Raw genomic sequence first — 211469 nt, 5'->3', positions numbered from 1 at the left:
GGGTTAAACCCCCCAAATTCCCCCTCCAGGCTGCTCCTTCTCCCTCCCCATTCCCAAGCATTCAGGCTCAGGCAGCAGCGCTGCTGCCCCTAATTGCATTTTTCAGGCAAAGCTGCCGAAGCTGAAACAAGAGAACAGAAGGAAACGGTCATTCTAGCACTACAGGAGAGCGAGGGAACCTTTTTTGGAAAATCCTAATGAAATAATTGCGCCATGTCATCAGATTTGGTGGGGGAATACTCTTGTGGAGGGAAAGCAACCCTGCAGCCGGCCAAAGTCAACACTCCCCTGCACAGAAAGCAGCAGTCTGGGCTGATGGGCCCAGCACAAGTGAACCCAAACCTCTGAAAAAAATTCCTTCCCTGCCCCAAAATTAAAAGCAGAGCAGAACTTTCAGCCGTAGGCGTCTGTGGTTTGCAGCTATGCGGTGCTGGGAACTCCGGAGACTTCCTCAAGGAATTTACATTCCTTTGAAGAAATACTATGAGGCTGTTTGTCTTTGCTGAAAAATGCAGATGGAAAGAAAAGGAACATTAAGAATTTTGACTGAAATCTTTGGGGTCTGAGCAAATGTGCTGGACAGGTGTTTTCTTCCTTCTAATTTAAGTGTATCCCCCCCCCCAAAAAAAAAGAGATGCTGGTCTCTGCAAGCAATAGGAAAACTGATCAGTCCTCGCTCCAAAATCTCCCATAAAAGCCCTTTATGAAATCAGATGCCTTGGAAGGCACTGGAGCAGTTTCCAGATGAACACAATCATCATTTCAGAGCTGCTGTGCAGCTCCTGGGTGGAAACCAACGCTGCCAACAACCCACTACGTGCAGTTTAGGAGGGGAGAACTTGTGGCACATCCCAGCAGTCACCTCTGAGAGCTGTGGCTGCTCCCACTGCCACTCCCATGGGGATCAGGGCCCAAGAGAGAGGGATATCTGCCTGGGGTAAGCAGAACTCATGGAAATCTTTCTGCTCCTTATTTACCAGCAAAAAACCTCCCATTCTGGCGTGGCTTGACACAAAAGTTAACTTTTTGTGCCCTTCCAGGTTCTCATTTCTGAGCTCTGCAGCCCAGCCAAGGGTCTCCTGCAGCACCAGCATCCAGACCTGCAATTCTGCCTGCTATGATGAAAAGGAAGCATTTAAGCAGAATTTTAACTGCTCAATAACTCAAATACTGTTGAGTCACTGTGTACAGGGGCTTTTTCAGGACATGTACTCTGCCCCCTCGGAAAGTCTGACTGGTTTTAAGTCTCAAACTGTACCAACCCGTGCCATCCCTGATGCCATTGGAAATCTTTTCCCCTGCCTGTTTGTCCACATTATTTACTCTTTAACTGCCCACACACAGGCAGGATGGGGCAGATAAAAAGTCTCTTATCAAGATCCTCCTTCCATAAAGGACTTTCCCACGAGGCTGGGCGTGCTCGGCTTAATCAGCAACGGAACCACAGGCAATGCCACGCGACAGCCCCATTGCTGGGAGAGGCAAACCAAAAGGATCCCTGTGATACCTGAAAATGATAAAACTTTGGGAATAATAATAAAAATAACTTTGGGAAGTTATTTCCAAAGGATGGGAAGTGCCAGGCTGTGCCACAGAGCACTGATGGCAGGGACGAGCGCTGACAGCACGTGGCTGAAGCTGCTGAGGTTTCATCAGCTTTTACAGCCCTGCTGCCACCGCCCTCGTGGAGCCAAGCAGAGGCTCGTGGAGGCTTGGCCATCGTCACTGGGATGCTCAGAGTCCTGGCTGTAAACCCGGGGGAAGAAAGGAACACCCAGCGCCCGGCGCTGCTCCTGCCCAAGGGCGGAGGGGGCAGGACGGCCAGGAGAAAAGCAAATGAGTCATTAATGCTCTGAGTGAAAGGAGCTGCTCCAGCGTCATGCCGAGCGTGGAAAAAGGCACTACCCCTTAATTAATTCCAAAGGAAAAATTCGGATCTCCCAGAAAACGCCCCCGCAGTGGCAGACAGCAGAACTGATGTGATTATTTAGGGGCGCGAGGTCGGGAGCGTTGAGCCACCCACATGGGGCAGGGAGCTGCTGTGGATGGGGATGGTGCCAGAGGAGGTGGAAAAGGCAGAGAGGAGCTGCAGGAGCAGATGGACAGCAGGGAGTGCTGGGTCCAGCACAGTTTGGGTGAGGTCCATCCCAGCCACTGGGATTTGCAGCTGTACAGAAACACCCAGCAATGAGCATCAGTTACCATTTAATTCACGTTAGTGTCACACCCCATGTACAGTCAGGATTACACCCCGGTCCGAAACCATAAAAAGTGGCATTTTGTACAGAAAACAGTAATCATCCTTTATTCCCCAAAGCTGTAAACTCCAAAGAGCTAATGCACAAATAGAGGCCTGCCAAATCTAATAAACACCCAAGAGCCAGGGGCACAAAACTCTTACACCAGAAGTAGGAAACTGTGGATTTGTTCTCTGAAAATGGAACTCCAAACACTCAGCCCTGTAGCGTTCTTCAAAGGCTGAAACTAAAAATTCATTTCTCATTTTATTTCCTCTTATCTACAGAATGAAATGCAGAGAATGAAATGGGGGAAGCCTTTGGGTAAGACACACGATGATAACTTCAACATCGTCTTCAGCTATTCATAATTTAGTGAGAGACTTAGCCTTAGACAAAGCAAAGAAAAATTCATCTAAAATAAATTATTCATCCCCTCACGGGAATAATGAATCTCTGCAAACCCATGTTCCCTCCTCTCCAGCTCTGCAGTGTGGCACCTCATTGGCCATCCTGCACATGCACCTTGAGATAATCTGTCCTTGGGGAATGGCTGCTCAGAATCCCAATGTGCTTTCAACCATTCCTTCCTCTGTCACCAAACAGGGAATCAGGAGGCAACAGCAGATTTGTAAAACTGGAGTGATGAGAAACTGCTGTCCCTCCCCACAGGTGTTGTTATTGCTGCTCTTTACTCCCCATCTCAGCAAAGCTCTGGATGCAGCTCATGTTCCTGGAGCCTGATCTGCCCTCCCTGATGTGCAGCAGTGATTTTTACAATCCCTGTGAGTACAGCCCCTAAATACAGTCCTAAGGCCCAAACTTGCCCTGGTGGGGAGCACAACCCTCCCAGGAAGGCATCTGACAGCGTGGTTATTCCTCACCTGCCACACTGGTAAAGGATTTCCCTTTCCTGCACATGCAAGTGAAGCTTGGGTTAAATAACACAGGCACAACTGGTTGATCTGCCCTACATCCATTTGGGATGCACTCATGGTTGGGGATACGCCTTCAAAGTCTCCCAGAAAGGGCACAGAGGAGTTTGGGAAGAAATCCAACAGTGCCAATAAAAAGGTGAGGCCTCAGTGCATGGAGACTCCTTGGAGAAGCATCCACTGATCCCAGCCCTGCTCCACGCTGGCTCTGTGCCTGGGAGCCAGGAGCTGGCCCATGGGAAGAGGGGCTGGGTTATCCAAAACATTTCACTGCTGCTTCTCCTCCCCTCTGCACTGCTGCAAGCTGAGGCTCAGAGGAACAGGAGGAGGAGGAGGGCCTTGAAGCCTGAGGCTGCTGAAAGCCTCCTGTGGCACCAAGTGGCCCTGGCTCCCTGACAGAGCCAGCACCTCTCCCTGCAGGCCAGCAGAGGTGCCAAGGATTTGCCTTTCTGTTTCATGGTGCTTTGTGCATGCCTGTCCTGGGAGCAGGGGAGAAATCTGCCCTGGGGTTCCCTCCTGGGCATCTCATTGATCCAGTGGAGCTGCAGGTGCCTGGATCCCAGCTGATAGAGGGTTGGGGTTTTCATGGTGGTGATGGGGTTGGTTCCCCCCACCCCAGAATAAATAATGAATCAGAGGAACAGCTCTGCAGCAGGGAGTGAGCACTAACACAGAACTGAGGCAAAGCCCTCAGTGCTGCAGCAGGAGCTCAGCCAGGGTAAAAGCTGTGACCCCAAGTGCATCACAGCCAGACAGGCTCTGAATCCACCTGAATGCTTTCTGTACTGATGAATTCCAGGTGCCTCTATTTCCTCCACCACATGGACCTGGCAATGCCCTGGGTTTCACTCCTGCTAAGCTGAGGGCAAACACCTTGCTCAGATTCCTCCTCGGTCTGAAAGCGCCGATGGCTGAGAGATCACGGGGGCTGGGAGGGACAGCACAGGGTGTAAATCACAACCTGCCCAGCTCAGCAGCCCCGGGGCAGGGAGCTCCCCCCGTGCTCCCTCAGAGCCTCTTCTTGATGAGCTTCTCCAGTTTGCGGATGCGGGAGGATTCCTGCTCGGGCGTGGGAGCGCTCAGCGAGAGCGAGCCGGAGCCGTCGCCGCCGGGGGGAGGAGAGGGGAGGCGCAGGCGGAACAGGTCCAGCATGCTGCTCTGCTCGCTCCTCTTCAGGCCCTGGGGGAGCAAAGGACAGCACTCACTGACCTGCCAGCAGCTGCAGCAGAGCCCATCTCAAACCTCCACCTCAAAGACTCACCCACCAGAGAGCCCTGAACAACCCCGAGCAGAGCAGGTATCAAAATGTGAAACAAACTCAAAACCTTTTCTCCAGCAGCAACTCTACTTTCAAAGAAAAGATAAACTTACAGTGCTTCTCTCACCCCCCAAGCCCCTCAGAATTCACACTGAAATAAAGTCCCCAGCAATCCCCAAGCAGCACTAGAGGATGAGCAGATTCCCATCCTCTCACCTTCATGTCGAGGATTTTCTGGAATGTGTCAGTGCTGCAGTCAGCGAGGAGCTTGATGTAATTGTCCACAAACACAACTGGGGGCTCGTGGGGAGCCATCACCACCTGCCAAGACAAGGAAAAAGAGATCAGACAAATAATAGGAATTAAAGGCAGTGCTCAGTCAGCTCTGGCACAGGAGTGACAGCAGGGCTGGCTCCTAAAATAAAATGTTTAAGGAACAAGAAAGGGGCTGGATATGAGAGGGGTAAAGGTGAGTGAAGAGAAGCAGAGTAAGGACAGCGAGGAAGTTGGGTCTCTTTCAGCACAGCAGTGCTGCTCATGGGCTCTGCATCCTGTTTCAAAGGGCAGCAGGACTTTGTCTGTGGCCTGTGGGCTGGCAGGCACTGGGGCATTGTGAAAGCTCAAGATTTTATCATGCTGCAGGGGGAAGACAAGCTGGGGAGCTGCTCAGGGGACAGTGCTGGCAGTGGTGGTGACACTCACAAAGTCCCAGGAGATCAGGCAGCCTGGACAGAGTCCAGACCCTCAGCTTGGCTGTGTGTCCCTCCTGCTCCCTCCTGCCTGCAGGCAGGACACACAGCGTGTCACAGGGGAATGTGACAACACTCTGGTCACCCCCTCAGTGCCCAGGACAGCGAGGGCCAGAGCTCTCTGCTCTGCAGCTCTCCTGACATGGCCACACACAGCCACTCTGTCCTTGGGCTGCAGCTCCTCTTGGACATTCTGGAGGGGAGGGATGAAGGATGGGAACCCCCCACCAACATCTGCCCAGGAGCAATCATAAAAAACAGGGAAAAAATCAAAATAGCCTCAAAGCTGGTAAGATGATCCCTCACTGATGGGTTTTTCTTACATAAGCAGCAAGCTCCACAGAGAACACATCTTTTGATAATACTGGGGAGCCAAACCTTCTTTCTGAGGAAGAGTGTGTCTGTGTTTGTCTGAGTGCGTGTAAATGGGCAGAAACAGCACCAGACCAGACCCTTCCCTGTCTCCAAAACCATTTCCATATGTTTGCACTGACCCAGCTCACCCCACACTGCATTCTGTCACCAAGACATTTCTTTCTTTCCCTGCACTTCAGACCACTAAACATCATAGCCATGTATACACTTATAAATCCTTAATTTACAGCCCTTGTAAAAATCCTGTGCCAAGATGAAAAGCTGGAGCTTCAGAGAGCGTGGCCAGAGGAGAAGGGGAAGAGCTCAGCAGGGTGTGCATGGCCCAGGGCCCTCCTCCCCACTCCCATCTGTGGGGCTCAGCTCAATGGACTTGTTTGTGCTGCCCATGGGCCCAAAGTTTGTCTTCCTGAATTACCTGCCCCAGAACCAGCCTGGGAACACAGACTGGAGCTCCCAGTGCTGTCAGCCTGTGGCTGTTTGATCTGCAGTTCTGCACACAGAGGCCAGCACGGGCTGTGTGACACTGACACAGCAGTGCCACTGCTGCTGCACAGCCTGGGGACCTGCAGCTCTCCATGTGCTGCTTTCCTCTCCAATGTGGTGCTAAGGGTAAACAAATTAACTCCATTACTCTTGTGATTCACACACCAGCTCCAAGGAAAGACCTGCTCTGCACACAACAGGCACCAATCTTCCCTGCTCCCGTTAGCACAAACCAGGAACATTTTTATTCTGGTGATTTCTAGGAAAATTTAGACTACAATTCACTAACATCTCAGTCACCTCAGTCCAAAAGCAGGGAGCTGGAGAGCTGATGTCTGAATCCAGAGCACACACTGAGCTGTGACATTGCTCTGGGATGGGAGCAGAGCCACCCTGAGCAGCAGCTGAGCAGGGACAGCTCAGGCTCCTCAGCCCCTGGCCCTGGCTGTGCTCACAGGAGGCTCTGGCTGCCAGCTGCCTGTCCTGCCTGACCCCAGGTCCCACTGATTCCCTCCCAGGAATGCCCTCCCAGCATTGCTGGCCAGCAGGGGACAATCCCAGCACCCAGCAGGGCACAACTGTGCAGCTGCCACAGCTCCTCCTGGGATCCAACCTGGCTTCAAACTGGGAAGGGCAGATTGCTTTGCTTGCTGCTTTTCATGAAGACAACACTCTGCTTTTGGGTCATTTTCCAGGCACCAGGTCTGGAAAATGAAAAAGGGCTCTGGTGAGTACAGTAAGCCAGACATGTTTGCACTGGCTGTTGCACTAGACAGTAAACAGGTGACTCAAGCACAGCTTGGCTCCCCTGAGTGAGGAGTCTGCACAAAGGCCTGGAGTAACCTGAACCACAGCAGACCCTCAGGGATGCAAACTGATTTCCACCAGCTCCTGAGGGAACCTGGTGGCCCAACTCTCCAAACCTGAGCCTTTGGTTGCCTTGAAAAGTGAGGGTGAAAACTCCAAAGTGGTATCAGAAGGGAGTGGGGGCAAACCCAAGGGGAGTGAGCCAGGTCTGCAGAGCAGCTGGCAGAGCCCCCAGGCAGGCTCACAAAGCTCATGTGCAATTGCAGATTGCTGCATTCAGAGGAAGGGCCCCCTGGAATTCACTGCTGTGATTCCCAGGCCAGCAGTCTGGCTGGCAGGGTACCAACAGGCTTGAGTTACCTTCAGGATCATTTCAGCCCGAGTCATGCCTTTCACCACTATCTTTGTGTAGCTGGCAGGAGCCTTCCTCACCACTTGGGACCCAATGGAGGGCAGATCCAGGAGAACCATCTTCAGAGAGTGAGTGTCCAGCAGCAGCTGCAAGGGTTAACCACACTCTGTTACTCAGGCTCCTTCTACACCAAAATCCATCAACTGCTGTAACCCAACATCCTTCAAAGTTTAACATCCTCAAAAGTTTAACATCCTCAAAAGTTTAACATCCTTCAAAGTTTAACACTTCCCACACTGGAAGAAATCCTGTTAATCTGACTGCAGGAAAAGGAGGGACTGAGCCATGTAGTGACAATTCCAGGAGACAGGATCACCCCCATGGCTACAGATCAGCATGGTGGTTGATTTTAACACAGCACTGCTCTGCTGGTTGGAAATGACTTATGGCAGCCCAACATCTGGCACATCAGGCACAGATTTCCAGTCCTTCCCCCCCAAAAAGTATGAAGGGAAATAATCTTGGTTACCTGGAGCTGCACCATGGTTTAGATACTGAGGTCAAATGAACTAACATCAGCCACACACACAGTCAGGTTTTCTGCATTCACCCAACCCCTTGATTGGGTTTTTTCCTTAAAAACTGTCACACAATTCAACTGAGAACTGCCCACGGCCTGGATGTTGTTTGTTTCTACCCCAGCAAATAAATAAGCAGCAGCCATGAAACTGAGCCCAGACAGACAGCACTGTCTCATGATAAAATGCTGTGGGTCAGGGCTCCTTAGAGCAAAATTATCCTGAATACCACACTCCTCTGATTGCACAAAGTATGTCTGAGGACACAAGACCAGTGAAGAACAGAAATCTGAAATCAAAGCAGAGGAAAGAGCAGCTCCTGCAGACTCTGTCCCCTCAGCCCATTTTCCATCCCAGGCCCCTGGCATTGCTAACTCACTGCCAAAGCTTGCTGGGGTGCAGAGTTGTTAAGTCAGAGAGGAAAACACAGAAAGCAAAACCCCACAGGTCCTGTTCCCTGCACTGAACACTGAATACCTCCACAAATATCACCCCAGCTTTCATATCCCAACTGTAATTATCAGCAAACAGCAGGAAAGGCTGTGTGTGGAACCAGAAAGGCCAGGAAAATGCATTCCCCAGCAACATTTGCACCAGGGAGGAGAAGGTGGCATGGAAAGATGCTGGTGGGTGACCAGGAGAGTTCAAAAGATTTTAAGGGAATTGCTGCAGAGAGAGATCAGCTCCTGAGCCCTCTGTACCCTTAACCCCAGGGATGTGTGTCCCACTTCTAATGGCATGGATTCACTGGGAATCAGGCTGATAAAAACCTTCCCAGCCTGCTTTAAAGCAGCAAATTGGGCCTGTGATTCCCATGCAGGAATATTGAAAGCTTTTAACATTAGACACAAGCCCACTGCTGGTTAATCACTTGAGAAGCTTATTTTAAAAAGACTCCCTTTAATCACTCTCAGGTTATTGCTCATCACACAAGACAAACAGGCACTGAGCTTCACTCATTTGCTTTCCATTAAGGTTTTGATGTAAAGCTCCTATTTCCTTTTGCAGACACTGCTCAGAACCATCTTTGATGCCTAAAACCCAAGTAGCTTTGAAGGAACCCATTTGAAGTTCACAGCAGTCCCATTAGGGATGATTCTGCTTTTTTTTTTCTTGCTTTTCCTTTTTTTTTTATGAGCCCACAGGAGTAATAATCTCTATGTGCAGGGGACAGATGAAATCCTGCCCCTTCCAAATCCCAGCCCATGGCAGAGTGGGAGATATCTCAATTTCTTGAACCCAAAATCCATCAAACAAGACAGCCAATGCACCTACTGCTCCTTACCTGTTCTGCACCCACCATGCTGATAGGTTTGCACTTGAAGAGATGGTTAATGAACTTGGGAATGAAGGAGCTGCAGGAGAGGTACAAAATGAAACAATTACATAAGAATATTTGCAGTCAGACAGTCTTCTGTGGTGACAAAGCATGCAGAACCAAACCAGGATGGCTTCCACAGAGACACTCCCAGTGCCAGCTTCCCAAAGTGATTCCAGACATGTTAAATATGCTAAATAAAAAAATCCCAACCCTTAGGCACAGTTCTTTTGCTTTCATCCCTCCTGATCTCAAAGTTTATTGAGAAGCTGCACACACTCACTCTAGAGGTAAATAAATTGCTATAAACTAAATATGAAGTATTGCAGTAAAAGGTCAGCAAACAAACAATTTTATTTATCAGGATTAGCCTCACTGCTCATGAGTGGATGTATCTTGACTGCATCCAGAACCTACATTTTCCTGCACACAAGTAATTCCATAACATGCATATTACACACTGAACTTGAGGTCCAGCCAAGGCTGGGCCCTGGACACTCACACTGAGGCACCTTTCCAGAAAGCTCCTGGCCAACACAATCAAGACAAGAAAAAGTTTTGTGAAAAGGAAAACACCATTACCATATTTTACTGTCGTGGGTTTCAGACTCACAAAAATGAGTGCCCAGCCAGAGAGAGCTTGGTGAGGATGGAAGCCCAATATTCACCACTTCAGAGCATCAGCTCTGGGTTCAGCTGATTTTTGCCTCTTGATCTGAGGCTTTGAAGCAGTTTCATTGCAAAAGCACTGGTTGGACATCTTCAGAACAAGCTCCTGCTGCTCCTGCTCCAGCAAAGAGCAGCACCAGGAAAGCTCAGGAGCCACAAATTCTGTCAGGACCCAACACTTGACCAAGTCTTCCTCTCACTGCCTTGTTTTTAATGTACTCTGCTCCTTCCCCACGTCCTCCTCTGGCTGAGTGCCTGCAGGGCTCACATTTCCAGGACTTGCCCATGACCTGGTGGCAGCTCCTGGATTTTTAATGGCTCTGTCCTGAGTCAGTCAGGGGCTGTGCTCTGGACTGGGGCTGTCCATGATGATGATGATGATCTAAATTCAGCGTGGTTTCCTCCTTGCATCTGCTAAGCTTTTTGTTCCCTCCCCACAAAGCAAGGAGCACAACAGCAGCTTGTTTGTCCTGCCACCTGTTTTCCAAGGCAGGACATTCATTTCTCATCCTCTCTCATGGAAAAGTGACAAAAGTGCGGCTCAGGCACGGAGCAAGCCAAGCTGCTGAGCAAACCCAGAGGAATGGCTCAGGAGAGCCCTCAAAAGCAAAGATTCCTTCCCTCAGACACAGTCCCTACCTCTCTCAGTGAATCACTTTCTCCTGGAGAGGTGTCAAGGAGAACAATTTCAAGCTACTGTTGAGAAGCAGCTACTGGGCTGCCCTGAGTAGTTTTGAATTTGGCCACCAGAGAAACAACCTTGGCAACAGAACAGAAAGAGGAGGAGGAAAAGCAGCCCTGACTCCTCCTGCACAACAGCATGACAGTGGAGATTTAACCTATCTGGTTTAAAAGTCCATTTTTCAGGGCTATAACTAATTCCCAGAGGGCAATTAGAGAGTGATGAGCACAGCTGGAGCTGAGGTGATCCTAGAAAATGATAAATTGGCAGCGGCTCCGGATGCAGCAGCTCACTGCTGGCAGAACAGACCAAGAAATTAATTGTGCCTTTGATAGTGCAGGTAAATCCAAGTGTCCCTCCCTCTGCACGGTCAGGCATGGAGCTAAAGCTCATGTTGTATATGGAAAACAGGGTGAGCCTTTCCTGCTGCAGGGTGGCACACTGGCAGCCCAGGGACCCCCTCCCCTGTTGGTTTTAATCTTCTTTTCTATATAACCACACAATCTCCCATAGACAGCATTCTGTCCTGCATGAAACAATTCCCAGGCCTCTCTGATGGCCACCCACCATCAGTGCAGAGGGGTAAAGTGACCTTCCATCCCCACATGCCTCTTATTTCACACTGCCTTATTGGAAACAGCTTCCCCACTCCAACAGGACAGACAAGACAAACCGTCAGAGCCAAGGGCTGCTCTGGATTATTTTTCCCCTTGGTTTTTATTTTTTTCCTGGACTAGCAGAGACCATCAAGAGCAGTTGCACTTAACAGAAGGTGCCTCTTGCCTAGGCTGGATTCAATGCTTGGTGCTCTCAGAGTGCAGCAGGCAATCCTGATGTGAGTAATATGTGCATGTTCAGGGGCTCTGTGCTCTGAATGCCTTTAGTCCCTGCACAATCACAGCCAGATTGGGTGCCAGAATTCATTTACAGCTTCAGCTCTAAAACTGAACACAGAAACCCCCCACTAGAAGCAGAAAAGTCCCCAGTGTAACAATAAAGCAGTGCAGGACAGATGAGGAACCTGAGGCACAGAAACCACAGCACTGAGAGCCTCCCATCCAACACGAGTGCGGCTCTGCCAGAGCCGTGTTTTCCCAATCCCCTGCACTGATGATGCATCAAACACAGAGAGAGGCACAGACAGACTTGCAACCACAGTCTGTCTGTCTGTCTGTCTGACAGCCTGAGCTGCTGCAGGACATCCCCCAAAGGTTCTGGGGTGGCTGAGTCACTGCAGCCCAGGAGGGTTTTGCTCTACGCCACCCTCTGAGCTGGTGACCAGCCCTTACCCAGGCTGAGCTCAGCTCTGAACCCTCCACATCCCAACTTTCCTCCACCAAACTCCTCTCAGTTTTTCCCTGGAGCACCTGGAAGGGCCCAGCACCCCCCAGGCCTGGCTGCTGCTCACGGAGGAGCCGCGTCCCCGGCCGAGGGAGAGCTGTTTGTTTTTCCTGTCTCTCAGCTCTAATCTCTTCCTCGCTGAGGTCAGGTCACAGACTTCCCAAACACATCCCAGCAGAGCAGCCTGGCTGCTGTGGGGTTTGGTTTCAAAGCAGAAGGTGCAGGGAGAGCTGAGCCCCCCACCCTGCCCGGCAGCATCGCACCTCGGTCAAAACAAAGCAAAAAACGACAAATTAGCTTCAAGGATTGATGCAATTTCTGATGGCCATTTTTCTTCTCTCCAGACTTGGCTCAGATCCTGCTGGTTTAAATTTAGTGACTTTAGCTGCCTTCTCCCCTGTGGTCCTGTAACTCAACACTCACGCTTTATACAATCCATTAGAGCTGAGAAGTGGCAGCTCACAAAGACACGGGCATTAACATGTGGAGAAGCACAAGGCCTGTTAAAAGGATTTTCAGCATTGTGGGGCACACAAAAGGCCAGGTATTTATGTTGGCCCAGCCAGAATACTCCATTAAAATGCAGAGTTTGAAAAACACAAATATTTATAGGTATTAAAAAGCATTTTAAGGAGATTAAGATCACCCTTACCACTGGGCTGATTTTCCTTAGCACCAAGTTGCACAGATGCAGCAAAATCGACTGCAGCAAAATCAACCTTCAGGAACTCATTTTACCCTTCTGCATCTGATCCATGGCAGAGTGAGTTCAGGACTGTGTCTTAATTTTAATGTGCTGCAGTTGTCTTAAAAATATGCTTTGGAGAGGAGCATGAGCTTCTGTGCTCATGGATGAGGAGAGATGGGAACTTCCCTCAAATCTGAGAGCTGTTTCATCTGGAGTTTACTTGGTATGTGCCCAGCAATAAAGTTAAAAGGGAGGCAACTAAGCTGAGGTATTAAGAGTGTGCTGTGAACAGCTGAATAAATGGGGGGTTTTATTTATCACATAAAATCCAAGTGTAACCACACAGAAGGTTTTCATACAATAAATTCTCCCTGAGACAGCGTTTCAAACAGTGATTATGGGCAACATCACAACATGATTTATCAGGAACTGCTCACTAAAGCAAACTCATGAGCACCCTGAGACACAGAGGGGGATGAAGCTCTCAGGTTGAGCCTCCCTGCTGTGAAAGCTCCCAGGATAGCTCTGCTGCATCCCACCCTGCTGAGGCAGGAGCTGCAGCTCAAATCTCCAACCCACACAGCCCCTGCCCGGCCACAGGGCTTATTTCAGGCTGATTACCTTATCAGAGATGAATGAAACATTAAGGTATTTCAGAGTGACACATGACACGCACGCCACTGCCCTGCAGGCCACCAGCAGGGTCACATGTGCCACCAAAAGCAGCAGCTACAACTGGCACTGCCCTCCCAAGGGCTTTTCCTGGGGCTTTGCCATGTGGAGCTCAGCTGGCCACAGGCAAGCAGGGAAGAGCTCAAAGTATCCTCCCAAAGAGCTGAATTTGTGGTTCAGACAAAGTCTGGATGTCCACCCTGCATCCAGCAGCAAGGGGCATTTCTGTCTCATCTGCCATTTCTTTCATGCTGCTCAACTTTAGGTGGCTTGCCAGGAAGATGCTTTAATACCCCACAACATTTAAATGTGAATTTCCCCTCCTGACTATTTTTCCCTTCTGAGCTATTTTTGCACAGAAAAGCAGCTTTCAGATTGTGAAGGTAAAATATACTTCTCACACATGCCCTCCTTACAGGGCAATGTTATTTTGTGGCAAATTTCTCAGGACCTGGAAGCCCCATGGAAGAAAAGCAGATTTCCCCACAGCAAGAGTCATATTTAAGTCAGATATTCAAAGTCTTTTAAAGGTGCCCAACCCAAAATTTCTGCACTTGGCAAACACCACCCAGTGATCATCACACTGTTTTATGGGATGAGCTGAATGAGGTGTCTGTGTTGGGAACTTACTTTGCAAATTTGATGCAGAACTGAGTGAAATACTTCCTGGTGGAGGCCAGGTTGTCACGGATGATGGGGACATTCTGCTTGATGTGCAGGATCACTGAGGTGACATAAGGACTCTGGTCACCAACATGTTCCACATTCTGCCACTGCATCTGCACAGAGTGGAAAAAACAACCAAAAATGACTGGTTAATTCATCAACATTCAAGTAACAACTAAGGGAAACTGTACAAACTTCCTGCCAGGGGATCTCTAAGGAATAATTCAGAGACTGCTTCTGTAATTCACCACCAAGGTCAAGTCCTTCATCATTAAAGTGATTGGGCAAAACCATTTCACAAGAAGACCCAAAGAAAAGCCAGAGCAGAGACTGTGACCAGTAACCCACACAAATGGGGACCACTAGGATCAAAAAAGCCTTTGGAGCACACCAGGCTGCTTTAATATTTAACAGTTTCCAGTTTGCTGGGATGAAGTGCCCATATAAATCCTGATTAGAGGCATTTGAGAAAATATCTGCAAGCTTGCAAAGTCTGGATTCCTGTATGGCAGCCAAGACTTTAATACTGGTGAGAATGATGACAGATAGATGGAAGAGGTAAAAAGTCTTAAAGTCCAAAGCACTCTACACCAGTGTAGCTCACTGAAAACACTGCTGGTGCACAAGCCAGGATGCCCAAGTCCAGCTCTTCCAAACGCATGTAAAAAGTACAAAACAAGAGGAGTTACTCAACCTCCCATTTTGTTTTCATTTATTCTCAGCACAACTGCAGGAGAACAGCCCCTGTGAGCCAGATGTGTGGCTCCCTTGATTTTCTCTGAGCCTGGTTTGCAGTACACAGGGCACTCCCAATTTAAAACAAGTGGAAAAACAAAAACTAAAAGAGATTATTGGGTCTGGCCTGGTGTTGTGTATGTACCAGAGTCTCACTGAGGAACACAAGCACGCAGAAAAGCACACTCAGTTCTGCTGCTGCTCTCTGAACTCTTCAGTGTCCTCCCAAAAACTCTTTGGAGATCTGTTCCTCATGCTGGAGATGAGACAGGAGGAAAACTCATAGGAAATCAGGAGAGGAAACTGGGCACAAATGGAAGATGAGCTTTTTCCTTTGAGGAGCTGTTTGTCCTCAAACTTGTTTTCCCAAGCTCTGGATTTTGCATATAAAGTTTTTTATTCCTGGTTTTAATTTAATTTAATTTAATATGGCTACTTTGCCCCCCTGCAACTCAGCTGACTCAACTCCATCCAAACAATCCCAACCTAAGTGACTTAGTGGGAAAGAAAAGCCAAATTCTTTGAAAAACCACAGTGTCTGAGTCTACACATGTCCCACTAAAGCTGCTTTTATTGAAACCAAACAAACCAAGCCCAGCCTGCTGCTCTCACATCAGCTGGGTGGCTGGAAGGGATTTCTCTCCCATCACCTGCTCCACAGGTTTTCACAGAACATCCTGAGTTGGAAGGGACACACAAGGAGCACCAACTTCAACTCAGACGCCCCAAAAATCCCATTCTGTGTTTGAGATTGTCCAAACACTCCTGGAGCTCTGGCAGCCTTGAGGCTGTGACCATTCCCTGGGGAACCCCAGCATCCTCTGGGGAAAATCCTTCCCCTAAAATCCAACCTAAACCTCACAGCTCCAGCCATTCCCTCAAGTCCTGTCACTGGTTTCCTGCTTTTCTGCTCCTCATGGTGCTGATCACACCAAAACAGAATATTCTGTGCCTTTCTCCCTGATGGATTCACACATTCCCTTCTTGACAGAGCAGTCCTCACCCAACACAGCATCCCCACAGAGTGGGAAACAGCCAGAAAGTGGGAAGGGACTGCTGAGCTGAATTATTGCACCAACAATGAAATAGCTTTTTCATTTTGTTGGTCATCATTCCAAAAGCAATACTTTACAACCAAACCTTTAAAGCATGAACAGTAAAAATAGCCCTTTTGTGTGTGTGTGTGTGTGTGTGTGCATTGTGGGTGTGTTTCACCCAAAAAAACCCACCCAGTAGCTGCAGAGAAAGGAATAGCACACATACTGAAAAGTCATCAGAAGAAATATGAGCCCAACTCTGCTGGTAAAGCTTTGTTCCTGTCCTTTTAAATTTATTCCTCTTTTTCCCTTGTCCTGTGTTTTTCTTGGGATATCCACACAGTTTACATCCACAGGCTGGAAATGAGTGCAAGGAGCAGGAGCAGGGAGATTTCACTGCAGGGAGAAGCCCAAAGGCACCTGCAGGGCTGGGAGGACACACAAGGGCTGGAGGAGCTTCTCACAACAAAACACAGGGAGGAGGTTAAAACAGGCAGGAGGAAAGAGAAATGTAGTCATGATATTTTCTGAAAAATCCTTTTCTGAAGATTTTTCCTCCTGAGAAGCTGAGAGGCCTCAGGAACAAAATGTAAACAATGGTTATCTGCTGCTGTGGAATGCAACAGATGCATGTGGGATTGCTCTCATGTGGTTGTTTCTAATTAATGGCCAATCACAGTCAGCTGGCTTGGACTCTCTGTCTGAGCCACAAGCCTTTGTTATTCATTAATTCTTTTTCTATTCTTAGCCAGCCTTCTGATGAAATCCTTTCTTCTATTCTTTTAGTATAGTTTTAATATAATATATATCATAAAATGCTAAATCAAGCCTTCTGAAACACGGAGTCAGATCCTCATCTCTTCCCTCATCCTCAGACCCCTGTGAGCACCATCACAGAGAAACCCTGAGCAGAAATGGGGAACCCAGGGAAGGGCAGGGGATCAAGGGTGGCACGGTGTCCCCAGAGAGCCACCAGGTCCTTCCTTGTGTCCAGCCCTGCAGCAAAGGAGCTGCTTTGGGATTGAGAAGAGGAGGAATGAACCTTCATCTCTCCCTGTTCCCAGCAGCATCCCAGTGCCAGCTTCTCCCTGCAGGCTCCAGCCTGGGCACCAGCAGAGGGGCTGGGAGGGGAGCAGGGAGCGCTGCTGGCCCCAAATTTGGGGACACAAATTGGGCTCTGCCCTGTCACACCCTGCCCTGTCACACTCTGCACATATTCCAGGGCTCACACACTCTCCTGAGAGCTCTTAATTAGCAGCTGTAGCTCTGCTTGCTCTGCTCTCAGGGTTTTTTCTGTGTGTGGAGTGCAGAAATGATGAATGCCCCGCTCTGTCCGCTCGGCTGTGAGGGCACAGGGAATTGCAGCTGGGCCAAAAGGGTTTAGGAAAATGTAAAAAGCCAGCAAGAGGTTGATGGGAGGCACTAAAATGTCCCCCAGCCCCAGTTGCAGGCACAGTTTTGCATATAAATTGATACTTAATTCAGCATGTAAATCAAGCCTTAGCCAGTGCAATCCATAAATTTAACTGGGGCGAAAATATCCCGTGCAGATTAGCAGCTCCCTCATCCCAGAAATGAAAAAGGAAGCACACCAGGCAATGTGAGTGCCTGCTACAGATCAGCACAGACACATTAACAGTTCTTAGTTATCCACAATATCACAACAGGGGGGTTTAGGGCAAATTCTCCTCCCACCCACATCCCAGCTCCCTGTCCTGCAGTCCTGGTTAATCATCCTACACCTGCTGTAAAGCCTGAGTAAGGATTATCACCTACAAATTTCATAATGTGGGCCCTTCTCAGCATTTACCATTTTCTTCAGAACACACCAAGTAAAGAATCATGGAAACCAAGCAGCATTCCCAGCTGAAAGCAATATTCCTGATGCTGTTTTCTGTGTTAAATCTCTTAACGTGGCCTGCAGCCAAAGTGGATTGAGAGGTTTAAGCATTTCATAATTTACCTCTATAGTTCCTGAACATTTTTGCAAAGGGAAAAAAAAAAAAAACCCAAAGCCAGACTCCAACAAAGGAATGGGAATGTTCAATCCTGGAGGACACCAGAGTGAGGTAAATGAAAAGAAGCTAAACAAAGGAAGAGCCCTAATGGAGCATGAAGCTTGAGAGAGCAAAACTGGAATGGATCAGCCACACAATCTTTATTTCTTTAATATAGGCTGAAATTTTACATTTCCAAATACTACCTCTGTGTTTAAATAATTACATGCATTTCTTATTGAAGTGTCAGAGTAATAACCCAGCCCTGAAGGAAAGGGAGGAGGAAGGTGAGGGGAAAAAAACCTCTTGCACCAAATCCAGGTCTAATAAAATCACATAAAAGCAACTCTGTCTGATGCAAACAGAGCAGTGTGTGCACAAGTGACAAGTATTTATTTAGCTAATTTCATAACACTTAAACTTGTTTATATCTCATCAGTCCCATCACATGTGCTGCATTTTACCAGTGTTCCAAAGACAAAAATAAATGGCCTACCAGCTGCTGCTTTCTCAAGGTTGTGGTTTACTTGGGTATAAACAGGGAGAGCTAAGTGATTTAAATATTCCTGTGCTCTGTAGGCTCAGGAGATCTGAGGGGCTGCCACAGCACACAGGCAACACCTGAAGTGCTGAGCCCTTCCTAGTGGTGTTATTTGACTGGGCAAAAAAATCGTCTTTCCATTTGGAACCTGTACAAGCTCTATTACCAGCTGCATTCTACTTCAAATATTAGCTGGGGGGTGGTGGTGGGGCTGGTTACAGCTGGAATACATCATAAAGCAGAAAGCTATTAAAATTCATGGCAGCCAGACAGTGCGTTGATCCTACAAAAATGGAGCTCTATGTTTAATATTTCTAATTAAAAGGGAAAAAAAATATATATAGTTCAATCCACTTTTGTTGTCTTCACCTCTGTCTAAAGCAAGTCTGGGTTTTCACAATACTTTGGCAAGGAAACACAGCTCTGCATTTCAAACATATAAAAGCCAGCAGTGTAACTGCAACAAAATCCTTAAGCTCAGTGCTAGGGGCCTCTCCAGGAATGGCTCCACATGTCCTTGAGAGGATCACAGAGGCAATAAGGCTCAATCTCAATTCCACATCACCTCCAGTGCACTGCCTCCATTTCAGAGCCCCAAACAAGCAGCCTGGTAAAACTCCCTGCCAAAGGAGACAAAGGGGAGAGCAAAACCTGAAGGTGTACTTGGAATTTCACGCTGACAAAAGTTTTTCCAAATTTGAAATGCTCTCACTGGCATTGGGAGTGGAAAGAGAAAGCCTTGAGCACTTAGTGAATGTATTTCATTGTCTGTAGGTTTTAATGTGGTGCAAAAGGCCTGGAAGCTCTAATCTGAATAATAAGAGGGTTTGGAGTGAGGGATGGGTTTATAAATACAGCAATTGCTGCTGTAAAAAGCAAGAAAAAAAAATCAGAGTAAAAGAATGTATCAGTAGTGAAATCAAGCAATGAAAGCACACAAGAACTCCACATGGATCTTAAGGTGATTTCTTCTGAAAATCCAGCCCTACCTTGCTCATGGCAGTCAGGGCAGGGTCACAGGCTGCATCCAGGTCCTGCACTAACAGCTGGATGCTGTTGGAGATCACACTGCAAAAAAAAAGAACCAAGCATGAGTTTCAGAATCACACAGAGTAACAGAGTGCCAGAACTGGAGCCTTTGACTGTGAGAGGAGGAAAATCCTCCACTGGCTGACAGCAGCACTGTGATGTGAGTGCTCACAGCCACAACTTGTGCTGGGGAGGAGCTGGGAAACCCTGCAGGGAGCTGCACAATGGTTCAAGTGGCTCCAGGGCAGACAGGATGCTTTTACAGTTGACATTTCTCTGTTTTAACACAAATAAGGGGCTGGGGATCAAAGGTGGCAGATGAAGAGGAGAAATCCCCAAGCATCAAGCCCAGCCTGGGATTCAGCATCACATTTAATCCAGGCTGTGTAACACCAACATTTTATCATCTCTCCATTTATTCACAGCCAATATTCTACTGCTCACAGGATCTCGCAGAGAGGATTTTAAAAATGACATCTGCATGAGTTCTGTGTCTCCCACGTGTGAAGATGAAGGCAGATGTCTTATTTACACTATGTCTAGGACTGCTGCCATCCACTGTTTGAGTTCCTGAGACATATACCAGACTAAAGGACACATTAGTCAAACACATTTCCCTCCCTTCCCCCCCCTTTTTTTTAAATTTTGAACAGCATGATATTGCTTAGAGACATATTTAATGCCATCATGATATGATGTGAACAGAGGTGCAGCTGATCCTAAAACAGCAGCCAAGAAACTCTGCCTGCAGCAGCTTCTGCTAGGAGCAAGAACTGATTCTGTTTCACTAAGCACAGCTTTTTAAAAGTGTCAACTTTAAATCTGCCACAGATGCGTGTTTACAACCTCAGGATTATATTTGTAAGAAGTGGATTTTACTTTTGCTCTTTCTCATGATGGTGGCACAGATGAGAATCACAAGGCTGTGAGAAATCTGAGCAATTTAGGGTTTTTAAACCAGAAACCAGAAAGCTTCCTCAAACCATCTTTCCTCTCTCTCATTGTCTTTGTGAAGTTTTGGACACTAATCTGGGGTTCACTGTTCAAAATATCTGTAAGTGTCCACCTTCTCACTGAGATATGGTGACACCCACATGGGTTTTATTCTTCATCACAACGCAGAAAAGCTGCCTGTTCCCTTTCCTGCACCTCCAGCACAAAGTCTGGAACAGGATGCAAATTAAAACACTTCCTTCAAAGCAATTCATTTGTTTGTAAAGGCAAACTCATCCAAAATAAGTTGGAAAAATTAACATGGGAGGTGAAGCGACTACAGGCTTCAAGTTACACCATCTAAAACTTGCATTGGGATAAAAAAAGCCTGTGCCTGTTTCTGCTGCTGCTGGGCACTCCAGAATCCCCTCCCTGGGGGATTCCCCCAGGCCAGGCTGAAATTATCACCCTGCAGGGCACCTGCTGCCACTGCCAGGCAGGGAGGAGATGAGCTCAGCACCAAGGAGCAACACCAAGCTCTGAGTGGGTGGAAAATGCCCCCCCACCATTTGTGTCCATCCAAGGAGCAACACCAAGCTCTGAGTGGGTGGAAAACGCCCCCCCACCATTTGTGTCCATCCAAGGAGCAACACCAAGCTCTGAATGGGTGGAAAATGCCCCCCACCATTTGTGTCCATCCAAGGAGCAACACCAAGCTCTGAATGGGTGGAAAATGCCCCCCACCATTTGTGTCCATCCAAGGAGCAACACCAAGCTCTGAGTGGGTGGAAAATGCCCCCCACCATTTGTGTCCATCCAAGGAGCAACACCAAGCTCTGAGTGGGTGGAAAATGCCCCCCACCATTTGTGTCCACGCTCAGGAGTCTGTCAGAAGTGCAGGCTCTCACCTGAAAACCACAAAAGAGGGAGAGAAATTCATTTATCTGCACTTCAGAACAAACTCCTGCTGTGCAGGGATGTGCTGGGAGCACAAAGGATCACCCCGTGCTGGATGAGAGGGTTTGGAGGCTGGTTCTGCAGGAAAACCCTTCCAATCCTCAGCAGGCAGCAGTGGGTGACTCCTGACACAATCCTGGCATGCCCAGAGGGATGGATCAGGAGCTGAGGCCATGAAGGAGCAGCAGCAGCCCCAGGGAGCACAGCACTTCAGGGGTTCTCTGCGTGCTGCCCATTATTCCACAAAACAGGGAAATGATGGATTGCTGGATTTGCATTACAATAATTTTTCTTTTGTGGAATATCAAGAAGAAGTTCCCATAATTTCTCCAACTCTCTTTAAGAAGCTGCTTTGCCACCCCAAGGATAAACCCCTCTTTTTCTCCACGTTTGGGGTGGTTCTGCACTCTCCTTTCTCTGAAAGAAGAAACACTTCCCAGGGTGCATAAACAGCATTTTATCACTTATTTTATGACTGCCTAACAAGACATCAAATCCCAGAAGAAACCCCTTGTTTGATGTTGAATGAGCCAGCAAGGTTTATAGCTCAGACTTCCACTGACAGAAGGCTGGACAAAGCCCTCAGCTGGAACAGAATGAAAGTCAATTAAAAGCCTTTGTTACAAGATACATCAGCCCTGTCAGTTGGACTTTAAACCTGTCCAAAGCAGCAAATGTGAGCTGTACATTAAACAACTTCCAAAACACTTCACATGGGCTGTCTGAGGCAGCCACTGTGGAAATCCAGCAGCCACCTGAAGTTGCTGCTTCCTGCTGGCAAAACTCACCTGTCCATGCTCAGAAAACCCCATCTTATGGCACATTTTATTTCTCTTTTCCTGCTACCTTGCTTGCTTTGGCTGAGTGGACACAGCAACCCTGAATTTCAGGCAGGGATTCACTCCTAAAAAGGTCTGAGAAGAGCCTGGAGGGAAGGGAAGGGAGTCTGTGCAGCCTGGAATGGAGCCTGGGGCCATGTGGAAGAGCTGGATGGAGATTCACTGGGATCCTGTCCACTGCAGCAGAAAAGGAGGAATCACAGGAAGGAAGTCTTCTGAAAAAATTATCTTACTGCTATCTGGGCTGAATCTTTGTTTTAGGGAGAGGAGGAGCTGGTGACAGGGATTATTTTCCCAGTCTTGCCAAGATATTCTTTTGTCTGATAAGAGGCAAAACAACTTTTGCCTCAATTTTCTTGTCTCAAAAAATACATTAAATCTGTCTGTCAGGGGTGGAGAGGAAAGGATGTTAGAGCAGAATATTTTTAGCACCGCTACATGAAAAGTTATTTTAATGAATGATAATCTTCTCTCAATTATAATCCCCAAATATAAGATTGGATCAGTCTTTTATGTCATCTGAAATGGGGTTTGATCATACTGACAAGGCTGCTGATTACCAGGGGGAAGTTAAAGCAGGAAGGAATGTACTGAAATAGCTTCCTTTTCTTGAAATGTAACAGCCACCTCGCAGGGCTGCCAAGATGCAAACCATGCTTCAAATGGAAACTCACTATTTCCTCTCCCTTTTCCAGTGCTCTTGCTCCTTTGGCTTGGGCCATGGGGAGCAGCTAAAGCCTGAGCTAGTACTCAGCCAGAGGAAACCATTCCTGAGCAGGGAAATGCCTGTGCCCATCCTGTCACACCGGGACCTCAGGGTTGATTTTACTCCAGCACCATCTGGCTGACAAAAGGGGATGTTTGACACATTGTGGGAAGAAATATGTGCTGGACATACATGCTGAAAGTGTCCATCTCTCCTGTCAGGTTGATTCTCTCCATTAGGCTTGTGTCCACTTTTTCTTTGAGCTTCTCTTCCAACTGTTGGGAAACAAAACAAGCAACAGGCAGATCAGGTTTCCAACTCGAAATAATCGCTCTTCAAAACTTATGCCCTGGAAAGGTCAGCTTCTTCAAACTTCATCTGTGACCAAACCATATCCAAAACTCATCTAGTGACACTGAAATCTTTCCTTCCTGGCATCCCAGACCTGTTGGTTTGGCAGGCTGGGCCATGGTGGCTCCATGTGCTCAAAGAATGAAAGCTCCAAGGTCAAATATGTAACTCTAGCATGACATGCTACCGTGCTAGCTTAACACTGTGGCATCTGTCCTGCTAATAAAGATGTTTCTCAACACTCTGCCTGTGCCCAAACTGCAGAGGAGAAGGAGGAGGAGGATTGCCAGACCTAGTGGTGGAGAGGCCTGGAGAGAGCCAAACATCACAGCTCATTGCTGACCCATGGCATTTTGGAAGCACCTGAATGTAATGAGTGCAGTGGCTGCAAATCACATCAGCATAAATTCCTCCTCTCTCCACTCCACATTGCCCCAGTATTTCATGCAAGTATTTTCCCAAAATTATTGTTGTGCTTGTTCTTATGAAGGGGAGATAATGAACAGAGAATTAATTTTTTCTAACATTTGGTCCCCAAGCCAAAACAAATTATGTAACAAGCAGAAAAGGATTGACCCCAAAACTGAGGCTGCAAAGCAGGATTACAAGCAAATTACTTTTCTGAGAAAATCAATACTTTTCTTTCTTTGAAATACAGAATGAATAATGTAGAGCTCAATAATCAATGGATGTTTTTAGTACTTTTGGCTGTCCCAGTCTCCACAGGCACACAGAGGAGGGGCTGGTGCCCCCTCAGAGGAAAGCTCACCTGCTGGGTGGTGGCCAGGCAATATTCTGCAGTGCTCAGGATGCTGCAAATGAGGCAGAGCTCTTCTAAAGTAAACTTGGCCACTTCAGAGCCTTCCTTTTCTTTCAGCAAGCTTGTGATGGTGAGCCCACCACTGCTGCTGGTTGTCCTGGGGGAAAAAACAAAAACCAAAAACAAATCAGATAAAACCTGTGAGGTTTTTGACACTCAAAGTGCAAAATTACTGCTGGATTTTAATGCCCTAAAAGGGCTTTATGACCACAGCAATACAGGACATCAAACCCACAAAAGGAATTTCTTTTCCAAAGAACTTCAAGAAAAGGACAACTCACTCATTGACAAGAAAACAGATTAGGATGCAAGTGGAACACAGCCTTCCCCAGGTAGCTTCACCTTCACTGCCACTTAGCCAAAATCTAATTAAAGATTGCAGGAGGATCTCAGAACTATCAGGAAACTTGTCATATTTATCTCTGCAGCACTAAACAGCTGTCCACATGCATCTGAGACTTTGGCAACCTGGTTTAAAAGCTGATGGTATCAACAAAGTAAATTATGGAAGGTGTGCCTTCCCCTCCACTGTCTTCCAGTGAGCAAGGTTCATGGATCAACAAAGGCAGACTCAGAGCAGTTTAGAGGCAGGAAATTCCCTACCTCTCAACTCTTCATAATCCAAATCCATTAAAAAAAATAGGACAGTGATATTTATCTTGGACAGCAAAAATGGAGCACTCAAAAAAACATGGATAAAGAATGCAACTGAGGTCTGCTGGAGAACACACATTAAATTTATCTTTCCACTTGTCTGGATGGAACCCTCTCCCCTTCCATCTGTGAAAGGTTTTACTGGTTTCAGAAAGTCATTCTGCTGCTCCCAGGTTTACAAAGGAAACAAGCTGAAGATGTTAAATGGCAAATAAAATTATCTGCAGTGGAGTTTTGGCAACATCTCAGGAGCACCTTTAGCCTGTACACTGATCCATGTTGGTGCAATCTCATTATGATTTCCTTTCCTTTCACTGGATTTACATCTCCAGATCTTATTTACACAGAGATAAAATGTTCCAGAGGGAGGCACAGGGAAGCACTTCAGCATCTCAGAAATAAACCACCTTCATTACAAATTACCATATAGATGGTGTTGGGCTAAGGCAGCTGAGAATCCCAGTATGAGCTGGTTACCCAAGCAGCAATTCTGAAAGCCAGGACCCTCTGAAGAGTCTTGGGCTGGCATTTCAAAAGGAACTTCAAGAAACTGCAAATCTGACTGTGAATCAAAGCCAAATATGAAGCTGTCCTCCAGAGGCCCTTAAAAGAAAAACAATGTGTGACTGCACATTTGCTCTCCTGCTTTTCTCTCTGTGCAAAAAACTGAATTTTGGAGAAAACCATGAAGTAAATGGAGTGATCCTGCTGCTACCTGGGCTGTTTGACAGGGAAATGAGTGTTCACAAGGATGTATTCATGAATTATCTTTACAAATGATCAGCTCCTCAGTGCAGGGGGATGTGTGCAGCACTGGGGGTGCCAGACTCACTTGGGCAGGTTTCCAGAGAGGATTTTCCAGGCGTATTCCCTCAGGTACTTCTGGAAGATGGTGGTCAGGGCTATCATGGGCTCCCCAGTGCTGAGCTGGGAGCACTGCACCATGCACTTCTTGTAGTACACAAAGAGGTCAGCACAGCTGGGCAGCACAGCTCCCCCTTCATCCACGTTGGGCTTGGGGGGACCCTGAGCCTTGAAGTCAGCCACAAATCTGTCAATCAGCTCTCCCAGATTCCTGGGGCGGGGAATAGAAACATATTTGAGTCAGCTGAGGGAGGAATTGGGAGGGAAAAGAGAGAATAATGCTCACAGTGAGATGCTCTGTCTTGTGACAGCAGCGAGTTCAGGTTTAGCAGCTGGGTATTCCCAGCCCTTTCTTATCTCCACACTCTGAGCACAAAGCTCACACAATTCCACAGCCCAAACCTTTTTGTGCTCAGGAGTTTTAGTGGCAGCTTCAAATCTCTTCTCCAGCCACACATAAAAGCTCCCAGGTCTGCCAGGGCTCAGTTCAGCACATTTGATGCAAGTGCATTAAGCCTGTGCTCAAGTTTCATTCCTGGCACCAGGAAAAGGAGCAGCCAGGCCTCCCATCCCAGCAGAGCTCAGGGAATTTGGATTTTGAAGGGATGTCCTCAAAATGGTGAGTCCCATTTGCCATTGCTTGGTCCCATTTGGATACCACCTGCTTTTGCACAACTTCACACTTCCTTTAGAGAAGTTTTATTTAGCGTGAGCACAAAGTGCACTTCCTACTCAGACCCTTTTTAAAAGCACAAAAAGCCCTCTTATTGTCTCCAGTGATTCATTACAGCCTGGTCCTTACTCTAATATTTCTGTCTTTAGGCAACAATAAACTTCACTCCATCCTTTCACCAGGACAAAAAGGCTTTTGAGCATGGCAGAGAGCCAGAGCCATCAACACAGGAGCAGAGAATCTCCTGATCTTGGGGAGTTCCTCTGGTCCTGCCCCTCCAGAGACAGCACATCCATGTCCAGCCCAGCTCCATGGAATAACCTCTGCCAGATGAATGGAATATCCATGGAATAACCTCTGCCAGATGAATTCCAGCAATAAACCTCCTCCCCCAGGCAAATTCACACAGCTTTCCTCAAGGAAGCTTGGATTTTGGGAAATAGATAAGCCTTTCAGATGAGAGAGGTACTCTGCTGACCAGGAGTTCCTGTATTTTATATTCTTATTTTTAATATGGTTTTCCTGTAGCTCTCCTCTTGCCATGGCACAAACTACATCTCTGAGGGTGCAATGGTTGGGCTGTGCCATGGTCCAGAGCTCCTAAGGAGAAAACCAAATCCTCAGGAGAAAGGCTGAGACCTCTGCCAGTGAAAGGGGAAACACCCATCACCACCAACTTTCCCCCAGTTTCTCTCACTTTTTGCTTTCCCTCTTGTGAGAGAGAAAATTCCAGAGATTCAGAGAAACCACAAGTCAGAGAATTCAGAGAATCAGAGAACCCACAAACCAGAGAATTGAGAGAATCAGAGAACCCAGAAGTCAGAAAATTCAGAGAATCAGGGAACCCACAAATCATAGAATTCAGAGACACAAGTCAGAGAATGAGAGAACCCACAAGTCAGAGAATTCAGAGAAACAGAGAACCCACAAATCAGAGAACTGAGAGAATCCACAAGTCAGAGAATTGAGAGAATCAGAGAACCCACAAGTCAGAGAATTCAGGGAATGCGAGAACCCACAAGTCAGAGAATTGAGAGAACCCACAAGTCAGAGAATTGAGAGAACCCACAAGTCAGAGAATTCAGAGAATTCAAGAACCCACAAATCTCTTCCCTGATAAACTCAGAGGCTGCTGCCTCAGCATGGATGAGCTCCTACCAGGGGTGATCTGCTGGGCCAAACTTATCTCCAGAGATGTTCCTGGAATATCAGGATCTCCATCATGGAGCCAGGCTGTTGCAAAGACAAGCAGCCCCTTTTTCCATGCCTGTTGCTGGAGCCCTGCACACAGCTCTGATTGCACACTCCCAGCTCCTCAGCTGCGTTACAAGCACTGTAAAAACATCAGGCTGCTCCACTGATGTGATAAATCTCCACGCTGGCAGCAGCAATTGGGGGCTGAAGTGAAGCACTGATTGTGTTGGGCCACAGAGAAGCAGAATTTACCTCCCTCTGTAGCTGTAGCAGAGCCAAACAGATGGCTGCTGCAGGGGGGCTGCAGCCTGCACATCCCTGCAGCTCCTCAAGGAAAGAGGACGTGCCTCACTCCCTGTCAAACCCAACAGCTGCATCTCCACCTCTGCATCTGTGCTGGCCTCCAGCTGGGCAGCAAAGTGGAGCTTTCTTAGCACTCACCAGTCACTTGGTTTTATTTTTTTTTTTATTTTTTGCCCTCTCTCAGTCTCAAGACACGGTCAGGAATGTCGATGGCTTTTGTTTCTTTATGTTTAGGCCACATGTTCTCCTCTTCTCTGAGGCAAAGTGAAATGGATCTGAGTTTTCCTGCCCGCCCTACAAGGCCTTGTCAAGTGGGATGCAGGAGAAAATGCAGCTGTTCAGCAGGGCTGGGGGAGCAGTGCTGGGGCTACAGGCTTGTTCTGATCCCAGCCTGGATAAAGCTGCCATCAAAGCAGGCTGTGGGACTGCTCCCATGTCAGAATGGCACTGGTGACAGCAAAACATCAGGATATTGTGCACTAAAAGAGCTAATTCATCATTAATGCACACCTTGGCTGATGGCAAAGCTTCACAGGAGCCTCAGCTTGTCCCAAATGTGATACTGTGATGGTGTTCACAGGGGTCCCAGGATGAGGGAAGAGATGAGGATTTGACTCTGTGTTTCAGAAGGCTTGATTTATTATTTTATGATATATATTACATTAAAACTACACTAAAAGAATAGAAGAAAAGGTTCTTTTCAGAAGGCTAGCTAAGCTAAGAATAGAATGGAATGAATAACAAAAGTTAATCACAGCTGGGCTGTGATTCGACATTAATTCCAAACAACCACATGAGAGCAATCACAGATGCACCTGCTGCATTCCACAGCAGCAGATAACCATTGTTTACATTTTGTTCCTGAGGCCTCACAGCTTCTCAGGAGGAAAAACATCCTAAGGAAAGGATTTTCATGAAAAGATGTCTGTGACATGATACCAAGGCCACAAGTCTTTGTGTGGTGCAATGGGAGCACAGAGAGCCTGGCGGAAAAAGCTGCAGGGAGGTGAAACATGCAGAAGGCAGGAGAGCTGCAGAAAATGAGTATTTTCTGCACAGACTCTGCAAAAAAGGAAAAGCTCCAAGAAAAGTCTCTGGTAGTGCAGATGTGGTATTTCCTAACAGTAGCACATTTATTGGCAGTGAGAACTCGCCAAATCTAACCAAGAGAAAGAATGAAATGAAATCACATAAAGGGAATTCTATTCTGCTTCTTTTCATTCCCGCATTCCTCTTCCTTTGTTTTTTGTTTGTTTTGTTTTTTTTTTCTTTCACTCAACCTATTCAGGGTTGTTCTGGCAATCAGGAGAAGAACCAGGAATTCACAAGGAGCAGCAGAGGAGAAGAGGATGCTCAGGAAACTGGGTGTGAACAGAGCGGTGGCACTGCCACACCTGGAGCACTGCAGAGCATTTTCCATGCCCTGGGGATTCTGGAAGCCCCTCTGCTGATGAGGCTGCAAACACACAGCACAAAGTGCCAGCTTTCCAAGCTCTCTGGACTCAGACGTGCCTCTGAGCAGATTTAAGGAGGGCTCTGCACACTCTCAGCCCTGACAGAGCTCTTCCTCCTCTCCCAGAACAGCTCAGCTCACATCTGTGTGCTCCTGCTGACCACAAAGGACAGCTAAAGATGCACATCCCAAAGGGGCAGGAATGAATTCTACTTTGCTGGACAGAAATCTGATATTTACTCTGCAGCTGAGGGTGAAGAGCAGCATCTTTAAGCTCCTTCTTTCAGGTGTCTCCTCTTAAACTGCTACAGATTTTGGCACTGTGTTTATATAAATGGGTATGGAAACAATTTTTTGGCAGAAAATGCCCACAGGTTTAATGTGGCAGAAAAATGATGGACAAAACTATTGCTCTCACTATTCAGAGCTCAAATATACAATTAATGATCTAAGCAACATCTCATTTTCAGACAATGGCAACAGATTCCTCAAAAGTTCAATCAAAGGAAGAAGAAGAGAGAAAATAGGGAAGGAAAGCAATTTTTGGCAGTCAGGGCAGCATGGGGAATACTGTGACAGTTTTTCTTTGAACTCCCTGCAGCTTGTGGCTATAAAGATAATATAAAATATCTCATGATTGTAAAGAAAAAGGAGAAGGAAAAAAAAATGCAACTGAAGGGGCTAGGTGCACAGTGGGGTAGAATTACCAAAATGGGGATTAAAATGGCCCCCAGTGAGAAGGGAAGAAATACTCAAAGAAATCTGTGCTCAGTTGGCCGAGGGCAGGGGGGAAATATCAGTTTCCCTTTGTGATATTGCAGAGCAGAACCTAAACCCAGCAGGACACAGCACTGTGCAAGGTTTCAGCTATTTTAATGATTTCTTTAAGCATAAAAAGTTGATGGGACATGGAAAAGCTTTTCCAAGATGTTTTTCATGGAGTTTGGATAAAATCAGGACAGTACAAGCCTTGAGTTAGAATTGTCTCATTGGAAGATACAAAAGCACACACAGATGAGATACACCAAGTAGGAACCTCCTCGTTTCCAGCCACTAATCTGTGCTAAAAAATTGAACCTTTTTCAGCTATTTCCTCTCCCAGGTGGCACTGCAGTTGTTACTGAGATGTTATTTAAGCCCTGGTGTGAATGGAGGTGCACAAGGAAATGTGGTGAGAGCCCTGAAAACTCCTCAGAGCTCAAAGCTGAAAGCTCCTTTCATTCAAGTTATTTTGCTGCAAGTCAAAGAGGAAGGTGAGGAAGGGTGCCAGGGATTAAAGCCCCTGACAAAGTCCCAATCTGTGAGCAATGATAATGTTATCTTACAACCAGCTTTCATCTGAGGATCTCAAATAACTTATTCCTACAAAGCAAATCCTGCAGCTCCTCTGCCACAAAGCCACATGTGTGTTTTACAGAAAACCCAACCCTGTTATTTGTGGAAGACATGAGATGAAAGAAAGACACACGTCTGCAGTGGGAATTGCAGAGGAACAGAAGCAATTTCAGGAGCTCTGAGCCTCTTCCAGAGAAAGGCAGCAGGCACCAAACCTGCAGCCCTCTGCAATTACACACAAACCCCACTCCACAGCCCCCTGAACACTCATTTTGTCCAAGCAAAGGCCCCACTCAAAGTTTCCTGAACCACAAACACTGCTCCTGTTGAAATCAGGCAGCAGAGTTGCAATACATTAAATTTTCTGCAGCTTTAATACAGAATCCAGCACAACCCAACACATCCAAAACCAAACAAACGCTGAAATTCAGGCTGGTTACTCACTTGTCCTGGGACTCAATGTACACATAAAGGTGAGGCTCAAAGCACTTGGAAACAATGCCATGGAAAGGATTGTCAGGGACCTTTGGCTTCTTTGGCTGCAAGGGAACATTTAAAATGTTGGTTCAAACCTGCCTTGAAGGAACAGCAATGCAACAGCACAGAAGGATAGAAATCTTTAGAGATATTGTAACACAGAAATTTGCTGTCAAATCATCAAAGCATATAAATCTTATTATATCCAAGTCTTCCCTCCTTCTTAGAGAGCTGTTAGCAATCCAAGGAATTATCTTTCCACTTGTAAAATATTCTTAGAATTAAAGAGAAGGCTGCTCCATGCTAACAGATTTCAGCTGAAGAACCTTAATGCAGTTTGCAAATAAAATCTCCCCGAATCCTTCAAGCAGTAACAAGGCTCCCCTAGTCCCCTCTGAAATCAAATGTAGCAGTTATTTGGAAGCAAGATTAAAGAATCCTTACATTTCAGAGCATCAAGGGCAATAACTCAAAGCTACAGGCTCCATCTGAATGAATTTTATTTAGATAAACAGCATGTAATTACAGCAGGAGCCAGAATTATACAGGCCTGCTTTCACTGTGAAACACATTTCTGGGGATGCAAAGATTTCTATTTTTAAATCACTTTCAGAGCATTAAGCACAGGTGCCATGTGGGAGCCATCCTGTTTACCCTCATTTGAGTTTAGTGCTGCATTAACCATGGCCCAGCACAGCCCTGGGACTACTCACACATTTAAATTTGTGCATGTTTAAATACCAGGCTAGGCAGGACCTTTAAGCTCTTTTTTGCCCTACAGCTAGATTGTTATTATTCTTTTTCTCTAATAGATAATTTCTCTTGGTGCTTCCCAGCAGACCAGCAGCTTTTCCCTGGATGCAAAAAGGGCTGCAGTGACTCTGGAATGGAATTCTTGCTTCTCTCTCCACAAAAAGCCAAGATCAGCTCCCAGCCAATGAAGATATGAATTTTTCCAGCTGATTTTTTTTTTTTTTTAATGCAGGAAAAGTCAAACAAAAGAAGCAAAGCCTAAAGGACTTTCTCTCCTAAACAACACAGGAGGTGGCACTAAGAATTTGGCAGAACTATCAGAGTGTGACAAGGCAAACTTTTCTCAGCAACAATTCAGCCCCAAATGATGAATCCCAACTTATGGCTGCAAACCTAAAGTGGGGAAATGGTTTTATGGAGGCCAGACCACCTCTGTGAGCCTTGAATGAAGAATTGAACTTTTAGGAGCCTTGGGACAGAACCATTACCAGGCATCCTCCACCCAATGCAGGATGCACTCACTCAATGGGGCTGGGAGTTAAAAAATAGTTGGGAATCACAAAAAACTTCTATATGCAAAGCCCTGGCATGGCAGTGCCAGCACAAAGCTGCAAATTCACCAAGTTTAGCACTCAGCTCCTGCAGCAGGCTTGGCTCTCTGTGCCTCTGCACCACGCTGCTCCCAGCATGTCTGGTGGAAGGAATATTAAATCTTTTACCAGTAGCACTGAAGCTGTATTTCTGAGTGTGCAACCCTGTCCAAAAGCTGCAGATGTTTAAGCTATTTCCTCCTTGAGTTTGATGGAAATAATAAAAGGTTACTGTTGTCACAGCAAGGAGGTCTGCAGCTGGCCCAGTTTCCTTTCATTACTATCCAAAGTAAACAGATTAAATGGAACTGCTAGGATTACCAAAAGAGGTGCTTTTTTAACATGGATTTCCCCCCAAAAAAATTCTTGTGCTCCCTTTTAGATTCCCAAGAGTCTTGAATTTTCAGGAGTGGTGCCTTGGAAGGGCTCTTTTACTGAAAACCCTTCATCTTCAACTCTTTGTGTCCCTTCTGTTCTTCATGCAGTGACAGGAAAAATGAGATTTTCAGCACTCCCAGCATGAACCAGCAGCTGCTGGCACTGGGACACTGAAATGTTGGAGCCCACCTGGCACCCAGGAGGCTGCAGGGCAGCAGAGCCCAAAAGAGACCAACAGCTGCATCAAAGTTAACTCCTACTCACAGGTTAGTGGTTATCTGCTCATGGGAATTATGAAAGTTATCTGCCACATATGACTGTATTAAAACATTAAAATTACATAAAAATTGGGGGGAAATCTGGGGCTGTGTTCAACAGTGTTCACAGCTTTTCTAACTTCTAAAGCTCTTTTAAATATTTCTGCAGACAAAAGGGAATTTCACAGAGAAAGTGGCAGAGGTTTTTATTCTCTAAATATGAATTGGGGTTAATCCGTACTGCAAAAGGGCAACACACAAAATATTGATCAACTAAAACCAAAGAAGGAAAACCTTTACCCTAAAAATATTCTGACAAACATACAATCACTAGTATCTAATTTGAAAATTATTAGGTTAAAGGGTGCAGCTGTTGTTTCCTGCAGGGAAAGGGCAGCCTCACCACAACCTGCACTTCCAGGGATGTCTCCTCTCCATGGATGGCTTCACAAGGTAAAAAGAACACAGCAGTTCCTCTCTCAGAAGCTCCAGAACTGCTGCATTCTGCTGCTCAATAAAGCCCTAATTGCTGTAATTATCTCTTCACCTGCCTCCTAACACCTTGGCTTTTCCAAGGATGTCCTCTGATCTCAACACTGCACATCCCAGCCAACAGTCCAGTCCAGAGCTACTGGAAAGCAAACTCCTCCCAAAAAATGCATCAGAGGTGTCTCCCCAGCTTCCCAATCTTTGTCTCACTGATAAAATCCACACAATACCAACTGTCCAAGCTGGATTTTAATGGAAAGAGCAAAACCTTGCTTAAATCATTCTGTTTCAGGACTTTGAATATGACTGTGTTCACAGGGGTCTTAGGATGAGGGAAGAGATGAGGATCTGACTCCATGTTTCAGAAGGCTTGATTTAGTATTTTATTATATATATTAAAACTATAATAAAAGAATAAAAAAATATTTCATCAGAAAGCTAGTTAAGAATAGAATAAAAAAGAATGGTAACAAAAGCCTGTGGCTTGGACTCTCTGTGGTTGGCCATTAATTACAAACAACTAACATAGGCCAATCAAAAATCTACCTGTTGCATTCCACAGCAGCAGATAACCATTGTTGACATTTTGCTTTTGAAGCCTCAGCTTCTCAAGAGGAAAAATCCTAAAGAAAAGGCTTTTCATAAAAAATGTTTGTAACAGATGAAGGCAGAGAGCTCCCACCTCCTGCTCTCCCCAGGGCCATGGATTTGATCAGGTCCTGAGGCCCTGGTCACCCATCAGGATACACCTGTACATGGCCCATTTACAGGGCTGTAAATCCCATGAATAAGAGGAGAGTACCAGCCTCAAGTAACCCACAATTGAACATTTAGAAAACATCCTTCTGCTGTATAAAAAAAAATTAGAGGCTTTGATATTGGTGCCAATTAAAACAATTGCATTTACCATTCACCCTTTAATGTCTGCAGAGGGCTTTGGAAGCCCTGTGCTTGTACAAGCAGTGAGGTGCTGCCTGCTTTGCAGAGGTAATGGATAAAAAGCACTGGAAAGATAAAAATCCCACAAGTGATTTATCTGGGGTGAAAATCTAAAGCTGACACTTGAAAGGTCAATGACTTGCCTGGTGACTCCAGACAGTTTGCTTGGCTGACAGGGCAAAATATGAATTGCAACTGTTTGTAGAGGAGTTTCTTTGGGGATCTGAAAACCCAAATAGCTATTTCATCTCCCTTTGACAGAAATGCTGCAGTTACACCTGGGCTGTTGCTGTAGAGGCTGGAACAGAATCCAGCTCACTCTCACGTGGCAGGATTGTCTCTGCACTATTAACTGGAATAAAGATTGCTTTGGTTTCAGTGAAGTGAGCCAGAGCAAAGCATGGTCGTACTGGGAGCCTGAATGCTGCACAAAGGATCAAAACTGCGCTAAATTAATCGCTGTGAAAACAAACTTTTCAAATCAATGGGATGGGAAAAGCTGAGGCCCCACTGGAGATCCTGACAGAGGCTGAGAAGTGGGAACTTCAAAGACTTACTTTGTCTGTATCACTTTTCTCCATCACAATCTCATCTGTCTCTGCCCCAGTTTCATCTTCCAGAAAGGGGTTGGTGGAGGGAGGTGGCACCTCTGGCTTCTTCTGTTGGAAAAGAGGGAGCTCTTCAGAGAACAGCCAGTTTTGTGCCCTCTGGCACACAGCTGCACCCACATTTTGCTTTCCTGAGCCCTTCAAAGCACTGCCCAGCAATTTCCCTTCTCCCAGCAGAGCTGATCAGCTCCTGGCTCCCTCTCCACCCCTCCATGCTGCTTGAATCCTCCTTGGAAGTGTGACATTTTATCCAGTGTGACATTTCCACTCCAAAGTGTGTGGTCTCCACTGGGATAAACCACAACGGCAGCTCCAAAACTCTGCCCTGAAATAAACCCCAAATTGCTGCTCCCACTGTTTGTCCCTCCCCTCAGCCAGCTATTTATAATGGTGGCCTTCATTTTGAGTACCAAACAGAGCAAATGACAGCCAGAGTGTCACAGCCTCTGGACATGTCAGAAAGGGGAAAACACAGGATTTTCTGTCATTTGAAAGCACACCCTTCCCTTCTGCTTTTCTCACAACAACCCAGAGAAGTCAATTTAATTAAAGCTGCAAATTTTCTATGAAACTTGTCAGAATTAATAAAGCTATACTCCTGAGAGATCTAAATTCAGCCAGGAGGAAAACCTCGCAGGACTTCCTCTTTTAATTAGCAAATGACCAGTGGGTCCAGCAGGCTTTCCTTGGAGGCTGAATTTTCACATCCAGGCTGGACAGAGAAGCCAAGCACACATGCTCTGTGTGTGCATCTGGCTGGCAGAGCTCTGGGCTGAGATTCCAGGCAGGAAAAGCTCACAGATGGCTCCAGAGATATTCCCTGAGCTTTTTTCTCTTGGTTCTGCCTTTACAATCTACAAAAAGAGACAAAGCAGAAGCTGCCAATGTCCCTGCAAGCCAGAGTGACCCAACAATGTGGGATTGAAAGCTGGTGCCATGTGGTCAATGTGTGATACCCAGAAATGAGGACAAGAGGGGACTTTAATTTATAATGTGTCACTGACATGTAGAGAACAAACATTACAAGGCATTTAACCACACCATAATCACTCTGTGGCATCAAACAGCACAGGGCCCCAGGAGAACAAAAAAAGCACACAAGTAGTGCATTCTTTATTCTTGTGAGCCCTGTGCCATCTTCTCTACAGTCTACACAACTAAAAAAATCATTTTTCCAATACAGGAAAAAAAGTGATACTGAGTGGAGTCACACTGAGCATGGGGAGGCTGCAGGTGACACTTTTTGTAGTCTCCACCACCTGAGCTATGTGTGAGGGAGTTTTTTCCTCCTGAGCAAGCTGCTGAGTAAAGAGAGCTCCTCAGAAATGCCCTTACCCCTGTGCCATCAGCAAGGGTGCAGCCTGAGAAGCGCTTGGCCAGGAGCCCCTCAAAGTTGGTTGTTCTCTGAATTGCAAACAGAAGCAATTTCACCTCAATCTCCTTGGCCCTGGTGCGCATGATCTTGGAGAGCTCTGCCCTGCAAGAGAGAGGGGAGATAGAAAAAACAAATGTGGTTTCCTATAAAGGTCTGAAACCCAACACTGGAACTCATTCCGTTCCCCAGAGAGACTTTCATCACAGAATTCAGGCTGATTCCTAAGAGGCTCTCTAACATAAAACTGCTCTGCAGATCCCATTTCAAACACAGCCACGGTTGTTGTGCCTCTGTGGGTAACAGGACCCCATCTCCTGTTGGGGAAGCCCTGAGGGACCAAGCTTGGGAAGCTCAGGGATTCCCACTGGGACCCAGAATAAAGCCAATGGTGCTACTGGGACTCCACTGGCACCTCCCTCTGTTCCCTGTCTCTGGCTGGCAAAGATCCTGGTCACCACAGTCAGCTCAGGCTATTCCACTTGGCCTGAAATATTGCTGATTTTTACCTCTGTTACGCTGAAAATTGATTTTCACATCACTTCAATTTCTCATCATTTTAGTGATGCTTCTCAGCCTTTTCACTCCTCACTTCCTTTTACCCACAGACAATTCCACAGAGACATTTGCACCCTGCCTTCAGACACTGACCTTCATGGCAAGAGCCTAGCCAAACTTTTATTTTCAGGAAGCTGGGAGGCAGCAGGAGCTGCATGGTATCACCAAAGGGGTACTGGGACAGACAAAGGTGATACAGACACTCTATCATCAGAAGGCATCAAAAGGCACTTTATTATCAGAAATTTGCAGGGTTTTTAAAATTATTATTCTATATTATTATTATTATTATTATTATTATTATTATTATTATTATTATTATTATTATTATTATTATTATTATTTTACAGTTTTTATAGAAACAATGGTGGACTTAAGTCCTGATTGCCCTTTAGTGTCACTATAGGATAAGACATGGACTCACTGCTCTTTCTAAGGTAAAAAAGGCACTTTTATTTTTCTGACTCTAATATTTATAGATTTCCAAAAGTGACAGTGGATTGGAGGATGAAAGTGCCACCTCTCCAATGACACTGGACAAACCAACAGTCTATTAAATTTCTCCTCCTCCATAAAAGAATGCAAAACAATGAGTTATTTACATAAAGCGTGTGAGAAAGTTCATTACAAGAATGTAAACATCAGAAAGCTTAAAAAACCTTAAAAAACCAGAGCAACACTATAAGAATCTTTTTTTACACTACTGGTGAACTATGAATAGTATACTCTGGAGAATCATATCTGTAAATAATACAAAGAGAGATAATAATTGTTTTAATTCTCTGAGCTTTCTTACAGAAAACCCTGGGGCAGTTCTGTGTCTCTCTGTTCAGAGATGTGTGATACCCAAGTGGGGCTCACCTGGTGATGTGGCAGAATCCTGGGGCAGTTCTGTGTCTCTCTGTTCAGAGATGTGTGATACCCAAGTGGGGCTCACCTGGTGATGTGGCAGAATCCTGGGGCAGTTCTGTGTCTGTTAAAGATGTGTGGTACCCAGGAGGGGCTCACTTGGTGACGTGGCAGAATCCTGGGGCAGTTCTGTATCTATCAGAGATGTGTGGTACCCAGGAGGGGCTCACCTGGTGATGTGGCAGAATCCTGGGGCAGTTCTGTGTCTGTTAGAGATGTGTGGTACCCAGGAGGGGCTCACCTGGTGATGTGGCAGAAGTCCACGGCGATGCGCTCCGTCATGCACCACTCTGCGGGGAACATGCGCCCGTACTTCTCCTCATAATCCACCAGCTGCCTCTTGATCCAGGCGTAGCGCCGGTCAATCTTGTCCAGCCAGGCCACCTGAACCCCAGGGACAAAGACCTTTTAACACCACCACCAACTTTATCAGCAGCAGTTGCAAATATTCAGAGCTGTGCTGCTGCTGCAGCTCTGCTCTCTTTCAAGCAGAGGTGATTTTACACTGATTAACATCTTGATTGAGGCGTAGCTCTGGTCAGTCTTGTTCAGCCAGGCTACCTGGACCCAGGGACAAAGACTTTTTAACACCACCAACAACTTCAGCAAATATTCAGAGCTGTGCTGCTGCTGCAGCTCTGCTCTCTCTCAATCAGAGGTGATTTTACATTGATTATTTTACATTGATCTTGATCCAGGCATAGCGCTGGTCAATCTTGTCCAGCCAGGCCACCTGAACCCCAGAGAAAATGACTTTTTAGCACCATCAGCATCTTTAGCAAATATTCAGACTTGTGCTGCTGCTGCAGCTCTGCTCTGTCTCATGATTTTATATTGATTAACATCCTCTGAATGCTTTGGATTATTGGTGATATTTTTGCCCGATGTCCGAGAGAAATGATGAGGACTCCATCCTATCAGAATGCTAATTAATTGCTTGATTATACTATATTATTCTGTATTATATTAAATTACATCTAAACTGAATCTGCCAAGCACTCAACTCATCTCCACTGCACACACACCTGGATTCAATTGGGCAGTGAATCAAAACACTCACACAAAAATCCAATCACCAATTCCCTTCAGGTAAACAACCTTCCACAATGCATTCCACTTGTCAACAACACAGGAGCAAATGAGTAAATGAGATAAGAATTGTTTTGATCATTCTTTGCTTCTCTCACTGCTTCTCCCAGGTTCAGAAAATATCAATCCCCCTTGGATGTTAGGAAAAATTTCTTTACTGAAAGGGTTATCGAGCACTGGAACAGGCTGCCCAGGGAATTGGCTGAGTCACATCCCAGGAGGGACTGAAAAGATGTGTGGATGTGGCACTTAGGGACAGGGTTTAGCAGTGGGCTTGGGCAAGGGCTGCAATCAAGGATCTGAAAGGTCTTTTCCAACCTCAATGATTCTGGGATTCCAAGTGCTTAAACACATGCCAGACTGAAAATACTATCTTGTGAGAATTAAGAGAGCAAGTTCTGTTGAAAATGAGGATAACAGTGCTCCTAAATCATGCAGAGATTATTGAAAACTCAATCCAATAATATTTCATTTGATCCCACCCTCTTTGTTTCAGACAGAGAGGTTAAAGTGAGTGGGATGAGAGTGCAGCAATTCCTGGATTCTTACATTCAGCTCACATTTAAATTCCAACTAAAATTCTTACAAGCTGAGCAGGATGGGATTTTTTCCCCTCAATAATTGTGTTTTCTGGTCAGAAAACTTTGATGGAAAAATGTTATTTAAACTTAGAATAGAGAAAGCCTAAACTGCCTATGTCAAACATTTGAATTGATAAAACACATTTTGATCTAAAGGTGATTCTGGTTTGTGTGGGGTTTTTTTCCAAATTCAAGAAGGTTATGGTAAACTTTTACAAAGCTGTTAGTATCAGGATAGTTTAAAAAATAGCTATAAAGATAATCAACTTTCTAGAAATCACTCCCTCTCAGCTTCCTGAGCATTTTGGGGTGTACTTGATTGTTTGGGGGGCGGTGTTGAGTTTTCAATTTTCAGTTTCATTTTTCAACCTTTTGCAGGGTTGAAATAAAACTAACACAAATTTATTTTCTATATGTGGGAGAAAACATTTCTAGTGATGATCTGAGAAACTGAGGTCTAAGGTGGGAGGATCCTGGCAGAGAAAACTCCCAGCTCATCAGCCACTCCAGATCACACCCAGAATCAGTTTCCAAGCCCTTGGGATAAAAACTTTTCACCACAGGAACCTGTGGAAGTGAGAACTTTGGGAATGCCAGCAGAGCAAAATGTGAAATCCAAATGGAGCTTTCAAAGCTTCCCTTACATCTTGATTTTCCTGGAAAAGGACCAGATACTCGGAGAGGTGTTGTTTAATGAATTTCTTGATGATTTCCTGTTTGATCCTGGGGTCCAGGACGTTGGCTACCAGGCAGGCATCACGTAGGACATTGCTGGGCCCACCAGTCCTCTGTCAAAATAAACAGGAAGAAAATTATTTCAGGTTAAATAAGTTCAATGGGTGATTGTAAATGTATCCAAGTTTATCCTTTCCTACTATTCTCTTTTCTGCTGCTACTCTTTATTTGTGGCTGCATGAAAACTGAGCTGCTCCCATTTCACTGACCATGAAGTTGTTTCATGGTAAAGGCAGAAAATTTAGAAACTTTAAAAAAAAAAAAAAAAGCTGCTTTGGTGCTGCTTCTCACAAACACAGATTTGCCCTTCACAAAGAGTCCTCTCATTTCTGTACTTTTATGAAGAAAACAGCAGAGCTGGTATTTTGAAAGACAGAACTGGTGTTTTCTTGGAAGTAAATTCAAATTCACACCTACTCCCCTTACTGTTTGCAAATGTTTGGATGCACAGTGCTGGGGAAGCACAGTTGGTGCTTTAGCCCCAGCCCAGATTTGTATCTGTGCTGAGCAAACCAGACACAAACTTGGTGGCACTGTGTCAGCAGCCAGCCTGTGCTTGGCTTCCTCTGAACAAAACACTGATTTTTGTGACAAACCAATAACCAGTGACTGGGTGAGACCCCAAGGAAACCCCAGAGATGAATTTTTGAGCATTCCCTGCCTGGCTGCAGCCCTCTTGCAGGAGCTGGGTGCAGGGTGAAGGGAAGGCTGGCAGAAATCCCCCTCTGCTTTCTAGAGAAACTCCTGAAACAGGCAGAGACCAAACCTAGAGGAAAAATGAGACTAAATCCAACAACCAATCACCCTGAAGAGTTTTCAGTGACACTTTTCAATGGGAGGAAGAGGGGAAGTGAGAACTTTACCTTTGTACCTTGGGAAGGAAAGGCCTCCTCGAAGTCAGCCAGGATCTGCTGCCCCAGCTCGTTCTGTGCTGCCTTCACCCTGAGGGGATACAGGAAAGGCTTTGGGGGGCACCTCAAAAACCTCCCTGCAAGGTGCAGGAAGGTTTGTAAGGGATCAAAAGGATGCTGAAGAGAAAATATCCACACCCAGAAGGTCTTTGTGTCAAAACTGGGAGACTTTTTGCTCCCTGAATGGCAATTCCTGAGCCCTCAGCTGCAGCAGAACATGTTCTGGGTTCTCCTGCCCTGCTGCCATTTAATATTTCGATAAGAGCCACTTAATCAGCTCTTTGAAAGGCCTTTAATGCCAGTGTGATCTACACTGAAATTCATTTCTGTTGCCCACATTTCAACAGAAATATGTTTCCAACATGCAAAAAGCTTCACAATGTCTCAATCTCCACCATGAACCTTTCACAGCTCCAGGTGTGCTGATCCACTTCTAAATGAATACAGCTGGCAGCACTTTTATCCTATAAATTCTCAGTGTCTCAGAGAAGCACAAAAGAGCAAAAGGTATGAAATGAGAGTAGAATAAACCACAACCTTGCTCTTTATTTGGCTGAGAGAATAAAGCTTCCAATTTCCAGAAATAAAAGTCAATACAGCTTAATTGATACTTCTAGGGAAATGGAAATGCCTACACACACTAGAAAGTGCCAAAGCAAACAGTGAGGCACTTCTATCCCTCTGCAGCCCTTGAATTCTTCCATCAGTTTTTATTATACTGGAAAGGTCTGAGCTGATCACTCACACACTGGATTTTTCCACTGAGATTGATACTTTAGCAAGACTGGCGACATTTACTGTTGTGAAAATGTTTGTTCAGACTGTGGGGAGAAGACTTGGGAATTTTTTTTGTGCTTGTTTAAGACTCCTCGACCTTATCAAGGAATGATCTGCTTCTTTAATCTTCCCATTTGAGTTCCATTAGTAGGAAAAACCCACGAGATGATCTGACAATGCTGGATTCTTTCCTGGTGCCAAATGCAGAAAACTCCGGTCCTTTAAAATTGATGGCTGAAATATAAATTTATATCTGTGATTTAACTGGATGTACGACCTGCCTTCCTCAGGATTTATTTATGGGGATTTTGTTGGAAAAGCTTCCTGCCTGCAGTGTCAAAAATAATTCTCACTTAAGCTCTCTGCTTCACAGGAATGTTCAGAGACTCCTCTGCTCTTCCAGGTAAAGACATCCAGCTAACAGCTTCATAAGTGGGAAACAAAATGTTGAAATCTAATTCCATTTGTTGAAATAGGAGTGGGGAATTTAATCAGTAAGGAAGAAGCCACAGCTACAGGTTTACTCCTGCCTAAATTCTACAAGAAAGCACTTGTAGCTCATGTGAGAATCACAGAAAGAAATATTTCATTCTTCAGGAAAAGAAATGGGAAAAAAAAAAAAAAAAAAGAATTTTTTTATCTTCTAAATAATCCAGAAACAAGAAGTGTGGAATTAGGAGTCACAGAAATTAGTGAGTTTAGTTTGTATGAACAACTGGAAGCTATCAGCAGTGATACTTCTTTCCCTCTGAGTGGCTGTGGGGACCTTTCTGTTTGACAACAGCTGCAGTGCAGCACAGTGGAGGCACTGAAAAGAGCAGCAGCCAGATTCCTCAAGACTCAACACATTTAAAAGAGCCTCTGTCAAACAGTTAAAAGCCCTGTCCACAAGCTTTGTTGGTTTAGGCTCTGATTCAGGAAAGTACTTAAGGATAATCTTAATGGGGATTCTCGTATCCTTAAATTAAGAAACTTGCAGGAATGCCTTGCTCCAGTGGGATGTTAAAAATATGTATTTTTTAAAAATAGGTCCTGCATAAAAATCTCTCAAAAGCAGGCAGGGAGAACAAGTTTGAATCTCTCTTTTTTTTTTTTGTTTTTCCCTTCATATTTTCTAAGAGAGGGACAGAGCAGAACCAAAGTTGAGGTGTGGGCAAGGACAGGGAGCCCCAGTGCCCTCCCAGTAAAATTCACTTTTTATACAACCACACACACAGAGAAACACTCAATTATTTTCTCGATTATGAACACGCAGCCAGAAGCAAGAAAACCTTTCTGCCACCTCTTTAGAGCTCACCTGCCTTAGGCAGAGCACAAGGGGGGCACCTGCTTCAGCCACTGGAGATTATTGCTCCTGTGGAAAGCTGTCAGCAATAATTCAGAATATTCTCCATGCAGTGGAAAGTGCAGCCATAAAAGCCTGGACATTCAACCCTGCACCAGGTGAGCTGGCTCAGCAAGCCCAGATAAGATATTTAGGATCCCTCAGAGCCTCAGAGGGTTTGATAAGGGTCTCTTTCCCTGGGTAGGTTCCCCCAGAACCTGGGATACCCCAGCAGCCATCCCACACAGCAGGGAATTGCCTTTTCCTGGGGCTGCCAAACCCTCTGGTTATCCAGCTATTAATGATTTCTGTTCCTCTGACTTCTGTTTTATTATTAGTGGCTTTTGTTCTCTGTTTCCCCTGCCTTTAAAAAATAAAAACAACAAAAGCCACTGCTATGTTTCAAATGACATTCAATTACTGGAAACCACAATTCCTTTAGCCAAAGCTACCAGAAATCTTAAACCAAGCCTGGCAGCTTGCTGAGATAAAAAGAGGCTGAGCCAGCCTGTTTTCCTGTGGCAAACTTATAGTTATCTTTCCCCTAAATACTTTCCAGGCTTTTTTCCACTACCTGCTAGGCTTGCAAGACCATTTTTTCTGGGTGGGTTTGGGACCACTAATTGTACCTCCCTCCAAACTCAGAAAACAGCAGAGCATTAAGAGATAAGAAAATATTCCTGTTTACTACAACAGCTACCAATGCACTGCCTTAGAAATTGCTTTAGGAACACTCTTAGGAAAATATTTACATTTGGCTCTGAACTGTGACATTTTTACATCAATACTCAACAGGAACAGCACAAGAAGCCAACTAATTGAGAGTTCAGTCCAGGTTTCCAATGAATCCTTACAGTGGGATTTTGGCTTGGTTGTTTTCAAAGGGACAGAACAGGTGGAAAACAACATTAAAAACACATCATTGCTTCTCACAGCATCCAGGAGCAGCAGCCTAAATTGGATACCCCATGACAAAGAGCACATCCAACAGCACCAAGCAGGCACTTCTCCTTCCCATGGTTTCCCATTCATACTTGGCTTCACTCCATTCACACCAGGAAAAAAGAGGCTTTTTATTTCAGAAAGCAACAGAATCTGCTCCTTGAGCAGTGCATATAAAGGGGTTATTGTATATAACAGACACTGGTTATGTCACAGGTCTGTGCCAACATCTACTAAAGCGTTTCTTGCCTTCCCCACCATCCTAGAGGCTTCACTTGTACCATTAAAACAAATCCATGAGATATCAAACCCCAGCAATTTCACAGTCTAAAAATACCCCTGCAACAAGCCAGGCAAACTTCCTCTGATGTTTCATGAATCACAAAAGGATTTCCAAGCAAAAGAGAGAGAAAAGTCAACTCCAAACCAGGCCCTGACACACAGCCACGGAGTCAAACTCCAAAAGCAGAATAATGGTGACATGGACCTCCCTGCAGGAATTTTCTGCCTGGATGTGGAAAATCAAGTTAATTTATTTTTATATCATCCTTTAGGATCATTCCAGTGGAGACAGCAGGCTGAGTAAAATTTAATTCTCAGCATTTCATGACCCAGAGTTCGTGCAGGATTTGCTGCAAACCAAGAACAGGCTGTGCAACTTCACAGATGCAACATGTAAAAAACCTGTATTTTCCTAAATTGTGTGCTCCTCAAGCATATTAAAAAAACCAAAAAGGATTATTGGAAATATTTAACCCCCAATTTACACATGGTACAAGCTGCAAGTTTTCCTTCAACCCAGGCAAACTTCCTCTGATGTTTCATGAACCACAAAAGGATTCCCAAGCAAAAAAGAGAGAGAAAAATCAACTCCAAACCAGACCCTGACACACAGCCACGGAGTCAAACTCCAAAAGCAGAATGATGGTGCCGTGGACCTCCCTGCAGGAATTTTCTGCCTGGATGTGGAGCAGTGAGGAGCCCCCAGAGCAGCTCCTTCCACCCCACAGCAGCCTCCTCTATCACTACCAGATGGTGCAGCTCTCCCTGTATAAACACTGGGAGGAAAACCCTGCCGAGGCAATGCTAAAAATAGGAGGAACAGACTTTCTTGAGCTTTTCAGATCCTTATCTTGAAGGGAGAATAAAACAAAAGAAGTTTTCCTCCATGTCCTTGCCAGTCTTGCTGGCGTGACTCGAAACCACCCTGACTTTTAGCAGGAGCCTGAATTGGTTTCTGTAACAATCAGCAAACTACAAAAGTATTAAATAATCATCCAGCAGAAAGGGAAAACCAGCCAGAATTCTAGAGCAAGGCTTAAATTATATTTGGCCTTTAAATGGCCAATGACAGCAGGTTTCTGCCCAAAGGGCATTACCACTGCAAGCAATCTCTGAGCACAAGGTTGGAATAGACAACAGCCTCAGCTCAGAAAAGCACTGACATATGTTTACATTTCCTTGATGTTCATGTTCATTTAAGCAAATGCTTATGGTCAGATGCTTTGTTAAACAAGGCCCCATTCCTTCTCTAGATTTAGAGTGGATTTTTCTTCTGCTCTGCTTCATGGATTCCATCTGTGTTTTCTGGAAGAGGTGTCTGTGCCATAAAGAAAGTCCAACAGATTTACATGAAAACATTACAAACAAATCATTCAAACTCTGTTTCCATCACTAAACAACACAGGGAGCCAGCTGCTGTCTTAGCAAAGGGAGGCACCACAAAAAATTAATGACTGTGCCTGGGAGACTCCTTTGAGTACCCCAGTAATGATCAAAGTCACCTCAGGCAGGGACAGCACTGTCCCCCAGAACAGGGATGACCTTGTTCTCTCAAATCCCAGCTGTCACATCCCAAATGAAGCCAAGACTGAGGAGAAATGGTGGCTTAGTGGCCACTGAGCCTTCACCTACTACTGCTGAGGGTGGTGGGGACTCACACCAAACCTCACCAAATTATTGTAACTCCAGAAAAATCAAAGCTTCACCTCCTTGAGATTCTGAACCTGCCTAAGACATTTCCTACCCCTCTTCCCCAGCAGGAAAGGGAATGCTCAGGGTTTGAACCTTTTACCTTTCAGAGAGCTGTCGAATCTGAGGGATCCCCATGTATTTGTTGAAGTGCTCCAACACATTCACCACGCCTTGCAGAAGGTTGGCAACCTCCCCATATTGTCTCCTCCTGGTCATAGCCCTGCAGAGGAAATTAAAGATTTACAAAGGCAGATTCAATGAAAGTCCTGGGGGGTAATTCCACAGGTTACTTCATCCCCACTGGGTCACACTGGTCCCTACTGACATTTATTTTTCTAAAACACGCAGCTCTTCATTAACATTCCAACGCTGCATTAAAATTTCACTTAAGCGACGCTAAAATAAACCAATCTGGCACAAATCTAACAATGCCTCAAAAAAAACCATAAATGTCAAAGCAACACTTGGCAAGGAACATGTAAACTACTGAGTGCATCCACTTCCCAGTATGGGTCTGGAGGCAGTAAATGTTATTTCACTGTAATGACCTGAGTGAAGCCATTCGTCATCACACACAAAGTGTGAGTTAAAGCTCCTCTGGAGGAGAAGGATGCTGAAAAGCCATTAGCCTTGACTTCTCTGTTAATAACTTTCACAGGGAACTGACAGGGAAAAAAAAAAGAAAATCAAGTTAATTTATTTTTATATCATCCTTTAGGATCATTCCAGTGGAGACAGCAGGCTGAGTAAAATTTAATTCTCAGCATTTCACGACCCGGCGTTCGTGCAGGATTTGCTACAAACCAAGAACAGGCTGTGCAACTTCACAGATGCAACATGTAAAAAACCTGTATTTTCCTAAATTGTGTGCTCCTCAAGCACATTAAAAAAACCAAAAAGGATTATTGGAAATATTTAACCCCCAATTTACACATGGTACAAGCTGCAAGGTTTCCTTAAACTCATAAAAATTAGAGTTGACCTTTACCAAAACTCATTGCAGTTTTAGATACAAGAGTGACAAAAATCCTCCCAAGAGTACATCCCTAATGAGGATTCCTTACTGAAGCCATACTCATTCCTCATCACCAAAAAGCAACAGAGAAATACAAGCAATCAATGCTGCAAATTATTAAACACAACAACCCAGGCTGGGGGTCACTCAGAGCAACACAGACCTGCCAGCAGAAATCCAGACCTGGGAGCAAAATTCCCTCAGAGAAACCAGGCAGGCTGTGCCAAACCCACTGAGAACACTGCACAAACATCACACCAAGAATTCCCAGACTTACTCCAGAGAATCCACCCCCCCTGCCAGCATGTGCAGGTGGTTGAGGGTGGTGATGGAGGTGGTCAGGTGACGCTTGGCGTGGTCCAGCTGCTTGATGTCCCTGGTGATTTCCTTCACCTGTGGAATGAAAAAGGATTCTGGTTCAATATCAAGCCCCAGCAATGGAATTTTCAGGAGATAAGAAGGCACTCTCTCCTCTTTGGGACCGTCAGATCAGCAGCCCTGTGGACACCACAGGTTCAACACAGGAAATTCCCAACCAGCCAGCACCAAGGACAAAAATGTCACTTGCCAGGAAAAGTCAGTGTCCTCTCCCTTTCAAAGGCCAGAAAGAAAGTGCTGCTCACCATTTGTTCAGATTTTTCAGCCTTGTCTTTAATATCCTTAATTTTACCAAAGAGCTGTTGAATGGCTTTCTGGGCTTCTTCCAGGGCCTGGAAAAGAAACAAGGTCAGAGAGGAAAGAAAATCTGCATTCAGTTTTCACCTTTCTAAGAAATACACAGTTGCTCTTGACACTCCCTGGGGCTGGGGCACTGGAGGGGAGCAGCTTTCTTACAAAGAAAATAAATACCAGCAGCACAACAAAAGTCAATATACCACGTTGGAATATTGAACCTGAGTGGGCCAGGGTTTCAGTATCCACTTTACAATAATGATTTGGCAAAATTTCATCTAGATATTTTATGAAAGCAGCTCTTAAGGGTTGCTGGAATATATTTTGACTAATTCCATACTAAGTGTGGAAAAATAGGTAGAACTTACTCCTGATCAACAGATATTTAGAGCAGAAAAATGAAACCTCCACAAGACCTCTATGCTCATCATTAATTATAAATAAAAAACACACATATAGAACACTGAGTGCTTGCCCAAACCCCTTGCTGAATTAACAGGACATTATCCTGGTGGAAAACATGAGGCTGATTCCTTTGGAATGGGCACCTCAGCCTCCCACACACCTGCAGCAGGAATGGCTCTTCCTAAGCACAGGTAAAGAGGTGGAGCCCAGGAAATGGCTCTCACCATTTGATAGGATTAAAAGACATTTTTAATATTTAAAATAGGATTTAAGTGCTATTTTCTTGGGGCACCTGGTCCCTTTTATTTACTCAGCCATGGCAGAGCAGTGTGAAGCACACGTGGATGCAGTGAAGGAAGCCACATGTCCAAAATCCAAAATCCAAAAACACATGGCCAAAATCTGCCTTCTGCAGTAATTCTACACGTTCTGCCTGCCCAGCCTGATAACATTTCCAGCTCCACTTTGTTCCCTGCTGTTCAGTGGGCTTCTATCCCTCTGCTTTTATATCCAGTCCCATGACCAAGGTTACAGCACAAGCTACAAGTTCCTTCAGCAAATAAATTTAACACATCTTCATTTGGAAGTGGATGAGGAAACTATCTGCCAGGAGCTTTTGCTGGAATATAGCTGGGTTATAATAAAAGTAGAAAAAGCTGGAGATGGTTTATAATTCATTTTCCAGAGTGGGGGGGGGGGGGGGGGGGGAAGGAAAGTCTCCTCTGAAAAATGTTCTGAATCATGTGAAAGTTAACACTTTATGCATTGGTGTCACAGATTTTCACAGAGGGACATGAAAATACAAAAATGTGTGAGGGCTGAACAGTCCACAGCAGCCTCTCCAATTCTTCTGAGAATTCAATTTTCTCCTCCATTTAAAGGCTTGTGGATTAAGTGCAAAGCAAAGGAGCAAAGAATGCTCTTTTCAACGTATTTAGCTCTGTCTCTGTGCTCAGGTCTGCAGTACATTACTCTGTAATTAATAATTAATAATTAATAATTAAATTATTAAGCAAGCAGCAACTGTTTTATATGGTCTGAGCTTTGGATAGGTCTGGATAAAATTCAAGATTCAGCCTGAAATTCTTCACGGATGCCAACTGCTGTCTCCCTTTGCTTCAGCACTAACAGAAAATGCTGATTTTTCTACACAGTCCCAGAAATTCAGAGCTTCTTCAAAAGAACCTATTTCTCTAATGGTGATATTTAATAATTGTGATAAAAGACAGTTAAAAGAAATCAATTAAACTTTTTTTTTGCTGTACACTCTAACCATAGCATCTGAGAGTAAAATACTGAGTGTAGAAGAAACAAATAAAGAAAATTAACCAATAATAAAGAAAATTAACCAACAAAAAAAATTAACCAATAAACAAATAAAGAAAATTAACCACTAATGAAAGAAAACCATCACCTTCCCAATTACTATAAAGACAGATTAAAGCAAATAGAAAAACAAATTTCAAATATAAGAAAACACCTCATCTTTAATAAATAGTGTTATTAGGGGATAAGAAAACAACATCTGGGGCATGAAATTAGGTCTAATTGCTCAAGGTGCAATACAGAAGTTTATTAATGTAACAAATGACTGCTCTTTCAGCTGTAAAAAGAGAGGGGAAACCACAGAATCCAAAAAATGCATTTCCCTTCACACTCTGCTCCTGCTACAAGGGTGAATCATGAATTTTAAAAGCATTTTCTTCCTGCTTTTGTTACTATTTTATTAATAGGTTTCTTTTGGACAGAAATTCTAGGGAAAAACAGTATCAAGAGGCCAGGAATTGCTTTTATTGCCATGATGGATGAGAGGCAGTGCTCTCCCAGCTGTGCCCCAGCACCTTGCCTCACTCATTTATTGCTTTCCTCATCAGTGCAACTGGGAAACATGGAAATGCACACACACCCCAAACAGCAACCAGGAGTGAAGTTATTGCATTTCCTGCAGTTCATTCTGGGGGCAGAGGAGCAGGAAGAAATAAAGAGGCTGGAGACATCATCTGTTGTGGTTGTACGAAACGAGGATGTTGAAAACAAGGTTGTGACACACTGGAAAAACACCATATGACTCCAATCAACAGCTGAGCCTGCAAGCTACAATTAACCCATCAGAATTATTTATTCAACTTTGTGTAACCTCTGAGTGCCAGCACCAGCTGAGAATCATGGTGGGGATGGAGAGGGCTGGGCTGGGAGGCAGAGAAAGCAAGGTCCAAACTTCTTCCCTAAGGTTTGCCCCATGCTTCCCAACTGCTCTGAGCAGTGTAAATTTAGCAAAGACCAGCTAAATTAGTAAATTTGGCAGGACCAGTTGAATTATTTATTCTATTTTGTGCAACCTCTAAGTGCCATGAGAATCATGGTGGGGATGGAGAGGGCTGGGCTGGGAGGCAGAGCCAGCAGTGTCCGAGTTTTTTCCCTAACGTTTGACCAAGGCTTCCCAACTGCTCTGAGCAATGTAAATTTAGAAAAACCCACTAAATTTGTAAATTTGGCAGGAGCAGCCTTGGGGGGAGTGGCTCCAGGCACAGAGTGCTTGGTACAAGCCAGGGATCACATTCCTCCTCTGTGGTTTAGAGTGTCTGACACATCCTGGGTGCAGGAGGGAAGGAGGAGATGTGGCCTGTCCTGCTTCCAGAAGTGAGTCCCCAGAATAATTCATGGATAGGAACACACCAAGGTGTTAAACTCCCCAGTTTAAGGCCACTGTGCTTTTTCAGCCATCCCTGCTTTTCAGGCAGGATTGACGCAGTGGGAGCTGCTGTGCTCACACCACACACAGCAGGTGGAAAAACTCCACCCCAGCTCACAGCCTGAGCCCAGGTAAGCTGGGCAGCCAGTGAGCAGCTCTGCTGTTTGCCAAATTCTCCAAAGCTGGAGGGAAAAACACAGCCCATGAATCAGCCACAGCTCTGCAACCTCCTTCACCTTGAGATGCGACAGCAAAAGACTCCAAAGGCAGCGGTGTAAAACAATGGGGAGCAGAAGTAAACCATGAATCACTGGGAGACTGCCTCAAAAACTGCTTTCCTTGGCATTGTCCCAAGCAGCTCCTGAGGTCAGACCACACATCATTCCTTGTGTCACCCCCTCACACCAGATCTTCCAAGCAGCAAAAGGAGAGAAGAAAATAACCCAAGCGAGAGGTGGGACCAGACTGTGACTTGTTTGTTAAATTTGGAAGTGATGCATTCTTTAAAAGGTTATGTTCCAGTGACTTACAGTACCAGGCTGACAAAAAACAGTGTTAGCAACAATAACTGCAGCCAAAACAAACCAGCCCAGTGAATTACAGCCAGTCTCTCCAAATCCCTGCAGTGCTGCAGATGGACACAGCCTCCTCCTCCAGCCAGGTACAGAGCTGTCACATCACCCCATCAACCAGCAGCTCATTAGTGGGTGTGTTAATTTCCAAATACCTCTTTATGCATCCCATCAGGAATCTTGTGCAAGAAAATACCTTCAGTACCAGGAAATATGCAAATAGGAATTAAGAGGCCTGTGTGTTACTAGAAGATGTCATTGAAGTGGGAGAAAAAGCAAATTTTCAGATGGAGTTCCCTTGCTTGGGGATTAACTGAACTAACACTGGGGATTTTTTTTTTTTCCCAGTAATGGTTAAAATACCTCCATGGTTTCTATTTGCTTGCTGGTGTTGTGCTAGAAACATGTTATTTTTATTTGATTCTAGCCAATATATAGTTCAATTGAATGTTGTTATTCACATCAGAAAGCTGCCCTCTACCAAGTGTTTTATAGACACTTGACATCTGCCAAATTCACAGCATCCAAATGCATTTTTAATGTTACAAATAGGGCTGTGGTCATGATGCTGAGAATTTAATGCTCCTGGCCTGGTCCCTGCTCTTGAATTCTGAGTGTTAATGCTTCTTTCATTTGCTACCACACTTCCAGCCCAGATCAATGAACATCTAGACCACGACTAAAAATAAAGTTCCCATCCCCAAATTCTCTGAGGAGCCTCAGCTGTGGAGATTTCAAAGCAACCCTCTCACACTGGAACCAGCCTCACATTTTCTGCTGCTGAAACCTCACACAAACGAGTCCCTCCAGACTGGGGAAGGGTGGAAATTTTACTTTGATTCTCAGACTGATTTCATTCGAGAGAAAACCCTCAAGTTTTAACCACTGCAAGCTGAAGCCTGGGTTGTCTCAGCACAGGACAGTGCCCAGCTGATTTCCCTGAGCAGGCAAACCTGAAGGGCTCATCACCCTGGGGCTTGATTTGAGCACATTTCCACCCTGGCAGGTCAGCAAATAGAACATAACTACCACAATTGTCACTGAAGAAGAGAGTTCTGTGTCATCAGCTCCAATCCCAACCACTCAGGCTGCACAGGACACTTTCCATCAGCACATTACATCCAACGCTGCACAAAGCTTAAAATTGCTGGAGCTGCCCCTTCACTTAACCCCAAATCACGCTGAGAAATCAAACCCCACGTTCTCCACAGCTGCACAAACACTGACAGACACAGGGGGTGAAGTGACAGCTGACTTCCAGGTAGTTCTGGCCAAAACCTTGCAGATTCATCATTACCTCATGGTAATATTTAAAATGAGAACTGAAAATAAAAAGGTTAAAAAATAAAAATTTAAAAATAAAAAAAGAAAGGTTGATGCTAGTGGTGCAGCTTTAGAATTTGGGGGATGGCAAGGATTTGGGAAGAAATGGTTTTACACCTGAGCACTGGGGGCTTCTTGGCCCAATATAGCATAAATGCTATAAATGTATTATATAAATACAGTATAGTATTATATAAATACCATAAAATACTAAAAATGTATTATTAATGCTATATACGTACTTTTAAGTATTTATAAAAACATATATAACCTTTTGGAGGGTTACTACAGCTTCACCATCACCTCATGGTGGGTTACTACAGCTTCACCATCACCTCATGGTAATATTTATAATGAGAATTGAAAATAAAAGGGTTAAAAAAATAAAAATTTAAAAATAAAAAAGAAAGGTTGATGCTAGTGGTGCAGCTTTAGAATTTGGGGGATGGCAAGGATTTGGGAAGAAACAGTTTTACACCCGAGCACTGGGGGCTTCTTGGCCCAATATAGTATAAATAATATAAAAATATTACATAAATACTATAAAATACTAAAAATGTATTATAAATACTATAAATGTACTTATAAGTATTTATAAAAACATATATAACCTTTTGGAGGGTTACTACAGCTTCACCATGACCTCATGCAGGGTTACTACAGCTTTACCATCACCTCATGGAGGGTTACTACAGCTTTACCATCACCTCATGGAGGGTTACTACAGCTTTACCATCACCTCATGGAGGGTTACTACAGCTTCCTCACGTGGCAGGTGAGCAGCCACAGCCTTGCCCACACCCAAAATTAAACACTATTATCATGCAGAAAATCTCTGCAGCCACTCATTATTCTCCTTATCTGCGTCAGGATAGCCAAGGTGAGGCTCTGCCCTCCTGTTGGTGTTGACACCCTGATTGCAGGGTTTGCTGCACCTCCCTGTGCCCAGCACACACCTTGGAGAGCCCAGGGACCCTGGAAATGCTCCTCACCCTCCCTCCATCCTGGGCTTGATCGGAGGGAAAACACTCTCAATTTATTTGGGAAGGCTGTAAATGACTGAGGGGCTCCAGCTGATTTGTGTGCTGAGGTGTTTGCACACTGCAATTGGTGATATTTGTAATTTCAGAGCCACATCTGAAATATCAGAGCCACATCTGCAATTTCAGAGCCACATCTGAAATATCAGAGCCACATCTGCAATATCAGAGCCACATCTGCAACATCAGAGTCACATTTCAGAGCCACATCTGAAACATCAGAGCCACATCTGCAATTTCAGAGTCACATTTCAGAGCCACATCTGAAACATCAGAGCCACATCTGCAACTTCAGAGCCACATTTCAGAGCCACATCTGCAATTTCAGAGCCACATCTGAAACATCAGAGCCACATCTGAAACATCAGAGCCACATCTGAAACATCAGAGCCACATCTGCAATTCCAGAGCTTGACTTCCATGGGGGGTAAGTTTAGCAACCACTCAGGTTACATCAGGTTTTGCAAGATGAATTTTTATCCAGGTTCATGTGCTGGTTTGGGTTGGGAAAGAGCTAATTTTCTAATTTTCATCACAAGTATGGGGCTCTTTCTCTGCCCCAGTCAAAACCAGCACAGGTGAAGAGTTTAAAAGCAAATAGAAATGGGGGGAAAGGACAGGCACACCAGGAACTCTGCAAGGAGGGATTTCCAAGTGGAATTCCTGTCAGTTTACCTGCCATAAGCACGGATGCAACACAGCTGGAACAAACATGACCACACACCAAAAATGTATGTGAGGCAACAACAACAACAAAAAAAGACAAATAAGGAGGGGGGGGGGGGGGAAGAATTTTAAATATCCACAATATTTAAAAAAAAAATAAATATTGTGGATAGAGGGGAAAAGGGGGGAAAAAGGGGGGAAAAACCAATTTTAAACATCCACAATAAGACACAGTATCCTGCCTGTCTGGAATTCTATTTTCAGGCTGGGTTTCTTGCTTTGCTGGCATCAAAGGCACTCAGGACTGGTCACAGTTTGCAGCTTGCAGTGCCTCCAACAGCACCAGCCCCATGCCCAGGCTCAGGCTGCAGGGCAGGAACAGCCCCTGAGCTCAAGCACAAGGCAAGGTCGAGCTCAGACCTGCTCCTGCCTTGCAGCAGATGGCAAAAGTTGTGCCAGCATGAGAATAAACAGCAGCAGCTCTTCCTGGCATGCCATTCACCTGAAACCTTGCTCACTGAACGTGTTCTGGGCTAGAAAAAGCTCGGTGTCACTACAAGGGAAGGACATTGTCCAGCTGTCACAATTCACTAGGGAAATGACTCTGAATGAAACTCACTTTTGATTCATTTTGGCAGCTCAGCTCCTGCTTATTATTCATGGGTTACAAAAGAACATTATGGGACTTTAATCACTCAGCTGGAGCCTTACAGGATCTGTGGCATGACTTTTTATAAAATATATGAAGTCACACAGCTTAAAACCCCATATTTAACCCCAATCCATTCACTATCTTAAAAAGGTATTGAAATCTAACACTAGTCATATTTCATATGCTCACATTTCAGAATAATGACCCATTCATAAAAATCCAGGTGATAAAGCTTAGCCAGGCAGGAGAGAATGAATACAACTGAGAGATGGTGCTTACAACACCAGGGATTGTGACACAAAATAGCTCCCAAATATTCCAGAGACTTAGGTTTAATTATTTATTAAGAGATTATGACAGCCAGTGCTGTCCCAGCAGCAGGGACACATCAACACCTCCCATGTGAGCCAAACCTGGCACTGGGGCCAGGGAAGCAGCACTGGAATTTGATGGCTGGAAGTGTTTAAATAAACAAATAAATGGCAGGGAAGTGCCTGGGGTAGGAGATGTGCAGGCACTGGGTGCCTCAGTTCAGCAGGAAACACGACCTGCAGTCAGAAAGGAGGTGCAGGTGAAGGAGGGAGGCTGAAGCAACAGAGCAGCTTCCTAAGCAGGTTTGCACACACAGAGCACAAAAGCACCTCCCTGCCTGCCAGGCTGACACTCCTGCAGCTCAGGACACGGCTCAGAAAACCAGCAGAGAGTCACAGACATGTTTTATGAAAAATCCTTTCCTTGGGATTTTTCCTCCTGAGAAGCTGAGAGGCCTCAGGAACAAAATGTAAACATTGATTATCTGCTGCTGTGGAATGCAACAGGTGCATCTGTGATTGGTCTCATGTGGTTATTTCTAATTAATGGCCAATCACAGCCCAGCTGTCCAGACTGTCTCAGTCAGTCACAAGCCTTTGTTATAATTTTTTTTTTCTATTCTTAGCCGGCCTTCTGATGGAATCCTTTCTTCTATTCTTTTAGTATAGTTTTCATATAATATATATAATAAAATAATAAATCAAGCCTTCTGAAACATGGAGTCAACATTCTCATCTCTTCCCTCATCCTCAGACCCCTGTGAACACCACACACCCACTGCCCTGTGCTGCACCTGCATCCCTCTCCTCTTCTGCTCACTCTCCATCTTCATCTCCTCCTTCCTCCCTCTATTGATTCTGCAAAGTGTTCCCTGATCTCTGTTTAAAGACAAGAAAAACCAAGGGAGTATTTCACATATTTCCAGCCATGACCTTGTCAAACCCACAACCTGTGGGCATTTTTCTCCGCCAGACACAGCCTCCTCCTCCTCCCACAGGCTCAAACCCTGCCAGAGACTGCAGCACACCCAGGGCAGGGCAGGCAGAGCCTCCCCACAGCTGCAGAGCCCAGATGTTCATTTTTACATGCCAGGAGAGAGGACAGCCCTGGCTGACCAAAGGATGGGATGGCCAAGTGAACTGTCTGGGCAGCAAGGAAATATTCCTATTATTTGACCACAGCAGCTGCCATCCCTTTGCTTGTACTGCTGGAGTTATGAGAAAGAAAATCTATATCGCTGTTTTCATGGAGCAAAACACAGAAGGAGCCAAGCAAAGCAATCCAAGTTATCAGGCAGTATCTTCAGCCATGAGAAATATCCAAAGCTTTTCCCAGCCCAGGCACATCCATTTCTGGTTAACACTTAATTTTGTTCTAGCACTAATTGAGCCAGACCCTAACAGAATAAGACACATTGAGCAATAAACCACATTTTTCTTTGAAACACAGTCCTTGTTTGATGCAACTTCAGTCACTTACACAGGGCAGGAAGGGAAAGATGGACCAGAGATAACAGAAAAGTTTGTTGGGTTTTATTTAGATTCAAACTATCAAATCACAAATCCATTTGGGATCTTGGGACTGCTCTGGGGCTCTTGATTCTTTCTAAAATGGATTTCAGCTGAATCCACCTCACCTTTACTCACCCTGCTTGCAGAGACCCTGCCAAGGGTTAAACCACCAGTAAATTCAGAGGCTACTTATTACAAGGACAAAAGCCTGATAGGTGAAGCAGCTTCAGCCAAACAACCAGCAAAGGCATGTCAGCAACTGTCAGAAAAATTACAGCCAGCCCATGCAGAAGCTCCAGCAATAAACACAACTGAGGAGTGACACATCAAACCAGAGGGAGAGCGCTCAACGCTCCCTGGAAAAATCTATGGGAACCTTTTCTACTGCACCCTGGGGCACTGAGGAAACGATGCCACAACTGGGCTGCAGCTCTCAGCAAGGTCAGCCCACACTCCAGTTCACCAACAGCAGCTCTGAGGGAGGGGAAAAAAACCTTCCAGAGGAAAAATCTGTGCAGCACTGGCTCCCTAGAAACTGCTACAACTGAAGCACAGCAGCTCCTGCATTCCCAGCCTCTCCCAAAGCATCCAAAATAGTCCAAGTCTGGGACTCCCAAGGAAAATTCTGTCACACCCTGCAGAGGAATGTTCCACCCACGGCTGTTGTTTCCTCCCATAAAGGGATCATTAGGGAGATCATTTCTGAGGTTCGGGGCATTGTCTGCAGATTTCACTGAAATATCGCACCAGGAAGGGGAAGCCAAATGAGCCAGACTATTTTAAGGCTTTTTGCATTTGGAGGAAATTCTAGGGCAAAATTTCAAGAAGGCAGATGCTTTGAACTGGGGAACGTTATGCTTTGTGGGAAAGGGAGCATTCCTGCCTTCAGAGCTGCTGAAATAACTCTTCTGGGGCCACATCTATGTGATGGCCTTTATTTTTAGACTCAGAATCTGGTTTTTCAGACACCTCCTTGCTAATTTATCCACACATGAGCAAGAATGTTTGGGGAACAGTTTAAAAGGTTATAGATTTTTAAAAAAAGCTATTTTCACATGAAAATTTCTTACTGAAATGCCTTCTCATAGCTACAACTCAGCTCAAAGCCCTGCTCAGTAGGCAGGGGGGCACAGAAATCCCAACCATCATCCCAGCCGGACAGGACAGGAGACTCCAGCACAGCTGGAGCAGCTGGATCTGCAATCAGCATTTTGGACTTCCCATCCCTAAGGTCTCCTTTTCCTTAAGGAGCACGGAGAGCATATTTCCATAGCTGCACACTCCATGTTCCCCAGTGGCTCAGACTGGGATTTAGATTCCTCTGGAAACGTTATCCTGCTCTCAAAACCAAGGCTGGGCTCCCCTCTCCTGGACAGCTGGGAAGGTGCAGCTCCACAAGACAGCTTTGGAAAGCTCCTTGCTGGCCTCAGTGGGTAAATAACTCATTCTCCTCCAAAAAAAAGAGAACAAAACAGGCTGGCAAGGCTGATAAGCTCAGTTTTTCTTCTAGAACCTGCCTGGATCACTGGTGTCTAAAAAGGGATTGGGCAGATTGGTGATAAACCCCAGTAATTCAAGCAGCTTTGAATTAAGTGCCAGCACAAGATTCCCAAGCATTTTTTGGGCAGTTCTGGCTGACAGGAGATGGGAAAGCCAACGCTGAGCTCCCTCACCTGCCAGGGCATGGGATGGACCAGCACAGGGGCAGGGACTCAGCAAAGAATCCCCTCTTGGCTTGCTAGAACTTAAACAACTTTTTTTCCTTCTGTCACTGCATCCAAGGTTTGTGCTTCCCTTGGAAGGAAGTCAGAGACTGAAAGGATGTTTATTCAAACTATTAATTACCCCTCAGACAAGGACATCTCCAACACAACACAGGCAATGCTGGCAAACGCTGGCCACAATATCAGGGCTTGTTAGGAGAGAATAACTGAAGGTAAGTTATTTTTGAAAAACACCTTTCAGGCCCAATCCTGCAGTTAAATACACAAGATCCTGAGCTCCCACTGAAATCCAAGCAGCTACAAAATCAGAGCTCAGATGCACTTTTATTTATGGCACATGCTTTCAAAGGGATGATGGACTGCAGTGCTCCCCTTGGATCTCAGCGCGCCAAGGGATGGAAATCAAAATGCAGGAATTTTCCAAAAATTTCTGACTTTTCCAGAAGCCAAGTTCTGTGCACTACAGGCAGGAGACATCTCTAACTCTTAAGAGTTACAAATGGAAGAAGATTAGAGATTGAATTTACTGATGTGGCTGCCTTTGAGCTTTGTCTCAAACCTCTTGCAAAAGCTGGTTGCCAACTGTTTCCTTCCTGATCAAGGGTGGTTTGCAGTTGTGGTTATGATGATAAAATGCAGTAATGATCTTCATCCTGGGCTGCCTGAGGGTGAGGCTCACAGGATGCCACTGTCTGTCCATGGGGAGGTGTCAATCCAATTTTGCAGGGAAATAGGCTTGAGGATATAAGTTTCCTACAAATTCAGTAAGAATAGATGAGTAGGAACAAGAACTTAATTTTGCTGTGGGACCAAATTACCAGGAAAACTAAATAAGGAAATCAGCAACTCCCTTCCAAGCACAGAACTGACCTGCCTTAACAACACCTTGTTTTCAGTTGTTTCAAAACAACTTCTTGCATGGAAAATAAAACCCTTCCTCTCCAAGTGGGAGCAGTCAGGCCTCTTACTCAATAAAAACATTTCCAAGTGTCCCTGGTTCCCCCTGAGAATATGCTGCAAAAACAAAGGCACTTTTCAGCACAGGAGCAGGCAGCTGAAGCTGGAAAACAAGGTTTGCACCCCCACAATGTGCTATCAGCAGGGTGGTCATGTGAAAAGGGCTGTGTCTCACTCCCCCACACAGCACCCAGGACACTCAGGGGACACAGGGCAAGGGTGACAACAAAAAGAAATGCTCGTTCTATGTTTTCTCTGATTTTGAAGTAACAAATATAAAATTCCATCTCAAACTGAAATGCCATTCAGGAGTTCCTCAGACCTCCTTTGCTCCAGGTCCCTGTGATCTCCAAAATCTGAGCTTGCTGATGCTCCTTCACTGCTTTAAACTTCAAGACCCAGCCAAGTCCTGCCACTCCAACAGTCTGGTTCCAGCAATTCACACAAAAAAAAATGCAAATCCAGGTGTGAAACGATGGGCTTGGACTAGAAACATAGAAAGAAAAAGCTCACAGCAGTTCAGATCAATCTATTTTTCTTCCCAGAGAAGTAACGCATTAAATAATTGAATGGTTTCAGTATTTGTTAGGATCTCAAAGTAAGAAACAACAGCTGTGCTCCTGGGAGATTGTCTGGCCTCAGCCCATGCACTGCAAGCTCTGCAATCTGTCTTAAAGTTTGCTTCTACTTTGCAAAGCAGCAAAATGAGGGAAAACAGGAAAATCCACAGCTAAAGACAGCAATATTTGTGATTAACTGCAGCTCCAGGCCACTTGAAACATGTCCTGCAAGGACACCCAAGTGAACACTTGAAGGTTTTTAGTTAATCAGGATTTTTACTGGTTCCTGTACAACCCCACTGAAGGAAGGGCAGCACAGACAGCTTTGCCTTCCTGGTGCTTCAGAGCAGGACACTGTGCATGCCCTGCAGAACTTCAAAGGGATGGAAGAGTGAGAAAGAACAGACCCAGGACAGAGCTCTGAGCAAAGCTGGCCAATTTCCACAGCACAGAAATGCTCCTGTAGCCCCTCAGACACTGATCATGGCGCTGCATGTGCTCATCCTTTTCTCCAAGCACTTCTCACCCACAACTCTTCTCAATCCCACTCCTTTGTGGCCTCTCATAGAATTTATCCTCTCAGATGGGCCCAAAAGGCTACAACAGGTCCAGCTTTCCAACCACAGCCAAACTCTCCAAGCACTGCACCAGTTTCCACTCCCTCCTCAATTTCTGTAATTGCCACCCCACCTGATTGCTGCTCTCAATCCTGCACAATAATTACAGCAGCACCACTCCCAGGTAAGCCTCATCCCAAGCACATCCCCAGTTTAACAGCACTGCTGAGACATCCATGATTCAACTAATTCTGCCAGGACAGGTGAGCATCTCCCGTGTTTTTCTAAAGCAAGACAAAAATATAGGCAGCTTAAATAATTCCCTTGAGGGCTCTGTGGCAGAAATAAGATTAGAAATAGATACCAAATGTTGTGGCAGCAAGGAGTGGGAAATGGAGAGGGGCATTACCCCATGCCAGTGTTAAGGCTGGTATTAAGAAGTGGGAAACAGAGAGGGGCTTTACCCCATGCCAGTGTTAAGGCTGGTATTAAGAAGTGGGAAATAGAGAGGGGCTTTACCCCATGCCAGTGTTAAGGCTGGTATTAAGAAGTGGGAAATAGAGAGGGGCTTTACCCCATGCCAGTGTTAAGGCTGGTATTAAGAAGTCACTGAGGAACTCTGACTGATGGTTCAAGGTTCAGTGCCCTCTAAAACACGACAGGAAATAGAGCCAAAGCAGGTGACAGCCCAAAATCAGCTGAGCACCCACAGCCCCTGCAGACATGGTTCACCAGTGCTGAACCTCCAGCAAACACCTCTGCCAGGCAAAAAACAAGTGAAAACCTGAGGAGCTGCAAGGGGAAGGGGCAGCAGTGATCAGCACAGAGACAGAACTTGGGACACCCCAGCAAACAGCTCAGTGAAAAGGACAAACAGCCTTGGATTGATCCCCACCCAGGAGGATCAAACGTACTTGTACCTGCTCAGTGCTGCTTGTTTTATATCAGCTCCAGAGTAGCACACAGGCCTCCTGCTTTGGATCTTTAAATCAATTCCTCACTCCCTTCCCTTCAGAGGGAGAGGCAGGGCACAGCAGCTGCTGAGTGAGCCGCTCATCAGTGCAAGAGGCACAGGAACATCTCAGAACAGCAGCAGTGGAGTTCTGCCTGCCAGAGCCATTCCTCGGGGTGAGATGCCAAGCTGAGAGGCCCTGGCACTGCACATACCTGCCTGCCATCCTGTCCCACGTTGGTCTGGCCCCTCACCACAGTTCTGATGTTGTCATCCAACCTCCTGCAGGAAAAACCCCAGAGTGTCAAACCCAGCTCTGGGAGCCTGACCCAAACAACTCGGGGAGTCCTGAGAGCTACAGAACCAATTTACAACAAAAAAACCTGCTCTAACCAATGCTAAACTCATTATTTCCCCCCTCCCTCTCTGTTCAATGGCACTATCTCGCACAATTTCAAAGTCTTGTTGCAAAAATAAAAATCCATTTCCTAATTTACCCAGGGTCTCTTGCATTCCTGTTCCCTTAAGCAATATTGTCAGCTCTCCCTTGTCTGTCTGCATTTCAGCTTCCCACATGTGAAAATGCTGTCTCAATCATTTCATGTTGGCAGTATCAGCCAGCACAGAAAATTTAATTATTTCATGCACATTTGTGTTTATTTTGTACTTTTCGGACCAATAATGACAATTTAAAAATACAGAGTGGGAGTTTTTACAATTTATATTCCAACCCTAAAAACAATGAATTTTTAGCAACTGAGTCTTTTGGGTAGTTTGCTCACTCAGCCTTCAAACTGCACTAAAATTTGGTATTTTTTGGTTCTTAGCTGTTTTTCAAAGCTGCACTTTGCAACAAATCAGTTTAAACAGCCTGAAGGACACATAATAGAAGTGAAATATAAAAATTATAATTGTTTCTATGCCATAAAAATTATAATTGTTTTGTGCCACTGTTAGACTTGAAGCTGGTCCTATCCATGCCTTTTAAACAAACTAAATCCTGAAGCACTTTATGAAGCCTTGGTCACAATCAGACCTGAGATGCAATGAAATGCAGAAATATAAATATTTACCTTATTTTCAACCTGATCTTGTTCACGACTTCATCAATGTTTGCCAAAGACTGGAATAGAAAAAAAAAAATATCAGCGAGAAGTGAACTGGTGAATGTTTTACAGAGGAATTTGTGATCCCAAAGGTGAATGTTTTACAGAGGAATTTGTGATCCCAAACACTCCATCACACAGGGGTTTTGGGGAAGAGGAGAGCAATGGTTTTGTTTTACACGTGGAGGAGCTGAGACAACACCTCAGCTGCTTCTCTGCCACATGCCAAAGAGCAGAAAAAGGCAGGTCAGGCTCCCCCCATCGCTGAGCTGTGCTCTGCCAGCAGAACGGTGTGACAGTGACCTCCAGTGGGCACCGGGCATGGGGACAGAGCCCTGGGGCTGAGACCCCCCTGCAGAGCCCAGAGCCACAGAAAACAGCCTGGGAGGGGATGCAGAGAAGGCACTGCTGGGGAAACAGCTCCTCCCTGCTGGCAAAGGGGAAAAAAGCCAAGCCACAGCACTGGAGAAAGCTGCAAGGCAAAACCAGGGTGCTGCACAGGATCTCAGACATGAGAGATGTTGGAGCAGCCTCAAGACGCAAAATTCACCTGTAGAAACATCTCTGTTTGGCAAGAGGTTAATCCAAAACTCCCCCTGGGGCTGAAGTTGGGAACACAAAGCAGGGATGTGGGCCCACAGCAATATCATTGTTTAAATCTCAAAATAAATAATTGGGTTCAAACTCTCCTGTGATGTTGTACAGGCATGACCTGCCTGATTTGGCTGAAAACCCCAGGAACTCACCAATGATTGATATATGGCAAGTTATGACATTTACTCCATCTACAGAGAAAATTAATTTATTTCTACAAATCAAAGCAGGACTTTAACTGCAGCAAGCACCACATAATGACAGTAACACTGTGAGCTGCAAATTTAAGAAGTGATTATTGTTAAAGCTTCATTTCCTGTGCTACTGTTTATAATGAAAGGGTTGGGTACAGGTTTAAACACTGCTTTGGTCATTTGCTATCAGGTTACCCTGATAGTAAAGGGTGCAACTAAAATCTGATAGTAAAAAGTGTGGAAGTGAAGCCTGAGAGTATTTGGAGCATTACTTACTTGCTCAGTGGGAAAGAGAGCATTAATATACTCCACAGCATTGAAATCTGCTCTGTCCAATGGATCTTGGCTGGGAAATACCTGGAAAGAGGGAGGAAAACAAACACAATCAACCAATATCAGTGATTTCTGTAACTTTACACAGCTTCTACAACTTTTAATTCCCTCAGCACCCACTTCCAGCTGTGTTTCACAGCATTTCTCTAACAAGTGGCCAGGAGCAGAGCATCCACATGCTCTGCAGGGCTGTGACCTCCCAAAATTCCTGTGGCTATCAGCCTGGATCAACACAGATAACTCACACACACAGCCCTGGCACAACCCATCCATCCAGGAATTCCCAGGACACACGAGCTCTGTATCCCAAACCATGCTGATGCTTTTGTTGAAAAAACTGAGGCTCTGCCCTGCTCTTTTTAGAGGGTTTGCTTTCCACAGCCCTGGAATCAGAAACGTGACGAATTAAGGAGTGGCTGTACAAGCTCTCTGGAGACTTGGGTTTGCCACTTTTCACAGAAGAGAAACACAATCTGCTGAATGGTTTGGGCAGGGGGAAAGAGCAGCTGTGGTGCAAACAGATCTCATCTCTCCTCAGCAGCTCAAACAACACAAACACGACTGCCAGGATTTGCTTTTTGTCCCCACAGACTGGAGTGTGGTGCTTTCCCTTCTCTGCCAGCACACTGAAGCTGTGGATGTGCCATCACTGGAAGGGGTCAGGGTCAGTCTGGATGAGGTTTGGACCAGCCTGGGATGCTGGAAGGCATGAGATGGTCCTTAAGGTCCCTTCCAACCCAAAGTATTCCATGATTCTGCTATTTGTCCCACATTTACAGAGCCATCATGGCCAACCTCTGGCAAAAGCAGAGCTGATCCCACAGCATCCCCCTGCTCACCGAAAGCCTTCACACCTGGGCACATGAAACACAACGTTTTACACATTTTGCACTGTGAAATCAGTGATTTTGTGAGATTAAAGCAAATTCTGCGTGAACCAGCCCTCCTGGGAAGCCTTCCCAGTGACTCCTGTGGCCCAGGAGAAGCAGGCAGCTGCCAAACCTGCACGAGGCCGTGGTGAAGGAAGAAAATGCTCTGACATCACCCCACGGTAAGAGCAAACTGCAGCATCACACCCAGCCCATGCTGCTCACAACTCACACTCAACCAATCCCCACAAACCCCAAATCTCCACAGGTATTGAGAGCAGATGAAACAAGAGGTGAGATGGGAGATAAAGGCTGCTCAGGAGCCCCACTCCAAGTGCAGACAGGGATCAGTGCTGCAGGCAGCTGGAGCAGCTGCAGGAGCAGTCACTCCCAGCAATCTGTCACAACCCATTAATCAGAAAGTGCTGGCCTGGCTTTGGTGGGGCACCAGCCCTGCCTGTGCTCCCCACCCCGCTTCCGGCACGGCAGCTGAGCCTGCTCTGCTCATTTAACCAGAAACGGGCAGCTTCTGCCCCAAAACTGGTTAAGGAGCACTGACAGGAACAACAGGGTTATTGAGAGGTGCTAGAGAGGAAAATGGAAAGCAGCAGGTGGTGTCATCCTCAGCATCTCCCAGTGTTCAGCACGTGAATATTTTCCTACAGCTTTAATGTTTGTTAAAATAATTCAGCCAGGCATGTGATGGGTTCTCCGCTGCTCAAAAACTCATGTCTACAAGTGCAGAGGATTCTTTCTCTGGACAAGCTCTAGGTCCCCTTTAGAAGCTGCTATTTAATTTACCAGTTCCCAAGTCACCCTCTGCTCTTCAAAGAGAGCCACCAAAAGCGACCCACAAACCTCAACACTCAAGAAAGTGCAAAAAGTTAAATTTGAGTGCTGCTTTGTGAGGCGGACACTGCTGCTGCCCAGACTTCTGCTCCAGGAAGAGCCCTTGGGATGGAAGAGTCACTGCAGGCGGGGCAGGGCAGGCTCGAGCCACGGTTTGACCCTGGGTTCTTACAGGTGGGCTCCAGGTGCCTGGAAGGGTTTCAGGGAACACTGGAACACAGAATACCCTGAGTTATGGGGGACCCACAAGGATTATCCAGCCCAGCCCTGGCCCTGCACAGAGCCCCAACAACCCCACCCTGGGCACCCCTGGAGCGGTGCCCAACTCACACTCAATCAAACCCCACAAACCCCAAATCTGCACAGGTATTAAGAGCAGATGAAACAAGAGGGTGAGATGGGAGATAAAGGCTGCTCAGGAGCTCCACTCCAAGCGCAGTCAGGGATCAGTGCTGGGCACCCCTGGAGCTCTGGCAGCCTCGGGGCCGTGCCCATTCCCATTCCCTGGGGATCCTGGGCAGTGCCAGCACCCTCTGAATGTGTGTTTCACCACAACAGAACCAGGACATTCCCGTTACCCCAATTCCAGCCGAGCCACGGACACCGGGCCGCACGGGGCTGCTCTGCACACCCGGACCGCGTCTGCAACAGCGACGGGAACACCACGAGCCACGCTCAGCCCCCGACGCGGGCCCGGCCGGCTGGAGCCCACAGGGGCTGACGGGGCTCGGCCAGCGCGGGGCTCCCCGGGCCCGGCAGCGGAAGGCCCGGAGCCGGCGGGAGGGGCTCGGAGCCGGCCGCGGGCTCTCACCGAGCGGCCCCGGGCCGTGCCCGCACCTGTCCCCTGCGCGGAGGGACCCGCCCGGCGCACCTGCTCGATGGCGGCCTGCACGGCGGGCGCCAGCTCCAGCGCCGCCTCCAGCCCGGCCTCCAGCTCCGGCTCGTCCTCCTCCATGGCGGCGCCGCTTCCGCCGGCAGCGCGCGGGAGGGGCGGGGCCGCCGGCGGGGCGGGGCTCGGGGCACCGGGGAGGTGCCGGGATGGGCGTGGTTCCGTTGAGTGGGCGGGGTTTAACCGGACGGGGGCGGAGCCTCCGCCCGGCGGAGCGGGGCGCGTCCCGGCGGCAGCGGCGGGAGCGGCGGGGCTGGTCCGGACCGAGCCGAGCCGAGCCTGGGCAGCAGAGCCGGACCTACCTGAGCCGAGCCGAGCCGAGCCGGGCTCTCCCGCCGCCCGGCCGGCTGTTGACAAGCAGCGGCGGGAGACAGCGCGCTCGTCCCCATGTGGCGGACGCTGGCCCTCGCCTCCGCCTTCTTCCCGGGGCTCTTCATCCTCTGCATCCGGTTGCTGCGCTGGGCCGCCCCGGCATTGAGCCTCAAGGACCGCATCCTCCTCAGCGGCAGGTACGGGCGGCAGCGGCGGGACCGGGATGGGGACCGGGAGCGATCCGGGCGGGCCGCGAGCACCGAGTCCCGCCGGCCGTGAGCCTGGACTCGGGGATGCCGCGACGCTCCGGGGGACGATCCTTGGCTGGCCCGAGCGGGGGGAGCAAGGACCGGCGGCAGGAGCAGCACCCCGAGTGCGGGCATCCCTCCGAGCGTGGGCATCCCACCGGAGAACGGGCATCCCACCGGAGAACGGGCATCCCCCGAGTGAGAGCATCCCCCGAGCACCGGCATCTCTGCCCGGCCGGACCCGCGCCGCGGTACCGCTGTCGGGGCGGGGATGCTCCGCTGCAGCTCTCCATCCCTCCCTCCCTCTGCCCACGGGGAACCGGCAGCGTTTCCCCGGGCCCACGGGGGTGGAAGGGACGGGAGCTGGCACGGTTCCCCCTGGCACGGCCACCCCGACACGTCCTCGCCATGACGAGCCGCTGGGGTGTGCACGGAGCGGGCATCCCGGTGCCACCCGCTCTCCTGGTGGCAGCCCCGAGCCCCGGCCCGTTTGGGGTCACTTTTGGGGTGAGCCCTTTCCTCTCCGTCCGTTTCAGGCTGGTGTCAACGGTCCAAGCCGCGATGGCAACGGTGTCGGGGATCACGGTTATGCTCAGCTGCAAGAACGTGGTGCACGACAGGTAAGGCAGAGCCCCCTGGGGATGTGCTCTGCCAAAGGCTTGCATTGCACATTGTACAAAGGGGAGAGGAAAATCGGTTTCGTGCTCCTCTTTGCCCCACTCGGGTTGGGCAATGTGCTGGCTGTACAGCCCCTGAAACAGCAGCAGCTTGCTCAGGCCTGGGGGTGCTCTGCCAGCACAGTGCCCTCAAAGGATGGGCTGGAACGTGGAAAAGGGGCTGTACATAACAAAAATACAGATATCAAAGCTCTGAAAGGGTAGGGAGCCTCCTTACTGGAAACTGAAATTGCTCCAGAGTCAAGCAGACCTGGTAAGAACTGATTTTAGAGGTGTATCCAAAAGGATTCTGAAAGAGTCCAGAAATGGTAAAGTTGGGATGGAGTTTGCTCTGAAGGAAAATCCTGCTGCCTTTTCCTCTGTGCTCTGAGATAAACTGCCCAGAAGTGGCTCTCAGGAGGAGTGATAGTGTAATCTGGGTCAGAAGGCTTAAAAACAGAGCTATTATCCAGACTAGCAGAGAAGATTGCAGGAGGGAAGAATATAATTATGCTGAGCTGGAATTTGACTGTCACACACTGATTTTATGGTGAATTTTAGGAATGGCTGCCACCTTGGCCACAGCACACCTGTCTTTACAACAGATATGAATTATCTTGCCTTGCTCTAGGTAGTGATATCTACCCAGATCCTCACACCTGCTTAACCCAGGCAATCTATGAGTTATCTTTTTGTTCTGAAATAAAATTTATGCTGTAGAGATAAGGCAGATGACGGATCCCAAAGCCACACAGACAGCAGGTGCTGCCAGCAGCCCTCCTTCCCCCAGAGCTGTCTCCCTGCCTGGGTGTACTCGAGGCCAAGGGCTCTGTGCAAACACTTTGTGGGCAGAGACCTAGATTTTCTTTGAATCTGGAGGAAACTGAGCCCAGTGCTCAGCAGGGAGGATGACAGCAAGACAGCGAGCCAGGAAGCATCACAAAGGTTGCAGCAAAATTTGCCAGTTTATTTACAGAGGCAGACAATCGTTATATTGTTGGTGCTGTAATTGCCCTCCAAAGCCCTGGGCAAGTTTAGCAAACACAATCACTTGCCACCCGTGCTTCACACCACTCACATCTTCCCATCTGGAGCAGAACTGCCACAACAATTTTTTTTCTTGGGATGGCAAGAGAGCAAAAAGAGATTTGAGCCCCAAGCTACGTTTCTCCAAGCAGCAGCAAAGGGTGGTTTTGTCTAATTTTTTTTTTTTTTTTTTTAAATCAGTGTGATTTCATGCAGGACTTTTTAAGGAGGCTGGTGTCCCTGCAGAGCAGGGCTTGCTGCTGCCCAGATTGTGCAACCAGGATTCCAACATGCTTTGGGAACAGGCAGCTGCCTGCAATTATTTCCCAACTGACAAACGCCTCTTGGGGGTTTATTGCCTATATTGGATATTTTGTGCTTCACTCTCCAAACTCCAGGCCAGCCATCTCTTAACTCTGAGTTCTCCACGTGCTTCCCGAGCATTCCCTGGGTTAGGCAGCCAGCTGGTGCAGTGTGACAGGCAGGAGAGACCCAGGATTGGGGATTTCCACCACCAAGCACCAGCTCTGGGGGTCTGAGGGCTTAGGGAGGAGACCACCTGTGCAAAGGTGTTGGCTTGGTGCTGGACACCAAAAAATGCTGTGCCTCTGTGTAGCAACCACCTGGCTGTGGGACTAATCAGGATCCATCCTTAGTGCTGTGTTTGTGCTTGGCCAGGCTGAGCTCAGTGCCTGGCACAGCCCAGCAGCAGCAGGGTCAGCACCGAGATCCTTCCTCCACACGTACCAGGCACCTTTCTCTGGCTCAGCCTGAGCCAAACAGAGTTAAAATTCAGCTTCAAAATCCATTGAAATGCTGCCATTTCAGTCCTAAAGACTCTTCTATCTCCCAGAGTGAGTGCTGGGAGCTGTTGTGATGCCTCTGTGTGTGCTGCTCCTCCCCAGGCACTGGCTGGCTGTCGAGTATGTCTGGGTGCTGGTTCCCTACATGACCTATGACATCTATGTCATGTACCTGTGCCACTGGCACAAGAGCCAGGAGAAGGGGATCCTGGAGAAGAAGCACTCCCTGGCCAGCGTGTGGAGCTTCCTCCTGCAGGAGAGGCTGATGGTGACCCACCACCTCTTCATCCTCGTCGTGCTCACCCCCATCACCCAGGTAAGGGCTGCTGCAGGAGTCCAGGACCCCCTGGACGTGCTGGGTGTCTGCAGGGCCCCGTGCTCAGTGCTGCCTTTCTTTACAGCACTTCAGGGGAGAGCTGGGGGACTTCTTTGTGGGCTGCATCTTCACAGCAGAGCTGAGCACGCCTTTTGTTTCATTGGGCAAGATCCTCATGCAGGTAGGTCAGGAGGGACGGGGCTCAGGGCTGGGAAGGCCCCAGCTGCAGTTCATCCCCTTTCCCTGCTCCAGGCTCCATCAGCCCCTCTCCAAGCATGGCTGAGCTGGGGGTGTCTCAGAGAGGGGCAGCCCCACAGCTGTAGCACAGATCTCTCTGGCAGCGTTGCCTTCCTCCCTTTCTCCCACCACGAAGCCCAATGGCACCCCAGAGCTGGGAGCTGTGCCTTGGGCTGGTGCTGCCCTCTCCTGCACCACGTTCATTCCCACCCCTGCCCTCTGCCCTCCTCCATCCCTTCCCACTCCCCTTCCTCCAGCCCTCCAGGATGCTCCCAGTGCCCCGGAGCTTTGGGATGCTGCTCACCCCACATTCACCTCCTTCCTCCCCAGCTCAAAATGCAGGACACGCTCCTGCACAAGGTGAACGGGATCATCGTCCTGGTGACCTTCTTCTTGTGCCGCATCCTCCTGTTCCCGTTCATGTACGCGGCGTACGGCCGCCAGGTGGGGATCCCGGCGTACCTGGTGCCGTTCCGCATCCCCCTGCACTGCAACATCGCCAACGCGTCCCTCATCGCCCCCCAGCTCTACTGGTTCACGCTCATCTGCCGCAAGGCCGCCCGGCTCTACCGCAGCTCTGCCGCGCACCGGAGCAGATAACGGAGCTGATAACGGCGGGGCTGGCACGGGGCAGCGTCCCTCAGGGAGCGGCGGCTCCGCTGGAAGCGCCTCCGGGCAGCACAGCCGGGGCTGGGAGGGCTTTGCTCGTGTCCCCCTGCCGAGGGGAACCGGCCTGGAAGCAGCGACATTCCCGCTGGGACGCGGCTCTGCGGCCCGAGGGTTACACGAGAGGGGTTTGTTCCAGCCCCCCCGGCGCTGACACCGGACACCGGCGCGGCGATGCTGGAGCGGGCCCAGCCCCGGACACGGGGAGCCTGTGCCGGGCCTGCCGCGGCCCCAGGCAGGCCTGGAGCTGCAGCACAGCTCTGCAGAGCCCTTCCCGACCTTTGCTGACCTCAGCTCTACACTACAGCCCTGTTCTGACCTCCCACCTGCACCTCACCTGCTCCTGCTGCTGGGGTCAAGCTCCGCTCAACCCACCCGGTGCTTTTGGGTGCTTTTCACTACAGACCTGTGACGGTCCTGGGGCACTCCTGTGCTCCCAGCAGGGCAGAAGCTCATGCCAGGACAGGAGGATGGTTCTGCTGTCTCAGGGCAGCATGGGGACAGGAGCCTGCCAAGTCCTTGTCTCACCACCGACACACAGAGCACTGTGCAGAGCCCCTCCTTGGCAAGGGGTGCAATTTCCCCTCACCCAACCACAGCTGCTTTTACCTGGCCTGCATCCCCTCAGCAGGTATTTAACACCACCTGGCACGCCCTGCCCTGCTCTGCCCTGCAGCTGGCACCGCCACACCCTGCAAACATCCCTGCAGCCCCATCCCACCCCGTGAGGCTGCCAGGGACACAACTGGGGCTGCACAGAAGGAACCAGCAACCCCAGAGCAGGATGCTGAGCTGATCCTCGACCAGCTCAGCCCATTTCCACTTTTAGTCACAGCAAAATGGGCACAGGCTCTCCAGCCTGCCCTGCATCACAGGATGTGTGCAATCAGACCACAGCTGAGCTCATCCCCTGCAGCCAGCACCAGCCAGGACAGCCACCTCCTCCTGCAGCCTCCTGTGCCTGCTCCAGGCAGGGAACTGCACTGGCACAGCCCTGGCACAGCCCCCATGCCCAGAGACCTGTGACCACTCTGTGCCTTTCATTCTGTCTGAAACCAGCAGGCAAGCTCTGCGGAACCTGGATCTTCTGGGTGTTGGATCTCATCCCAACCACAGCTGCCGTTCTGGATACAGTGTAAAAGAACAAAAAGGGCCTCTTCCAACCTGTGGCTGTTGTTGCAGAGACTCTACAGTCACAGTAACCACCGAGACCAGCTGATGTTACAAACTCCTGCAACTCCTTACAGATGTTGTATCTCACTGTTTTCATTGCGAATAACGTGCCTTATGTAAGGACCAAAAAAAACCCCAGCCAATGAGGCACCTCAGTTTGCACTAACACTGCCCTATTTACTATCAGGAGACCAATAAAGATTTCCTCTCTGAGTCACACCACTGGCTGGCTCTTCCACGTGCTGTTCATTGCTGGGTGGGGGCGTTACATGTGGGGTTACTGCTGCACCCCCACCTCGGGGCAGAAGCAGCACACATGGATTTCCAAAGGTTCCTGCCTGTCCTGAACTCACCCAACTCGATTCCCAGCCTCCAACTTGCTTTCCAGCCTCAGGCAGCACGTGGCAAAACCAGCAATTCTCCCGGGACTAGGAGAGGGCTGGTGGCAAAGCAGCCAGAGGGAAGTGATTTCCTCGATGCTGGAGGCTGCTGTGTAAATGCAGAGAGCCAGCAGGCAAGGCTGCAGCCACAGAACTGGCAGTTTGGCTCAGGAACAGCTGTGCCCAGTTATTCCAATGGAAAACCAAAGCGGCTCCTCCTACCCATCTTTATACTCCTACTTCCACTGCTTAGTGGGGGAACACCGCAGGGAGGGAACAAACTCAAAAATGAAAAACAAGGGTTTATTACACATCTTACAAGGTCCAGCTCAGTGCTCTGAGCGTGCTCCCAGCTTGCTGAGCTTCTGCAGGAGGGTGCAGCGCAGCTCCTGGTGCCCCAGGCTGTGGGTGACAGACTGCAGGAAGTGCCCCTCGTTGGCTCTGCGCAGCGCGGCGCACGGCGACACATCGGCCCTGCTGGACGCCTCATACTGGGACAGCACCTCCAGGGCCACCACCAGCAGGGGCTCCTCGCAACCCCCAGCTGGCAGCATGGCAGCCACGTGCAGCAGGTGGCAGAAGAGCTGGATGCAGGTGAAGGACACCTCCTGCACGCAGGGCTGGGCCGCGGCTCCCGCCGTGGCCTGCAGGGAGGCCAGCAGCTCGGTGAGGCTGGAGCAGTAGAGCTGCACCAGGTGCAGCCAGGCCTCTGGGGGCAGCCAGCTGGAGCAGCTGGAGCTGCAGAGGAGCTGGAAGCCCCTGAGGAGGAGCACGGAGAGCTGCAGGTGGCAGGAGAAGGGGCGGAGGTTGAGCAGGGGCAGGTGCTGCACGTACTCCAGCGTGTAGGGCACGTGCAGCACCTGCCTGCGCAGCAGCTGCTCCACCACGGGCACCAGCCTCTTCCACTCACCCTGGCTGCACCAGGGCAGCACCTGGATTAGAGCCACCAGGAAGCCTTTGCTGAAGAGATTCACCTCCTCAGGGTTGTCCACGTTGACGGAGAGCAGTGCCAGCATGGTGTCCCTGAGCGCGGGGGACACGCAGCAGCACTCCATCCACGCCAGCAGCCCGCTGCCCGGCCCATAGGCTGGCCAGGACTGGGATGTCCACTCGTCCTCAGGGAGCCTGCAGATCTCAAACAGCGTTGCTGGGACCTCGTTCTTGAAGTGGTCCCCATAAAGGTTCTTCAGACGGAGCCCCACGGTCCAGTCCAGGGATGCCACCTTCCTGTGGAGCCAGGCCAGAGACTGCACCCACAGCTCCGAGGAGGGGAAAATCTCTGGGCCCAGCAGCTCACAGAGCTGGCAGAGGACGTTCAGAATCACATCTTTGGTCTCCAGGGAAGGGAAGAGCTGCTCCCTAGGCTGATGCCAGTACTTGGTGTAACCATCCAGAAGTTTGCAGAGGCTGAGGAGAAGCGGGAATGGGTGGCAGGATTTGATCCAGTGCTCTTCTGAGCAGGACGGTGTTCCCAAAACTTTACTGAGGATCTGCAGGCTCAGCTCAATCTGAGCAGAGTCTGACTTCAGACAGGGAAGGACAAAGGCTTTGGTCACTTCTGCAGGTGACACAAGGGGGGTGGCTGAGCCTGGGTGCATGAGAAAGGCCAGGAACTGAAGGAACTGCTCCTCTTCCCTTGCTGTGGAAAGCTTCCCCCACACTGCCTCCTGCAGACACCTCAGCACCAGGCTGCCTGGCCTGCCTGCATCCTCATGGCTCTCCTGGAAGCTCAGTGCTGGGAAGGAGCAGAGGATTTGGGCAAGGAACTGGTGTGCTCCAAGGTTGACCACAGCAAGGTGACAAACCTGCTTCACTGTGGCCTCGGGGGACAGCAGTGTCAGCCTGGCCACTGCAGCCACAGCCCTGGCCAGGCCTTCGTCAGACACACTCTCTGTGATCTGGTTCAAAGTCACATTCAGGTCCTCCTGGAACCCCTCCCTGACAACCTGCACGTTCTGGGACACACCTGGGCCACCCCAGGACGCCAGGACACCTGAGATCACTTTGTTCTTGTCACTCAGTGAGAGCTCAGTGTAACACTCCACGATGGCTTTGGTCACTTGCATCTGCAGCTCTTGGGCCTCCTTGTCATGGTGGGATGTGGCAAAGCTCACCAGTGTCTCCAGCAGTTTCAAAACCAGCTCAGGGGTCTGGAACAGAGCTTTGTTTTCCACCAGGCACTCGACCCAGGCCTTTGAACAAGCCCAGGTCTTTTCAGATGCAAAAACAGAGCAGGTGTCCACATGGTGGTCCAGCCTCTGTGCAATGATGGCCATGGCAACTGAAGACACCAGGCTGGTGTCCAGATCCTCCAGGACAGCCCTGGTGTCCCTCAGGAAGTCCCTGGTGAGCTGTGCCAGCTCTGACACCAGATGTATCTCACCTTCTCCCAGGTCTGTGGTCTCTGAGAGGGAATCCAGGTTCTTCCCAAGGCTGGTCAGAGCCTCCAGCAGCCGGTAGCTCTCGAAGCTCAGCTCCTCAGCTGCCCTCAGAGTGTCCTGCAGCTCCTCTCCCCAGGCCTGCAACAAGCTGCAGAGCAAGTCCAAGCCAGCAAAGAGCTCCTCACGAGAGGGTCTGGTCAGGCACAGGAGGCTCATGCTCCTCTGTGCCTCCCTCACCTTCTCCCCCAGCCCACAGGGGTGGTACTGGCTGTCAGGGTCACTGCTCCAGAGCCTGACCATGGCACTCAGCTTAGCCAGGTGCTCTGCGATGGGCAGGGGGCTGTCCCCTGGCCTCAGCGCCGAGGACAGGCACAGCAGCTCGGCCAGGTTGGCCAGGGCGTGGCACCTCAGGCGGGGCTGGGCGATGCAGCCTCGGATCTGCTTCAACCCCTGCAGCAGCACCGCCGGCAGCCCAGGGGCAGCGGGGTCACCCTTGAACCTCTTGGGGGGCTGCAGCCCATCCTCCAGCGAGGGGTCCCCGCCGTGCTGATGGATCAGAGCGCCGAACGCCGCCACCGTGGCATCCTCCTGTCCCTCCCTGTGCTTCAGCACCTCCCACCACACGTCCAGGAAGAAGCTGACGTCGGACGGGGACGTGTCGCTGGAGATGTAGTGCACCAAGCTCTCCAGCTGTGCCCGGCACACGCCGGGGGGCAGCGCCAGCAGCAGCTGCACCAAGAGCCGGGGCGCGCCCAGCGCCTTGACCAGCTCGAAGAGCGCGGTGTGGTTCACATCGGGGATCATCGCGCCCACCGAGAAGAACCCGTCCTCCTTCCAGCCCCACTCCAGCGCCGCGGGAGGGGCGGGCAGCAGGATCTTGGCCCACACGATGGCCACGGCCTCCTCCTTCCAGCGGCCCCGCGGCGAGGGGCAGCGCTCGCCGATCTCGCGCAGCGCGTCCGTGATGGGCACCCCGGCGCGGGCCCAGTCGGCCTTGCGCAGCTCCCGCAGCGGCCGCGGCTGCAGCAGGCGGGCGGCCAGCAGGAAGCCGCCGTGCAGGATCGCCGTCTCCTCGCCCACGGCCCACGGGCCCCCGGGGCAGCCCGGCGCCATCGCGGCCCCGCGCTCCGCCGGCTCCATGGCGGCGGCGCCGCGAGATGACGTCAACGCGGCGGTGCGCTGACGTCACGCCGCAAGCCGCGCCCCCCAGCCCACAGCGCCCCCCGGCGGAGCGGAGGTGGGCTGAATTAATTAATTAACTAATTCTTTCATTAATTGCTGCGTTCCCGTATCAACGTGTTTAATTTGACCAAAAGGATTCCAAATCGCCATTAAAACGAATTGAAGTGGTCTTAATTCATTAATTCATTCATTAATTGCTGTGCTCCAATATCAACGTGTTTAATTTGACCAATAGGATTCAAATTAAGTTAAATTCATTCATTCATTTAATTAATTAATTTAATTAATTAATTAATCCATTAATTGCCATGCTCCAGTATCAACGTATTTAATTCACCCAATAGGATTCAAAGCCGATATTTAATTAATTAATTAGTTGCCATGCTCCAGTATCAACGTGTTTAATTTGACCAATAGATTCAAAACCTGCATTTAATTAATTAATTATTCATTCATTAATTGCCACGCTTCAATATCAACGTGTTTAATTTGATGAATAGGATTCAAAACCAACATTAAAACGAATTGAAGTGGGCTTAATTAATTCATTCATTCATAAATTCTGTGCTCCAATATCAACATGTTTAATTTGACAAATAGTATTCAAAACAGTCATTAAAACTAATTTAATCAGGCTTAATTAATTAATTAATTGTCATGCTGCAATATCAACGTGTTTAATTTGACCAGTAGGATTCAAAACCGTCATTGAAAGTGAATTGAAAAGCTCAGACAAAATTGCAGCAGGAATTTTTCCTGTTGCAGCTCAGAAGTGCCAACACTGCCTGATCTTCTCCATGAAATTCATTTCAGTTTCATAATGAAAATCAGATTTAAGGTATTTTATTTAAGGTTTTCATCAGGAAAACGAGCAGTCAGGCAGCACAAACAATGCCAGGAATGACTCCCTGCATTTCCAGCAGAGTGACTTCATTCCAACAGAACAAACTCTGAACTGTTATGTCCAAAAATTTCTCACCAAAACCTAACTGCAAAACTTATTTTGAGCTGCCCCTGGCACCTCAGCAGACAGTGCAGCTGCAAACCCCAAAGCACAGCCTCAGCCCATGGAAATCTCCTGGAGAAGGGGTGAGAACATCCCAGTAACAGCAGGATCCCAGTGAGAAACACCCCAGGGGCTCTCGAGTGAAATTTCCCCCTGGAATTTGGGGAAACACCTTGGAATGAAACAAGGATGGAGCACTCACACAGATCATTTCTTTGTTCCCAATAAAGGGATGCACCCCACACCCCACTGGAGAGGGGGAGTAGCCACAGCTACCTCAAAATCTCCTCTCTAGCCTGCAAATAAACATCAGCTAAAGCAAACTAATCATAAAATTAATTAATCAGAAAATAACGAATCTGTTCACCTTTCTTTTCAAACACCAGAGAAATGTGAGGTTTTCTTGACTGGTGATCCCTGGTTTTGAAGGCAAGGGCTCAGCTGCTCCTTTGCTGCACAGCCCCAGTTTTTGGGAAGGAGGAGATGTGAGAGGCAGAGACATCAGCTCAAATCAACCCAAAAATCCACCACGGGACATCCCAGCAGCCTCTGGTTGGGAAGGCAGCTCTTTAACAGGATTGGGATTTTCTTGGAAGGGCTCCAAGGCACGGAGGAGCAGCCCAGGCCATTCCTCAGCTAAGCTGAAACTTTCTTCATGTTGTGCTCAGCAAACCACTTGTCACTCTTGTCTGCAGCCATGGCCTGCACAAAGACAGGGGAAGTGCTCAGAACAGCAGGAATAATTTATCCCTCTCTCTCTGGAGGGATTAATTATTTTTTAGCCATTAATAAGGAGAATTGACACTGAAAACCAATGTTCTATGCCACAGCAAACAATGTGACTATGCCCCAAGAGTGAAGCTGGACAAGTCCAACTAGGGCACAAAGTGAGCTTTAAAAATTGATTTATTTTCCTTACCGAGCCTGGGTAATTTGCTTCTAGGAAAAACTCAATTTTTTATGAGTAAAAATTAGATTTTAAAAATAAATTTTAAAATTTATAAAAATAATAAAAACATGGAAATGTGTAATAAAAATATGGACATTCATAATCATTCAATTTCATTCATTCATATTTATTATAAATATGGTTATTTATAATAAAATATGAATATGTATTATAAAATATAATAAAACAAAATGTGGAAAATTTCAAAATAAATACAAATAAAAATATATACTGGAATATAATAAAATTAACAAAATATAAATAAGATTAAAAATAAAAATATATACTAAAATATAATAGTAAAATAAAAAATATAGATAAATAAAACTGAAAATGAAAAAAAAAAAATAATAATTATATAGCTAAATAAAATAAATATATATACAATAATATAATAATTAAAATAATAACAAAATATAAATAAGGTTAAGATATAAAATATATACTAAAATATAATAAAAATAATAAAATAAAATTATGGATAAATGAAAATTAAAATATATAACAGAATATAATAATAAAATAAAAATAAATATATAAAAATAATAAAAAATGAATAAAAATATTTTAAAATATAATTATTTTTATGAGAAAAATTACATGTATCTCTGATCAGGAAGAAAATGAACATGCAGTCACTTACATCATCCAACAGCTTGTCACCATTAGGGTCCACCTGGGACAGCTCTCTGAATGCTTCATCTCCCACAAAACAGACTTCATGTCCATCCTGGAAGGAAGCAGCTCAGTTATACCCAGTGGCCAGGAGAATTTAACCCCAGTTTGATCCCTGTTCCCAGTTTCACTCACAGGATCAGCCAGAATCACCACCTGCACCGTGGCCTTGCCAGGTGTGTCCAAGCTGACCAGAGGGGTCAGAATCTTCTGATTCTCCTTCTTCATCAGGGCTTCAATGCTGGGCAGCTGGAAACAGAAAACAAACTCAAATCGCCTCAATGCCAGGAAGATAAAAAGGTGTGTTTTGTTAATAATAAAAATGGGAAAGGGCTGAGGGAAGGGGGGCTGGTACCTCGTCCTTGGCACAGGAGAAGGCGACGCGGCCGAACGCTGTCCCGTGATCCACTGCCCCTCCTACAACCCTCAGCTCCAGCTTGCACTGCAACAGAAAAACAGCCTGGCTTGCAGGGAAAAACACAAAACACAGCCTGGCCTGCAGGGACACTGCTCACTGCTCTCCAGGCTGCAGCTTTTCCTCCAGCATCTGGTGATTCCAAAATCCCCCATCCACGCCTTTCCTACCAAGCCAGAGCAAACAGCTCTGCTTTTTTTAAAAGCTTCAATTCAACACACCTTCAATTAAAACACTCCTAATTAAGGGCATAGTTGCTTTAATTAAGAACTTTTTCCTTTTAAGATTCTGTTCTCAGGAAATTGGTGATTTTTCCAAGGACTGACCTGGTCATCAGCGTAGCCCAGCAAAGCTCTTTGTTTCTCCTCATCCTTCTCATATATTTTCATCCCAAGCAAGCCAGACCAGTAGCTCACAGACTTCTGCAGGTCTGAGACACCCAGGGTTACCTTCCACACGGGATCTTGAGGATTGCAATAATTTCAAATTAGCTACAAACATATTATAGGTTAAAACCCACAGTTAATGTCATGGGTATTCTTGAGAATTAACAGAGAAACGATAAAAAAAGTGTTATGTTTTACAAAATGCCATCAAAATAAACACACTCTGACACCCCACTGGTAAATCTCTGTTGGACACCAATAGGGGTTAATATTTCACCTTGCTTGAGCTTTTCTTTGTCTTCCAGGTAGAACTTGTATCCTCCTGGGGCTTCAGTTTCAAAGACACCAGAGGTGACCTCTTTGAGGGGCCAGCCCATCTTCTTGGCATTGCTCACAGCCTGGCTGGACACCAGAGTGATGCCCTAGAGAGAACACAACACAATCCATGGGGTGGATGCAGAGGCATCACTTGTTTTCACACAGCAAACACAAGAGCTCCACCTGCTGCCAGCCACTAAATCACAAAAAAAAATTATTAAAATAATAAATATAAGAGTGTTTTCCTGCAGCAAGTCCTTCCTAGCTCAGCATTCCTTGGTGGATCTGGCAGCAAACAGCAGAGCAGAGGCAGAGCTCCAGAAATGTTTAAGTGAGCACAAATCTGCTCTTCCATCTTGCAGACAACCACAAAAGCAGCACTGAAGTGTTGAAGGGACCAAACAGCATTAAAAAAAAAAGGCAGGTGGTACAACCCATACAACAAATGAGCTTCTAATTATTAAGGTAAATGAGTTTATCATGAGAAGGGTTGGCTGCTTGCAGTGGAACTCACCAGGAAGTCGTTGCCCAGGCGATATTCCCCAATGCCATAATTGTAAGTCAGCTCCACCACAAAGTGATTGTCCTCTGGTCCATAGCCCACCATGGTCTTGCTCCATTTTCCATCATAAGGGCTGCAATATAAATATTACCCATATTTTAATGTCATTAGTGTTGCAATGAACCACCAAGAGCTGCAAGTATTTGTGTTTCAAGGGGGAGTTGCATTTCTAGAGTGAGATCTGGCAGATTTGACCCCGGGCTGTCATTCATGCCCATATGATAAAAGCAATTCCACCTCATTAACAGTGCTTTAAGGGCACAGGCTGCTCATTAGCTGCAATTACATAATCACTTCCTTATTGCTAAATAGGAAAGTGCACCAAACTGTAAGATTCCTTCCACTTTAGAATAAAATGTGCTCCTCTTTCTTCTTTTTTTCATTCCTTTTTCTTTACAAAAGCCTTTGGGGCTAACAGGAGGGATTTTTAACTCAGGAACCCTGATAGTGCCATGCTTATATAAACAATCAGTGGGAACTGGATGTAATTCCTGGTAAGATGAGAAATAATTCAGTTAAGAACAAATTTATAGATGTGGTATTTATGTTCAATATAACACCACACTTGCAGAGTGGGGGGCTGTATGTTCCAAGGGAAGAAATTGAATAGAAGACAAGATAACCCTTACTTTGGTGTGAATAACAGCTCGGGGCACTCACCCGTTGCAGGTGGCCTTGCAGCCCTCCTCGAACTCCTCGTGCCGCAGCACCTGGAGAGCCACAGCACGGCTTGGGCTGGGAGGGGACCCCAGGGATCCAGCCCCTCATTCCAACATGAAACGCCTTCCCCAAGCCCGGGGAAGCGGGAGGGAGCAGGAAGGAAACGGCTCCAACCCCATCCCCATCCCGTTCCATTTCATTTCTATTCCATTTCTATTCCATTCTCATCCCATCCCCATCCCTATCCCTTCCCCATCCCCGTCACCGTCTCCGTCTCCATCACCGTCCCCATTCCCACCCTATCCCCACCCCATTCCCATTCCATCCCCATCCCCGTCCTCATCCCCACCCCCTTTTTATCCCCATGCCATTCCTATCCCCGTCCCCATCCCCATTCCCATCCTATCCCCGTTCCTCTCCCCATCCCCGTTCCCAGTCCCCGTCCCGTCCCCAGGGCCGCGCCCCGGGCACACGGAGGGCGCAGACCCGCCCGTTCCCGGCCGCAGCCGCCACTCCCCGAGCCCAGCGATCCCCGCCGCTGACCCTCATGCCGAGCAGCTCCCGGTAGAACCGCGCCGTGCGGGCCCGGTCTCCCACTTTGAAGACGAAGTGCAGCGCCCTGCGGGCGGCCATGGCGGCGGCGGCCGTGACGTCACGGGGCGCTGCGCGGTGCCGCGGTGACGTCACGGGGCGGTGTCATGGCGGCGCCCTGGCGGGCGCTGTGGCGGGCGCTGCTGAGGCCCCGCGGGCCACGGGCGGAGCCGGGCGGGCGGCGCGGGGTACGGGCGCTGCGGCGGAGCCCCGTGCGGGTGCTGCAGCCGCAGAGCCCCCGGGAGGAGCCGCCGCCGCCTCCGCCGCCCGCTGTGGAGCGCGGCGCGGCCGCGCCGGGGCTGTGGTACGAGAAGGCGGCGGCCGGGGACCGCAGGCTGGGGTGAGCGCGGGGAGCGGGCTCGGCCGTGCTGCCCCTCAGAGCCCCGCTGGGCTGGAGGGAAAGGGCTGCCCGTGGGAGGGAGGGGGGTCTGACAGGCGCTGCCGGGCTGAGGGTACCGGGGAATGGTTGGGGTGGAAGGGAGCTCAAAGCCCGTCCCGTTCCACCCCTTACGTGGGCAGGGACACCTTCCCACAGAGCTCCAAGCAAGCTTGGGCACTGCCAGGGATCCGGGGGCAGCCACAGCCGCTCTGGGTAACCTGTGCCACGGCCTCACCACCCTCACAGGGAACAATTCCGTCCCAATATCCCGTCTAATCCTGCCCTCTGGCAATTTGAAGCCATTCCCCATTGTCCTGGCACTCCAGGCCCTTGTCGCAGTCCTTCACCAGCTCCCATTCAGGTACTGAAAGGTCACCCCAGAGCCACCTTGCCCAGCCTTCTTTCCTAGGACAGGTGCTCCATCCCTCAGATCACCTTTGTGACCTCCCAGAGGAGCTCTGAGGGGCTGGTGAAGGTCAGACTGGAGGTGTTGTGAGCATCACAGCCACATTCCCTGAATGATTTCTCCACAGAAAAGTGGTGACTATCGCCAAGTCAAAGAAGTTTCGGGATAATCACGGGAAGGTTCTGCTGGAGGGGCACAGGCTGATCAAGGATGCTCTGGAGGCAGGGGCTGTGCCACAGACACTCTTCTTCAGCACCTTGAGGCACCTGAAGCTGCTGCCTGAGGCTGAGATAAAACGAGCCAGCTTGGTTAAGGTGAAATTTGAAGACATCAAGACCTGGTCTGACCTCGTAACTCCTCAGGGGCTTCTCGGTAAGTTGCCTCTGAAACAGTTGCAACACTGCCCAAAGGGAAACTTTTCATATTTAGGATAATGACTCTCTTAATAATCTTTCCTTAGACATAGCACTGCTGGAAAATAAGTTTTCCTTGCCAAGTGACAAACTCTGCTCAAACTTCCTTTAGGTGGTGCTTTTCCTAACGCTTCCTCCAGCACATCTTTAGTGAGGTTTGGGCCAACTCTTTCAGGCCTCTCCTTGGGGTGGGTCACTCATAAACCTGTCACACTCCATTTCCTCAGGCATTTTTTCCAAGCCTGACCCTGCCAAGATGTCCTACCCTGCAGCTCAGCTCGCCAACTCCCTGCCCCTGCTCCTCATCTGCGACAACATCCGAGACCCAGGAAACCTGGGCACTATTCTGAGATCTGCAGCAGGAGCAGGCTGCGAGAAAGTGCTGCTCACCAAAGGTAAGAGAGAAGTTCGGGGGTAAGGGGAGGAATGAGGTGCTTGGAGATGTTCCCCAGAGTTTGTAAGGAGTGGCTGGCATGGCTGGCTGTGGTGTGAATCCCACCTTGGTGTGGATCCCTGTGCTGTCACTGCTCCTCCCCATTTCTTCCCAGGCTGTGTGGATCCGTGGGAGCCAAAGGTGCTCCGTGCAGGAATGGGGGCTCATTTCCGTGTGCCCATCATCGCCAGCCTGGACTGGGACTCTGTACCCACCAACCTCCCTGCGGGCACCCAGGTCTGCGTGGCCGACAACAACACCCCCAGCAGCTCATCCCTGCCCAGAGGGGCTGCCTCTGCTCCTGTGAAACCCAGCCCCAGGGCTGCTCCTGAGCACGAGGATGAGGAGGGAGCAGCAATCCCAGAGCTGGCTGTGCAGCATTACTACGAGGACTGGGCAAAGGTACCAGTGGCCGTGGTGGTTGGAGGGGAGACCCAGGGCCTGAGCCCAGCTGCACTGGGGCTGGCAGCCAGCACAGGGGGCAGGAGGCTGCTCATCCCCGTGGTGCCAGGCGTGGACAGCCTCAACTCTGCTATCGCTGCTGGCATCCTGCTCTTCGAGGGCAGGAGGCAGCTGCTGTGCAGGCACAAGCAGGAGGATGGCAGGCACAAGCTGCCTGTGCCAGGCTGAACTGTGGTTTGGGTGCTGAAGGAGCACTTCTTGCATTTGGTTCCTTGAGGGTTAATAAAAGAGCAGCTCGGGCTGTTTGGTTTGTAGTAAATGAGTATTTAAGGCTGGAGAGTGCTGGATTGAACGTGTGGCTCCCAGTGGATGTGGTGGCCACACGGTGATGCTAGAGAGAAGGGAAGGGAAGGGAAGGGAAGGGAAGGGAAGGGAAGGGAAGGGAAGGGAAGGGAAGGGAAGGGAAGGGAAGGGAAGGGAAGGGAAGGGAAGGGAAGGGAAGGGAAGGGAAGGGAAGGGAAGGGAAGGGAAGGGAAGGGAAGGGAAGGGAAGGGAAGGGAAGGGAAGGGAAGGGTAGCAGCCCTGGCCTCACCTCAGCCAGTTCCTCCCTGCTCCAGCTCTTTTATCCAGGAAATCCATGAAGCCCCAGCCCAGCTGCTGCTGACAGTGTGTGTCCTTCCCAGCCTGGCTGTGGTTTTGGGTCACAAAGACCAGATTGCTGCTGCCTGAAAGGGTCCTGCCTGTGCTTACCCAGATCCTGTGCTCCAGCAATCATTGCCAACCCTGCCATGGCCATGGCTGTGCTGTGGGGTGTCCCAGCTCCTCCTGCCCACACTGCTGGGAGGTGCTGGGCTGCTCCTGGAGCTGCTCCCCAGTCACTTCATCACTGCTGAACAGGGGAACCCCTGAAACATGCAAACCACGGGCTGGGTTTATGCAGGCTGAGCTGGCAGCCCTTCCCAGCTCCTGGCAGGGCAGGAAGCTGCAGCAGAATAAAAGGGGAGGCCCTAATCCTGCCATGGCTGACTAATGAGCTGAAAGGGAGAAGCAGGGGCTTGCACAACACGGGCTGTGTAGGCTGGGAACGCCCCAGTGGCTGCCAAAGGGCTCCCTCCCTCCTGGAGAGCTCTGAGCAGTGCCAGCAAAGCAGCACAGGCAGGGGCTGTGAGCCCAGGGGGACACACAATCCCTGGAGCCCCCCATCCATGGGGACAGGCTGTGGGCTCCTGTCCCCCACACGTTTCCTCTCTGTGACAGCAGGACACAGCAATGGCACCTCGGGGACGAGGTCATTGTAACAGTTTTATTACAAAGTTCCAATCACCATGTACAGTTTTTACAATGTCACTTTTCAAGGGCTCGGCTGTGCTGCTTGGGTTAGGGAGGGAGGGTTGTTTTTTTTTCTTAGGGTTTGGGAAGGGGTTTTTTTGGTTATTTTTTTTAAAGAACAGCACCATTGACATTGAGTTTGGGACACACCTACGAAAAACAGCTCAATCAACTAACAAAGAGGGGAGAGGACAATTCATACCAGAGAGAGGGACGAGAGGGGACAGGGAGAGCACAAGGAAGAGACGAGAGGTGAGGGCAGCCCGGTGGTGATCCTCCTCCTGGCTCAGAGTGGGAGGGACAGAGGGAATACCCACCCATGGCAGGGGGATGGACCCTGACACAACAGCCAGCGCTGCCTAAGGCTGTCGGTGCTTGCAGTGGGGGGTGGCAAACCCACAAGGGAAGGTCTCACCCCCAGGAGGAAGAGCTTGGCTGTGCCGTGGTCTTTCAGAGGTTGTCAGCAGTTAAGACTTTTTCTTGGCCTTGTCAGGGCACTTTCGTGGGAGAGAATGAACTGGCCAGGGGCGATGGGGACAGTTTCCTTATTGCTTCCTGGAAGTCATTTAGTCAGCAGGGGTGGTGAGAAAGGAAAGAAGGGAGGGGGAGGAGAAAGAAAAGAGCCCCAAGAACCCCACCCACTGCCTGATGCATACGTTGGGAAGAACACCATGCAAAAAGATTTGCCTGCTAGCTAGTGCCGTGATAAAATAACGATACTGTAACAGTTCTGGCCTGGTTATTAGAGAATATATCACCATGAAGCACAAGCGAAGTCTCCAAACGCCAACAACTCCCTGCTGAAAGTGCATCTCAAGGAGTTTGCTTAGGAGAAGGATTCACTGCGTAAAACAAGGCACCACAAGAAGGTTGGATACTGGGTCGGGCGTGAGGACACGCTGGAGAATCCACAAGCGGCGGAAGAGAGACCTGGTTTTAAATAACGTCTGTTGGCACAGGGGCCCTTAGATGGGCTCGGGTTTTAGCTTGTCTGCTAGAAAGTCGCTGACAAAGGCTTCCACGATTTCAGGTGTGATCTCCTCCACATCCATCACGTACTTGGCCCTGGCTGACATGTCCAGGATGGTGAGCAGGGGTGCAGCCTCGGGCAGGTTGGTGTAATCCCGCAGGGAGTCGGTCATGTCGTCCTGGAGGCCAAAAGGAGAAGGACAGAGGAGTCAAGAGCAGAGCCAGGAGACCAGGAGCAGTTTGCTGCTGCCACAGAGTATCCCACAAGGCTGGGCCTTGCACCAGCACTAGCAGGCAACATTGATCTTGGTGCCTGCTCTGCTTGTGGTTTGTGTCAGAACCAAACTGGGTTGGTTTATCCCAGGCTGGAATGGGACACACACTCCTCCAACCCAGAGGCACTGCTCCCAGACTGACCTGCTGCTCCAGCCACCCCAGAGCCTCTGGGACACCCACAGCTCAAGGAACTGGGGACAAGTGCTGAATGTGGGGACTGCCAGCTCTCTGCCAGCACAGCCATGGCCTCGCTGCTCACCAAGGGTGGTACCAAAGGGACCCAAGAGCACGCCCAGAACCAAACAAAGAACGGGGATGGGATGAAGACTTTGAGCCAACAATGAGACCCCACCAGCAGGTCCCAGTGTCTGGGCACACACAGGAGCAGCAGGCTGCTTGCAGGAGGAGAGGGCTGCTCTCCCCTCACCAGACAAGGCTCAGCTCTAGGCAAAGGCAATGATTTATCCCTCCCAAGGCTGCGGGATGCAAAGAGCCGATGCTGGCGCGATTCATCCCCGAGCGCAGGCTGTGCCGCACCAGCAGCGGGGCGTTCCTGCGCGCCCCTTCCGAGGGGCAGGAATGGAATCTGGAATCTGGATTCCATCCACCTGGTTGGCGGCCGGGGCTCTGCAGTGCTGGGGAGCTCCGCTCGCGCCTCCCCTTCCTTTGCAGGGGTTTCTGGCGCAGCTGGACCACGTGGCTGGAAGGGCCAGCAGGGCTGGGCTCGTCGCCTCAACCGCCCCCCACCCAGGTGTCGGGACGCCTTCGTCCTTTATTTACAAAGGCACCGAGGAATATTTTTTAATCAATGCAAAATCGGTGCAGACGGTGCTGGGAGAGCGATGGGAGGCGCCTGCTCCGGCCATGGCCGGGCTGCTTTGTGCGTGGGGGCCAGCGGAGCCCCGGGGCCAGCGCTCCCGGCTATTGAGGTGACGGATGAATGGGATGTGCCGGACGCTCCCCATTCTTCGGGCTGGCTGCTGCAGGGCCGTCGGGAGCTGCATGAATAGCAGCAATGTTTCACTACAGCCGGCAAGCCAGGCTCTGGGGGAGGGGGGAAGGTCCCGGACCCTCCCAAAATAGCCCTTTCCAACAAGGGACTTATTCAAGGGTGCGGGGCTGAGCTGGGATGCTCAGAGACCCGTTACGGTGGTGGGAGCGGGAGCGGCTGCACGGAGGGGGCCCAAGGGGCTGTGGGAGGTGGCAGTGGGGGCCTGGCTGGCTGGGGGGGCCTGGGTGTGGCACTGGGGACCCTTTTGTCGCAGGGCGGCTCCGGAGGGCTCCGCGCATGGAGCGCTGCAGTGTGACGTGGGCGTGCGGGGACGGAGCAGGCGCAGCCGCTGCCACCTGCCCAGGCCCTGAGCAGGGATGTGGGAGGGGAACTGCAGGCCTGGGGGTGCTGGGAGCTTTTTTGACACAAAACCTTCGTTTGCCAGACTGCAGCAAGGCAAAGTGTCTATGCAAGGGAGGCCAGAAGTCCTCCAGTTTTCCCACTTCCCATTCTCTCCAGCAGATCTTTGACTTGGAGCACTGCAGCCTGCACATGCCTCAAATACCATCCCAGCCAAGAAAAACATGGTCAGCTCAGAGAAACAGCCAAAATTTCACTAGCTGGGTCAGGCTGAAAACCAAACCCTGCTCCTCTTCCCCTGCCCAGCCACCTTCCTGCCTGCACAGCCTCAGGGTTGAGCAGGCAGCAGCCCCAGCATGGCAGCTCCACTCCCTCCCACTGCCCCACTCTGCCTGTCCTCTCCCACCTTCAGGCTTTTCTATCTCAGAGCAAACCCTTTGCTAGGGAGAACACAGACTGAGCAAGGCCTCAAGTCTGGCTTTGCTCTGTGCTGCCTGACATCTGCAGTAGCTCCGTGCCTCAGTTTACCCCATGAACAACAACAACAGCAGCAGCACCCAACTCAGCTCAGTCCCTGTACCCAGCAGGACACAGCCCTGTGCTCTCCTCTTCACTTACCTCACCCGCCACGAAGAAGAGCAACGGTGCCTCCTCCTCTTTGGCTTTGTACTTGGCTATGATTTTTTCAGCTATGGGCTGAATCAGTTGTTTCGCCGCCTCCGACTCCCCGTCATCCTCTGAATCTGCAGGGCACGGGGTGGTGGAGACAAAACAAAAAGAGGCAGGGCAAAAAAAGGAGGTTAGGATCAAAGGATGCAAACGGGCCAGGAGCTGGCAGCTCTGTCCCACAGCACCACCAGGCAGGAAACCGGAGCCCGGATGCGCCGCACGGACTTCAAAGGCACAGAGCTCTGGAGGAACCAGGGAAATGCACTACAGGGAAACACCGAACTGAAGAGCAACTCCTGCTCCCCAAATACTCCACTGCTCACTCCCTGGTGCAGGGACAAACAGGCACAAAAAAGCTGCTTTGTGGTTTGAGAGTGTTTTGAAGACCAAACAAAGGCACTGATCTGAGGCTGCTGCCACCCCTGCCCACCACCCACCGTCCCTCTGCCTCAGGATGGCTGAGCTGCAGCTTTACTGCTCCAGTCTCAGCGCTGGGAAGGCAGCTTTGATTTGACAGAGGTAGGGCAGAAAGAGATGGCAGCATCAATGAAATGCCAGCCACCACTGCAGTTCAAATAGTGAGCTGGAAAGAGGAGAGTCTGCGTCCTTGGGAAGCGTGGAGATTAAAAGATTCCAATCTGGGGACAACTTTTAGGCATTAAAGGAAGAAGGCAGAAGAGAGCCCCTTGTCTCCCCTCATGGTCTCTGATGTAACCACCACAACAGGTCCAGCCCCAGCTGGAACAAGCCATGCCCATGCCAGGAAAACTCTCTGCCCTTGCTTCACCCATCCCTGTCCTCCTCTCCAAGCAAAGCAGAAGATTCCAGAGGTCCTGCACACTGGATTTCAGGGTCTGTCCTGCGTGCAGGGCAGTGATAAATACACTGACTAGGGGGTGTCTGCAGGGATTGCTCTTCCTACAAACATCAGCTGCTGGCGGTGCTCCAGGCAGCCCTGCGCACTCTGGCTAACCCAGCCCTAACCCCTCTGGGGAAGGAGGTGCATCAGTCAGCATTTATTCAGCACCAGCACTTGCTAAGCTGCCCTCTCCTGGGGGTGTTGCTGCCTGTGCAGTGCAGGCACTGCTCTGCCGGGGGGTCTCCCAGCAGGACAAAGCTGGCCAGGAGCCCCCATTCCCTGCACCAGCTGCATCTCTGCCCCAGCACATCACTGGTGGGTTTCATCAAGACCATCCACCCCCAAAAGCAGTGAGCAAGAGCCCCAGCTGTTCCCCTGATGAGCTGTTTGCAGCAAGGTGATAGAAAAACTTTGCTGAGAGCAAGATAAAAATAACTCTTTGCAGAGGCCTGCAGGGCCAGCCCCAATCCATCAGGCTTGGCGTGGCCAGCCGGCCCTTCCCGCGTCAGGAGAGGATTTTTGGCTCTGTGCTCACATCCCCTGCTGGGCTCTGCTGAATAAATAACCAGGGTCAAAAGGAAATCTGAAAGGGAAGAAGGAAAGGAGCGAGGGCCATGTTATCGGAGCTGCAGAGGAGTGTGTGCTGCTCACAAAGGGCACACAGGGAAGCGGGACAGGAGCCCTGCCCTGGGCCAGGCACAGCACAGCAAGGCAAGGGGGGCTGAAGAAGCACACCCCCAAACTCCACACAGCACACAGGGGACAGCTGCACCCCCTCAACTCCCTGCCTGGGATGCTGTGTCCACCCCAGGGCTCAGCCTGCAGCACAGCTCATCCCAGCCATGCCCTTTCCTGAGTTATTGTGTCCATTGCTGGCAGGGAAGTGATGAAGAATGAGCCATCTGTAGCTCCAGGCCTGTTTCTAACTGCAGGGAAGCTTCATGTGTGGGTTAGCAGTGAAAGGACAGGAACTTTGGGGAAAACCTTACCCTGTCCTGCAGCCAGGGGAACTGGGGAAATCAAGGACCAGCAGAGCATGAAAGGCTGCTCTGATTGTCACAGCCCTGTTCAGGGCTCAAGCCCTTAGCTGTGGTTTCCAGCACAGATCTCTAATCCCTTGCACATACACTTCCTCTGACTCCTCTGTTACATCACATGTGCCTCAAGTCCCTGCTCCAGAAAGGCTTTTCCCATCTCCACCAGCACCAGCTGTGACAGTGTATTTCCCACACTCCCAACAGCTCATCAGCATTCCTATCCACAGCCACCACCACACCTTTGTTATGACAGCTCCTACGTGTTGCCAATCACTGCTCCAGCATCCCAGGGGGGTGTGTGGGAGCTGCAGGAGCCCCGTGGGCACAGCAGGCTCTGGCAAACCCCTGTGAGCTGCTGTGGTACAGGAAAGGGGCTAAGGGGCTTCCACAGGCCTTTCTGTGAGCACACAGTGATGGAAAATGGAAATGGAAGTGATATCCTTTCCTTTGTCATCACCAGAGGCAGTCCCCAGCCCTGTGGCCAGCTCTCAGGTCACCCAGCCCCCTTCCCCAGCACAGGCTCTGCTGCCAGAGCAGGGGTGCTCCATCCATACCTACAAAGAGAACGAGGCAGGGCCCCTCGTTGAGCTGCACGGCGTTGGAGTCCGTCAGCTCCAGCACGGGCTTGGGGTGCCAGGGGAACTCGCGGCACTCGACGTCGTTGAGCACCTCCACCCGGCCCTGCCGCGTGATCACCTCTCCCTTGGCGTCCAGCACAATCAGAGTGGGGATGCCTGCAATGGGAAAAACAGACAAACATGAATGGCCAGACACAGGGTGTGGGGAAAAAGGCTTTTTCCTATGGCCTCTGGCTGTGGCAGGAGCCCAGCGAGCCTCCTGCCCCGTGCAGCTCACCCAGTGGGGATCTGTCACCAGCCAGGGGCTGTGCACAAATCACAAATGGGATGGAGCTGCTGTGGAACTGCCTTGAGCTGGCTTATTTTTCACCATCAGCCTCATTACATGGTTATGACAATGGGAAGATGCCAGCAGCTCACATCCCAGGCAGCAAACAAAGAACTTAATGTTACAACTCACTTTATAAGTTTTTTGACCAATCACACAAAGCAAAAGCACACTGACAGTAGTTCTGCCCAACCACTATAAGCATACTTACCTTTGGTTAAAACAATGCTTGCTTATTTTGAATACAATATCTACTTGTAAGCCTTAAAACACAATGCACAGAGCTCCATTATTAAGCTTTAAACTTCCTAATATCTTGCTAGATAAACTTTTCTGTAGCTTAGGGAGTTATTTAGACAAGTGTTAATACACAGACCATTGTTCTATTTGTCCTTGCTTTTCTACTTTTTAAATAATTTTTCTGCTGACCTATCTCATGGCTGCTGCTTAGCTCTAATCACAGTTCTACTGTCTCTGAGGCCTGCCTTTTGCAGCTTTCCCAAAACCCTCTGATTTTGTGGATTCCCACAGGGATCAGGCTCCCTGGATCCTGTTTCAGTCCTAGCAGAGCACTGTGAGTCAGGAGCCAGAGCAGGAAGCTGACAGACAGCTCTGGCATTGCCTGCCTCTCCCTGCCAGCTGCAATCTGGTGCCAATGGGTGCAAATCCCACTGTACAACCCTCCTTCTTGCACCCCCATCCCAGTGCCCAGATGTGGCTGCCTCTGGAAGAGCCCAATTCCCAAGAACTCACTCATAAGGCTTGCAGATAGCAGTGGCCAGGAAGCAGGGTGTGTTCCTTCCTAGAAGAACACCGTGTATTATTGCCCCCACAGCCCTCCAGCACTCTGCACTAATGGCCCAGCCATTTCCACAGCACATCCCTCTGGAGACCAACAAAGCTGTGCAGGAATGTCCAGATCTACAGGAGCCTGGCAGGATGTGGCTCAGGGCATATCCAGTGATGGTCTGGCCCTTGGGAAAAAGCAACATTTTACCCTGATCTACGGGGCTGAAAAGTTTTAGTCATAAAGGAGAAGCTTTGTACAGGAGGTGAGCAGAGTTGCAGCAGAGACATAGCACAGGTCACAAATCAAAGGTCACTGCAGTGGGGCAGGTTGGACACCAGCTGGTGACCAGCCCATCTGATAAAGCACTGGCTTTCCTGCCACAAAACAGCCACGGGTGGGTCAGCAGGAGTGGCTCACGTTGGTGACTTCATCTGGAAAGCACATCATTCCTCTGTCATCAGGGAGACAAAGAAACATCCCACCAGGAAGGAAGAGGGGACAGCAGGATCAGCCCCCAAAGGACAAATGAAGTGATGAGTGTTAGTGCCAAGTGCTGCTGTCACTGCTCATCACCTGGGCTTTGCCCTGCTCCCTCTGCAGCATCTCCTTCACCCAGCACCATCCCTGGCAAGCTGAAACACTCCTGCCCTTTATCTCAAGGTTCATTTTAAAGCTCATTCCTCAGAAATCCACTGCAGAGCCCTTCCCTTCACAGCGTGTGTGCCCCTGCCAGGCTGCTGGCACCGAGCACTCCCGTGTTTGCCCAACAGTGGGTTACTCACAAGCCCTCTGAATCGGAGGAGGCGTTTCTCGAGGAAATACTCGGCCATCTGTGTGTCCCAGCCTGCCTGCAGGTCCAGGCAGCGGCCGCATTCCCGGCATTCCAGCCCCAGCATTCCTGCCTGCGCCGGGGCTGGTGCTAAGCAGCAGTGCAGGAACCCGCCCAATGGCTGAGCTTGCAGATCCTTAGGGTACGCCAAGAAAACCATTTTGTATCACAAAAAGGCTTATTCATTACCTGCTGGTAATTCAGTGTAGCCCCAGGGCAGGGATGGGTTAAACAGACTGGAAGGAATTGGGAAATCTCACGCTGGCCCTGCCCTTAGAGGCACAAAGTGCTACTGACACCAGGAGAAGCACGCGGGATTCTCAGGATTCGGATCTTGGTCCTTTTAGGATTGCCAGCCCCACCCCAAACGCCTGCTTTCCATCCACTATTCATGAGGGACAGGCTGCCCAGGTCATCAGTCAGCCTGAGCAGCGCTCCCGGGCAGAGCTTTCAAACGAGCTTTGCTGATCTGGGAAAATGAAGGGCTCAATTTAGACACAGATCGCTGTGATTCTGCAGCTATCAAGGATTTCATCCACTACTCAAAGCATTCCTTTAGACTTCACCTAATTTCCATATGCAGATTACACCCTCCCCATACCCAGCCATTGAACCTCCAACTGCAAATACAAAATACAGAATATTTTTAAAGATAATTCACATCCTCATCTTCTCAGGTGACCTTTGTGATTACTCCCCTAAAAGACACACCCTGTTTCCATGGGACACAGACCTGCAGGACCAGGAAAACCATCTTTAATGTTATCCACAGCTGCTAACCCAAATAATTCCCCCTCCCCGCTCGTCCCAGCCACTATTTGTTATTTTAGTGCCTTTTGGGGGATTTGGTAATTGCCTTAAGTCATAACACCAGAATTTACTTATCAAGAAAAATCAGCGATCAGACACTGCAATGAATATTGTATAAGCTTGGATGAGAATTAGCATAGACAGCCTTGGTTGGATTTTATGCACTAGAAAATGGATTTGGCTCCCACGGGGGCAGCATTTTATGAAAACACAGGGGCCAAATGGTTTGTTACCGAACCTGGCAAGGCATTTACATATTTATACATTAAACCCCAGACCTGATATTGAAATCTCATCTGCATGAAGTCTGTTGGGTGAGCAATCACAATCTAAGTGAAGCAAACCCCACACCAACCACAGCACAGGTGGTGCATTTTATTGCTGGGTTTTCACTTTTTCAGAAGAAAGCTCCAGAAATCTCCTGCAGCAGTGATTTCCAGGCTGTGAGGGTGACCTGTTGAGGTAAAGCATGGGGGAAGAGAGAAACAGTTTTTGGAAGGCATTGCAAATCCCAAAGAGACACCACAGAGTCCAGAGGGAATATTGGGGAACACAACAAGAAGGGGCGATTCCTATCAAAGCACAAAATTTATCACTGCTCCCCATCCCACTGGAAGGAGAGCTAAGGGCAGGGGATTTCACCCAAGGCAGGACTGGGAGCTGCTGCACAAAGGGGAATTATTTCTAAGCAGCCACAACACAAGCCATGGCTCTTTCTCAGAACAGCCCTGCACCCAGAAGCAATTTACTGGAGGTGGTAGGGCACAGCCTCTGAGTGTGCATGAGTTATGAATAGAGGCATTCAAAGTAAACCCAAATAAAGGCCTATAACTCAACTTGCATTTTATACCGAGTTTTTAAAAGTTTGTAGGGGCCAACAGAGGACTAAAACAACAAGAGATTTGACTCTCTTGCTACTTTCCACCACTCAGGAACTTAAAGCAGACAGGGAAGACAAACTCTTGTGTTGTTTCAGTACCCAGCCTTCAAAAAAAGAGAGAAACTTCCTCATGTTGTGCTCACAACCCAAGCACCAGGATGGTAACTTGGACACTCACTGGTCATAGGTGCAGCTCCTTTCAGAGAGGGAACATCAGAACCATGAATGTGGGAAATGCAGATGTGGTTACATAGATCTAATTTTTCATTTGGGTGGAATAACCATGTGTGGTGATGAGCAGAGCCCATGACATCCAGCTCTGTTTGCAGGAAGGTTTGGTCCCAGCTGGTGTGAAAAGCCTGATTGCAAACAGGCAGGCAGCCCCAAATCTGCATGGAGCTGAAATTCAGGGACAGAGGAGGGGATTGGGATACAGGGGAATATTTACATATTACAACCAATATTTACATTTTCAGGTCGGCACACAACAAAGAGAGATACCTTTAAGAAGGTTGGAGTTGGAGGGAAAGCTGTTGCAACTGTTTCCCTGGCTACAGCATGCCTGGTGCTCAAGTATCCATGTCTGGACACCTTATTTACAGAAAGTCCCAGTGAAACTGGCAGCAGTCCTGCAGCGCTGGGCTGAAACCAGCTCTGGAGAGGGTTGTGAGTGGGCTGGGAAAAGAGGGATGAATTTGGAAAGCTCTTGCCTCATGGGAAGGTCATTAAGCAGTGAACTGATGGCTATTTAAAGCAGGCTGATGGTTATTCTTGGGCTAAGGTCAGGGGACAGGGCTGAGTGGCAGCACCTGAGCTCACACCAGAAGGGGATTTGGAGAGGACTCCAAGGAGGGATTATTTCTCCTGTCACTCTTCCCAAAAGCCCTCGGCCTCCTTTGGCAAAACTCCTCCTTCCCTGCAGATCACAAGAACATTCTGCCAGCCTGCACCCACCTGGACAACACAAAGCTGAGGCAGGGGAGGTTTAGGTTGGATATCAGGAAAAAATGTTTTCACCCAGAGAGTGGCTGAGAACTGAAGGAGGCTCCCCAAGGAAGTGTTCACAGCACCAAACCTGTCTGAGATCAAGAAGCATTGGAACAAAGCTGTCAGGCACAGGGTTGGGTTGTTGGGTGTCCTACATAGGGCCAGGAGCTGGATCTACGATCCTGATGGGTCCCTTCCAACTCAGCATATTCTGATTCTATGACACCACACAGAAAGAGATGAGCAACAGCCACATTGCAGCAAGATCCTTTAACCACAGGGAAAAACTCTTTGTACATACATGAGATCTCCTCACCAGCCAGTCACCTGGCACCTCTCTGTGTGCAGTTTGTCCCTGCAGGAACAAGGTGCCAGCCCCCAGGATGGCTGCTGTGAGCTTTTGTCATCTTTGAGATTCTTTGAAGCCACCCAGACACACAGAGTCTCTCCCTGCCCCTGTGAGCAGCCAGGGCTGCTGGAATTCTGGCAATGGCATGTACAGTAAAAGCAAAGCCATGGTTTACATCAAACACTCTCTCCTTTGTAATTCATGTCACTAACATAAACCAGATGCCATCTTCCTCAGCCCCTTCACAGAACACGGCCTGCCTTTGCATTACATAAACCAGCAAGAAAATGAAATTTAAACCTTCAAGAAATAGCAAAAAATAAATAAATCAGTAATTAGACAAAAAACATCCAAGCCAAAAACAGCTTCCAAGTTTCCAGGAAGAATTAGGTTGTTTATGGAAGTCCTGTTTCAACTAACAGCCTGCCTGGCAGGTGGTAGGAATGTGAGTTTGTGGAGAGCAGAAACACGAAGCTGCTCTGCCTGGGGCACTGTGCTTTGCTTTGCTGTTTTCTTGGTTTAGTTAAACAAGAGGAGACATTACAAATGCTCAGGAAAAGGAGGGGGGAGAAGGAGACCTGTGCCTCAGTGAGGCCCTTCCTACCTTGGATGCCGTAGAGTCGGTTCAGGCGTGACCGTCTGGCCTCGTCGGCGTAGGGCACGGCCACCCAGGGCATCTCGCTGAAGTACTGCTTGAAGGAGTCCTCTGACCTGTGCCAGGGGAACGGGGCATGGCAGGCACAGCCCTCCTCACTAAAAACCTGCCTTGCAAAGCCTTTTATCCCTCCCACCAAAACCCATCAGCTGGGAGACAGTCAGACCAAATTTAAAGCTGCCTGTTCTTCATGAACAACTCCATGGTGCATTTTACCCCAGTAAAATATTAAGAAGTCCACAGTGTATTTTTCCCCAATAAAATATTTCAAATTCTCCAGGGCATCTGAATGTCAGCCCACGGGGACAGCAGTAGTTCAAGCATCCCTCAGAGCCCAGAGCCACAAAGTGAAGCACAGACCTGCTCTGGCTGACCCCACTCTGCAATTCCCTGCTAGGCAGAGGGAAAGGACTCAGGCAGATTTCTGGTGCCAGAGCCAACCTGCTCTGCCTGCACAGGGTGTTCAGGGCTGCCTCACCTGTCTGCACTGACGAAGAGGATCTCAAACTTCTGGCCTGCCTCCTTGATTTTCCTGTAGGACTCCACCAGCACCCTCGTGAGGCTTCGGCACGGCGGGCACTGCAAGACACAAGCATAAGGAGGAATTGTCTCCTGCCCAGGACCAGCCCCACAGCCAGCAGGGCCAGGTGACCCAGTGACCATGAACTGGCGTCACCTCATCTTTGCTGCAGTGCCTGAAGGTACCTGGGGTTTATGGTCTGTAATTTACCAACAAAACCTCTTCCATTTTTAAAATCTGACCACTCTTTCCCTGAGGATGACAGGCCACTGCAATGCTGATAATCAAAGCATCCTAAATTCTTCTTAAGTTTTTAAATTCTTCAGCACCAGCCAGCCTGGGGTCTTTACTCTCCCTGAGCCCAGTCCAGCTGCTCTGCCCAGCACCTGCTACTCACCCAGTGTGCAGAGAAATAGACCCCGACGTGAGAGCCCTCCAAGGCACTGCTGTCCAGTGTCTGCCCATTGTTCCTTAGCAGAGGCCCAGCAACGACTTCACTGAAGGGTTTTGGCCCCCAGGGGAACTCCAGACCTGGAGAGGGGTCGGGATAGGGGTGGAAAGAAGATACAAGATGGTAACGTGCATGCAACTTCTACAGATTCAAAACATCCCATCTTGAGGATACAGGGGATCCTGCCTGAGGAACCCTGCTGGGGTTTATTCCACCCAAGGGGGATGCAGAACACCTCAGCTGTCAGGCACCAGCACAGCCAAGCTCTGCACTGCAGCCAGGGTCACTCTCACCCAAGTCACAGCACCTTCAGCTTGACAAAGCCTGCTCTGGTTTTGTGCCTGATGAGGCACCTTTTCCTTATCAACAGTGTTTATTTTAGCAAGAGAGGGCAAGGTGGTATGTGCTCAGGAATGCAGTCAGAATGTGTCCCTTAAGCTGACACTAACCATATATTTTTGCACATATCCATACATGTCTTTATTTACAAACCTTAGCTTTATATCTATGTAAAAGATGGTGTGTTTATATCCATATACCTCTATATATCTCACACTAACCCTCTGCACCCCACAGCAAGCTGTGTGTGTACACAAAAACATGCTCTGAATCATCTGCTGCCAGCTCCCAGAGCAATCAATCCATGTGCTCAGCCAGAGAGGAGGAAACATCACAGATGGCTCAGGCCACAACATGTTCCTGCTGCACAGCTCCTGCCACTGAATTAAAGACTCTGTCAGGATTTACTGCACCAAGAAACAATCAGCCAGTAATAAAAGAAATGGATGGAAAACTACAGCACATGACTGATGGGTCTGCAGGGTCTGTGAATAAGGGCACATTTGGATGGGTTTTTTTTCACAATTTGGCTCATTTGGGTTTTTTCCAAATTGTAGGAAGATGGATTTAACACCAACTCCCAGCACAGCAAACCTCAGCAAGGGAGAATAGTAATATCTTTCTGTTTAATTTCTAAATAATGGGAAATGCATTAACCTGAGTGTGATGTCAGTGATAAAAGCCCCACTCAGTGTTCTGGAAGGATTCTGCTCCCAAGGTATGGAAGGTCTGGGCTCCCATTCTGTCCGTCCATGTGCCTCCATTAGGGAAAAATCCAAACTTCATGTTTCAGTTAGCCTAACCTTTTCCTCATTAGCACTCCAGACAAAAATCCTAGAGGGAAATTCTTTGTTCTTTTCAGTAAGCAAAACCAAAACACAAGATCTGGCAGGAATGATGCAGAAAATAGCACAGTGCTTTGAATAGTTAATTATGACAATAGTTCTTTGTTCCCTTTTCCCCCAGGCCATTCAGAATGAACTGAGATGAAAAGGCAGCTGTGTGTCCATGTTTCTGTGGCACAGGGCACTGCAGGTCTTACCTTCAGGGTCATCTCTGATGACCAGGAGGCCGTTCCTGCACACCACCTTCCCAGAGGAGGCATCGATAAATATTAGGGAAGGAATGTTGGAGACTCTGTACTTGTTCCACAGCCTCAGCTGCAAAAGAGATTGGAAAGGGAGATAAGGAAGGTAAACTTGGCTGCGTGAAGAGGAAGATTTTGGAGCATTAGCATCTTTCAGAGCAGAGGTGAGAGGTGAACAAAGAAACAGAGCTGGTGCTTCAGGGATGAGTGTGAAGGAATGTGAGGATGGTGAGGGCCCAGAGAGACCCTCACCACCACCATCCCCTCAGGACCTCAGGGGAGACCCCTGTGCATCTCCCACTTTCTGTGGGCTTGCCCATGAGCAGAGGCAAAGCTTCTCCTCCTCCTGCTTTTACCTCTTTGCAAGTAAAATGGGGATAATACTTGCCATGCTTTGAGCTCTTTGTTTAGAAGACATGGTAAGCACAAATACTTTTAATGCCACTGCTCTGAAGCAATTTGTAATGCTTCCCTGGCTGTTTCCTCCCCTCCCATTTCCATGTTCATTAAACAAACCAGCAACCCCTGCCAAGACACAGCCAGGCTGAGCACAAGGCCAACACACAAAAAAAATTATTTTTCTGTAACTGGGGCTTCCCGGGTTTGTTCCCAGGAGCTGATGAAGGGTTTTGACATCAGCCTGGGGCCCCAGCTCATCCATCCTGCAGTGCCAGCTTTGCAGGCTGATGGCCACATTTTGGGCATCCCAGTCTGGATGAGGCTGTGTGCCGGTCTCTGCAGCGAGCTCAGCTCTGCACAGCATCAGGACAGAGCCCTCTGGGTGTCACACACTGCTGGGCTCACGTTCCCCAGGATATGCTGCTGGCACAGGATCATTTAGAGCTTAATTCATGCACAGAAGCTGGCTGGGATGAGGAGGAACAGGAGCAGCAGCTGCTGGCACAGCCCAGCCTGCAGGTGTGGGCTGGCAGAGCTGCTCTCCCCACCATGCACGGAGGAGCTGCTGCCATCACCTCGCTCTCCTTCATTTCTCCAAGCATTTCAACCCAAACAGCCCAGTGCTGAATTATCAGACTCTCAAACTAAAGCCAAACCATAACCAAGAGCCAAATGGGGAAGGAAACTAATCTCTACCTTCCTCTAACATCAAGCTCTGCTCTGCAAAGCCCCTCAGGCTCTGTGTGTTTACAACGTGCTCCAGTCTGGAGAATAAAACCCAGGCACTGGAGCAGCACAGAGGGGGCCCACCAGTGCCAGCCAGTGCAAGAGCCAGAGAAACCATCAATGTCCTGCTGTTTCCAGCAGTATCTCACAGGGAAACTGCACCCACATGTTCCCAGAGGAGAACTCTGCAGATGGCTGTCCCTGATCTGCAAAGAGAGGCAATCCCATTTCCTGAGATGGGAATGATCTGGGGACATACAGAGAGGCAAGGTTTTGTGTCCTACCCCCCAGCCTTCCATTTCCAACAGACATATTAATGGATACACAAACCAAATGGCCCTGGGCATGAAAAGAATAAAGAAACCTTACTCAGTGCAAATCAGCCCCCTCACAATGACTGTGTTCAAACCACAGAAGGTAAAATCCACTTCTGTGAAGTTTAAAGGGTGGGGGAAAGCTCTTTATAAGGATCACAGGCATTTAACAGGGTGCTGCAAACAATAAGGAAATTACAACTAGCAATCGGATCAGTCTCTTTAAATAGTTGCTTACATTACACTTCATTTTGCCAAGTCCTTTGTATACAGAAGCAGCTCCCCCGGGGCATCACGGTGGGTCCTGGCAGTTTTGCTTGGCTGGGGAAGGAGCAGGGTCTGCACTTTGGAGCCAAGAGGCTGCATGGACTCTCTGTGCTCAGAGAGATGGGGATAACAGCAAACCAAACCTGCCCAAAGCACTGCAGCAAGCGTGGCATGGCTGGCTCCAGGCAGTCTGTGAGGTCCAGCACATGTGGCAACTCTTGCCAACAGTTGGTCCTGGGTCTTCTCAGGACGTGAAAACCATCAGGCCCCACTGGACACAATCTGCAGGCACATCCCAGACATGGATGGCAGAGGCAATCTGCAATCCAGACACTCTGTCCCCATGAAATCAGGAGTTGCCACTTCTCACTCATCAGTGAGGGTCCAAAAGAGAATGCCTCAAGCAAGCATCAAGCCAGGTGTGTGTTAAAAGGGTCAAAAAGCATCAAAAGAGGTCAATGTGACATCTCCTGCTGCTGGGGGAGCATGTCCATCACTGAGCTCTGAGACTTGAACCTGATGAACATCATGTCAGGCTCAGTCACACCTTGGATGAGTGAGAAAAACAATTCAAATGGAAAGGTTTTTAAAGGACACAGCCCACCAGCCCAGGTAACACCAAACCAAGTTTCAGAGCTTCACACAGGCTGAGCAGCACTTCCTATTTTTAACAGATTTGCAGCCTGGGTTATCACTGAAACGCATCACACAACACCAGTGAACAAACACAACAACTGCACATAAAGCAACTGGAACTGGGCTGCCATTTGAAGCCCTCTATAAAAGCCTTGAATTGAAGTTAGTGGTCTCGCTGCACTAACCATATTAATTCCATCCAGGAATGTGCTGTTTAAAGTGGGAGCAGTTTGCTTTGATGAGTCCCCTGTGCACCAGGAAAGCTGATGGGGAATGAGAAACGCACGCGCCGCAGGAGGAGCGCCAGGATCTACCACAATTCCCACCACCCTGGCCCTCATCTGCCAGATTCCAGCCTTTCCAGAGCCTGTCAGACTCTTTGGGAAGGAAGCCTGATGGCTCCTTTTACTGCAGGTCTGACCTGAAAGAGCAGAACCTTGAGAGGAAATGGGCTGGTTCATTTTAGCCAAGCTGAAGACAGCTCCTATGGGATTCCCACGCTGTGCCATTATTTTGCACCCAAACTACAGCTCCCAGCAAGGACATCTGATCCCCACCTAAAACCACTGGGATGACCCAACCTGTCCTGTGGCAAACCATTGTGCTAGTTAGCTTTTCTCAGGGTAAAATGCCAGGGATTTGCACATGTGAAAGTTCTGCAAAGGGGACAAGCTCAGCTTACACCCACTGGTTGTGGTCCATGCAGAAAGGGAAATCCAGGAGAAAAAAGGCATCCCTGTATGGGTACCTGCACAACCACACACCTCACAAAGGATTCTGTGTCAGGCTGGGTGTGGGATGCAGAAAGCAAATTACAACTTGCTGTGAGACTGTGGCTGATGGGATGATAGCTCAGGCAGCAGGGCAGAGTGCTGCCTCAGCAACTCTGAAAAGCTGTTTTTCCTGCTGTGAAGAGGATGACATAGAAATAACATACTCCACACACTCTAAGGATTTGATCATCCATTTAAAGAGGGGATCTCTGCTCTGCTTCCCAACAGCTGTTGCAAATCTGTGGGATCAAGCCAAAGCTAACACAGATGTGGAAATAATCTATGGACTATTCAGCCTGAAAGCAGCTGATCTCCTGCAGGGCTCTTCTCTCCTGGTTCAGGCCTGCTCCAGTCACTGCTCACCCCAGGACACCCACTGGAGAAGGAGTGAGGAAATACAGCCCCTCACAAGGTTCTGTGCAGGCTGAGCAGCCTTACAGAAACTTCCCTGGCTCCTGTGCAGGTGGTTTAGTGCAGGCGTCCAGTGGAAAAACCAGAGTCACCAGATTCCTCTGGAAACTTTATCCCTGCACTAAAGCATCACCACGACATCCTGGAAACCACAAACCCTAGGGGCTCCATCCACAGCCAGCTGGGAGAGGCTTTCAGAGATCACTCGTGATCTGAAGGCTGATCTCCAGACATTGATCCCGAGACATCGACCATCAGCAGCACAAGGCTGCTCTCCCCACCAGCACAGGCTCCATTATTCCCCTCATCCTGAAGATTGGGAATTCCTGGCTGAGAGGCTGGGGAGACATTTGCAGACAGCCACAGTAATTTTTCCAGATAAAGGTGTCAGACAAGAGGTCTCCCCAGCATCCACGGCAGTTTCTGTGCAGGGCTGGCACCCGGCCGGGGAGGATGAAATCCCCTCCTGCTCTGCTCCTTCTGCTGGGGAAGGGATCCCCCACTTCCAACAGCTGCCAGGTGCTATTTTTGGTTGTGCTGATTGATTTATCAGCCCTGCTCACATTCACTGGCTCACATAAATCCTGAGCTGCAGCAGTGAATGCTGGCAGAGATAAAGCACAACTGCCTGCAGCACACTGAGAAAGTGGTGCTCCCACCCTCCTTGGGGCTGCATTTCTCTGCTGCTGTGTGAAACTGGACCAGAAAAGCTCTCACACTTCCCTCTTCCATTGCATATGGAGCTGACTCTGCCCAGGGATGCAGAGGGCAGACATGGTCTCTACTCATCTTGCAACCTACACTTCCACCTTGACCAGTGACAGAAGACAAAGCCAGTTAAAATACTCGAAGGCAGCAATAAATTAACATATTCCTGCTGTGGATGGCTGCTGCTTTGTAGTAGCACAAATGTAAAGCCACTTTTCTAAAAATTCACTCTTATAAGCAATGGAGAATTCTGGTGAGGCATTGGAAAGATCTCAGCTTCCATGAGTGACCATGTGAGAGCACAGAGAGGGGTTTCCATTACAGCATGGGCTCAGCTCTTGCTGATCTCTCATTCAAGAGCCACAGGCTGAAATATTAAATCTGTCTGAGGAACACATGAGCAGCACTCAGGTGGGAAAATGTTCTTGGTCCAGGGCTGCAGGGACCAGCAGAGCTCAATGTCCAGCTCTGCCACCCAGAGCAGCTCCAGGCTGAGATATCCATGGCCATTCCCAGTGCTCCAGCGCTGCGGGAACCCCTCTGTCCTGGCTCACTGACAGTGTTAAACTGCAGCTTTTACATCGTGCCTTAAAGGGTTTACAAGCACCAGGGGCCACCCAGGCTCTGCAGACAACAGGCTGCTCCTCTCCCTGTCGATTTAAATCTACTTCACGCCTGTCCTTACGACTCAAGCTCAGCTTGGACAAAAGCTGCTCTTGCAGCCCTCCCTCACTGCTCCTTTTCCTTTTCCATCAGGGAAGCCCCTGAGCAGAAGGAGAACACGATGAGGGAGCAACACAGAGCCAAGCAGAGGGGGGAGACCAGATGGTGCACGCCAAGGTCTGACCCTGTGACACGGAGGAGACCGAGCGAGGCTTGGGATAAATTAATGTCCATTGTGCTCTCGCTCCTCTCTGAAAGTAAATCAAAATCTAATTACAAAACACAACGGTGACAGAGATGTCTGCTCCGGGAGCGTTAATGAGCTGAGGAGGGAGGATTTGGAATTGTAATAAACGAGATTGATGTGAACAGCTGAGACAGACAGCACGGGGCACAGGGGCTGTGGGTCCATGCAGACCCCATTGCTCCCCTCCCTGTGCACACTGCCTGCAATGGCTGAAAGCCCAGTGAAACCCAAACACTGTCCCCTGGCACTCAGCCTGGCAGCACCTGCTGGGGACATCCCAGCAATATGACTCAGTGCAAGAAAAAATCTAAAGAAAATCAACCCAAAAGTTCTGCTTGTCACTTCCATCCTCTCCATGGTGGGAGATTGGCACAGCACAGTCCAGCTTGTGGCTGCCCACATCGCCCCACAGCTGCTGTGGGGACAGGGGACACCCTGGGCTTTTGTTCCTCCTGGACAGGGAGCACATCAGCATCAGGTTTGGAGGTAAAGCAGAAGGAAACCCTCTCTGTGGGTTTCTGGCACGGCCAGAGAGCTGCTCTTTGTTCCCTGAGGAGCTCCACAGCCAAAACCTGCGATGAGGAACCTGGGCCAGCCCAACCTCATGTCCTGGCGTTTCCTCCCATCCTCTTCCCTCACCACCCTGTTCCCCACACTGGCTGCTGCTCTTTGCAATTTCCCAGGCTGTGCCATCCCAGGTATGGAGAGCTGAAGGTTTTGTTTGAGGGCAGGCAGCAAGGCTGGCTCTGAGCACAAGCTGCCTGCTCTCCCCCTGACACACACATAGCCTGACAGGCTGGATGCTCCGCAGCCCACAGCTGATAGGAAAACATTTAATTTGAGCAGAGCTGAAGAGCAGTTAACATGATGTATGGAGAGCAAAGCCCCAGGGCCCTTAGCAGACACGGGAGCTGGCCTGGTTGTTTTACATTGCAGGTTTCAAAGAGGTGCTGGGATGGCAGCTTGATTTGATCTCAGGATCAGGAGGAAGCAGCATTTGACTAAACACACAGATAACAACACAGGCAGGAAATCAAGCTGGGAGGATGCCACCAGACAGGCTGGTCTATCTACACTTTGAGGATGCTTTTCATAAATACATTTTTTTCAAGTGTTCCTCAAATTGTATTCAACAGCCCAAAGAATGCAGAATTTAAGGATGCAGCATTGAACCCAGGACTAGGAAATACACCTCCATGTATATCCAATAAATGGGGTTTTTTCCTCCATGTGCACACCACCATGCTTTACCTCTTAAAAGGGGGCTTGCACATGAGCAAGGTATTTAATAAACATTTTTCTTTCTGCAAAAACACAAAAAGCAGTGAGGGCAGTGGGAGTTAAAACGTATGTGGGAAAAATTTAAGACACATGTAGAAGTATATCATCCATGGCCCCTATAAATTACTCCCCCAAATGACTAACACTGAGTAAGAAATAGCTATGTAAACATAGAGGCAATAAGAAAAAAGAATAATTTCTGTCTATGGGAAAGGGATATTCTCCCATCTGTTTATAGGAAAGGCGAGGGGTGGGGTGGGAGTCTGGGATGTTGAATTGGAGTTCAGAGCCTCCCTTGGTCCCATGTCTCATCTGTCACTGGAAGTGGGACAGTTGCCAGAACATGGGTTTCCTACCCACTGCCTTTGCTGCTACTGTTCACTTGAGTGCTGGCAGTAATCTCAAGGTCAAACACCTTGCAATCCCGGATCATTAAGAAACAAACACTTCTGAAAAGCCTTGAGTTAAAACAGAGTTCCCACCAAACACAAAAGCCTTTTAAATCAGCAGGGAAATCGGGATTTGTTTTTTTGTTTTGTTTTGTTTAATGCACACAATGAGGTATTAGTGAGGTTTCTGTTTTGTTTTCAGTGGTTAATCCGAGAGGGAACCTTACACAATCAGACCAACAAAATCCCGGAAAACAATGGAGCATTTGTTAGCACTGTAACACACCCTGGGGAGTGAGGCAGTCAGGAGCCTCCCAAGCAGTGACAAGGCAGCACCAGGACATCCTCCAGACCTGGAGATTCCTGTAAAACTACCAAGATATCACAGATACCCCCTTGTGCCCACTGCTGAAGTACCCACTGGGTGGATGGCAAATTTGCTTTTCCACAGCGCCTTTTGAAATGCAAAAGCTCATCCATCACATCACTGTGATGCCTCCTCCACTCAACACAGCTCTTGCATGACTGCAGACACTCAGACTGTTTGAAAGCAGCTGATCTCAGGATGCACTGGCTGGGGTTGGTCTGATCCTCCCTACAGCTGCATCCATCTCGGTGTCTCAGAGCCGACAGCACTGAACCTCATCTGGCAGCACTCCTGGTTTGCAACCCAAGGAGGATTTTCATGCAAAGGTTACACAGCTGCAGAGCTACAAAGGCCACAACCACAGCCCTGGCTGCGGGGGCAGCTCTGGGCTTTGCATGCAACAGGCTCTGCTCCCAGCTCAAGGGATTCACTCTGTAACCACAGATCAAAATATGCCAGCAACTAACCAGAGCCAGGTGCTCTCAAGCTCCAGCTGGAAAGAGCAATCCCTGCCAGTGACAGCTCTGAGTAGTCCTGCTACTCCTCTTCTCAGGGTGGAAGGGATCCCACAGCCTGTGCCAGCCTGGAGCAGCCACAGCGCTCATAGGGGCTTTTCCTTTGGAGCCCCAAGTCCATCCTGAGCAAACATCACACCAACAAAACTGCTCTGGGCAAACCCCTGATGATGATGATGATGTGTTTTCAGGGCCTCTGTGCCCTCCTATCACACTTCACCAGCACAGCTGAGCCCCAGAGCTGTGCTGGCCTGAGCCAGCACTGGGTGCCCTGCAGGGAACAGCATTCAAGTGAGGTGGGCAGGACAGATGTAACACAGGCTGCTGGAAAATGCTCTTCTGCTGAGCACTGCTCTCCCTCCTGCTCCCCAAACTGACACTCAGCCCCTCAGCAGAAAGGCTGGAAGTGTAAACCTGCCCCAGCCAAGGATCTCTGAATGGGAAAATGCCACTGGGAGTCCCACGTTTGCAGTTAATCACCTGCACACATGAAAAACCAGGGCAGAACAAAGCTGCCCAGAACTCAGATGCACCAACACCTCAACTGCAGCACAAACCAGCAGGTGGAAAGTTGGAGAAGCCATTTCTTCACCCATTCCTTCTGCAGAGCAGCTTTTCCATCACACAGTGCTCCAGCAAAGCTGGGGAGCAGGGAAGGGAGGGAGAGGGAAAGGAGCAGAGCCATGGTATGGGCTGGGCACAGAGGAAGGGGAGGGACAACCAGTATGGGGCCAGCAGCCAGGGCTGAGGGGTTTGTGACACACACACATGGAGGGCCAGGTGCAGGGCCAGAGAGGGAACCCGATCTGTCCCTGAAACCCAGCACCGAACCACAGGAGGCCCCTGGCTCCAGAGCCACCGAGCAGGGAGGAATGGGACAGCAGCCTGCAATCCCTCCTCTTCATTTTAAGGCACTGTGAAACAGCCAGACCAGCTAAGAAGCTGAACACGGACAGTGAAAAATCAGTAGCAAGTCAAAAGCTCCACTGATGGAAGTCAGAAAATAAAAAGTTTCCCAAGGAGCCAAGAGCCTGCAGGCAGCATATGGAGGAAGAGAGAGCCTTGGCCATCGTGTCTCTCCTGCCACCACGGGCATGGCACAGACAGCCATGGAGAAACAAGGAGCTGCTGCCAGGAACTGGTGAAATGTGAATCCCACGGGGGTGTTCAGAATGTCAGATAAGATGCAGAGTATTCAATCCCTCTGCTGACAGCCAGCCCCATCTGGAGGGGGAGGCTCGGAGACTGCAGGATTCAGAGAGCCCAGGATACCCAACACCAGCTCTGCCACTGAGCCTGAGTCAAGAGCAAAGCAGGTGACACAGAGGGCTGCCTCATGTTTTTGGTGAGAATAAAGGAGATTCTGTGCTAAGAAAAAGCAAATTGTGTGTTCTTTTATAACATGCCGAAAACTTCTGTGCGCTGGCAGCGACTCTCCTCAGATGGGGCTGCATTTCAGCTGTTACTATATTCAGTTTGTAAAATGCTTTGGGATGATAAAAATCACTCCAGAAAGTTACTAAAACTGCTTCCAGGAAATAGATTCACAGAGTCAGAGAAAGCCTGGTGTTTTTACAAGAGCTTCTACTAGAGGAAGACCAAAGATAAGCAGCAAGTTTTGCTTCCTTGTCTTTTCAGCAATAAAAAGGAGCTGTGCTGGAGTTTATTTAATTCTGCAACATACAAAACCACCATCAGTTGTTTCCTCAGAGAGCAGCCTGACTTGAAATGGACAGATAACACCCCTCAAATCACCTGGAGTTGAAGGCTTTCTGCCTTAGTCAAGCTCTGGATTTGGCTGCTTGCATTCTTGCTTTATCCTGCTGCTTTCCATGATTATTGAATTGTCCAGAAGATGATCCCAGGGTAACTAAATCCATGCTGCAAGAACAGAGGAAAAGCACCGTGGGAGCACAGTCTATCTTCCCATCCCCACTCCAGCCTCAGTGCAAGGAAGGAACTTGTTTGGAGCTGGATGAGCCACCGGAAATGCAAGCAAATCATCCACTTGTGTCCAAGTGTCTTTTTCCAAGGATCTGCCATGAAGTTTCAGGCTCAGTCACCCCTTCCCCACCCCTGGGTCAGAACTGATTGAATGCAGCCACCGAGTCAAACTCCAACACACTCATCTCGTTTGGCAGCTCCGCTGCGAGCTCCAAGCCTTCCCCCTTCTTTTCCTCTCCCTCCTCTCCCTCAATTATCTTGCTTCATCTTTATTCTGTTTCCAGGAACACTTAGCAACAGGCTCTTGCAATCAGCCACCGGCAGGCAGGATCTGAGGAGGAGACTGCAGTTGTGATGACCTTTTGCTACACTCATGCAAATTTTAAAGAAAGTATGTGAACAATTTGCCTTTTAAGTATCCTCTGCTTACATTCACCGGGAGTTAATTCTCCTTCTCTCCTCAGAGGCATCAGAAACACCAGATTTTCTGATTTTACACTAATGAGAACAAAACCTGCGGCTTAATTCTAGCTTACTTTGTGGGATTTTTTTTTTTCTGGATCTCACACTGTGAGGAGAACCTGAAGGGGCAAAAATTAACATGTGACACCTAGACCTCAGGCCTGCTCAAGCTTTTCCTCCTGTCAGCAAAAGCCAAGTGTGGATTCAGGGCCCATCCCAGCAGCCAAACTGGTCCTGAGAAGGACAAGATGCTGTTGGCTCCTGTTGGTGAGGAGCAGCTTTCACTGCTCACCATCAGAGACTTCCATCCCAGGGCAGCCCCAGGGTATGCCAGCAGCCAAACACTGCCTCAGCCTCCCAAGCAACCACAGCGTTTGTGATCTCCTTGATTAAAGGCAGCAGATAAAGGCTGGGACAGTGGTTCAGGACTCTCATTCCCATGGGACTCCTGGAGTGCTCCTGCCAAATCCAAGCACTTTTCCAAGCTACATCCTCCAAAGCAACAGACGGACCACAACAGGGCTCTGGGAGGGCAACACCGATGCTGGATGGATGGAAATGGGTAAATAAGAAGCCTGGGTTTGGAAAACCACAGCAACAAACTCACAGCAGCCGTTTTTACAGCCACCCCAATGGGTGCTGGCATGGGAGAACAGGCAGCAGCCTTGATTTTCATCAGATTTAAATCAAATCCCCAAAGCTTTCCAGCAATTTCCCTGTCACTCAGTAATTTTCTCACATCCACAAACAAGTTTGGAGACAGCCCAAAGCACACACCAGGACAGCTAGTGCAGCTTGCAGGGCACAGGGCATTACTGCATTTAGTACTTTCTCCTTAAAACAAATACTCTGTGTTTGGAATAATAAACCCCTGTATTTCTTGCAGTGGCTAGAAGCTGAAGGGAGGGAATGGGTGAATACCCAGGTACCAAGGCAGGCAGCTCACCTCCTGCTTTCTGACTGGTGTTCATAACCAGGGAAAGAATTTGCAGGTCCCTGATCTGAGAAACAAACAAAACAAAAACCTCTCAGAGATCTCTGATACTTCAGATGATCTTGAAAAGTATAATCTACTTCCTTTTTTTTTCCTTTAAAAAATGAAAAGTCTAAATAAGCACATCACTGATCAGATTGCTGAGAACAGCATCTGGAACATCAGTCTCTGCCTGAGACTGCAGAAGCTGCAGGAGAGCTCAAAGCAGCCAAGGCTGCCCTTGAACCAGATGCTGCTCACTCTTACAGCCTGTGGATCTGTGTGAAAATGATTAAACAAAATTGCTCCCTCTTTTTCCAACTTCAGAACTCAAATCTGTTTTCTCTTAGAGGGCAGATGCTCATTACACATCCCACAGCACATCAAAGGGCAGGAAGAGAAGGAAGGCAGCCACCCTGCCATGCTGCAGTGCCCAGGGTCCTGCCTGAGCAGCACCCACCACCTCCCCTCCCCAAAACCCTTGCCTTGGGCTACAGAGGGTAAAAATGCCTCTTGGAGCTTCAGTCCCCACTTAGTGACAGCAGAGATGCCAATCAGGGGCTGTAGTTCCAACAGCAGCAAACAGCAGCCATGTGTTTTGTAGGGAATTCTTTTGGGGCTTCAAAAACTCCAGCTACTGCAGTACCTCAGGGAGCCCCAAAACTTGGGTATTTCTCCAATATTCCTTCCCCATCAGTGTTTGAGCGTTCAGAACAGAACATGAGGGACCAGTCCAGTCCCAGACCTGTAACCCCCATCCAGATCCAACCAGCACTTTCAGATGCTTATTAACAAATGAGAACATCAAGAGAGCATTGCAAAGGTGCCAGGGGGCTCCCAATCCCCCATGAGAGGCTTGGCTGGATGTGACCTTAGGGGCACCAAACCCTGTGCCTTTAATGCCACACCTGATGGAAACCCCTGTGCTGGGAGGTGAAAGGCAGGTGACTGATAGGAGGCCTCATTCCCAGAGCCCGTCTCGTTTATTTTAGTTCACAGAGCTCAGAAAACTCAAGGCAATCACTCAGCAGCTCGGATATTTAAGGAGGAGAGTGGGGAAGTGTGCCTGGGAAACAGGAAGCACAAAGTCAGCTCCATCCAAGATCCAAGAGAGAGGAGCCACAGCCAGGCTCTCACTTAACAGCTTCTTCCAGGCAAGCCACGGCCTCATCTGCCTTAATCTTTGACCACTGAGAGATGAAAACAATTTATCCTCATTCCCTGCCCTTACTGAGAGGCTACAAGAAACAAAACTAAACCAAAGATCAATGTTATAGCCCTTCTCAGGAAAACTCTGCCTGACCTGGACTTTCTCAGTATCCTTTTATCTGGGAGTGTTTTGGCTAAAGCTTTGCCGAGGAAAGCCATGTGAGCAAGCCAGTTAAAAACCTGGTGCTTTCATGTTTATACAGCCAGCTAAGCAGCACACTACAAAGGCTTTTATTTCAAGTCTCTCCTGACAAGCCAGCATGGATAAATTACATAATCTCCCAGGAATTATGATGCACAGGAGGAAAAAAACCCTCCAATTCCCTAGGTAAGAACTAAGGGCTCAGAAACTGAGAACTGAAGGAAAAAGTCTGCACAAAAATCATCTCAAGATTAGAAGGCAACTTTTTTGTACTCAAAGAGACAGCAAAAGCATCTGTAGATGCAGACAAACTCATTCCCCACGGCTACCAAAAACTCAACAGATCCACAGCTGAACACAGAAATATCTCAAAGGTCTCTCTTCTCCCAAATATCTTTATTTCCAGAAAAACCAATCTGAAACAATCCCCTGTGCTTGACAAGCAGTGCAAGTGGCTACAAGCATGAGAAGAGATGAGCTTCCCAGTCTGAGAATGAATCACAGAACAGAATCATGGAATACCCTGAGCTGGAAGGGACCCACCAGCATCATCAAAGCTGCTGTCAATGGGGTGCATCCAAGTACAGCCTGAGTCCCCAGGTTGAACCAGGCTTCACACACTGGCTGTGCACTGAGCTGTGTTGGTTTTACATGCTGCGTGTGCAAGAGCCAGGAAAAATCCATCTTCAGTGTCATAACAAACCCTAAGGTAAACACAAAGGCAAAGCCATGCGTGTTATTCAGTTAAACAGGCACATAAAGGAGAAGGCAGCCCTGGCCACAAGTTTGCTCCTGATTTTTGTTGTTTCTCAGTGAGCACACACAAAAATGGGCAGATGCTCCCTTCTCCAAGAACAAACCTGCTGCTCCTAATAAAAACCAAGAGTTTTGCAGAAGAAACCTGCACTTCACAGCCTGTGCACTGCTCTCTCCCACCACGGAGTGAGAAAGGAGCACACCTTGGTCCCCTTGCAGACACAATGCCCCAGAGGCCGGCAGCTGGGATAAACCCCCAAACCCAGGGAATTCCCAAACTCTGACAAACCAAACCAGAGCCAGCAGGTCTGTAAGGCTGCAACCCCACAGAGGAGTTCTGTCTTCAAGTTATGAAGTTTATGGTGTTTGCTTTGCACATTATAAACTACACATGTGATTTTTAAGGTGGTGGACAAAAGAAGGGGTGTCTGAGGGTCCAGGTGCCCAGTCAGGCCAGGAAGCAAAGACAAAGGAAGAGTCCACCTACACATAACCTTCTACAATTGGATTGGGTCTTCTGTGCTTTCTCCAGAAGTCTGAGCAGCTCCTCCCTGCACTGGGCAGAGCTGGAGCCTGACACATTAAATTCTGGGCACAGAGCTGGCGGCACTTTGGATCACTGACAACTTCAAAAGGACCAGAAAAGCCCTTCCCGGGTAAATAAGCTCTTGCTGCTCAGTTTGCTGAAGGGCATCAGGACAGCCTGAGCCAGCAGCTTTGCTGAACATTTCCAGACAGCCTGGAAACAGTCTGGCAGCCTGGCACCCAGCCTGCTCCTCCTTTTCCGTGCCAACGGGGACACGCGGATACGCAGGACCCGCCTCGGTACGGCAGCTCCGAGGGGAAGGGATGAGCAACTTCTACAGGACAGATTCTTCCACAGATTGTACAAAATTAATGGTTTTTCAGCTCTGTGCTAGCTTAGGAGAGATTTAAAGCTCCAAAGTTAGCCTGTTTGTAAAAAAAAAAAAAAAATAAATAAGCATGAGTCCCAGATTCTGTTCTGAATCTCAGGGAGTCAGCAGGTGGCAGATGGTCAAAGCCAGAACAAGGTTATTTCAGATCTGCAAGCTGAAATATCTCCCTCCATCTCCCCTGCAGATCTACAGGAGGGCCACAGGGAAGATTTAGCACCTGCAGCTTCGGGTTGTTGTGGTTACCTTTTAGCTCATTCAAAAGAATATTACAATGAGTTCCCCAAGGGAGTCCATAAATAGCAAAGGATTCTGCTCTAATCCCCTATCTACTCCTTTCTGGATAATATGGCATTTGGACAAGCACTGCCAAAACAAAGATTTATGACAAAGCTGAGAGTTTGCATGGCCAACACATGCTCTGAAAACTCGGGATTCCAAGGAATAAATAAAGCCTCTCTTAGGATATAGACAGCTCTTCAGTTATGGAAGATTCACACAGATACAAACTTCTTTCCAGGATTTTTGCTTCCCTCTCCCATACCAGGCAAAGGACAAGTTTATACTGATTTTCCCCAACACCAAAATCAACCGTTCCCACTGGGTGTTCTTGCTGAAACCACCACCACACAGTCACTTCCCATTTCTTTATTAATACTTTATAACATCCATCAGCTATTACCTATCCAGCCAGCTTCAAACTTCTTTTTCTGACAGTGACCAACATCAAAGGGAAAAGAACTAAGGAAACTGCAGACTACAGGAACTATAAAAAGTACAGCTGATGAATGCTACAGTTTTACTGATTCACTGGAGACACCAGGGAGCTGTGTGTTCTTAGAAGTTCCTCAGCGAATGGCGTATTAAAAAAACCCCAAAAAACAAAAAACCAAATAACAGAAGCTTTGCAGAGAAGTCAGTGCTATTGCAACTAGATTTTGTATGGAAATGCTGAAAAGCACCTGGACAACAGAGCCAGTGTAACACAAATGTGTGGCTGTGAGGGGCTGACCAAAGCAGAACCAGTGGAGGCAGAAAATTCAGCACCAAATGCAAACAAATATATTTTGCCCACCTGAAAACTCAAGGCAGTGAAGACACATCCACTCCCAGAGGGACCAGGCAGGATTGTTTCCTGCTCCACACTCCCCAGGTGTGATTTTAAATTACTCACTGCTGGGGCTGTCACACACCTCCCTTGGGTGCCTGTACAAAGGCACAAATGAACAGCCAGGCACAGCAGCAGGGTCTGGGAGGTGCAAAATAAAAAAAGGAAAATGCAGTCATTTTTGACAAAGGGAAAGTGCTGCATCCCTGCTGAATCTCTGTGGTTGCCAACACACCCTTTGGATCCTGGCTACTTGCAAGCAAAACATAAAACCAAGGATATTTGTTCAAAACCCACAGGCGGACACTGTGATTCTATTGAAGAAAAAAATACAACTGGCATTCATTCTAAAAACTTCCCACCACTGGGACTGGGATTCAAAACCAGCACAGGGCAGCCAGGCCAAAACACACTGAGAGCAGACGCCTGCAAAAGATTCCAAGGGAAATTAGTTATGTGGGTTTTAACAAAAATAAAATTAAATCCAATGTTTACAAAGGGAAAAAAAAAAAAGGCAGCTTCCCTAGGAGACAGTGCTGCAAACACCCTTTGCAGATAAGTCAAGACCTGTCTGAGGCTTCCTTGGGTTCCTGTGCCAGTGTGTGCAGACAGGGAAAAGGCAAAGCCAAATGCTGAGCAGGCAGCAGCTGCCTCCTCCCATCCTCAGGGCTGGCACTGGCTCTGAGGGGCAGTGAAGGGAAAACTCTCCATCCATCCATCCATCCATCCATCCATCCATCCATCCATCCATCCATCCATCCATCCATCCATCCATCCTCTTCCATCCGGGAGCTGTGGCCAGGGGAGGACGAGCTCCTGGGCTTGCACTGCTCTGCTTCTCCCGTCTCATCTCTCTCCAGGAAGAGACATGGTGGGCTAAAGCTGGACAAGGATTTACAGAAAGCCCCAGCTTCCCTCCTTGTGTGCTACAGCCAGCCCGATTCTGTAAACTTTTCTTTTTCCCTTAAGTAATTTTTCTGCAGCTGAGTCACACGCAGCTCCTGCCAGGAATTTTTATAATTACTGAATTAGAGCAAGGTTTTGCCTGTGCACGCCTGACAACATCTGCTGATGGAAGGGAGCTCTGCTCAAACCCTTGCAGAGCCCTGGAGGAGCAGGGCTGAGCGCTGCCCTTCCTCCCAACGCCACCTCTCATGGGGCTCTTCTTGCTGCTCCTCCTGCAGAAAGCTTTGCAGAGAGTTTTGGGGGGAAGGAAATAAGCTGGGACAAAGTCCAAAGGGTGCTGAAGCAGAATGCTGGCTGCCTCTTGGCTCTCCAAGCCCCTTGCTGGAGCATCCCTGAGGCAGCACCCACAGTTATGTGCCTCTCTCTCCATCAGCTGCATAGCTGCAAAGCCATCGTGTGTCACATCTTCCTTGGACACAGACAACGGTGTCAAGTTCCACAAAACCACAGGAGAAAATAACTCCCTCCACCTCCCCCTTCAATGGACACAGGAGTTATTCTGCAAGCCAGGCTCCAACACACAACACTGGTCCAGACTAAAGATCAAACACAAGCCACGTTCAGAGATAAGCCAAAAGCAGACATCTGGCATTAGCAGCCTAAACTACACACTTCCTGGATGATCCAGAAACCTCCCACTTTATGCTGCAGGTCAGAAATGCAAAGGAATTACCATGTTCAGCCTCCTCCTTGTTCCTGTTTGCTGCAGTGATGCCTGTGCCCTCCTGGTTCACCCAGTGCTGTCATTTATCCCGTGCTGCACCCAAAGGGCTGCATTAAGAACACAGCACAGCTGCCAAGCCCCGAGGAGCAGGGATGTGCTGGAAATGTGCTGTCTCTGTAGCTTTAATCCAGCCCACTTGCAGGGGTCTCTACAGCATGGCCACAGACCATGTGTGCACACAGCCCTGACGCAGTCAGAACCAAGAATAGATGCACAACTAGAGGGGAATTACTCAGCTCTGGGCTTCAGCTGGTTGTGCATGCACAGCACTCAGCTCTCTTCACTTCACACTTTTCATGTGCTGCTCCAAGGCAAAAATGAAGGCGTCTTGCCACTGCAGACTGGGATTCTTCTCAAAAGGTTCTGAATTTATTTTCAAAAAATCCTAGAGAACTACGTTCACAACACCTCGGGTTTACAGATGAAGAAAAGAGTTACAGAGAAGCTCTGGGCACCCAGTTCCAGAATCAGCCTCCAGCTCCCTTTTAAAAAAATAAATAGCACGGAGAGGCATTTTAAATGTTTGACGTACAACTTCCCATGAGATCATCTGCAGCAGGAGCACTCAGCACTTCTGCAGCTCAACCCTCACCCTGGGGACCTGGGAAATCAAGTCCCTCCTTGTGCATGAAAAGCAATTTACCCAGCACCATCCCCGAGCCCTGCAGCAGCAGCAGCAGAGCAGGAATTCCCATCTCCTTAAGCAGCACTTTATCCTCTCTTTTTCCATCACTTTCCTCACTCCCTTGCCTCCAAGCCTGTGAAGGGCTGAGGTTCTACACAAGGAACCCCATCCTTCACTGGACTGCCTCAGCTGCCCTCCAGCAGCAGCAAGGGCAGGGGTGCCATGGAAAAATCCCATATGTGATCCCATAATTAGAAATGGCATTGTAATGTATACAGGGGGATGAATTAAGGTTGCAGAGGAATACAGTAAATTGGATGCACATTTCTTGTTCCATTTTACTGCCTTTTTTTTTTTTTTTTTGCCCTCTCCCTTATTGGGCTTTGGCTACACTTCAGATTAAGCTCCTAATAAGGGCTGGAATTGGATGAGATTTTTTTTTCAGCCCATCAGATTGCAGCCTTCCAAGCCATTGAAATGAGATTCAAGCTGAACTTGAATTTTCAATAGTTTGGCCTAAAGGGGAGGGTGTTAACAACAGACCTGCCAACACCTTCTCCATACAAAATGTCTGAAAACATGTCTACACATCAAATGCTGCTCGGGCTCTGCTAGACAAAAGCCACAAAGCCAACATCTCAAATCCACTGCTGACTTGCCCAGCTGCTTCTCCTGCCAGTGAAGCTCATACATTTTATTTTCTCCGAAAATCCACAGAACCTCTGTATTCTCTCGAGGAAAAGGGGTTTTCCCCCAGCAACACAAATGTTGTAGTTTCATTATGATAAATGAGAATTGGGATAAGGAGACATCAGGTAAATCAGGTGGACACACAGGATGCAGATACACACCAGCTCACCCAACACAGTCTACTTAAATTATACAGCCTCAAAATTAAAGATACTCCAATGACATGCACAGGCTTTAATCAAGATCTCTGCCAGTACACATTTTTAAATGCTGAAGTCTATTTTTTGAGGACATGAATGCTTCAGCTTCCATGCCACCAAAATTATTTCCATTTCACATCTCCAGTATGAACATCCATGGCCACTTTGGGCAGAGCAGGGAAGGTGCTCCTCTCCTTTGATGAGAAACAATAAGAGAAAAGGAATGATGGTTTCTTGAGCTGCATCCAAGGGAAAGCATGCCCTGCTGGAGTGCCTGGCAGGGCATCAAGAGCAATGGAAATTTCAGCTTTCAAAGAAATAATACTCAAGAAGGGGGTGGGAATATCGTGTAGGAGCTGAGGTGACACTAATCCCATGGTCTGTTTTACAAACTGTCACTTCTCTCCAATGAAATTAAATCCTCTGCAGAAAAATCCTCTGGCTCCAACATCTTTTGGTAAGTAGAGCATAAACAGAATGAAGAAGAGCTCATAACTGAGCATGGGCTGATTACAGGCAGGAGAGCGGAGGGACAGCAACCTGACCACTGGGATTTTGCATTTTTCTTTGGATGGTCACTGTAGGACGTTTGAACCCCACCTGGCCAACAAGGCTCTTCCAACACAACAGGGGAAGGAGAGCAGGGTGGGAGAAAAGCACAGCAACTCCTGCAAAAAGGTCAGGACTTGATTATCAACTTATTTTCTTTAGGAACATTTAGCTAAGTGTCCTGCAGTGGCTCTTCCCAGGGAAGCTGGAATGAGGCTGTTCATTCCCCCGAGGAGCTGAGCAGGCTCAGCACAGCAGCAGGAGCTGCTCACACCAATATCCATTTCCCTGTCGGGAGCTGCCTTCACCAGCACAAACAAGAAACACTGAAAATGTGTGAGTGAGTGGCACTTTGAAATCAGAAGGTGTCTGGCAGCTCTGTGTCAGTGTGATGAACCCTCCAGGGCAATTACACACCGGTTCCTGGAGCTTGAAGCTCTGAACAAAGCAAATGCTGCGAGTAATGGTGGAGGGAAAAACCCCACAAAATGGCATGGAAAGTGTTTGCCCAAGCTCATGTCAGGCACGACTTTTCTATCTCTGTGACACAATGTCCAATCTGCTGAGCTACAGAAGAAGTTTAATTCTTTTTACAGGTTCATGTTCTCAGCATTGCTCTGGCCATGGATCCACAGCACCAACACTGATGCACCTTCAGCTACTGCAAGGATGATTGGAAGTATTTAACAGCTGAAGGGAAACACAGGGACAGCTTGTTTGCCCCTCATTTTTGTGTCACTAAGCAGCTGTAGGTGGACACAGGCAAAGCACTGACTTGTGCAGGAGCAGCTCAGGGCCAGGCATGGTCTCACTGACTGCAGAGGGACAGAGCCAACATCCACATGGATCCTGATTCTCCTAAATTCACCAAAGCCTCTCCAGGGCTAGCCTGTGCTTTTGCACAAGGCAGGTTTATCCTCAGGGCCAGCAAATACCATGTGAGATGCACACAGTGCAGCAAAGGGAAGGCAAATCTGTAGCTGTGCTAATTGGTGGAGTAATTACAAAGTAAAATACCAAACTAAATACCACAAGTCTGAGAATGAGCAAAACCCCTTTTCCTTTCTGGGAGCTGACTTTCCCCACCAAGAACCACCTCCATGGGCCCAGACAGATGTTTGAGCAGATGAGCAAAAAATGTCAGGTATTTTTCTTTTCAATAGATTTGCATCCAGACAGGATGAAAAGCCCTTTCTCTTGAGCAATTGAGTTCTCCCCACAACAGACATGAGCTGGCATGTTCTGAACGTTTGGTATTTCAATCCCAATTAATAAAATAGTAATTGCTGCACCTAAGGGGTTCTCAGCTCCCTAAGAGGAAACACTTAATTCATACACAGATTTTCCTAAGCTTTACCACTACATACTTAAGACATGGATTGAGGGATGAATCACAACTTCAAATTCTTCACTACTAAGCCTGGCAATCAACACTGCCACTTTCTGGCAAAGAAACCCTAAAAGCCTTCACCTGTGATGTCATCTGCTAACAGATTTATGTCCTGGGACTCCTTCACTGAGGAGGCAGCTGGGTAACAGGATTTGTTCTGGATAATCCCTGCTCAGGCTCTCAGGAGGGGAGGAAACAGATGAAGATGCACTCAGCCAGAGATGGCAGCCACCACTTTTAGGGAATTTATTACGGCCCAGCCACCTGCCAGGTGTAAATCCCATTTCTAGTTTGAAGGCTGGAGAAGGCAGAACCATGAAGACAGAAGGGAGGTGAGGGAAATCTGCACTTCCCCTTCCAGATCCCAAAGCTGTGTGTCCACAAGGCAGGAGGCATCAAGCCTGGCCTGTCACTGTAGGGGAGAGGTAACACAGCCCTACATAACCAACTGTAGGGTAAGGACCATCTCCTTCAAATGCAATTTTCTGAACAGAGCCCGGCACAACAGACCCTGAGCCACCAGCAGGGCCATTAGCTCTGCCTGGGGTTATTATTTTCATAATTAGAGGGATGGCAGCAGACAGAGGTGGTATTTGGTGGCCTCTTAACCTAGAGACTTACTGGGGTTTATGCAGATGACTCCACTTTTCCAGCAGCAAAGCCTGCAGCAAATCCTCGTGGGGACAAACATCAAACCAGGATCTGGATGTGGCTCAACACAAGGGCACTGCTCGGTCAGCCAGAGCCAGAAGAGCAACACAAAACATGCAGAGCTCAGAGGGAGCTTAAGCTTTAAAACTGAGTAAACCCTGCAATTCAAATCTGGGCTGTCTGAAGCAAAGTGGCTTCTCAGGTGAGGCACCACTCCTTGCTCCAGCCTGGTCCTCATGCCTCCCTCCATCCACCTGCTTCTCCCACACTCCAAAGCATCTCTTCCCAACCTCGGAGGCTCCTCCCAGCCTAACACATCCCCTTCTTTCCACCTGAAAAGCCACTGGTCCCACACAGCCGGCAGGGACATGCCTGCAGGGAAAGGCAGGGACAGCCACCTACTCCTTCTGCTTTACAAGGCAGCAATTAACTGGTTTGAAAACCGCCTCTCTAGGCAAAAACTCATCCTGGGAGCCACCAGGGTGACAAACATCTATTTTGTGCAGCACCTAAGAGATAAACACCAATCGATGCCCTGGATGCTCCTGTCACACACAATAATTAAACCATCAGTCGGGACACAGCGAATTAAAGCAGACAGAGGGGGACAAAGGAATGAAAGAGTTTCACTTGAATCCTCACAGCTTAACAAAAGCAAAACCGGGCCAGACCTATTGAGGAAAAAAGCAAAAGATAGAAGAAATATTATTTAACAGTTGCTTTTCCCAGAGAGAAAAGCAAAAAACTAAGTATGCAGCAAAGCAGGATCAGGCAGGGATGAAGACAGGCACGGAGGGCATTGCTGTGTACACACAGGACACTCCTTTCTTGAACATCAAGAAAACACTGTAAGAGAGGTGGTCTGCACGTCTCCAAAGACAAGGAGGAGGCAAAATCCCTGGAACAGCAGCCCATAGCATTTTCCATTCCTTTAAGAAAGGAAGGAGTGGAAGCTGTGCCATACGTTAGCACTTAAGTAGTCCCTACCCTCAGTTTCCCACCATCTGTACAACTCTCTGAAACTCCCCATCTCATTTAATTTATTGCTGTATGTCTCCGCCAAAATCAAAGGCCTAAATATCAGCAATCTTGGTGGGAGGCATCCAGCTGCTCCAGCTCATTGTAGGAACAAACCCCATTTGTGCAAAGCTGCATTGAGAAAGCCGGGCAGCAAATCTCCCTAGGAACAACTTCCCATGCTTTCAGATTAGCAGATCAAGCTGCAGGCATTAAGACCTTGCCCCTTCTCTATCTGTGAAATCCAGGGCTTTAGGACGCAAAAATGGGATTTTTCTAACCGTGGAACGAAGCGATTTTGGAAGCAGCAGCAGGGGGCAATGGCTGAGGGAAGCAGAGCTCAATCTCGGGGTCATGTCCATGTGAGATGGGGCTTTCCTGGGAGGCTGGAGTGCTGGGACCTGGAAATCACATCTGTGGCAGAGGCACAGCCCCACTCTGGTCACTCATCCAGCCCCTTCTCACCTCTGCTTCCTTGCCCACGGGGTGAAGCCAGCAGGATTTCCCTAAGCACGCAGCAATTTGCAAATTTCCAAGCAGAGATTACAGGGAAGAGCTCATTAGAAGCAGTCTGTAATGTAACAGCACAGTGACCTCTGTTCTATGGCCACAAAACCAAATCAAAATGGGAGCATCCTAAAAAATCAGCTCGTAGAGTCATCAGCCTCTCAGAAGCAAATAAGCACAGCTCCGTGCCCTCTTAAAACACCAGATATCAGCTGATAAAAGAGGAGCAATCCTGCAAGCCAAACAGCCAGGCAGTACTTGCAAGGCAGGATTTGTAGCCTGGTGCTCTTTGATTTGCTCTGAGAGTGACAGAACAGCAGTCAGAAAAACATGAAGGGGAAGAACATTTCTGATGTCCTGGTGACCCATCTGATGCTGAAAATCCCACCAGACCCAGGACTGTGCACAAGGACTGGGGTGCTGCTGCTGCTCAGACCCTGAGCTGCACTGGGAAGGACAGACAGAAGGACAGCAGCCCCCCAGTGGGGCTGGGGACACCACAGACCCCAACAGCTCCTGGACTCACTTGGTTCTCAGGGGCTGAAACAGTCACACAAGGGAAGTTTCAACTGCTTGAGAGATCTGACAGCAGATCTGGAAATTGTCATCTCCTTCCCACGCCATCACACAGCTTGGTTCATTTGAAACCTGTTCTATCCTGGCACAGTTCAGCTTGTCTTAGTGAAGAGTGGACAAACTGGGACCCCAGTGAGGGGGAAGTGGATGCTGAACTGCAAACACAAGGGCACAGCCAACAACCAAAACACCCCCCACACACCCCCAGCCCAGCGTGGAACCTTTCAACCAGCAGCGAGCACGAGGGATGGAGCTGAGACCCCTGGCAACACCACTACAATCCCTGTGCTTCTCCTTTATTTTGGGAGAGGCAGGATAATCCTTTTGAACTACCCAAGTGGGGGAGAACCAACATCTGTTCAGATTCAACAGCCTGGCTCTCACTGCTTCAGCTCCAGCTCTTTCCCAGTGGCTGGGGAAGGTCTCTAGCTTTTATTCAAAGGCACTGCCCTCACGCAGGGCCTTTCAGCACAGGCTCGCAGAGCACCTCACAGACATTTAATTAAATCCTACAGCCTGCCCCGGTGAGGAAGGGATTATGAACAGGCCCCCAGCTCAGCAGCACAAGCATCTCTTTCTGTGGGATGGCCGAGGCGTTGGGCTCACTGCAGGGGTGCAGCAGTCCCAGCTCCACCGAGCTGCTAAACACACATCAAACAGCCCAGAGAGCCTGGAGAGCCAGCAGGGCAGAGCAGAGTGATCAGCAGCATCCTCTGATGGGATGGGTAGGGGCCCCTCTCAAAGCCACAGCAACAAATCCGTGTTTTGTCACCCCTCTGCAAATTAAACTACACATTTCTGAAGTATGACATTCCTTGTGACCAATTCATCCACTCAACAGCCCTGGAGCTTCATAAAATGGAAAACCACCTTTTTTCCTTTCTTTTTTTCCCCCCATGCTCACCTAAGGAGTGAGACTTTAGCTGGCTGAATTACATCTATTTAAACAAAAGTAAGGTCAGACATCTGCCTTTGCACAGTGTCAGCTGCGAGAAATGAGCTAACATCCAGATGCAGTGGCATGTCAGGATTAGCCCAGGCTGGGGCAGGAATGCTTCCATGTATGGAAAAATATTGGAGCAGTGAAACCATAAGCTTGGAGCTGAGTGAAGTGAGAGGCCCTGTCAATGAAATTGCAGGCTCAGGTTTAGAGGATTTAGCAGCTCAGATCCGCCATAAGATCCTCAGCGTGTATTACAATAAATTTCACACTTTTTCCAAAAGGGACTCCTACAGCAATGCTCAGAGTCACGAGGGTGAGATCCTGCACCCCTCTGCTCACTCTGGAAGCCAGGCTGGAACTGCTGGGTACCATTAATGCCCCCCACACCAGGCACAGGCTCGGGTGTTGATGGAGATGTTTTGGCTGCTGCTCGCTCATCCCTGGGCTGCTGCCCTCTGCCCAGCAGGATTCATCAAAGCCAGCTCAGATGAAGCAGAGGCAATTCAAAAGCAAATGCTGAGCTGGATCAGCTTGGCTGGGGAAGCAGTGCCCACTTCTGCCACTGTCATGGCAAGGGCAGTGACTGCCAGGGCATGGGGAGAGAGCCAGAGCAGTGTCCCAGCCAGCCTGACACAAATCAAAGGGGCTCGTTTGTCAGCATCCTGAGCTAACACTGATGAAGTCATAGCCATGACTTCATCTCTCCAGTGGGAATCTCCTGGGAACAAGGGAGAACTACAATTTCTCTCTCCGGCTCGCTCACGCAGTTGCAATTTGTTTCGGTCGCCTTGTTCTCTCTTCTGCAAACATTACTTAATTCTCACCCAGATTTTTAAATCCTTGCCCCTGAAATGTAAAATAATGTTTCCTTCTCAGCTGTCAAAGCCCAGCCTTGCTGAGCTCCCTCCTGGTGGGCTCTGTCTCCTTGTGCCAGCTGCCACCCATTCCCTGGGGTCTCAGCCCACAGCTGAGGAGCCACCAGCTATTTTTTAAACCTCAAATGTATAACTAAAATCTGGTTACTCTTGCCAAATTCATTTTAAATAGGGACTTTTGCACCTTTTCTCCATTAAAATATTTTAAAGTCAGGCTGGATTAAGCCACAGTTGCTAAGACAGACAAAATATTGCAGGAGGACCCTGGAGCTTCCCTCCTTGGTTAGGCAGGACAGATTCCAATGCTGCAAAAACCCCCCAGCAACGAATGTCTCACACCACCCTGCTGCTGCAGGGTGATGCAACCCAAGAATTGTCCCAGGGTATCCCTGCTGCCTTCCTCATCACAAGCTGTGCTGAGGGTTTGCTCCCCTCCCGTGCACCATTCCTGCTGCCACAGCTGGAGCAGCACCCACCACCAGGATTGCATCCTTTAGGAACCAGATTCTCTGTGGTGTTGGGGCTCTCCCCACACTGCCCTGTGCCTTGTTGAGGGCTCCCATCCCTTTGTTTTCAGGCCACGGGGCCTTGCTGAGCCCCAGCATGGGTTTGGTCAGATTGCAGATGCTCAGCTACTGCCCTGATGGAACCGAGCAGTCAGCCACTCAGTCACACTAAATAAAGACTGCAAATTCTTTACATATTAATTGTTGGTTGCAATTGTTCTCAGTGCTGACAGACAGACGTGAGAATATGCAGAAAACATTCCTGCCTCTTTTTAGTTCCACCCTTCCATTAGTTGTGTGTACTCCATGCCAAATCAATAAGAGACTGCATTTTCCCTGGAAAACTGAGATGATGAAAACGTGATCAGCTATGAGACAAGGCACACATGTTGTAATCTGAAATACTCAAATCATTCACTTTCCCATGAGAGAATTTAACAGGTCTATCTGCTTACTTGTCAACTCATCCCACTCCCAGCTTCTCCATTGACCCTGTCTTTAATTTACAACCTACAGATTTAACTCTGATTGTGGTTTTTTGCCTACAGAGCATCAGCTGAGAAGCAGCAGAGGAAGCTGCTCTGCAGAGGGACATCAAGGCAGTGCTGGAGAAAGCCCCCTCCCCAGAACACCCCCAGTCCCCCCTCTGGGCTCCCACCTCAAGAACAGAGAGGAATTAACGTGCCCAAATCCCAGGCTGGAGTGAATCCAAGCTCCCTCCCCAGGCTGGCAGCACTCCCTCCTTTCCCAGCCGTTATTATCTGGAGATGGCACAAAGTGATCTGTCTACAAAAACATTTCAAACCTATCGTGCATTACACTGTGATGTGCCATGGAAGCAGTTTAGAGAGCACATGCAGCTATAAAGTTGTGATTATTCAGTATTCAACCCAGCCTGAAAGCTCAGGAGTCAGCTTGTAGCTGCTGAAAGCGGGGGGCCTGAAATTATCCGTGAATAGTTCAAAGCCGCAGTTAATTCAACATCTCCACTTTCAAAAGCATAAAAATCACAGATTCCTGGAGCGTGTAAGCTTTTCAAAAATTACAAACTACTAACTGTCAAATCAAAGCAGCAAATAGAAATCCACATGGCTGATAAGACAAATAGTTGCATTTTAAAGAGTAATTAAATATCACTTTGGAATATTTTGCTTGGAACTTGTTTCCCTGATAAAAACAATGGGGAGGGGAAGGAGGAGGAAGCAATCCACGCACACCAATAAGCTTCTCATCAAACAAATGCTCAGGCAAGCACTGCTCAAATTTGTTTTGCTGAATTCAGAGTTCAGCCTGCTGTACAACAGCCTCCCATGCCCTCTTGGTTTCCCTAGATCCTGACATTTCACATCAAACTCCACAATAAGGAGGAGGCAATCACTTTGTTGAATCTGGATTGTTGGGGAGGAGGGTTGGGACAAGAATCCCCATGGTGTGGTCACTAAAAACTGCAATATTTTCTGATTTGACTTAGATTAAAACCATGCCCCAACTTCCATGCTGGGAGCATGGCTGAAAAAAACAGGAATGCAAAACAGAGAGCTCTACCCAAATGCAATTCAGAAGTGAAACCTTACCCCAGGCCCACACTCTCACCCCACCAAGTACTGCTTTGAAACACTAAAAGTTTGTCCATGAGAAAGGATCAAAAAACTCCAAACCACCCTGGACTCTTCCAAAACCTGAACCTGCCAGCAATGAACTCATCAAGAATTTCACCCAAACTTTCTAGTACTAAGCAATATTTGTGGGCAACAATACAAAAGGATTGAGTGGTGAACAAGGAGGCAGCTACTGCATTTCAAACTAAAATGCTATTGAACCACTTGATGGTGTAAATTTCATACTAAAATGTATTTGAACCACACCATGCAAAGGCCAGGCAAACCTGATGTCAGATTTTGGGATGGGATGTGTATAGAGCCCTGTTCAAGAACCAACCCTGTGATCAGCAAACTGCTTGTCCCCACCCTGGAGCCAGGAGGATTTGATAATGGAAAGATGCCCGAGACTTTCAGAGCAGGTCCTAAAACGTGGGCAATTACGCACTGAAGGATGTAATAAACACCACAGCAGACTACACGTCAGCAAGACTTTTAAAATACTAATTCTCCCCCAGGGAAAGTGCTCAGGCAGGCAGCAGTTTGGATATGGGGGGAAATCCAACCTCCACGGACGTCAGTGGTGTTTCTGCAACTCTTGCAGGACCAGGAGCAGGACACAGCCCCCAGACTTGCAGCCTCCTGACGCTGATGGGGATTTCACACAAGGATTAGGGTCTTGGAATGAGAGAGGACTGCTAATTGCATGGAGGGTGACTGCAGAGCTGTGTAAAACGCACAGAGAAATAATTTGGAAAAAAGGCATCAACAAAAACAAGAAGTCGTCAAAATGTTTTGGCTTCGATGTCATCTGCACAATGTGGAAATAGTGAATAATTGGAGTTCGCTGTTGAACGTCTCCAAAATCGCAGGGAAAACGCTCCATTGTTCTGCACTTTCTTTTGTAAAGCTGTTACGTGTTCAGCCTCTAAAGAATGCATTTTTGGAGAAGAACTATGCACTGATTACTTTACAAAGTAAAGTTCTTTTGCTCGGTCCTGCAACCTGAGAGTACCGAATGAAATTGTCAAGAGTGCGTTTTTAAAGGAACGTTTTCATTTCAACATCTGGATTAAGATGCCACAATGAAAAACAGCACACAGGCTTCCCTCTGCTCCCTTCATACATCTCCCATTCTTACATTTCAGAACCAGGGAAGTTTCAAAGCAAACAAAGAATCAGTTGGTGCTGTTAATGCCTCGCTTCTTACTCAATAGCCTGATGTCATGAAAAGACCATATTTTTCAAATCTACAGCTCCGTGAGCCAAAGAGTTCATATACATTCCCACCCCAGAAATACAGAGTCAGGAATACAGCTGAAAGTGATTACTTAGATATTTTTATATGATGAAATTCAAAAGCTGCTTCAAGTGATTTACAAAATCTTCTGTAAGACAAATCCCACATCTGTGCTGACCACTTGCCTCCCAGATCTCAGCAGATGGCAATTTCAAACAGAAAAGTTCTGAGTCCCTGAAAATCAGGGTGTACCTTAAACTGTAATCAAGGGTTTGAAGATTTTTCCTCCACAAAAAAAAAAAAAGTGGACAGTCTAATTTAATGAAATTTCTATCTTCTCCCCACCATTTCTTGTACAAAGTCTACACACAAATTTAGTACCTGGCATCTTATTAGGAGAGGCTCCCATGGCAGATGATCTTTTCAGATAAAGGGAAAACACTCGTCCCAACCAAAGGAAATTTACCAGCGTCAGCAAAGGGAGATCCTCAAATTGTTTTCAGATACTTGACTGAATAATCACAGAAAAACAATCAACATGTTTTGCGTTTGTTTAAATCCAGAACAGAAGCATCTCAGCCTTCCCAAGAAGAATCTGTACAACACTCAACCAGATGCATAAATACAGCAGAAAAACACAAAACACGAGGGAGGCAAAGCACAGCCCCAAGAGCCACTGTGGCGCTGCGTGGATGCACCAAGGAAATGTCAGGAGAAATTTCAAGATGAAAAAGAATGAGGAAGACCACGGGGCCAAGAAACTAACAAGTAAAAACAAAAGCAAAGGCAAATAAACAACGGCAAAAGATAAACTGCTGCTCTCTCGCTGTGGAGCCTTTTCTCCAGCACTCTCCTTTCTCCCACTCCTATGTGAAACCATGGGAGAGGATCTACTCAATGGGGAATGTGGACGGTTCAGCATTTTTTAGCAGAGATGACCAAGATGTCCCACAGCAACACAGCACTCCTCCAACATCCTGTGTGCCACAAGGCCTTGAAAAGCACCCAAATTCACCCTGAGTGAATTCACTCTGCAGCAGGGACGGTGTGGAGCTCACCAGGACAAGTCTGGGATCCTTCCTCCAGCAGGGAGGAGACACCTCCCTGTGGGTGCTGGGGGCATGCAGGCAGATGGGGGCTGTTTACACATCAGCACTGAGGCTCTCAGCAGCAATCAGGACACTGAAGCTGTTATTAAATCAGCCCTCCAGAACTGGAGCAGATGTCCACGCAAACAGACAACAACGGGGTGATGTTAAACCAAAACCACAACCAAAACGAAGACACGGAGCAACGTCTTCCCCCCATTGCCCTGCTCAGCCAGGCCAGGCATTATCAGAGACAAATCAATCACCAAAATCTACCTGTGGCTGCCCAAATCCAGGCCTGAACAACTTAACTGAGGGACGTGCACCACGAGCTAAAGGCCTCCAATCTCATTTGGCTCATTCTGGTTTTGTCCTTGAAAAAAACCCACCCAATAATAGGTCTGGCTGCGGCTCAGACAGAGGCATAATGCCATCCTCCTCATTAATCAAAGGCTCTCCCCGTGGCCAGATGTTTGCTGACTTGTACCGCTTTCTTTTATTACTGGTTTGGAGGCAAAAATTGCTGTGTGCTGAAGTTACTCCAATTGAGCTGGTCGTCCCTGGTAACTGCACCCCGGCATTATTGAGTTACTGAGGAATTCAGCAAAGAGTGGCTGTTTGCTTTGACAATTCCATCTACTTTCCCCAATAACCATCAGAGTAAGATGCTAATTTACTTTTAGGACTGTGGGAATTGTACTGCAAACCCAGAAAGGAGCCTGGGTTTTAAGATCTATCAACGTTTGGTGCCCAGGGTTTGGAAGAAGGGCAGATGTAGAAAAATGCAGAGTACGCCAGAGAAGGACAATGATAGATAGACCTTAAAAGTAATATTTTTTAATAACACTGAGCAAAAAAAGTGATGATTTTCTATAGGATAGGAAGCCATCATCTCTCCACAAAGCTTTCATGGCCTCAGTAAATAAAGTAATGAACCCACAATGGGAAGAGTTGGCTTGAAAGGACTTCTGGAGGACTCTGAGCCTGGCCATCACCCACACTCAACCCTGCTGGGCAGAGCTTCACCCAAACAAGCCCTGAAACCTGCAAGGATGGGGAGCTGAGAGCTCAGGGACAGAGCTCTCACTGTTCCCATCTCTCTTGCTGTCTCTACCCTGTATCTACAATATCCCTTTCTTCCCATAAATCTATATAATTCGCTGGGGTTTAGGAGTATCCCTTAGTGCAAAGGAACCATAACTCAAAAGCACTGCCTACATTCCTCTAATGCTTTTGTTTTAAAACAAATTAAGCCCGTGAGGTACTGAACATATGCTCGACATCCCCAGCTCTCTGCTGGCATGTTTTTGAAAAATACAAAGTTTGTGCTTTTCTGGGGAGTCAGGTCATTAACCCGACTATTTAAAAAATCAGCCTATTATGCAAGGAAACTTCTAACTGCCTGAGCTACAGGTTATAAATCTCCTGTTTAGAAATCTGATATCCTGACATAATTGCCCTTACAACTTACAAATAGGTTCTCTGTTATCCGTAGATTAAGCTTCCTCCAAAGCCACATCACATCTGCTTAGTTTTGAAAATATACAGCACGAGCTTCAATTACTTTACACTCCACACAAAAATAATCCTGAATTTAACTCAGGGCTTCTTGGAATAAGAGTTTAAGACCCCATAATCTTTTTATTTCATGTTTTCTTGCAATCTAATAGATGGAAGCATTGGCCAGCATGTAAAATTAATGCCACCTTCCACTTCTGTGATTTCCCAACCATTTAACTACATTGCAGTGGAATTTTTAAATCAAATACAGCAAGCAGAAGTCCCACCATCTAAATAATCTGTTCTGCAGGGAAATGGTCAGCTACTAATTGGAACCACAGTGTTTTCACATCCCTGTAGGAAGAGGGTTTGGTTTAAAAGAAACCTGAGTTAAACTGCAGTTTCTCTGAAGGTTGCAGCTCCTCTGATTAATGGAACTGCTCAGATCCCGAGCACTTGGGTGAGCTCCCAGTTAGAAGTGCCTGGACTTCAAAGGGCCAAACTGGGGGCCTTGGGCAGCACTATCATCCAGGTGCACAGCATTAAATCCATGAGAGTTTTTGCAGAAGTGGGGGCTCAGTGGCAAAAAAAAGGCAGCAAATGAGGGAAAAAGAGGCAAATCCATGTTTCAAAGCTACATCTCTTCTCAGCAGCAGGGACATCACACGGCGCTGCTGGACAACAGCTAACTATTCCTTAAACAATTCCTTTACCTAAGGAACAGAGCAGAGGGACCCATCCTGGAAGATGTCATTCCTCTCATCCCTTCCATCCCAGCCTCTCAGTGTCCAGATACAGGGGATGCCTGAGAGGGCTCAGCCACCCTGCAGGTACCAGCGTTATCCCAATCCCAGCCAAGGCTCGGCCAGACTCTGCCCGCTGCCTCAGCCACTCGCCAGAAAGACGTTTACAAATGGCACTGTGGGGCACCATCTTTTCAATTCTTACTCAATTGCTTCCAGAGATTAGATTTCTAAAGAGGTTTCTTTTTTTATTCCTTTTAAGCGTTGCAAGCTCGTTGGGAAGTGGAGGCTCAGCATGTACCTTTCTTTTCCTCACAGCCTGCTCTGTCTGGATCTTAGCGTGCTTTCTGTACATTATCTTTCAGATTAAACTCTACGGATGAGAGGCTGTAACTTGCAGAGTACCGAACGCACCAAACGAGAGGAACAAACCCCATCCCACAGCCTGGCCGGGCAGCTTCGCCAGCCGAGCCGGGCTCACCCGCTCCTCCAGCACCGCGTGTCCTCCCACGGCTGCCGGGGGCTCCTTTCTATGCCCGAACCCTCGCAGGAGCCCACGGGCACCGTGTCCGCTGCCAGGGCAATGTCTGCTTTCCCCGGGTGCCCACCGGAGCGACGCCGTGCCCGGAGCAGCTGCTCCCCTCACAGCTCACCTGCAGCCCCGCTCCCCCGCGATGCCCACGGTGCCCAGCCCAGGGCTCCCCTCGTACCCAGGCCCCGCAGGAGCCGGCGTCGCCCCGCGGGACAGCAACCGCCACCTCCCCGGCGCTTCCCCGGCTCCCCGGGGAACTTTCTGGAAGCTCCGCGGCCCCCAGACAAAGCCCGGGGCGCGCCCCGCCGCCCCCCGCCCGGCCGCGGCCGCGGGGCTCGCTCACCTTGCGGTGCTTGTCGGCGAAGGGCAGCGCCAGCCAGGGCATGGCCCGCACCGCCTCCTGCCACTGCTGCTGCTCCTGCTCCGCCGACACGAAGACGATCTCGAGGCGCTGCCCGCCGGCCGCCGCCGCCTCCCCCCTGAAGCGCCCGTAGAAGGCGGCCAGGCTGGCGCCGAGCTGCGCGCAGGGGCCGCCGAGGCTGCAGCCGAAGTAGAGCCCCACCAAGGAGACCCCGCGGGCGGCCAGCGCCGACACGGCCACCTCCTCGCCGTCGGCGGCCACCAGCACCTCTCCCAGCAGGTCGGTGAGCGCGCCCGCCATCCCGCTCCGCTCCCGCTGCGCGCCCGCTCCGCTCCGCGCCCGCCGGCCGCGCACGCCCCGCCCCGCCCCGCCAGGGGGCGCTGCCGCGCCGCACGGCCCCGCGCCCGCCCCCGCCCCGGGCAGCGCCGCCCCGGCCCGGCCCCTCAGAGCCGCGGCCGGCCCAGCCCGGACACGGAGCAGCGGCGCACGGCGGGACAGGGTGCACGCTGTGCGCGGTTAGGTGGGTGCTGGGGGGAAATTCTTCCCTGAGAGAGTAAGAACCGGGGGGGGCTTTTTCGGAGAGCTTTGGGTGTCCCGTGCCTGAAGCGTCCGAGGCCAGCCTGGATGTGGCTCCGAGCAGCCCGCTGCGGTGCAAGGAAGGTCTGCCAGCCTGTGGGACACCTGTGGTGGCACACGCAGGGTCGCACAGAAGCAGCTAGGGTGAGAAAACCTACCTTTGAGTCCACGCTGTGACAGAACACTGCCTTATCTAACAGCCCATGGCGCTGAGTGCACATCCAGCCTTCCTTTAATATCCAGGGATGGTGACTCCACCACCTCCCTGGGCAGCCCATTCCAGCACCCAATCACTTTTTTTTTGTGAAGAAGTTCTTCTTAATGTCCTATAAAGCCTAAACCTCCCCTGGTGCAGTTTAAAACCATCCTCTTGTCCTGTCACTGTTACCTGGAGCAGAGGCTCAGACTCTCCACCTGGCTGCAGACCCTCACCTGCTCACAACCTCCTTTCATCAATGAATAGAAAATTATAAAGCCACCCCTGAGCCTCCTTTTCTCCAGGCTAAACATCCCCAGCTCCCTCAGCCACTCCTTCCATAAGCTCCCTTCCAACCCAAACCATTCTGTGACTCCCCCATGAGGGTAGATCCAGCCTCCCCAAAGCCCACAGATTTATTCCCTTCTTTGTTCCCAAAATCTACCATAAATACATATTTACCCCTATCGAATGCAGGCTGAAAAACCTGAAAGCCAATCCAGAAGCATAAGCATAAATTGGGCTGCGTTGAGTTACACCGTCTGTCTGGCTGGGATACAGAAAGGAAATAAAGCAGAGACACTGACATGCAAACCAGGCTGGAAAATGTATTTGCTCTTTGTGTAATCAAAGTCTGCAATCTGCAAGCCTGCAGAATTCACTGCGGGATCCTCAGCTGCTCCCGACTGATGTCCATGCTGCAGGAGAGCCCCAAAACAGCTCACTGAAATCTTACTATCTGCTGCAATAAACACCTTTATTTTTACAACCCTTCCTTATTTGGTTTCTCGTTACTTTTGTTGCCTTCAATTGTATTTAAAATCGTTGTGTAGCATCCAGAGCCATTAGGGGATGCTTTATAAATACAATTAATTATCATTATTATTATTATTACAGCTTTACAATCTCTCTTTTCTCTTGCCAAGACCAGCTCCCTAGAGCAGGTTCAAAGCAGGAGAAGTTTTGTCTTGTTTTTTATTTGTCCTTCCTTATCTGCCTTAATTAAGTATCTGGGTTCTTCAGGGCAGGGAAGCTGTTTTTTAAGTCTGCAACCCTGAGCTCAACCAACCCATGCAGCAAGATAAATATTCTGCTGTAAAAATAATATTTATGGCTGCAGTTAATACGTCTGGCCCTGCTTTTAGTGAACAAAGCAGGAGGAAGATGCTCTGAAACACAGAAAAAGTTAAAAGCATTTCTCTCTTAAGGAACAATAAAATAAAATGAGGAAACAACTGTTCTTAATGAAAAAAATTCACAGGTGTGACTGAACTGAAGTTACACCATGAGAGAGCTTAAAATGTGGTGGGTGAGGTGCTGGGTCTGCAGCAGAATCACAGATTCAGAATGCCCATTTGAGAACCAGCTTGAGAAACAGGAATTAAAGAGACAGGACAGCATCCCAAGGTTTTTAACAAGCAGTTTCTTGTCCATATAGAGCCAGTGCCTTTCTGCATTTTTCTAACTCCTATTTATTTTTCATAAGTAGTGGGGCTTTTTAATATTACACCCAGGTTGACTAGAACATACTATATTCTTCACTTAAGTATTTTTTAAAATATATTTAGTTTATTATAACTACCATATAATATATATATATTAGCTTATTATATTTAGTTTATTTATAAAATAAAATGTATTTATTTTAAATATAAAACTATTATTTATATATTATTAATTATTATATAATTATGTCATTGTATCATTATATACTTATTACTTATATACTTACATAACGTATTTATATTTATATTTATAAATTTTATATTTATATTTATATTTATATGTATGTTTATAGGTATGTTTATAGGTATATTTATAGGTATATTATAGGTATATATAATATATATAGGTATATATAGGTATATATTTATGAATTATATTTATATTTGTGATTTATAGTTTGTATTTAATTTTATTTTTTATTTTATGTATATTATTTCAAATATATATTTTTTTCAAGCATATTTACCGAGGGTTTTTTTTCCAAAAATATTTGGCGTATATTTGGCTAATGATTGGCACATTTTGGGATTTCCCTGCATGTTTAACAGGAAAAGGGGATCCGTGTGCCCCGGTTCCCTCCCGGTGCTGCGGAGGGAGCGCGGGGCTCCGGTGCCATCTGCCGGGAACAGCGCGCACGGCAAGCGGGGACCGCCACCGCCACCGGGCAGGCAGCGGGGACACCGCGGCCGGGAAAAAAGGAGGCTCGAAGGGATTTTTATGGAGCTCTAAAAACTCCCTGCGGAGAGATCGCAGCCAGGGGTGCGGCGGTCTGTCCGTCCAGGACAGGAGGAACGGCCCTGAGATGCAACAGGATGGATATCTGGGGAAGATTCGTCACCAAAAGGGTGGCGAGCCCTGGAAGAGGATGCCCAGGGTGGTGGTGGAGTCATCATCCCTGGAAGTGTTCAAAAACCGTCTGGATGTGGCACTGAAACGGCAGAGTTACCCTGAAGTATCCACTGATGGCTCTGATCTTCTGATCCATGGTACGAAACTTATATAAACCCTTAATTTGATTGCAAAAGGCTCCTCAGTTTTTAATTCAGCTGCATTCTGAACTCCACGTTGCACTGAGGGCAGTGGATCTTCCATGGTGTGTGGACATCAGCCAGCAGCAAGGTGTCCTAGAGGAAAGAGACACACTCCAAACAGTTCAGTGCTTGACACGAACCCATTGTGTCCTGACATTCTCCTCATTGGGCAGCTCTCAATCACGAGCACGTTTGTGGGTGCATTTTAGCAGCAAGATGTTGGCTGTGTTTCAGGTTATGCACATCCATATCCAGAGAAAGCCTGGGGTAGCCATCCTGTCGGGAATCTGCAGGGAAAACAAGAGCTAATTCTGCTCTGCACATGATGCAAGCCAACTGCAATCCTTCTCCTCTCAGTTTTTTCTTCAGCAGTCACATTAGCATTGCTGAGGACGGCACAGTGTCCTGGCTGCTGAAACCAGCTCCAGCAGGACCGCCTGTCTGCCTGGTCACACATTAACTCCTCCAAACCGCTCTGTGTTCGGGTATCAGCCTCCCAAAACGCTGCTATGGATCCACTGGGGGTCTGAAACAACCGCACGGAGTTTGACCTTTCAAATTCCTCTGCTGTGTTGCAATCCCATTAATATCCGGATTGCTGAGGGCAGCTCGTGGTACCTTTGACCCTCCTCGTCAGAAGATGAGTCCTGCTGAATCCAGCTGCTGGCAAGGTCCTTGTCCCTGTCACAGAGGTGGAGGCAGCGCCAGGTCTGTTGTGCCTGTGGTGGGGAGGCCTCAGGGCACCCCTGCTCATCCAGCCAGGTCCTGGAGTGCTCATTGTGCCACTTTCCAGCAGCACTGGGATCCGCGTGTAACGCAGAAACACAAAACAGCGCTTCTGAAAGTGACCGGAGTTGATTTCAAACAACGCCAGCAAAACACAAGGAAACTGATTTCAACCACTGCCCTTCTGTGTGTGTTTGGCTCTCTGGGGGATAGTCCAAGCCCTGGCTCCTGGGGCTGGGAGGGAATTTTTCTCCCCAAGCTTTTAAAGATGAGCCTTTTTGTTTTATTTCAAAGTCCTTTCCCGCCAGGTTTCTGCCCGATTCTCTCCCTGCTCTTCACCAGCCCGGGGTATTGATCTCAGCAGGGTCACCAGTAAACTTCAAAGGGCCTCACACTTGCACTGCTCGTTTAGGACCATGAATGGCACCATCTGAGCCTTATCATTTCCCCTCTGCCTCCACGGGAGATAAGGCACGGCAGGAGCCCTCCGGCCATCCCGCAGCCAGGCTGGTGACAGTGACACACCACCAGTTATCACCTTTTCCCAGAACCATTTCTGTGTCTTCAGAGCTGCCCCTGCAGCACCAGCCTGCACCCACTGGCCTCAGGACAGGAGGAAAAGATCATTGAGAGGAGCATTCTTTTGTCCGGAAATACCCTGATTTTATCAGGGCACATAAAATCAGAATGACTGTGACTCATCACCACTATTGTGCGATTTTTCATGATGTCACATCATACCTGAAGGGACAAGGGGATAAGTGAAACATTAACGAGACATTATATTTCAGGCTGGTGACACCACAGCTATAAGGCACCAGGGCAGCATTTAAACAGCTGGAAAACCGAGACCCACTTTCCACTGCAATTTTCCATGCGTTAGCAATAGGTTTGGTTACAGCTACTTGGTTACGAGTACCTGCACTTAGGTAAAATTTCACTCCTGTAACAATCCAGCCTCTGACCCAAACCAAATCTCCTTTTTGCCAGGTGCTGGGCGGACACAGCCATTCCAACCTCCTCACCCTGCACCGGCAATCCCTGGATCAGGGACAATCCCTGCCCACCAGGTGTTGGTGAGTGGATGGAGGAGAAGGGGAGGCTGCCCAGAGCCGGCTGTTTCCATGACGCTGATGGCAGAGGGGACATTCTGACATTCCTCTGCTCAGATGTCCCATTCCTACCTTTGCCAGCTCCCGTGTTAGGGAGGACACAGCACCTTGGGGGTCCAAATCATGGTCCCACAAGGAGTTCCCCAGTCCATAACCATTACCCGGGGGTCTCTGGACCTCTGGTGACCCCTGATCAACCCGTGTCTCCTCAGGGCATCCCATCCCAGAGCCGCTGAGCAGGAGATCTCCAGATGCCGGTGAACAAACCCGTGGGTCCCCTGCCCTTTGCACAGCAGATCCCCAAACCACCATCACCAGCAGGGGATCCCCAGCCCCCAAAATCCCCGCGGCGCGCTCTGGGCTCCCACACGTGTGTGCGGGGACTGCCCGGCTGCTCACACTGGGCCGTGCGGCTCCCGCTGCCCGCCCGGAGCTGCCGTGCCGTGCCGTGCCGTGCCGTGCTGTACCGAGCCGTGCCGCCCCGCCCACAGCCCCGCGGCCCCGGGGGCGGAGGCGGCCGTGCCGTGCCGTGCCCATAAGGCGGGCGGGGTGGCCGGGGTGGCGGCGGCGGCGATGGCGGCAGCGCGGTGCCTGCGGAGCGCCCGGCGCCTCCTGCCCGCGGGCGCACGGAGCGAGTGCTGGGAGCTGGCCCGGCTGGCGGGGCCCGTGGTGAGAGCCTGGGCGGGGAGAGGCGGGCGGGACACGGGGGACACGCGGGGACACGCGGGGACACGGGGATCGCGGCGGGGCTGGGCTGCCCGCATCCCGCGGCGCTCCGGGATGCTCAGGAGGGAGATTTCAGGCACCGCTGGTCCTGTCCCGCCGGGTTTCGGCTGCCTGCAGCCTCCGGGCACGGTTCTGCGACCGCGGTCCCTTCGGCCGTTCTCCGAGCCTGGTTGCCGCCCCCATCCTTATTCCTTGCCCCAGGCGCTCTTGCTGCTGCCCAGTGTGGTCTCTGCCTCCCCGCAGCTCGGCTGTGGAACAGCGCTGGTGGGCTCTGGGAGGGGGACTGAGCTGTTAAACTGCTCTGTGAAACCAGGCCGGAGCCCTGGCACCGCCACTCACCCCTTGGGTGACAAGTGGCACTTTGCTTAGTGCCAGGCTCCATCTCTGGCCCTTCTAGCGGTGCCCTGTGCTCGCTGTTCTGAAATCCTCCCTGGACTGGAGCTGCCGTTTGCCATTTGTCTGGACCCTCTGGAGGGAAATGACCCTTTGGCAGCTGGCACAGACAGTGCTGAGCGCGTTTTGCAGAGGCTTCTGCAGGGGGGAACCACGCACCACAGCCCTGGTTCCGATCCCGATCACTCGCGTGTGAAACTTTGTGCTTTTAGTCCTCTGCTATATCTGGTAAATAAGTGCCAACTGTTAAACTTCTCAGAGGCACCATCCCTGACATCAAATCCCTGACCTGCTGTGTTCAGTCAGCAGAAGAAGCCTGGACTAATTTCAGTTTCTGTAGATGAGCACATCAAGCCCTCTCAGTCCCCCCAACCATCCTGCCTGCAGCACAGCCTGCTCCTCCACGTGCACAGACACCTCCAACCCAAACTACAGCTGCTGTTTGATGATCATTCCATGATAAACGCTGTGCTGGGGTGATGCTGGAGGTCCAGACCCCTCCTGTGGGTATTACTCACAGCAGAGGGTCGAGCACGCCTGGGCCTGCAGCATCTGCAGGCGGCACTGGGAGGTCTGCAGAGGAGAAGGGATTGTTCTGCTCTTCTTCTGACCCCTCAGAGCTGGTTTTCCAGCAGCTCTGGGCTCTTGTCTTGCCAAGTGAGCATGAACAGCTCCTGGGCATGGTTTCCAGCTGTGCCCACCCCTCAGTGGGTATAAATGTCCCTAACTCCTGCCATCTGTTTCAAGCTGTGCCATGACTCCGTGCCCTGGATGCCTGCAAGGGAGACATCCTCTTGCCAAGGGAAAATGAGCTCTGGAGTGCAATCTCTGCTGCAGCATTGTTGCACACTGCTGGCAAGGAGCTCACAGACTGGCCTTGGTGTCCCTCCAGGAGGAGAGGATGTTGTGGTTTTGGAGGATAGTTTTCCACAGATGCACGCAAATGTGCAAAAGCACTGGGATGTTTTATTTTCCCTTCTCTATGCAGCCTTCATCCTGGAAAAGAGGATTTCTAGTGAAGCCCTTAAGCCTCTCTTAAATGGGGTCATCTGGCAGATTGTAACCCCAAAATACCACGGGGCAGGTAGATGTTTGCTTTGAAAGACAAAGCTCCTGAGAGCCTGCTGGAGTCCTGGAGCTGCCTCCCTGCCCAGCAGTGTTGGCAAGCAGGGATGGGCTACCAGGACCTCAGCAGAGCCCTGGCATGGACAGAAGCACAAGGAAACTTGAGTGTATGGGTGTTCACAGTCCATCTCCTGGGGCAGGGCTGGTGTTCCACAAGCCCTAACAGGTCCTCATCTCACCACCTCCTTCTCCTCCCGTCCTAGTTCTTTGCCCAGCTGCTGGGGTTCCTGATCAGCGTGGTCAGCTCCATCTTCTGTGGCCACCTGGGGAAAGCTGAGCTGGATGCTGTGACCCTGGCTGTGTCTGTATGTATTGCTCCAGTTCCCTGTGGGTTTAAAACACGTGAATTATGTGTCACCAAAAATGAAGAACCAAAAAACCCAGATATGTAGAAATGTTTATGTGAGGGCCCTGGGGTTTTTTTTTTTTGCCCTGAGCACAGGCAGGAGAGGGGAGCTGAGCAGTGCCAGCACCTGAGAGCCTCTGGCCAGCTCCCTGAGCCCAGCAGACCTGGGCATGTAGCCAGGAGCAGCACTGTTTGTTGTGGTGCTTTAGATCTTCACCCCTTGCTAGAAGATCCTTTGGTTAACCAGACTGTGTTATTCTGAGAAATAGAGAAGGACTGGAAAACTTCCCAGAAACTTGCAGCAGAGCTGTCTCCCCACCCAGCTGGGAGGGAGGCGGTGCTGTGGGCCAGCTTGCCCTGTCTCTCCCCCAGGTTATCAACGTGACAGGGATCTCCATCGGTGCTGGCTTGGCCTCAGCATGTGACACGCTGATGAGCCAGGTCAGTGCAGCTCCCCCTTTCCTGTGCCTGGGAGTGTCTGCTGGGGGTGTCTCACCTCCTGTGCAGCGTGATCTGAGCACAAAGGGCAGGGCAGTGGCAGCTTCCAGACAGAACAGGGTTGGGATCGCTCTGGCTGGAGCCTGCTCCTTCCCCAAGGAGCCCTGGGTCATGCCTGGGTGCCAAAGGATTTGCAATCTGCAAGTTGCACCCAGCCAGCCTGGTATCTGCAGCTGCAAGGCATGGGGAAGGCATTTGGCTCATCCCAGCCCCTTTGGCTCCCTGTGATGCCCACCTTGATGCTCTCTCCTGACCCAGACCTACGGCAGCAAGAACCTGAAGCAGGTGGGCACCATCCTGCAGCGGGGCATCCTCATCCTGCTGCTCTTCTGCTTCCCCTGCTGGGCCCTCTTCATCAACACCGAGAGGATCCTCCTGCTCATCCGGCAGGACCCCGAGGTCTCCAGGTCAGGGGTGAGATCCAGCCCTTCTGGATCAGGCTTTTGCCATGGAGTGTTGAAATCAAGGCTCTCTGGAGCTCGAGCGCAGCGCTATTTGGCTTGGCTCTTGCTTTGCTGGATCATTAACTGGGGAAACAACTCTCTTTCCAGGTTAACTCAGCTCTACGTGATGATCTTTATTCCAGCCCTTCCTGTAAGTCTCTGCTAAAGCTGTTAGAAGCTCTGAGTACCTTAGGAGCACCAGGGAGAGGAGGGAAGGCCTTTGCTGTGTGCCTCACAGGGCAGCTTTAGGGCTGTACAACCCTTGTGCCTTACAGCACGTGCACAGGCCAGCAGCAAACAGGGGCTCTCTCATCCTCCTGTGCAATGCCTTTTGCTGTGGCCACAAAACTTGTGATGGACATTGGAGCCAGGGCCTCCAGGCTCACTCTTAGCCCCAAGATAAAGGCTGGAGCTGTTCCCACACTCACAGCTGGCTCCTCTGAGGCAGGGAGCAGAACCCCTGTGGGATAAGGGTCTGTAGGTTTATCCTTCTAAGCTTTCCAGCCTTTCTCACGCTGATGAGGAAGCGTTGGAGATTTCCCATTTGGAGACTGATCTGTCTTCCCAATGGGAATGGGATGTGCTTTTCGTCTCTCCTGGTTTTGGGTGCTGGCAGTGCTTCAGTTGGAGCCCAGGGGTTTGGAGGGAGGTGGAGGGGCATTGATGTGTCAGTGTGCAGTGGTCCCAGTGTGGTCATGAACTGAATCCTGATTTTGCAGGCGGCGTTTCTGTACCAGCTGCTGACAAGATATTTACTGAGTCAGGTATTGTATCACTGGCCATGGAATCCAGGTATTCCCAAACATGGATAAACTTGGGGATCTCAGCTCACCGTGTTCCAGGGAGAGCTGGGCTGGGCAATGTGAGGTGAGCCAGCCCTGGCTGAGCTCACAGGAACCACTCTTAGCTGGCTCCATTTCCTATTTCCCAACTCTGTGTTTTATGGGCTGCACCAGCTCCTGAGCTCTCCTTGTCACCTCCTGCACATCTCACAGAGCCCAGCCTCACCTGGAACACGAGCTGCCTTCTTGGCTTTCCCCTTGGGCACTGCTGGAGGTCCCTTGTGCTCACTGGATGGGGCCTGGGCTGCCTTTTGGGGAAGCAAACTCCAAAGTTCCTCCTTGGCTTCCAGGAGATCATTATGCCTCAGGTGGTGACGGGGATTGCAGCCAACATCCTCAACGCAGCCATGAACGCCTTTCTGCTCTATGCTCTGAAGCTGGGCATGGTGTAAGTGTGAGCAGGGCTGGGCACGGGCTCTCCCTGGGTGCAGGGCTTTGCTCAGGGCATGAGGGGCTTCCCTGAGTGCCCAGTTCTGCCACCCCTCCCTCCAAACCCCAGCAAAGCTGAGGCTGGAGGGGTCTGTCCCATATCTGCAGCAGGGTTGCTGTGGGTGCCCTCAGCTCTTCCCTGCTGTGGCTGAGGATGTCACTTGTGGGCAAGGATGTCCCTTGTAACCTGCCTGTCTCTCCCCAGGGGCTCTGCCTGGGCTAACATGGTTTCTCAGTACACCCAGGCCATCCTCCTCGTCCTTTACGTGTGGTGGAGGAAGATCCATGTGAAGACCTGGGGAGGTACTGTTCTATCTTAACCCTTCAGAGCAGCAGTGTCTTTGGCATTGTCACCAGCAGGTGACAAAGGGATTGCCATCCCCTCACAGTGGGAAGGTGCTGTAGCCATGCCCTCAAGGCCTTTACTGCAGCTCCAAACACATTCTTATCAAATATCCCTACTCAGGAATGGCACAGCAGCAATCCTGGGCTGATGTCCTGTGAGCTGCAGGGGGGGTTGTCCTCAGAGAGGGGATGTGGCTCCCCTTTGGGACAGCACATGTTCATCCTGCCTCACCTCCTCCTGTCAGGCTGGAGCAGGGACTGCCTCGTGGACTGGGGCTCCTTCATCTGGCTGGCAGTGCCTGGCATGGTCATGATGTGCATTGAGTGGTGGACCTTTGAGATTGGGAGCTTCTTGGCTGGTGAGTCCAAACCCTCTTCTCCCTCTGGTTCCTGGTGGCTGCTGCTTGAGGGTGTCCCCAGATCCCCCCTGGCCCTGCCAGCAGCCTCCTCACCTGCAGGGCTGGGTCTGCAGGACACTGCAGGTGTTCCCCTCCACCCCATGGGCACAGGTGCCTCCTTTCCAGCCACTGAAGGAGGTGCCAAATCTTTTCCAGGGCTGATCAGCGTGGTGGAGCTGGGAGCACAATCTGTCATCTACGAGCTCGCCTGTGTGGCGTACATGGTAAGGGCTGGGGAAACCCTAAACAGCCTGGGAGGAACCCCAAAACTGGGGCCCTGGGGATCAGAGCAGGGCTTGGGACCAGGCAGGTGATGCCTCTCCAGCCTGCACATCCAGGGTGTGCTGCAGATGGGAAATCCCTTCACTGCAGCAATCCCCGTTTGTCCCCAGTTCCTCAGTGGGGAAGAAGAAAATCCCTGCAGGCTCTGCTGTCCCTGCAGGCTCTGTCACTCACCTCCTCCTGTCTCTGCTTCTCAGGTGCCTCTGGGCATCAGCGTGGCTGCGAGTGTCAGGGTGGGGAATGCCCTGGGAGCAGGGAATGTGGAGCAAGCCAAGACCTCCTGCATCACTGCGCTGCTGTGCACAGGTCAGTGCAGTCCTGCAGAGCAGAATAAAGGGCAATTATTAGCAAATGGTTCAGTTTCCCTCCCCAAGGCCGGGGATGTCCCTCAGGAACCCACTCCCACTTGTCTGGACCCTTAGGGCAAGGCAAAATCCTGATTCATCTCTTCTGTTATGAGCCTGGTGCAAAGGCTTTGATACTTAAAAATGCAGCTTAGTGTTCTGTCCTCACCCTCCAGAGGGTAGAGTGACAGGAAAACAGACTTGTCCTCTGCTGCAGCATCATTGGAGGTCAGTGAAGTCCAGTCCTCACCACATGGAGCCCCTGGGGTCTGGGTCAGGAGCAGAATGTGCTGCCCTTGAAGTAATTTGACTGTTCCTTTTTCTTTCAGGAGTCTTTGCTGTGCTGGTTTCAGCATTACTGGGGAGCCTAAGGAATGTGGTGGGATACATCTTCACCAATGACACGTGGGTTAACAGCTTTCTTTTAAGTACTATTGCCTTCCTGGAGGGTGTTATTTATACCTCAGAAGCTGCTGACAGATAAGAGTTCATAAACCCCTATCTGGCAATGGTTCCTCAAAGGTTCCTCCACATTTCCAAGCATCCCTGGGCAGCACAGCTGCTTCTAACACTGGAACCAGGCTGGGATCAGAAAACTGGGATGAGCCTTTGTGGTTGATTGAGGAAGATATGTGAGAAGCAGGGACCAGGTGGTGCTGCTTGCCCTGATCAGTCCATCCATCCCTCTTCCCAACAGGGAGATTGTCACCCTGGTGTCCAGAGTGATGCTCATCTTTGCTCCGTTCCACTTGCTGGATGCCACAGCAGTGAGTATTGCAGCACATGCAGTGACTCCTCCCTGCAGCTTGGGCTGCAGAGCTGCCTGAAACCCACTCTGGACCTGTTAAAATGATCCAGAGAAGCCAACTGAGAAACTGTCAGGGCAGCTTCTTGTGCCACCTCTGTGCCTGTGGCTGCCCCTTGGCATTCCTCCTCTTTTCCCCTGGCCACAGCTCCAGCTTTTTACTGGTTTATCAAAGCAACACAAGTGACCACCAGGCTCTCCCAGCACACTGGGATACTCAACAGACAGCAATTCTGGCCTGATTCCTCCTGTCATGTCCTGGGGGAGGCACCTTGGGGATCTCTTTGGGATCTGCTCTGTGTCTGCGAGACAAGCCCCACACCGCACGCTCCAGAAAGCAGCTTTGCTCCTCTTGGCTTGGTGGGGCAGTGCTGTGGGTTTCCCTGTCCCCAGGGCTGTGGTGTCCCTGTCCCCAGGGCTGTGCCATGCCTGGGAATCCCCTGGCAGTGACACTGTGTCCCTCCTCTCAGGCCACATGTGGCGGGGTGCTGCGGGGCACGGGCCGCCAGAAGCTGGGCGCCATTGCCAACGCCGTGGGATATTACGCCCTGGGCTTCCCCGTCGGCATCTCCCTGATGTTTGCAGCCAAGATGGGGGTCTTAGGTACGTGTTTCCTCCAGCTGGTGTGGTTTGAGCTGTGCTGAGCAAAGGCTGAGCCCTGGAATTTGTGCCTGGATCTTTGTTGGGTCAGCGGGGCTGGATTGGACATTGCTGTGGTTGGGGTGGGCACTGAGTTGGTCCCAGTAAATCCAGGCTGACTCCCAGCTTCCTCAAGAGCTGTTTCCTTGAAAGTTCTTGGGCTGAAGTCCTTGGGCATTCTGGCAATGACTGTCAAGGGCAGGTTTTCCTCAAGCCCTCCCTGAAGTAACTTCCCACTGCTGCAGGTCTGTGGGTTGGGATGATCATTTGCATCTCGGTGCAAGCCCTTTCCTTCTTGGCTTTTGTCATCCGCATGGATTGGAGGAAAGCTGCAGAGGAGGTGAGAATTGTGCTTTTCTCTGGTGGTTCTTGAAAGGTGCTGAGTTAATTCCTGTTTCAGTACAACATTACAGCAGAAGTGAACTGGGGTCTGTCCTTCTACTGTAGCAGAGGAGCAGTTTGGTGCTGAGAATGCTTTTCTTGGGAGAGTGGAGGGTTTTCTGGGCTGGGCAGGACACCCTTGCCCTGAGAAGAGCAACTCTTCCCTGTGTTTTCAGGCTCAGGTCCGAGCTGGAACGAAAGAACAAATGGAAGATGTGAACTCCAATGGCACAGCTGCTATCAAAACATCTGCTGTGGGTATGCAGCCAGGCCTGACACCAGGCAGGGAGCCCAAATCCTCCACCCAGCCCCTTCCTTTCCTTCCCAGTTCTGGCAACCATGTCTGTCCTAGAGGCTCAAATGGTTGGAAGGAGCACAGTGCCTGCTGCTGGCCCTGGGCCAGTGGTACTTCTCCTGCACTGAGCAATGGGGCACAAGATACAGCTTGCAGCTGTGTGTCCCAGTGTCCCCAAGCCTTGGGAAGGGACCCTGAGCACTGTCACAGGTGCTGGTGCAGCCTCCCTGCAGCTCTGTGTGTCCCACAGGTTACACCTCCCTCGACCCGGACACCGGGGACACCACGGTGCTACCTGAGAGCATGGTGATGGGGGAGAGGCAGCCTGGGCAGGAGCTCAGCCCTCAGGAGGAGCCTGCTGTGCTCCCTGTCCTTGCCCCCGTGCCATGGAGGGCTGTGATGCTCCGCCGTGGGCTGGCTGCTGCTGCTGCCATCGCTGTGCTGCTGGTGGGGATCCTGGTCCGGCTCCTGACTGGCAATGGATAAACCCAGGGGACTGAGGAACTCTGCACGGAGCAGGAGGGCACAGGGCAATGTCCCAGAGGATGGGGAGGGAGAGGGATTCCCCCGCAGTGCCTTACAAAAAGTCCCTTTGCACGGTTTCTGGTTAGCTCACAACGTTTGATCCCACACGCTGGAGAGCTGGTTCCTCTCCTGCTCTGCACTGGGATGTCACTCATCAGAGGTGGATGAGAGCAGACAGGGTCCTGGTGCTGCTGTCCTGCTCTCTGGGGACACTGGACCGTGTCATTTGCTCATGGCAGAGGCTCCTGCTGCCCACAGCACATTTCCTCACACACACCAGCCTGTCCCAGCATCTTGCAAATGCCACTTGCAGCCACTGTGGAACAAAATGGATTTTGCTGGAAGATGTCAGACTCTGCTCTTGGGTGCTGGCTGCTGGCCCTGACCCTGCTCTCCCTCTGCAGGGTGGGCACAGGGCCTAAAGCAACTCTTCTTTGCACTTTTGTAAGGTGGGATTTTGATACAATAAAGTTTTCTGAGTAAACGTTGGGCTGTTTAATATGGTGTGAGCGTGACCCTGGCCATTGGCAGGACTGTGCTGTGGAGAGGAAAGATTGTGGGTCTGCTCCTGGCCCTGAGGTTTGGGGCTGGCTCCAGACACTGTTATCACTCTTCCCCTTGGGTACAAAAGCAAGATTTGTTGTTGTCAGGATTGTTGAGTCTCAGGTTCTGGTTGTTAATTGCAGCCCCAAGATGTGCAGGATGTCTCTGCTTCGGCCCATGCATCTGAAGAACGAGTCTGGACTCTTCACTTTTCGGTCTTGATGTTGTTTATCAATTCTCATCTATAAAATTTTCTTTCTACCCAGCTGAGGTCTGCTCAGCAGAGCAGCCACGAACACTCCGTTGTCTTTTTATACTACAAACTACATATAACATATTTACATTTAATTCCCAATGCCCATCACCTGTGTTAGACAGTGCACTTCTACTCTAAACCAATCCCAAAGTGCCAGAATCACTGCAGAAAATGGAGACCAAGAAGAAGGAGAAAGGCTGGACACGCCCAAGTTCCTCCATCTTGTCCCCATAACCCCCATACCAAAAATCCTAAAATCTAGATTTTCACCCTGTGATAATTTCATTATTACACTACTCAAACCTCTGTGACTTTCGGGTCCTCATGCAAAGCTGGCAACTTGCTCCAGGGGTCAAAATCGAATCCCAGGTGCTCTGGGCTGTGTGCAGGGTCTCCAAGCCCCCCGTTGGGGTCCTCAACAACTCTGAACACCCAGAGGGATGCATTGAGTTCCCGCAGTTGAGCGCTGGAAGAGGGAGGTTGTGTTGCTCAGCCATCAAAGAGCTGCCCCATGTCACAATGCAGCCAGCCCAGCCCGCAGTCCCTGTCCCGGGCTCTCACCTGCCCCTGGGTGACTGTGACATGTCAGCTGCTGGGCCCTGGACGGGTCAATACCTCACACACAGCTCTCCTGGTGCTGCTGGTGACCTGTGAATGAAAAACAGTGACACCAAGTTTGAACGTGCCAGCACCCCCAGCAGCAGCGGGAGGACGGGGCAGCCCCTGCCCTGCTCGGAGCCCCGGTAGGTTTGGGATGGCAGCGAGGGGAGAGCAGGGCGGTGTCTCACTGTGTCCCACGAGTTTTTGGGATGGCAGCGAGGGGAGAGCAGGGAGGTGTCTCAGCGTGTCCCACGAGTTTTTGGGATGGCAGCGAGGGGAGAGCAGGGAAGTGTCTCAGTGTGTGCCACCAGTTACCCCAGCCCACTCCGAGCAGCTGGGAGCTGCCCTGGCACCATCCCCATCCCCACTCGGGCTCCGGGGGAGCGGTGCCAGTGAAACCCGACCCGGCGGGGCTGTGCCAGGCCAGCAGGAGCCAAGGGGCCGGCTTGTCTTGCTTGGCCCCTGTGACGGGAGTGAGCGAGACACAGCCCCGCCAGTGCCGGCAGAGCTCAGCCCAGCCTCAGAGCCCACAGCCGGAGCAGGAGCAGCCTCCAGCGCTGCCCGGGGGAGCTGGGGTCAAGCAGGACAGGTAGGAGGGCTCGCAGGGTGGGTTTAGGATGGCCCAGCCCTAACGCTGGCTCAGGACAGGCAGCAAACACCTGGCACGGTGTGTCCGGGCTCCTTTGCGGTGCCAGGACCTTGCCGGGCCCCGCCGCCCCGTGCCCACCGTTCCCCGGGGCAGCCCAGCACGCCGGCCCCGGCTGAAGTTCAGCCCGCCGTGGTTACACATTGCTGGGCCCGGCGCGGTTTAACAGAGCGCGGAGGAAGGGGCTCGCTGCATTCCCCCGGCAGGGCACCATGAAGCCGGAGAGCTTCCCCGAGGAGAATGGCATCGGGGAGGGAAGGGCGGCCGGCCAGGGAGACCTCACAGCCGAGAGCTGCCAGAAGAAACGCCGCTGGATTCCGGAGCACTTCTGGGAGGACGCGAGGCAGCTGCTGGTGCTGGCGGGGCCGCTGGTAAGAGACTGCCCCCGGCACAGCCAGCCCTGCTCGCCTCCATCCCTAACCTCCGGCTCCGCTCCGTGCTTAGATCCTGATCCAGCTGCTCATCTTCCTGATCCACCTGGTCAGCTCCATATTCTGTGGCCACCTGGGCAAGGTTGAGCTGGCCTCTGTCACGCTGGCCATCGCTGTAAGCATTCATTCCCGGGGCCGGGCACCAGCTCCCTCCCTGCTGACACGGGGATGAGATATGGCGGGGGAAAAAGAGGAGATTTCACACTCCCACTTTTCCTTTCAGCCCCCCTCTCCCTACCTGAAAGTCTAAAATGCTCATCTTCACTCCTTGCTTTTTTAATCCCAGGTTATAAATGTCACCGCCATCTCTGTAGGGTACGGTTTGACTTCAGCGTGTGACACCTTGATATCACAGGTGGGTAGGACATGCTGGCTTGTCCTGAGGACACGGGGGCTTTCCAGCATCAGCTGATGGTGCCCAGGCACCACACAGAGCCCTGGCTGTTCCTGTGAGCTGGGGAAGCTTCTGCCCAGGTAGCAATCCCATGACAAGGAGATCTGGGCTCCGAATCCTTCCCAGGAGCTTTTCAGGGTGGTCAGGGCTGCTCCACGCTCTCCAGGGCCCCTTTATCCCCAGCACCAGCTGATTTCAGTGCTACCCTCTCACCCTGCAGACCTATGGCAGCAAGAACCTGCTGCGTGTGGGGGTGATCCTGCAGCGTGCCACCATCATCATCCTCCTCTGCTGCTTCCCCTGCTGCGCCGTCCTCATCAACGTGGAGCCGCTGATGCTGCTCATGCACCAGGATCCCAATGTCTCCAGGTTGGGTGGTCCCCTCATCCCTCCCCGGTGTGCAGGGGCTGAGAGGGGGGTGGTGGCCATGGCCATGGCCCTCCCTGAGCCCTCTCTGTGCCCCCAGGCTGACCCAGCACTACGTGGATGCGTTTCTCCCTGCCCTCCCGGTGAGTGCCACCTGCACCTGGGGACAGGCTGTCCCCATCCTACAGCTCATCTCATCCAAAAGTTTTTTCTCACTGGTTCATCTCATCCAAAATTTCCTCTGCAGGCGGTTTTTGTGTATAACCTGGAGGCAAGATACCTGCAGAACCAGGTGCGTCCTGAAATCCTCAAACCCACCCTGGCTCAGGGCTCCCTTCCACAGTGCATCTAGGGTTTCCATGCTCACTGTTCCCAGTGGCAAGGAGCCCAGGTGCCCCAAAACATCTCTGACTCTGTAGATCACCCCATTCCACAGCCAGCTGTACCCACCCACCTCCCTTCATACTCCCCCACACCAGGGATTTACCTCCATCACACTCATTTTCCAAGCAGGAGACATCACTGGAAATTTGGGGGTGTTTTTTGGGGAAAGGCACTGAGAGTGGGGCTGGTGGGAGCTTCACAGCTCCCTCCCAAAACCTTTGGGAAGACCCCCCCCCATCTCCTCCTCTTTGCAGATGATCATGTGGCCCTTGGTGCTGAGTGGGGTCATCGGCAACCTCATCAACGCGGCTGCAAACTACCTGCTCCTCTTCGAGTTCCACCTGGGCGTCATGTGAGTGGCACCTGTGTCCCCTGGAGGGCAAAACAGGGCACCTGGCACTGGCCAGGGAACACTGAGCTCCCAGGGGTACGGCAGGATGTCTCTTTCCACCCTGAGGGAGGCATAAGCAGGATGTCAATGACCTTTCTCACTTCCTCTGCAGGGGCTCTGGCTGGGCCAACACCATCGCTCAGTATTCACAAGCCATTTTCTTGTTCCTGTACATCATATGCAGGAAGCTCCATGTGAACACCTGGGGAGGTAAGGACATCTCCCCTGCTCCCTCTGCTTCCTGCTTTACCCAGAAGTGTCCATAAAACTTCTATCAGGTGTTCTTGGTAGAAGAGGAATTCTGCTCATCCTGATGGTGAAACATTAACCCCAGCCCACAGTGCTGCTCCAGTGGCACTCGTCACGCTCCAGCACTGGCAGAGCTCTGTGATCAGCACTAAACATTAATTCTGCAGAAATGAAACTTCCTGCTGAGGCTTTGGGAGGTTCAGCCCCAAAGCTGGATGAGCACAGACATAAGCAGGAGGTTGGACACAGCTCCAGGAGGGATGGGATGAGGGCTGTGCTGTTCTGTGGTCCATGGGGCAGCAGCAGAGAGGTTGTAGGTGGACATTGAGCTGCTGGAGATCCTGTGGAGGCTCTGAGAACAGGAATGGCTCTGTTCAGGATGTAGCACTTGGCCAGGCTGGTCATCCACCAGGTGTTGTTTCTCCTCTCAACAGGCTGGTCCAGCGAGTGCCTGCTGGAGTGGGACAGCTTCACCTCCCTGGCCATCCCCAGCATGCTCATGATGTGCATCGAGTGGTGGACCTACGAGATTGGGAGCTTCTTGATAGGTCAGTGGAGAAGGGATCTACCAGGACACGGCCAGACTTGACCCAGAGCAGCACCCCCAGCCAGCCCTGACCCCTCCTGTCCCACAGGCCTGCTGAGCGTCGTGGAGCTCTCTGTCCAGTCCATCATCTATGAGGTGTCTGTTGTGGCTTTCATGGTAAGGGCTGGCTTATCGCTGCACACCAGGGCTCTGTGGGGGCACACAGCAAAAATCTGCTCAGCAAACCCCCATCTCCCCCTCTGCACTCGAATCTCTCCCTGCTCCTGCCTCTCCCTCCTTACAGAGATGCTTTAAGTCAAATCCTGAGCTCCACCCTGCTCTCTGCTGGGTGGGTATCCCCCTGTCACTGTGCCAGCCCCATTGCCAGGCACATGTGAGTCCTGTGCTTGCAGATCCCCCTGGGGCTGGGCACAGCTGCCAGCGTGCAGGTGGGCAACGCGCTGGGCGCCGGCAGCGCCGACATGGCCAAGAGATCCTCCCACACCAGTCTGATCTGCACAGGTCAGTCCACAACAGCCTGGGAAGGCCCTTCCTGACCTCATTCCCATGGAGCAGGGAGTGTTTGCAGTCCTCTGCCTGCCTCTTCTCCCACAGGCTGGGCTCAGCTCTGTGCTCTGTTTTCAGGGGTGTTCTCTGTGATTGTGGTGTCCATTTTAGCTTCCTCAAGGAATGTGCTGGGATACATCTTCACCCCAGATAAGTGAGTGCCCCCAGCTCCTGGCCTTGGTGTGGGGAGGTCAGTTCCCAAAAGTGATCCTTGGCTTTCCTCCATGCCCAGGGAAATCGTTGACTTGGTGGCGTGGATCATTCCTGTCCACGGTGTCTTCCACATGTTTGAAGCCATGGCTGTAAGTCCCAGGGAATGCTTCTATTTTCCACGGGGAACCTTGGTGCTCAGCAGCAGTGTCATGGATCAGGCAGTTGAGGGTCCCTCAGGCTGCAGCTGAGCACCAGTGCCCACACCAGGACCCTGCAGAACTCCTGGGACCATCCCTTAGAAAATGTTGAGTGCATAAAATGATGGTGACCCACAGGACTGGGCAGGGACACAGAAACAATGGGCAGGGGCAGGGAGCTGGGTCATCTCCTGGGCTGGGTCATCTCCTGGGCTGGGCCAGGGTGCTGCTCCCTGCCCCAGCCCCTCTCCTTCTCCTGGCAGTGTACCTGCAGTGGGGTGCTCAGAGGCATCGGGAAGCAGAAGTTTGGTGCCATCCTCAACGCTGTGGCTTACTACGGTGTGGGCTTGCCCCTGGCAGCTGTGCTGCTCTTCGTGGCCAGGATCGGCGTCATGGGTACTGACCCCAGGGCACTGCACCCCCAAACCCCCCACGGGCAGCAGCAGCTCCACTCGGGGCTCACCACAACCCTCGTGCCTGGCTCTGTCCCTCTGCTGACCTGCCCATACACTGGGCTGGACTGGGATGGCTCCTGCAGCTGCTGGGAACTTTTACTGGGAAAAATAACCCCAAAGCAGGCAGCCATGAGCACCCCGCGTTCCCACTGGCCTGGGTGACATTCCCTTTCTGGACCTGCTGTCCTGGGATGCTGGGTTGGCTCTGGCTGATGCTGTGTGCCCTCTGCAGGCCTGTGGGTCGGGTTGCTCGTCGCCGTCTTCATCCTCTGCAGCAGCTTCCTCACCTTCATCTCCCGTGTGGACTGGGAGAAGGCAGCCAAGAAGGTAATCCAGGCACTGACAGCACATCCCTGCACTGGGAAGGTCCTCAGTGCCCTGCTGGGATGAGACAGGCTCAATCTCATGTCCAGTGCTCCAGAGCAAAACCCAGCACTCCCATGACATCCCTAAATTCAGCTTCCCCCTGCACAAGCACTCAGTGGCTTCAAGCTTTCCCCCTGCACCTCTTTTGGGGACACAAAGCTCAGAGCACATCAGGTGACCTGGGCTACCTCATCCCTGAGCATCACCTTGTGCCTCAACGCCTCCAGGGAGGCCCCAGGAGAGGCAGCACAGCTTTGCCAGGTGGGAATTCCCGACTAACCCCAGCACATTCCTTCTCCAGGCTCAGCGCCGCGCAGGAGTGACCCCACAGAGGCTGCCGAGCCTGTGCCCCGAAGGCTCCTACAAGGACCTGGATATGGCTGCAGCCCCCCAGCCCCACACTTTCCTCCCTGCCAGGGCCGTGCTGGGGTCTGTCGGTATGGCAGCAGCTGGGTGCTGCGTGCAGGGGAGGGTTTGGGGCAGGAAGGGTCCTGAAAGGTTCAGGAATGAGCCCATAAAATGGGGGAGTGTCAAAATGGGGGAGTGTCATGCTGGTGACACCCTCAGCTGCTGGGAGAGCAGTAATGGCAAGTGTGGGCTCGGGAGGGTGACAGAGGTTGGCAGAGGGACATCCTGTGGGCAGTCCTCACCTGGTCAAGATCTGAGATCACTGCTCCTAAGGTGCCTTCAGCCCTGTGACAAAACCCTCCTGAGAAACCCCTCCAAACCCTGTTCTCCTTGCAGCGGGGTTAGAGCCACAGAGCGACATTGTGCTCACGAGAATCGCCAGGACAGAGGGCCCCACGTACCAGCTGGAGCTGAGGGAAGCCGCCTCCTCCCCGGCCACCCCCGTGGTCACCAACCAGCTGCTGCTCCGCCGTGCGCTGGCCCTGGTCGTGGCCATCACCACGCTGGCCCTGGGCATCGCCGTGAAGATGATTGTCAGCACGGCCTGACTCCCACCAAGGACTCTGGGGACTCGATTTTGGGGTGAAAGCCTTTCCTGAGGGACAGGTGTAGCAGGAATGGACAAGCCAGAGAGAAGGTGGAGTGCACGCCTGTCCCGCAGGAGCCTCTGTCAGTGTTCAGCAGTGTCTGTGCAGATTCCAGTTGGGAATGGGCCCTGAGGCTGCTCTGGCACCCAAAATGCTGCTCTGAGCTGCCTGGCACACACTGAGTGTGTGGGGGATCCCCCAGCCCATTCTATCACCACCCAGTGGAGCTGAGCTCAGCCCAGCTCCCCCTGCTGCTCCATGACAAACGGCCAATAAAGAATAAACCCAGCTGGAGTGGGACTGGCTCCTTGGGGTGCAGCCTGGGGACAGAGCAGGGAACATCTACGCATGGATCTCACCCTGCCCCAGGCGGCCTTTGCAGTAAAATAAAGGTTTTATTCAGCAAGGATTGAGGGCAGCTCTCAGTTACAAGTCTGGAGGTAAAAGCCTATCCATAAACTCATAAACCCCTGAAATTCAGTTACAGAGGAGGTGGCTGTGGCTGCTCTGCCACTCTGGCCAAGGATGCCTGAGACCTGGGACTCCAGTTGTGGCAGTGCCCCTGTCTTTGCTCCAATAGCCCCAAAAACAGCAGCACAACAGTCCCTGGCACTTCTCAAATCCTTAGGACAGCATTGGCACAGCTCAGGTGGGTTTTGTCACACCTTGGAAGGCTAAAGGTGGTTTCCCTGCAAGGAGAATCATCCATTCAGTCATGAGGCCCTTCAAGGATGAGATGCTGCAGGTTCTTCGAGGCTCCTTTCCCTCTGCTCTGGGGACAGCCAGCCTGGACTGTCCCCTGCACTGAGACCCTCATTTCCCAGGCTTATCGCTGTGGTGAGCAGCTTCCCCTGGGGATCAGGCGAGGTGTTACAGAGGTAACAGGCTCAGTAACGACTGGCTTTGTCTAGATACCCTTGTGACAAACACTCCCACGTTCCCAGGAGTTTTTAGAGGAGCTGCTGTTTACAAAGCAGGGTGGATGCTGCTTCCTTCCCTCAGCCACTCACTGCTCAGGCATGATCCACAGACTAGGTCTGGATAGATTCCTGTTTCAGTAGGAGCTGGAGCCTTTAACTTGGGGTGCATTTTTTTTGTCTTCTACCTCTTCAGTGCACTGGCTACCTTATAAGAAATGAAATTGCAGCAAAGAAAAGTTCAGCAGTAGGAATGCAGGGAGCGAGCAGCGGGTCCAAGGGCTGGCTGCCCATCACCCCCCTCAATGGGGGCACAACACCTGGAAAGGCACAGAAACAGGGATGAGCCCTCCAGGGAGGGAGCAAAGCTCAAAGGAACGGGGTGATGAAGGGTTAGGAGGGCTCAGGGGACACAGCTGGGAGAACCCAGAGACCCAAACTCACCTTTGCCAGCATGGCTTTCACAGCCGCCAGCAGGGCCGAAATGAACTGTCCCACCCTGCTCCTGGTACACTGCTTCAGCAGGAACAGCTTGGCCAACTGCATCAGCTCCTCGCTGCCAGGTGGGTACCTCAGCCTGTTGGCAACATCCCACCTGAAGTCCTTGATGAGGCAGGAGCGGCGGTGGGAGAAGGTCTCGAAGCTGAACCTGCCGTGGTAGGCGCCCATCCCGCTGTGCCCTGAGGGACACAGGCAGGCAGCTCACACCAGCCTCACACGGCGACATCTGCATTCCTCAAACTCACTTTGGCAGCCCCCAGGACACAGGGAAAGCTTGGTCATGCTCCTCCTCCTCAGGGCAGAGGGGCAAAGAGCAGCTTTTTGAACTTAGCAGCAATCAGCGAGGACCTGCTCACTGCCTTGAGGTGCTGCTTGTGTGAGCCCACCCCTAAAAGGTTAATGACACCAATTATCTCCTCCCAGGGCCAGCCTTGCTTTTCCCACAGAATTCTCTCAGGGGTTGGGGACAGGAGGAGCTGGGCCTATGATTTCAAGGAGTGGGACATGAGGAGGACACAGCAACAGCCAAGAGCTCAGCCCTGTGCCCACAGCCCGGTGAGCTCTGCCACAGGACCCTGGAAACTCAACCAGGCCACGGACAAATTCATCCCACACCTTAACACAGGAGAACCAGAGCTCACTTGTGTGCCAGGAGGTTTTGCTCCCTCACTGAGTGGCCCAACAACCAAAACACGAATGAGCCTTTTTGCACAGCAACCCAGCCCAGAAAACAACACTAACGGGAAATGCAGCTGAACTCCTGAATTGCCAAACGGGCAGAGAGCTCCTGGGTGGGGCCAGAGGCTGCTGCTGATCAATGCAGGTGTGTGGGCTGGGGCGGGGACTCACCCACACCGCCGAAGGGCAGCTCTGGGAGCACCGAGTGCATGATGACATCGTTGGCTGTCATGCCACCGCTGGAGGTCTCTGCTATCACCCGTCTGATCAGCTGCCCACAATGGGAGAGGGCACACAACAAATCAGGAGGGGACAAACACCATGTACCACAGCAGGGAGGGTTTGAGGTGGTGCTTCCATCCCCCTTTGTGGGGGGCACAGGCTGTGCCTTGTTCCATGAGAGAGGCCAGTTTACACCACTTAAGCACAGGATCTGCCCAGCTGATCAGCCACCAAATGAAAAGGCTTCAGCCCAAGGTGCTCCTCAGCCCTCCCACCCACACTGCCTGGGGCTGTTGTTCCAGGCCCAAGCCCTGACCTGGATTCCTGAGCTGGCACAACAGAGCCAGGAAACGGGGGCAGGAGACAGCACCCACCTGTGTGGGTAGAGATGTACAAACCTAGAGCCCTTCAGCAGGAGACTGGGAGCTTCCAGCAGCTCTGGGGACTCTCATGGCCCCCAAAAGCTGCAATTTCCATAAATTTCCTTTATGGAAAAGGAACTGACACAGACCCTGCAGAACTCTGTGTCTTGGATCAGCCATGGTCAGGATCCAACAGTGCAGAGACACTTCCAGGAGGGAGCACAGCTCTGACCCACCTGCTTGTTGTTGGAGAAGACATAAAGGCCAAGGGGCTTCTCTCGAAGGTTGATGAACTCAATGGCTTCCTCCACACTCATCACAGTCACAATGGGCAGCACTGGCCCAAAGATTTCCTCCTCCATCACCTTTGACTCCGGGGAAACATCCGTGAGGATGGTTGGAGCTGAGGCAAATGGGAGAATGAGAGAACAGCATGAGCAGGACACAGACCTGGCCCATCACAGCACCTTGGTCAACAAAGGCACAGACAAACAGCACCCACTGCCACCTCCCCTCCACAGCACCTATGAAGCAGGAGGCCTCATCAGTCTCTCCCCCATGAGCAATCTTCTGCCCTTCCATCAAGCCCAGGATCCTCTTGAAGTGACGCTGGTTGATGATCCTTTCATAGTCTGGAGATGACTTCACGTCCTCCCCATAGAATTCCTGACAAAAGGGAACAGCAGAAACAAAACAGCTCCAGGAAATCACAGCTGGGACAATCTTGACAGCACAAGGGACTCCTCCCTCACCTTCAGAGTGGCCTTGATGTTCTCCACCACCTTGCTCTGGATGGATGGGTCACACAGGATGTAGTCTGGGGCGAGGCAGGTTTGCCCACAGTTCATGTACTTGCCCCACGTTATCCGTCTGTGGCAAGGGAGAAGGGGATGTGCTTGCTCCGTGCTCAGTCCCTTCTCCACCCCAGCACCTGAGCTAGGCATGCTGGCCCAGAGATGCTCCCCTGCCCTGCTGCTGAGGGCTCATCAAGGCTGCAAGAAGCTGACCTGCAGGCCACAGCCAGGTCACAGTCCTTGTCGATGTAGCAGGGGCTCTTCCCCCCCAGCTCCAGGGTGACAGGGGTCAGGTGCTTGGCAGCTGCTGCCATCACAATTCTGCCCACGTTGGAGTTGCCAGTGTAGAGGATGTGATCAAATCTCTGGGTCAGCAGCTCAGTTGTCTCAGGAACTCCACCAGTGACCACAGCATACAGATCCTGCAGGGCAGGGGTGTCAGGGTCACCCCAACCCTGCTCATCACTGTGACATGGAGAAACTAGGGGACCAACACAGGGCCACACTCACCTTGTCCAGGTACAGTGGGAGCAGCTCAGCCACCAGCCGAGCCGTGTTCTCACTGACCTCTGATGGCTTCACCACCACAGCATTGCCTGCAGGGCACACACAGCACGGTCATGAGCCCTCAGTCCTCTGCCCACACCCAGCTAGGACCCCACTGTGGGTTGGATCCCCACCCCACCAAGGCCCTGCTGGATCCCCACCTGCAGCGATGGCCCCAATCAGGGGCTGCATGACCAGGGCAAAGGGGTAGTTCCAGGCCCCGATGACCAGCACCACGCCCAGGGGCTCATAGCCGATGTAGGCCTCGTCCCTCAGGGTCAGCAGGTCCTTTTTGACATGATGAGGGGCTGCCCATGATGGCAGCTTCTCCATGGTGAGGGCCAGTGCCCCCAGCACGCCCAGGATCTCTTGGGTGAAGGCATTGGGCCCACTCTGTAACAACAGGGAGTTTGGGGAAGGGATGGAAAAGGCACCCAGCTCCCACAGCCACCCTGGGGAGTCAGAGTCATCCAGTTCCATGGTGGGGGACATGACAAAAACCATTTGTCACTACACAGGCAGCCCTTGGCCTTCCTGCTTTGCTCAGGGTTACCCACTGTCCGTGCACAGCAAAAGAGAGGGACCCCCTGACAGCACAGACCTTGTTCAGATCGGCCTTGAGGGCTCTCATGATCTCCTTCTCCTTCTCCTGCACCATCCTCTGCAGGGCCTTCAGCTGCTGAATCCTGAACTCCAGCGGGCGGCTCCGGCCCGACCTGAAGGCGGCCCTGGCCCGGCCCACGACCTGCTGCATCTTCTCCATGGCTGCTGAGCACTGAGGAGACACCGGCCACCCCCAGCTCAGCACAGGGCCATGGAGGCCTGCTCAGCCCTGGGAACACCTCCAGGAGTGTCCCACCCTGAGCAAGGCTGGGAGATGTTGTCCTTCTCGTGAGGCATTTCGCCTCCCCAGCTGAGTCTGAGGGCCCTCAGCATCCAAGCCCCGTTCCACTTGCACGGGGCACCTCCAGAACAATCTGGGCTCTGCTGATTGATTCTGTTCTGAGAGTGCTTTCTCCAAGCCTCAAACCCACCAGACACTCCACCCTCTGCTCACAGGGATGTTCCCAAGGAGCCAAAGCACAGAGATGACCATGGCCAGGGTGGGCAGCCAGCTGGGAACACAGCTGTGTGCCCAGAGCTGGACTGCACCCATAACCCTGAGGCCCTCAAACATCTTCACAGAAACACTGCAGAGATTTTACCTGCTTCAAAGGAGCAGGTGACACTATTATTATTTCACTTTAGTCAGGACCAGAGATCTGGTCCTGCTTCCCTACCCAACCAACACACCAAGATCCCCTTAGAATAATTAAATCCTGTCCTTCCCAACCCACTGCCACAGCTGCGTGACACAGCCCGAGAAAGCAAAGTGACTCATTAAAAAACGAAGGAAAAACAGCAAGTTACCTTCAGAGGAGCTTCTCTCTCCACCAGCCTCCTGTGGCGACTGCAAGCAGGCACAAGCCCTTCCCCTGCCATGGCTGGGGGCGATCCCTCCTCCCACGGGAGAGCTGGCCCCGGCCCAGGGCTCTTGCTGGGCATCATGAGATGCCCTTTACCCAACCCTGTCCAGCCCTGGGTGGCTGCTCCAGGCAGGGCAGTGACTCAGCCCTGGTGTGGGATGGCACAGCCCACGTGCCTCTGCCCACCCCTGGCCCACGTGCCACAGCTACAACACTCAGGATGTAAAAAACCCCAACCAGGCAATCCAGCATGGATCTGAGAGGGGGAAACCAGCCAGCTCCTCTGCTGGCTCACCCTGCTCCCTGCCTGGCTCCAACAGAGCTCTGGGGGATCCTTGCCAGGGTGCCAGGGACACCTCACAACACCTGTGAGCCACTCAGCCAAGCCATGGCCAGAGCTGGGACCAGCAGAGCAGGATTCTTCAGGAGACTGCAAGGACTTACCACACTCAGTTGATTATTTAAATTCTCAGTGTTTATTTAGTGCCTTGCAAAATGTATCATCAAAAAGGCTTAGCACATGGATTTTCACCAGACATGAAGAAATCCCACTTATTGCACAGTAAATATAATTTTCTACTCTACAGTAATTGCATTTAGTAATATTTTTTTCGGTTTGCTTTAACATTAATAGTTCTAAGGCTCTTTCACCTTCAATTCCTTCAGCATCCTTCCCCCAAGCTAGAACAAGCCCCACATAATCCCCCAGTGCAAGATTACAGAATCCTGAGAAACTCAAACACGAAGGAGCACACCCACTCTTCCAGTAATTGTTTTCCCTTGGAGGAACCTGACCAGGAACAGCTTTGTACTGGGATGAAGTTAATTTTTGTGTTAGACACTAAGTTTCTTTGTAGAAGGATGGTGCTGTTTTGGGTTTGTGACATTGGGAGTTCTGGTGTTTGTCTTCCCAAGTCACCACCAGGTGTGATGATGTCCTGCTCTCCTGGGGATGGCTGAACACCTGCCTGATGAGGGGGATTAATGAACAAATTCCTTAATTTGCTTTGACCTGCCTGCAAGCCCAGTTTTCACTTCACCTATTAAACTATTTTTATCTCAACATACAAGTTTTCTCACTTTCTTCCAATTCTCTTCCCTGTCCCACAGGGAAAAAAGCAAGTGGCTGTGTGGGGCTGGGCTAATCCACAAGGTATTTGTCATTCCCACTTCTCTAAACAGGCCTGAAAGTTCTTTTGCTCCAGCATGAGACACTCATCAGCACAATACAGGCAGCACAGGCATCACCTTTGGAATTTTCTAACTGCTAAATAACTGTTAAAGGCACATGATGAAACACAGAACCACAGCAAGCAGCTGTGGATGATTCTGGATTGCAGAGATGTGACAATGTTTCACCTCAATTAAATGGCAAGGGGAACCTCACTGGGTTTATTCACAGCCAAATGCATCGGGCAGCACAGCCTGTCCCAGGCTTGTCACCAGGAGGGTGGGTGTTCAGAACATCCCCAAAACTGCAGGGAAAACACTCTCAGCTCGAGGGCTGCTGAAATTTCAGCTCCTGTTGGTCAGTGAAGGAAGGTGAGTGGTTTGGTGCAGGACACTGTGTGTCCCTGGAAGCTCTGCATGGCACAAGGTGCAGGCAGGGACTGGAATTTCTTGCTCTGCAGTCCTCCTTCGGAGAGCTTGTCCCCAGTGGTCCCTCTGTTCCAGCATGGCTTTTAAGTAAACAGGAATCTGAGCCTTCTCGTGGTTAGTGCCTCTCTAAGGCTACTCTGTGTGCTCGACAGCTCACTGAAATCACCCAGAACAAAAGAAAAGAATGACTTCCCAGCTTAAGGAAACAGACACAAAGCCAGCACCCAGAGTATGATGAGCACATGGTGCCTTCTCCTCTCTTCATCAGTTAAGCACCTGTGAAAGCAAAACACAAGAGCAACACCCTGTGAAGGATCTGCTGAGACAAAACCAGTTCCCATTCTAGAACAGCCTGAAGCAAAGCCCCTTCTTCAGGCAGGGGTTCCCCAACGTGCAGCTCTCCTGCCCCTCAGCATGCACTGGTTATCTCAGATGCCAGGGAAAACATCGTGCTCTGGCTCAGCCCCACATTCACTCATCTACAAAGCTTTTCCCAGTCTCAAACTAGGTCTACACACAGGAGAAGAAAAAGGCTCCTACCTCACTGTGGCAGCCACAGCAGTGCTCTGAAACCTGCTCCTCCTTACCACCCACTGGGCCAGCCCAGCCTCTGCACAGCCAGCACAACCAACAGGGCTTTTCTCTTCAGCACAGACTGGTGGCTCTGAGAAACCCAAATGATTTCAAGATACCGTGAGATTCCCCTCTCTCATTGCCCTGCACAGGGCCTGCCTCCCTGGCTGCTGCCTCGAGGCCTGAGCCAGTTCTTGGCTCTTAAATCTCCTCCTGGGTTATGTGAGCAGGTTATTTCCCCTGGGATGCTGGGCTCCTGAGTGTCTCCAAGCAGCAGCAGCTATACAGACTGAAAGGCAGAGCTCTGATCCACCCTGCCTCCTCCTGTGCCCTCAGGAGCTGCTCCCTTGAGCTCAGTAATCCCCACGGAGCAGTCAGTGAAGGCACATGAAGTGTCTGGTTTGTCAGACATGGAGAACCGGCAGTGATTGGGCTTAGAGATTCAGATCTTGCTCCTCCACCTCAGGAGGCATCCTGAACCTCCTGCAAGCCTCTGCCTCCTGCAGAGAGGAGAGGACATCCCACCCTTCCGCACTGCCCAGCTGGAAACACGGGAGGAAATGGGAATAATTGAGCTGAGGTCAGACAGGGGCTGCGATGGGCGAGGAAAACAAGAGTTTGTCACAGACCCCAGCTTTGGGACACAGCTTCCCTCCCCAGGGTGCCACAGCACAGACTGCAGCTCTCTGGGCTGGGAGGCAGCTCAAACGCTGCTGAAGGAAGCTCTGGGATGGAAGCCACACCTAAGCAGTCCAAAACTACCAACCTCTGCCTCTGGAGGGAGCATCCCACGGGTGTCACCTACCAGGGAGGAGCAACAGGGAGTACAGCAGCCTGGAGATCTCTCCGGGGATATTCCTATTCTACAGACAGCTTGCAAGAGTGAGAAGGTAAGAATTTAAGGTGGGACAGATAAATCTCAAGACAGAAAAAGAGGCCAGGCTCTACAAAAGAGCTGCAGTTGCAAAGAATGGGTCAGGTAAATTGTACATGCACTGCCATAGACAGCAAAGACCCAAAACTCACCTTGATCATCACTGCTGCCACCACCCCCAGCAGGGCCAGGACAAAGAGCCCAATTCTGGCCTTGTTAAACCTCTTGAGCAGGAAGAACTTGGCCCAGTCCACCTTCTTCTGGCTGCCAGGTGGGTACCGCATCTTGTTGGTGCTCTCCATCTTCAGGTCCTTGATGAGGCAGGCGCGGCGGTGGGAGAAGGTCTCGAAGCTGTGCTTGCCGTGGTAGGCACCCATCCCACTGTGCCCTGAGGGACACAGCCAGGCAGGGCACTGCTCAGCCTCAGCTCTGCCCACCTGAGGACAACTGAGCCTTCCTCTGCAGCACTTCTCAGTCTCTATGATGTACATTGTACTCCAACCCTCTTCTTCCTCACCTCATTTACACCAGTCACTCTGACTGCAGATAATGGTTTTAATGCACCTTCCCCAGCAGGCTGCACAAAATGCTTCAGTCTTTCCAAAAATACACCCAAAGATTTTTCCTTCCTGGCCCCCATCCTAATGCACTCTCAGAACTTATAATTATTATCAAGACCTGCTGCACAGAGAGTCTTGAGCTGTAGGAGGCACAGGGATACCCAGACACAAACCATGGGTTGTTGTTCCCTGGGACACACTGTATATTAAGTCCCAACTCGTAAGGAACTCCAGTAACTTACCAACACCACCAAAAGGCAAAGTCGAGAGGAAGAAATGCATAATGACATCATTTCCAGTCACACCACCACTGGAGGTTTCTGAGATGACTCTCTTGATTAACTAGAAAAAGAAAAAAAAAACAAACCAAAATATTAAAAAGGCTCAAAGAAGAGACCAGACCAAGTAACTGAGAATACTGTGAAGGGAGATACATTTCAACAGTGTTCATCTCCTCTGGCACAGCCCAGACCCACCTGCTTGTTGTTGGAGAAGACATACAGGGCAAGGGGCTTCTCCCGACCATTGATGAACTCAATGGCTTCCTCCACGCTCTTCACAGGCACAATGGGCAGCACTGGCCCAAAGATTTCCTCCTCCATCACCTTTGACTCCGGGGAAACATCCGTGAGGATGGTTGGTGCTGAGGCAAATGGGAGAATGAGAGAACAGCATGAGCAGGACACAGACCTGGCCCATCACAGCACCTTGGTCAACAAAGGCACAGACAAACAGCACCCACTGCCACCTCCCCTCCACAGCACCTATGAAGCAGGAGGCCTCATCAGTCTCTCCCCCATGAGCAATCTTCTGCCCTTCCAGCAGGCTCTTGACCCTCTTGAAGTGACGCTGGTTGACGATCCTTTCATAGTCTGGAGATGACTTCACATCCTCCCCATAGAATTCCTGACAAAAGGGAACAGCAGAAACAAAAGTGCTCAGCACACCTTCCAACAGCACAGCTCCAGGAAATCACAGCTGGGACAATCTTCACAGCACAAGGGACTCCTCCCTCACCTTCAGAGTGGCCTTGATGTTCTCCACCACCTTGCTCTGGATGGATGGGTCACACAGGATGTAGTCTGGGGCGATGCAGGTTTGCCCACAGTTCATGTACTTGCCCCACGTTATCCGCCTGTGGCAAGGCAGAAAACAACATGCTTGCTCCGTGTTCAGTCCCTTCCCCACCCCTCAGCCTGGCTGCCAGCACCTCAGCTGGGCATCCTGCCCTAGAGATACTCCCCTGCCCCAGTGCTGAGGGTGCAAGAAGCTGACCTGCAGGCCACAGCCAGGTCACAGTCCTTGTCGATGTAGCAGGGGCTCTTCCCCCCCAGCTCCAGGGTGACAGGGGTCAGGTGCTTGGCAGCTGCTGCCATCACAATTTTGCCCACTGCAGTGTTGCCAGTGTAGAGGATGTGATCAAATCTCTGGGTCAGCAGCTCAGTTGTCTCAGGAACTCCACCAGTGACCACAGGGTACAGCTCCTGCAGGGCAAACAAGAGCCTGAGAGTTACCTTGATTCAAAGCACTCACATCAATGCAGCAGCTCTGAATGTGGCACAGGGCAGACTTGTTTGTGCCCTAATCCATGACAGGGACAAAATATAATGGTAGCACAGATATGCCCTGCTCCTTCCCATTAAATGAAGATTTGTTTCTCATTTTGTGACACACGAACTAAAAGAAATAAAGGCTGAGGCCAAGGCTGAGTCTGGCTGTGCAGCTGCTCCCACACAGGAAGAATCAGGGCACATATGACTGCCAGGCTCTCCCAAGGGCTGCCTCCTTCCCCTGCTCCTGCCTCCCACCCAGAGAAGGCGCTAACACCCTGGAGGAAACTCCACAGGGCCCTGTGCAGTGACAGCAACAGCCTATCTCTGTGACAGTGCAAGGGATGACAGAACTGCCAGGCAAGAGGAGGAGGAACAACACTTCCTCCTGCAAGTGCAGTTCAGCAGGACATGAAAACCCAGGCCACGTTGCCATGGAACACCCAGTGCTCAATTCTCAGGAAGAGCCAGGCACTGCCAGCATCCCACACAACATGTGCTGGCCTAAGGGCATCCCCAGCACAGCTCCAAAAGAGCAGTGAGAAATGCAAACACAGCTCTCCATACGGTCATGGGTGTCACAAAGGCTGTCACACTGCAGCAGCGTTATGTAAGCTCATACACAAACACAGGGAGAATTTGTCAATGTACCTTTGGACTCTAACAGTAACTCAACCCTTCCTGTGCCTCCTGCTCATGCTCCTTTGAAGGGAGCAGGCAAAGCATTTGGCTCAAACCTGCAGGAGCCCTTTGAAAGCAGGACAGATCAAGACACTCATGTAAGGCACGAGGCCACACTCACCTTGTCCAGGTACTGTGGCAGCAGCTCAGCCACCAGCCGAGCCGTGTTCTCACTGACCTCTGACGGCTTCACCACCACAGCATTGCCTGCAGGGCACACACAGCACGGTCATGAGCCCTCAGTCCTCTGCCCACACACAACCAGAACCCCACCAAGGCCCTGCTGGATCCCCACCTGCAGCGATGGCCCCAATCAGGGGCTGCATGACCAGCACAAACGGGTAGTTCCAGGCCCCGATGACCAGCACCACGCCCAGGGGCTCGTAGCCGATGTAGGCCTCATCCCTCATGGTCAGCAGGTTCTTCTTCACGGGCTGAGGGGCTGCCCAGGATGGCAGCTTCTCTATGGTGAGGGCCAGCTCCCCCAGCACGCCCAGGATTTCATGGCTGTAGGCGTTGTACCCACACTGAAACAACAGGGAGTTTGGGGAAGGGATGGAAAAGGCACCCAGCTCCCACAGCCACCATCTCAGCCCTGCTGCTTCCAAATGTCTGCCACTGGCAGTGACAAAGGATCCCTGGCCAAAGATGGGTGTGTGAGGCAGAACCCAAAACCTGACAGCCAGGACTGCCTTTGCAGTTCTGCCTTAGACTAACTCTTTCTCAGAAATGGTGGCAGCAGACCTTTGCAGGCCACAGTGGCACAAGGCCAAGGGGGACAAAAGCAAAAGTCATTTAGCACAGCAAAGGCAGCCCTTGGCCTTCCCACTTTCCCTTCAGGGCCGACCACTGTCTGTGCACAGCTGATGCACAGACATCAGAAACTCCCCGACCCAGACCTTGTTCAGATCGGCCTTGAGGGCTGCCAGGATCTCCTTCTCCTTCTCCTGCACCATCCTCTCCAGAGCCTTCAGCTGCTGAATCCTGAACTCCAGCGGGCGGCTCCGGCCCGACCTGAAGGCGGCCCTGGCCCGGCCTACGACCTGCTGCATCTTCTCCATGGCTGCTGAGCACTGAGGAGACACCGGCCACCCCCAGCTCAGCACAGGGCCATGGAGGCCGCCCAGCCCCAGCAGCACCGAGCGCCCTCCCGCCCTCCAGCCGCTCCCCCCGGCCCATCTCCAGGCAACCGCTCGTCCCTCACCCCGCCGCATCTCTCCGAAGCCTTACATAACTCCCGAGTTAGAAAAGTTTGAGAAGCAGCGCAGGGCGTTGGTGGCAGCGTGGGGATGTCACCGAGGGAGCCGGGGCTGCTCCCGGCGGGGCGGAGCGCAGCGCGGTACCGAGCGACACCCGGCGAGGACACGGCGGGATGGGGACCCTCCCTCACGCCCCGAGGAACCGCGGGGACCCCCGAGCGGCGCCGGCGCTGGGGTGGCAGTGACACTGCGGCACGGTGGCTGCGAGCCGCTGGTTCTCCCCCCGGCCGGTGCCCCCAGCCCCGGGCAGGACCCTCCGCCCCCGCGGCCCCGCCGCCCACCGGGGTCGCCGCCGCCGCCGCCGCTTCCTCTTTCCGCTCACATGACGGAAGCGGAACGGGCGAGGCCGCGGGGCAGCCGCTCCCCCCCCTGCCCGGTGGTCCCGGTGGGAGAGAGGAGGAGGAGGAGGAGGAGGAAGCGGAGCGGGGTGTAGGATGTGCCTGTCCCCGCGGTGCCGCCGATACCTTGGCTCGGGGATGCTCCCTCCTGCCGCAGTCCCTCCGTGGGCTCCGCGGGTGGAAGCGGCTCTGGCGCTGCCGGGCCGGTTGTGAAACGCTGCCGGGGCGTGGGGCTGCCCTGGGGGCGGAGGGCAGAGTCCCTGCGGAGCCTTATCGGGACAGGCAGCGGGGAAGGAGCGGGGCTGGCCCTGCCGTGCCGTGCCAGCGGCTTCTGCCACGGAGGAGCAGCGAAACCGGGCAGGTGCTGTTCGGGTCCTATTAACCTTGGTACAGTCGCGTTGTGGGAAGTGAGCCAGAAAAAACGCCGAGAAAGGAGCCCGGGCAAGGTTGGGCACATTCCGGTTAAAAATAGACCTGCCACAACTTGTCCTAGGAAAAGCACGGTGATTATTTAAAATTGTGTGCAGGTTGTTACACGCTGCCTCTCGTGACTCGATTTACCCAGCGCCTTTGCTGCTGCAGCTGTACCCCGCTAAATCCGTGCCTGCTGCACCTCTTTGGCACACAGGGCTGGCACCCGGGCCTTCCTGCCCAGGTGATGTGGGCTCCCAGCACAGAGCACCCCTTCTGCAAAGTTTAATCCCATTTTCCCACATCAACACAGCCCTCCGAAGCTGGGAGTGCCTTTTGGCTTCAGATTGTGCAGAACCACAATCCCCGCCAAACACCAAGCTTGGCTTTTGTGGTCAGCTGGCTTCACTTACACCTCCGGGGCTGTGGCTCAGCATTTCACAAGCTGCAGCACAAATCTCAGCAGTAAACACCCTGCTGTGGAGAAGAATGACATGAGCAACTGCTACAACTTGTGTGCAGGAGGCAACATGAGAAGGAAAAACAGGCTGGGCTTGACAGGGCCCTTCCCGGTGGTGTAAGAAGAAAAGGTGGGTTTGCATTGAAGAAACCATGGGTGGAAGCAGGAATGTTCCTCACAGGACCGTTGTCTGATGGAAATGCTCCCCGTTATCCTGTCAGCATCCTTGCAGGCACAGGAGGTTGGAGCTCTGTGCAGGCCCAAGGGAATTTGTATGAGGATTAGTGGTGCTGAAATCGGAGTAGAAGCCTGAGCATTACATTGTGCCTGGGGAAACGGTGCTGCACTGCACCCACCCAGGCTGGCAACACGAGCAGGGAGGTGGATGGATTCTCCAGAGCTTGTAAAATTCTCACCCATCAGCCCAGAGGGGTTTTCATGTCACAACAGTGCTGCTTGTACTTGGCAGCACACACTGGAAGCAAATATCCCAGCTCCCAGTTATCCCAGTGGTCTGTGGGGATGCTGCAGAAATGAGGCAGCATCCTGGCAGAGAGTCCCTTTTGGTCCTTGTCAGGGACATCTTTTGGCCAGCTGGGGACAGGGAACAAGGCTGAGGACTTTTTTAGCATTGCAGAGTCTCAGCCGGGTGAGACAGGAGGATTTCAGGGAAGTGTGGGATCCTGAGTGAGACAGAGGAATACCCCGTGCTCCCCACGCCTGGGAGCTGGCAGTGTTTGCTATTTTAATTCAATCACTAAGAAACAATAAAGGGAGCTATTTATGGGAAAGCAATGGAACTCCAGAGGAACTGGGAGGTGAGCAGTGCTGGGGGGGCTCTAATCTGTAGTTACAGCAGCAAGAGGTGTTTTATTGAGAAGCTGAGCTCAAGATTACCCCCTCCTCTCACTCCTTGTAGCCCTCACCCCCCTTTGGAGTCAATTAACAGCAATCAGACAGGCTGCCCTGCCCTGGGGAGCAGCCCTTTGTGCTTCCAAAAGCACCCAGCAGAGTCTGGGAGAGGAGGACTTTGGTTTGGAAGATAAACTGTGCAGTATTTGGTTTCAAGAGTCCACCACATAACACAGCTGATCAATAAATGTCCTTTTAGCTGACACACCACACTCACACAACTTCAAGTTTTCAGTACAATCCTTCGTCTCTGTTTAAACGTCTGCCTAGTCTCAAATTCCAAATGTTTTCTGGAGGTCACATAACCCAGCCAGACCCCAAACCCAAACAGCACTCAACCATAAAAGTGGGTACAGAAGATGCACAACAGGGAGAGGTTTTTGAGGAACCTACAGGAATAATGCAGCTCAGTTCATTTATGGCATCACTTGTTTTGAAAGCTGGGGCTGATCTCACATTTGCCAGAAGGAGATACTGTGTGACACACAGCCCTGGTCTGTGGGCTGCATTGTGGACAGAGTTCAGGCCATGGAAAATGTGAAAGGGACACAAACAAACAATGGGAATGATTGGCACAAGGGCTGCAACAAGACTCAACAGCCCCACTGGCACTGGGCTGGCTTGCAGGCAGCCAGGAGGGGGGAGCCTGCCCTGCACAAAAGCCTTTTGAAAAGGTGTTTGTCCCAAGGAGCAGTGCCAAGGCTTCCTTCAGCTGGGCTCCAGCTGACTTGGAGACCTCAGGAGAGGGGTGACCCTGATGGACTCCACTCCTCTGCAGAAAGGAGGAGCTGTGGGGGCACTCTGGGAAAAGCCACAGCCAGGAGCACAGCTCAGGTCAGATGGGGAAGTTCAGGGTGAACAGAGATTTGCTTAAAGACTTAAACAGCACCCTGGACTGTCAAAAAAGATAGTGGCAAGCAGGGCTCAGAGCAGCCAAAAGATCAAAATTTAAATAAAAAGTCTCCCAAAATATGACAGGAAGCAGGAATCCAAAAGGAGGTGGGTCACAAGTCAGGTCACAAGCCAGCCTATCTGAATTTCAAAGCCTCAACAAGCTTTGGAAGCAGCAGGATCCAGCTTTCCCTGCTCCAGATGAAAAGCAAGTTTCCCTTTTTGGTGTAGCTGGGCACAGCACTGGGACATGGGTGAATCACAAGTTACTGCCTCTGAACCCTGAGGTGATGGGATAATAATTTGATGGAGCTGTACAAGATAACAGCAAGAACTACGCAAAACCCAGGCAGTCCCAGCAACAGCTCCCTCCTCAAAATGCTCCTTAGAATAACTTGTAGCATCTTAAGTTGCAAGTTAAATTAACAGGATTTCCTTCTCTGTGTCAGAGGAAGGGTTGAGAGTTCAATTTATTGCTTATGAAAAGGAGCAAATGTCAGAATCAAAAGGTGGTTTAGATTTTTCAGCTGACATTTTGTAAAATGGACAGAGTGGAGCAAAACACTCACAGAGATGCTGGAGAGCTGAGCTAGAAAAGCCCAGCAAATCTCTCAAGTTCTATCTTTCAAAGGCTAGGGGGAAAAAAAGTATTTTTTAAAAACAAGCACCTGCTGTTGAGCACGGAGAGCCAAAGACAGAGGACAGCTTCAGGATCTTTGTGGAATGAGTTTATGCAGAAAGACAGGCCATGAACGTTGGTCTCCTCCTGAAAACCGCCAGCAAGAATAGCCCTTTTCTTCTCCTCCTGTTTGTGCAGCTGTAGCCTTGCTGGCAAGAGGGGAAGGAGAATGAGCTTGAATCCTGAAAGGAAAGAAAGAAAACCAACAAAACCCAGTGAGGTCCTGAGAAAAGCAGCCTATCTCCTGAGACTTGTGCATTAAAGCTGTTGCTTTGTTCCTAGGCTCAGGCTCAGACATATCATTAGCATTCCCAGCTCACTCCTTCCTCATCCTCTTTATGTGCCGCTCACAAGTGGAGGGGTTTTTAATAATAAATTGGGGAAAATTTGATAGTACAGCTCAAAAATACAATATCCACACAGCAGCTCCCACAGCATATCTCAGCTGGGCAGAGGGCACAGGCTGTGAGGTGAACAAAGCCTATTTTCTGTCAACTTTGGATAGAAATTGTAACTTCCTGCCAGCTTTTGTCAATTAGCTCTGTATTTGCTGTTCTGGCAGCCCCAACAGCTCCCCTTTGCTAGAGGCAACAAATAAGCACCTTGTTGGGAGATCATACAGCTGTTACCCAGGATCCTACTTAGCATTTTTGTCTTCCAATCCAAGTTTAAAAAAAAATGGAAATAATAAAAAAAAAGCAGCAGGGTAAATTGTCTTGCAAAAGCCAGAGAAAAACAAACTCAAGGACATTTTGTGCCTGAGCTATCCAGAGATAAAGAACTCAAGGATGCTGCCCCATCCTGCCCTGCTGGGGGGAATATTCAGCAAATATTCAGCAACTTCTTTAACCAGGCAAATAAAGATTTTTTCCTAAATTTAACACCTCTGGTCACAGAGACACAGAAACTCAGTTGTACCATAGAAACACTTCTAGTGTCAGTATTTATTTTTACCTTAATATACATTTATACAGGCCATAATAAAAAGGCTATTACGCAACAGTTCCGTGAGTTATTACCTAGTTCCAAGAATAATGCATGCAATTACAAAGGAGAGGTAGAAACACCGTATTAAAGACCTAAAAATACAAACATTATATAAACAAACACTTTCAAATTAACTGTTGGAATTTCATACAGATAAATAAGGTAAAAAGTACATTACTCTGTCAAAGTAAAGGAAACACATGGTTATCCCAACACTGAAACAATATTTTGATGTGTAAGCCCTGTACAACTTTGTCAAATAGTTCAGACCACTGTGTTTAAGAGGATTAAAATGATTTTGTCCTGGAGAATGGTTTATTCAAGTATTCAAGCAGTTGAGTAACAAAAAAAGTCCCAAAAACAAAGTATAGGAACCATTTCCAGAGAAGCTGATCTGCCCAAATACTTTGCAAATCGCTGTCCTGATGATCTCATGGGATGCTTGAAATGACAATGCCTATAAGGCTAAATGAAGCTTCCCACCTCTCCCCCAAAATGCACACAAAATAATCCTGATTTTTCACACACTCTATATGTAGAGATCCTACATCATTTTATCAGCATCTCAAACCACAACATTATTTTCTGGTTTGTTTTTTTTATCTTTTTTTTTTTTTTTTTGCATGGTTCCTTGCAGAACCTTTCAGTTTACAGTATTTATTGTAATACTGCCCAAGAAACAAACTACAGAGAACTGTCATTACACCCCTAAAGACTGCAGGCATTAATGCACATATTGCATGCACAACAAAAGATGCAACCAAATCTATAGAAAAAGCAAACAACCAGCAACTCAACATTGCTATTACTGAGAAAGTCCAGAGCAGTAGTTACTCAAGTATTAGACAAATAGGTATAAAATGGAAAGGTTCACATGAATACAAGTTTTTACACAGTTTGTTTGAAAGTCTTCTAGAAGCTACATTTGAAATTCTGAAAAGAATTTTATGTACACTGAAATGAAATTCAGCCAAGTCCATTGTGCCTTCTTTCTCTAGATTTTTTTTTTTAATATAGTTCTTCAAAAATGAATATACAGTTGCTTTAGTAAATTAGTGCAAAACAAAATATTTTGGAAGAAGATCATCAAATAGTATCCACATCAGCTGAAAACCCCCTGGGGATTTTGCACAGATGGAGGGAATTTTTTCCATCCCCACTTTTCCCCTGGGGTAAGAGCGTGTTTGCCATCCCTTCATATGACAACCTGAGCCATGTGTACAACAGGTGAGCTCCAGACAAGGCAGCTGAGCCCCAAAAAGCTTCAAGCAGCACTTGCACATGGTTAGGGTTTCCCAAATTCACTCAGCCACATTTTACTGAACAGCTTTAAAAACTCTTGAGGGAATCTTCTGAGGGAAATGTCTTTTTTTGTACCTGATGCAGAAGGAGCCGCTCTCTAAAAACCTCACGAGGGAAAAACAACAACCCCTGATCATTCAAGTTCAAAGCACACGTACAAGGATCAGTTTGAAATGTGAAGAGAGATTCTTTTAAATTCTGTTGCTAGGAAGGAAAAGGAGCTGCTGGATTGGTAAGGCAAGCGTACTTTTGGAATTTCTCCTCTTTGAATATGCTGCTGTTTCTTTGGTAGTCACCACAGAAATGTAAGAATCATCTTCCACATGGGGCAGAACAAGGACAACAATGAAGCTGTAGTGAAAAAAGTGCAGTATCACTGATGTGGTCCCTTATGTTCACACCATCTGGTCCTCAGGATATTCCTACTGCTCATACACAGCCACTGTGCTGTAGCAGAGTGCAGAAAGCCTTCGCTCAATGCTGGATTTATCTGCAGAGAGAGGCACAACACAGGTGATCACCAGACATATTTTACAATGAATTAATTCCATGTAATTTTCATGATTCAGCTGAACTTACACTTGTGTACATTTTCTATATCTGCAGGGTCTTGCAGTATTTTAGTCAGTCCCTCCAGCAGCAGGGCTGCCTTGTGGTATCGATATGTGATATCCTCAGTTTGCTGGAACATCTCATCCAGAGCTGCTGACTGCACCTGCAATCAGTCAGGACAGTTTCACACACTCCATTAGGCAAGCAGCAAAATGAGAAATTCAGAATTAATCACCTAAAAGTGTAATTTAGAAACTCTTTTTCAGCTTTGATTTAGCTGATGTGGTGTTGTAACTAAGACAACAAAATGAAGGTGGAACTAGATGATCTTTAAGGTCTCTTCCAAACCATCCTGTGATTCTGACACAGAATCTGACACAGATTCTGACACAGCACCTGTGCTGTGATAATATTCTGCACAAAAAAAATCCATAAAAACATTTTTATATGAATAAATATGCTCATTCCTCCAACTGCATTCTCTTGTAAAGAAATGAATTAATTGTGAGAATATTCTGCACCAAAAAAATCCATAAAAGTATTTTTTGATGTGAATAAATATGCTCATTCTTCCACCTGCGTTCTCTTGTAAAGAAATGAATTAATTGTACACAGCACCACCATTATCAGGGTTAAGCACAACATTTGTCAGAATCTTTTGTGTGACACAAGAATTCCCTCTCATCACTAAAGCAGTTCACTTTCCTTTGTGGTCACTGAAAAGATCAATTCTATTTTCTGGTTATGTAGAAGAGATCTGTGAGAGAAGGCAGCAATTCCTGAGTTCAGGGAAGAGGAGGGACTCACCATTTCCACAGCACAGTTGTAGATGAGTTTCTCTGCAGTCACACTGTTGATTTCATCAATGAACCTTTGCTTGTCCGAAAAGAAACGATTCAACTTTTCTGTCAATTTTTTGCACATTCCAATACAGAATTTGTATCTCTCATTGAGGCTTTTCACAACTGGGAGAAAGGTAAGAAGAAATTAAAAAAAAAAACCCAAACAAAACTCAAACAACTCAGCCTAAGTTCAGCTTTGTAAACTAAACTTGTTTAAACTTGTAGTTTTAGTGTTTATTTACTCCACCACTTCTATGCCTTGAGTATCTATCACATAATTTCCATTTCAAGTTAATGAATACCCATTTCCTAACTGTTTCTGGCTGTTTACTATGAGAGTTGTGCAATTCTACATATCTACAGTTCTCCTGCAGAGAAGAAAAACAAAACAAAGGTTGCAACTTCAGCTCTCTGAGTGATGTATCAGCAAAGAAAATTCACAAGCAAAGCAAATTAGATGATGTTGCATTTACCTTGCTTAACAGCAGTGGATGGGTTCAGTTTGCCAGATTTGACCTGTGCTTTGGCAAGATGCAGAGAAGATGCCAGTAACTGGGCAGCTTTCATATACAACACCAGCTGCTCCACTTGTCTAGGGAGAAAAGGAAAACAAAAGTAATTTATGCATCAAAATATCTTTTTTGAATGCATTCAAGCCAAGGACAGACATCACTTTTTAATCACAACACCCCACAGGAGCCAGCAACAGCAGAAAAGGAAGACAGATGTTTAAAATGCAGCTCCACCCCTCCCTTCCCTTCACAAACACTCTGTCATGGGGTGAGGGGACATCTGCTCATTTAGGAGCTGCAGCAGCAAAGACAAACTGCTTTAAATGCAGACTTTTGAGAAAGGAGCACTTATTTGTGGGGACTCTCTGCCCGAGGTCAGTGTCTCACCACAAGGGACAGGGTGTACTTCTCATTTCCTATCCCCCTGGAATTCTCAGTTGTGAAAAGCAAACACTTGACAGGGGTTTTCTGTTGGGTTTTTATTACTTCAGGAAGAAGGCAGGAAGTAGAACTGCCCTTTCCCACCACTTCAAACTTCTCATATTTTTCCTTGCTTTTGATTTTGTATTAGGGCTGACTGTTTTTTCCAGTGAATCCAAATTTGGACACCTCTTCTCCCCTCCCAAACTCCACCTCAGGCCTTCAGTCAACAGGAAGGGATGAGGGCTCAGATCTGCATGAAGCTGGTACATAATTTTCCTTGCTCAGAAAGGAATGCACTGCTGACCTCAAGCCTGAGCTCAACATTTTCCCCAGGAAAGTGGCAGAACAGAAAAAAATATTTTATCTTTGCTCTTTCTGATCTGTCTTCATAAAAAATAATTCCTATAAAGATTCTCTACAAGAAAGCAATCATTCCCAGCAACAAGGGCAGAGTTTCAATAAATTTTTAAGTGTTGGATCTTGACTAATTCTCTGACTGCAAACTTACCCCCATTCCTTGCTGAGCTGGCTGATCTGATCCACAACAATGCTCTCCTGGATCTGGTACAGTGACACAGCAGAAGTGCAGAGCTCTGGGTTGCCCCCTCTCACTGCTGTCAGATCCAGGACACACTCAGTAAATGTCAGCATCATGTTCAGGTGACGCAGGGTGTCTGTGTGCTCTCTCTGGCAGAGGGAAAGATGACAGCAATTTAACCACTCTGAGCCATCAGCCACGTTTAAAACTCTTGTTAATCACTTAAAGATTTCTTGTTATGTCAGTTCTGTGCAGGAATTACATTGTGCTAGAGGCAGCATTAGGGATGACAGAAGCAAATGGGCCCCAACAGATCTGAACTTGTTCTCTTTGTTAATGAATTCAAGATATTGTAGCTTATACCTAAAGAGTCTTTCAACAAAGCCAAAGGAATTGGTACATGGAGTTCTGTGTTGAAACCTGAGGAACTAAAGGAATCACAAGTTGGACACATTACTTATTTTATTATCAGCAACACAAAAGTATGCTTGGCACTTGTGTGAAGAGCCAGGAGGAACATTTGGCTTTTATTATGTAATAGACTGAATACCTACAAAAGAACTGATCTGCCTCACTCTAATTTTCACTTGGCTCTGGAATTAAATTGTGTTAAAAGGTGGCCAAAGTTTACACTTCAGACTAAAAACTTCAATTGGAGTGAGCAGCTCAGTGCTGCTCTGTCAGTAAATCACACAGTACACATGCAGAGCTCCTCCTCAAAAAGAAGCCTTCAAAACAAATCAAACATATCTTAGCAATGTTTATAATATTTTAATTAATAACACAGGTCTAAATACATTTAAAATTTTATCTGTGGGAAGAATACAGTGCACTGGTAAGCATTCATGTTATATGAGATATTCAATAGGGACCCAAACACCTTCCAGCAAGATGTGAATGAGAAACCAGAACAGCAATCTGCCTTGAGAAATGTACACTCCAAGAATAGCATTCTGGTGAAAGACCACCCCAATTTGTGTTTTTAAAGTGTCACTCCCCCACACATCCTAAAAAAATATAGGACAGTCTTCCCACAAGTGGGATTGAAGTCATTGCCTGACTGTGAGGCAGGAATGAAATGCCCAGAGGGGTTTGTTACTGTCAGCACCCACAGCCACTGGCATGAACAGAGGCCTCTCTGGGAGGCTCTGGGGGACAAAATCAGTCATGTTCCTCTGGTTACCAATTCAAACATATCAAATGCCAGCAATAACTACCTAAGAGAAACTGGCAACTACTGATCCAGCAATATTTTCAAGACACTAAACATAAAAACCAACAAGTGAAACAGCACAGAGGAAACTACAAAGCACACGGAGCAACCCTGATTTACCACATCTGTACCAGCAACATCACACATTAGAAAACATGAAATGATTGATTCTATACCTCCATTAAAGTTTCTTCAGGCAATTCAGGAGCTTCAAAAGTGATAAATCCCTCTAGGCTGGGAGGGGAAGTACCATAGGGGATGTACTTCAGACTGGGAGCTGCCTCAGCCCCCGGAGGAGAGGAGCCCATGTAAATGCCAGGAGGAGAGCCCATGTACACACGGCCACTGGTGGAGCACAGGGACCCTCCAGAGCTGTTTGATCCCACTGCAAGAAAAATAACACACACATTCAGTCTGATCCAGCCCTGGGGCTGGGGGTGACAGCAAGGGACACAGGAGGAGCCAGCACAGAGACCCCATGGAGTCTCTCCTCACTGCTCCCTGCAGGGAGTGCAGAGGGTGAAATATAACAACAGTGACAATTCCTAAAGCTCTGGATTTATGGCTGACAAGGACTGCAGCTTGTGCTGTGGCTCACACTGCCCACCTGAACCCTTCACCCTGAGCTCTTTGATATTTGGCAGCACAGATATTTGATGCTGGCTGATATTTGATATTTGGCTCTTACCAAACTGCAGCTCCCACCCCTGATGTGCTGCTTCTGGGACAAAGCATGGCAGCATGCAAAAATCAGAATTCTGACTTTTCCTCTCCACCTTTGCCATGGAGATCACACTCCCAGTGAGGGAGTAAAGCTGTGTACACAGGAGGTTACTCACTGCTGGATTGTAAATCTGTGCCTCTGACCCTCTTTGGGGGGAAAAGGCAGAAACCATCTGTATTAATCTCTACTTTTTCCAGGGTAGCAATCAGGCCCCAGAATTGGACAAGCCCAAGTGCTGCCTTTGAGAAATGTCCACACAAATGCCAGGAAAGCCTTACCTGAGGTGGTTCTGGTTCTGAGGACCATGTGGGTGCAGGTGGGAGGGGTGGCACTGCTTGGAGGGGACCCCACAGTGAACATGACAGCCCGAGAACTCGCCCCACTTGCCATGGATGGAGTTGCCATTGCAATTCCATAGGCTCCTGCTGGAGCTGGGAGAGAACATTTCAGCAAGTCAGTCCTTATTCCATATAATCACAGCAAGAAGTAATTACATGCAGCAAATTGGAGCACTGCAACACAATGTGCTTTGATGCAGATCCAAGCCCTGGACTAAGTTAGAAGTTCTCACAGGAAATAAAAGAAGCTGAGTGGACAGTCTTGGTGAGACACAGACAGTCAAGGTGCAGCTTAATGTATATTTTTACTTTCAATATCTCAATGTTCTACTCTCACCCAGAAAAGAGCAACAGAGACTCCCTGAGAGCCTGAAGATGTCAGTTTTGCAGTAAAAGATAAAGCAGAAAAATTCTAAAGGCAGATTGTGCCAGGTCTGGAGGCTAAAGACCAGCCCTGTCTGCAGAGCTCCTTCCACCTGCTCAGAAGGGAGAACTTCTGGTGGTGGCAAGGGACAAACTCAGGGAGGAGGAGAAAAAAACCCAACCAAACACACAGAGTTACATAAATTTGCTTTCATATGAGATCAAGGTGGAAAATGAAAAGCCACAAATGCTAAATTAAAAATAAAACCAAACCAGAAAATCCCAAACCCCTCCAGCCAGCACAGGCAGTCAGATATTTCTGTGTTTAGCACAGAAATAAGTATTTTCCTGTCTCAGTTATTTTTAAAGCTATGCTAAAGAAATGGAACAGATCCCCTTAAACATTAAAAAAAGCCTTCTGTGCTGAGGCTAAAAATTGTCAGAACCAATCCTCCAAGCTGGAAGCAGAGCTGTGATCCAGCTGGCATTCCATAAAAACCCAGGCACAGGGAAAGAGCTTGGATTTATCACTCTGATCCTCACCTGTATCCATTGGCCTCTCTGTGTTGAGGCTGTCTGTGCTGCCTTGGTATAACTGGCCCCCAAGGGTGGTTTTTACCTGTTGATCTGACAGCTTCCCAGTACTAACAGACCTGGACAGGAAAACACATCAATTCCCAAAAAAAAAAGTTATTCAGGAATATCATCCAACTTGCAACTAAGGATAACTAAGATTCTTGGTATTTACTACAGAGAATTTTTCAACAAAAATAGAAAAAGTATTGAAATCTTGCTTGTTATCGTGGATCTTCTAAAATAGAGCAAACCATAAAAATAAAGAGACCTTTTCCTCTTGAAAAATTTATATTGCAAATTTTGCCATAGATATTTTCAAGCAAAAATTCTACAGGCTTTACAGAGGCAATGAAATTCCAGATTCAGCTAATCAAAACAAAAGGGAACTAGACAGCAACACAAAGTGCTCCAGGAAGTCTCTGCTATATTTATAGCCAGTACAAAATGTTTCTGTTGCACACACCAAACCTCAGCATCCCCTCACAGCTTTTTCACCCTCTGAGAGTTGCTGTGTGCAGTTGTGCTGCTCAGGGATGCAAAGTTTATCCTAAAGCAAACGGGAGAGCTCTAAAATATCATTTTAACATAGAGTTTGGGGGAAATATCTTGTATAAACACCTCATTTACTCAAAGGTATCCTTTCCTCTTCAAAATTCAGCCTGAAATTTGATGAATGTTCTGTTCCTGGCAGTGCCTACCTGCCAAAGGTGGTTTTGCTGTGCTGCTCTCCTGCCTGTTTGTCAGCTGCCTGGCTGGAGTGGAAGTGGCTGAAGTCCCTTGGCTCAGTGATATCTTTAGGCTGCAGCGTTTCACCCAAGCCCTGGCGGTTTGCCAGAGCCAGCAAGTTGGAGGATGCTTGAGTTTTAGGGATTTTAAAAGGAGCTGTTGCCTTTAGGAATCAAGAGCAAGAAAACACACCAAAAAAAAAATCAAAGTTAGAACCCTGAAATGTTATTGTTTTCAGGCAGTGTGTGACTGAGGATTGGAAATGTAACAAACCTTGGTGGGAGAGCCGATGATGGTGGGCAGGGGGGTTTTGAAGAGCCAGTCTGAGCTCCTGGGAGAGGATCCCATGTGCTTGGTGGGGGATGTCCCCAGGCTGCCTGGCCTGCTTGGCTGTGGAGAATGACTGTACCCATAGCCAGCATAGGATGGGCAAACTGGGTCTGAATGCTGCTTTCTGAGCTTCTGCTTGTTCTGGTAGATATCTGTGAGAGTAGGAGCACTCTGCAACCTGGCTCCCATCAGAAGGGACTGTGGGGACTGAGATGGTGGCACAGGAGAACCTGTGGAGATGACAAACAATGAGGTAAAATTCTACTTGCAGTGCTTGCAAAATATATTGATAAAGCTCAAAATTTCAGAGAACAACATTAAACTGCAAATATTGAGAGGTGTTTGATCATTAGCTCACTAGACAGCAAGGAGAATGGATTTGGCCCTTGGATTATTTGAACTATTGCTACACCACACTGATGAGACCTCCAAGCTGCCAAATGGGCACAATTTCAGGCTGACAGCTGTCCTGGCAGCTGCACAACATCTGGCAACCTGCACCAAGACAAAAAAGTGGTTGGATTCAGCAGGAATGGCACAACCAGCACTGAAATCCCAAGCTGAATAGAGGTTCTCAAGGCCTGGAATGATTTTCTTACAAACAAGAGAGTGAATGGGGCATTGCATGTTAATGACTTGTTTTGTGTGTAATGGCTTCATTTACAGACAAAGGCAGCTCATGTTCCTGCAAGAAAACCAGGCACTAAAAAGAACCAAATTATTCAGATGGAACAGTTTGAGGACATGACTTTGAGCAGTTGTTTACTTTTTAGTCTGTCTGACTGAATCTTGTTTCAAAAGCTGACAGAGGAAGTTCACACTTAGGTATGAGTGCAGCTTCTCCTAAAGCAAATGGGAGAGCTCTAAGTTATCATTTAAACAGAGTTCTGGGGAAATAACTATATTTATCAACACCTCACCTACTTAAAGATGACCCTCCTCTTTCAAAATTAGGCCTGAAATTTGATGAAATGTTCTGTTAGTGGTGTATGTTTTTATGTCTCATGATAAGGAACTGTGCAAAGTTACAAACAGTACATCAGACTTCAGCATTATGGCCACAGCTTCCCAGAGAAAATGCCTGCCTGTAACCTCCAAGAACTGACACTGAAGGGAGTTTCACTCATGTTTTAAGAGAAAAAAAAAAAAAGAGGGAAAAACTGAACCATACAACTAGAGGTTTTTTAAAGCTGGCCATGAGAATCTTCTGAGAGAGGCTTCATTTAATAAATGTCTGCTCAAAAAAAACACCCCAAACTTTTTGCAGTTTGCTCAGTAAAGTGCCCAGCTGTTGCAACACATCCTTCAGCCTTCTTAAGTCCATGTTTTTGCTAGCTGGATTTTGAATATGAGCTACTTCATCTTGATTTCATTCCACTCCATTAGGCAGCATGTTTCAGAACAGTCTGCCTGCCTGCAGCTCTAGCAGAGGATCAAGTCTATTTCTCATTAATTTTCCAGCCAAGAATGTGCTTGCCTGAAATCCCTCTGCTTGTCTGTCTCACAGCACTGGAAAGTCTTCACCTGTAGTTTTAGAATCAGTCTGAAATCTCACTGGTTACAGTTCCAGTGTTGTTGGCACCCCAGGGAAAGCTCCTGAATTAAAAGTGTGTCCTCTGCTGCCACTGGCAGCAAGAACAGCTCAATTAGTTCAGGAGCTACATTACGAAAGACATCTTCAGTCCTTAGAAAAATCTCAGCTCAGATGACCTCACCTCACCCAAAGCAAAAAACTGCTTCCCACAGCCATTAAAATGCTGAGAGACAGACTTGCTGCAATTTGTGGTATTGTACAAACAAAAATACCACTGCAGTCATTTCAAATTAAGAAGTGAAACTAAGAAAGAAAAAAAAAAAATGCAGAAAACATATGAAGAATGAAACATTAAAACCCCTGCCAGCCACAAAAACAGTGCTGTGGTGTGTTGCAAGTTAGTTTGATACTGGCAAAAAGGCACTAAACCAACAGCCTGACAAAACTCTATCCAAAGTAAAGCTGCAACAAGAAAAGCAAACACAGTGCTCTGTACTCTCTTCACCCACACCCCTTCTCGCTTTTTAAGAGACCATTTCATATCTAAGGATTCACTCATTCTTTTTGTTGAGCCAGCCAATGGCACAGCAATTATCAAGGCAATTTTTGAGACACATCATAGAAGTTATTCCATATGGATGAAACCATTCCCAGACATGTCTACTGAAAGAAGTGAAGGCTCTACCATGCCCAGATGGTTTTGGACAAGTGTTTAAATAGGAGAAAAACTCACAATGCAGTTTCATTATCATATCACAGAAAGTCAAAATAAAAAGTATAACTGGTAGTTTAGCTAGAGAAGCAAATGCACCCAAAATGTGCACAGAGCAGAACAAGTTGCTGAATTGCATTTTCTTATACCAAACCCTTCTGGCATTACAGTGCAATTCCATCTTTAACAGTCTCAGAACATCTTCAAGTCCTATTTCTTCTTGATCTTCTTTTTTTTTTTTCCCTGCTGGCATGCCATGATGATTTATGACTCGCAAAGCTTGCTGACTGCTTAGCAACAGTAACATCAGATCCCAACGATTTCCCAAGGGAATGATGAAGACGTGTTGCACGCTGTGCACTGGCAGCTCTGCCTCCCTTTCTGAGAACTGGCATGACAGAGCTGGTCTATCAAAACCAGATTCTCAAAGCATGTTACTACCATTCATTATAAACCAGCCCTGGTAAAGGACAGGCTTCATCAGAGTTGTTTTTCCATCTTGAGAGTAAGAAATTTCAGTCACTGTCTTACTGTGTAGGGAATTAGTTATGGGCAAAGGTGTCACCAGGCCACAAATGGGCATTTTCCACAAAAACTCAGTGTCTCCTATTAACCCATTCTAATGTGTGTTGGCTCTCCTACCTCTTCACAAAATGCTCTAGAAGCTCTGTCAAAATAATGCTGATTGCACTGTCCAAAGTCACTCACCTGAGAAGTTTCTACTCCTTGATTCGTGTCCTTGGAGTTGTCCACAACAGCAGTGCCCAAGCTGCTCAGGTATGGTTCCAACTATGCAAACAAAACAAAAATGTGGATTTACACTTTCTACTTCACTTACAAAGCTAAAACAATTCACAACCTAGTTAGTTTACTTCTGTGAGCCATTTAACAGAAATTATATCTGCACACATGACCTGGCTGGGCAGGTTGTGGTTTAAGATTAATTTCAAGAGAGAATCAGAGTTCTGAATGACTGCAGATAAAGCTTTACTAATTGCTGAGCATTTCTGTGCTTACCTAGTGGTGAAGGAGAGTATGGCCTGGAAGATCCTGTGGACAGCCTGCGCCCCACGGCCTGGGCAGGGTCAGCAGGCACAGGAGAGCACGAGCCCATCTTCATGAACCCCATGGGGCTGGTGTTGGAGCGCCTCACCACCCCGGCCCTGCAAGGAAAACAGGGCTCACACACACTGTGCTCTCCCTGAGACAAGCTTCAGAACCCCCCTGAGGAGTCTGATCAGCTAAAGGAAATGCTGCTGTTTCAGCTAAGAAGTTAAGCTTTCCATACTGAATTAATCAAGGTTTAATTTCCTTTGTTACCACACTTTTAAATGTTGAATGCCATAATAGTCTGTTAACTGGAGAACATTAAAACAGACTTCTCTTAGTAGACCGTAATCTTCAAAAAACTTATCATAAATTTTTTTTATTTCCCAACCAAGTATGTGGCCACATTTCTCTTCACAGAGAAAAGCAAGGCACAACTTCCCAAAGATTTTCTGGGATTCACATTCTCTGAACCACAGAGAAAGAAAAAACAATTCTTCTCTCATTTACTGCTGCTGTGTTTTGGAACAAGCAGAATGCATTGAGAAAGGTTATTTACCTGAAAGAATTTGCTTGATTGGATTCTGGTGTGAGTGTTTTGATTCATTAACCAATTGAATCCATGTGTGTGTGTCAGGACTGTCAGCTGACAGTCACAAGATTCTAGGCAGTTGAGTTCTTGTGCAGATTCAGTGTAATATAGTATAATACAGAATAATATAGTATAATAAAGTAATTAATTATATCTGATATCTATAGAGTCAGATGCATAATTTTCTCCCCTTTGTCAGGGGTGCCCTGCTTTTACAATACAAGTATTGCTTAAATCCCCATTTTGTAAACAGCAAAGATTCTGACAAAATTTTCATATTGTGTCTGGAATACAGATAACTGAAAACAGATTATTTAAGGGAAAGTCATTTCCCTGCATGTAGCAGCTATAATCAAATCAGGGATCCTGGAAAAAATGTGCAAGTAACACTGGGTTTTGTTTTTGTAAAGATCTCCAGAGTTCTGAGTAGTCTATTTATGAGTCTTTGACCTTCACCAGCCTGATCTTGTAGAGCACAAGGCAAAGAAAAAGCCTGGCTCACTAGAGCTGTGTAATGAGACAAGCTGGTTAAGAGGCATGCCAAAAATTGTTTCCTTGATATTCTACAGAACAAAGCATTCATCTCATCACTACATGTGTGAAAACAAACCAGAACTTATTACTGACATTTCAGTTCATGATGTAATGCCATGCAATACACAAAGAGCAGCAAAGAAAGCAAGACTTCATCTTTTTACCTTCTTGGGCTGCATTATGAGTGAAAGAACAAGCTCAATTTGTTTTCATGAAATATTTCAAGCGCCCATCCAACAATCTTGAGACTGCGAAGGGCTTTTATTTGTTATCATTGAAACGTCTCTTCAGCAAGAAAGCAGGGACATCTGCCAGGGTACAAACACCAACCAGAGCCAAGAGAAAGGAGTTGAAAAGCCCCTCCTTACCTGGGTGAGCCGTGGGGGTTGGACACGGGGCTGGCAGTGGAGGAGAGGTTCTGCTCTATGCGCTGGTAGTTGCGCAGCTGGGTGGGAACCGGGATCGGCGCCGTCTCGCTGCGGGGGGACACGGAAGGCTGACAGTGCCTGGAGTTGGAAGGTGTGGAGACAGGAGGTGGGAACAGGAGATGAATACAGGTAGGCAGGTCTCACTCTGTCAGAATTGTACTGTAGGGATTTGGAGGAAATCTAGGAAACGGGTAAATGAATTTCTTCTGTGCTCCCTGCTGAGGTCTCTGCTGGTCCTAACGCGGCTCGAACGCTGCACAGAGGAGGATCAGGAACTGTTCAGCTCTCCCTGCCTTCTCTGCACTGCCTGGGATCACACAGAGCTGGGATTTAGCCCTTGGTCACACATCACTGAGACCTCCAGATCCCTCTGACTCCCTGCCAAGCCGCCCTGCTGTGTTTACCACACTTGAAAATAGTGTTCTAGGAAAACCCAGGGACAGGAAGTTCAGAGCAGGGCTGGAATGTGGACAAAAGCCACCAAAGCACAGGCAGAGATATCCCCAGAGACATCATGAACTTGCAGCAGGAAAACATGTTATGTAATGTAAGATCCAACCCCTGACAGGGGGAGCCAAACCACACACCTGAACATTAATCCACAGATTGCAAGTGCAGATTGCCCAAATTCAGCTGGAGCGTCAGTGACCTGCCTCAGGGTGGTTCCTCAGGGTTGTAATCAGTAACCAACACTTTTAAAGGAAAACAGAATTCAACTGAAAGAATTTCAAACAAATGGGCTGTGTGGAAGATAATAATTTTGCTATCTGGTCCTTTATTGACCATGTCTTTAAAGAAAGATTACAAATTCCTAGAAGAAATGTGAAAAGAATTTCTCTAGAAGACAGGCAGTTACAAGACTCACTGCCTGGCTCCAGCTGAACAGAAATCTGGGTTTTTTTACTGTAATTGTCTTATTCTCTTTGCTACCACTTAGAATGAAATATTACTTCCTAATAGGCACAGAACTTCCTTAGCAAAAGAAATTAAGTTGGTCCTGCTGTTGCCACCCAGTTTCTGGATCCCACAGAGTAATTTGGAAGTTGGCTGTGGACACAGAGTCAGCAGAAAGCCTGAAAACTTCCAGGCAGGGAGAAGGACTCCCATGTGGAAAGCACAGGAAGGCTGTGGGCAGCCTGCCATGACTACACAGCCCACTGAGGGAGCACAGGGAGCCTCTCCCCAGGAGAGGGAAGCAGATGTTATTTAAACTGTGGCACTGACACTCAGGAGGCCATGAAGGCACTTCAACTTTTAAAGAACTCAGCACAGAAAATGCCTTCACACAGCCCTGCAGGTAAATCCAGGCAGCTCCTGAGCTGTGAGCTGACAGGAGGGAGCAGAGCTGTGTGAGTGGGTGCAGAGGCACAGCCCCATCAGGGCTCCCCAGCCCAGGCCAGTCTGATGTGGTTTGTTACCAGTCAGGGAAAATGCAACACAGATGTGTGCAGAGCTGCATGCAAATCTTGTTTCTCTGAGGTGCAGAGGATAAAACTGATAATAAACCACAGGAGAGTGAACCAACTTGACCTAAAAACTGCCCATTCTGGCTGGAGACTGACTGTGAAGACACACAGCATAAAGCAGCAGAACTATGGGCAAAATTAATTCAGTTTCATCAGTTAATCAGAAAGATTCACTGTTTCACAGGGCATAACCTTTTGTAAAAAACAAAAAAACCCAAGTGAAACAACCTACAAACAATGAAAGAATATTTGCCAGGAAATAAAAAACTAAACCCCAAACCAAAACCAGAATCTTGTAGAATATCAGACACACTCTGCTTTCTTCAGACCATGCCCCATGCAGCCCCAAATGCAGTTAATGAATTAACTCAGCCAGTAATTAAACTATTATAGTACAGAGTGTGAACAGTAAGCACCTGTTTCTAATCACATGAACATTTAGTTCTTACCAATGTACAGATAACACAACTGGCACATTTTCATAACATTTCTAACTCTAAAAACCCTGCCTGACACAACTTTAAAAAGGAAAGAACAGTGTATTTATACTACATTGCAGATGGGTCTCTACAGGCCAAAGCATCCCCATTATCTGCCCTTAAACAAAACATGAGGCTAAAAGCTGTATTGACAGCCCCTGTCAGCACATTTCCTCAACTGCACAAAGATCATCACAAAGTAACAAACTTTTCTTGTGACAAGCATTTCTTAACAAATAATGCTGACTTGCAGCCCTCTAGCACTGGCACAAGCCAAAAATGCACCCAACATAATAGCTGTGTTCCCCAGTTAGCCACTCATCCTCTTTCTGTTTGTACTGAAAACATCATGAAATTCATCACTTGAACAAATTCTGCTTAGATATTCCATGAGTAGTTAAACACCATAATTAGGCTTTATATTTTCCAAAGTAACACAGGAAAGATTTCAGGCCCCACTGATGAAAATCAGTTCTATTTTAAGGCAGCAGAAACTGAAGCCTACAGCCATGAGGAAGAAAGGGGAATAATTACCAGTCCTGCTGATGGAAAACCTGCAATACATGTTTAGCTCCTTCATGTGACTTTGGCATCTTGTGAGACACAACCATGAAATTCACAATAATCACTTGCACACAGCCACACCCAGTGACCAGACAAACCAAGCCAGCCACGAAACACAAATCCATTGCAATCTGGGCTTTCAAAGTTCCTCTTCCCTCACAACCACTTTGTAAAATGTATCTGCATTCAACATCTTGACTCACTCCGTGAAGGTTGTGCTGTGCTTCCCAACACCAAAAAAGACAAGGCAGTTATGTCCCTAAATTTCTGCTTTTAAACAGCTCAAAATTTAAACAAAGAATTTTAAGATTTCCTTGAGGAAATCTTTTGGGGGTGCACCAGAGAAGCCATGAAGGGTAGAGAGCCTGGAGAAAAGAAGCCTTGCTTCTATTTTAGTCCAGTTTCACAATTAAAAAACAAGTAAATAAAGCCAAACCCATAAAATAGCAGAGAATCTAAGGCCACATCACACACCTGTTGGCTGTACCAGAGGCAGCACTTCGAGAAGAGGCTGTGGATGGTTTCTGTACAGTTCCTGAGCTTCCAGAAATAGTTAATGGTGACTGCCTGTGGAAACAAAAACCACTGTCAAAAGACAGGTTCTCACACCAGAGAAACTCTACTTGGCAGCAAAACTTCCTGAATTCAAGCTGTTTAGATACTCAAATTCAATTCTTGTTTATCTTTCAGAAAGTCCACAGAGCTATGACAACCCAAAAGCCCAGAACCCCCCTGTGCAGCTGCAGCACCAATTTTAGAAGAGGAGGTTTCTTTTGGAAGAAGCTCAGCACACCTACCCTCCACACATCAAGAACTCACTGGAAGCCCTCCTGCCAGCTGCTCCCAAAGGCATATCATCTGCAGGAGGAACACATGGAAACCCACATCAGCAAGCAGAACCAGAAAAAAAAAAAATTACATCTTCCATATTGCTGTTGTAGAGAAAAACATTTCTGTGAATATATGAAAGTTTCCCACAAAAGGCTTTGTGTAGGAAAATATCTCAAATGTGTCCCCCCCCCAACAAAAAAATGGAACTGGGGAAGGGAGGTCTTTACAAAATTATTTTGCTGTTTGTTTGTGGGTTGTTGCCATATTAAGAACACTTTTGAAATAAACTCCATTGTGCAGGAGTACAAGGTATCAGCTGGGATGTTTACAACAGTGGATGGCAGAAACCCTTCAGGGCAGTCACTTAGTCAAATATTTACCACAACTGGTGGCATCATCCAGAAATCAGCTGACTTTGTGCAGTTCAGGTGGGGACCACGTCATAAATGAGCCACATCCAAGTTTCTCCTTTCTATAAGCCCAGGCTGATGTTTTACCTTTCATGTTAGAAGTGTTTTATGTTTACCTACATCTGTTATTTAAAGCTCTAGAGAATGAGCTATAAATGTTCAGCGAGTCTGGAGGAAACAAAGTGTCTGCTTCCACAAAGAACTCCAAGAGAATCCTTGGGTCTTTTATCAGCAGTTGTTTACAACTGAATCTCTTCTTCTACTGCCAAGCCCCACTGTTTTCCATGACTTTAACCCACCCCTATTGCATATTTGGCTGCTCAATGAAGATAAAAATGTCCCAGATAGAAATGCAGTACCCAAGAGTTTCCTTCCAAAGAGGAATCAAACTACACAAATTAATTTTAATTTGAATTTTGACACATTAAGAGCAAATAGAGCCAAAGAACAACAGGAGGTAGAAGTGTGTTATGAATGAAAATTGGGTTGAGATGTAAAAATAAGAAAAGTTCTTACATGAATGGTCTGAAGAGATATTGTGTGGGACAAGAACAAAGTCATCTGTGTCACAAGAGGAGTTCTTGCTACTGGTACTGGCAGAGTCTTTAGAGACTTGAAGATAGTTAGGAGGACCCAGTGGAGGGGAAGACAAATTTTCTTCTTGAATGTGCTGCATGTCTGGCAGAGACTGGAGGGGGGTGGTGGGAAAAAGAAAAGTTACAAATACCCACTGTAGATCCAGTGATTCACAAAGCAGAAATGCTTTTGAACTATGACATTTCAAATACTGGAGAACTCTGTAGTGTCAGTTTAGACAGTTCTGTACTGATCAGGCTATGAGTTTAAACAATTGGGGTTTATTCAATTATTCCTGGTGATACAGATGTACCTGCTCCAAATGTCACATAGAATTGAAGTCACTGGTTTGTAATAAGGGCCCTTAGCCAAAAGGGCCAATTCAAAATTTATCTGTAAATCTGTAACAGTCATTACATTGCAAACCATATTAAAATATCTAAAGATTTGCTGCTCTAGCATTTGATATTTGTATGGAGTTTTTTTTACCTTAAGCAAAAAGAACAACAAAACCCCCACAAGATACAACACAAGGAACAAGAGAGCACCAAAGTGTTAATGGTATTTAAGGAAAAGACAAGGGTGTTCCTTGCTCTTTGCTCCTAAACATGACAGTTTACAGTGTTCAAGTATTAAAAGATTTTAAAAATTCATGAATTCTTGGCTAAACATTACAGAAAATATTTTCTGGAGATTGTTGTGTAACACAGAACTTACTGGAGGAGAAGCAAAGCGACAAGGAGAGCTACCACAGGAACTGCCAGAGACTGAGCCTGGGTATGTGGGCACTGGTACAGGACAAGCTAGAAGAGAAACCCAGAGGGGGAAAAAAAAAGTGACTAAGACTTCAAAAGGCTGAATTTCAAACAAATTCCCTCACTGCTTCTCATTCATAAGCCCTTACACAGCTTATAAGAACAGCACATCCTCAATCACACGAGGGTATTTCAGTTCAGTGCAAACGTCAAAAGAACAAGTAAATAAGTATCACATTTCACTCTGGCACAATACAAGAAAGGATTCAACACTCAGGCTCATAACAGAGCACAACAACAGGCAGGCTGAGGAAAATGTCTCATAAACACTTAGTGTGATATTTGGCAGATCTTTCTCCCTCCCAGCCTGCAACATTCATCATTCACACAAATAAGTGAAAAAAAAAAATCAAAATTCCAACTAACTACTTACATTTTTTTACTGTGGAAATGTGATCCAGGAAAGGGTGGTTGAAAAATGCTTCTGTAGAACAAGAAACAACCAGCATTGTGAGTAGATGTACAAATGACAGAATTTACAGACTGTAATGCAGATGGTGATAAATGGTTGCATTCCCAGAATCAACACTGCAGAGCCAGAGGGTGAAGAGCTTATAAAAGATTAAAGCTGTCTATGGTATGTGCTGCTATAGAGTTTGGAAAGGAAACAAGAATCAATTTAATAACTTCAAACATCAGTCAGCAAGGCAAATCAGACTGAATCACTGGAAGAAATCTTGTGACTGCACTTAAAGCCATGTACACAAGAAACCTCCCTACACTGCTGAGGAAATGATGTTTTCTGTGGTGGTAATTCAGTTTTAGTCTGCTCTTCAAAACAAGGAGCATTTTTCACACCAGACACTGAAAGTATTTTCAGCTCTGCCTTTCCCAAGGATTGACATTTATTTTTGAAGCCATTAATGCTCCACCTTAGGTGGCAAAAAAGAAAATCACAGTAGAGCCATTCTCCTTTCCACTTCCCAACAGCAGAACACAACAATTCATGGCATAAAGGAGAATTAGACACTACTTCTTTAAAAATCTCCTCAGTGAACTCACTATTGTTCCATTAGATATATTTTGCTTTTGTTGTAAATGGATATGCTGAGGCACTTTTAATTGAGCATAACCAGTTGGCCACTAAGTTACATGGAAAGTTTTGCTCTGCAAGGAGCAGTGTTCAGCTGGTTCAGGGAATTTGAGGGTTAGTGGGAGCCAGCTGCTGAGCTGGGTGAACTTTAATGTCCTAACACTGGAGGAAAAACAATGCTGTGCCTCAGACATAAGCAAATAACAAGGAAAAAAAAAAAGAGAAAGAATCTGAGGCCTGGAGTATGTCCCTTCCTTCAGCAACACTTTCCCCATGACCTGATAAGGGAAGGAATCCAGCTGTAATGCCTGAACAATGCAATTATTCACTTGAACACAGGGATCAGGTGCTCTCCAGCTTTGGTCCAACACCTGCTGTTCTACTTCATATTGCTGGAAGCTCAACAACATTTCCAGTGCTATTTTTACTTTAACAACAGGCCACAGGGCTCTGCTAGAAACTCTCCCTTTCACTCCCTTTGCTAAGCACATTCCAGAGCAGCCCCTTTGAGGCCCTTTAAGTGGCTCAGCCAAGGAAAACATGACTTTCAGCACTGCCACTCCGCTTTCTATTTTTCTTTCGAAGCACAAACGCTTTCTCCCACCACCACAAGTGATACAGTGAATTTCCCATGTTTGAAAAACTGTAGGGATCAGCATACCCAGAGTGCAGAGTGGAATCAATTACTCACAGTCCATGTTTGTGAGGCATTATTTCTCCTACATGGAGAGATTTATATACTGACCAATATAATTTGTGACATTCTGCCCAATTATCGTGAGCTTTTTCTGGATCTCAACTAAAATTTTAAGATTAACATTTCCTGGCAGCTATGATAAAATTGCATTAACAAGTAGTGCTATAAAATTTAAATAAGCAGCATGAATATCATGACATACAAGATGCAGCTAAGAAGAATTAATCAAGATACTGTTCAATAATGTTTTTCCAAAGTGGGTTCTTCCAGTACACGGAAATCAGAAATGTTTGCTCCCAATCTGATGGTAAAACACCAGTTAAAGTAACAGAAATAAGACACCAGTTAAAGTAACAGAAATAAAGAAATCAGAAATGTTTCCTCCCAGGCTGATGCTAAAACATCACTTAAAGTAACAGAAATAAGATTTCAACATGAAATTTAAGGTATAGCAGTAAATCCTTAAAGGAAAGGGCACAATTGAAAGAATTAAAGTGATTTATATTTCACTACTCAAAAACAAAGTTGTGATTTATGTGCATCACTTAATACTGACAGTAGTTATCCAGTGATTTGTTTTAGCTACTCTGCCTTCTTTATGAAAACAGAAGAAAAAAACCACTTCAGTTCTCATGTAATTGGTTGAGGACAAAAGGTCAAGATAATTATTCTGGTCACATGAATACAACGAACAAGGAAAGTCAAAAGAGCAAGAGAGAGGAAAAAAGAAATACACACCAAAGTCCATTCTGTCCTTTTGGTTCCTCTGAAGCAAACCCAAGAGCAGGTCAGCCAGGTAAGCTGATGTTTCCCTGGGAATGCTGCACACAAGAAGAAGTAAAACATGCATTAAATGTAAAGCATGCATTGAATAATGCATAGCACATTGAATTTCAGGAAAGCAGCATTCTGCCACACCCCTAAGTCATCACTATCTGTGCTTTACAGCCTCAGGCCATTTAGTTTCAGCTGGGTACAAAGCAAGGTGCAACATGATTCACAGGTATCACACTACATCCTTGCAAAGATAGCAACAGCAAATATTTTTATGAATCCCAGGCACTCCCCAAGATGAAAAAGTGTTCAATCAACAAGTGTAAGTGACAGGAAAGGCCATGGTGACATACCTAGGAATCAAATTCCTGTTCTTTTCATAAAACATTCTCAAATCTTGAGGACTATTGGCCTGTCAAATAAAAATGTACATTAATTAAAGCTCAGTTTCATGGAGGAAATAGCTTTTGTTCCTAAGCACACATACACAAAAAGGAGAATTTTGCATATGGGCAATAAAGGAGAAAACACCAGGCAGAGCACTGAGGCTCCTTATTTATGTATTTCCTCTGGATTGAACACACTCATCATGCAGACTAAGCACAAACAACTTCTCCCTTGGCATTCCCAAGCCTGCACAGCCCCAACACTCAGACATCACTTGCTTCTGCTTTCCTCATTAGAAGCAAGAGCCCCAGGAGTGTCCTTCAGACTGAGAAGGGGGAAAAGGAAAGGAATTGTTACCTGAAAAGGTGGTTTTCCAACAAGACACTGATAAATCACAGTTCCTATGCTCCACAGGTCTGCTTTAGCATCATAGTGTTGAGACATAATCACTTCAGGGGCCTGGAAAGAACAGCAAATTCTCAGAAGAGAAAACAACAACAGGAAAGCCACAGCAATATGAATCTACTGTCAGAGCAGTATTAACTGAGACCACTTCACTGTAAGAGAAAATTAACATTTTCATGTGCATCACATGGCTTGAGAGCTACCAGCTCCACCTAAAATGAAAGCTGAGTTTCAAAACCACAAATAAACTAGAAATGCTGATGTTCTGAAGAAAGCATCCAGCATTTGGCATGTTTGGCAAGAAGAGGGACATGTTATTTACTTGGCTTCTGCAGTTCTTCTCCTGGACAAAGAACCACTAAGAAATGATTGATGTCTCTCTGATTATAACAATCATGGTCTCCAAATCCCAAGGAAATAAACAAAAGGTAGTAAAACCATGGAAAGGGGAACTACACTCTGTCCCTTATCCTTATAAAGCAACACGAGGCATTTGCCAATCTGCAAGCAGTCAATTATTTTGTTTTGGCAGGAGAATGTTTGAGACAAGCAAGAAAATGTGAAACATCCCTTACCATGTACATAGGGGAACCACACAGAGTTGCAGCCATCATGTTGCTGTGCAGATAACGAGCAAACCCAAAGTCAGCTGTGTAAAGAACAACCTTGGTCAATGAAGAGAAAGATAATTTTCAAATTTTTACAGTCTAGAAATCACCTGTCTCTGACTGAAATCTGCTACAATTAACAGAAGAATGGAAAAAATACAGGTTTAATATCTAGCCAGCTACATGGAATACTAGAATCTTTGTCATGCTGAAAGAATAATGGATTATCTTTCAAATGAGCAAGCCAAGAAGCAGCAGTGACATCATTTACACAAACTGCTGCTCAGGCACCTCCCCAGCTGCAGAACAGCCTGTCTGGCATCAGCAGGAAAGGATTAAAGTCACTGGCTAAATATAAATGGCTCATTAAGAGTGATGAATATACAATCTGCCTGCAGTGAAATCACATCAGGTACAAGCTGAAGAAGTCAAGTTTCAGGTGCCTGAATTTTCCATGCAGGTAAAAGCATCTGAAGCTACCAAGTAAGGACAGCAAGGGAAGAAGTTTGGTCTCCCCTGTGCAGTTTTTGAGCAAAAGCACAGGAATGAACTTGTTTAAAACAAGGCAGCTTTAAATAGACACTTAACAGACAACAAGGAGAGATTAAAACTCCTGAAGTGGCCTCTGCAGAGGAGTTTGGTAGCACCATGAATATTTGACATCTCTCCCCTGTTACCAGGCCAAACCTCCCTTCTACCATGCCAAAACCAGGTCATAACCTTCATTTCTAAACCTCTCAAATAACCCTTAGGAGGATCTACCACTAAAAAAGAAAACAGCTGGAAATGCAATTGGAGTCTTACATATACAGAGTTTTGAAACGGGTTAAAGGCTACTCCCAGTTTCAAAAGTTAGATTTATACATAATTAAAATAGTTTAGTACTAGAAACATCAGCTAAATAGATTTGTCCTGCAGATTTAATCAAACACATCTTTATGATTCAATCCTTTTTCATCCTGAGAACACAGCACAGCATGAAGCTCATCATTCTTGACTTGCTGTCCGATTTGAATGAATTGAACACACTCCACATGTAGGACTTGAACTGGAGAGCCATTTCTGAGGGGGAAACACCCAAGAGTGCTGATTTCCCTCCCACAGAGGGAGTTGTACCGATTTTGATGCGGATGCCGCTGACGCTGGATTTGCGGCGGCTGGCGTAGGACAGCAGGATGTTCTGGGGCTTCAGGTCCCTGTGGATGATGCCTTTGCTGTGCAGGATCCTCATGGCTGCTGCAATCTGCTGCAGGAACACTCGGATGGTGTCCTCACTCAGAGTCCCCTTAGCTGGCAGTGACACACACAGGAGCAGGGGGGAGAAAAAATACCAATAAATTTAGCTAAAAGCAATCAGCTTCATGGTGATCAGTTGAAAACATAGTGAGTTATAATCTAATCATCATGAATTACAATCCACTCTCCTGTGTTTTTCTACAAATGTAAATATTCTCAACAATATTGACATCACCACAGTTTTAGAGCAGCTACAGAACTCTAAATAATCTGTTTTTCCAGTGGTTTATTCAACTCGGTAGCATCGTAATTATAAAACTTCTCAATTGCCATTAAATCTCAAATTAAATCTCATTAAGTCTCAAGCTGAGTCAAGGGAAATTTAGGTTGGATATCGGGAAAAAGTTTTTTACAGAAAGGGTGATAAAGCACTGGAATGTTCTGCCCAGGGAGGTGTGGAGTCACCACCCCTGGGTGTGTTTAACAAAGCCTGGATTGGCACTGGGTGCCAGGGTTTGGGTGAGGTGTTGGGGCTGGGTTGGACTCAATGATCTTTAAAGTCTCTTCCAACCCAGTAATTCTTTGAAATCCTAAACTTTGAAATAAAAAAGGCAAAGGAAGCAAGAAAATAAAAGAACTTCACATTAAGTATAACCAAAAACCATTGTTCTTTATGGAGATGCTGAGAACAACTCTGCTCAGAAATTTCATCCATGATAAAACTTATTTTGAAAGGAAAAAAATGAGATGTACTTTTGAAAGTCTCTTCTGAAGGTATTACCTCATTCTGCAGCCCAAAAAAGCACTGAACACAGGAGCTGGATTTCACTGTCTGAGTCTTTCCAAAGGTTTTAATGGCAAGTGAATTAGGCTTTTAATACACACAGTTACCATAACAATAGCTGTGCATAAAAAGATTCCTTCAACAGGCTGACATACAAGGGCAAGTAGAATATTTTCATCATAAAAAAAATGTGAAGATTAACATCTCTGCTCAAAATTTTGGTTGGAATAAGAATCCATTTGTCATGATTTAGAAATTCTGTCCTCACTTTGGGCAGAGCCATGGAAAATCTCTCCTAAGCCAGCACTGCCTCTTTTTCAGAGCATTATTATAGAAGTAAATCAGTGGTTTTAAATTCACATCTTGGAAAAGAAAAACAGGTGGAATCAAAACACTGGGAACAACCCCCAAAATGTAGTTTTAGAAATAGAAACCCACACATCTTTTCAGCATGCTGCTGATGGTTAACTACAGCCTCTCCCTCATTGACAAATAAGGGAATGTTACATTTGGCTGTGGCAAAAAATAAAAAAGCATTTTCTGTCTGTGAATTACCAATTCATTTACCCTTATTTAAAGCACAAGCAAAAAAATCTCAGAGAAACATCAATGGATGTGAGGAATACAGAATATAAACACATAAAGCAAAATAATAGGGAAATACAGTAATCAATTACCTTGTAAGTAATCTGCCAAGTCCCCACCATTGCAGTACTGTTAAAAACAAAGGGTTTTATTTAAAATATTTAAAATAAAAGCACTAAAACACCTGCTACATCATTGCTACTTTGTAATTTTTAATGAAAATTAGATCCCTTCCAGCTGTTTGCCTTAAAATTGTTGTGTCAATTATTTGTAATTAATAATTTGATTTTCACCCTTCATCAATACTTACAGTATCATAACATGAAACTGAATAATTTGTGAAACAAACAGTGCTGATAAATTCAATGGGGCATAGGAAATTAATAATTTCCTTTTCAAAACAGTTTGTTTTAGCAAGCCATGGTTAATTTGCAGCTGTGCAAATGAACAGTTTTGTCTAAAAGTCTTTAAAACAACCAGAAACATACATGTTAACACATACCTCCATAACCAAAAAGACAGAATTGGGCATTTCCTAAAAGAGAAGAAGAAAAGTGATTTAAGAATGTGAGAATACAAAATCTGTACCTTCATTAACCAAGTGTAACATGGGATTTTCCCATCACTGAGACACCTTAAAGTCATTGTTTCAGAGCGTAGCAAAAGTGTAAATTTTTCACTAGGAGATATTTTACATTTCCAATAATATTTTCATATGCAAAACCATAAAACCACCAGGCAGTACTTCCATGAAGTGCCTCCCTGAGTGAGCTTTGGCAGCAGCAATCCCTGCCATGCTCCTCAGGGCAGGGCTGGGAGCTCTGTCCATCCTCCTCACATTTTCCAAAGCATTCACCTCCCATGACCTCCCTGCAACCTGAATTCCCTCTCTTGTAACTGGGGAAAAGTTCCTGAAAGACAGATTGCCCAACTTCTACTGTAAATTACCTACACCCTTCACAAATCCAGTTACAAAAATAAATCCCTGCTTAAAGCTGACTGTAACAAAAACATTCATCCTGTTTCCAAATATTTATTTTGTGTGAGGGAAGAAAGGCCCGACCTGTTTGTGCTAATAATCAACATTGTTTTCCACAGTCTCCTGCATAAGACAGCTCTGGTGGGCCTACAAAATTGAAGATTCTGAGAGTTTTTATGAAGCAAAAGTATTTTTTTTCTCCCTCTGAGCTGATTAAGATTGAAAGGAAAGAACACAAAGAGAACTGGAAGGAAACTAAAGGAAGTGTACAGTAAACAGGATGATGCTTTTAGTTACACAGTGTGTTACCTCCCTTTCCTTAAAAAATAAACTTAAACAAGGGCTGACAGATTGAGGGAAAATATGGTTTTTTAAGGCAGTTGAAGGAAAAAAAAGTGAGATGGCACCAGACAAGGGCAGGCACAGGCCCCAGTGGGAAGTGGGACTGCAGACAGTCTGACTAAATTCTGCTGAAGAGTCACAAGGAAGGCAAGAGGGACATTGCACTGCAAAATAAATGCTGTGAACTCAGGCACCCTCCCCTGTGCTTGCACTGACACTTCAGCAGATGCTCCATTTGACCACTCTGGCAAGAACTGCCACCAGGGTGCCATTGGCAAGGGCTCACTTCTGTTAGAAAACTTGAAAAAGAGAAATAAAAGCAAAAATGGGCCCGGGCTAGAGAAACCAATGACCCCTAAACACAGCACAGAGGTCAGGGATGGCACAGCCCATCACAGACACTGACACCCAGACAACTCCAAATAATGGAAATAATTACAGTTCAAGATGAACTGGATGTTTTAAGGTTAATTCAAGGCTGTATTAGCCTGCTTCACTTTTGGGAAGAATTTAGTCACTCCTGTCTGTGTTACAGAAATGCATTTGAGGTTCTTTCCAGCCCAAAACATCGAGCACATTTTGCAGATTTGTTTACATTTGGAAATTAGCTTTGAAGAAAGCAAGTTTCTAGGAATATGAGTCAAATCTGTTGGGAATGGCAGGCAAACTCCAAGCAATATAGAATATTAAAGCAGCAGCAGATCACATTTCAGGAAGCCTCAATTGTTCAATGCTTCTGCAATAGCTGTGGCCAACATGAACCATAATTTACATTCCTACAAACACCTCAAAACCTCAGTGCACACAGCAAAGCAGAAAAACCCATTAGTAATTACTTGCTTTGCAAATTACTGGAAATATATAATTGCTCCTTTCTGCATTGTTCCTTTGCACCAACGCCTTCCAAGACAGAAGCTGTCTTTTAGGAATCTGAGATCCCAATTTATCAAATTGAAAATTCTGCCAAGTGAGGATCCCTTCACTTAAAGGATAGCTGTGATGTGGAGCAGAACACCCCAAGGGAAGTCCAGTGACAAGAAAGCAGCTCAGCTCCTGGATTTCCAGCCCAGCTTTGCAATCCCATGAATCACAAAGATGTTCCATGGTGTCAGAGCCTCCAGTGCACAAAATAGCAGCTTAGGGCAGCAGGTAATGCTCAGCTCATGACAGACATTTATTACATTTATTCATCACAGAACTAAGAGGATCTGTGTGCTGGATTCCCTTGGAAACAAAGTCCTCTCAAATGAAGTGCTCTCTTCAGAAACACTGAGCTGATGATTTGCCCTGTTTTACCAGCCTTCACCTGTTTGGAAAGTCATTGCTGCAGACCACACTGGATTGCCCTCAAAGAGAATTACTCGTCTCTTTTTTTTTAATGTCTTAAATGTATAAGAATGTTCATGTTCTTGATGAAAAATAACAAACCAAGTCACCAAGTAAAGTCCCAGTAAGAAGTAGAGCATGATTCCTTAATGTAGCTTAGAAAATCCTTTTTTAATGAATCAGCAGAGCAGATTAGAGATCCCACAAAGACATTTTCCCAGACTCAAAAGTCCTCTCCAGCTCACAGTGAGGAAGTAACAGCCTGCACAGAACTGATACCAACCTCCCCAACCACAACTTGTCCCAAGTTGAACTCATAACCAAACCCTTTTCAATATCCCACCAACACAAGCTTCACTTCAAAACAACTGAACTCGTTCAACCCTTCAGAGCTGCTCAAATTTTGCCTTCCAGTTCTTGGCCAGCCTGACTGGAATGTGATCTCCATTTGGGGAATACATTCAGAACAGACAAGACAGTTCTGGAGATATATTTTGCCCTTCTAAATGATTTTGCTGAACAATAAAGCTCTCCCTGTCACCATTCCCCAGACTGGTGACTTCTGCTGACTGGCTCTGCAGAGCAAAGTGCTCAAAAAGGAAAGATTAAAAACCAGCATGTTTCACATCTAACATTCAGGAATAAAGCTGACCTAGCAAGTTATTCTAAACTGCCTCTTGAAACAGATAACAAAGCTTTCTGCAATTTGTATTGATGTACAGATCACAAAATTAGTGCAGCTGGAGTTGTTCTGACCTACAATTCTACCTAGATAAATAAGTAAAACAAATATCTGCTGGTGTTGCAACAATTAGCAGTTCTGCCCAGCAACACACTGAAAGTTTTCTTGATGAAAACCTACTTTTGCTCCTTTTTATTCTGAATCTAAGTTTTACTTTCAAGCAGAGGCTAACAGGAAAACAATTCGCAATTTTGAAAGGTAAACAGATAAACCTAAGAGAAAGAGGTTAAGAGGCAACATATTTGCCAAAACTTGCTATGTTTCAATCCAAGGATTCCAGCAGTTGTCTTGGGGGATGCAAAATTCAGCTTGAATCACAGTCTCAGCAAAGTAGTTCCATTTAAAAAAACATTAATTGAAAAAGAAGTCAAAACATCCACGGTTAGTTCCCAGAGTTGTTGCTAGATCCTTGGAGTAGTGGCAGAAACATTCCCTGGATTTCATTCTGGTTCCCAAGTCCTCCTTTAGAACAAGCTGAAGGTCTGCAAGGAGCTGAGTGAGCTCCCAAAGCAGCAGCTGTGGCAAATAGTTACTCTCTTTTCACTTCAGGTCTGCAGATTTGATTTCATGGCAGTTGATGATGGGAGTCCCCAAAGCAGGAGAGTTAACCTGACAGCTTGAGCACTGCTGTTGTCTGATTCATTTTCTGCTGTGTTCATTTGTGCTATATTGGATTTAATTTTTGGCCAGGAGCACACATTTTTTTGGGTTTTAAATACATTTGGCAAAAATTCTAATGATATAGTGAAAAAGGACAGGTCCAGATCTTTTAAAGGCTGTTTCTCTCTGTATTAGACATTCTTGGTTTACTTTGTGAGGGCAACACAGCAGCAACTTCTGTGTTCATCTCCTATCACCCCAAGGACTGAACATTTTTGTTAATTCTGACAAAATATTAAATCTCAGACTAAATGTCACTTGACATGTGCCTGTAGGATTCAAACAGGGTGCACGCTGCCAATTATTCACATAAAAAAGAGCAATCAGCCATGGAGAAATGCACCACAAGAACTGGATCATCCATTTGCTGTTAGTGAAATGCTGAATTTAACCAGTGTATGGGAGGTGGGGAAAGAGGCTGCTCTGCTCCCAGCACCAAGGTTCAGCACAGTTTTGTACTAAAAAAATCACGTGAAACAGTTCTGAAATTCAAATTACAGCATCCAGGCACAGCAGGTAAACAAAAGACTGTGTAGAAACTCTTCTGAAACAGTTCTGAAATTCAAATTACAGCATCCAGGCACAGCAGGTAAGCAAGGCCTGTGTAGTAACTCCAACTCTGGTTCTGTGGGTCACAACAAATTCTAATCCTGGTTGTCTCCAGCATTTACTCTGGCATCATTCCTGCACTGTCATAACCAACCTTGGGCTGGCATCAGCTGCCAGGTAACATTTCAAAACCTTTACACTTGCTACAGGGCAGGATTTTTCTTTTATCTGAACAGCATGTTCTCATATGATTATTTCCACACAGACACAGGGGATGGATATTGACACACACAAAGGCCTTAAGCAAGGAGCTGAGGGAACAAAAATAAAGGTATTGAGACACTCTCTGTTCTGCTGGGAGTGTGGAGGCAATGCAAGCTGTGAGACACTGAGATCAGGAGCACACACAGGATGCCTGCAGCAAATATCTCAAGAAATACATGCAACAGCACCAGACCAACTGGAGTCCTTGGGTAAACCAGAAGTATTTAATTCCTGCTGCTAAAACAACAGTTCCTCCCCTCAGCACCCCTGCTAAGAACTCCTGGGCTCTGTGTGTACAACAAAGCTGAGCTGAAGGTCCCAGAAGGATTTCTGGCTCCATTCCCACTGGCTTTCTCTGCTTCCAAGGACAGCAGAAGCAGCTGCAGGTTTTTTGTCTGCTCTGTAGCAACAAGCTAAGACAAGAAACCATTTTTATCCAGATACTGTTTCTCCAATAACACTCTAGAAATTAGTTCTCCCTAAACTACTGTTCAAATAGCAAACTTCAGACTCCATACAGTGAGGACATTAATTCATTCTCCTAAAATGCTATCTCCAAGATACATTACAGGCTTTCACTGTGAGGGCTGACATTCTAGAGAGGTTTTGAATTAAATTATTTGCTAAAACAGGCACTGTCTGGCACTGTGGAAGAGATTAGTTCTACTCAGCACACACTTGGGATCATGAACTGCATAAAACTGTAAACTCATGTCCTAAATATAGAACATTCCAAATAACTCACTGATACCTTCATTCCACTTCAGTGGAATACTTTATCCAAGGATCTCAGTGTATTTTACACTGGTAAATTAGAAGCTATTTTAGACTCCTTTTACTTTTGAGAAACAGTGGCTCCACTCCTCCAATTAACAGGATCCAAGACTGATTTTCTTTTGCAGGATGAATGACATCCCACAGCACCACCACGGGAAAAGAGCTGCATCCTTAAACCATTTTAGAGATTTGGGAGATTATTCTTGAATGACAGACAATCAAACACTTGCCCAAGAAGATAAGTGAAAAGTGTCTCTTGCTATCCATCTATCATATCTGAGTTTCTTTAAGGATTTTTTTTAAAAAATCATTTCACTTGTAGGGATGAACTATTTTCCAGAACCCTACTGCTGAAAAACATTTGTCTCTCCCAAATGGAGGGTTTTTATTTAAATATCTGTACAAGTTTCCTCAGCCTCAGCACCATGGCCTCCACACCCTGGCGTGTGCAGCTCCCCACCCTGGGAGGGGGCACCAAGAGCAGTGCAGTGCTCTGCTTACATAAAATGCTTATCTGCAGCTCAAACCTGCCAGAGCTGCACGTCCACCTCATGGAAATCAAGGGCAATTATCCTGCTGGCTGCAGAACAAAACATTTTTATGCCACCATCAACACACAGCAGTTCACTGGGGTGTGGCCCCAGACGAATGGGCACTTCTAGTAATTGAAGTGCAGACACACTAACAGCACATCAAATGGTGCTCCCAGGAGATGGAGGGGGAGCACTGGAGAAGGGCTGAAAATGTTCATGCACAATCAGCAGAATGGCCCACGAGTTCGGCTTGGATTTAATTAAAACCTCCATGGTGTATCTATCTTTATTGTGCTGACTTGTGTGAGTGGTCATGCAACAGGAGCACAACCATAAATGAAGAGACATGGAGGAGAGGGAATCTAACAACTTCCTGAGAACCAATCCAAATGAAGCTTTTTGCAATATATAAAATAATAATTGCACATTTATTCTCAAAAGATGCATTCCAAATTGCTATGCTTTCATCTAAAGTACTGTCATTAATTTATTATTATGAGAGTGAAAGTATTCATCCTTATCACAGTCAATTTACACTTTTTTCACTTAGTTTTGCCACTTTCATTGCACACCATCTTTTCTATCTGAAAACTCAGAGCAACAATCAGCTCTTGGCATATTCAGCTACATGATATGTCAAACTGCAACTGAAACAGGAGCATTTTCTTATTTCAAACTGTCTAAGGTTAAGAAAAGCTTCAGCCCAACAGAACTACAAAAATAAAACAGACTCCCATTCACACTGAGAACTTCCTACTGTGACACAGACTCCACTGGCTCCAGCACTGAGGGGAAAAATACCTTCTGTAAACTTAGAAATAGCTTGAGATCCTAAAGTCTTATCTGCTGGACTGTATCACCATGTTCACAACACCCTGGTAAACAAAAAGGGCACACATGCTAGAACATGAAATGCTACAGAAAATTAGTAGGTGGAACAGCCTACCAGACATGTGAATGCCTTGCATAGTGTTCATTCTTGCTGGGCTATAAATTAAATGTAATCACAGAAGTTAATGATGTCTGCCACTTCACACACACAGCAGAAAGGGAAAAGCTCATTTGTGCAAGTGGCACACTCTTTATATCACATTTTGCAAAGCAATTCCTGTTGCCGAGCTTTGTGTTTGCCATGAATGTATTTGAAATATATCAAGGTACAGGACACAGGTTTGCCCTTCTCTTTGCTTTAACTGCTCATTTTATTTAAACACAATAATTGGTGACAAGCAGCAACATCCCCCTCTCAAAGGGAGCAGCACTGATCATTCAAGAAAATCTGTCACCTCTTCCTGGGGCAGAACAGAAAAGTCAAAAAGTTATTAAAGAAACCATAGACAGCTGTAGGATTCTGGAGTCTCTTTCCTTGTGCATAAACCAAAAAAAACAAAGAGTTTCTCCAAAGCTCAGATGTTAAACCATCAGAACACCCAACTATTCCACTACCCCCACACTGAGCTGCAGAGCTGACTAAGGAACCTCCATGTATAAACAACTGTAAATGATAAATCTGAAATTCAGCTGCTTACTCACACACCAACACCCTCAGTCAACAATTCCAGTTGCTTTTGAGATGTCTGGACATACTAAATTTAGGATGCTGAGAGATGATTTCCACTTAGCAATGCTCAGGAAAACCTGGTCTCATCAAGAAGCACAGCAGACAATACTTTCCTTCTCAGAGCAGATAACATCACTCAAAATTTAGATTTTTTGAAGTCAAGATCCAGGAAAAACAAACAGTCTCTAGATTGAACCTAGAAGTTTTGATGCACAGTCAGCTGCTACATGAACATCTCAGCTTGGTACCAAAGGTAATTGAAAATTACTTTTGAGTAAGTAGGACTCAAAAGTGAATAGGACTCGAGTCCTACAGCCCTAGAAATCCTGAGCTCACCTAATTTATGACCCATGAACACAGATTTCTACAGCAAAAGATAGAAATCCACACAAACTGAAAGCTTTTAGCATGTGAATGTGTAAAGACAGGAAGGACTGAATGTCACAATCTCTATCTTGTGTTGCTTTGACTATGCAATGCCCCAAAGGTGCTTCTCAGTAATTTATTCTTTTTTCATCAGTGTAACTCTGTATTTAAAATCAGGCCTGAGCCCAGGAGATAAATGTATAGATCTTATTCCAGCAGAACAAATGCATGAGCTGCCTCATGTCTTATTTAGCTTTGCTCCACACTGGCAGGCCTTAGGATACAAAAATTCCCTTCCTAAGCAGAGCACACTCCCCTAGACAGGCTGCAGAGCAACTCCTCCACCTCGCCAGGCAATAAGGACAAGAAAACAACCTGAAGGAATTTAATTGAAGAGATCCAAGCGTCTGCTTGGCTTTTTTTCTCTGTATCCTGTCCTTCTGGACACACAGGCAACAGATACATGTGACTGTGGTTTTCTGCTTTCTTCAGTTCCTCTTCACTGACACAGGGCTCAACATCACATTTCTGTGTCACACAGATCCCCAAGATGCTGCTCTTACTGTCACTTGTTTTTGCTGAATTCCCAATTGATGACAGCAACAAAATAGATCCATTCAAAATAAACCCATTCAAAATCTTCCACTTGGCGTACATGATATATATTCATTATATTTTCATAAATTAATTTTTAAAAAGGCATCAAAATATATTTTACCTGGACATCATAAAGAGCTACAATGTTCTCATGCTGAAGTTCCTGTAAAACAAGATATTTGTATTATGGAAAAAGGTTATTAGTATTACTACTATTATTATTAATTAAATTTGCTGATAATGCTGATTTGGTGATAATCAAAGAGAATCTTTTTATGATGATCAGATGGAATTTAGAGGAAATCCCAGTTGTTTAGACAATATTTAAAGGATAAGGAAGTTAGGCAATATCTTGAGAGGTCATAAAAACATTTGGTTCCAGAACTTTATGTCAATGACTTGTTACAGAAAGTACCAGAGCACAAGATCCTCTAATGAGCACTGAAAGCTGACAAGATTTAATTTCCTACTCTTACATAATTCCTTGCTTAGTGAAGTAACCAACTCGACCATGTTCAAATCAACCTTACTTTTCCAATACAAAGAAAATCAAACCAAATAACATTAAAGAAAACTCATGGGACAGCTCATAATTATTTGTAGCTGCTCAAAAAACTTTTTGTTTGTTAAGTACTTGCAGCACACTAATATTCCCAACACTAACTCTGGTATATATTAAATAAATGAGAATATAATCTGTATATAAAGCAGTGATGTATAATATAATATAATAGTATATAAAGCAGTGATGTATCTCAAGAAGCTCAGAAACATGGGAAGAAAGCAGCACTCAGTATTACTGCAAAGCTGTGTGAAATGAGATGTGAAATCCAGAGAGCAGGGAATGCTAAATGAGAAGTTTCCATAAAATAACACTGAAAAGCTGAAAGATGCTCCATTGCATTTCCTCTGCTAGAGCCACACTGCACATTTAAGGCAATTATCACAAGTCAGAACGGGCAGCTGCTTCAGGAATTAAAGTCAGCTCACTGGTTACAGCTTTCAAGACAGCTTTGAGCAAAAAAGATGGAGAAAGATCAAAAACTGATGCTTCACCCTCAGCTGTGATCTGCTGGGAAAAGGAGCCCCATTGGCCATGCTGAAGGACAAACTCTTCCACGTGTGCAATAAGCAAAGCACAGACACTGTTTCCACAACAATTTGCTTCTTTTAACTGCAATATCATGCTCACAACGTGCTCTGAGACATTTCCAGAACTAAAGATGTATTTTTTTTCTGTTTTTCTTAGTATTTTTATTTCTGGATCGCTAACAATGAAACATCACAGCAGCAATTACTGTGACAGCACCCATGACCTGGAATGAACTAGGTCAGAAGTCTCTTTTCCTTTTCAAGCAAAGCAGCTTTAAAAATCACTGCAAATTAACATACCTTTAAGATTTTTATTTCTTTCCCAAGTAGGATTTGTGACTTCGACAAGTTCTTTTTGTTAATACTCTTTATGGCTACTTCCCAATCAGTTTTCTGGAAGTGAACAAAAAAAGTACTGTTAGTTTACTTTTTTTTTTTTAACTTTATTCTCTTAACAACTATCTAGGAAAATACAGAGAAAAAGTTGCAAGATCGCCCCTCTTCTACCCACCAGTTATTACTACATCACATGACACCATCAAGAACTATTTCATTCCACAGCTATTAAAATCCAGCTACACTGCATTTGGCTTCACTGCATTTTAATGGATTCCAGTGCATTAAAAACAAAACAAAATAAAACCTAAGTAATCATATCCCATTTATTTTTTGGTAGCAGTGCTATATATTTGCTTTTTTAGACTTCTCTCAATGATGAAGTTACTTTCACTGTCCTTTTTAAGGACTTCTCATTTTCAGCTTTTCTATACTCTGCAGATGAAAACTGCACAGAACCCCCTCTGTTTTAAGCAAGTTTATGTATTGTCTATTTATATATTATTCTATAATATATATTATATTATTTATTTCTGAGGTGGGAGCACCTCCATTGGCCTTTAAAGTTTCCGTTTTCATTTCTCTCTTTTTTTTTTAACCCCAAAATCACTGCACCGCGCCTCTCCAAGCCCTGAGCATTATTAATCCTCCAAAATGCTAAATCTCAAGGGCTGTTTTCTGGAAAGCAAAGCTCTTTAGGCACCAGAATAAACTCCCAGCATCAAGAAACCATAACGTAACTATGAATATTCGGGGCGATGAGCAAGTCACGCCAGGAAACCAGACACCTCTGAATTTAAGAAATCTTCAGCCAATCCCAAAGGAGACAATTTTCCATTAGATCCCTCGTTATCCAGCGAGATAAACATGACCCTCCCGACAAACAAAGGGCTCAGCCTCCCCTACAGCTGCAACTCTCCCCTCGCCGCTATGGCAGGGACAGGGGAGGAGCGGTGGGACCGCGGACAGGCCGGTGGGGTCGAGGGAAAGGAAAAAATAAAGATTTTCTGGACGCCGGGGCCGGATCCCGGCTCAGGGCCGCGGGGCAGCCGCGGGCCGCAGCCCAGCCCGCATCTCCCTTCGGCTCTTTTTTCTCCCAAACCACGTCAAAACTCCGCAGAGGACACAACCCTCCCACCACCACCGCAGCTGTCACCCACCCGAGGGGCTCCTGTGGGCCCCGGGTTGTGTAACCAGCCCCGCTCCGTCGCTGTTTACCTTGCGGTGGCGACCTTTGAAGACCACAGCAAAGGCTCCGTGTCCTATCAGGTCCTTCTTGCTGTACTCAAAGTCCCCCACCACCTCCATCATCCCTCAGCGGGGCATGAAGCCCCCGGGAGGGACGGAGGGAAAACAAAGGGGCTCTTCCTGCAGCTACAGCCGCCTCACGGCAACCGGCGGCGGGGTGGGAGCCTGCCCCGGTCCTGGCTGCCCCCGGCGGCGGGGGCAGCTCCTCTCATAGCGCCGCAGACCCCCGGGCCGGCGGGGCTGCTGCAGGGCGTCACCGAGGCGAGGGGCTCCGTCGGGCATGGGGAGGGGAAAGAGGGGAATCTCAAGGGTCGGTTGTGAGGGGACAGCGCGGCATCGGCGCCGGAACGAGGGGCCTTCTCAGCGGGGAAGGGGGCTCCGTGCCCTGCCGCTGCCCGGCCCCATGGCCCCGCCACAGCGGGGGCTGCCAGCGCCGCGGCCCCGCTCAGGGACCGAACCCCAGAGCATCCAGCGAAGCGGGGAGAGGCGCGGCCCACGGCTTCGGGGATGGCTGTCGCTGTTGCCGCCGCAGCCCTCGCGAGAGCGGAGGAAGCAGTGAGGGTGCGGACGGGGGTCTCTCAGGCCGCCAGCGCCTCCCGGGGCTCCTGCGGCTCCACCACTTCCTCCACAGAGATCCGCACTCGGCCAGCCCCGGCTGCGAGTGCCCGGCCCTATGCACCGCCTCGCGGTTCTTATAGGCCGCAGTGCGCAGGCCCGGGCGCTCGGCTGCTTCCGCCGGCGGCCAAAGAGTGCCTCACCCCGGGTAACCTGGCGGTTCCTCCGCCGCCAGCGCCTCAGAGCGGGGCCGTTGCCCCGAGCCCTCCGGGGACCCCGCCGAACCCGTCCCGTCAGGGCTCCGGGGGTCGGTGTGGTCGTCTTCTCAGTGACGAGGGTGATCCAAGCCCCTGGGCCCACCCTTGCCCTCACGCCGGGGCAGAGAGGCCAAACTCAGCCCTCACGCCCGGCCATCATCTCAGCCCTTCCCTCGGCCGCCTCAGGCGCACCCGGCAGTGAGGACAACGCTGAGGGGCCACCAGGGGAAGAGCGAGGAGCGGAGTTGCACAGGACAAGAGCTGGGACAGTCAGGTATGGGATCATCCCAGGTTTCCAAGGCAGTGGCACTGCTTAGATAGTGCCTCCAGGTCACACATCCTCAGCCCCGTCCCTGCTCCAGGTCACACACTTTCAACCCTATCCCTGCTCCAGTAGTGAGCAAGATTCTCCCTCAAACCTGAAACAAGGAATTTCAATGGATGGAGAGGCAATGGAGGAACAGGCATTCAAAGTGCTGTGAGCCAAAACACTTAGAGTTGTTTGCTCCCTTTATAAGGAGAACAACGCCTGTAATTTACAGCCCCTGCCTCCCAGCACTTTTAGATCAGCCTGGAGCTGTTTACAGCACGTACAAACATTAAAAAAAACCCAACCAGCCACCGAACAACAGTCACATGGAGCCGTTGACCTTCACCTCCAGGTTCACATAATTATGCTCCTTTCCTCTGTGTTCATTCCTCACTGCTCTCTTCCCATGTTCTCCATCACACCTCCTCCACATCCCAGTTCCAGACCCTTTCAGGCTTCCCCAATATCCCCAGTGGATGCAGGCTGTGACCCCACACAGCTGTGCTGTCCCTTCCCTGGCGTGACCCAGGCTCTGCTTTCAGTGTCACCAGATCAAAACAGAGACTGAGCGAATAGCTCTGCAGCTGGGCCTCTCCCCATTCCTCACTTATCTCCCTTGGCTTTCCAACACTCCAAACCAGGAGCTGTGTGCCATGTCAGGACCTCCTCAGCTAAAGACTTCTTCACCGACAATGAACTTAGATGTAAAAATATCCAGCAAGAGATTCTTAAGGATTGACAGTTTTATGAGGGGCATTTTAAGCTATCAGAGGAATCCTAAGAAATTTCTTTTGTGAGGGCTTTAAAACCCCTCAAAACTGAATCCCCCCCCTTTATCTGGTGAAGTTTTGAGCCCCCACCCAATATCCACCCCAGCACTACCCTAAAAACAACACCAAGAAAGTGGAGTTGGACAATAATTTCAACAGCTGAGAACACCCCTCTGGAAAGAATAAATGAGATGTAAAAATATTACAAGTTAATCATAAATTAAAGTGTTGGTAGTAACAGACACTTTGTGATATGCTTCACAGTGTCCCTTTAAACCAGGAAAAAGCCCACAAGCCTCCATGTGTTAAATATTCTGATTCATAAAAATAATTTCCCTCAGAACCGGTTGTTTATTGCCATCCACCAATTCTCACTTCAGTATTAATCCTCCCAGCGCCAGCGTGTATCCTCACCCCAAAATCAATGTCACAAGCGACATTCTAGGGAAGCTGAAAAACAAATTCATTCAGAAGATGCCGTTTGAGCAGATAAAAGTCACCACAGCCATGACTAAGCCACCCGATCTGCATCACACTTGCGAACCGAGACACATTTCCCGACACATTTCCCTTGGGCAGCAGCGCTGCCTCACGTCCTTTTTGTCCTCCTAATGGGGCTGGAGCCCTGGAGCAGGTTTGTTTGGGCACAGCGAGGACAAGCAGGCAGGAGCGGCAGCGAGGTTTGACCGGAATAACAAAACGCCCCGCGCTGGGATCGCAGCGAGCGGCACCCGAGGGCTGCAGGCTGCGGGATTTGCATGCGGGTCACTGCTCCCAGCTGGGGCCGTGACTGGCTGCGTGTCGGGAACTCCGGCATCCACACCACAAAGAACCTACAAACAGCACCGTCACTGGCTTCGGGTGCTGGAGGAGTCCAGAGGCAGAACGGGCTGGATTCACCTTTCCCAAGGGAGCCTCGGTGCTGGAGATGCTGGGAGAGGGTGCAGGATAACCCCATGGGGGTCCTGCTGCTCCCACACACGGATATCCAGCATTTACCTGTATCCTGCAGCACCCGGGGCTGCTCTGCTCCAACCATGCACTAAAACACCCAGTGCCCCTGCCTGATCCACCCCAGGATCCTTCAAAAACACGGAGCACTCTGTCCTGAGTTGGTTCATTTTTAGCATCCCACTCTGCAGGAGCTGCAGCCCACTGAGAGACCACCCCCAACCCACAGTTGTGCAATTCACAGAATTCACAGAGGGAAGGAAACAGAAGAGCAGTGCTGGAGATGGCTCTGGGGCTCCTTCCCAGCTGCACCACCTTGCTTCAAATTGTGAGCCAGCATTTCTGATCACAAGGGCAACACATCAAGGAAGGAATTAGCAAACTCCAGGTTGCTTGTCTGAGTGCACAGAAGGATGCTTTCATCTGGTAGCAGCTCCATAGAACACAGACATGACTGCCCTGAGCTTTTTTAACACCTTTCATCCTCAAAAGCACCAATGCACTTCACAGCAAACCCTTCTCTGCCATACCACACCACCAAAATGCAGCCCTGAGGTAGAAACATCACCTGAGTAATGCCTGGGCTGACTCAAAAAAAAAGCAGAACAAGGCTGCTTTTCCTACTTTTCATGCAGAACAATGAATGAAGTTCATTTTCTTCCTATTCATTGAAAGATTTTTCTTGTCTCTCTCTCTCTCTCTCCCCAGGCTATAAACTTGCACATGGAAGTTAAATTACAGATCTGGGAAAATATTCAAGAGATCATCTGAGTTGAACAGGACAGGAACATGTGGCTCCAAGGACCCAGGGAACACAACACACACTCCACTTGCATGGATAAGCAAGACACAGCCCCAAGTAAGAGTTTTCACATGGATTTTAAGGCCTCCCTTATCTAAATCAGCTCCCAAAGGTAGGAATCTGACAGAATCCTGCTCACCTCCGAGCTATCTACTGCATTCCAGGTGTTCTTACCATATCCTTCCTTCCCTCCCTCCATCACACTCAGCATTTCATTAGACAGGTAAACCTTCCTCAGAGGACTGGCACACTTCCCAGTCCTTATCACTACTGTCCTCCATTGGGATTTGTAACAAAATTAATGGTGACATCAGCTGAGTTTTTAAAGGAGAAAGTGTCAGAGGGCTCTGCAGGACAGTTTCTGGCTATGCTTAAAATGATTCTTGTTTTACCAGTGAAAAATAACACCCTTGTGGTAGGAAAACCTGTGTGGGATGCTTAATGAGTAACTCAGGAGGAACTGGACTGAAACATGGAAGCAGATCCCAGGATTCCTATCAAACAGCACTGGGAAAGCTCAGGCTTTTCAGTAAGGTTGGGGCTGCTGATCCCAGAAATGCAATCACAAAGCTCCAGCCTACCTCTTAGCTTTGTCCTTTAACACAAAGTAACATCTCCCCCATTAATAACACCATCAACCCAAATTTGCATCTGCAATTGCCCAAATTAGCTCATTAAAGCTCCCATCCCCAGCGTGGCAGAGCAGGGAGGTCCTGAGTCCTGCCAGGCAGAGGCAGCTCGGGAGGGAAGGGCAGCAGCTCTTCCTCCCTTCCTTCCCCAGAACCTGAGCAGGCTCTGACTGCAGCCAGGCCCGGGAAATGCTGCATTCAAATCAAACTGGGAGGAGGAGTGGCAGGAATTGCTAAGGAATACAGCTGGAGCAGGGCCAGCTCTCAGTATGCATGGAGCCTGCTGCTGTGTGAATGGTAAAAATAGCAGCAGATGCTTAGATAAGAAAATACAATTTGGTTTACATGCAAAGCCATCACAGAGTGTGGCTCAAAAATCTACCTGCTATCAGATCACAGGAAGATTAAACCCAAGAGCTTATTTTGGTGTGAACTTTGTTACAAGGCCCTCTCTTTCTTCAAGAGGTCTCACTTCCCCTTGGAAAACCTTTCTGCTCAGCATTAGAAAGGTGAGTTCTAATCAGGCCTTATGTCACAGAAGCAGAGTGTGAAGGGATGACAAGAGCATGGTCAAAGGGCACAGTGATTGCTTTGGTTTGGAAATCATTGGGCAAGGTACACTGATATTTTAGGTACACCTACACACATGCACAGCCAGGCCTAGTTCCCACAGAGAGGATCGTGTCCCTGAGCTCTGATACATCCCTGCCTCCAACACAAAACACACCATGGACTGACAGGGCACAGTGACCCTGAGCAGAACTCCAGGGGAGGAGCAGAGAATGATTCTTCACTCAGGAAGAGCCACTTGCAACCAGGAGCTGCTGCTTGCAGCAAGTCAGACTTGGGAACAAGGATGAAATTCCAAGGATGGGTCATTCCCTTTAGCACAAGCACCCCAGAAAACTTGGAAACCAGGCAGGCCTCTTGGCTGTTACCAGTGACCTGCTCCTCTTCTCCCCAAGGGCAGACTGATCAGCTGGTTTTAAACCACCCTGTCCCACATTTACCTCAGTGAATTACAAAAGGTTTTGTTTATGCAGATGGATGCAACCTGGCCTTCACTGTCAGCAGGAACCAGCTGGAGGAAGCACCTAATGAAAGAGCAGCTATGGGATACTGAGCTCTTCCCAAAAGATCCCACAGAGACAGATCCCTGCTGGCTTGGCTGGCAGAAGGAGATACTCACAGGAACTGCTGATTGTCTTCTCAATCATATTAAAGATTTAACCCTTAGTTCCAGTCTGTGGCTCA

General features: G+C 48.4%; 11 protein-coding genes across 20 annotated transcripts; 4 read left to right on the top strand and 7 right to left on the bottom strand.

Annotated features, from left to right (window-relative positions):
* Positions 1 to 2197: 2197 nt before the first annotated feature.
* Positions 2198 to 66410, bottom strand: VPS53 (VPS53 subunit of GARP complex). Of its 2 annotated transcripts, none has more exons than XM_058817690.1 (22): positions 66321 to 66410; positions 63675 to 63755; positions 62578 to 62627; positions 61720 to 61786; positions 47533 to 47619; positions 47187 to 47302; positions 45995 to 46114; positions 40830 to 40908; positions 39876 to 40019; positions 37803 to 37945; positions 36058 to 36199; positions 34672 to 34773; positions 30676 to 30770; positions 25242 to 25484; positions 23705 to 23852; positions 22777 to 22859; positions 19110 to 19188; positions 13775 to 13923; positions 9060 to 9129; positions 7205 to 7342; positions 4647 to 4751; positions 2198 to 4351 (listed from the first exon to the last, which is right to left on the bottom strand). In XM_058817690.1, exons 1-22 carry the CDS (start codon positions 66402 to 66404, stop codon positions 4181 to 4183), a joined length of 2496 nt encoding a protein of 831 aa, XP_058673673.1. In that variant the 5' UTR covers positions 66405 to 66410; the 3' UTR covers positions 2198 to 4180. The 2 variants fall into 2 exon arrangements, with proteins under 2 accessions (XP_058673673.1, XP_058673674.1); XM_058817691.1 differs by lacking the exon at positions 66321 to 66410 and adding an exon at positions 66028 to 66221.
* Positions 66411 to 66629: 219 nt separating this feature from the next.
* On the top strand, positions 66630 to 71982 carry TLCD3A (TLC domain containing 3A). Its single transcript, XM_058817902.1, has 5 exons — positions 66630 to 66847; positions 67435 to 67518; positions 69486 to 69699; positions 69785 to 69880; positions 70267 to 71982. The coding sequence occupies exons 1-5, from the start codon at positions 66726 to 66728 to the stop codon at positions 70534 to 70536; spliced, it is 786 nt and encodes a 261-aa protein (XP_058673885.1). The 5' UTR covers positions 66630 to 66725; the 3' UTR covers positions 70537 to 71982.
* A 502-nt stretch (positions 71983 to 72484) lies between these two features.
* On the bottom strand, positions 72485 to 75676 carry GEMIN4 (gem nuclear organelle associated protein 4). Its single transcript, XM_058817910.1, has one exon. The coding sequence runs from the start codon at positions 75674 to 75676 to the stop codon at positions 72485 to 72487; it is 3192 nt and encodes a 1063-aa protein (XP_058673893.1).
* Positions 75677 to 76545: 869 nt separating this feature from the next.
* Positions 76546 to 81334, bottom strand: GLOD4 (glyoxalase domain containing 4). Its single transcript, XM_058817774.1, has 9 exons — positions 81233 to 81334; positions 80690 to 80739; positions 79982 to 80102; positions 79427 to 79571; positions 79090 to 79226; positions 78704 to 78790; positions 78484 to 78597; positions 78317 to 78403; positions 76546 to 77426 (listed from the first exon to the last, which is right to left on the bottom strand). Exons 1-9 carry the CDS (start codon positions 81320 to 81322, stop codon positions 77361 to 77363), a joined length of 897 nt encoding a protein of 298 aa, XP_058673757.1. The 5' UTR covers positions 81323 to 81334; the 3' UTR covers positions 76546 to 77360.
* Positions 81335 to 81387: 53 nt separating this feature from the next.
* MRM3 (mitochondrial rRNA methyltransferase 3) lies at positions 81388 to 83602 on the top strand. Its single transcript, XM_058818049.1, has 4 exons — positions 81388 to 81620; positions 82193 to 82437; positions 82706 to 82873; positions 83027 to 83602. Exons 1-4 carry the CDS (start codon positions 81388 to 81390, stop codon positions 83539 to 83541), a joined length of 1161 nt encoding a protein of 386 aa, XP_058674032.1. The 3' UTR covers positions 83542 to 83602.
* A 1036-nt stretch (positions 83603 to 84638) lies between these two features.
* On the bottom strand, positions 84639 to 131191 carry NXN (nucleoredoxin). Its single transcript, XM_058817773.1, has 8 exons — positions 130874 to 131191; positions 98362 to 98479; positions 96927 to 97060; positions 96488 to 96588; positions 95959 to 96065; positions 90358 to 90537; positions 87857 to 87981; positions 84639 to 85790 (listed from the first exon to the last, which is right to left on the bottom strand). The coding sequence occupies exons 1-8, from the start codon at positions 131189 to 131191 to the stop codon at positions 85608 to 85610; spliced, it is 1266 nt and encodes a 421-aa protein (XP_058673756.1). The 3' UTR covers positions 84639 to 85607.
* Positions 131192 to 136601: 5410 nt separating this feature from the next.
* On the top strand, positions 136602 to 145276 carry LOC131566507 (multidrug and toxin extrusion protein 2-like). Its single transcript, XM_058817833.1, has 17 exons — positions 136602 to 136707; positions 138486 to 138587; positions 139001 to 139069; positions 139385 to 139533; positions 139678 to 139720; positions 140289 to 140333; positions 140702 to 140799; positions 141046 to 141143; positions 141431 to 141544; positions 141740 to 141807; positions 142063 to 142171; positions 142539 to 142614; positions 142907 to 142976; positions 143485 to 143617; positions 143899 to 143993; positions 144211 to 144292; positions 144580 to 145276. Exons 1-17 carry the CDS (start codon positions 136612 to 136614, stop codon positions 144813 to 144815), a joined length of 1683 nt encoding a protein of 560 aa, XP_058673816.1. The 5' UTR covers positions 136602 to 136611; the 3' UTR covers positions 144816 to 145276.
* Positions 145277 to 147108: 1832 nt separating this feature from the next.
* On the top strand, positions 147109 to 152653 carry LOC131566556 (multidrug and toxin extrusion protein 1-like). The gene is made up of 17 exons (XM_058817891.1): positions 147109 to 147270; positions 147344 to 147445; positions 147617 to 147685; positions 147945 to 148093; positions 148191 to 148233; positions 148338 to 148382; positions 148729 to 148826; positions 148978 to 149075; positions 149549 to 149662; positions 149750 to 149817; positions 150054 to 150162; positions 150286 to 150361; positions 150440 to 150509; positions 150821 to 150953; positions 151245 to 151339; positions 151680 to 151815; positions 152123 to 152653. The coding sequence occupies exons 1-17, from the start codon at positions 147112 to 147114 to the stop codon at positions 152332 to 152334; spliced, it is 1776 nt and encodes a 591-aa protein (XP_058673874.1). The 5' UTR covers positions 147109 to 147111; the 3' UTR covers positions 152335 to 152653.
* Positions 152654 to 153047: 394 nt separating this feature from the next.
* On the bottom strand, positions 153048 to 157875 carry LOC131566690 (aldehyde dehydrogenase family 3 member A2-like). The gene is made up of 11 exons (XM_058818048.1): positions 157804 to 157875; positions 156995 to 157168; positions 156555 to 156786; positions 156358 to 156443; positions 156061 to 156269; positions 155806 to 155923; positions 155578 to 155719; positions 155290 to 155456; positions 154641 to 154740; positions 153735 to 153970; positions 153048 to 153062 (listed from the first exon to the last, which is right to left on the bottom strand). Exons 1-11 carry the CDS (start codon positions 157873 to 157875, stop codon positions 153048 to 153050), a joined length of 1551 nt encoding a protein of 516 aa, XP_058674031.1.
* Positions 157876 to 158333: 458 nt separating this feature from the next.
* LOC131566329 (aldehyde dehydrogenase family 3 member A2-like) lies at positions 158334 to 165641 on the bottom strand. Of its 8 annotated transcripts, none has more exons than XM_058817565.1 (12): positions 165420 to 165641; positions 164596 to 164769; positions 163992 to 164223; positions 163818 to 163903; positions 162741 to 162949; positions 162483 to 162600; positions 162230 to 162371; positions 161942 to 162108; positions 161708 to 161807; positions 161058 to 161293; positions 159999 to 160122; positions 158334 to 159734 (listed from the first exon to the last, which is right to left on the bottom strand). In XM_058817565.1, exons 2-11 carry the CDS (start codon positions 164755 to 164757, stop codon positions 160042 to 160044), a joined length of 1533 nt encoding a protein of 510 aa, XP_058673548.1. In that variant the 5' UTR covers positions 164758 to 164769; positions 165420 to 165641; the 3' UTR covers positions 158334 to 159734; positions 159999 to 160041. The 8 variants fall into 8 exon arrangements, with proteins under 8 accessions (XP_058673548.1, XP_058673549.1, XP_058673555.1 ...); XM_058817566.1 differs by lacking the exon at positions 165420 to 165641 and adding an exon at positions 165237 to 165303; XM_058817572.1 differs by lacking the exon at positions 165420 to 165641 and adding an exon at positions 164901 to 165181.
* Positions 165642 to 168635: 2994 nt separating this feature from the next.
* On the bottom strand, positions 168636 to 206546 carry ULK2 (unc-51 like autophagy activating kinase 2). 2 transcript variants are annotated; one of them, XR_009275569.1, is made up of 29 exons: positions 205912 to 206546; positions 204658 to 204750; positions 203387 to 203428; positions 195072 to 195104; positions 194662 to 194698; positions 193081 to 193254; positions 191932 to 192005; positions 191309 to 191410; positions 190918 to 190976; positions 190529 to 190611; positions 188434 to 188484; positions 187963 to 188048; positions 187186 to 187357; positions 186226 to 186286; positions 185903 to 185995; positions 182860 to 182997; positions 181336 to 181481; positions 181027 to 181107; positions 178016 to 178302; positions 177715 to 177905; positions 176984 to 177093; positions 176018 to 176170; positions 175192 to 175400; positions 173773 to 173951; positions 172803 to 172921; positions 172295 to 172452; positions 171515 to 171650; positions 171183 to 171425; positions 168636 to 168828 (listed from the first exon to the last, which is right to left on the bottom strand). XR_009275569.1 is itself a non-coding variant. In XM_058818006.1 (28 exons), exons 1-28 carry the CDS (start codon positions 206002 to 206004, stop codon positions 171358 to 171360), a joined length of 3228 nt encoding a protein of 1075 aa, XP_058673989.1. In that variant the 5' UTR covers positions 206005 to 206546; the 3' UTR covers positions 170223 to 171357. The 2 variants fall into 2 exon arrangements, 1 of the variants encoding a protein (XP_058673989.1); XM_058818006.1 differs by lacking the exon at positions 168636 to 168828 and having other exon boundaries at positions 170223 to 171425.
* Positions 206547 to 211469: the final 4923 nt, after the last annotated feature.

This window comes from Ammospiza caudacuta, chromosome 20, assembly GCF_027887145.1.
Source record: "Ammospiza caudacuta isolate bAmmCau1 chromosome 20, bAmmCau1.pri, whole genome shotgun sequence".
Taxonomy (NCBI): Eukaryota; Metazoa; Chordata; class Aves; order Passeriformes; family Passerellidae; genus Ammospiza; species Ammospiza caudacuta.
The sequence above is the reverse complement of the archived record's forward strand: the minus strand, read 5'-3'. Positions and strand labels throughout refer to the sequence as shown.

Excerpts from the sequence above, each read along its gene's own strand:
- VPS53 (XM_058817690.1), bottom strand. The coding sequence starts at position 66,404 with ATGGAGGAGGACGAGCCGGAGCTGGAGGCCGGGCTGGAGGCGGCGCTG. Across the intron at positions 62,628-63,674 it reads CTCTCTTTCCCACTGAGCAA|TCTTTGGCAAACATTGATGA; the intron begins GTAAGTAATGCT and ends TTTCTATTCCAG. Across the intron at positions 40,909-45,994 it reads ATTCGACAGCTCTCTGAAAG|GGTGAAGGCAGCACAGAACG; the intron begins GTAAAAGGTTCA and ends GTATCCCCTCAG.
- TLCD3A (XM_058817902.1), top strand. The coding sequence starts at position 66,726 with ATGTGGCGGACGCTGGCCCTCGCCTCCGCCTTCTTCCCGGGGCTCTTC. Across the intron at positions 67,519-69,485 it reads AAGAACGTGGTGCACGACAG|GCACTGGCTGGCTGTCGAGT; the intron begins GTAAGGCAGAGC and ends GCTCCTCCCCAG. Across the intron at positions 69,881-70,266 it reads TGGGCAAGATCCTCATGCAG|CTCAAAATGCAGGACACGCT; the intron begins GTAGGTCAGGAG and ends CTTCCTCCCCAG.
- GEMIN4 (XM_058817910.1), bottom strand. The coding sequence starts at position 75,676 with ATGGAGCCGGCGGAGCGCGGGGCCGCGATGGCGCCGGGCTGCCCCGGG.
- GLOD4 (XM_058817774.1), bottom strand. The coding sequence starts at position 81,322 with ATGGCCGCCCGCAGGGCGCTGCACTTCGTCTTCAAAGTGGGAGACCGG. Across the intron at positions 78,598-78,703 it reads TCTCCTGTGCCAAGGACGAG|CTGCCCAGCATTGAAGCCCT; the intron begins GTACCAGCCCCC and ends TTCTGTTTCCAG. Across the intron at positions 78,404-78,483 it reads TGGTGATTCTGGCTGATCCT|GATGGACATGAAGTCTGTTT; the intron begins GTGAGTGAAACT and ends GCTTCCTTCCAG.
- MRM3 (XM_058818049.1), top strand. The coding sequence starts at position 81,388 with ATGGCGGCGCCCTGGCGGGCGCTGTGGCGGGCGCTGCTGAGGCCCCGC. Across the intron at positions 81,621-82,192 it reads GCCGGGGACCGCAGGCTGGG|AAAAGTGGTGACTATCGCCA; the intron begins GTGAGCGCGGGG and ends ATTTCTCCACAG. Across the intron at positions 82,874-83,026 it reads GAAAGTGCTGCTCACCAAAG|GCTGTGTGGATCCGTGGGAG; the intron begins GTAAGAGAGAAG and ends ATTTCTTCCCAG.
- NXN (XM_058817773.1), bottom strand. The coding sequence starts at position 131,191 with ATGGCGGGCGCGCTCACCGACCTGCTGGGAGAGGTGCTGGTGGCCGCC. Across the intron at positions 98,480-130,873 it reads TCGCCGACAAGCACCGCAAG|CTGAGGCTGTGGAACAAGTA; the intron begins GTGAGCGAGCCC and ends TCTCTTTTGCAG. Across the intron at positions 96,066-96,487 it reads CTCTTCGTCAGTGCAGACAG|GTCAGAGGACTCCTTCAAGC; the intron begins GTGAGGCAGCCC and ends CCCCTGGCACAG.
- LOC131566507 (XM_058817833.1), top strand. The coding sequence starts at position 136,612 with ATGGCGGCAGCGCGGTGCCTGCGGAGCGCCCGGCGCCTCCTGCCCGCG. Across the intron at positions 139,534-139,677 it reads CAGGACCCCGAGGTCTCCAG|GTTAACTCAGCTCTACGTGA; the intron begins GTCAGGGGTGAG and ends CTCTCTTTCCAG. Across the intron at positions 142,172-142,538 it reads CACTGCGCTGCTGTGCACAG|GAGTCTTTGCTGTGCTGGTT; the intron begins GTCAGTGCAGTC and ends TTTTTCTTTCAG.
- LOC131566556 (XM_058817891.1), top strand. The coding sequence starts at position 147,112 with ATGAAGCCGGAGAGCTTCCCCGAGGAGAATGGCATCGGGGAGGGAAGG. Across the intron at positions 147,271-147,343 it reads TGGTGCTGGCGGGGCCGCTG|ATCCTGATCCAGCTGCTCAT; the intron begins GTAAGAGACTGC and ends CTCCGTGCTTAG. Across the intron at positions 151,340-151,679 it reads GGGAGAAGGCAGCCAAGAAG|GCTCAGCGCCGCGCAGGAGT; the intron begins GTAATCCAGGCA and ends TTCCTTCTCCAG.
- LOC131566690 (XM_058818048.1), bottom strand. The coding sequence starts at position 157,875 with ATGGCAGGGGAAGGGCTTGTGCCTGCTTGCAGTCGCCACAGGAGGCTG. Across the intron at positions 156,787-156,994 it reads TCAAGGCCGATCTGAACAAG|AGTGGGCCCAATGCCTTCAC; the intron begins GTCTGTGCTGTC and ends CTGTTGTTACAG. Across the intron at positions 155,720-155,805 it reads ACATCAAGGCCACTCTGAAG|GAATTCTATGGGGAGGACGT; the intron begins GTGAGGGAGGAG and ends CCCTTTTGTCAG.
- LOC131566329 (XM_058817565.1), bottom strand. The coding sequence starts at position 164,757 with ATGGAGAAGATGCAGCAGGTCGTAGGCCGGGCCAGGGCCGCCTTCAGG. Across the intron at positions 163,904-163,991 it reads GATTGGGGCCATCGCTGCAG|GCAATGCTGTGGTGGTGAAG; the intron begins GTGGGGATCCAG and ends TGTGCCCTGCAG. Across the intron at positions 160,123-161,057 it reads TGGCAGCAGTGATGATCAAG|AGCCACCAGTCTGTGCTGAA; the intron begins GTGAGTTTTGGG and ends TGGGTTTCTCAG.
- ULK2 (XM_058818006.1), bottom strand. The coding sequence starts at position 206,004 with ATGATGGAGGTGGTGGGGGACTTTGAGTACAGCAAGAAGGACCTGATA. Across the intron at positions 191,411-191,931 it reads GTGGTTCCCCTATGTACATG|GCCCCTGAAGTGATTATGTC; the intron begins GTAAGGGATGTT and ends TGTTCTTTCCAG. Across the intron at positions 186,287-187,185 it reads TATCTCTTCAGACCATTCAT|ATGATATGCCTTTGGGAGCA; the intron begins GTAAGAACTTTT and ends TTCCTCCTGCAG.